Genomic DNA, 288,358 nt, shown 5'->3' with positions numbered 1-288,358 from the left:
GTAACACCCAACCCGCTCTCAGAAAAACATTCCTCTGATGGAGGCTGTGTGAGGCTGCGGCATATGATATAAATAGATGACTCTTACAAATTTTTCCACAAGTTTGCAGAAAAATAGTTTTACAATGGCCGTTTAAAATGATGCCTATGCATTTTCCCACCATTTTGCGTTCCATTACAACCGCAAAAGAAGAATACTCCTCCCTCTCGTGCCCCTCTCACTTTCATTGCCACATTTTGTGTCATTTTCTAGGTGATGTCATCCCTAAAGAGGGACTGCTTAGTTAAATGAAGTTTATTGAGGAATCTGCCAGCATTTTGGCAAACAAAGACATTAAAAAGAGTCCCCGCAAAAGTAATTTCAGTTGCTTTTGTAGGCCACTTTTGCAGGCCACTACAATATCAGTATAGCCATGTGCACTTGATCAAAGTAAAACCAACACAATATGTACGGCTCTAATTATGCTAGTAAATTATGTTGTGATGAACACATGCTTTGTTCCTGAAAACCTCCACATGGTGTTTTTCTTTTAATTTAAGAGTTTTCACTATCGTCGATTCACAGTATTTTGCATTACGATTTGAATCTTGGTTGAAAAAACAGCCCCCTCAAATGTGTTGTCCACCATTGCTTCGCTTTGAGCTGCTTCGACTGTCCTTTTGACATGTGTATATAAAAGCATTTTTCTGGATGTCAAAGTAGGTTTGAATGATTGGAGTCACTTTAACACGTGCCTAAGGGTGATGAAACTCTCCATTTAACATGTGTTGACCTTTCTCTCTCCCACGCGTGTTTCTTAGTCGTGAGTCTGGAGGGCCGAGCAGTGCATCTGGCCACCTTGGTGCAGGAGGCTGAGCGGCGGGTTTCGGAGCTTCAGGCCCAGGTTCAGAGCGAGGGTCCTGGTGAGCGGGAGGGATCTGACCGGGAGAGGCAGCTAAAGGCCTGGGAGTGGAGGCTCCGGCTCTTCCGGCGCATGCAGACAGGCTTCGAGCATGCTAGTAAGGCTTGGGAGACGTGCAGTCTCATACGAGCGAGCAGTCGTCTTTTTGCTCCCTTTTTCTCTGCTGACATTCTGTCTGGGCCGAGTTAATGGCTTCCACACTAGGAAAGCCTAGCACAAGACTGTGTGTGTATGTGTTTGTGTGTGTGTGTGTGTGTGTGTGTGTGTGTGTGTGTGTGTGTGTGTGTGTGCAAACATAGCACGCCTGTATTCCTGCTTTAATTCGTTCTAGGCATTTCATGACACGCTTAGTGGCAGGGTAGACAGCCACCCCCTAAAGTAGACTCAGTCACACGCACACACTCCTCCCTGCCATCTAAATGTGCACTTTGATCCTCTCGTTGTTATTCTACATGTCAAAATGACGTTTGTGTCGTTACAATCACAATCACTGACATCCTCACTCCTTCTGAGTTTCGACTGAATCCACATTCATTTGTGAAGATAGTCGACTCCATTACCGACTGTAGCCCTACTTGAGACTTTGTAAGCTGCCAGTTGCATGGGCTCGCTCCATTATAATGGTAATACTACGCCGTGAAGGGCTGTGTGTTTGCTTGTGTTTACCTGCCTCCACTTATTTACTTGCCACCTTTCTGTCCGTCTTCCTCCACAGACCCTCCAGACGGCCCCAGTGCCGTTCACCTGTCTGTCAGCAGCGGCACCAGCCTAAGGGTGGACTTCCAGGAACCTCTCTGTGTCAACTCTGCTGTGGTTACGAAGTACAAAGGTCAGCCACCGTGCTCGTCCCGCCGCTTTATTTAGAACCATTTACTCAATATCACACAATATGTAAAGCTCTGGTGCTAAATGAGATGCAGATGACAAGCGCAAATAGTACCAGAAACCGTGTCGTCACAAGCATTTTTTATAACAATTTATTGTGTTCATAAGGCGTATATTGAAGTTAACAATATGTTCTGTTTTTGTTTGTGTGTATTTGCAGTGAGCTGGAGCAGTGCTCCTTCATTAAGTCCGTTGCTTGGTGAGATGGTGGTGGAGGACACCACTCTGCTACAGTGCAACATCACTGGACTCACTTCTGTAAGTTCTCTGTCTCCGCTGTATATGACGGTCTGAACTATATTGTTCAGTATGACGGTTCGATCAGTAGGAATCAGGAAGAATCATCTCGGGAGCTGCTGCACTAAGAATACATGAGAGACTTGTTTTGAGGGTTTGGATTTATGTTTTTCTATCCCCCCCCCCCCCCTATTGTCCTATAGTCCTATTTTCTCTTCTTCCACTTCAGTCCCGAAGCGCTACCAGATAAGAAGAATTCAATCATGCATTATCTCGTTGTTTAAGGGTGACACAAAGCTACACAAAGACACACTAAGCTCTCGCTTTTCCAGCTGTTGGTACTGACTGATTTAAAATTGCGGAGCTATTCATCCACACGAAGGCCCCTGATTTTATTACCATTCAAGCTTTGCCTTCGGTGACATATGACGGCATTTCCCAAGTGACTCTTCAGTTTCAGTCACTATCAATCCTAAATGCTGGGGAGGGGGGGGTGTAGACGTATGGCCCTGCTAAACACAATTGGAAAACACAGTTTATTTGTTATTTGTTGAAAGTCTTGGCTGCTGACCATTCATAAGCAACAGTTGCGAAACAGCCTCCAAAATGATGGAAGGAGCAGCTTGGTAGCCTGCCACCTGATTTATGTTTGGCATTTTTAAGCGGGCATGTAGACAAATGGACGCTCCACTGGTTGTTTGTTATTGTGTGAGAGAAACCCCTTCCCCCCTTTAAGACCCCTGCTGCCAGCCAAAGCTCACTCCTGTCACATGACAGGGGTCAAGGCGAGGTCAGGAAGTGTCGGCGGCTGGTTTGATTGATCTGGCTGAGAAAGGAGAGACAGAGGCCTGCTGTCTGCAGACTGGGCACCGAGACAGACAGAGCCATCACACTGAAATGACGACAGACAGCGACCTAGCAGGAGACAAACAGATGCACTGAATCATACACATACATATGTATATGGTGCCTTAACTGTCATGTGTCCTGTCCTTACAGGGGACCTATTACTATGTCCAGGTGTCAGCCTACAACATGAAGGGCTGGGGGCCTCCACTAGTTTCCATCCCTGCCTGCGCTGCACCTTCCAGTAAGTGTGAACGCACATGTGTATGTTCATGTATGTGCCTAATACATAAACCTTCCAGTCCAAACAAGAGCCCTGAGGGCTTTTGGCTTACTTCACTAAATGAACACCCCTGAAAAAATTGTCTTCACACAGAGCTTAGCTTCAAGATGTGTGTACGTGCGTTGTGTGTACATCTTGCATGAATGATACAATCATTCAGAGCTTTCCCACACACAGAGAGACTTGGACTTTGCATAATTTCACATGATTTGATAATTCCAACGTCATTTCAACATTGCTTTGACATCATTGGGAAAGGACAACAGCTGGACCCTTCAGGGCCAGCAGACTGGGTGGGTTTCGGGACCCCCTCTGTGGACGTCAGAGTGTGTAACCATAGCCTCAGGATGGCGTTTGGGGTTGGCTGGCAGAAGAAGCTGCCCGGGTTCAGCCAAGAAGTTAACCGTGAAGTCATGTGCAACAACAGCTGAGGTGTTGGCTCACCAGAGCAGCTCTGACCCTTTTTTCTTCCTTTCCCTATCTATCTATCTATCTATCTATCTATCTATCTATCTATCTATCTATCTATCTATCTATCTATCTATCTATCTATCTATCTATCTATCTATCTATCTATCTATCTATCTATCTATCTATCTATCTATCTATCTATCCATCTATCCATCTATCTATCTATCTATCTATCTATCTATCTATCTATCTATCTGTCTATCTATCCATCTATCTATCTATCTATCTATCCATCCATCCATCTATCTATCTATCTATCTATCTATCTATCTATCTATCTATCTATCTATCCATCCATCTATCTATCTATCTATCTATCTATCTATCTATCTATCTATCTATCTATATATCTATCTATCTATCTATCTATCTATCTATCTGTCTGTCTATCTATCCATCTATCTATCTATCTATCTATCTATCTATCTACTGTATCTATCTATCTATCTATCTACTGTATCTATCTATCTGTCTGTCTGTCTGTCTGTCTCTCTATCTATCTACTGTATCTATCTACTGTATCTATCTATCTATCTGTATATCTGCCTGTCTTTCTGTCTGTCTGTCTGTCTGTCTATCTATCTATCTGTCTGTCTTTCTGTCTATCTACTGTATGTATCTATCTGTCTGTCTGTCTGTCTGTCTCTCTATCTATCTATCTACTGTATCTATCTATCTATCTGTATATCTGCCTGTCTTTCTGTCTTTCTGTCTGTCTATCTATCTATCCATCTATCTATCTGTATATCTGCCTGTCTTTCTGTCTGTCTGTCTGTCTGTCTCTCTGTCTATATATATTTATATATCTAGCTATCTGTCTGTCTCTCTGTCTGTCTATCTCTCTATCTATATGTTAAGTTGTCTATTTCTGTCAGAGTTTTAAATGTTTGTTTTGGTTAAATAGTATAAGATAACACTTGCTGACTTGTAAGTAAGTTAATGAATGTACGTGAAGGGATTAATTCATGGTATTGATTCATGAGCTGAGTTCCGTGATACTGTAGCTGTTTGTATGCAGTATGTTAGGTCTACCTACTGTAAGAGAGTGTACATAGGTACTGTGAGTGTGTTGGCACACTCAGGGCACATCTGGGGAACACATGAACATGTTTGTCCTCATCAGCACACAGTGATTTTCAGCCAGTGTGTGTGTGTGTGTGTGTGTGTGTGTGTGTGTGTGTGTGTGTGTGTGTGTGTGTGTGCGCGTCTTCATTTTAGGAGACTGGGCTTTCCCTCTCTTTTTTTTCTACTGTCCACCTCCCTCCCTCTCTCAGAGCTAATTTCGATGTTGCGTGTTTGTGTTTTCCATTTGGGCCTACCACTGGAAATATTTGCATGTCTGTGCTGTAGCACGCGGCGCGGCCCCAACAGTGGGGGCCTTATACCGGGCCGTAGACGCCCATTAAAGGGCCCGCTTGTCCTGTCGGGACAGGCACCTTTCCGGGAATAGAGCTCACCGTGTTTCAGCCCCACGCGCCCTCCGGGGGGGCTCCAGGAGAGGGAGTTGAGGGGGGGGGGTATGGTGGGCAGGGTGGTGGTTGATGGTGGCAGGGGGGGGGGGGGGGGGGGGGGGTTATCGCTGACATGTCCTCCAGTGAGCAAGCAAGGATGCTGGCTTACTACCACAGTACTCTACGCAGAAGGTGCTGAAGGGTCGTTTTCTGCAGATATCGTGCTCTACGAGGAGGAAAGGGGAAAGTATGTGTTTGTGTATATATGATTGGGAAGAAAACCACACACAGGAATAGAAACAGACAGAGATAGAGGTTGTATTACAATAAATGTACTTTCAGAATCTTTTGCTCAGCGAAGCAGAGTGGGATTAGTGGGGTGTTACTGGGGCAGCCACACCATGTTTGTGTGTCTTTTTCTATGTGTGTGTGTGTGTGTGTGTGTGTGTGTGTGTGTGTGTGTGTGTGTGTGTGTGTGTGTGTGTGTGTGTGTGTGTGTATACTGACTGTTCCAAGCCCAAAAGTGAGCGTAGCAGCCAGTAGCAGTGGTGCTCAGTGGGTCTGTCTGTCAGCCAACCACAGCCTTCTCACACTGGGGTGGGTGCTGTTTCCTATAGTACACACGAGACCTGTTTGAGAAGCAGGCCCTCACACACACCTCACACTCCTACTATTGGAAGCCTCAGGAACAGGGGCAGCCCAAGAATTGTTGGGGTCCCAAGTAAAATTGGATTAACCCCCTACCAATCCCCAGACTAACCTCACATAGAGTCCCATTGACGTACGCGCTGTATGGTCATACAATAGTGAAAGTGTCAGTTTAAGTCCAGTTTATTGCCATCTAACCAAAGTTATTGCTCTATAGTCCATATATCCAGGTTTACCTATTTCAAATAAATACTGTTATTCAAACATTCCACTGGTAGGACAATCTGCATGTTTCCCCAGTAACCGCCTGTCCATAATATAAATGTGACAAGGCTGACAAAACAAAAAAATGGTGGTCAACGTTGGATGTTTCTTTATTCAGGACTGATTTACAATCAAGCAGACTCTTTGAAAGCATGGCTCCACAGTGGAAAATATACAGGACAAAGAAGGACGTCTCTCTCTGTCCTGGTGTTCAAACTACCATTTTGGAGTATTAGAAGATTGGTATATGCACTGATGTCCTAATAACCTGATATACCTAAATACCTTTTTTTGCAGGACCAAACATACAGCGGGCACTCCCTTTTGTCAGCTCATTTCTGCAAACTGATGTTAAAAATGTCTTTAAATGCTCCCAGGGCTTTTTTGATGACCCACTGAGATGAACCGCTTGCCAGCGCCCTGCGGGTGCATCTTTGCCAATAAAAGCAATATGTGAACACTCTTACCTTGAACAATAACTGGAATCTCGCAATATCATGAGGTGCAAGAATAGCAGGATCAGAGATCAAAACGAAATCCATAGCTGCATTCCTCAGAGTTATCTAATAAAGGGTATTCAGCAATGTTGAATAAGATTCCAAATAGGAACCAAAAATGCTCACTTCAAAGGGAAATGTGTCGGAAAAAACACTGAACATCAGCTCTTCCCTTCGTCGCAAGTTGACAGGAGAGGTGACCCATCTGTCATTGCGCCTCGCTGGAGCCCTATGACAGGGCTATGCAAGCCAAACCAATATTGAAGTTACAGCTCTGTATCCCTTGAATTGAGACATATTGTCAAGGACATTTTCCTGAACAGAGATTCCCTGTACATGGAGTAGTGAGTGTACTATTTATGTACACTGTAGATTGGAACGCACCCCATCTGGTCAGGCTTCAAGCAACGCACTTGTGTCCGGAGAGCCGGTGTCCGGACCAGTCATCATCCTGTAAGGAGCTACTGGCAGCTATGGGCGAGTTGTATGTGTATGCGACACGACGAGGCGACTGGTAGTTCAATCGAAACTACGACGGTGGCCCCTAAAGAGACCAGGGCCCCTAAAGAGACGAGGGCCTCTATAGAGACGAGGGCCCCTATAGAGACGAGGGGTCCTATAGAGATGAGCATAGATGCTGTGATAGCATCAGAACTGAAGAGAACCAGAGTAGTTATCCATGGAAAGAAGAGAACAGAATGGCCCTGAAGGCTTTTCTTATGCAAAAGATGTTTTTGCTCTTCTCCCCAAGTTTGATTATCAGATCAGGTTCTATGTAACAAGCTTAAGGATTCATGCCCCCGGGACCACAAATGTTTGTTCAAAAGTACAAAAGTAATTATATATATATATATATATATATATATATATATATATATATATATATATATATATATATATATATATTATATTTCATTCTGGATTAAAGTGGTCCTGAGCTATGCTTTGCTTCTCCATTATTAATACAGAGTACAAAGAGACCTGTCTAGATATCCTATATCAGCGCTATGGCTGTTGATAAATATGGAACATTGCATTGTCACTCTTCTAATGTCGTCTTTCTCACCTCTGTCTGCAGGTTGGAGGGATATCGATGGCCGTGCTCCACGTCAGAGAGGCCAGAAGGAGGCACTAGACCAGCTACTCGGGCAAATAAAAGAAGCTCACCGCCACTGTGTCTGCCATGGTATCAACAACTTTTTGATCGATTTGGTGGGCGTGTTTACCTAGAAGGCTGAACAGTAATAGGAGAGCTTCAGCGTTTTACATAGCTGACCCCGGGTGAAACCCAAACCGTGTAGTGATAGAGACGTGCTGTACTCTGTAGATGTGCACATGCTATACCATTTAACTATGGAAGTATATGCATTCATGTCTGAGGCAGAACTTAAAAGTACATGACCTTAAGATCCGTTCTTATGTCCGGTATCAGCTGGAGTGAAGTAGCTGAATGGAAGTGAAATGCACCCTGAGCTGTGCTATGAGCTCCTGACATAAACCTGAGTCATTTTCACTGTGCCTGTCACATTTTAAACAAACACATCTGAATTTTCAGCCACCGTCTACTTCATGTTTTAGAAATATTCTTGGCGTAAACAAACACGAACATGAGCAATGGACGGTTCAACACGCAGGTGTAACACGTCTCACCAATTGCTGTGTTCCATCTCACCTTGACGGACACTTTACAATCTCAGGCACGACAAGTACTTTGGGGGCCGTACACCCTAAGACGGCATGCCACCTCAAAAATAATACCCTCCCCTCCCTCTCAACAACAACAACAACCCCCCCCCCCCCCCCCCCCCCCCCCGCACACACACACACACACACACACACCCTTTTACATCTTTCCATGACTCAGCCCTTCCTCTGTTGAATACCTCTCTCTCTGTGACAAAATGCAGATCAACTTCTCTCACACTCAGGCTGTTTATATCCCCAAACACTGCAGGCTGTAAGCTGCTCCCATAAGTGTCAAAACCTGTCCACACTGAGTCTTTTACATGACGGCAAACTACATTTAGCATTGAGCAAGTTGTCTCTTTTTTTCTCGCACACCCACATGCCCAAACACACTCTCCCACTTACTATTGTCCACTGTGGCCAGACCATATTTGCAATAGGGCGAGACGCAATATAATAGTCAGTATTGAGTGGTTCTCGGTTCTTCAGACGGCGACTGATTGAGCTTGAGAGTTCAGGCACGGTAGCCAAGGTGGCGTGTCCCGGGGTCATGTTTGTTATTCCTGTAAGAGACGAGTCCTGGGCTGGAGTCGGGAGAGGGCATAAATTAACACTGACTACTGCTGCCTCCCCTCTGCACCCCCCACAGCCTGCCGGGCGTCCTGTCTACTGTCCATACATATACACACATAAAGATAGACAGGCACACACATAGATACACATGTACATGAAACAGACACAAATATTCAAGTACATGCTCTCTCTTTCAGCTCTGACTCTCTCCCACATGTCCATGTACGCACCTCCGTCGCAGCCCGGCTTATAGCCACGCCACATTCTCCCTCTTGTCCAAACACTATTAATTAAACTGTGAAAGAGGCCTTGACTAACACAGGCACCCCAGCAGTCAGCCCTACTTGTCTGTCTTACTCAGTGTCAAACACGGACTGAGGCCAGGAGGACGCGAGGTGAACAGACTCGCGAGTAAAGAGAAAGTTGGGGAGGTGAGAGGGGTCGAGGGGGTGCTGTTTTTTCTTGTTGCTACAACTCGGCTCGTCCACCTGAAGGGAAAATTAGTTCTTTTTCGGGTCCTGAATGGGGGGATTTATTGACTTTAAGTGGCCTGGGCCTGGAGTAAGATCACCTGGGAGGGGAGGAGAGGGAATCTGTGAAGGGTTTGGGACTCTAATGAGTTGGGAGGTGCGTTATCTCACCAACAGGCGCACACACAAACACACACACACATGCATTTATACACACACCTTTCACTCTCGCCTCCAACCCCCTCCAGGCCCACTAAAAATAAACATGTCCCCACAGACTTAACTGACCTCCCTGTCAGTGAGTAGCAAAGGGTTAAAACACATACAGGCACACACACACAAATTACTGCAGCTCCTTGGCTCCACTCGTAAGGCTGGAGCTCAAGACATGCCATGGTCCAGCAGCTTTAGTATGTGCAGGTAAACACACACACACACACACACACACACACACACACATGCATATACACAAGGTTAGTGTCCCTCTGGGACAGGAGAGCTAGTGGTTCCCTCAAGGCCCATAGTCTGCTGTTGGCAGCCACCATGTCAGTCAAATGGTGTCGCGCCACTGGAGCGCATGAAACGTCGAAAAACATTCCACTCTGACCGCGTTGTTGGACGTGTCAGGTTTGCTGTCAATTAGGTAACGGCCTGTCACTAGAAGAGATGTTTCTCAAGTTTGTCAGGACAGAGGTATTCATTGGCGTTAGCAGGAAAATCAGACAACCAATCACACTCATTCCACAGTTTCTCGCAAGTGCGTTGACTTTAAGCATCAAGCGGGACCATCAGAATATTAATTCAAAAGTAATCCAACTGACTTATTCTCTTGTTTCCGAATTAACAAACTTCTTTTTTCTTGTCTCCGTCTTCTCGACACAGAACAGTGTAAAGCTCCACCGCAAGGGAGGAAGCACTCCGTCTCCAAAAGCCTCCGCCACCTCTTCCAACCCACCAGCAAATTTGTTAAAAGCTTGAAAAGGTAGATGCTGTGTTGACCTCCATGCTGGAGTTGGGGATCCTTCAGATACGAAAGGAATTGTTATTAATGTGTGTATTACCAACGTTGTGTTTAATTTGTTAGTTCACATCTGTTTTTAATGAGTACTCATTTTTGAGAGATCCCATTATTTCCATTATTCATTGTTAATTATACTAGTGACTTCATGGTGTCGTGGTTTTCACAGCAGCAACTCGCTTTTGGGTCTAATAATCACATTTCTAATTATATGTAGTCATTTTGATATTTTCTCACTTTGAGAACATATTGTAATGCCAGACCATCAAACGTCCAACGCCTTCAGACATCAAGGAAAGAGAGCAGAAAAGTGTTTCTGTCTCATCACGTGTACATTTTCTGTGTTCCTCTCCAGAGGTCTCTATCTGACGTCCATCCTCTACAGAGATGACAACGTGTTGGTGACTCCAGAGGACCAGATTCCTATCGTAGAGGTGGAAGATTCCTACTCCAGCTCCCTTATGCAGGACTTCCTCTGGTTTACCAAGGTAGACAGACATACAAAGATAAAGAAATAACTTTTATATATTCCTCAGATAATTGATGAACCACTTTAAAAAATAGTCATAGTCATATAACTACAAAAAAAATGAACTAACTTCCAAACAGGAATTATTTATTTAACACGATGATGCTAGAAATTGTTTTTTTTTACATGGACACATTGCTACAAACATTGTTGCGAACTAATTATTTATTACATTATCCGTCGGTTACTAATACTTTATATTATAAACTTATATTTTGCAGTACATTTGAAAAACGTTTGTGTTATTATAATGTGCCAGGTATCCTATCTGTGGGAGGAGATTCCCTGGCTGCAGCAGTGTCTTGTTCCTTCCCAGTCATCCTGCTCCTGCACTCTGCAGACACGACTCAAGATGCTGCAGGCTGTCTCCCATCTACAGGTAGGAAAATGCTGAGTAGACTATTGGGATTATTATTGTGCAATGTATATTGTGTTGGTTGTGGTAACTACGACCGTGTGACCTCTGTGTCTGAACATTTTTATTCATTAATACCCTCTTCTTTTTTTTTTTAAAGCATGTATAGCACAACTATTATCTGTCATCTTTCCTCAGGGAATGCTGGGAACCCAGGACCTTGGTCAGGTGTATTTTGAGCCAATCAAAGACAAGCATGGTAACGCCCTGCTGGTGCTCCTCAAGGACATGAATGCCTGTCCAAACCTGGACGGGGTTCGCTGGACGCAGCTTTGCAAACTGCAGCTCCAACGCAAGTCCATCTCGTCCCCTGAAGAGCCGACCGCCTTGGACATGCTGCTCATCACACTCCACGTGAGTCCTACAGGGAGAGACGGGCAGTGATTGGTAGTTTGTTCAGTTTTGGAAAATGTTTTCTCTTTGCTTTTGCTCCGGAGACAGGCTGCTTCCACAGCAGTTGGGAATGGTCGGAGGGTTTGTCAGCAGGTTTTATCAGGATCATTCTTTGCAAGATGAACCAGTGCCGTGTGAGGCACTTTGTCAACAACAATGTGACCCCAAAAACACTGGGAAACATTTATCTATTGGTATCGCTTGAATGTTTTTAAACTCTCATTCGCCAAAGCCAGTAAACACGAGGCTCCACGGCTGAAACAATAGGAATGTAAATTGAAATGTGCTTCCAATTACGAGGGCTGCTTGTGCAGACGCTCTTTATTTAGACCAACAATAATTATCATGACTCTCTTCTTCCATTTGTTTCCTTCTTTCCCCCTTTGAAATGACAAATTAATTAAAAGCCAGCTTTCAGGTCAAATCTTGGCTAGATGCAAACCCAACATGAACGTAAATCATCTCAGTCACTTTATTTTTAACAGCTTCTCGTTCAGCCACTGGAAATCGGAAGGTTACATTTTAATTTCAACATTGTGGACCCGACGATGACAATCTTGCTAATTGTTGTTGTTCTGTGTTTTGTAACTAATGCCGTGTGGCTCTTTTGCTCAGAACGATCACAATCTGGAAGCAAACCACAATTTGAGTTAGTCTATATAGCCCGTAAACCTGATACCATTGATGGAATGCCTTGTGGTTCCAAAACAATGGTGCAGACTCCCTTTGGCAAAACCACAATTCACTGAAATATTTGTTTCGTGACCAGTTATGAACAAATTGTATGATGAAATACATGAAAATCTGCTGTTGGGCTATTTTCCACTTTAAACATATTGAAAAACCTTTAGACCTTTAGGTCTCTCAAGGACTAACGACAGCAAAAACATTCAAACTAAATCATTCAGATGAATGGGAGGTGAGAATCAGTGTCACCACACAATTAGAATCAGTGTCACCACACAAAGACCCCAGTCAACAATACCATGCCGTCCTCTTACTTCGTCTCTCTCCACCTGCTGTTCCACAGGAGAAGCTGGCGTATCACAGGCGGAGCAGGAAGATCTTGTCTCCAGGCTTGTACCTGGGCTACCTGAAGCTGTGTACATCAGTGGAGCAGATCAAAGCGCTGGTGCCCCAGAAACTCCCCAACGTCCTCTGTCACACCAAAATTCGGGACAACAGCAACGTGTCCAGGTGGGGATCATATGCCGTTCTTAATGTGGGTCAGTTTATGTGGGTTCGGGATGCGTGTGAAGCGCGATGGATTGCCTTTGTCTGTTTTTGTATATGGCTGAGATTGAAAGTGAAGAACTACAAACCTGAGCATTCAGGCAAAAACAATGACAACAGATGCCTGTGATGTGGATTAATGGTGTGTTCTACATGTGTGTCGTTTCAGAGAGGAGTGGCAGTGGCTGCAGGCGCTCAGCTCTCTGGAGGAGGCGATGGAAATGGACCAAGAAGATCAGAGTGCTCCACGTCGCCTCCTACAGGACCTGCGCAGCGCCATCAAAGACCTGATGGCTCACATCAATGTCCTTGGCAATCAGGTCAGAGTCCACCTGAAACACGTTGGGTCTTTGCCCATAAGCATACGATTCTACAGTGACATTTAAAGCCATTTCTTTACCAAATACAAAACAATTCTATTTTGCGTTGTCTGATTTTGACTGATATCATGGAACTCGGTAGAAAAATATCCAGCCAAGTTCCAGAGGCAAAGCAGTGAACATAATTCCAGTGGCTGTTCATCCAGTTCTGGTTAGACCACTAATTCTACATGATTTCTGTAAAAGAACATGGTTTTAAATTCCAGCACAATGGCAATCATTGTCCAATTGACTTTAACCTTTGACCACCCACTTTACCAAGCCCTCTACAGATATACACTATTCAAAGTTACACAAATATGAACATGAGTATGTATATAAAGACACTTTATTTGTTTCCAAAGGGAATACAGATGTTAAAACAACAAATATGGGATTGGCAGTAAGATAGTTTTTCTCTTGACCTGCTCCATTAAAGAGACCAACATTAGTGGTATGCAGTAACCCCTAATTGCAACAAATATTTCTTACTTCTGGTTTCCGCTATTGGAGTTGGAGCCTCCAGGTCTATTTTCAAGACTCTTAAATGAAACTTACGTACTTATTATTGTACTTCATGGAGGCATAGCGGCTTGTGATCCATACCCTATAACTGTGAGATTTGAGTGGACACAATGTCAGTATTCTTTCACTGTTTTAAGGTGAGACTTCCTTAAATGGATTCCTGTGGTTCCAGAGGCCGCCTGAGATCACCTGTCTCTCTGTGTGTCTAGGTGCAGGACTTCCGTATCTATAGCCAGGAAGTGGTGGAGTTTGGGCAGAAAGTGTCCTTCCTGCTTCTCCTGCCACCTTCAGATGAAGTGTGCACAGCTCCTGGTCAGAATAACCCATACTCCCCTCGCTCTGGCTTCCTCACCCTGCCCCTGCAGATCTTTGAACTGGGTCAGTATATCAGATTTTGGTCAGAAATGGGAATACAGACACCAACTGCTCCTTCCACATCTATATGTTCCTCCTGTGTTTAATGGCACAGTGTTTTACATGCATTTTTCCTTGTTGGATTCCCTTTCTCCCACAGTCCACTTTAATGCCTATTGCCCCAGTTTCATTGGCCAGTACTGCAGAGTGTCGGCTTTGCTGGAACTGGAGTCTCTCATGTCCCAGCAGGCCCTAAGGGAGGCCTTCTCTGAGGCCGAGCTCCTCGCTGCTAAGAAGAAACATCAGCAGGTCCAGGAACAAATGCAGGTACATAACACAGCTATATATATATTCCAATTATTCCAACAATAAATGGCATTATTACTGAGATCCACTATTAATCTTGTTGACTGTACAACAGCAAATGGAGGATGTGTGGCGTGACGCGAGGTGGATCATGGACGCCCTGCAATATGCCCGCTACAAGCAGCCAACAGGAGGCATCTCTATCAGCTGGATAATTGACTTCTCTAAGGAAGTGTTGCCCGACAAGCCTCCGTCCCCCTCCTCTCAGACAGACTTCATGCCCTCGCCCATGCCTTCACCCGAACCCTGCCGCAAGCACTCAGGTCTGAATCAACTCTTGCAACAGAAACATGGAGGTTACATGGTTATGTTATACATGTAGGATTCCATATGCAACTTAGAAAAATGTCATTTTTTTACTTACAAGCACTTTTTCTCACATTCTGCAGATTTTGCCGGACTATCGGACGAGGAGGGCTCCTCTGAAGTCTTCCTCACCACCGACAGTGACTACGACTCCAGCCGTGCCCAGAGTCCCCGTGAGCTGGACCTGTTGCCCCCCTCGCCCCTCTCATCTTCTGCGCCGCTGGAGTCGCGCGGTTTCCTGCGTAGCGACGGGAGCGGCTCTGGAGGAGGGATGTGTCTCGGCGGGGGTGGGCGCGTCGCGGGGTCGCTAAGGGACTCCACGCCAGATGTCCTCCAGGCCTCGGAGCCACAGCACGGGAGGGAAGGTGAGCGGTGTGGCGGAGGGGTTCGTTGTGGAGTGGAAAGGCGAAGGGGGGGCCCGGAGCTTTTTGACAGTGACTTCATCCTGCCCAGCAGGCAGATCGAGCTGCTGCACATCACAGAGAAGAGACAGGCCTTCTGTGTGAGAACCAGCAGCCTGGAGTTCCCTTCCACCACCTCAGCCCACCAGTCTTACTCCTACCACACTACTTGCCCCTCACCCTCCACCTCGCCACAGCGCAGATGGCCCAGGCCCTCGTCAGTGGACCGCTGTTGCTCGGCCGAGCGCTGCCTACCACAGCTTCCACCAGCGCGCACTTTATCACAGGACAGCGGCACACAGAGACTCTCCTCGCAGTCACCCGCTGCCCTCAGGAAAGGCTGTCATGCCACACTCAGAGTGTACCCACAGTATCGCACAGGCCTGCCCAAGGAGACCAGTGTTAAGGTAGAGATCCGCTTTGGCACGTTGAAGCAGTCCACCTCTAAACAGCTGTTGTGTTTGTGACAATAGTCTAATCGTCTCCTCCTGTGTTTCAGCTTTGTGTAACTCCAGGAACGTCAGCGCGGGAGATGATCCAGCTAGTGGTGCAGGAGATGAACGTCGTGTCGCGGCGCATGCTCGGTAGCAGTGGCGGCGATGAACAGGAGCAGTGTGTGTACTACAGTCCGGAACAGTTCAAGCACTTTGGACTCGTGCTCGTTGTGGACAACAGAGAAAAGTGGCTTCAGGATGATTTCTGTCCCCTGGAGCTCCAGAACCCGTGGCTCAGGGGCAAACTGTGCGTTCGCGTGAAGGAGTATTCGCCACTAGCGCTCAAACACAGTCGCGCCACCACAGTGTGACACTTCCACAAGAGAAAAAAGGAGATAAGGAAAACTTTAAGAGATTCTCTTAAAGAGATAAATGTGTACGGAAATGAAGGAACTGTTACATCTGTAAAAACAGGCTCCTTTTCTCTCTAACTCTGGTGTGAACTGCAGCTACGGCATGTCTCTGTTCTGCTGTGTTCTTGTTATGACATGTGTTTCTATGAACATCAGAGACCCCCACATGGATGCCAAATGAGCTAAATGGAACAATGAGAAAATACGTTTTTGTGCTGTCAGGAATCATTTGTGAAAATGATTGTGATGCTGAGCGAGATTAATAGAGCGACACTTTGACTTCTGGCACGAGTGACGGCACATTGGGCCATGCACGTTGCCAAAACGACATGGGCAGCATCATCCTACCCGGCCACACGCGGGCACAGCTCTCGCTATGAACTCTCTCATTGTGTCATTCCCAAAGAGCTGTCGGCTGCAGCCGCCCGGCCCCACGTCCCCAGGATGTGGGCTCTGGACCTGGACCAGATGCCAGGAAGGAAGGGAGAAGTACCGGGGGGGGGGGGCTGGCGTCGCTGCTTGAGCACGCTATCGGCCTGGCGATTTGGCCCGTCAGGTTGTCACTCAACTGCCCTTGGGCACTCTACTGTCTGGTAGCGAAACAGCCACGTAAGGGAGAGAGAGCTTAATAGAGAGTGAGAGCGAGAGAGGAGGAGGAGGATGAAGCGGGCATCTTTCAGAACCTGGCACTGGTTCTCCGGTGCTCTTTTTCTCCCTTGTGCAGCAGTAAAATCTTTGTATAGTAGACTCAGTCGTAGTGTAGCTAACAAATACTCATGTTGTGACACAAAATAAAACCAGCCCATTTGGATTTTCACAACAGAGCAAACACGAGCAATACTTGAGTTTTGTTTTTCTAATAGATGGAGAAAAAAGCATGTTAACCTTCCAGAATTGTGCTGAGTACCTCTTAAGTACTGTAGTTCACGCTGTGCTCAAAGTTAACCAGTTCAGTGTTTTGTTGTGTTTGGTTCTGTGGTATTCCCAGATGCATCAGAAGATGGTGCCCACCAGTCTAGAGCGGGGTCTCCCAAAGGGACGACTTGTTGTTAAGAGGCCGGTGTTTGTTAGCAAAGCAGCATTTTGTATATTCCAGACTTCAAATTAAGTTCTACATGCAAAGACTTTACAACATGATGAGATGGTTAAAAATACATTTCTGCCCATGAACAAACTGCTACGACCTGCAATGTGTGAATATGACAAAACAATGATGATGAGAGAAACTTCAGATGCACGCACAGCTAAGGGTTTGATTTGTGATGGAAGTATATCTATCTTGAACATTCATACAAACATAATTTGTTTAAAAAACATTTGTTTTCATTATTATTATTATTATTATTATTTCTCATTTCCCACCTCCTGCTTTAGAATATAATCTCATCCAACAACATTGTCAAACTCAACAGATCCTCCACCCTGATGGAGGTCTCTCGTATGTGGATTATGTCCATTACCCAAATAGCATTGATTCTAACTACACAATAAATAAGGCCTCTTAACAATCTAAACCATCCTTTTTTTGTTATTTTTTGGGAACCATGTTTTGATTTCTCTGTTCACATTATCCAGTCTGTGAAAGCTCACAACTTTACGTTGGGATCAGAACCGTCTGTTTACGTCCAACTCCACATCTCCAACTGCAGGCTGTTGAGTTGTTTCTTTTTTCTAGCGACTATCTTTCAGCATATGATTAACATTTTCTAACGCTAGAAAACGTCAACACAGGCTTAGCAACATCTTGCCGTGATAATAACCTGCAGCATTTCCAAATGTAGCACCAGAAAGGTCCAAAAGAGGAGGGCTCGATGGGTGACGTCAGTGGGCGTGGCCTCCGTTATTGTAGCGTTTTAGGTTCACAGCGTGTCCCCGGGGGGAGTTCCCAGTGTTGACAGACTTTAGTTTCCTTCCACTTTCAAAGATGTGTTTACGTGTGACTACTGTATAAAGATGTCTTAAGACGAACCGATGTTATAAGTTGTAATTGTTTTCACTAATGGCTCGAACTGTTGTGTTAGCGCTTAGATGTCTTCTTTATTCAAGTCGTTAAAAGACGTTTTTATGATCTGCACAAACGAATCACACAACCAGAAGCTGAACCACGTACAGAGACACACAAGACCAGGAGATGAATGTACTGTATCTGCCCTAAATGTGAAAGTAAGTGAATGTGGGACTGTCATCACTACTGAGGTCAAAGGTCAGTGCAGTTATAGGCAGGAGTCTGTCTTAACATTAAGCTAAAGGGGAAGAGGGGGTTTATATTCCCTTTCCACTTGAGAAATAAAGCAAAGCCCCATGTTTACAAGGAGCTGTTGGCAGATCCATCAGGCGGAGTCATGAAGGAGACATCACGTCACTTTTTTAAAAATCTATTTTTATTGAACAATAAATGAATATTACAAAATAAAAGCCATGGTTGTTTATGAGAGTTTTCTTCTCTTTTAACGGATCACCGCACACGAGTGTAGGAAGTTTCTAACCTTCATGTGAGTCCCACTGAGCAATAACAACATCTTTTATGTGAGACTGGCCTTTTTACACTTCCTGCTTGAGAGATAAAGTGCACTACATTGTCTTGGCTTGAGAGCTGAACATGTCCCTGGGATTCATGGTATATTTTGGCACACCTCATCCGCCATAAGGATCATAACAAGCTTATATTTCAAGTGTGTGCAGATCAGATTCCCTTTGGGGCTTATTCTTTTAGTTTGGAGTTTCATCCAAACGTATGATACACACCCAGAAGCTGCCTGTTCATCTGATATGAATGAAAGTAAATGACAAATCGAGGGCATTTGTTCCTACAGATGCTATATTGCAATGACCTCATCAGTGTTTGCCAGTTGATGAAAATGAATAGTGGGCAGCTGCAGACAGAATCTCCCAGTGTAAGTGGTGGGCATGGCCACATGAAGCCTGCAGCGCGCAGGGATGAACAATGATGTTACTATTGCCAATGTTGACGGAGGGTTTATTTTGTAACAGGTTTGAATAGAGTTTAGGTCTGGCATTAGGAAAATACTGGACATAATGTCATCCCCTCCACCACTTTCAGGGTGATGTGCATTACGTCAGCTTTACATTCTCAATGCAGCACTGTAAAGATGAGATATGTGTGCTTATAGATGCCTTTATGAGATATTGAAATAGAGTTCCGTGAGAAACAATGTTGAAAAAAAAAGCTGAGGTCCTATATCAGATGAATTATTTATTGTTTTGAGAACTAAGGCATCTAAGGCATCCATTCACACTGATACTACACTTTATTTTGCAAGTTTCACCCCTGACTACACCGTATGTGTGTAACTGGGTGTATGGCCCTGTGACCACACCCAACAGTGATGTCACAGTGTCCTGGACTACACCTGTGCATCACTGCAGCAAAGCCAGATGTTGAACCCAATGTTAGAATGAATTCACATGAATATCTTGCTAATACTAATTTTCCAGTTGACATACATATTTAATGTTGAAAGCTAGAAGCTCACTGGTACAAAGAAACATGTTCTTTTTAGAATAAAAAAGAATGGATCTAAAAATACCTGCATTTTTGCACACGCATCAATACATGCAGAAACATAAATCAGCTTTATGTTGCCAGCTCTGTTATTACACAGTTTGAGGGTTGTCCCAGGGTTACAATCCTGCCGGCCAGGTTGCTTTCAGCAGGCTCATATCACACCGCTCCCTTGCTAGCGCCATGTGTTTTTTCAGCCCTTGAGCAAATAAAATGCTGCATGCTTCCCTGTCAACAGATCCTACAAACACTAATGTGCAGATGGACGCACAAACACACGTGCAAACACACATTGGTGCGCACAAGCGGCATGCACTCAGGAATCCTGATATTTAGATGTGCAAATGTGCATGTGTACCATGTAGAGGATTTACACTTTTGTACTATATCAAGAAAGATTCCCACACACTCTCCCAAGCAGCTTATCATACACACATTATGCCACGAGGCATCCCTGCCAACACACTACGCCTTTAAGAGCAGCCCTTTACCGTTTATTGACAGTAACTTAAGAATTGTACTGGAATTTTGACACCTCCTAATTTTAAACCTTCTGACTCCAGGAGGACCTGAGCTAAATATAAACCCTGGCGTACAGCTGAATACCTAAAAAGAAAACATTCCCAAAAGGTGGAAAAAAAAAAAAAATAGTGGCTATTCATGCACTTAAAAGAAATTCAAAGTGGAGTGTGACTTGTGACTCATCAAAATATCCGCAGCGACAAAGGGAAGTTGCGCATCTTGGAGATTCATGTGATCGGGGGGGGGGGGGGGTTTCGTCAGCACCTCCTCTGGTACTGAAGCAGGTGGCCGCTTACGGGAAAAGTCACAGCGCATTGGAGCCGGTGCTCCAGTGCGTGTTCATAAACCGATCCGCCCGCAAAACAGCAACCAATGAATCTTGAAAGTGTCGAAGCTTCAGGCCCTAATCTCCTCCGGCTCAGAGTGCGCCACCTCTGCGCTCTTCAACTTGACCCTTCCTGAGTTCGTTGAGGATTACGGGCCAAAGGGTGCGCGCACTTACTACCCAACATGCACTGCCTTGTATAGATGTATGCGAAAACATGCGCCTGGATGCAGACATTCAAGGAAAAGGACATATGCTGATCAACAGGTTCATTACACTGAACGCACACTTCTCTCATATGCTTGAACCTCCCAGCAAGCAGAAGTTAGTCCAAATATGAGCAGCTTTGACAGCCACAGTGACATCCCTCTTTCGGATCACCTGTTTTCCTGTCATCCCTAAGCCCCTCACATCCAGCACCATCCCATCTCAGCCTGGCTCTTACTGGCGGATTAGCGGTGGCGTACATGTATGTATACGCTGGCATGTGTGTGTGTTTTTTGTATGTGTGTGTGTGTGTGTGAGTGTGCAGTGGGTGGGAAAACTGAAGCCTGCCACTACTGAATCACTCATTTCTCTTTCTCGCTCTCTCTCCCTCTCTCTCTCTCTCTCTCTCTCTCTCCCTCCTTCCCCAGGGCCCATAAACCTTTAAAGCACCTATAAAACACTTGGCGAGGCCTTTTTGAAGTTTTTATGAAGATCTGGCTTTATTGTTCCCAAGAGATGAGCCCCGCTCCGCTGGCGCCTCGGAGCTTTCTGGAAGTGCCAGTGAATTCGGGAGGGGGGGTTGTTTGGTAGCAGAGGAGGGAGTCCCAGGGAGGGAGGGTTTGGGAATGGGGTTTGGCACTGTGGAGCCTGTGTTTTTATGCCCCCCTGTGCATCTGCGTGTAGCGTGTGGTGCATATGTGTGTGTGTGTGTACATGCATGCAAGTGTGTGTGAGGGTGGCAGATGAGCTCCCGATGCAGTGTGAACAGCCACAGTGACATCTTTATATTTGGGTGTTGAGTTTATGTCCTTGTGGTAGCTTTAAGAACACGACAAATCAAATACAAGTTAAGAAAGTTCTAATAAAAGCACACGCGTTTGAACACGAGCGTGCATGTGTTGTAGCATGTGTGTGTCTGCGTATGCGTTCGCAGACGATGGGGCCAGCAGGTTGCGTCCTTGTTGTTTGAAGTGGGGCTCTGTTGTTCTCATAGAGCTAAATGAATGGAGCCGGACCCCCCTCCATCTGTCTGATCCAGCGGCACCGGCCCTCCCTCCCAAATCCCGGCTCCGACGCCCGACGCACCGGCCCCCTCAAAGGAACAGTTGGCAAACGGACGGCCCATTAAACAGGCGAGGGCTACGAGCCTCACCTCTAAGCAACACTTGTAAGAGCAGAGAGAGAGAGAGAGAGTGTGACAGAGCAGAGAGAGAGAGAGGAAGAGGGAGAGAGAGAGAGAAGTAATCAAGAAATGTGGAACTTGTTTACATTGTATGTGTGAATGTGTCTATATAATACAAAACCGCTTTGTGTGTGACTGCTGATTTGCGCGTGTGTGTGCGTGTGTATGTGTGTGTTGGGGGTGGCAGTTACAACTCAGTGGCCATGACATTAGCCATGCTGGTAGCGTTCACTGGGCCTTCACCCTCAACAAACCCCATTGTCACAAGGGTGTGTATGCTCACCTTTTAATCAAGGCTGACAGGAGCATATCTTATTTGATTGCACGTCATCTGACTTTCATTTGCTTGAGGAGAAGGTGGTAAATGGAATCTGATCAACGTGTGCTGTCCAGTTGATGCAATGTTTCTAATGGGAACATATACTTTATATATATTAACTGCAGCCCCAGATGCTCCCCGTGTCTCGCACAGTTATGAATCACACAGATTTGTTTGAAAAGGCTCCAAACTTCCCTCTCCCACCCTGTGCTGAGTACGCCGGGGAAAACAACAGCTTGGGTCTCCCGTGAGAGTTGGGTGCAGGCAGAGGGGCCAGTGGGCTGGTCCCGAGAGAGCCAACACTGATGCCAAGAAAAGAAATCCAAGAAGCAGCCAAAGATGAGAGCAGGAAGGACCAGCCGAGGGTATTTTATGTACAGTTTCAGTATCCTGAGAGCAATGTATTCTCTTTCACCAGACATTTTGTTAGCCATTGACATAAAAGGGACTTGAAAAGAAGGGAAGTAAAAAACGCTCGGCTTTGGACAAATCTTGCGTTTCAGACCAATGCTGTGACTGATGGGCTTGTGCCCTACACACACATTCACACATACATCCATATTAACCCCAGCTCCAACCCCCTTTGTGCAAAGGATGATGTCATGCCTTCTGAAAACATGTGGGGGGCGGCATCGGGGGATTTAGGGGGGATTCCTTTGGTCCTTTCAAGTTTGCAGGGGGAGCCTTGGGCCACGGCAGGGTAGACAGTACGAGGGCAGGAGGCTCAACGCTGCCACCCCCCCCCGCACCACCCCACCCCACCCCAACCCAGCAAGCAGTCACATTAGGCACGCTTCGGCCACGCCATCAAAGGCCCGGCTCACACACACACACACGCACACACACACGCACACTTGCACACACAAAGGTATGCATGCACACAGTTGCTTCCCGACTGTATGTACGGACCTACATCCACTCTGACACAAGTCAAGCATGTTCACACTCAGATGAAACAAACGCGTGCCTCAAAATAACGACGCACATGCATACACACTCAAAAGACACACACACACACACTTGCATACCAACAGATCAAACACGCACACACTTCAATCATGCCCACCCCCCCGGCTGTGTTATTGTTTTGAAAATATGATTGCAGTGACGGATGGGGTGGGGAGAGGAGAGGGCTCTGGCAGGGGCGAGTGGCAGGGCCCCTCTATTGTCCCCGACCAGTGTGAGTCTGTGTCCATAGCTATAGAAACTGGGGCCACACTGGGAAGGCATGCTTTCATCTCCACCACAGGCTCACCGCTGGCAATAAGGGGTCAAATAAATCCCCCTGGATGCAGTGAGGAAGGGGGGAGTTTGCAGGCATACATGCGGGCACGCTCACACACACACACACACACACACACACACACTCTGAGCGTGTTTACCTGAGCTATCTCATACTCACATTTAGATGGGTTACTAGATAACTAGGTAGACAGTGTGTCTACATGACCTCGTGTGGCTTTTAAAACCATCCAACATTCGGCTCTTCACTTCCAGCACCTCCACTTTAACGAACACTTCAATTTCCTTCAGCACTTCTTTCAGTGCTTCATCTTTGAAACAGAGGCACTGCCACAGCTTTGATCAGAGCTTCAACTTTACCGACATCTTTGATTCTCGTTTAGTGTGTTTTCACACATATACAAATACACTTTAAGACATTCAAAGTTTCCACGTCAGTCTGTCAGTGACGCTTTTTTTGAGGTTACTACTACTTTTTTTCCGGTTGCTACTAACAATGGCACTTGTACACACTGATGTGTGTATTTCATTTACTTTTTTCATTCATTCATCAAGGACAGCACACACTAATTAACATTAATGCAATGAGCCAGATAAGCCAAAAGGCATAAAGAAAAAGGATGAAATCCCTTGCCTCGACATGTCGCTTGAAACCTAAATGTTATACTTCCAGCTAATTTTGTACACTGAATAAATGCTAAATAGCTGCATTTACGTCAGACATGACGAAGGGCCTCGTCTCAGCAGGACAGAAGTCGGAGTCACTTTGGGTGAGCGTGCCCTGAGCATGCAACACAGGATCACAATGTTGATCATCAGGATTCATAATGTCATGAGACATTCCAGACTTGCTGATTGCACACACACACGCGCGCACACACACACTTAAACAAACACACTATATACACAAACAGAGACACGCAAAATTGTACAGACAAACGCTCTTTGACATACACACTTGGAGCGCTGTTAGCAACATGCTCACACATGCAAATAAATACGCACAGAATGCTGTGCAGGATTTAGATTTGACTTGATGGACTTCTTTAGGGGATTTTGGTGACTCATAATGAGCAGATTGTTTGATCATCATCGTCCCCTATTCTTCTTCACTGGTGTGATATCACAAATGTCCAGCTCGCCTTCATCCTCAAGGCCCTGAGCCCTGTCCTGCTGAGGACCAAACCCTTACGGATTACTGTCACACTCACTCAATATAATGCTGTGTGTGTGTGTGTGTGTGTGTGTGTGTGTGTGTGTGTGTGTGTGTGTGTGTGTGTGTGTGTGTGTGTGTGTGTGTGTGTGCCCACAGCCCAGCATGAAGACGTAAGAGCTAGCTAGTTGGATCAACTGACCAAATATTAGACAAACAAAATAGCGTCTGGAGCCGACTGAATCACGGCTCAGTAAAAGTTCATTTTGGGAACAGTTTCTGGAGACATGTCGCTGCTACCTTCAAGTTCACAAAACAATGAAGGTAGCAGCTATTCTATTTCCCCTGGTGCAGACTGCCGCATCAACATTTACCACAGTGCAACGCGATTGAGGACTGATGCGCGCAAAAGAAGGACTTCAGCGGACATGTTCCGCACAAAGCGAGCAGCCAGCTGTCCTGATAGCACCTGTGTGTGAGCGTGAGGTGGGGTGGTGGTGGTGTGGTGGGGTGGTGGGGGGGGTCTGGTGGAGCCAGAGCCAGTCAGAGAGTCACCAGGCTGAGGAGAGGAGAGGAGAGAGGGAAGGTCAGCACCACCGCATGCCACAGACAGACTGACGATACTTCTACTGGGCTCCACGCCGGGGACCTGGCTGTAATTACACCACGCACACGCACACACATTCATGCATGCACACACACTGTTACCAGGAAGGTGGCCAGCTCCTGAATTCTCATTATAGTTTTATGTGCAGCATGACATCTTCTATCACACACCTGAACCGCCGCAGAACTACATTTACAACTATTTTTTAGAGACCTGTGATACACTGACTGCTTGAAATCGCTAAATAACAGAAATAAAACACAAATTGGGCAGAAGTCCAGTATGTGCACAATAATATAATAACTTCAACTTTCTGAAGGCTTTCTAGAATATTTTAGAACCCGGCTGCCATTCAACCCAATTGCCAGAGAAGTATACTGATATTGTGCAGTTGTAAAAGCCCAGATAACTACATTCAATAAAAGCTTCCAATGCCAATGTTTTTTTTAAATACATGACAATGTCTGTGTATGTTTAAGGAAAGGAAAAGATCACGGTTGTTGGACTGGATTCAGCCACAGAGCATTATAGTGAGGTTGGTGTTCCAGTTCATCTTAAAGGTGTTGAAAAGGGTTTAGGTCAGAGCTGTGTGCAGGCCAGTCAAGTTATTTCACACCCAACTCGTGTGCTGCGCTTTGTGCACGGGCACATTATCAAGTTGACATAACAAAAGGGCTTTCCCCAAACTATTGCCACAAAATTGGATATACACAATCTTCTAAAATATCCTTGTATGAATTGAGATTTCCCTTAATTGAATCTAAGAGGCCTCGAGCAAACCACCACAGTGGGGTCCACATACTATTTGCCAGAGTCTATCTGAATAGTCAGATTCAGTGTGCTCTCACACAGATGTGGATTTTGAATGGACATTTGTAGTCTGAGTTCTCAACTGGCCAAACCCAAGGTTAAATAAGGTCAACAAGTTTATGAGCACAAACCACAATTGTGATCCTGTTAGGATCTCAACCGACTGACACCAGCACAGATCTGTCTTGGTATCAATAGCTCATTGTTGATCTACTTGGCCAGGCTCTCTCTCTCTCTTTCTCTCTCTCTCTCCCCCCTCCCTCTCTCTCTCTGACTTGTGAAAGTTATTGGAGTGTAAATGTATTAAACAGCCTTTGTCTGATGCCCTGCATATGGAAAGCGCTATCTCTGAGTGTTGTCTGTTTCCTGCTTCAGTTATCAGTGACCAGCTGAACGTTTCCAGCTTCAATCAGGAAATCAGTTAAATAATAATAATAATAATAATATAATAATAATAGGATAAATTATTAAAATTGGATAAAAGACTGCTACAAACTTGTGAGAGGAGATGCTGGGAGTGTTGTTTTCAACAAGGCATAGTTCTCCAAAACTAAAAATCAGCCTATTTTACATCAATTTCTGTCACAGTTTAAACATCACAAAATAGGATTTCCCCTAAGTTTTTTAAATCGAGTTTCATTAGGAGGTACTAATAATAATAATAAGGTACTGTAGTTATACTTGTAGAATCCTCATTGTAACTATACTGTCTGTATCTAAACTCACTCGCTCACATTTATTTCAGCAGGCGGTCAATTAAGAATAAATTGTTGTTCCCAGTGACAGGTGGGTGGGAACCAGTGTTCCCTGTTCCCACTGAGCACCCAGTTAAAAAAACACCGTCATCCTTGATTGAGACACAAGCAGTTTGAGGTTGAGGGCTAAGGGCGCTGCAGGCCTTTGTTACTCTGCTGCTCTTTAACCATAGCACCACTTCAATTTCTCATGACATTGCCACTTCATTACTCTCCTTCAGGTTCTCATATGTAACCCACCCGTCCCCCCCCCATGCCCGGTTCCATTTCCCTGTGGTGACAGAGAAAGGCAGACGCTCCTGTTTACTCATGGCTCCAGGGGCTTGTGGCTCCCGATTAGCAAACCAATGTGAGTCAACATCTGGTACATCCCTTGGACAAACTATCTCACTGAGCGCACACTCGGCCTGTTGTCAAACCCCCGTTCCTTTCCGTCCCGTTCCCAAGCAGGCAGGCACCCCCTGGGCGGCGGTGCGCGCTCACACGTGGGCGAGACATTTCCCAAAGCCTTCCCAGTCCTCCTGGCATCTGGGCAGGCTGTCACCTTCTTACCCTCCTGCGTGTTCCTCAAACATACAACGGGGCCAAAGGCCGGCGGGGGCCAGCGCCGCCCCGCTTGTCGACACGGTTGATTGGGGTGAGGGGTGGCGGGGCTCGTTCAGGTCGTGACACCGATGCGGTCCATCATGTCTGTGCAACCTGCGGTGATTATTTGACTGCATACCATCCAGGACACTGGCGTTTTTAATGCGGTTTTAAACAGGGCTGCCTCCATCTGAATCCCGTCGCAAACCAATGAAGACTCCATCGTAGAATTTCCCTCCCTTTGTTTTCATTACGCAGTGCCAGTCTATGAGAGTATCTTGGCTCTAGACTCAACAGAACACACATGCTGAGGAGAGTGTCAGGCAAGGGAACATCTGTTGTGGTCAGTGGCTGTGGGCAAAATGTTTCATTTCGACAAGATGGCCTGTGGCAACACAATGTCTTAGTGGTTGGGAGAATGACCGATTTGCCAGTACTTGTGGTCAGGGTTTACCTAAGTTGGACGGAGGTTCTGAAAGACATGTGGTCACATTTTATATTAAACCGCTCTTTAGTTAGGGCTATAAAAAAGGATAATGACATTGTCTTGACACATTTTGTGTTTCAAAATGTGATCTTTTCAAGTGGAACTGCGGAGTTTCAAGTAACCTCTTCATTCCAAATGATGTTTCGTTTGAAGTCTTTATTCCATTGTCGTTACTTTTCCATTTGTCATCTTGTGCAAACCACGAGCGCTGGAAGTAATGTGGTAACAACAAGCATGCCGAGTGAGATCGATACGGCATGCCAACAGTGATTTCACTGATGAGAAAGTAGATTAAAGTCGCGGGCAGTGAAAACACATGACTTAACTGTCCAAATAAGCTGCGATATGCCGTATGTTCCACTATCACAGCTCTCAAATCTCCGCCGTGGCATTCATTCAAACACCGCTTGATGTGTTCAACCCGCCAAATCTGTCCAGAGGAATGTGGAGTGCTGGTCAGCGTGGCAGTCTGAAGACTTTTGTGTGTTCTAGTGTGTAAAGCGCAGGCCTTTAGGTCTTAACATAGCTGGCAACCTTTTTCTTTTCCCCCTTCCTTTCTCTCTCTCTCTCTCTCTCTTGGCTGTTATGCCACTGTGGAGAAGGCAACAGTGACCCTATTGTGAACAGTGGGAATTGGGCAGCAGGCCAATGATGTCATCCTGCCATAGGGAAGACCAGGGGGAACGCCCTCCTGGCGTTCGGAATGCACTATTTTTTCCTGTTGTTTTCCGGAAGGCGGTGATCAATTTAATTCCTCATCACTCCCGGTCGCGGGGAAGGGGGGTGTAGGAGGGAAGGAGGGAAGGAGGAAGGGCAAGATGAGGAGGAGATGCAGAGAGTAGAACAAGGACGAGGCACTCAAACAAATAAACCCGAAAGGAGAGAAAAAGATGATCCAAGCTGGTGAGAGCCTGCTTTAAAATGTCAACTTTGTAAGATGTGAATGAGCGCAATCACCCCGGAGGTCACATCGACCTCCCAATTAAAAGTTGCCGGGCACCGTTACAGAAGACTGATAGTGGTTCATCAAGAAAGAGGTGGGAAAGGCTTACGGAAAGGAACAGTCGCTAACCCCAAGTAACCTCGCCGGTCCAACACATTCATTCTGAAGAGGCGCTACTGAAGTCATTTGCAAGAAGAGGAGTGAAATGTAAAGTTAGCCATGCTAGCAGCACGCTATGACTTTGGTACAGACATTTATGTGGCACCCAGGAAGAATTGTGATCACTTTGCTGATCTTTTCATGCCGTGACATCAGGTTGACGTTTCAATTTGCTCCTACTTTCTTTGGCTCGTGACTAACTACACGAACGGCACTCCCATCGGCCTCAACTGTGGCGGCTGAACATAAATGAAATCTAAAGAGTGTGAGTGTGATGTTTTTCTGGCTTCGCTTGAGTTCATCCGCCCCTGAGTTCAAAGTGGGCCCCGCCATCACATCACAAAGCCACGGAGCGATATGATCACCATTAATCACAGCTTGTGATCAAGCATCGAGGGACATTTTCTCCATCGCGACAGGAATGCCGTAGTAGAAACAAAGGATATGGGGGCCACTCTCCGATTGGCTTCAGATTGCACATCAGAGTTTCAACAGCGATGAGCTATTTACTAAGTGCTGTATTCTTTTCTTCTCCTTGTCATCAGAGGAGGGGGGAAACATATCACTTTGATGCTGTTTACTGGGTATTTTGCACCAAAAAAAATATATTTTATGATGAATTTTAGGGGAGAGGAAAAAAAATGTAGAGGGGGGCTTCAAAAGTAGCGTTAACGGAAGACAGATTTTTGACATGCTTCCCAAGCCATCTGCTTTAGGTTAAGGCTCGGAGACAGAGTCGAATATGGAGGAGAGAGAAGAGGGGAGTAAGACTGGAGAAGATGGCGAGGACAGAAGGGAATAGAGAGAATATTGACAGGCAGGGTTGGAAAGCAATTTATTCACATTTAGTCTGTTTTAAATTATTATGGCATGGGCTGTATGTGTATGCGAGACAATAATCTATCTAGCCAGTTCAAAGATACAATAAGTTGATCTTTTTTTTCACAGCTATTGCAACAAAACATTTCAATGTGCTTACATACTGGATTTCACCAGAAACTAATATGGGTGGTACCAATCTCAGGGCTCTTGGATATGTTTAGTTCAAATACTTTTAAAATATTCCAGCACTTTTGACAATTTCAGAAAACTCAACGCTCTGGTTGGTTCTGAAACCTGTCAGCCTGCCAAAGATCCAACAGAGAGGGTTCTGCTGGAGACGCCACAACACAAAACTAATTAGGAGACGTGCTCCAGGCATATCTGTGGATTTGAAGGGGGGCTCTGGGATTTCTTTGCCACTCAAGACTATTTCCAAATGGCCCCAGCACCTTGCCAAATTCCTCAACTCTACTTATCTCTTGAGATTAGCTCATTTAATGGCGCAAGAAAAATATATTAAATTAAAAAAACAATGTTGATTTTGTCGGTCCAGCTCTGCTTGACGATGTTTTTCATCTCTTACTCCCCTCACTCCCCGCCAAGCTGTCCGTCTCCATCCACCCCCCTGTGCCATTCTACCAGTCCCCAGTGGGCACAGCCAGCCAGTCTGGCCAGGCCCACCCCTTGCTGTGCCCCTGCACTGGATAAGCCTGGACCTTGGGTATAGGCCTTTGTATGGAGCCGTGGGGGTGTTATAGTGTGTGTATGTGTTTGTGTATGTGTTACGTGTCAGTTTGTATGTGTGTATAGCATTCACGGCAGAAGAGGAGAAGGGGGTCCTATCTGTGCCTAAGGGCTGCCCCCCAACGCACCCTCACCATGCGCCCCATTGAGACCTAAGGGAGCGTGAACAATCACTGCAAAACCAAAGAGCTAAGTCCCCTTGTTATACAAGCCCAGTTTTCAGCACCAGCCCCACCTCTCTCCTCCATAGTGCGTCCCACCCCCCATCCCAGCACCCCAGCCCCACTCGTCAGAGGTTGACGGGCTTCGTTAAAGCGAGCCGGGTCCTTTTATGGCGTTATTTAATTAGCCATTCCACAGCAAACTGCCATCCGGCACCACCACTACCCCCAACCCCATCCTCTTCTCTTTGCTGAAACCACCACCACCTCTTCTGCCTTCACCCCCACTTGCTCAACATCATCACCACTGCCACCCCTCCCCACTGTGCTTACCGGTCCCCTCCTCTATCCTCTCCTTGTCTTTATCTCCGGTAATTAGCCAGGGATGGGGGTGGACTTCATTGCTAGGTTGCTTGACAGTATTAGTGCTTGAGACTAGCAGGAAGGGAGGTGTCTCTCCCTGCATGGGGTTTTCTCTCTCAGTCCAACACCCCAAGACCTCTGGAGGGAGACAATGGAAATGGCCAGTTCTACAGTAACCAGCTCAGCCTTACTGTCCACGCTGCCCACTGAGCTGGCACCCTAATCATTAACCACATTATGACTGTCTGTCTGCATGCAAGTTGGAGGGGTCAACAGTAATTTATTGATAGGATGCAGCAAACTGCTGCCAACCATTTCAATGTGGTTAGAGTTAAGATCAATAAATGATGTCTCTTAATTCTGCCAGAAACTAAAGTTAGAGCGATTCTTATTATACAAGTTCTTCCAGCCGGAGAGTGTTTTCATTGTACTCACATCAAGGATGATTCAGCTTAATTACTTCAATTTGGCATAATGCATCCTGTTTTGGCTTTTAGATCTTTGATCTTTGAGCAAATTATCTTGAGCTGCACCATAACTATGTATGAGCGCACATTCCTTCCACATGCACTCAAACATAGTCACACAGTGAGGGAGAGAGTCTGGGCTGCAGGTCCACAGCGTGCTGGATCGACGCCCTCTAGTGACCACTACAAAAGACGAGCACAATGACAAGTCGAAATGACCAATAAACTTGGTCAGCCTTCCCAAACTGCAGGATGAATACAACACCCATAGAGCCACGATCAAATTATGGGGAAGCACTTCTAAACTCAATCGAACCGACGTGTTTAGTTCAAGTAATTTTATGCAAAATAAACAGGTTTTTTAAAACAAAATTTTTAAAAAAAACTGTTTATTTTGCATAAAATTACTTTATTTTAATGTCATCTTATTATGGGTTATTAGGACTAAACAAAAATGTAAAATGCGTTAACTTCAAAGTCAATAAATGGAACTTGCCTGCAATATTTTAAGTGACATTATAAGAGGACCAACATAGTTCAAACTAAAGTAAGTCCAGCATGGCCTAATGACTGCTTAGCATGGGAAAGGTACCGCTTAGTTATCCATGGCCATTTATAGCCCTTAATTACGTGCCTATTTTGTGACCCCTGAGTTCAACGGGCCAATTCCTGTGTGGACCCAAATACTGACGAACAAAGGTGGAATGTGATGCCCCTTTTCCTTAGACAAGCTACTAAACGTTTCCCATCAATTTCATGGGAAAGTTCAAGCCGAGGAAACTCTTTTTAAATGCCTCAGCTGAATATTGACAGCGTATTGAACCTATTAGTGCATCACAGACACTCAGTTGAAACGCGCAGCAGCAAACAGTTGCTACAGCACCTAAAGTGTGTGAGAGAGACGTCAAACCTTCTGTAATATAATAACACTCTTCATGTTGTGGGACAGTACACTTTAATACGGGATAAAACGGGTGCTTTAGGACCCAGTTGATCCTTGTGATTGTGGCTGATATTTTTTCCACGTTGTGAGGGGAGGGGGTGGCCCGGAGGAGGGGAGGGGGGGTGGGGGGCTGTCAATCATAGTGAAAGTGGCCGGGGTGGGCAGGCCCCTCTGACACTTTGTACGGTCGGAGGGGGATATTTAACTTGGGACTGAGCACCACTCGCTACAGACACACTCACACACAGTGTGCCTAAGCAAAGAAACGCTGCAGCGCCAAGTCTCTCAGACTCCTGAAGTAGGAGCGACTCAGTAGGAGCTTCTGTAGCAGTTATCAAAGGAGTGGAGACGTCCCCTCAGGAATTGACCGCTTGCATCGACCGGGCAAAAAAAAAAGTCTGTCTCGTCATGCAGCGACAGTGGGATTTGGAGCTTTTCTGAACGGATTCAGCAATACCCCCAGTGAAAGGAACTCTGAACTAACAACGTGTGCTGGCTTTGTGCAGTTTGCATTTGATATGCACTGACACTGCAACTTGCTGTAACTCCGCTTTTTCAGCATTTTGTTCTTATTACACGCACAGCCGAGATTTCTGTGGGAATACTCCAGCCTGAGACGTGCATGAAAAGAACCGAGCTGCGAGTGGGAACGTCCTCTGGAAAGATACATGGCTGGTAATTCATAGGTTGAGATTGCATCCCACTGCGGCGCGTTTTTCTCTCCGTTTGTGGACATTTTCAGTGACCGGCGGCTGGAATATCACAAGGGACTGGCTGCATAGAACATTTCCTCAATCCATGGAGAGTGCGCCCTGGGACCTTGTCAAACCTGAGGGCGTCAGGGGACGTTAGGAGAAGCCACGTTTATAAAAGCCGTGCGTAAAAATAACATTGGCCAAGGCAGCCCTCATCGCCCGGCGCGTGACATTTAAAACTTGGTGAAGTACTCTTTTGTGAGCCCTTCTCTCTCGGGACGCTCCGGATCTATTCTGTCTCTTTAGAAAACACTTCATTCCATGCAGCTCTCGCCTCGGCCGCTGTCATCCAGTGTAGACAGTTTGTCGTGGCTTCGAGTCCCCGGGGTAACCATGACAACCGAAAGAAACCCCAAGTGAATCCAAGGGAGCGGGGTGAGGCCGGAGAGAGCGTGAATAGAGTTTTCCCCATTTTGTTTGGTGCTTCTTTTTTCTTTTTTTTTTTTAAATTTAGACTGAACACTTTTCTTGCAAAGCTGGGGCACCGCTTGGCTGCAGAGTTGCACCAGCGGGCACATTGCAAAGTTGACGGAGCCCTAAAAAGCAAAGCACTCCGCTCCATGTCATTCAAACCCGACGTGGTCTATTAAAAGTATCGCCTTGCTGGTGACTGAACTTCTACTATTTATGAAGCCCCGGGCTAGTCATTGCAGACAACACAGTGACTGGGAAAAGAATTGAATACTACTTACGCGAGACGAACCGGTGCGTAAAACCAGAGGAATAATGGGCCTCTCTCAAACGCTACTCTTTTACGTGCTGGTGTGCGTTCACCTTGGAGTTTCCCAGCATTACCTTCGCCTCCGTCCATCGCCCAGCGATCACCTCCCTGTGCCCGACCTCAAAGAGGACCCCGACCCGGAGTACGACCCCCGGGAGCAGGACTTGGCCGAGAGGACTCTGAGGAAAAAGCTCGGCAGTAACTTTGACCCCAACTTTATGTCCATCACCTCGCCCATGCTGGTGAACCTCTCCGCGCTAGACAACCAGGTGAAGCTGCAGGGGCCCATGCCTAACGAGATTAAAAAGCTGGACCTTACAGAGACCCCCTATGGAAAGCGGGTAAAAGTGGGCAAGAAAGCCCGCAGGAAATTTCTGCAGTGGCTGTGGACCTATACGCACTGCCCAGTGGTGCACACCTGGAAGGATTTGGGCGTGAGGTTCTGGCCACGTTACATCAAGGAGGGAAACTGTTTTTCTGAGCGCTCGTGCTCCTTCCCCGAGGGGATGTCTTGCAAACCCGTCAAGTCAATCAACAAGATTTTCCTCCGGTGGTATTGTCAAGGGTTTATAATAAAGAAATACTGTACGTGGATACAGGTGCAATACCCAATCATCTCAGAGTGCAAGTGCTCGTGCTGATTTTCTCTAAGGAGTGGAGGTCGAGTGGGAGTGGACTGGAAATACGGTTTCTATTGCACTGTTAACTCTCTACAGAGGTGGGCACCATAGCAAATCTATTTTTTTATATAGCATTTTAAGTGAAATACCAACATTGTACATATTTAAGAAAAATGCAGCTATTTTTTCTAATTGAACCAGGACCATATTTTATTCTCAACCCTGAACCGTGTTTTGGGGGGAACACGAGCACTTCATAAGGAAGAGCTTTTTTTTTGTTGATATTTTTTATGAGACATTGAAGATGCAATGCATATGCTACACTTCTCCAAGAGGTGAACTTTTTCTTCAACTGAACATTGATGCTGACTGTTATTTCACTGCAATGCTGCCTAGAGTTTTTGTATAATATTAATATCAATAATAATTAAATTGTAAAAAAAAAAGTTGAGGTTAAAAATATATATAAAGGCGTGAACTCAGCTTTTTTGGAATACATAGTATTGTAGAAATAAAAAAATCTGTACGTTTTATTTATTATTTTAACGATTGTGAGTATAGAGCATAAGGAAAGAGAATAGCAGAGTATACCAGAAAAAATATGGGAGATGTCTACTTGAATATTTCTAAAAATAAAAAAAAAATGAATAAAATAAATCAAAAAGTAAAACATATCAGTGTACATGTTATGTTTACACGTTTTAGCAATAAAGTCTATAATGTCAACGTGTATTAGTGTCAAGCCATGTTGCTTATAACGAGTGTCTCTATCCAGGGGGCGTGTACGTGTACGCTGTAAAAAATATCATCTGAACATGTTGTCTCATTCAGTCTTAACATCTTTACTGCAAAACAATCGGCCTTAATCATTTCACTTGTTTGCAATAGAGTTGTGCCATGACAATGGTATTTGATTCAGGAAAAAAAGAGGAGTTTCTTGAATTGCAAACAAGTGAAATTGAGCCACGTTTTAAGAACACTGTTGTTCACCACTGATATTCTTTGCAGTGCAGACGGTCGGGCTCCGAAGTGCAGTGGGACTTCCAAACTGCACTGTAAGTTCATGCTCCAGTGACTCTGGGTGGACTGCCTGACGCTCCACGCCGTCACAGTGATTTTAGAAAGGGCTGATTTACGACGCCGTGTAATGCGCAACACATACCTCAAGCACCTCCACAGCACTGGCATTCATTTGTCTCAGCCAGAAGGAGGGGAGAGAGGGCACGCACATTCGTCTCCTTCTGTCTGCGCACATGCTCGCTTCGGGGCTGCGAGGTGTTAACATAATGGGTAAAATATGATTCAGACATTTCAAACAGTGTCAGATGATGAAACGGCGGAGCGTCTATGTGCGCGAGCCAGGGGCGTCTGGGGTCTAAGCTGTTCACTCTGGAAGCTCCACACAAGTTCCACTGAGGTATTTGTATAGAGGTGGACTGGAGCAGACCGGCGCCTATTCAAGTCTGACCGCCCTGGAGAGAGAAAAGAGAGAGAGAGAGAGAGAGAGAGAGAGAGAGAGAGAGAGAGAGAGAAAAAAAAACACAAAGCCCATAAAACAATGGTCAACTGTTTTTGACGTTAGCAGACTATTAATTGGAGAGCTGAGTTCTGCTGTCTGCAAGTTAAAGAGATATGGCCAATTAAACGCGCTGGAGACGCGCAGGGAAAGTAACACTGAAAAAAGAAAGCGAGGAGTCATTTACTGTAAGTAGGGGGTTTTATGGTGTTTATATTATTCTTTAAATACAATCAACGACTTAAACAGAGCCATGACTGAACGTCTGAAAGCGCAACGCAGCGCGTGGACAACTGTTTCCACTGAGCGCATCTTGTGCGCGTTAAAGGGATTTGTGGGTTTTTGCGGGCAGAGTTGGATTTGACACTTGCCGCCCGGTTATTGTGACAGAACCACTGAGGGGATTTGGTAAGCAGAGGAGAAGAACGGCAGCATGCCAGCAGAGGAGGAGGAGGAAGAGGAGGAGAAGGAGGAAGAGGAGGAGAAGGAGGAAGAGGAGGAGAAGGAGGAAGAGGAGAAGGAGCAGGAGGGGGGCTGCTTTCCTTACTGTCAGCTTCTTTCTTGATGATGTCTCGGGGTTTTTAGAAACTGCGTCTCTGAGTCGACGGCGCCACTCAGCCGCCCCCTCTCGACTGCGCAGAATGAGGCACTTTGGGAAACAGTAACCCTTTCAGGCTCTGCCCGGAGAGTATTTTAGAAGCGTGTGAAAGGCAATACGCCGCCCTGGCTCCAGCCAGTTAGGTGCGCACCTTTTAGAAACAGAGCCAGCCAGCCAGTCAGATCAGTGGTTGTCAAAGTGGGGTCCGAGGACCTCCAGGTTGTCCTTGAGGGGAGTCCAGGGGGTCCACAGCAAAATGATGAATCGATCATTTTCAACAAAGTACTTAATTTACTAGAAATACCCTCATTTTGACCGTGTGTACGCATTAATCACTCCAATCTGGATCAATGCCAGATATTAAATGAACAACTAGAATCTTCTCACTGAGGGGTCCCTGCACACACATCTGATTAGATGAAGGCTGAAGAATTCATGTTTGTCATTTTGTGTTTAAACCAAATACAAATGATAGACATGTAGGATCAGGACACATATTAAATGTCATATTTGCTCAAAATCAAGTTCCAGTTTACAATCCACTGCGCACCCTGAATGCCTAAAAAACAGCAACCTTTTGAATGCAGACGAATTTAACACGGTTATAGATTAAATATGGACCTTGTGAAAAGATGCCAATCCTCAAATGAGTAACTGTCAGAGACTCCTGTCTTCACATTATGCAAAATCGCCACGTTGACTGTGTCATAACTTCACACCATTCTCAAAATATGCACTTTCATTCATCTACAAATCAACATGTGTCCACACACAATTCACTTCATGTTCATTTACAATCCTCACTGCTGCAGACAGACCTTGGATTTATGCGTTATGCTGAGAAAAAAACAGAAAATGTGTCCCCATCGACACCATCGGAGTGCATGTGAGGCGCATATCGGAGCAGCCTGCATTCATGCAAATGTCACGGCATGAATGCTGTCGGACTCAGCATCATTATAGTCTGACACACTCTCCACATTCATCAGCATAGACCTCAAACTAAATGGGCTACAATGACACCACAATAATAAATACAGTATATTTGGAAGCTATTTGGAATAAGCTCCATGTATAGTATATCTAAACCCTCATGAGTATCGAGGATAAAGCACATATTTGCAGCCTGTAAGGAGGACCTAATAAAGGCCTGGAGGCAATTAGGACAGGGATAATGGGGGAGGAAGATTTGTGGTGGAGATGATGAGGCTCTGTCTGCTGATGAGACTGACCCATTATGATATATGTGTACCGATTGGCCATGATTGGGGTCCGTCAGTGTGTGGGTGGTAAAGGGTCTGAGTTGACTTTCATTCGATCAAACATGTGAAAGATACACATCCATACCTGTGTGGATCTACGCTGAAGAAAATGTGTAAGTGAGTATGCTGTCTGCATGCTTGCACACAATCAGCCACATGCACACACACACACACACACACACACACACACACACACGTATCTCTGGCGTGTGTGTGCAGCGGACTGACAGACAGACAGAGACGGAGACAAGGGTCTGTGGCTGTAAGTAAGGCCCAAACCCCATGGTTGTAAAAGCCAGTGAGTCAGCACTGCTGAGGTTATTGATGATGACAGGGTATTAGATGGAGCACTGAGGGGAGGGAGGACACACACACACACAGACACACACAGACACACACACAGACATAAACGGAGTCACCGCAGATGATACCCGGCATTCCTTCAGACCACCAACCCAAGCTTGTGGTGTCTGGAGGTGTGTGTGTGTGTGTGGATGTGTGTGTGTGTGTGTGTGTGTGTGTGTGTGTACGTGTGTGTGTGTGGGCTTCATCCATTTGTTCATGCACAAGAGATGTATCTGAGACAGTGGGCCTGTAGTGTGTGTGTGGTGAGGAGAAGCTGTAGTATGCATGCAGTGATGGTGCATGAGTGCATGGGCGTGTGTTTCCACAGATCCGTTACAGTCTTCCTGGTGGTCTTCATTTGATTGGACACTCTCAAAACCACAGCAAGGCCCCGATTGGTTAATTACACTCTTCTGTCAACATGGGTATGTGTTTTTATCGTGTGTTTAAGATGGGAACTTCTTCCTAGATCAGTCGCACCATCCTGATGTCGACCATCAATCTCTGAAAGAGCTCACAAACTAGACCTGGAGTCAGCACAGTGGCCACTGAACTCACGACATGCCCCTACATCAACACAGCGGCCATCTATGCCGAAGAAACAACAGGTGACTGTAGTCAGATAACAGGTGATTGTAATCAAACTCCTCGCCATCGCCAGCGAGCGGCGCTTCATGACAATTTAGCAGACTGGTAATGCACTGGAAATGCACGCAATGACCAAAAGAGTCACGAGTACATTCATCATTCACAGAACTTTAATCTTAGTTTCTCAACACTGGTTGTTTTTTGTTTGCTGCAAATCTGAAGAGTGTGAAGAGCAGCGTGTGAGGCCGAGCAGGGCCTGCTGCTTAAAGGTCAAAGTTGACCAGGCCTTCAATATCCAGGCTCCTGTTGGAAATCCTCATTTGTCGCTGCCTGTTGAAATCCTCTGGAGCCCAATTTATCTTATTAACCCCTTTGCCCACTATTTCTTGATACCAGCAATTTCAATTCAGTTTATTTTTTATAGCCCAATATCACAAATTACAAATTTGCCTCAGAGGGCTTTACAATCTGTACACATACGACATCCCCTTCCCAAGACCTCACAAAAAATTTGAATCATACTCAGATTAATATGGTTATTTCATATTATTACTTTGTATTTTCTTGTGTCCTTGGAGCTCTCATGCAGGCCTCAGTCTAACGGCCGCAGTGAGAGCCTGGTGGTATATGCTCTTACGCTGCTAACCTTTTAATCAGACGCACAGTGTCAGAGTCACATTTCTGTAGTCATGCTTGCTGATTACTCAGTTTAACTCTTGTTAGATGTAACAGATATTGTAAGCCCAAAGTAAGGCCTAAATATAGAGCTGTGGGTGGCGTGGCACTTGCACGGCTGGGAATAGTGCATATTCTGAGCTCTGTTTCCATGGTTACTTCTGCTTTCTCCCGTTTGCCAGCATGGGTCTCGAATTCAGAAAATAGTCCCTTTGCATCAATGGCCGTGTTTTTATCCCCGTAAGAACAGCTTAATTTAACTTTTTATCGTGTCTCTTTCCTCACCCATCAGGAAACGTGCGTTAAAGTTTGTGGACCGTGTTCGGGACACGCCGGTGTCACAGACTGTGAATTGTGAAAGTGTTATGCGCCAGGGCTAAAAATGTATGGACACAAATACGCCATTAACCACCACTGACTTTACCATCTTTACCTCATCAAACTAAAATCAGAAACCTGGCTTGTCTGTCAAATGGGACACAGAATTGAGACTGTTTTAAGTCTGTTTGCCCCCCCCCCCCCCCCCCCCCCGGCAAAGTGGAACAACAAGGAACCAACTCACGACACAAACACACACAAGCACAGACTGTGGCATCTCAGGATCGACATTAGAATTGGACAGCCCACACAAACACTGGACGGTCCAAGAGTACTCCTGATGCCTAATTGGTCCCTGGTCGTCATAACAACACACACAGGTAAACTATCTTTAAGTTGTTTACTTGACTACTCAACTTGATCGTTAGTGCGCCAGCTCGATTATATACACACTCGTGAGTTTTCTATATTTTCCATATCCATCTCCTCTCAGCTCACTGATTGCTGCTGTACTCCCAACACGCACACGCAAACACACACACACACACACACACACTCACACACACACACACACACTCACGTATACACCTCCCCCTCACAGTCTGTCCGGCGGCTGTCTCCCAGTACCCCTCTGTGCGCCTAGATGGCATGCTGAGAATGTTTACTTTCGCCACAGTGTGTATTTACAGAGCCTAATAGTTTTTTAGGCCGCAATGGCGCCTCGCTTCGTAACATGTGTACAACCCACCTACTCCCTCTTACTCCCACACACACACACACACACACACACACACACACACACACACACACACACACACACAGAAAACATACATTGCCCCCACCAAATAACAAATCAAACCTCTGGTATTTGGGGTTTGGCAAAGGCGCAATCTCTAATGCAACCAGGTGAGAAGAGGCAGCAGAAGGTGATGTTATCGCTCCTGTGCTTGGACTGAGCGGATCAGATGAAGCCAAAAATAAGGCCAGAGGACAGAGTATGTGCGCTATTAGAAGTTCAATGAATGCACGAAGGGGTTTGCAATGAATGGACCCATATGATGTCTTGAATGGTTATGCGTGACATTTGGCGAAGAGAGATTTGGGAATGTGTGTCCACTCTGTGTGAGCAGGTTTGTGAGTGAGTGAGGGGGAGATGACGAGGTGGCAGATGATGGAGCCCAAGTTGGATTTGTCCACCTGTCCTTTGCGTAGGCTTTTGTTCACTGCAGAATGTCGCCTACTTTTCAGAATCATCACCATACACACACAAAAAACTCAAGGGTCATGGTGGTCAGCATCACATGACCTCGATTTAAGAAAGTCCAAGTCAACCCTTAATACTTCTGCTCAGTCTCTTCATGCCAGGTTCAGCAGTCAGAACATTTTTTAATTATTCTTTGTCCCCTGATAAATTAGGTGTTTCTAATGAACAAGATAGTACTTGAATGAAACAATGAATGGGTGCTGTCAAAGAGCTACGTGTAATACATGTCAACTGGAGAGCATTTGTATAATGATTGTGTGTTTATTTATTTATTTTTTACTTGTTTGCATGGATCTTGGTGAGATGACTTGCACGAGACAGAAGTGACGTTTACATAGGAAAATAAAATGAAAATGATGCGTACATCAGAGCGTGCTACTCGCAGCTTCAGAAGAATGAGACAACCCAGAAAAACAATTCAGCATGTTCATATTTTGTTTATTGTTTATCTGTCCTTGCTCATGACTATATAGAAAGCAATGTGTTGTGAGTTATTGTGTTTCCAGTAAAGCCTCAGTGGAGTCAATTATTGTAGCCATTACACAGTGTGAAATCCTTTGTCGAGGAAGCAGATGTTTCAGTACTAAATCATCAAAGGTCAACTTAATCGATCAGAATCTGTGGCAGTCTATAAGACATGTTCGCTATAGGTGGTAAAAAGCTGGTGCCACTTTAAGACCGCAGTATGTAAAAACAAGACAGTTCCAGCGAAAGATGGTTTTGCAGGTTAAACTCTGCATGTTGGATCCAACACACGGCCAGGGAGATCTCCTAATCTATGCACACGACACAAAACCTCCGCCCTATTCTCTGTCGACAGGACATGAAGGAATTCACTAATATAAGTAGAGGTTCATGAGACGATAGAAATCATCACAAAATAACTTCTGGAACACCATGCTTGACAGATTAACTATAACAGAACAGTCTAAAGGTATCAAATGAACGTGTCCTTTAGCACTGGTCACTATAAAAGGGGAGAAGAGGGCAGTGTGCTCGATTCCACTCAAAAGAACAGAATCGTCAATAAGAGTGGAGTCTAAAACACTCGGGCCATTGTTTTACTTTCTTCCTCCCGTTAGACAAAGAGCGCGAGGGAACCAAACAGGTGAACATAACTGGCTGTATTTTCCCCAATGGGCCGCCATGCACGACTTGGGCTGCTGAACCTGATGTCCTGACGCCTGCCTGTCTGTCGTATTCACCCGAGGTGGTCTATTCAGAGTGAGGGACCAGGGGACACACAACCCAGGGGGTGTGGACGTCTCTGTGTGTGTGTGTGTGTGTGTGTGTGTGTGTGTGTGTGTGTGTTCATGTATGTGTGTGTTGGTGTGTACGGGGGGAGGGAGGAGGCGCTGGGAGCAGCAGAGAATGCTTGGTGATGGGTTACCAAAAACAGAGCACCAGGGGACAATAGGACCCAGGACATTCCTGACATAACCCCAACACACCGGGGAGGAAGTGGAAGGGGGATTTATTGGTGTCAACGGCCCCTCGCCCCGAGAGGAGGAACGGGTGCCTCTTTTGTCCCCTCTGGCGTTGGAGATGGACTGAATCGAGACGCCTTGCACAGAGAGGACGCCTCTAAACACATACACACATAATCACTCCTTTGAAAGAAGAACCACCAATTAGGGAATGGACATATACGGCTATAGAGGTTTAGACTCAAAGGGGGCAGGTTTTTGTGTGAGTGTGTGTTGTTGCGTGCTTTCCTGCATGCACTTGTCAATGGGATCTGAATGTAAAGGGAGAGCCGAATGGGATGCTTTTCAGCTCAGATTGCACAAGGGTTGACCCCATGGGAACACTGCTATGAACTTGTTTGAATCAGAGGGCATTTAGTCTCATTTAGGAATGGTTCATGTTACACTGAGAGAGGCCACAATGAACCAATATAATACTCTAGTAGTTGGCCGGACAATTGTCATGTGAATTTCCCATAGTGTTACCCAAAACTTTGTATGCGTCACTTAAGACGTAGGCCATACTCTCTCTCGCTCTCTTGTTGAGTGAACGTACATTTTATAAATTCATAATGTTGCTTTAACCCCTCAAACAAAACCGCAAAAACATTGTCTGAACATTAAAAGTCAGTTTGTGTCATCTTACGATGTTAAAATGCCATTATGCCCATTTGATAATATTGAACTGGTGAGAAGAAACATCCTTTTTAGTAATGGGAGGGCTGGTTTTGAATTGCATTGTAATTATTGACCCACCCCAAGCCTCCTTACAGCTTATGCAAACCATATTGAAGGTAAATAACCCTTTTGTGAACGGAAATGACTACGGAAAGCTGACCACTGGGCCTGACAAAGAAGACTTTTTATCCAAAGATACTTGAGACTTGAACCCTCCAGAAAACATCAACATTGGCCAAAGACTATATGTAAAGTAATAAATAAAAAAATTAAATAAACTCAACCTGCCCATGGCGTTTCTTTATATACCACTACTTTTTTAATGTTTTCTGTAATGATGTACACTTGCAGAAAGCTATATTATATCACTGCATAGAAGCTGTTTGTCCCCGCCAGCAGTCTGCACGGTTTGTGTTACTCCACTGGTGACAATTTGGACCATTTTCACTGGATATGGTCTCGGCCAATGGTCTTATACTTTAACCTGCCCAACAAACCTCGAAACAGGTGGAAGAACATGTCAAACTAGACCTATAGTGCCATCTAGTGGTGGAGGTGTGTGCTATCGCTCACTGTGTTTATGAGCAAGCAGTGTGACTAAACTGTGGTTATCTGTGATCCCAAATAAGTGGTGAGAAGCTAACCCTTTAATGACCTATTAAACCAGTCTGTTAACCTCATCATTGCTCTGGCAGGGATCAAATGTAGCTTCATAATCAGATATACTGACTGTGATGTCACTCATTTCCAAACAAGAAACAGCTGAATAATGCATCTTCAATTTAATTCAGGTTGGATAGCCTAGAAAACTCTTTATTGTAAACTGATTACAGCAGGTGTCACATTGATCTTGGTCACTATCTTGGTTTATTATCTAACTGATGATAAACTAAGATGGCGACAAAATGCTAACATTAGCTAATTAAAGACCAATGTTTATGTCATTCGCTTTGCAGGTGTTTGGTTATATACCAAGGCATTGTACAAATTAAAATGTTCATCTGATGGCGGCTCCGGATGGAAAGTTAATAAGGGGTCAACAAAGTGATATCGATTCAGTTGTCATGGCAATCCAATAGTCGTCGAGACATTTCACTGGATACTAAAGTCAACATCATGGTTGTGCTAGAGGAAAAGTCAGCAAACCAAAGTGCCACATTGTGTACCAAGCTATCCAATAGAATATAGTTATTCTATTATTATAAGTGGGCACTTTGACCTGCTGTGAGAGCTGTAAGAAAAGTCAAGGATTCAAGTTTTTGAGATTAATTAATCCTCTCAAAATCATCCTAGACATATTTAAGTCTGGACCAAAATGGCATTAACATCCCGAGAGCTTCCAAAGATTATTGGTGCACTGGTGGCTGAGGGGTTAATTGTCCCAGTGAAGGACAAACAATAGCATTCACTTGATCATTACCTCTCGGAATTGCTTATGTGTCTTCACTTTTTCCTCTTGTCACAAGTGCATCCAGTGAATTATAACCCAGCAAACAAAAGTGGTAATAATTACCATGTTTGATGTTGATGAACTAAGGCAGAGGGGAAAAACTCAAACATTTAAAGGTTTTCCTCAAATAGATTGCAGATTTATGTGGCTGTTATTAATCAGTCTGCTTGAAATGAACCTTCATCCTCATCCACTTCCAACCGACTGAATTCCAACTAATTCATAGAGAGGCTCTGTAGCCTTGGGTGGCATTGTTGTGGCCGCACAATTTATTAGCTAATCGACAAGACAGTGCCAGATTATGCCGCTCATGAATATCAAGGCGGAATGAGAACCAGAACGTGAGCGTTCATTAGAGTGTTACGGCTCTCTTGCTCTTTCTACATCTTCAGAACACACATAGAGTTCAAATGGGAACTCCCAAGCGCTTCCAGCTGGCAACACTTTGGGATAATGATGCTGGATTCCACACAAATGAAGGGTCCAAATACCACCAGAGAGGTACCTGAACCCCCCCTCCTCAATGCACAGACATGCATACATGTATGTAAAAACACGCATATATATCCAAGTAATCTCGTTTTCCCCCACAGTGGGTTATTCCCTCATGCACTACACACTGAGTGCAGGGAATGGCCAATTTCCCACCGTCATTCTGGACCGTGACTGCTGTCAAATGTGAGCAGCTAACCCAAAAATAATCCCACAGCAAGTCAACAGTAACTCCCCCCCCCCCCAACACACACACACACACACACACACACACACACACTGCCGGCACACATCCTCCGAGTCTTCAGGACTGCAGATTGGGTTACTGCAGATTCCTAGCTGCGGCCTCAAGGTATCCTCATTTAAAAACTCTCTGCGGTTGAGTCATCAGTGTGAGCTGGGAAGAGACCACCTTCAGTGGTGTGATGTCAAAATGATGGATGGGCCAATAATACTGGCAGAAGAGCTATTGATAGCTCTCTTTCCTTAATGTTGACATGTTGATACCGCACACCCCAAGCGATGGATGTGACTGTGTGTGTGTGTGTGTGTGCGTGCGCGTGTGTGTCATAGAGCGAGAGACTCTTGGCCTGCGCACACACACATGCGCTGCACAAGGACATGCTGGTATTATACCCATTAATATCTCTTCCGTTCCCACTCAGGCCCTGGGCCTTTGAAGTGGAGTGGCAGCTGAGCCCTGAGTGAGTGAGTGTGTGAGAGGATGTATACAATAACGCCAACACGCTGTCCCGACTTAAGATGAGTCGGCAGAGGGAAAGTAAACAGGCGGGGTTCCCCAAACGGCTGTCGTTATAAACAGGGGGTGTGCTGAGAGGGGCTCAAGCTGTTTATTTTTACATTGGACCTCAATGTCGTTTGAAGTGCCCTCAGTGCTCTCTCTCTGCGTCTTTTGACTTCCTTTTCCCATTTTCCACCAATACCTTGCCGTAACCTTCCCGATGTTACCCCACCCCCTCTGGGATTCTTGCCAGCAGCAACTAATTATCAGTCAGTTGGGTTCCACCGTGTTTGGCCCACTTCTCCACCACTGACTGTAAAGGCGCCTTGGATGTGCAGTGTCATGTTTCTGTACGACGCCACAGAGTGTCGGTGGTGATCTGAAGGGCATCAGCGGGAGGCCGCACAACAATGCAGAACACCGTTGACACAGTGGGAGTCAGGTGTTTGGGTTTGTGAGGAAGCATGGACATATTGGATACGTAAGCTGTGAGTTTAACTCTTACCCTTGTTCATACCATATGACAGTACCACATACTGTACTAATAAGGTCACCTTTATGGAGGTTACAATAATAGTAACCAATGGCAGTGGTAGAAAGTGCAAGTTACTTACTGTACACACATTATCAGCCGTAAGTGGTGACATAGTGGAGGAACAGCACGATAGTGATGCTAGACAGATGAAATAGCTTAATATGATATCTGCTGGGAGTTTGAAGACCACAATGAAGAGACCAAAGCTTACCGGAGCATTTTTATAATGCCACATGAAGCCATTAAAAACTCTGCCGGACACACCAGCGGGTCCATCATCACAGATGCACGGCTTGCAGACAAGCGTTGTTAAGACATCCATCGTGTTGCGTTCTGATCAATGAGGAAAAAACATGTCAAAATGATTAGTCACACTTGAAGATTGTTTCCATTTGAACCAACTTGAACTTGGTGGTCTAATGAATTTCAGCAATTCTTCAGTGAAGTGTTGGAACAAGGAGATGCAGTATAGGCCTACTGCGTGGTAATGCTCAACTAATCTTGTTTCAGGATATGAAAGCCAATCTGGAAATCAAAATCAAAGTGCAACAGGGTGGTGTGGTCCCAACATATCACACATGGTGTCTACATCTGGATCTAAACTGAAATAGGTCCTGCATGATGGCTGAATCCCGTTACAGTGTGACAGTGCCAGCGCTCTGTAGTGTCGCCATGTGGCTCATCTGCGTTCACATGGAATCAAGGGGAGACAGGGACAGCACGTGCACCCGGAACAGGCCGACAGTCAGAGGAAGTGGCTGGACGGCATGCCGATGTGCTGCTGGGGAATAATATAATAAATACAAATGTTTCGCTATTTTCTAGTGATGCATGCAGTTAAAAATACAGTTTTCTCCTAATATTTGCCGGTGAGTGCCGTTACCGGTGTTCTCTGCCGGCAATGTTACCGTCCTGCTCTCGTCCACTAAAAATGAACCCGGTTCGCCGGGTAAATGGAGCAGAATATTAATAAGGACAAGAACGACAGTGAATTAAATGTTACAACATTTTATATATTTTATAACATTTTATATATATATATATATATATATATATATATATATAAACTGTGTTGTGTGGTGGATCTCTAATCATAAAATCTGACGGAGCTTTACTCGTTCTCAGCCACTAGATGGCGCCGCTGTACCACTGAAAAGCAGCTACGGGCCCCCCCACCCCGCGTCCAAGGTGCGCGTCTGTCCTCGCGCCCAACAGCAGGGGCGCTCCACAGCTGGGGTGCCAAAAAAATTGAAGCGAGCAAAGAGCCGAAGGCTGACATTTTTCTCCAGGGTGTCCGCCGCAGGGAACCCAACGCTGAGAGCCCCCGGGCTTTGAACAGCCAGACCACTTGAGGCTTGTTTTGTAGACACAAGTACAACAACTCTAAAGGACCGAGGAGAGCTCCCCCGCCTGAATCCCTGCTGACAGCAAGTGAGTGTGTTGTCTGTTGTTAGTCCTGCTTTCTTTCATTATGTCTGTAATGCAGTCTAATCTCCCCAGTTGTAATTGGAGAGATAATCTAACTAGATTAGTGGCTGGCTGGCTGGCGGGGCTCCTTTATTTGACGGAAACGCTTCCAAAGTGGCCCTGTATGGAGAATCCTCGTGAACATGGACTATATGTCACCATCTAACAGATGAGCTGAGAGAAGCTGACAGCACACTGTTTCATTTTTGTTGTTGTGTTACTGAACTAAAGATGTGCAATTCCAAGAAACTCAGTTGGAGCAATTTATTGAAAGCATGCCCTGATTGTTCCAATTGTTCTCCCACTCTCTCATGTCTCAGTGTAAGCTCGAGCGTTTTAATTGAAAACACATCACGCAAATGATAATAGTGTGTTTGTTGCATCACACTATGAGAGACTTCAGGAAGTTTCCATAATGGGGAATAGAAATAAACAAATGCAAATAGAAGATTATAATGAAGATTAATTGTAAAACTAATTTAGACTCCTGTGAAGCCCGCATGGACATATTTGTTTTAATTGTCAAGAAGGAGAGCAGCATTTCAAAAGGAGAATTAGGTTCAGACGAATAAGAGAATAGGAAGGGCTAATAATGTTTTATTATATGACACCTTTCATATGCAAGGAATGCAGCATAAAGCGAATTACAGTCGGGGCAAATATAATGAACATACAACTATTGAGGGAAAGTCTGATGGAATGTGAGAAGCGCAAAAAGAGTCATAAACACTCATATAGTCCGATGGCAGATGTACAGAGAGGAAAATGTGACTCCGACTATTGCTGTAATTCTTTACGCGCTCGCTCGTGCATGTGTCACATATTTTGTCTCGAGTTTGATTAAATTTAATTAATTGTGGCCTGTTTTTGATGAAGCTGGCACCATGTTCCCTTTGTGTTTAAACCCATTAATCGTGCAGCGTCTTTTTCATTTGGTTTCTGTCCCATTGCGTCACTGCCACCATTTAATTAGTGTCGGCTGCAGGTGTGCTCTAATGGAGGGTGCACCGCACACGCAATTAGGATCGGGGTTAATGCTTATTATCCTAAATTATCCGCGGGGCTTGAATACATATTTAAACGGCCTTTGTTTGGAGATGAATTGCTGGAGCGCAGCTCGGTCCCGGGCCGAGCCGGGCCAGGCCGGTCTGTTACCCCCAGAGGATGGTACAGCAAATACAGAAGGAATGTTGATCAGCTTACAGCGGAGCCGGGAGGTGCTCGGGACTTGGTCGGCCGTGATGCTCGAATAATGACCCGTCCGTAGAGAGGCTGCACCTGCAATAACACGGAGAGCAACGCGCGCGCTGCCGCGTATCAATGAACGGAATGCATTAAGCGGATTGTGGCCGTGGTTCCTCCGCTGGGCTGGTTTTACAACATGTTATTATTCTATACGCGTTTACAATATTGTGCTCGTCAGATGCCATTGGCTGAGACAATATCAATATTAATGTCTCCACTTATGTTCTACCACTGCTTTATGTCGTGTCAATGTGGCTAATGGGGTTCATGAGTCCAACATTTAATTAAAAGAAAATGTCCCCATGTAAACCAGTGACCTTTCCAGTGCGCTTTTACGCACATTCTCCTCTGATAGGCAATATAAAATAGCAAACACTCATCATGACGAACAGATTTAAGTGTTGCTCTTTAACCTCCACACTGAGAGGGGTATAAAGCCTTATTAATGCAGTTAATGAGTTAATGCGCTGCTGTCATGGCCGAAGGCGCAGGGCCACATTTTCTGTGCCAAAACGAAGCTCTCTTCTCTCACACACACACACACACACGCACACGCACGCACACGCACACGCACACGCACGCACACACGTACACGCGGCCATGCTCATGATGCAACCACAAGCCAATACAATAATATATTTAAATTGATGCTTTTCTTTTAGTATTACTCATTAATAAAACCATTACAACGTTCACATTGATGCTGCCTTGACGCACAGGCGGTATACACTAATAAATACAACATGTGTTCTACTATTATGACGATTAGTAAATGATAACATTCTGCATGTGCCTCTTGTTTCTGTGGGCCCTGGAGCCCCGCTAAGCTACTCCTTTTCAACAGGTTCAACGTTGTGTTCTCATTACGACCTCCATATGGCTGCCTGTGAACACTACGAGCCATGGGGCATTTAGAGCAGGCAGCCCGGTGAGAATCAGTCCGTAAAGCGGCGGAGGTATTTGTTGTAAAAGTGAGAGCAGTTGAGTTGTTTGAGAAAGAACAAATGTTGGAGCAAGCGGTCGTTTGGTCAGGTGCGTGCGTGCGCGTGCGTGTTCGTTTGCGCGGTATTTTGGCGACACTAGTCAATTAAACGCATCTCCAAGTTGCAGGTAAAATAAAACTTAAGTTAACAAAACCCAGAACACAGTGGAATATTTAGACACCTCTCTTTCTCTTTCTCTCTCTCCCTCTCCCTCTCCCTCTCTCTCTCTCTCTCTCTCTCTCTCTCTCTCTCTCTCGCTCGCTCTCTCTCGCTCTCTCTCTCTCTCGCGCGCGCGCACACGGTTGGGGAAATCTGGGTTTGATTTGAACGGGGAGTATCCAACCTCGGGCTCGCTTTACAACCTATGGATGTGCTGGACGGCTTTCAGTTGGTGTGGGCGCGGGTGCAGTGGTCCACCTCCTCTCGGCTGAAGTGTTTCTCTTTCTTATGTTAAGGATGCGAGTGTGAGAAACACGAGACACTTCATCGGCTGGAGAGGACAATGCCTGATGCGGGACAACCTTCAGGCTAATTGGTGTGGGTCTCAGGGGGACGTCCTTTTTTTAGATTCAAAGTCAGCGACAATCACGACTTGACACTGGGGTAAGTTTCTCATTCACTGTTCGTTGTGTCAGTCTCTTTGACAGGGAGCACATTCCAATTTTACGCACCAAAAGAAGCGAGTGACTCCTAACGCGTGCCGTGACGGGTTGTCCATCAGGCTACCTGCCATTTGTTTTCGATAAAGGCAATGACTGTCATTACTTCATTACAGGCTGAGGTCGTGTGACTGTAAGTATGTGTTTGGTCCGCTGGATCAGCGGGGCGCGCTGGATCACAGCGGCGGACGCCACAGACAGGTGTCAGCCTCCTCGGTTTACAGCTAATCCGTGGGTCGCAAGCAAAAAAAAAGGGGGAAAAAAGCAAGAAAAACAGCCCGCGTCGAGGGTTTAATACGAGGTACAAGAGGTGCACTATACGGAGCCAGTGAGCTTTAATAGTGACTTGGAATCAGAGCCCAGTGCGGATGCCAAAGCAAGCAGCGCGCTCCTCGGTTCCCCGTCTTCCTCCACACGACCCTGGCCAAGTCTCCAAATGCGTTTGTCGCTTCTAATATTTTTCCCTTTTCATTTTTACGCCACCAACATGCATATTGAAAAAAACATTGGTGTGAAAAAAACAAAACATTTGTTTTGAAGTATTGAAGATACTAGTTTGTGGAGAGCAACTTTGAAAGAGAAAAGTACTATGTCAAGTCAAGTATAGCTTTAAGTGATGTCTTGGTTAAAGTGATGATGAGCTTGGTTTGACCATGTGGCCCACTGTGGTCAAGGTGTGACTGGAAAACATCCCAGTAAGGATGCACTCTCTCAGATCCTGTACTCGCAAGCAGCAACAAGCCTGGAAGTGAAAGCGAGAGTCCCATACAGATTGCTTATCTTAGCTGCTCCAATAGACTTAAAGTATGCCCTTATTGCACACTGAAACAGTGTCAGCCATTTGACCTACTTCTCACCACAAATGACTGCAATCTGCCCACGAAGAAGGCCTCTGAATCCTCACCGTTCACTGAGGTCGGAGAGAATGTAAAACGCTAAACCGCGCGACATGTTTGAGTTGAATGCGAGGTGCTGTTCATCTGGCAATTGCTTCCCTGTTTTTGCATATCAATCATCATTATTTAAATTGCATCATACCCGGCTTCCATCAATAACACTGCGAGGGAGGTAGAGCCAGGAGCAGCTGAGGGCACATGATGTGGAAGCTAATCCAAGGCAACGTAGTGCAGATTTTATTCACTGCAGTGTGTGTGTGTGTGTGTGTGTGTGTGTGTGTGTGTGTGTGTGTGTGTGTGTGTGTGTGTGCGCGTGTGTGGTATTTATGAACCCCAGAGAAAAGCGGATGGATTGAGATGGAGAAAGCTGCAGTAACATAAGCAGATCGTTTTCTTCTGCTTGGAAAAGCAGGATTCCTCTGAACTCTTGGCTCCGTCCAACTGAGCGAGTAAAGTCAACACAACAGTCAAAGTAATCTCCCTTTCGGTTTTCGCTGGGTTTCCATAACCTTTTTTTAGTCAATCGTTTGTCATTTTTGAACAAATGACCTCGAGCCAATTTCGAAAATTAGCTCTGTTCATGACCCTGCTGGTGGATCGGTGAGATCAGAATGATCACCTTTCATTATACAGATGTTTCTCTGGAGCAACATTAGCCTCTGGCACCTGATTCCACTCCTCTTTCTCAGTCTAATGTTGTGATATGACTCAATATCTCATGTAGAAATGTGATGTTCTTTCCCTAATGGGTGATTCCCAGCCACGATATGATTTTTATATTTTGACCTGGATATGGAGGTGGTGATAAAGTACCCCACGTGCACTCAGTCACAAACTCACACATTATTTGTCTCCACTAAAGGGGTGAGAATGCAGTCTCACTGCCTTAAGTAGCCCAGTGTTTTCTCTGCAAGTGACAAATTGTGTGTGTGTGCGCTTATGTTTCCTGTTAAAATACCTGTCATTCGTCAGCATGACACCCAAGATGTCTCTCACTGTGTGAAGAGGATCCAGGGCCAAAGATTCCCATGCTTCATCCTGCCCCTCCCTTCACCCTGCTAGGCCTGAATGTGTCCGCCACACATTTCATCCAGATGCAGAGTGGTGTGTGTGTGTGTGTGTGTGTGTGTGTGTGTGTGTGTGTGTGTGTGTGTGTGTGTGTGTGTGTGAGGTCCACTTATCAGTATCCTTTTGTGACTTGGACTCACACAGTAGACGTCTTCTGTAGTGATGGCAAAACTCTGAGTTCTCAGACATAATGAGCTGGCAATTGCACTGCATGTGTGTGTGTCTCTCCCGGTGCTATGTATGCTAGCTGCGGGCTTAGATCTACTCATCTCGTCGACAGTCATTCAGCATGTGAGCATAGAGGGCAAGCGACATGTTGTATTGTATGCGGAAAAAAGAAAACAAGAAATAATATTGCATGTGGAAAAAAAGTAATAATATAGTATGTGGAATAAAGTTCAAATAGCAGGCTGCTGCCATAACATTTGACCAACTCATTGCCAACATGTTGACTTGCAGAGAGTATCCTCCCAAGAAGGATGACGGCGTCAGTCGTTTCAGCATGTGATAAAAAATCTTTAGCAGCTGGTGTCTTGAGATTGTCTTGAGATTGGACCAACACACCAATTGTCTTGAGATTGGACCAACACACCAATTGTCTTGAGATTGGACCAACACACCAATTGCTTCTGAGGATCACGGGGAAAGCAAAAAGTATTGAGGGAACGTAAATCCTTGCTCTGTGTATATTTGTGCCTAAACCGAAACAAACCTTAACCAAAGCGTTATCATAAAAAACTGATTTCTTTTTCAACAGTGATTTGCAACGGTTTTGGAAGTCTCAGACAAATGATGACGGCCTGCCAGTCGGGCAGGGACAAATGAATGGGTACTTTCCCCTTGTCGCTGACCTTCGACCTTTCGGGAAAGGTCAGCCGATCTGTGCTGACGTTACCATTGAAATAGAAGAATGAGCGGAGGAGAGGAACAGGGGTAGAGTGGAAAGGGAGTTTTTCTGATGAGCCATACACTTTGGCATTCGTCACAAGGCGTCTTGCTGTGTGAGTGAGGGCATATACTGGGAATAAGAGCTAGTGGAGCGCATGTGTTGGTCCGTCAACAACGTGTGTGTTTAAGTGTAATGTACGCAACCGTGCGAGTATTCTAAGCACTTAATAAAATGATTTGTGGGTTTTCCCCCTGTGAGTTCAAAGCGGGTCCTGGCTTTCGGCTGTGGGGTAGAGGTTGCTCTTGTGCAATGGAAAAAAAAAAAGAGAGACTGTTTTCCTGTCAGGGGGGCTTTTTGGGAAAACCGCGACTCTGCCTACCGCAGCCAGCCTTCAAAGGGCTTTGAAGGAGTGCTCACCTCTCCTCTCCTTAAATCCTTCCATCCATCTAAACAAGCTACTTCCTCTCATATCCACCTCACCTGTCCAACCACACTGCTGCAGAGCTGCGGTCAGGGTTATGCTCAGGTCCATGGGAAATGTTCAATCAAGGAGCCCTCAGTCCACCCACACACTCTCAAAATACCACACTTGAACCTTTCAGCATTTTCTTTGCACGTCTTTATCATCGCTGTAACTGCTGCATGGCCTTTAAATGCTGAGAATGAATCTGTGTCTCTGCCCACCATCTCAGGGCGGTGTGTGTGTCATCCCTTTCTCTGCGCATCTTGACCGCACATGTAGAGGAAATATGTCTTGTATGTGAAAGCAGATCACAGTGAAAACATTGGAGGCTATAAATCGTTGAACTCTTGTCCCTTCACTCCCAATTCCATCACACCCCGTCAGTTAAACGTCAGAGTACAACCTTTTCCTCCCGTATAGTTCACAGCTATATTCTTCAATTTAATTTATTCGGAACTGACGTTTTGTTGGATGTCCTAAGTAGTTTTAATAGCAGTTTAATTTGAGGAAATCTGGCTCATTACACGGCATCCCATTTGTGCTTCGCCTCAATTTTTTCTTCACTTATACTTATTGGAAACAAACACTAAACTGCAGCGACGTTTCTTTTTGCTACAAAAAACACAACGATGTTTGGATGTGTTGGGACATAAAATCAGTATGAAAATGAAACGCAGAGCCCTTTTTTATTCAAAATATCAGTCTCACTAATTAACCCTGCTTAACCCAGATTACGAGTCACTGTTGAGCAGAGCCTTCGGCCTGCTCATGTCTTTTCCCCTCCCTACGCCTCCCTTTTTCTCACCAAAAACACTGACCTCACGGAACACTTCATTAACAGAAAAATACACAACTTGTCCGATCAGCATTTGGCTCTTGCTTTTGGACTAAAATGTACACTTGCATGAATAAAGAGAGCGGTCGCTGAGTACAACTTCCTGCCTTTTGAATTTGTGAGAATTAGCCCAAGCTCATATCCCACCTTGCACTGCCTGTACTCTCTCCTCCTGTTCGGTTCTGGATCAGATTCTGTTGATTTATAGAGCCGCTGTTGGACTCGGGGCCAGCCGTGTGGGCTTGGCCACAGAAGCTGCTGCATTCCTCTACTGGGCGTTCTGCTTTTCTCCCTACAGTGTCTCTTTCTGCCAGAGGTAGAGATGGAAAGGCAGAGATTATTTAATATATCTGTTTTATGATGCTTTTTGGATCCTCCTGCTTTGTGATTAGCCTGACAAGCACTTGAGAACCTGAGATGTATTATCGGATTATTATCCTGCTGACAGATAGCAACTAGTTCTGGTAGTTTGGCAGCATTTTCAAAAGTTGGAATAAGAGTAAACCCAAAAAAAAAACAGACATAAGCAGACTTTAAAAATGTGTCTGTGATCCTCGGCTAATAACGCTCTCAGCTGTGAGAGTTGACCCCCTCCTGCCCTTGGCCCTCCCTGCTCCTCCTCCCCTCCTCCTCAATCCCTAATGAATGCCAGCGAGGAACTCGCAGCACCACACACACACACACACACACACACACACACGCACACACACACACACACACACACTCATGCAAGCTTACACAAACAGCAGGATCGTCGTCACCGCTGTGGAGACGGCCATCATCAAGTGGAATTCAGGCCACTAATTTCTGACCCCTGTTACCTGAGTCCTGTCAGTCATGTTGATTCATCTGGACAGGGTTATTTAACTATTGTGTGTGTGTGTGTGTGTGTGCGCGTGCGCGTAAGGATACAGATGGTAATGATGTGATTGGTGCTAAAAGAATTACTCAATTAATTGATTAGTCAATTGACACAAAATTAATCCTGTGATCTGTTGACAATTGAATGTAATTTATTTAAGAAAAAGTTGCTCTCTATATATATATATATATATATATATATATATATATATATATATATATATATATATATATATATATACACATTTTTTTAATCAACTGATTAATAAAAATTATCCAGGACATGATCTCTGAATCAGACACACAATGAGATGAGACGTTATTTAGGTGAATAGTGTCAACATGAACCTCAAACTGTGTAGTCAGTGTACGGAGGGTGGGGGGGGGGGGTTACTTTGTTGATGCTCCCACTGTTTCTTTATATTCATACAATGCAATGATATAATGAGAATGAGAATGGAGGTGGTCCTGTTGTTAGCCTATTAAAATGTCCTCATGGTGGTGGGCAGCCACTAATAACCCCACCAGGGATTACTGTACAGCAGGCTGCTGGGACAGCAGGGAACCAGTTTGGGCCTCAGCTTGCTGTCATCCAAGAGAGGCAACCTCGTAGACCTCCATTCACTCCCAGTCTTAGTGGGGCCACCACGCCAACTCTCTAGAGCAGCGTGAAAAGCTCCCACTTGGGATATACTAAGTGGCTCAGCTGTCCCTCTCCTATCCTCACCTCCCATGGCGCCCCCTCCTCTACACCCAAGCCAAATAAAGCCTCTCAGCGACTTCTGTTTTCCTAATCTGTGAACTCTGACAGAGAAGCCCTCGCTTGAAAGAGAGACAACTCAACATGAGATGATCTCCCGGTGACAGGGAGAAGCTGAAAAAACGTTGCTGAAACCACGGGACCACCCTGTCATCTTCCTGTTCCTGTCTTTCTCTCTCTCTCTCTCTGGCTGTCTTTCTGCCTCTCTCTGTCACTCCCTCTTCTCCTCAATCCCCTCTAAAAGAACGGGAATTTAATAAGATGTCTCTTCCTCTTGCCCTCCATCGTCTCCCTTCTCTAACTGATTAAGACCATTGACTACATTGCAACATCCAAACGACCTCATTTGTCTTTGTGGCGAGGAACAACTTCTTTAGCAGGAATCTTCCACTCTAAAAGCCCCACATGATTTCATCCATTCCCATACTGTGCCCGTATTACTAATGGGCAAATTATAACGCTGCAGTAGCTTAGCTGCTGAGGATTGTAGCACGTCGGCACAAGTACATTTTCATCGCCATTAATCCACAGAGGAATGTTGCAGTGATGAATTGCCGATGCTGTTTGTTCCTGTAGCAGCTAAGCCACTGCTGGGAGCGTGGTGACAAATACAGTTTGTCTTTTAACAAACCATATGGTGCTAGGCTTGTGGGCCACTTTAAAGACACATTATGTGATCTAAATGTGGACACAAGAGTAGCCAACATGGAAATGAAAACTCAGATAGGAAGTTGAGAGGAATAGTTAGCTTTTTTTTTGCCGAGAGTTTGATGCAAAGATCAATCCCACTCGGCAGCCCTTCTGTGTGTTATTCATTGTCTTCTTCAGAAAGACCAGACACATGCGCCTGCAGCTGTTGCTACTCTAAACATGTTTAGTGAAAGACAATGTCTGCCCCTACCGAGGTGAAAATGTGGCTTGTTAAACACACCGTCAACACTGAAAGCAAAGAGTTTTCTTGCTGAAACCGATTCTTTAGTATATTTCAAAGGTCAGCCAGCGACACCACTGTGCTGACATCCTGGCAAAAGTGTACGGATTCAGGAAAGATTGTGTTGAGCTGGCTCACTTTTGGCAGTGTTAACAGCGGTGTAGAGTATGTTTTTAATAAAGACCTGCACCTTGCCAGAGCACAGTGTTGCTGGACTGTCTCAGACGAGCGTTAACTCTCGCTGCGAGGCTCGCATCTATTTCAGAGGAATTAAACAGCCTTGTCACTGTTCTCTCTCTGTTTAACCTACATGTTCATCTGCCAGACGTGCCTGACAGCACCAGAGCCTGGAAGAATCTCCCAGCAGGCCCGGCAGCACACGGGCCGCACCATATTTAGTCATCCAAAGTCCAGACACAGACCAATGCCGTCCTCCACCTTAATCTGTCTCCACTCTCTGTTTCTCTCTCCATCTATCCCCCTCTCATGTTGTACTTCCCTCCCTCAATCTCGGTCACTTTTCCTCTCTCTCGTACGGCTTCCATCCCCACTCGCCCTCCATCGAGTCGTTTCTGCTTTATCGCTGTCGTGCCCCTCACTGTTTCTCCCCCCCTCGCGTGTCCCTCTTTTAGTTCTTATCTACTCAAACTCGTCCTTCCTTGTGCCTGTTTATCCTCTTTTTAGTAGATTCTTGCCTTTAAAAGAAATTACAAACAACTTTGGAACTTTCTCTCACTCCCTCAACAACATGCCCATCAAATACTAAGTCTGAATAATTCCCTCTCTTCGTCTTTTTTCTTTTCCCCCCTCACCTGTCATAATTCCCTACCCCCCTTCTTCCCTCTCAGAGCCTCCCCACTGTCTCTTTTCTTGGATGAACATGCTGCTGATGGAAGCTGGGTCTGGATGCTAATGAGTTGCTAATTCTATCAGCCGCCTCTCCATGCCCTCCCCAGTGGGTGTCGGGGCGGCCAGCTTTACCAAGGCCAGCCTTTTGATGGAGTGCCTGGGCTGATGAACTCCCTCCTGCGTGCCCACTTTAACCTCCTCGTCCTCACACACATGTCATTGATCAATGTCCTTATCCGTCCTGGCAAGGCCAACTCTTCCTCCAATCATTTATGAGCTGGCTCATTCCCTGCAATCTATTTTTCACATGTTAAATATTGTAATGGCAATACGTTTTTTCAATAATGTTTTAATGTTCAGGTCTTCAAATCTTCCCCGAAGTGGCTACTTCGAAACTTGTCGGGAAAATATACACTTGTGTCTTTATCCCACGTATAGTTACGAAGCAGGAAAGTTTGAAAAGACTTCTTAAATTGTGTGGAGCTGTCTTCCGTTTTCTAGGATTGACATAAGAAGCAGTTGTACTTCTACTTTCTTTCTTCCTCACTGTCTTTTGTGCTCTGTATAATTCCCTCACACTATTTTCCTTTAACACCCAATCTGTGCTTGAGAAGAGGCCACATGGCTGGGTTTAAGCACTTGAGCACAGAAGAGTGGTCCTATTTACCAGGCCACTGGGCCCTTTTTGAGGATTGCTAGCTCAGGACCCCTCACATAAGAAAAGAACGAAACTTTTGTTTTTCCCGACTCCTCTTAAATCCGTCTGTCTGCCTTCCCCGCTTGACTGAAGTGGGTACAGAGGTGGCCTTTTGTTCTACCAAGATGAAGAGGGATGCTGTAGCATACGAGGGAGGGTGAGAGTGAGAGGAGGTGGGTGGGATTCATTGTAATTTAATAAATACCTTGCAAAGAGGGTTGGGGTGCCTTCTCAACCCTTCAGCTGTCTATTTTCAAATGGGGCTCTTCTGGATTTGACACCCAGGGAAGTAAAAAGGGGATTAGGGAAGGAAAAGCCTCAGGCTATAAACATCTCTTTCTCTGTCTTATTCCCCCCCCACCCCCCGTCCGCCCCCACCCACCCACCTCCCACCTCAATCCTCTCTCTTTGGGGCCGAGAGGCCCCTCGTCTAGCTGTGAGCATATGAATGATGTCATCCAGGTACCATATCTTGACCCAGAGATTTAGAAAGGCTTGAATGGAGTCTCATAGCCTCAGTTTTTCTAATGCGGAGAATAATCCTCACTTTTGGTGAATTTTCTGGTTCAGTGAATGAACATAATGCTGTCTCCTCCAAGGTCGGCCCTGTGGAACAATGGTGTTGCTACGGTTCATTTCCTGTCAAATTCCCTGCAAAAATCAGTAAGAGCTTGAAAGTAGAGCCATGTCTTCGTATAAAGAAATAGTTCCCTTTTTCTCTCTGGACACTCTCTCAAAGCAGAGGTTTGACTGGGGTCACACACGGTCCACTGCTTTGCAGCATGACCAGGGATTATAGGGTGACTTCTGTCATGCTGCTCAAGCATGACCAGAAGGCTTGGCCAGTTTTGACCTGAATGGAAGTACTGAATGAGAGGCCGGCATTAAAATTCAGGATGCAGTCACTTGCAGCCACTAATGTCTCTCTTTAAATGGTCACATCCTTTCTCTCGGGGCCCCTGTCTAACTGTCTTATCCTTTGGCAGGCTTTTAGTCAATGAAAACATTCACTTGTACAGTACAAAAAGTACCATTACATTTCCTTTCTCAGTGCAAATATAATTTGATTTCGAAGATGCACACTTGTTATGCAGTAGAATTAGATCAGCGTCACTTTCTATTTCATACCCTATTATGGTAAAAGTATCTTCTATGACGTTGACCTTTTGTTTCTCTCTCTTACAGGAAGGACTCTGGTCGGCTTGCAGTGAAGGGTCACTGAGCTCAGACACTCTGCTTCCACTGACTCACAATTATACACACGCGTACAACTTCACGTTTACACACACGGACTCTTGGTTACACACACCAAGACTCATCCGTGCAGAAACGCAGGCACACACACTCGCACGCAGGACCTCTGAGCAGGATGAGGCAACCCTGGAGGTGCCTGCTGGCCCTGTGCCTCCTGGCATGCTCGGCTTCCACCCACAGTGTCGCCAATCCCTTCGCAGGGCAGCAGACCCCGCCAGACCCTTGCTACGATGACACCGGCGCAGCCCGTCGTTGTATCCCCGAGTTTATTAACGCTGCCTTCGGCAAGGAGGTGACGGTGTCCAGCGTCTGTGGCCGGCCTCTGTCCCGCTCCTGCAGCGTGGTGGAGCGGGGCGACGATCGGCCCTCTGTGCGCACGTGCCAAATCTGTGACGCAGCTGACCCTCGCCGTGCCCACCCTGCTTCCTACCTCACTGACCTAAACTCAGCGCACAATCTCACCTGCTGGCAGTCGGAGAATCTGAACACCTCGCCGCACAACGTGACCCTCACCCTTTCACTCGGCAAAAAGTTTGAGATCACTTACGTCAGCCTGCAGTTCTGTTCCCCACGACCCGAGTCCCTGGCCATACACAAGAGCATGGACTACGGCAAGACCTGGGTGCCCTACCAGTTCTACTCCTCACAGTGCCGGCGCATGTACAATCGGCCCAACAAAGCATCCATTACCAAGCAGAACGAACAGGAGGCTCTCTGCACAGATGGCCACACTGACCTCTACCCGCTGTCTGGAGGACTCATTGCTTTCAGCACTCTGGATGGACGGCCCTCCGGAAAAGACTTTGACAATAGCCCCGTCCTTCAGGACTGGGTGACTGTCACTGACATCCGCGTAGTCTTCAGCCGGCCCCAGCTGCCCCGGGAGCTGGGACTGGGTGCCGGAAGCAACAGCGGAGGGAGGGACGATGACCCCATGGCGGTGACAACAACGCTGCCTACTTATTTCTATGCAGTGGGAGACTTCCAGGTGGGTGGGAGGTGCAAATGCAACGGACACGGCTCGCGCTGTCTGAAAGACAAGGAAGGCAAACTGGTGTGTGACTGCAAGCACAGCACAGAGGGACCTGAATGTGACCGCTGCAAGCCCTTTCACTACGACCGACCGTGGCAGAGGGCCAATGCCCGCGAGGCCAATGAGTGTCTGCGTAAGTCTTTCCCTCTATCGGTCGTTCTTCATGTGCTTTTAACATGTTTCAGTTGATGTGATGTGGAACATACTGTAGATTTCTCTTTTACCTGCAAACAATACAGACAATTTCTAAGAGTTTACATATAGCACAACAGATCTTCTGAAAGGACACACGATGGCTCTATGAGTGAGAGGATGAATAACCCAGTCGTTAGCGAAATATCCTTTAGCTGTTTTTATAACAGTTCATTGGCCACTATAAACGCAGCCTGCAAATGTAATCTGTTGAAACCCGCGCCTTCCTCAGCCGCACAATTCTTAGCTCAATGAGTGAGTGGAAATTAAGAAATGATTTGAAAATACACGTTGTTTATTTCTTTGTTGGTTAAAGTCATGACCTCTTCACCGTCCGCTCTCAATATGAGGACATCAACGTAACATCCTGACCTGTGTTTGACTGGTCAGAGGGGTAATTCGGAGTCTTGCCAGAACAAACCGGATAGGTTTGTGTTCGTACCGGTGAGGAGTTCTGGTAACACACCGTGGTCGAACTTGCAACTTTGGCAACGTCTCTCAAAACAAGAAGCCCATCCCTTTCCTTGCGTTTCCCATCAGCCCCTTCTATTTACCCTCGCTCACTTGAGAAACAGCCCAATTCTTAACAAAATCATGATGATTTTTCACGAGCAAGTCTAAACAGCGGGTGACAACAGCGCGAGTCATTGGCACAGCGCTACAGCTAAGTCATCCAAGAATGTTTTTTGGCAGTGTTATTTGGCTTTACCGCAAGACATGCTCTGTAAAAGTCATCCAGACGTACTCTGAAAGCTTGCCACGTCAAATTAGAGCAATTTCTCTGGCAATTTTTTTAAAATGTAAATTGATTACATTTGTACTGCATTAGGCTTTAATGTGAGATTTGGTGTGTATATTAATTTAATGGATACACAAAGGTTTTAGACATATGCCATGTTAGCCATGTTTTCAGCAGGAATATGTTCTCTAATATGTGGATGTTTCTTTGGTGGTCATTTTAACAGCATTTATGTGTTAAATAGACATAGGTGGAACTTAATTCAGGTCAATTTTGCTTGTCAGAAAAATGTGTTAGTGTAGGGAAAATTAAACCATTTTAGAAACCACTGTCCCTATTTTAACCTTTCCCCGTAATTAAATAAAATTACAACAGGAGAGAAAAAAAAACAGGAGCAGAACATTGGAAAACGGTGTATATTTTTTTAACATGTTATAATTGCCCTCTGAGCTGGCATTAGATCATATTTAGCATTGAACAGTGACAGATTTGTTTAAAAGCGACAGAGAGTGACAGAGCCAGAAGAGCAAAGCCAGTTTAGCCTCGGACCAGCCGATGAAGCCAACATTCCCTCTCTCTGTCGTCTGAAACCTCTCGGGCCAACACTACCTTACTTTGGCTACTCCTCTATCCTTGACACCCTCACTTACTCTGCTCTCGGAGACGAGCACACACTCACACACACTACGCACCAAGCTCCTTCCACAACAATATCCTGTGAATCCCTCAGTGTTTTCTTGCTCATACGTTTGCACACGCCCTCTTTCAAATGTCCCGTAGCTGTTTCCGAAATGTTACACCCGTTTCCCGTGGAGCTCTTCTCGGCAGGATTAATATGTCACTTCCATCCACAATTCCTGGACTAAACAGTCTGGCTGCACTGGCCAACTCTGATGACCTAATCCCAGTGTTGATACGGCGCAGTGAAAGCCTTTTGCAAGTTGCACGCTATACCTGATCACACATCCGGACAAGCCAAAAAGTCTGTCCCAGATGTCCCCAATTTTATGTTCCAAAGACCTCTTTACAGCTTATTCCGGTAGAACTGGTTCCAACATATCCTCAAAGTAGCAGGACGGCCTTTAAAAAAAGTCTCCCTAGTGTATATTAAAACCCGTTCTTAAAATGCATCCCTTGTTGATTCCTCCGCTTTCTTTTCTTTCTGATGCGGTGCACAAAAGAAAGCGGGCTGCCGTGGGAGCCACTGTGGCAGCGAGTTATAAGTATTTAGCCTTGGCAAGTGTGTAAGAGGGGCAAGTTAGAGATTCAAGCAGTCCCTTAGGTGTCACATGAGCTTTCGTGAGGCCCTGTGGGTGTTCGGGTTAGAGGTAGGGTCTGAAGGGGCTGGGCTGAGATCATGATCCTTTGTGTGGTGGTGACGGGGTTAAGCTGACGGGGAGATGGCTTGTAGGTAATGAGGGATTCAGAGTCGGCAGATGTAGAGCCAAATCAATAGCTGTTTCACGGCCTGGCTCAGAGTCTGTCAATCCTTGAGAAAGCATGTGCCTGGTAGCCAATTTCACCACTTATTCACACATTATTGTTAAGATGCCTTTAAGTTGTGCTCCCACTCCGAGCAGTCTTGACTTTAATCTTTACCCTGCACTACAAGAACATTGATTCTAACAGGCTGGTTTGATTGTTTGCTGGTCTTACTAAATGTTTGCCATGCGCCGTGCCAAGATTACTGTATGCGCTCTTGGCAAGCTTGTGTATTGTCTCCAGACACAAGCCATGCACGCACACGCCCCATCTGCCGCCTCCCTCGCTATGAATTCTGCCTCGAGACATCGGTTTACAAATCCCTGCTCTAGTAGTCAGAGAGGGCAGCCTCGTAAAGGAGCGTGTCTGTTTGTATTGAGGGAGACATGACGGAAAAAGCTGTGATTTATCTGCCCGGAGTTTGAGCCACAGGACAGAATGAGGAAACAGATGGATGAGAGCTATTTGGTTACTTGTTGTGATGGAGTATTGGCTTTTCTGCTGGCTTGGTCGATGCCGAAATGTAAATACTTTGTTGACTTAAAAATGCGAGACAGTGTGTCATGCCATAATAGAGTCAGCCAAAGTCACTGCATAAGATGAAGTGGCCTCTTGTGGAGTCAACGACAATGTGACATCCTGAGTAGATGATGCTTTATGGCGGTGTAGGAGCTCTCTGCTCTCGGCCCTGTTTGGCTGCGGCACCAAGCTGTTCTATTCTTCATCCCTCCCTTGGCCTCGTTGGTACTCAGCCTGCAGAAAGTCTAGAGTACTGCTGTGGGACGCTACGAGCTCAGGGCCAGACACCATCCATCCCTAATGGACCAGTCAGGCCTGGTCTGCTCCCAGTGTTGCTCCAGGCCCACTGGTATGCATTCATAGCATTAAACACAGAGGTCATATGAAGGCTGTTTGAATAGCCATTTGGGCTAATTTGACAGAAATGCAGGTGAGCGGTTAGTTGCAGAGCTGGGTGTTCCTGCTCTGCTGCAATGTCTGGGCGTGTTGAATGTTTTTAATAGTAGGTTTTGACATATTGAGTCCAATGGGGAATGAGTGATATGATATTCTGTTTTTGCACACGAAGAGTTTCCTTTCAAATGAATTCAATCAACCAAATAAGTATTCACTGTAGACCCTCATTTTACACCAGTCCATGTCATCACCTGAAGGAAATTCTCACTATTTAGGTTTCACGTCTAAAAAAGTTATTGCTCGTTACATAATATATGTTATTAGAGCATAGTCTCCCAAACTAATGAACTGGAAGCAGAACAGTAATATGTTGAAGTCTCGTCAGGACCCTCTCAGACCTTTTGTGGGGGCTTGTGGTTTTTGGTGGGCTCAGCCTTGGTTTTTTGGAAACTATTATACTACTAAAGCTGGAATTAAGGGGAATTTGACAGATGGGTTTCTTAGGGAACGCAGTTCGGATCCAACATAGGCGTGTGTGTGTGTGCGTGTAGGTGTGTGTAGGTGTATGTGTGTGTGTGGCCAACATATGCTCAGGAACAGGACTTAATAAGCCCTCAGATCTGTACGGAGCTGTGGAAACTCTGAAGACCACAGAAGCACAAACAAAAATTTCTCTCTCGTTATTTCACCTTACCAATGAGGGGCAGATGGTTTGTTGATACCAATTAGAATTTCAAAAAAGGCCTCCACCCTTTCACACCATTTCCCCCCCTCCACATCTCCTACATGGACAAGCAGAGGTCAGGCCCGTGTTCCAGTCGTACAACTGATTTGTCAAGACACTTCTTCATCCCAGTGATCGAGAAATGACCTCAGTCCACGCGTGAAACCATGGCACAGTTTGTGAGTCTGCATGCGTTGGATAACATGAACAACCCCACACATTGTAGGTTCTCAATCGTGGCATGAAGAGGAGCAGGATCTGTGTTCTTCCAACACAGTGTTGTTGTGCCTTGGCTAGAACAATGGTAACTTCACTGGATTGCTTTGAATTTCCAAATTGAACCCTGAGAATCGGGCACACAGCAGCTAGCTGAAATGTAGAGGGCAACATGATATGGAGCTCAGTGAAAGGCCCAATATAGACGGGTAAGGATGAAAAAAGCCAGAGCTGCCTCGATATTACATGTATGTGCCTTGTTCCTAATTTCGCTAATTGACCTAAAGACCCTCCCACCTCCGCCGCCTGTCGCTGGAGGCTAACAAGGAACCGACACTTCAATTACCTACAGCGGGACACACAAATGAGCAGGCAAGGTTTGTGTGTGTTGAAGGGGGGGTGGGGGGGTGAGCGAAAGAAAGTGATTTTTAAAAAGAAACCTCCTGTGCTTTTAAATAATTACACAGCAGAGGAATGTTGTTCTAAAATCAACAGCCCTATGAAATGATGCCTCTGGGGTGGTTAGCGTGAGACGCAGGGGCTGCTGGAATAGCGAGGCCAACAAACATGAGGTGTGTTGGTGTGTGTGTGTGTGTGTGTGTGTGTGTGTGTGTGTGTGTGTGTGTGTGTGTGTGTGTGTGTGCGTGTGTGTGTGGTGCGTTTGAAGCAAGAGTAACCTCCTTTATCTGGCTTAGCCAACAGGGTTTTGTCCAGTTGATTGGTTTGTACTGTAGCTTTGCTCTTTGCTTTTATTCCCTCTGTCAGTATTGCAACTTTGGTCCTTGGCCAATCCACAAGGGATTCTGGTTCCATGAAGCCACCCGTAAAGGCTCTCTGGCAAGCAGGGAACACGGTGAAACAAATGTTAAGGACAGCACAGTGTCAAATAACAATGTCAGCCGGGTTAAAGCGCTGGATCGCTCAGAAATGCTCCGCGGCTGCCTTGAGGCTGTATGTGTGTGTGTGTGTGTGTGTGTCCGCGCATCTCCTTGCATTTGTGCATTAGCGAGAGGCGCATGTAACCTAGAAGTGTGATGTGGTGTTTCATCCCTGTGCCAAAGCAAACTGGTGGAGCTGCTGCGTGCCCACCCTGCTCTCCCTACAGGCCCCCATCGACTCTCCCCCACAGATGGTAGCAATCACCTCCTGAGGTGCCCGTCACCGCCGGCCCTCTCTTCCCCCCGATCCTTTATGTAACTGACTCTTGTCAAAGACTAACCCTCTGAATGGACGTTTTCCCTTCCGCCACCTCTTCTTTTATTTCATATAGATTTCTCTTTTTGCTGAAATCAGCCTTCTTTTTCCTTCTCTCATTGAATTCTCAGTTATTTTGGTAATAGTTTGCTCCTTCTTTTATGCTGTCGCAGGCCTCTGTGATCTGTTGCCTGAGAAAACATGTGGTTTTGCTGGTGGCAGCAAGATTCAGAGGCTGTTAGGAGAACATTTTTTAACAATGAGTGTGTGATAATTGCTTTGCTCCCTTTTAACTGTGGTTTGTCTGACTGAGGCTGTCACGGTCGCAGTCATTGTATTCCAAATCATACTGTATGTATGTGTCTCTGCTCACGTTCAAGTATTTGAAATGTTACTGTATGGCAGTTTCCAATCGCAGTTTGAGTAATAAATAACGGCTTAAGTAATTCCTGACAAATTAACGGGGCGCTGCGCCGTATCATGCCATCTGTGGCTCTGAGAAAAAGACCCCAATGATGTCATCAGGGTAATCTCGAATTGGGCTAACTTCAAATAAAAAGATGACATGGTGTTTGTTACTGGAGAGCCCAGCTTCTTACTTTTTTCCTCACATTTGACCTTCCACTGTACTGCTCCGGGTGACCCGTCATCAGCCCAGGACTCTTCTGCTTCCTGTGTGTCACACGCTGAACCGAGACAAACATTAGGATCTTTTTTTTTTCTCTGCAATTCTACTGTCATTTCTGGCCGCAGTGGTGAATTTCCACAGTAGGTTCCATCTGTCACTTCTATTTCTAAACCAGTCCGGGCATTGCATGCATCGCCCAGACTGGACCTCACGGCTGTGTATGCCAAGAGTCATGGCACAAGTACATCTGTTTTACCTTTTTGGTTTGTACTGATTCGCCGTGATAATTTGATTGCTCAACAGTCGTCCACTTTTGCTCCTTTGATCCGGACTGCAGGAAAAAGAGCAACCGAGGCAGACTGAGAGGGAAGGCAAAGGGGGAAGACAGATAACAGTGTTTAGATGTGGGGAAGTGGACCGGAGAGAGGGAACAGAGCTAAAGACTCAACTCACCACTGACACCAGCCCAGCCCCCCCCCCCCCAACATGGCAACCCTCCAGCCTAATCTCGTTAAAATCTTTCTTTCTTTGCCTGACGCCATCCAGAGAGAGAAACGGGAGATGGAGGAAAGGATGGACAAGAGAAAGGGTTGGGGAAGGAAACAAGCCCAAGGAAGGAGAGGCAACCAGTGAGAGTATTCAAGATGGGGTCTTATGAAAGTAAGAGGAGAGAGGGGGGGATGGAGGCTTAGGGAAGTTGTGGGAGAGGAATTAAGGAGACTCTTAGTTCAAAAGGGCTCCCAAGAGCCGGCTCTTAAGCCCACGACGTGATGCTAACCGCGGAAACCAGTGGAGGGCGGGGAGGGTTGAGACACGGTGTCGAAGCTCGGAGTAAAAGACGCCTATAAGGAAGAGAAGCAAAGAGCAACTGGTTCTGAAGGGGCTTTGTTACAAAGAGGTACTGCATTCGTCATAGCACGGCCCACGTAAGACACACCGCAGGACTAGTTCTTAAATCTTTGTCTCAGCTTGTTGTCCACAGCTCATTAGAGCCGGCGGCGTTTAAGTCTCTCTTTTTGTTTCACTTTATTTTGCATCTTTGTTATTTGATCCATGTCATTTTGTGAGCAGTTACTACCACTTGAAGAAGTGTGTGTGTGTGTGTGTGTGTGTGTGTGTGTGTGTGTGTGACCACAATGTAGACTGCCTTGGCTCTAATGAGGAGCTAATTAACCGGGTGTTCCCCCCCAGTGCCCTGAGCAGGTGGCTGGAGCAGCCAGGCGGAACTCAGTCCAAACACACAGACTCTCAGCGAACACACACACACACACACACACACGATTGAAGGGGCCCATATAGCAGAGCCTGTTTGGCCAGGCGGAGAGGGCACCCAAGGGGGGCTGCAGCAGGTCTGGACCGCAGCCTGGGCCAGGAGGGGAGAAGAGGTGGTGGGCGAGCGGCCCCTTCGATTTTCAAGAACCAATTTTAGCCGTGGGATTTTAGTTTTGCACAGGCATCCAAAATCAATTGGCTGTGCATACCGGCTTGGCTTTGGTGGAGCTAATGGAAAAATGAGGTTAGGTTATTTATCCCTGACATGTGGAGGGGAGCAGAGAGGCGGTGTACTCCACAAACACACTTGCATTTTATTTGTTTAGAGCAGTCTCCACGGTCTAATTTGTCATAGCAGACATGACAGACCAGTCCGTGAGCTTGTTAAGAGCACATTTACTTGTTGAGGAACCTCTTATGAAAGCTGAGGTGGAACAGCGGTGTGTTATCCTGTCAGTCCACCTTACCTGAAATATTCCCTACTTTTAACTGTACATTTATTCTTCTTTTTTTTTTTACCTGTACTGAAGTAAGCAGAAGTATAATCCAAAAACTGAAATGTGTGCAAACTGCGTAGAGGAAGATATTGGATCAAAACAAGACTCCAGCAGTTATTTCACCAACATTTGGTGCCGTTCATTTCATTTTGAAGTGGTGCAACTCTACTCTCTACTCTAATATTTTCCGAGGGGTTTCTTGCCATCCCCTCCTTTTTATTTTTGTTGCAGCATCCCTCTGTTTGCCAAGCCCGTTGCTTGTGTTTGTTGTTTGATTTCCACGACAACGCGAGGATCCAGATTGATGTATCCTCAAAATTGGACACTGACCCATAAAGGAGCGGCGCTTACTGGAGGATCTGAGTTTCTTTGCTGACTCTCCACCACCCACAGAACACTGACGTGTCGGGTTTGTTCCTTTTAACAGATAACAATTAGTGAGTGTGTGTTGTTGCTGCACACTAGTGAGGCTTTGGTGTGTTAATGAATTGAAAAATGGCCTTCAACAGTGTTTAGTTATACCCGCTGAGCCTAATTTGGGTGAGGGGGGGATCTGCAGTGGTGGGGGGTATCATGGTTGTGTGTGTGTGTGTGTGTGTGTGTGTGTGTGTGTGTGTGTGTGTGTTCACAAGCACTTCAAAACAAACCCATAAACATTCCAGGATTGTTGGGCAGCTGCAGCGCCGAGCTGAAGTTAACTGCACACAGTACAACATAGAAAACACACAAACACACACACAGGAACACATACACTTGAGTGCTTTTTGCTTATTTATTTTTCTCAGTAAACCTAAGATCACATTTTCATTCATGTTTTTTTTCTTCTCTTTTTTTTCCCCCCAATACCAAAGTGCTATTTCTGTCACTACCTCTACCTGTCTCACACACACGTCTGGCTGTTGTTAAAGCCATCCCTGCTGCACATGCTAAACCATTTAAAGGTTAGATTCTGGAGCTTTCTTTACATTCTCCACACTTGAACATATCCTCCTCACTTCAGACTTTGTTGGCCGATCTTGTTGCAAAGCGGAGAATCGGAAAGATGCCGTCGGTACTTCAACATGTGATCCATCGCTTTCATGTTCTGCTGCAAGGTGTTAATGGACACAAGTGCTCACAGCTGTGTGTGTGTTTGAGACGCTTGATCATAATCACAGCCCCCCCCCCCCTCTCAACTCATTCTTGCCCCGGCCGCTCACCGGAGCTGGTGTGTTCTTTGTCACATTCCCTTCATAGGAAGTCGGGCAGGCTCTGTAGTTCACATGCTCACACACTAGATACACACACACACACACACACACACACACACACAGATTATCACGAGTTTGATGTGTGTTTACAGTTCAAACTTACTTACTAATACTTAATACTTAAGAATTAGAAAAGAGCGTCGTTTTTTTTGTAAGCATCCCTCGGTATCCGACACATCTCTAGTTTTCTCCAGGGTCAAAGTTCGGGTCGGCCCGGTTCGATCCCCGCTCTCCCCATTAGTTGCATGTTGAAGTGTCCTTGAGCACGACACTGAACCCCCAGTTGCTCCCCGGGTGCTTCACTGCAGCCCACTGCTTCTTGATAACTAATGATGGGTTAAATGCAGGAGGAGAATTTCCCCATCAATCAATAAAAAGTGTAACATTTAAGTTCATGAGAGCGCACCAAAACATACAGCAGTGTCTTCACACAAACAGCGCTGCCTCGATTATGGATCCATACATGAAACGGTATTTCATTAACTGCAGAATTCCATACAAATTGGGCCGAGTAATAACCAGATGGAATTGGGAAACAGTCTGGGAATGTGCGCCCCCCTTTTTTTCCAGGGTCTGAAATCAGGGAAAACTGGACCTCCCCTAACCTGGTGCCAGGATTCCCCTTCAGTGAGGATGGAAGTTAAATATCGTTCACTGCTCGCATATTACTTGCCATAAAAGTCATCCTCCTCCTGCGAGACAGCCACGAGTCATTAACAGTCATTTTAGATCAACTGCAAGGAGCTCATCTAACGCTATACAGATCATTGAGCTCAGTGTAACTGCAGAACTGACCTTGACTGCAGCAGGATGATATTTGTGCTCTCCTTTCTCATGAAAGTTCTTATATTTCTATACCGGCCACAGTATTGCACACAGATTCACATAAAAGCCTTCCAGTCCCTCAGCCAGTCTGTCTTTACTTCTTCCCCATTATTGTGTCTTATTCTCTTCTAAACATCCATTGTTATAGCATTGTCTCAATCACACTCCCACAAGAATAATTAATATCACCTTCTGTCGTGATGCCCTAATAATCCTTCTTTGCTGTAGCTGTTGATATTTTTAGGAAAGCAGCTTTGCTGTTGTTTACCCCTTTCTAATGTATCTGCGGATAACTTTAGGATCCGCGGCAGTCGTCTTTGAAGCCAGGGCCAAGACTTCAGGTCCCAGGTCTGACTCTGATTTAACCAGCAGAGGGTCTGGATCAAACTTTGTTATGCAAACAACGAGGGCAGGTTTCTCATTAGGCCTCTCAAACGCAATCCCAAAAAGTAGAGGGTGAACAGAGTTCATGAACAATGTCAGAGCTGGTGATTGTGGTCTAACAGGGAGGAATCAATGGAAAGACTTGTGAGGCAAAGAGAAGGAAATCAGCTGAAAACTGGGAGGGCCTGCGCAGAGACATAACCTCACTCCCCATGTCCCATATATTGCGGCTCGCCTCATTTAGAAGACAGCTGGCTCGAGCCAGTTCCTTTTCTAAATCGCTCTCGCTTTTAATAGATCTTATAGAAGTCTTTACTCATCAGTGATTCATGAAATTAATGTCTCTCTATCCAGTGATTAATAACTGACGGGCTGAGAAGACCAGAATTCATTAATTATGAAATGGAGAAAATGAGCTCTGCAAATATCACTTTTGATTGATGAGTTCTGTAATAGCAGCCAAGCACCGAGCCGCGGTGTATATTATGAACCACTCTCTACCAAATGTCTGCCAGCTCTCTTATGATTTACATACAGTATAGGAGGCGTACATTTTACTGCAATGCACACTTGCACGTAAACATTTCATCGAAGCGGACTCACACTTGATGAATACTATAAGGATACTTTTACATTCACTCACCTTCACTGATGCGATCACACCACTGACGACTGTCCTCGTCCCTCCCGCAGCGTGCAACTGCAACCTCCACGCCCGCCGCTGCCGATTCAACATGGAGTTGTATAAGCTGTCGGGGAGGAAGAGCGGAGGCGTCTGCATGAACTGCCGCCACAACACCGCAGGCCGCCACTGCCACTACTGCAAAGAGGGCTTTTACAGAGACCTGGCCAGACCCATCACCCACCGGCGAGCCTGCAAAGGTAAAAGTCCCACACAAAAAAAGTGACGCTGTTGAGTGCATTATAGTTAATGCGATGAGTTTATTTTTTCCACAAATCTTTGTTTATTTTTATGTGGTAATCATGATGTTTTCTCTGGTTCTAATTGCTGTGCTGTTTTCTAAACTTCACTTGGCAACCGTGCAGCAACTTTGATGTATTTTCTCCTTGCATCTTTCTGTTGATGGTACTCATTTAGTCTAATTACGTACACGGTGGTGATCACTGCTCATGCAGCACGAAATATGAATCTCTTCTGCTGTCGGAATTAAAGGAATTACCAACCGCTCTATGTTTACAGCAGCTAATGGAAACGTTTCTATGAACAAGGATCCCTTTTGTGTCGCATCAATCATTAAGAGATTAGCAAAAATGAATATTTATTTATATGAACATGTCATGGGTTATTACTTTAAGCTCAGTTTGAGTTTTCATTTGGCAATATGCTGTGCCAAATATTTACAAAATGTTCAAACAAAAGCAGATTGAGACTTTCTTACTCTGCTTTTACTTTAAAGGTTACGATTAGAAACATACACATGGTACATTTTAATAGAAAAATATCAGCATGTCTAACGTGCCATACCATAGCAGAGAGAAACGAATTGATAATATACCCAAAGCTTTTCTGGCAGTCGCACCAAATGTTTCTCCATACCACACACCACGTAATATTATCACTTGACCGAGGCATTTCTCATGGAAAAATGTCTTTACCCTTTAATTAATTCACATTTGCAGTGGATATCTTTCAGCCCAATATTATGCTGGAGGCATTTCTCTACTCCCACTGAACCCATTGCAAAGATAACATCATTATCCTGTACTTGTTGCTCAGCAAAGTATTAAAATCAATTGCAGAGAGAAAGTGTTTTTTTTTTTTATCCTGTTGATCCCGATGAAGGTAAAGAAGCACTTCCAGAAAGTGAGAAACGGCATCAGTGAGAGCAGCCGACGCTCATAGATGTAAAGATGTCCTGGTTGAAAAGTCTCCCACTGGCTTCCGCTCAGCTTTCCTTCCGTAGCCGACCCGAGCGGCTGTAACCGAAACCCACGAGGTTAGAAATGGCACGACGTCAGGCCGCACTTGCCCATGTCAGTTGCGCTGAGACGTTGTGCCATTCATCAAGCGCTGGCAAAAACTCCACAGTTACTTGAATCGCATTCCTTAAAGCTGAAGTCATTTGACCTGTTGCTGCACCAAAACACTGAGATCGGCCTCAATCCTGACGGGAGATCAGGCCTGAGATGTGCGCTCCCGTGTGCAAATTGTTCCCTCCATTTCCTGCAATACCTGGGAGTGTGATGCCACCCCCCCACCTCTCCGGACACTGCAATTTGTCTTTTATCAAAGCCTTATGATCAGGTGGTAAACAGTTTATCCCCCTCCCCCCAACAAAGGGCCCAGATGTGACGGAAATGAAAGTTAACGTCTGAAAAGCCTCTGCTGAGTGTCTGGCTCCATGATTGATCAGAGCAATTCCGCAGCCTTCTAGGAGCTGTCATTTTCCTTTGCCTCGGCCCTCGTTCTCTTTTTCTTTTTTTTCAGAACTCGTGATTGTTTAGAACCATCATCTCCTCTTCCTCCCCAACTTCTGATTTCTTTCCCCCGTGACTCACTACAAGCCTGTAAAACCAGGGTCTTCTTCTTTTGACCATGGCGTCCCTGATTTTTATTTCCCAGCTCCGATCTTTTCCACGTGTTAAGATACAGAGTCAGAGTTGCGGTATGGCTGAATGGGGTCACGTCGGCAATGGAGTTACAACACAGGTGTTTTCTAAAGGCGAGAAAGGAGTTGGGAGGTCTCTGAGAGGACGCACAGGCCATGTCTGTTTCTAATGATATCTGCTCTGTAGGTGGGTGTCTATGCACACTCTGTGGAGTATATGAGGCGGGGTAACCACCTCTCTCCTGCCTTCATCAACACCACTACTTACACGCACACAACACTGCAGGCCTCCTGAAATGCCCAGGCACCGGCCTCTCCACAAGCCCTTTGCTGTGTCACAAGCATTAAAACGGTGGAAGTGAAAGAAACACGGCGATCACCACATGGCCTCGCTGCAATATATGAGCTCTTCAAAATCCAAGGTTTTTATGTGAATCCGAGCCGTACAGCTGGTATCCGTTGACCACAAAGAACATTGATAAAAGGCATTTAAAATGAGCCGGCCAACATAAACCACATTGACCGTACGTCTCAAATGTCTTTCTGAGGATCTGTGGACAGAAAATGTGTTATGCAACCTAATTCTGAGGGTAATTTTAGCTTAGTAATATAGGACCTGGCCAATAGCAGCATCAAATGTGATCCTTGAGGGCGAATAACACCAATTCTCTAACATTAGTATCAAGGTTAGCCAGTAGCTGTGATCTTAATGTGAATCTTAATCTCAGGTGTCCCTGAGAGGGAGGAGCTGCTCAATTGATCTTCTGTTTAGATCCTTCAACATAGCGTTATTATTTCAAACGCTAAAATAATTTTAAAAAATAGTTGTGCACGATTTATTCGTGCATTAGAATTACTTGAATTAACTCATGGGACATTTCTCGTGTCATGTTACACATTTTAAGCTTTTCATTCCCAACTCGTTTCAAACACATAGTTAATATTGTGAATTCAAACAAAACTACTTGGTTAGGTTGAGGAAAAGATCCCGATTAAGGACGTTTGTTACGTAAATTAATATTCAACGTAAATAAGTCAACAGTGGTGTACTTCTTCGACCCAACATCCTCCCTTTCCGCTCTTTATTCGTCAACTTCCAAAGCACTTCTGAGCGTCCATTGCATGAGATGCCACGCAAACATAAAAGCAGAGCAATAACATGCTAAATGACTTTGAATGAAAGTGGCATGTTATTCACTTGTCATGTTGTGAGACCAGGCTTTTTAATACCTATAAGAAATGCACATATTTTCAGACATTCTTTTTCACAATAAAGTAACCAGCAGAACATAACTGGCTGGTTAAAAACAATTTTCCAACCAAGGGCAACCTCTTGCGGATGTGGCAACTGACAATAACTGCAGACAAAAAGCAGTCTTCACAAGAACTTTAGCCCATATGCATGCACACATGCACACATGCATACGTGCACACGTGCACACGTGCACACATGCACACGTGCACACATGCACACGTGCACACATTCACACATGCACAGCGCAACACGAATCAGTTAAACTGAGCCTGTCAAAGGACTACAAATCCCTACGCAGTGGCTGTCACGTCGGCAGTCGCAAAGGCTTGAAAAGTCATCAACCTCTGAGGACGTTTTTACTGCTTCTTAACTGGCCCGAGCCCCAGCACATAAAACTTCAGAAAAGCAGTTCAAGGAGGAGAGCCGGGGGTGGAGATTGACACCACCACCCCCATTCCCAGCCCGTTCAGATCTGGCAGTTGCTGTTTTTCTTTTAAAATGTTCCTGAACATAGTGGACTCTGACAGTAAGCCCAAATGTCTTAACAGCCTATGATTGTTTTTTAAGGGAAGTGAGAACATCTAACATGACTCACATCGTGTTCATACTGATAGGATTGAGTTGATAGCTTGTGCTGTTCACTTGGGGAAACAATGGCCACATGTCTCTGCAGGCATGACAGACCAACTCCAGACTTGTATCAGACAGATCCAATAACGGGGTGGGGGAGGGGGGGGTTATCCCACATGTGCTTTAGACAAATCATTTCACACAAATGAAAGGGGGGTCACAAACTCCAGGAATGACGGAGTTTCTCAAATGGTCCTGTAGTACCTGGTAACAGTGGCAGTGACTGGCGAGGGTGGCTATGGTGGCACAGAGCACCAGACACACAGTGGGGAGACCCTTGTTGGCCTGACCTCTGACATCCTGCCATATGCAGACGTGTATTCTCTTTTGGGTCAGACAGGAACGCTTACCAAGTGTCATCAAAGCTTGAGTTTCCTTGTTGGGGATTTTGCACGGACACTGGAGCATCAGATTTACGTGTCTGAGCACAGCTTCAAACGGAGCCCAGCCACTTCGACATCCGTGGACCGGGTTGGCCTCACCGGAAAAAAAGGCAAACGTGTTTCTGAAGATCTGAGCTGCAGTTAATCCCTCTCCACCCCGCCGCCAGACACAGATGATCACTCTTGGGTCAGTTTCAAACCCTCCCTTTGCCCAGTCAACAGGTGGTAGGGTCCTCAGGCTCTCCTCTCTTGTAGCAGCTAAAATATGTCCGGCGCAAATAAACATTCACAGTTCCGTAAAGTGGTGGGAAGAAACCGTGGCATGTTAGCAGCTGCCTTCTCTGGCAAACCCTGTAAAAACTGTTGGGTTACAGGGTTTTTTCCCAAAGTTTCTTGTCTTTTCTTGATAACCTCGGACAATTACAGCTATCTTGTTACAGTCGAGTCACACTATTTGCTTTAGTCATTTTGCACTATAGTCTGCGCATGTTTTCCAAAGAAATACATGGACAATAAGGAAAGGAGCTGCATGTTCACCTTGTATTTCATGGTTCGTAGTGTTTTTGGCAGCATGTCAGTAGATGGAACAGGAAATTAAACTCTGCATTGTTTTGTTCTGGACAGAGAATGTCAAAGTTGAAGTGAGACCAATCCGTCACACCTCAAGAAGATGTAAAAGTCTTCCATTTGTTTTGATATGTCACTGATGTGTTTGTCTGGCTGGATTGCTGTGAAATGTTAAGTATGTGTTTATTACTCAAAGAACAAATGTCTGTTTATTTAGTGGAGTCGGAGTAGCCACAGTTTGGTTAGATCCACTGTTGTTTATGCTGTTGAGCCAGAGGCTGTGTTTGGACTACACTGACGCACTGTGCCTCTCCTCACTACCCGTTTCTCCTTTCGGGAAGTGATGCTGAAACAGCAGAGGGTGTGTCACCAGGCGGGCACCGAGCAGAGCGGAGAGGGGAGGACACCGTGTGCCTTTCTGGGTCTCCCGACAGTGGTGCACAACACCCATCACCGGGCGCCTTCACGTTCTTTCTCTCATTCACACAAACATACACAGTGTTTCTTCCCGCGGTGTTCAGGGGATCCAAAGCACAGGTGGGAAAGTGCTGCCTCACACCCAACCATTCAGCCCTAATCCATAGCCCGCTGTCTGCTGGCAAACTAACGAATATTACAGGATTGAATCCTGTACTCTGCAGAGACTCGTATCCGAGGAATCCACCATTGTCTTTTGTGTGTGTGTGTAATTTTTGGCAACATGTTTGATGAATCAACATCTAATAAACCTTCTCCCTCCCTCCTTTCTGATATCGCAACCCTCCCTCCCCCCTTCACACTTGTCCCCGACCCCCACCCCCAGCCTGTGACTGCCACCCTGTGGGCGCAGCAGGCAAGACGTGCAACCAGACCACAGGCCAGTGCCCCTGCAAGGATGGCGTCACCGGCATCACCTGCAACCGCTGCGCCAAGGGCTACCAGCAGAGCCGCTCCCCCGTGGCCCCCTGCATCAGTGAGTGACTCAACTGCACGACACTGTCTTCAGTGTTGTAATTTAATCATCTGCACAAAACTGTCCATTGTGAAGAATGTAACATATCAAAAGGCTTAATACATAGTTATAATACAGAAGTGAACTACTCTAAAAGCAGCACATACTCAAACCAGTAAGATTACAGAGTATAATTGAAAGCACACTTCCTAAAGTCATTCTGGCCTTCTGACAGGCACACACAACCCAGACTGCACTGCAAAAATACAATACATGTCTGCATTGCCACTAAAAATGCAATGATAATTTCATAGAGAACAGCCCACGCAAGACTCTGTTTTGTGTGTGTGTGTGTGTGTGTGTGTGTGTGTGTGTGTGTGTGTGTGTGTCGACTACATCAGGTTTTTAATTTCCTGTGACAAACGTGTGGGTACATGCAGGCATGCGTAATCGAGGGCAACTTTCCACCACACTGTGTGCCAGGCGGTACGGTCGCACATTGCACACACTCGCAAGAAAACCTCCACCAAAGCAAACCGTGGCGCCCAGCGCCGTCCTGAGCTCCGCCACACTGTGCCACATGGTGCCACATGGTGCCGTGTTGTTTCCCTCGCATGCTGCTCCAGTAGCAGATGGTGGATGGGCGAGAAGGAGAAAACAACTGTGGTTATGGATGGCAGACCCCACTCATTTGAGTGCCACTGAACCATCCCAGTGAGAACAAGCAGAATTGTGTATGTGCGTTTAAGTACATGCGCACGTTTGGATCCATTCTGACTACCGTTAAAGACAACTGTGTGTGTCAATATGGCCTCATGGTGGGCATCGTACCTCCTATTGAAGGTCCTAGACCCTAAGACAGAACAAAGCCCATTAAGCAGCCAATTAGTATGATGGCAGCAACCCTCATCTGAATGATCCTTTCATCATCTGTCTGTCTTCACAAGATGTGGCCATGAGAGCACACAGACTCAAAGTGGCTTCTAGCAGCTGCGCCTGCCTTTGCAAAGCTCAGTGCCCTTGTTTGTTTTTGTTGGCGGGGTGTCCATAATTTCAGAGACAACTGCAGCCTCCTCCTCCGTCCCCCACCCCCCTGTTCCCCTCCGCCAACACACTCCCACTCGCTCGGTTCAAGCCCTCAACCTCCAAATCCTATCAAAAGCAGATCCTCTGTGTGGATTCTAAGCCTGCGTTCCAGTGACTCTGTTCACGGTAAATGCAGAGGGCCCGTTGTCAGCATTAGCATTTGTATTGGAAAGTTGAATACGGTTGGGAGAGAAGTCCTGGAGGAATTTCACCAGGCACTTTTTAGAGTAGCCAGCGGGCACAGCGAGGGTGGGCTGCATCTGTCTGAAGATCATCCAACCAAGATTGTCTCCTCGCCATCTGTCCATCTGTCTATACATGCCTGCATGGGGATTACACAGCAGTGTTAACCCAGCATCTGTTAGGGGAGGACGATACTAATCTAGTGCAGCCACCTTTCCATTTTAATCAGTGTGCCTCTGATGTATCAAGTGTGCCGACTTTGAATGGATTGACTTCTCCAAACTGGATTATTGGGTGTAGTTGTGGTGCTCCTCTGACCTCCATTTTTTCAGACACTTATCTCAGGATCTTTCAATTCCTGAAACATGACATTAGTTTGTGGGATGCATGGTTTGTTTGAGCCTGTCTTCCCTCTCACCACCAATAAGTAATAAGTATTTCTATCAATGTTCATCTTGCATGTCTTTCTGCAGTGCCCTCTGAGTTTGTATGTGTATAGTTGACAAATGTCACAAACCTACTGTAAGACAACCCCAGTATTTCCTCTTATACGCCTTGGTGAGCAGATACACGTTATACTTCTTAATACTAAGCTTACCCTCTTCATTTTGTTGTGTGTTTATTTATTTATTCACGAAGCCTTCCCATAGTAACTCTTTTAATAATGAATTCAGACATACTTAATTTCTTTGACCACATATGCAGGCATACAGCCAAATCCCTTAGACCATACACCTTAAAGGCGTGGATTTAAGTTTAAGCAGCAAAATGACTTTATATTTCTTGTGCGTTTCAGAAATCCCAGTGGTCAACCCCACAGTTGTGGTGAGCAGCACAGAGGAACCAGCAGGTCAGTATTCGCCCTCTACGCCTCGCCCATAAGCACCACTGCTTTATGAGAGGAAAAAAATACATATTTTTTTTATATTTCTGGACTTGAGTTTTAAGGTGTGGAATAAATATTAATGAAGGGTGGGTCCGTTCTTTTGAAGTTCGGCAAAGAGAACGAGTGCACTGGGACCTGCAGAACTTTTCCATTGTCTTAAAAAGCTGTGTCCCTGGCACGGTTTACCCCAACCGTTAACCTCAAGTTAGTGGAGCCTCGCAGCGCTCGAGAGCCAAGGCCAGCAGATAGGCAGCAGAGGTGATTAGTTCAAGTTTAGCTGGGAGATTTAGTGGATGGGAGAGTTTTGAGGTGTGAAAAAGAGAGTTGGCAAGTGGCTGGTGGGGAAATGTGTTCAGTCTCTCCCTCTAACTGTCCACTTTACGCTCCGGTCAATTACCCCACCCTTATTTTTCATTCTGTGGCTGTTTGATTTGAATGGTGGTGTTGAATTGGAAACGTTGATTCATTAGTGGGTTTATAACATATATCATCACTCAGGCTGCAGATCACGCCCCCCAAGTTGCCACAGATACTCTACCGAGCAAGTCAAAGCACATCGGTTTGTTGTTCAAAAACAGTTTGAGGCCTAATGATATCTACAGTTGAAGGCCAAACACAGTCAAAGAGCGTTGCATTCAGTAACTATAGAAATCCTCATATTAAATCAAATGTTATAGAATGAATACATTGGTTTGAAAAGGTTTGACTTATTTGCTTTCTTGTTATCTTCTTGTCTTAGAGTCTGTTGGGAAAAAGGGTTGTGAACAGGCATATTTAGTCGTGTTTTTTCTTTACAAAATGAACACATTAAACAAAGGAGAGATAACAGATGGGTACCTGTGGACACAGCCAGGTGAGCCGGCCCGCTGGCTTTAGCTGCATATTTAACGCACAGACATGAAAACTATTTTTCAGACTCAAGAAATACTGTGTGTCTTAATATTTCCTTGAATGGAAATATAAATCAATAATAATAATGTCCTCACGATTACTTGGACCTTTGAGCCTTTTTTTAAAAACAAAAAAAATGCACAGTCCAGCTCATTCTTGTGTTTACTTCCCTGGGAAAAAGTTCCGGGGTCTCAGAACAAAAGAGTTGTTGATCGGCAATTCACCTCAAGCTCTACCAAACACACCAGAGCATTTCCCCCCATCTTTCTCCTTCCTAAACTACCATAGAACGAGCTTCAACATCAGAAACCCAAGGCCCCAGAAAGTTTTTGTGTAAGGGGCGGTGGGTGCAATTTGTCCTTGTCATGGCATAGTGAGCGGGGCTCAAAGGACCGAGGGCATCGACAGCCTCTGAGCCCATTGTGAGTATTTTCAGTGGGCCGGTCTTCTGGGTCAGTGGCCGATTCACCGAGAGCCTTTCCAGGTGAACAGCCAGCAGTGAGTGACTCTTCATGGGAAAACACACACTGTCTCCCAGCCAGCGTTTTACCACTGATACCCTTAGGCCAGCCACTGTATACCACGCACACACACACACACACACATACACACACACACACACACACACGATGGCAGTGATCTAATGAAATCCATGCACAGCTCGTACGAATGCATGCCAGTCACAGTTGCAAGCACACTTGCATGATAATGATCGGCACATGAAACCACAAGCTTGCGTATAATGAAAAAGTCCTTAAGCAAGCTACGATATTCATCATCATTTATTTAAAGTATGTGAGAAATGTACAACACACACACACACACACACACGCATCCCTCCACACGTACACCTCTGCAGCCGTCCACATCTACACCTCCACTCATCGTTTTTTTTCACCCTAAAACCTGTCTGCAGGTTATTGGAAGCCGCCATCTGCTCTCTCTTTCTCCCTTTTCTTCCTTGTCTGTCCTCTCTCTGGCTAATAAAATCTCCAGCGCTCTGATATACAGCCAAGCCTCCTGGACATTTTAATGGGCTCCTGGGTCCCCCGTTTCTTTCTCCTCCTTCCATTGCTCCTTCCTAAAAAACCACCAATGCAACACCCCTTCTCTCAACCCCAGAAAGCGTAATTTCTCTCTCTCACGACCGTTTCTTTTAATTGGGGCATTTTAAGTCCTGGAATTTTATTTGGTTTGCTTTGGGAAGCAACGCGACTGAATGGTTTTCCTGTTGAAGGCAATGAGAGGTCTGACCACGGATACCAGTCCAGTTACCACCAGCATGTGGTTTTTCATTTGCATGCCCTGACAATCGAGCAGCGTGGTCAGCTTTTCGTGTCCCCTCACTAAAACTGATTGGAACCATGTTGAAATATGACCCTCCTGGCATTCTCCACATTTTCAGTCTGTCATTTAAATTTTTTTCTTAACTTTGTGACCTTCTCATAGTTTTGTAATTGAAATAAGTGGATGCAAAATTAGACGGTTCATAAAGTCCATTCAAGTACAGTAGAGCCTTCCCAATGATCAACAGTGTCTCTTTCTTGTCACTGCTCCAGTAGCAGTAGTTACCATGAGAACAATTTAAAAACACAACACAGTGCTATACATTGTATCAAGGATATTTATTGCTAAAAAGAGCACTTTCAAAAGGTAATTTGGTTCAGCCTGTCTTTGTTCCCCATTCCCCTTTGCTTCCAGCTTCATGGAAAACGCAGAGAATGATCACAGAGAAGCAAAGCCTTTAAAGTTGAGATGACAAAATACATATTTCAGGATCTCAAAAGAAACAAACTAGGGGAAATAGTAACATGCATGTGCTTTATTTGATGTGACTTCTCTCCAACTCTCGCAGGTCATAGACATATTCAACATCAATTTACAAATAAATTCAAGTATTATCGTCTCATTTGTTATGCAGGTTGAAGGTAACGTTGGTGCCATAGAATGTAGAGATGTGAGGCTGCAGCCAGAGACAATGTTGGTTCAAGTCCCATAGTGAGACATTCAGGGCTGAATTCTTTCCAGTGAAGTTTTCATATTTGTCGACGTGAAAAAAAAGGCTCTCATAGTTACATGACAACTAAACCAAACCAAGGCTGGTTTTAGAGGCAGTCAAGAAGAGATCTGAGAAAGGTCACCGAGCCAAGAGGTCCATTTTAACTGTCACAATCGTAATTATAACACCTCATCCCTGGCTCTATGAATGGTCAGCGGAGGTCATCTGTCCAATGTGTGGTCTCAGTCGTCACGCTGGCAGCCAAGGTCTCTTCACATCCACCCAACCATGACCTGCTTCCTTCGTGCTCTGTCTTTTCTCAAGACCCCCAAAAACATGTCAAACTGAACGCTTGTACTACTCTGGTATGTTTCAACCGGCCTTTGCAGCAGTTTGATGTGGGATTTGTCGGAAGTTGTATTTTAGCGCACAAAAAAACAAACCAAGCTCAATGTTATTCGAGCTGCTACAGTCTCTCGGCACTGTTGAATGTAAGTACAAATATGGTCCAAAGATGTTGACGGGCATGTGCAGAAATGAGCACATACACGTTTTGAGGATTTCCAGTGTGGTCATTGGTGGTTTCACAGCACATAACAGTTTACGGGGTTTTGTCACACTTTGCATTGCAGATGTGGTGCTGCTGCTACAAAAGCACCACATAATACACTATGAAACCTCAAATGCAACCTTATGACGAATCAAATTTCAAGTGTGTAAGTGTCCCATTATGTGTGTAATATGAGTGTCAGTAAGTGTTGTGAAGTTGCAGCCTGAGTGACGGTTGTCTGTGCTATTTCTGCAGATTGTGAGTCCTATTGTAAACCAGTGAAGGGCAACCTGAAGATCAACATGAAAAAATACTGCAAAAAGGATTATGGTAAGAGAAGGATTCATTATCTACCATAATTATTGAATGTGCTGTGTTTGGAGTATTGGCCTGAGTGTGTTCTCATGAATGTGTCCTCAGCGGTGCAAGTGAACGTGCTGGACATGGAGACGGTCGGGGACTGGGCGAAGTTCTCCGTTAATTTGGTGTCTGTGTACAAGAGCCGCGGCGAGCCCTTGAAGCGAGGCGACAACATCCTGTGGGTACACATGAAGGACCTGGCCTGCAAATGTCCCAGGATCCAGATGAGTAAGCGATTCTTGGTGATGGGCGGTAGCGACGGTGGAACGGGCACAGGGACGGGTCCGGGTGTTGGTCCCGGCGGTGGCTACGCCAGTCCAGGGGCGGAGCCCGTGGGCCTAATGGCCGATAAGAACAGCCTGGTGATCCAGTGGAGGGACGTTTGGACGAGACGTCTGAGGAAGTTCCAGCGCAAAGAGAAGAAGGGGAAGTGCAGCAAAGCGTGATGGGAAAGCACCGGTCTTCCCTACCCCTCCCTCCATCGTCCAGCTTCGTGAACCCTTACCCCGCGATCTCCCTTTCATCCCCTTGTCTTCCCCATCACAGGAACAGTGCACATTAGAAAGACTGCATGTTTTAAGGACCACGTTTTGTGTATATTGTATAATTATTTTCCCTTTTTTATTTTTCAAGGTTTGTCTTTGCTATGTCAGTTGTCTTTTTTTTTGTCCAATTGGTTTGCCTTAAAAAGGGACCATTAAAAAGGGTATGAAGTGTAGACAAAAGCAGACGCAATTCCCTCCCTCGACGACGACAGCAGAAATGTCCACTCGACCCCCTGCCTACGACCCCCCTGACCCTCGGCCTCCTCTTACCGTCATCACTGACTGTCTCCTGCCACTTTGTTTGACATCAAGAATGCCACACTTCACACATTTCTCTGAGGATTTTATTCAACAGTGTTTGTCACTGACGGAGTTCCGTAACTAGACGAGCTGCACATCCTCAGCTTGCCCTCCTCACGTTTCATTGTTGAAACAACTTGGATCAGCAATTCAATCAACATTTGCTGTTGAAATGCCTACTTGCTTTAAGTCTCTGCAGTAACGTCTACGGACTGTGAGGAACCAAGGGCTCCCTTTGCAGGAACGTTTTCCACAGCAAACCTCAGTCCCACCACCACTGCTGTTGCCACCAGACAGCCCTCACAGAACTAACTGCTCGGGTAGGCTCTTATATCTGCAAGTATTTGATGCCACTGCTCATAGTAGAGTTTATATTTTTTGTGTGGCTACTTTTATCTCATCCATATCCCACCCTTGTACTTGTTTGAGATATATCCTGTTGTTTCATTTTAAGCAAAACAAACCCCGTTAGCATGTGTGAGTTACATTCCAGGCCCCGGGACTGTGCCTCTTCCCCACTACTCCCTCTCATGAGTGGTTTATAAAGTCATGCATCACCATCATGACTCATTGCTTGTCACTTTTTCTGGAAGAAAGATTAAGCGGTGTGGACAAATGGCTGGAGTTTCAGAACAATACCAATATTTTCGAGGAGACCTTTTGCTTTATGGATAATGTCTTCCGCTAGGCAGTGGCCTTCCAGATGTTGCCGTGTGGCCAGTGTCATTTGTTTGTATTTAAATGTCTGAACATTTTTCTGAGGCGTCCAGTGACTGGCAGGCTTTTGTTTGCCGAAAATAAGAGATTGAAATGAGAGTTCCTTTTCATGCAGTAAAAAGAAAACAGTCAGATAAACAACAGAATTGTGTTTTTCTCTAGTGACAAAATGAATGAGGCTGGAAAGTTTTTCGTGCTCCCTGATTGTATTATGACACGAGAGGATCATATTTCATTCCTCATGTGCTTTGTTATGTTTGCATGTTTGTGGTTTTTGCTGGTCCATCAAAACCTTGCAGTAAGCAGCGAAGAACTAAACTAAAATGAGCACAGAGATCCAAAGGAAAACTTCCAAGTTATCTTCCCCCCACTTGCCTACCCCGACACAGGCCCTGTCATCCTTTGCCAAATAAGCATAGTCCGTTTTTAAATTCAATTAAGAAACTATGGAAGTCGGGACCAACAAAAACCACAGAGAGAGCCGTCTGGTTGCTCTCAAGTTTTTTTAATTTTTTTATCTCCCTTTTGCTGTTATTTCATTTTGTAAAGCACATTACAATTTATTTAAATAGAGTACAAGATAAACACACAGATTTGAGGGGCACATCAAGCTCCCGTAGCAGTGAGTGTGCGGATCGGCATGTCATGCTAGCGAGTGGTTACGCTCCTCTGGCTGCGGCGGTATGTTTGGTTTGTCATCCTTCCAAAAGTGTCTCTCCTCTGCTCTCTTCTCTGTCAGCCACCACCCTCCTCGAACTCCCCTTTTAACCCATTTTGCATGTTGTGTATTCAGTGTCTTAGATAAGTGACGGCACAGAACGAGGTGGCCAAAACCCCTCAGTGGTGTATTGTACTGCACTGTAGCTCTTGTTGTCACGTCTTCCGAGAATGTATGTCAAGCTGTGAAGAACACACTTCACACAGGTGTGCGGTCTGATTGTAAGTGTTTATGAAATAATGTCACTGAGCTTAAGAATGTGGACATCGGGACAGTTGATGCCGGTATAAACTCTGAAGGATGTCGATGGATGTTGTGGATATTCATACTTATCTCTCTCATAATGACATTTTGATCCCCCCCACCCAAAAAAAAGAAACCCGTAACCAAAATGAGATATCAAAAAAAGCAACGAGGGTCAAAAAAAGGTCAGCGCTATGCACAGGACACAATTCCCAACGTTGGAATTTAGCAAAAAATGCAGAACCAAACAGTCAATTATTTGTGTGTTGGCTGTCCACAGTGGCCCGTCAGACAGGTGGTGCTACAGTAGCACCGGTCCTCGCGAGGACGGCGTGACACTCTGTGATTGATGGTCAAAGTACGTGCCAGTGAGGCCTCTCTGGTGCTCAACTCCTTCAGCGACCGACACGCTTTAGAAGGAACTGTGGTGTCCTTAAATCTGGACTTTCTCTCGCGTAGGATCGCGAAAGAAGAAGAAATAAAAGTGCCCACCCTGATTGTTGGAATACAGATGAGAAGTAAGAGTGGCCAGATGTTGTTTGGGGGTTGCAGCGTAGTCTGAGCTATTTAGTGAGCCTCATAGGGAGAGCCGTCCTGTTGTTTTATGTTAACAAGCTCAGCAAATTGGCAGTGGAACTAAGGCCATAACTGCTTTGCTTTGTTTCCTCCCATCACAGGATTTATAGCATTCACAGGTGTGTGTTTGTTTGTGTGTGTGTGTGTGTGTGTGTGTGTGTGTGTAATTAACCTTACCCATGTAAACAAGTGATGCGCACATGAAGTGAAGGTGCAGAGAAGTGAGAGAGCCCTCATTTGAAGGCAAACCGTTTTGCCACTGTTTAATGTTTGCATTGACGAAGATGAAGTGTTTTCATTTACTTTTCCGTGGCCCCGTTTCCCATTTCTTCCTGGTTCACTTCCAATCTCGCATTTGTTTAATAAGTCTTGACACATTTTTTCGATGTTGTAAATATGTACTGAACGGCCTCTGCCCATCATGTTGTCTTTTGTGAATTGTCACTTGGCCTTGGATGACTCACGTGTATGGATGTACAAACCAGATGATGTTATATGGATGTGGAAACCAGAAACATATGCTTTTGTGATCACGGCCAGAATATGTGGTTCAAATATTACACAGAATGTATTCCTTTTCTTTTTGGTTTTATGTTGTTTCGAGACAACCGCCCAATTGTAAATGACTTGGAGGAGAATCGAATGCAAATATGACGCGGGCTGATCGGAGCCTCTACGTTTCCCAGAGGGGCACAGACACAACAATCCACCACTCTCTGTTACATTAATTTCCTGGGAATAATGGTGCACTCAAACAGAAATTGTTAACCTACCGTTCTCGGGGAACAAAGGGATTCTTCCCTCAGTTCAGCCCTGCTCTTTACTTCTGTTATATCAAAGTATTCCTTGTACATTTTCCCTCTGAGGCAATGAACCACTGACTTTTTAATCTAAATGATAAAAAAATAAATTATTAGTTAATGAGCTGTGTGTTGTGCTGATCATCTGTCTCTTTGAATTACAGCCATGTAAATAATGTCCAATTGTTATGTGTGTGTGTTTCCCACTGGAAAGTATGCTTACATACAGTGGGCACTGCGCTGGTGTGTTTCCACTCACACACTGGGGTCTGAAGGGGGAGACGACTGGGGAGAGCGGCTCCCCTCTACGAACATAGCAAGAGCTAAAGCTCTGTAAATAAACAGCCACACACACACACACACACACTTGAACGTGTCACCTCTGAGGAAACCCAACTCCAGAGTCAGATCCCAAGCAGGAAACTCCTTACTCTCTTTCTCTCCCCCACTCTCTCACCTACAGTCTCCTCTCTCCTGGTCTCTCCACCCTCTAACCAAACAGGCCAGCTCCATCCATCCTCCTGAAGGTAAATTACAGGAAAGCAACCATTAATCATCACTCTCCCCAGGCATGGCCATCAAGGCTTTGAGAATAGAGGTTGCTGAGATGGTCTACACACACACACACGCACACACACACACACACACACACACACACACATACACATACACACACAGGGACCAGTGTTATGCAGGTGCAACAAAAGAAATATGAATTAATGTAGTGGACTGTCTTTTGGCTGTGTAGCCTTTTCTTTTTTTTCTAAGCGGCTAGCTTCTTTTTGTGAACTTTTCAGCTGGTCTTTCCATCTCCAAAGTCTCTCAAGCCAGTACAGGGTACCTTCCCATCCCTTAAATGTATGAAAGGATGTATAAGACAGTGTAGTTTTAGTTGGGAGTATACCTCTGCATCAGTATATCAAAATCAACAACCAGATTTTAAACCAAGTTTTTAAAGACATAGAACTGAATGCTTTCCCTTCCAATGCTTGTGTTTCCTGTGCAATGCATAATGCTGTGTGAGCTTGTTTCTCTTTCTGTCCCCTCAATATTACACCTTGATAAATGTATATTTGCACACTGTATAAAGAATTGAGGGACTTGCATTCGTTCTCAGTTATAGCTATAATGAAATGGATAAAGAAAGAATCATGTGGATTATTGTCCCTTTTCTTCACTGTGTGGAATGACAACTCAATGATGAGATCTTCAAGTGTGTTTGGGAAACCACTTGCGGAGAAAACTGAGAGAGAGCTGCTGCTTAGAGCGCTGGAGCAAAGAGGATCCGGCCAATACTGTCCGTTCTTCCCCCTCCCCTATCCTACACACACACACACACACACACACACACACACACACACACACACACACACACACCAGCCAGCGGTAGACGAGGGGGGCTTACCAATTGTGCTTTCATAAGCTGCCAAAGCGGCTTCATTGGCTTTAAATGGAGCCTCATTACCACTGTGCTTCAAAGCTCAACAACGGCATTTTCCAGCATGGGGTCTGTTTCATAAATCTTCTCTTTTCCCTAATACTTTACTTTTTGCCACATTCACAACTTTCCATTCAAATGATCTTTATGACTTAGCTCCGCTTTTTAAAAAAATTGTTATTTCCCCCATCTCTGTCCCCTCGGAGACAGCGAACGCTTGTGTGAATATCTAAATGTATCTGTGAACACTCACGTATGCCTGTCTGGGATCCTGTGAGTGTGTGTGTGTGTGTGGGGGTCACCAAGTACTAACCCCCACTGAAAACCGCAAAGAAATGTGGCGAGAAATCTGTGTGGACCAAGATCATAAATATTCAGTGGTGAAGGTCCGATCTCTTTCTCTCGCTCGCTTGCTCGCTCTCTGCTGCATGTCTTTCCTCTGAGTGAAACCAGCTGTCGACTAAAGAGACACGACTCCCTCTGGACCTGACAACATGCGTGACAATGACCACACCGCCGCTCGCTCATCTGTCATCCTTCGATCTCTCCATCTTTCCATTTCCCGTTTAAACTAAAAGAGCACATTTCATGCCTCCAAAAAGGAAATATCTTCCTTTCACTCAACTCTTAAATGGGCCGATTGCATCCACAATATTCGTGGACAATTTTCCACACACAAACGCACGGTGTCGAGGATTGTTGGGGTCGAATAAAACTGGGATTCGGTGTTCCTTTGTTGGTCTTTTTTATTGGAGAAACATACTTTATTGGGCCAGTGAGTGATTGAAAATGAGTGAGGAATAGGGGGTAATTTAAAACCAGTGTGGTCCCTGATAGGAGCATTGTGCAGCACAAGCCTGCTCCTAATCCTCCCCTCAGCTTTGTGTTTGATTGGTTACTGTTGAAAATGGGGATGAGTCTGCCTCTTCAAAGCCTGTAACATAAGAGGTTGTGTGTGTGTGTGTGTGTGTGTGTGTGTGTGTGTGTGTGCGCACGCTGCCCATGTATTAAGGTGATCACAAAAAGCGGATTGTGTGCAGATGGACAAATAGAAATTACACTGATATATTTTGCGTAAGCCCTTTTTTGAGTCGTCTCACTTATTACGGCACATTTTAATATAGCTTTGCTTCAAGAATTACAATCCTGGCTTTAGGGCTGAGTAATTATTAGACCTTCACTTCGATATGAGTGCGAACACTTTTAATGATGTGTAATAAAACACTTTCAATATGTTGCAGTGTTGTCTTTGGCCCGAGAATGCTCTATCGCATCGCGGTGGGCTACTTCAAGATGAATCCTGGCGCAGGCGTTTGGCTTTGGGATAAAGGTTGGATACAAAAAGCAGAGAGCATCTTGGCTTTGATTTTGCTATAGTTTTATGAGAGGGGAATGTCAAAAAGATAATTCTCCTTGCACTCTTTAAAAGTTGGACCCACTGGGTTAGATCCATTGTAAAGGGTCAATTAATCATCTATACAGGACGTACGCTTCATCAAACCAGATTAACTGAAACAGCAGCATATGATGAGTCCCACATTTTATAGGGAAGAAATATTCTGAATTAATATATTTCAGAGAGCATTATTCATTCACATATTACAAGTGATGACAGACTGATTGGTGAAAATGCGGCATTTGAGGAGTATCCATTCTGTATTGGCTTTGAGTCCCATCCGCCCTCACAGCCAAACACTTGATTAAATAGGCATAACTCAGTGGTGAACTAGGGGGCAAGCGGTGTTTGAAATACATCTGACTCATTTTTTGGAATACATAAACACGTTTTTTTAATAAATGGACAGAGTAACATGTTTTGTTGCAGAGAGCGAGGGAGGAATGGTGTTGTCTTATGGCATTTTCCAGAAGACTCTGGTTCTGGACAGCATTTCAATTCAGATAAGACCCGGGTTCAATAGTGTTCCAATAAAATAATTGTCCTTTTTGGACTGAAATTAGCTCTAAATGTGGCTTTCTTTTCTCTCTCCATTTTTCAAAACTCATCCATTTATTTTGCTAATAAAAAAACTAGATTCAGTAAGAATGCTCCTCTTTCCTCTGGACTCTGCCCCGCTCAGCTCTACACCCAAGGATATACTGTACCGTACTGCGTTAGGCCCATCCACTTCAGGGCCCATCTGTTGGCATTTAGCACCAGCTTCCCCGCCTCTGCACTGATCTCCGGTCTACATTAACTGCCCTAATTTGTCTGCCAAAGCCCACTCTGATTGCTACCATGTGATGTTATGTGAAAGGTGAGGGATGCCTACTTATCTGTGAAGACGGACAGACAGACAGAGCAGGGGGAGGGAAGAAACTAGAGAGGGCAAGCCAGGTTAGGAGGAAAAAAAAGGTTCAGAGAGGAGAGGAAAGGAAAGTGATTAGAGAATGATATGGACAATAGAGACCACATGACAGGGCGAGATGGGAAGATTGGACAGAGTGAATGTGTAAAAAGTGCTATAACCGTGTTTGATGCTTTTGAGGCAGGGGCCTTTCCCTCAAGAGAAAAACTAAGACAGTGATGAGTCCAGACTGAGATGTCATCAGGCTCCCCAGTCCTCCAGGACTTTTGCTGTCACGCTTCGATGTCTGCAGGCCAACACAACCCCCCAGTGAAAAGCATGTCCCCTTTTTCCCCTCAGAAGTTTGTATTCTCAGACTTTTTCTCTTCCTCTGTGTCCACTTCTTACAAAAAAAGACCCGTAGGCTTTTCCACAGGGAATTGTGGTCTTTAAGTATGTGACAATCAGACAAGTGGAGGTCTGGTGCAGAGAAGAGCCTTGGCTCATACTGTACTCCATCACAGCTACTTCATTTGTTAATGAAAATCCATTAGGTCAGCGTGTACTTGAAAAAGGCGGTCACACTGGCGTGATTCAATATTTCAGTTTTTTAATATCACAGTATATTGCAACACCCCTAGGACCATGTCTAAATGCAAAGACGTTTAATCCGGTTTTGAGTGACCACACTGGATATTGTCACCCACTTGTGGACAGTTGCACTCAAAGTGATGCAAGTAGTCTGTCTATACAGCAAGTGGAAGTAAAATATACATGTCATCTCGTTACTGTCACAGTAAGTTGTTGTTTTTTGTGTGGGCTACTATTTCTCACAACTATTGGCTACTTTGTACTGGTATTATTAGACCTAAGTGCTGTGTTCGACACCATTGACCATGACATCCTATTACAGAGACTGGATCAGTCGATTGGCATTTCAGGTACCGCACTAAGTTGGTTTAAATCCTATTTATCAGATCAATCTCAATTTGTATTTGTAAACAATGAATCCTCAATGACCACCAACATTAATCACGGAGTTCCACAAGGTTCTGTGCTTGGACCAATTTTATTTACCTTATATATGCTTCCTTTGGGCAATATTATCAGGAAACACTTCATAAACTTTCATTGCTATGCAGACGATACTCAATTATATCTATCGATCAAACCAGAGGAGACCAACCAGCTTGCTAAAATTCAAGAATGTCTTAAAGACATAAAAACATGGATGACCTGCAACTTCCTGATGTTAAACTCAGACAAAACTGAAGTTATTTTACTGGGCCCTGAACACCTCAGAGATCAATTATCTGGTGATGTGGTTTCTGTAGATGGCATTGCCCTGGCATCCAACACCACTGTAAAGAATCTCGGCGTTATCTTTGACCGAGACTTGTCCTTTAACTCCCACGTTAAGCAAATCTCAAGGATTGCATTTTTTCATCTACGTAACATTTAAAAAATCAGGCACATCTTGTCTCAAAAAGATGCAGAAAAGCTGGTTCACTCACGTATGTGAGCTGGTTTGTTACTTCCAGACTAGATTACTGCAACACCTTATTATCAGGCTCCTCTAATAAGTCTCTTAAATCCCTCCAGTTGATCCAGAATGCTGCAGCTCGTGTACTCACACAAACTAAGAAAAGAGATCACATTACTCCTGTATTAGCTGCTCTGCACTGGCTCCCTGTAAAATCAAGAATCACATTTAAAATTCTTCTCCTTACCTACAAAGCCTTGATTGGTGATGCACCATCATATCTTAAGGAGCTTGTAGTACCATGTTGCCCCACTAGAGAGCTGCGCTCACTAAATGCGGGGTTACTTGTGGTTCCTAGAGTCAAAAAAAGTAGGATGGGAGCCAGAGCCTTCAGTTATCAAGCTCCTCTTTTATGGAACCAGCTTCCACTTTCAGTCCGGGAGGCAGACACAGTCACCTCATTTAAGAATAGACTTAAGACTTTCCTGTTTGATAGTGCTTATAGTTAGGGCTGAATCAGGTTTGCCCTGGTCGAGCCCCTTGATATGCTGCTATAGGCTTATAGGCTGCTGGGGGATGTTTTAGGATACAGTGAGCTCCTCTATCCTCTTCTCTCTCTCCTTATGGATGAATTTACATCTCTCCATTGTACCTTATTAACTCTGCTTCCTCCCCGGAGTCGTTGTGACTTCACGTCTCATAGGGTCCATTGGACCTGGCGGTGTCTGATGCCTGGTGAGCCGGTCTCCCGCGTTGCCCCTGCTGATGCGCCCCGCCCCCCCTTTTCTCTACCTCCTTCTGTTTCATGGATTGGAGGTCCATTCATACATTGTCATATTCATGTAATGTGTTTATGTAACTTTGTAAATGCTGTTCATTCTGTACACATGACATCTATTGCATCTGTCCATCCGGGGAGAGGGATCCTCCTCTGTTGCTCTACTGAAGGTTTCTTGCCTTTTTTCCCTGTGAAAGGTTATTTTTGGGGAGTTTTTCCTGATCCGATGTGAGGTCCTGGGACAGGGATGTCGTATGTGTACAGATTGTAAAGCCCTCTGAGGCAAATTTGTAATTTGTGATATTGGGCTATACAAAATAAACTGAATTGAATTGAATTGAACTTTGCAACATTTCTTTTGTATAATTATTTGTATTTCACTTTATGATTTCCACCATTAGGTTTAGCTCACAATCTAATTCCAACAAAAAATACATAATACCTTGATGTATAAGATCATATTGGTTTATGCTATCCTAGGATGTGTCCGGCTATAACAAAAACATGAACACATTAATACACACAGTACATTAGACTAAAAGACACAAGTCCACTTCGCTACAGTTCCAGTCGCATCCGTTACAGAGGTCAAACAAAAGTCCTGATAGACTGGGAGATTGAAAGAGAGGAAAAAACATAAAACAGCAGCTGCAGGCCTTCAATGACACGTTGACCTTCCCAGAAGGGGCCCGATGGGTCTGGCTAACATGCTAAATGCTAACATGGGGTTCTGTGTTCACAGAAGAACGTTCACCTTCAGTGAGGTGTGTGAGAACAGGACTGCTGGATGAGACGTTTAATCCCTGATGTTCAAAACGTTTAGAATGTGAGGTGCGCGGTGGGACCAGAGGGGTCAAGTGAACTGGTTATACTGGGTGCGTGGAACAACACACTGCCGAGATGATGAGAACGTCAACATCCACTTTGTTGACGAGCAACGTATAGTTGCGTGTGCGCTACCTGGTGTATGTATAGACAGTCTCTCGTTTGCTGTAATGTGTGTTGGTGGCCTAACATGCTCTCAGTGTTAGCATGCTAACATCATAACCAACAGCTGAGGCTCTTGGGAATGCCATATGTTTTGACAAGTTGACGGCGCATCACAAAACTTGTTCTTCATCCATCCATCCATTATCACCCGCTTATCCGGGGTCGGGTCGCGGTGGCAGCAGGTTCAGCAGGCCGACCCAGGCTCATTCTGGGGGATCCCGAGGCGTTCCAAGGCCAGCCGGGAGATATAATCCCTCCAGCGTGTCCTTGGTCTTCCCCGGGGCCTCCTACCAGTTGGACGTGCCTGGAAAACCTCTAATGGGAGGCGTCCAGGAGGCATCCTGACTAGATGCCCGAACCACCTCAGCTGACTCCTTTCGACACGAAGGAGCAGCGACTCGACTCCAAGCTCCCCCCTGATGTCCGAGCTCCTTAGCCAATCTCTAAGGCTGAGCCCGGCCACCCTACGGAGGAAGCTCATTTCGGCCGCTTGTATCCGAGATCTCGTTCTTTCGGTCACGACCCAGAGTTCGTGACCATAGGTGAGGGTTGGAACGTAGACCGACCAGTAAATGGAGAGCTTTGCCTTCCGGCTCAGCTCCCTCTTCACCAAGACGGACCGGTACAGCGCCTGTTTTACTGCTGCAGCCGCACCGATCCGCCTGTCGATCTCCCGCTCCACCTTACCCTCACTCGTGAACAAGACCCCGAGATACTTGAACTCCTTCGCTTGGGGTAGGCAGTTTGCCCCCACCTGGAGGGAGCAATCCGCCAGTTTCCGGCAGAGCACTATGGCCTCAGATTTGGAGGTGCTAACTCTCATCCCTGCCGCTTCGCACTCGGCTGCAAAACGCCCCAGTGAATGCTGGAGGTCACGGTCCGAGGAGGCAAACAGGACCACATCATCGCAAACAGCAGAGAGGCGATCCCGAGACTCCCGAACCGGATCCTCTCCGCCCCCTGGCTGCGCCTAGATATCCTGTCCGTGAAGGTCACGAACAGGACCGGTGATAAAGGGCAGCCCTGGCGGAGGCCAACACCCACCGGGAACGTGTCTGACTTACTACCGAGGAGACGAACATGTTCTTCATTTGAAACTTTATTTTGCTTTAATCTTTACCAGAGTTAAATTAAGCTATGTATAGACAACATATTCTCCCCATGTTACATAGCCAACAGAACATCTACATCTGACCCCAGATCGACATCAGCTAGCGTGTGACGGACCTCCCCCTACTATCACAGCCTCACCCCAGCTGTGGCGTGACTTGACAGCAGGACGTGGTTCTGCCAGGCGGACTCCAGCCAGAGACTCATCATGACCATTAATATTCTAGCATGTCCGCCATGGATATTTGCACTTAAATATGTTGATGTAGCATGAAAAATATTCAGAGAGCAGAGGACTTGATCCATGGTGCTCTTTCTATTGCTTTTTGAAAGTCGTCACATTCAATCACTCACTGGCCCAGTGAAGTCTTGTCATTTACAGACGTGGTAACTTTCAAAGAACAATCTCAAACTGTGTCGCTGAATCTGATAAAGTGAGTGCACCGTGACTCCAGAGCAGCATCACAGAAGTGATATCAAATAATTATTCTCATTAACACAAATCATGTTCACTTACAGAAACATTAATTTCACCCTAAATGATCGATTAAGGGAGAAAGGGCAGTGGGATTTTGAGAGAGGACCATTTCCAAGGGGAATGCTTCTTGAGGGAGCAGAGTCCCCCCGCCCCCCCCCCCCCCCCCCCCCCCTTTGCCTCCTCCACCAGAGGAAGTTCTGGACAACCAGGGCCTTGTGTCTGCCAGGGAAAGCAGGAATCAGGCTCTTGGTTCAACAACACAGGCACCTGTGAAAATATGGGCAGCACACCACGTATCAAACCAAATAAACTCACCTTGGCGTAGAGCAAGGGCACGCTCTGATGACAGATGCCACTCGACAGCCACGCCCGCAAGCCAATAAAACACCTCGCTCGGGTGATGGTAGAGCTACGGACCAGATCTGGTTTTCGTGACATAGAGGCTTCATTTGTGTAGTCGTGTCTATATTCAGATTCTGATTGAAGCATAAAAGGACACCCAAAACCTTATAAGCCGTATGGAGGGTTCTGGACTGTAAAAAACAAAAAACACAGAGAGACTGCCGGCTATGACATGGCCATAGAAATAACAACCTCAGCAGTTGCAAAACACCAAAATACACATATAATGATTGATTGAGGCAGTGATCAGTCATTTTTAATAAAGGAAAATTCCTATGAGTGTGTGTCACAGTTCAGTAACTAGCTGGGCTGTTGCAGGACCCAAGGCTTAACACGGTGCTGTAAAACCAGAGGAAACCACACTTCCTGTCCTCTACTCCTGTTTCTCGAGCGGTAATGGGTGAAGCCAAGCTATGGCAACTGCAACACAAGCAGTAGTAGAACCAGGCCACAAAATAAGAAAGCCGTCACAATTTATTTTGGCACCCTAACCTCAGTCCAGCGTTACCAGTGCCGACTGAGACCGCCATGCACTTAAAAACACACAGGAAATGCTGTACGGGTATCCGGGCACAGGCGAGAACTGTCCTGGCAGCATCCGTTCCTGTTTCCTTTTCCTCCCGACGGGCTTAACGAAAGAGTCATGCTTGGCAGGATGTTGACGAGCTTTGGAGTGGTGAGGAGTATTGGTAAATCCTTACTTTTCAAACTCTCGGGGAAAAAAAGGTACATCATTGTGCAAACACTAGTGACTGGAAAAACATCCATACCAGCGCCATAGGCCAGAAACTCGTAACCACATGGCTGCATTACCAGACCTTGAATTCTTTTCAAATGCAGCCGATTTCGTCTTCCATTCAAACAAATTATTTCCATCATAATGTTCAGTGAGCCTGTTCAAATCACTTGTTACTCTAAATATGGTTAATGGCTATGTTTACCTCATGCTTTCCACTGTGTAAGGGATGTCATATTTGGATATTTTGACCATGTGGCGGTGCTAATGAATCCGTCTTGACGAAGTTCAGCTTGGAATGTGATACCTGCAGAATTCAGTCCCACTAAAGCAATTCATAAGGGACATGAAGATGGGATGACAATGTTTGCTTTGAAGTTACTTTCCAAAGGACCATCAAGACCTACACTCCAGGTGTACAAACCTTACCTCACAATACAAGATCAATGATATTCAGAGATATGGGACTGTCAGTAAGGAGCAATAGAGAGGATCTGTAATGCTCCACCTGAATGTGCACCTGTCCTAGCATTCCCAGAAACCCGAGATAGGAATGGGGGCAGGGAAAACCCCATCGAAGTGATTGAGACAGAGACAGATGTTCTACTTTGTGTTTAAAAAAAAAACCAAAAAAACTAAAGAAGACCATCTTATAAGCAATAGGACATCGGTATTCTACATGAAATCTATGTACAATAAAGACGCTTCTTTTAATGCTTTACAATCCTCCTTGAACCAGCATGCCCTCTTATGTGACCTCTAGGTTCTCTATATTTTTTCTCTCATGCTTTGAAAAGTCAACACTGATGTTCATTTATGAAGGCTCTGTGTTTACATAGCCCACTGACACAAGCAGGCCATTTCCAGAGAGATGAAGCAGCTTTGTGCATAATCCAAAACACAGCAGCCCTGAATGCAGCATCATGAAGAAGCATTTAACTCCTGAATCCAGTCATATTCCCTCTGCTGCAACGCAAAAAAAACTACAAATGACAGTAATCTTTGGGGTCCAAGTTCAGAGGGAGTGGGCTATTTGTATCAGGGTGCCATGACGACAAAGTTATGAATATTATTTCAAGGCAGAGGTTAGGAGAAGGTTATTGGGGGGAAAAAGAGTGGGGCGGCCATACCACACAAAAAACATGCATAATAACAACCAGGTAAGAGGGCTTCGTAAATTCACTGGAATGCAACAGACTCTAGAAACTAGGATTAAAAACAAGTGAGACTCGAAATGAAGAAAACACAAATGACAGTAAGAACAATTTTGTTTATGTCTGTCATGTCAAAAATACCATTCTTGACCTTCACAGATTGCCAAGCTTGTAATTATAATCCTAATAGAGTTAAGTGCAGAAGGGACAAGCCAAACTTGCTTTCATAGTTCAAAATTGGTTTACTTTAGGCCAGAAAACACCATAAGTCTCTGGCAGCTCTCGCCTGTTTTACTCTCCAACCAGAACTCCTCTTCATTGGTTATTTATCTTTCAACAAATGTAACTGCTCAGTCAGTCAGTTAAAGGCGGCTTTCAGTGGGAGTCAATTACAAGACACCTTTAGAGAAGTCCCTGAAGACCTGTTGGTTTGTGGTGTGAACAGCGGTATCAGATTACACATCTATGTGAGCTGCAATAGGCTGCCGGTCATTAGAAGGTGTTGAGCTACACTATGGCTAACACCAGCCCTACAATAACCACTGTGGTTATGACTTTTCAACGGTGGTTAGCACGGCCTACTGTGGATCGACTTAAGCGCTTTGGAGAGAATTACGTTCACGTTTTACCTCAGAAATATATGGACCTGAATCGTTATTTATGGGTAGATAATTTGAAGCATATTTGTGTTATCTGAAAAATTCTCTTTGACAGGCTGTTTTTTTTTAGAGTTTAGAGAAGAGGAAATATGTGTGTTTGAGAGTTTTTACTTTCATCACGGTTTTGAAGGCAAAATATATTTCATGGTGTAAAATAGTTAAATACTAGCCGAGAAGGACCTGAGAAAAATAGACTACTCAAGTAGTCCCTGCTTCACATGCTAAACTTTGTTATGACTTATTTATGTCTTTTATTGTTGCACACTTGTGATTACCCACAAAAAAAGATGAGCTGTATAATCACATTACATTATCCAAGTGACTGTCTTTATATTTCTCAGTGTAATACATAAATCCCTTCATTTTTCTCATTCTTTTTTTCACTGCTCCCATCTGGTTTTAATTAGGGGGCCATCTGGATGTCCCCCCCCCACACAAAAGATGGAAAGTTACATGCAGCTCTCACTTTTGTACCTGAGAGGTGAGCTCTTTCTAAGAAGATTGAGTAATGAATAAAGATTTTAAGAAAGTGATATGCAGGCTACTGTTGTTAAAGTCAGGGTCAAGCTTGTATCCTTCACAGATGCATGTGACCTTGGCAAACCAGCAAAATAGTGAAAAAGCTCTAAAAGCCTCCGGCACACTATTTGCTCAGCACCAAACAGCAGAGATATAAAGTTAGCGATGAGCTGTTGAACATTATGGAGCATTTAGCTGCTAATGAGACAGATGTTACCTTCAGGAGATGGTAAAGACCAAAACCAGAGCTTAAAAAAAGAGTGCATATAGGACTTTCATCCCTAATTATAATCCAGTGAGTGTTACCTCCTGCATCGCACAATAGACTATCTACTAACACAGATTTATTTTCCATGATGTAATTACTAACAAGTTTTCCATCTACATTTAGAAGGTGATGCTATGTTCACAGCTTGTTTCTGCTCCCCTCTAGTAGACAACATATTCTGTTTTTACAGGTTTAAGGTAAGTAAGTTTAACCAAATTCTTCACCTGACAATTAGACTATACATTTGTGAATTAGTCTCTGTCAGCAATTGTGGAAATGACAGTTTTAGTGTTACTGTCAACACCAAAAGTCAGGCCTTCATGTTGTCTGCCAACCCCTAAGGCTAGCCTACATGCCTAACAGCTGCCTCCATCCACTCAGCCTTGGTGCAGCACAAGGATTCCCCTCACTCTCTCCCTCTGTCTATTTGTCTTGACATCTTTTACCACCGTGCTAGCAGGTTCGTCTCTCCCTCAGCTTTTCTCCCACGGTAGAGCGTGCAGATGGTATGGACCACCGCCCACTCTGAGTATTCCACCTCACAGCCTCGTACATACCTGTGGCAAAGCCCAGCTGCAGCAGCACAAACATACAGAAAGCCTGCATTCCTATACACCCCCGGGGTCTGCCAGTCTGCTTACCATCAGCCACTGACTGCGAAAACGTTGTGGCAACGTTAGCATAATGTTGTATGACGTTGAAAGTGAAGAGAGCTCCGCTGCTGCAGCCCAATCAGCATGAAGAGAGAATAGACTTGTAAGAAGAGAATGTGGTCACCCCGACGTCACCCGTTGGTTTGTGGACCACAGTTTAGAAGCCTCAAGTTTGACATTTTGGCTGTCGCCATCTTAGTTTTTGAAACCAGAAGTGACATGAGATGGTGGAGCTATGTACAACCGAATGCTGAGAAATACATTTTTAAGTCAACCAAAAAACTTTTATGAATGGGAAAAACACAGTGAAAGGGTTAAAGCAGAACGACTAAAACAAGGACAACTCCCACACCGGACAACGTAATTGTAGCGACCTGTCAATGACATAGTAGTCACACCCTTAGTCTAAATGGGATCTTAATTTACTAAATGAACATCATGCTGTATTGAAGAAGACTTTAAACTAGCGATTGAACCATTAAGTCATGTTTACAATGTTTACTGAAGTAATAAATCAAGTCAGAAGAAGGGTCATTTTCTTTTAGACTTCTATTTGACTTCTCTTTGCAACCCTACTGGCCATTGGAAAGAATGCAAGTTAAAGGCACCTCCGCATTGGCTTCACTCTTCTGAACCAGAGGTTGGCGCCTGACTGCCGGGATGCAGTGAACCCTGATGCATTGGGTTGACTAGAGTTTAGAAAGGGTACATCACATCAGGCTCCTACATATCAGTATTAACCTATTTCTAAGCATGCCTACATTTATTGTACAAAAGTGCTGCAAGTTTGAGAAATCCTTAAAATGTTTAGAGAAACTGAAATTGTTATATAATTACATAACTTGGAAAATCATGCAATGGAAAGTTCAGCTACTAAATGACCCTTCTGGGGAGATTGTTTAGTCGGTACCTTTTTATAGTTCAGAACAGCAATTCTGATGACTGTAACTTAAGTCAACTCTTCTCAAACTAAAAGCATGACATCTCGGAATAAATTCTGAAAGTTAGAATATTCTAATACTGCTGCACGCGAAAACAGCAGCATTATTGTGATTTTAAAGAATGCTTAACCACCATCCCACTACACCAATACTTTGTAATTTCAACCCTGTGTAGCTCTAACTTCCCTGTTTTCTCTTTGCCACAAACACAAACTAAAACATATTAACACACATCCTAATACACATCTCTTCAAAAGACAAAAAACAACAATGCAGTTCACTGCCAGACAACCATTTTTTCCTGAATTAAAATCATTTCTTGGAGCTTTTCTAGACTTATTCTGACTCAACCTGTAAACCAAACCACTGTTTAATTCATTCAATTAAACAGTGAGTGAATGTTACCAGAGAACACTTTCTGTGTTTTGCAGTAGCTTAATCAGATTGACAGCAGGAATCCTGCCGCAACAACACTAGCATGTTTTCGATAGCTTAAACAATTTGTAGTGAGCACCATTATGTGCTCAAAGTGAAGTATTTCAGCTTCAGCAGGTTAATGCATGTTGTTAAATGCATCAATCATGCTCAGTTATGTTATCCCTATATTTTTAAGTTGGGAAATACGCTTGCTTTCTTTTTGGCAAGAGATGAAGATCAATATCACGCTCATGCTTGTATGCTACATATGAATTTACAGCCACAAGATGGTTAGCTTAGCTCAGCATGAAGCTCATTCAGCATGTAAGGAAGTGTATGGGATTACTGTGATTAATCACTGAATCTTGTGATTGATTGTCAATCTATTGACTATTGCTCTATTACAATATATATATATATGTCTGTGTGAATAAATGTACGTGTGTCAGACCCAGCCATTATTAAATGCATCCTCATGCTTGTAAAGGTCCTTCCGAGTCGCACACCTGAGTCGACTCGTAAAGCCTCCAGCCGAGACCAGTGCAGCTGTTGGCCTTTCTTGCATTGAGGCGGTTCGCTGCCTGTTACATATCCCACGCGTTCAAAGCCCCCTTCTCACCCGGTCATGTATATACTCAACTTATTGCCTTCTTGATGACTTTCTGTTTTGTTTGTGAGGGACATGATGTCTCCTTTTCTAGTGTGCATTTATTTCAGTAATTCGTATCTGTGATTCAGCCCAGTCACCTCTCCCCACCAGACACACCTGCACAGTCACTTAAATACCAGTTGTGGTTCCAAACCCCTCATTCACTTTCCCTCCATCGTTTTTCTGGATAAGTGCACGTTTGTGTGCAGCTTAACATTCTGAATAACCTACGCTCCCATAAATGTGCATGCAAACACACAATATACGCACATAGAGACACACATTTCTCTCCTGTAGGTATGCATTCATATGAGTATAGCTTATGGCCAGCAGGGTGGAAGGTGAGCTTTTTCCCATTGGGAGCTCTGCCAGTTTTCTTTTCATTACTCTAGCTGGGGGCCGAACCCCCACTATCACAATAAGCTTTATTTTTATCGTCATGACCAGACGGAAGCAGCATTCCAGGGAATTAGGCTCAATTTCACTTGGCCTCCAGTGTTTTTAGGGAATACCTTGCTCCCACAACTGCCTCCCTCTTTCCCCCATTTTCTTTCCATTAGGAACATGCTGCTCAATGAATATAATATCACCAATGTCATTGTGTGTATTGTGTTATTAAGTGTATTGATACATTCCATTTGTTTGAAAGGTTTCATTGCTGAGTTTTTCCATCTGAACTTGCCAAATAGCACACGTCAAAGTAGTCTTTATCAGATTATAAGCAAAACCTGCTTGGAAATATGTATCAGGTGTTGTACGATAACACAGTAAGACATCCCACCGGGCATCAAGTACAGCAACTGTTATGTGAAATGTTGTATCTACTAGTTTGCATTCTTAGGTGAGAAGTAAAGCCACAGATGTGTCCAGTATTCTGGGTTATTTTTGAGGAATGGTCACAGTTGTTGTGGAAGACCCACATGCCCACACCGCTGTTGTCTGTAAATCAGCTCTCAGAGACGGAGCCAAGACAACGACAAGAGTTAACTGCAATGTCTTTAACTAGCCTTTGAAGTATTAATATACAACATTAAAATAACAATATCATTTTTTAAACAACTGTAGCACATATGTGGGACAGGGTATAATGAAAACCAATGCGATGTGATGTATTTTACATATTTGCAAGAGAGCTTTTTCTTGAACCAACAGAAGAAGAACTCAGCATGCAGTTTGTCCAGCAGCAGCCCACGTAGAAAAGAGTGCAACCTGATGAAGGTTAAATTAACTCAGCAGACATTTCAAGAAAGAAAACTGTAGTGGCCATATTATTTAATAAACAAATGATCTCTGGGGAAAAGATAAATTGAATAGAAAAAAACAGGAGGTCTAAGAAATGTCATAAATGTGAATGTTGTAACTTCAATGTGTAAACCACCGAATTTAAGATCTCATAATAAGTCAATATTCAATCTCTGAACGGGATCTGGCCACGTATGTAATACATCAACTATGAGTGTAGTAAAGTCTGTTTGTCGCCGTCTTTCTTCGTGGTTTTGTCTTGCACACTTAAAACACAAACCCTTCACACACACAAACACATACACACGCTCACACACACATGCACACACACACACACACACACACACACACAAATGTGCAGGAGAGCCTGTTTCATTTGTGTTCATCTCTGTTATTTATTCTTTTCTATCTTGATCAGCTCCAGAAACTCAAGTCAATAATTCAACTCGCCTTTTTCTCATTTTGAGGAACTCAAAAAATGAACCACATTCTGTATTAATTTACTAAGGACTGTAAAATGTTTCCATTATTTATCAGCCGACTGTGTTGTTTCATGCAGGATAGTTTGTAACTCTAGCCGTGACCATGTCAACATGTCTGGTATGAGAGAATGCAGGAGAAAAGAGGTTAAACCACTTGCTGTGGATACTGTATCTAGAGCCTCTGGGACAAACCACAAGCTCAAGTCGATGTTCAATAACCCCAAAAGTAACCCTGCAATATGAATAGATAAGGTGGAGTTTTCTCCAATCTATGTTGCCTGTCCCTAAATCCATCTGTTAAACTGTTGGCAATAGCGTGTGTTAGCCTCAGCCTATTAGTGTTTTATCATCCATGTTTTGAGGTAGAGGTAGGGGAGTTTGATTGGTGGAGGGGGGTGGGGGGGGGGCTTGGGTAGTGGTGCCTCCCCTTCAGTCTGAGTCTGTATATGGAGCAAACCCACCTGTAATTATTTGGGGATTACCTCTTTATATGAGTAAGCTTTATAGCGACCGAAGGGACTTCCTGCTCGAAAAAAAAAACCCACCATTAAAAAATCCACCTCTGTAGCATCACAGCAGGGCACCAGCCAATCAATGTCTTTACCCAGAACCCCATGTTCATCAAATGGATTTTTAAGGGACATTCATGTCATATGGACTCATTTATATGTGGGGAAAAAAAGAGTAGAGAGTCATAGTGCCTGTCGGATTACTCACAGCAGTATTTAAAGATGGTTGTTCAGTAAGTGTAAAAGTTGGCGTATTTCAAGCACCTGCTCTCACGATATGGATAATTTCACGAGCAGTGTGCCCACAGCTGGAATACGTCTTTTCTCTTTTGGATTGTGTAGCTCACCCGCCACCTGGATTGAACAGGTTGCTGCAGGCCAGTTTCTTATAGCGGAACCGATCAAATCACTATAGATGTCTCGGGATGCCGGCCAGCTCACACCCTACAAGGCACGTCTCCTAATCCACATTTTGTTGAAGGGAACAAGGAAAAGGAAAGAACTGTAAAATCAGGCAGGAATTCTGTTTATGGGGCGCCAGAACACAGCTGCCTGTTGGAGTTGGCGATGGAAGTCAGCGACACGGGCGAAACTGCAAGCTGGTGGTTAATCTATAGTGGCGTTTGCCAGATGTTTAAGTCTTTTAAACACACGTGTGAATGTAGACTGACTTATTTAAAAAACACTCCTAGCTTACTACAGGTGCATCCACTGTCTCAGGCACACACTCAAAGATACACACCTCTGCATTGCACCAGCTATGTTATTGCTCCTGGACTGTGCCTTTCCAGCTTGTAGCACCACTGTTGCACGCAATGTGCCGACTGAAAGCTCCCCAAGTCACAGAGAGAGAGAGGGGAAGCCAAAGTGGGATGGAGCAACAGAGGGAGCATGCAAAGGATTTAGACATAGAGTATGGGAGTATGAAAGAAAGGCTATTAAGTGACTTGTCTAGGTTTGCCAGACACAGTCACACCCAACTCAAAGGATCAACTGTGTTCCACCACGACTCCGAAGCCAACTACAAAAAATGTATTTCACAAATCAAAATTGAAAACTCCATTTAAGTAAGTGATTGGGGAAAATCCAAGAGAACATTTTCTTAAAAACTCTGTTCTGTTTTGGTCAGAATATACAGGTTACATTTCAGAAACTGAAAGATAAAAAGCAAAGCCAGTGTGCACAGGTGGCTTCAAGAAATAAAACGTAATGAACGCCCATTTTTACAAGCCTCAAAATCCCCAAGGTGGAAGCTGCGTCCCTGATTCAGGGTTCTATTTGGACTGTTTTCCTGGTCCGTAAAAACAAGCATATTTCAAGGGAAATACGTGAAGCACAGAGATTTTAAAGGCAGGGGAGCACTTTTATGAATGAAAGCCCATTAAACGTGATGGTTTCCTCCAATTCCAAGTGAGAACAACTTTGGTCATCTTCATTACGCTGATCATTGTTGACCTTTAGAGGACTGAACAACAACCGCGTTGCAGGCTCACTAAGTTGGCATTCCTTCCTCTCTTAAGGAAAAGGATGAAGCTTAAACCTGCAATAACTTTAATGTATTTAGAGAGTTGAGAAGCAAACACTTACATGTTTCTTCTTCGTGGAAGAAACAGTTTCCGTAAATCAGCTTATATCAATATAAAGGGTATTGTCTGATTGTATATCTTATTGAAAATATGTCGATAAACCTTAAAAGGTCGATATAAAGGTCGATATGGAGTTTTGTTTGTATCCACCTAATGAATGGAAGTCCAATATTCACTCTCTTTTGCCCTCTTTTGGTCCGTTTGACTGTTTAGCAGTAAGTGAATGGATTTTTTTCAGCTTTTACCAGCTGACTGCTGCAGCTAATGTGTGTCAAGAGTGAACACACCAAACATGTCCTGAAAACCATCAGCATAGTGCACTACCACAGTTACATATGTGTGTCTTTTTAAACACTATATTTGACTCAAATTCAATGCGACAATGATCTTGAAACAAAGTGAATGATTGTAGCATTGTGGCTTTTTCAAGCTACAGGAGACACAGGACTTTGAATTTGGCAAGGCTTTTTCCCCCAACAATTACAACCAGATGCAAAGTGGAGGTCAAGAGGGGTCATTCTCTTTTATTAAAGGTTTATTGAAAATAATACGGGTGGAGGGGTAGAATCATACTTCATCATTCTTTTCAGCGGCTATTCGTTCTTTGGCAGTGCATGCAGCCATAGCAGGTGCTGACATTCCTTCTCCCCTTCTTTCCTCTATTCCAACCCTCTTTCACTCTCTCCTCAGTCTAACCTCGCACTCGCTCTCTCTCCTCCCTCTTATTGTTCCCTTTTTAATTGCAGATATAAAAATGGCCAAATGCTGCCCTTTGATGGGGAGGGACATTCCTGGCATCTCTCAGATGTCTGTGCTCCTTTGCTGTAACCCAACTCTGGTTGAAAGCATTTTCCTGGGAAAAAGAGGCGTCCCACAATCGACGGGGCACAGGGACACCTGCAGCTCTGGCGCAGCGGCGACTACAGATCAGCCCTGGACGTGACTCAACACCGAGCCGTACGCACAAACGCACGAACACACACACACACACACCCTAACACTTTCATTCACACAGCAAGAGAAGCCGAGCACTCGCCTACACTTCCATGCATAGGCTACATTCCCCTGTGCAACCTCCCCCACCTTTCCTGCTGCCTTCTCCAGCTCATTCAGTGATGTCCAGGCTGATGAGAGTAATATGGTGAAAATGAGGACAGCTGCTCCCATAAACCCTGTCATCAATTTGTCCCAGTCATTAAAATTGGCTGTAATTGGCCTAATTGTGGTCAATCATGCTTGCCAATGGTGCAGAAAAGTGCAGGGTATCTTTTTACAAGACGAGTGGATGATGAAGTGGGAGCGGGCTGCTCTGCTTCGGAGCAATGATTGCTAAGTATAATCTTCATCTAATCCTCACCGCAAATGACCTATTTGATCAAAAGGAGAACAAATGATGCCCTAATGGCAGACAGGTTGAGACAGCATGAGGGCCGTCTTTCTGAGCGTCCTCTACAGCTTATTTTATTCTTACTCCACAATCCAACTCTACTGCAGCGCTCAGCTTAAAGTCAATGCATCACCTGATCAGTCACAGCACCTCATGACAGGAGCTGAGCCGCCACGGGATTACATTCTTAGACCTACATGGCGAGGTCTGCTGAGACAAAACACTTTCACGTACTGCGAAACTAAATCCAACTCACTCTCGGCCGTGAAATGATTGACTCCCAGAATACCTCTCTTCAAAACACAGCATTTCTTATGCACACAAACACGGACACTTCAGGCGTGAGGAGAATGTGACAGGCGGCTGTGACTGACAGCTAAGCATATGCTGGAGAGCTAGGAGGTGGGTGAGGCGGGAGGCGGGCAGAGGGTGTGGGTTTCTAGGGAGGTGTGCTGGGGCAGCTCAGGTCGACCGGGACACATGGCAGCGCTGGGAGGAATTTGTATAAAATGTATCCCCCACCCCACCCCCCACACACACAAATTGTTTCCAGCTTGTGCCCATCAAAACGCTGTCAGATCAGCAGCTCGCTCTCAGTGTCTTCTCCCCCTCTTATTGCCCCCCCTCTCCACTTTAAATCTTTGCTTACACAAACAGTCAGAGAAAGAAAGTGTGTGTGTTGGGGGGGGGGGGGGGGGGGGGGGGGGGGGGGGGGGGGGGGGGGGGGGGGGGGGATATAGGCAGTCTAGCTGTCTCAGCGTGTGTGCGCTGCCTGTATTGTTTTATTATGTTCATTTAAATATATTAACATTAAACATAAATATCACAATTAGACTTGTCAGACAATAATAAAGTACAGAAAGACAAAACAGAAACACGACAACAACAAAGAAACCCATAAAAACAAAACAGCAGACAAACAAACCAAACAGAAACAAAACACCAAAAGAAAACTGCCTGTTGTGCATATGTGTGCATGCACAGTCCTGTTCTGGAGCCATTAGGAAAGGTCTAACCTCTCAAATGCGGTGCTCGGAATAATTTAGGAGCAACTGAAAATATGTCTCGTGATTTCATGCATGCTTGGCAGCAGTAATCAATCTCTTTGAAGTGGTGGCCTGTCTCATTTGGAAACCACATAAATGGCCAATTTCACGGAGTTGTTTGACATCAGGTTAACTGATTGTGGAAAATAGAACCATGATTTTAACTTTTTATGTCATGGCATTTCATATCAAGTGCCTCTCTTTGTTTCTCTGCATGGGTATCTGAACGGTCTTGGTCGGTAAGACCGCTCTCATAACTTAGAAGTAATTATGAAAAAAGGAAACCTTTCAGCACATTTTAGTAACCTACATCACATTTATCGCAAATACTGCTGATATATCTGACGTTGCTCTGGAGAAAGCCAGTTTCCTCAGAGTCCTGGTCCCAGGTCACGGCTGTGGGTCCCAGCTGTGAGTGGTTTGATGGTTGGTTGAGTTCAGACAGCAAAAACAACCTCTCCTCTGCTTCTCCGGCCAAAGGTACAAGGCTGCGTGTGTCAATGGAAGAAGGGAGAGTGCTCCTATTCTGCTCTCTGGGACATGGAGATGCTGCGTGGGGTTACTCGGGGCGACGAGCCACGCCTGACTGGGGGGCCCAGTCGAGAGGGTGGAGGTCAATTAGAAGCAAATGTCCTCCATCATGATCGTTCCATTGTAGTATGCCTCTCACATGTTTTGTTGCTCGCAGGAGGACTTGCTTTGACCCTGGCCGTATCACTCGCACTCCATATCACTCTCAATAACCATCATCCAGCTGAAAAAGTCCTTAAAGTAGGGTAAACCATTTTTTTTAAAGCATCTAATGTCTCATTGCTTTCACAGAGTTCCTCAAGTCTCAGTAACGCAATCCCACTGTTGATTTTTCGATAGAGAGAGACTCAAAATCAACCACGGCCCCGTACTCTTAAAAAAAAGGTTTAAGACAGTTATGCATTGGCCCTCTTCTGGCTGTCAAAATGTAAACCTCTTTCAAGAAAAGAGAATACAAAAAGATGTGATTTTTCCCTGTTTTCCTTTCGAGCTGTGGAAATATCCTGCATTACAGCAAACAGCAGCTCAAGACTCCTGCGGGGATGAAATAAGTTTGGTGAGGTGGACGAGTCTCCTTTTCAACCATCTCCTTTTTATCACGCTAAAGCTCTCGGCCCCAAGAGACCACGTCTCTTTCACACTTGGACACAATTATGCTCATAAAACAGTCTCTTGGAAAGGAAGTTACTTACGCCATCTCACAAACACACGCCTCAAAACAAAGATTATCCACTACAGATTTGTACTTTTTCAGTCCCTTGTTGTGAAAACAAACAGTATGTTTCTCTGACCCCTCGTGGTTTAGGAGACAACGAGAACCACTGATGAAACGCATACAATCACACATCTCTGGAGGAGAGAGATGTTTTTGGCATGACTCTCTCAAAGCGGTGGGATGTGAGAGGTATTACAGAGGAGAAGTAATAGATCCTGCAGTGAGACAGTTGTGACGCTCCTGTAGGAAAATACTTCAAAGATTTCAGGGTAGGGTGAATGACAGGTATACCGATAGCTGATGTGTTCAGGAGAGACAAAGGGGGTACAAGGAAGAAAGGGCTTCAGCAAAAAGGTGAAACAATGTAGAAAACATATTGGCAAAGGATATGAGAGATATGAAAGGGAAATATATATATTGTGAAAGAAAGGAAGACTGCTGTCAGAGAGGCAGGAATGGGAGCAAAGGCAGGACTGATGGGGTAGATGAAGAGACATGAGAGAGGTTTGTGGGGGGAGAAAGAGATGCAGATAAAGTGAAGGAGTCTGGCCGTATACTCTGGATTAAAACCACATGGGTCTGCCCGAGGTGAGGACACCGCAGCGCTGCACACACATGCGAGGAAGAATGCCGTCACTTGCACCGACCAGGGGCACCGCACGCTTGTTTCCAGAATTTATTTCCCCTGCCAACTCTCTGCCGCTCCAGCTCTCAAAAAAAAACTTTGAACGTGTCGTCTCCACGCCGTCTCTCATCTCCCTCGCCTCGCAAAGCAAATAAATAAAAATGCTCCTTATTTGGTTCCAAGGTCATCTTCCCTCTCACTCGGTCTGCAGACAGAAGAATACTTTGGTAAGCGTTGCCATGACGAGAAGCTCGCTGAAGAAACCTATGCAGTCAGAGAAGTCATGGGAAGAGGGCAGCGATGAAACCGGATGCCTGGGACGCACTGGAGGGCCGGGTGCTACGAAGTATATCAACCATGCTGCGAGATTTCCTTTGCTCTTGTTTTTTTTTTGTATCACTTCGACCATATGCTCTTCATCGTTCCCCATCTCCCTATACTCTTCTGAGAATACTTTTTCAATTGGTATGTGGAAAAATCTTCTTTTGAAGACTCTTCGGAATCAAGAGTATTTCTTCACATGTGAATACATTTGACTTGAATTCTGATGCATGTTTATGAATTAAGATTACAGAAATGTCTGAGACTTTATGCATATCATCTTCAGTGAAACGTATTTGGGACAGTTGCAAGAGTGAGAGGGAGGGAGAGATGAGAGGAGAGGGGTAGCTGGGAGAAAAGGGGGCGAGACGGCCATGCTATGGGAAAGTGTTTTGGGGAAACCAAATTATGGGGAAGAAAGGCCGGACACAAAGGCCTTTGAAAGCGGCAGACAGTTCCCTTGACATGTGCCTTAAAAGAGATGCTGCCGCCGATGCCAAGAAGGGGGGAAAGGACAGAGGAGAGACAGAGAGAGTGGAGAGAGACTGAGGGAGGGAAGGAAGGAGAGATCAAGGGGAAAATGGCCTAGAAGTAAGAGGGCAACGGAAAGTGAGGGCAAGGACGACAACACTTCAAGAAGGGAAGAGTGCAAGAAAGCGGTTGAGTTCATGAGAGGTGTAATGAGTACAAATAAAGGCATCAGTGCAGGTTCGTGGTCTGTGGAGCAGACCAATTCAAAGCACTCTTCAAATGTATCACTCTCAGAGCGTGTCTGTGTACACGTCTTCCTAAGCTTGTGTGAGAATACTTAAAAGAGAGGGGATTCCAAGTGTGCAATTGTGCACATGAACGTGTGTGTGTGTGGAGAGACATTAGAGGAGGAAACAGTCTGAATTTTAAATGGCAGGTACCCCAACGTGCAGATCCATTCCTCAAGGTCTCTACTTTGCAGGGTATGGAGATCACTGCTGGTCTGCTGCATGTGTTTTACTGATATTTCATTTAATGTTGTAGCTGCCTTTTCAGTTCCCGTCTGGTTTTATCAGCTGGTGGTACATGTTGCATGTGACAAAATGTAGAGGTTTCTTTGGGGGTTAAAATTATGACTACATGTAATTTAAGGGATAACAACGTTTCTTATTTAGGTACATTTTTGCCAGATTTTTGCCACTGCTCACGGAAATACTGATACAATTTCTGGTTTCCACAAATCTTTTCTTAGTTCTGTTTGATGCCATAGTGAGTGAGAATAATGCTTGTAACGTTATTGTAAATACAGTTCACTGGACGTGTAGTTTAGGAATCTGTGGAACTGATAATAGGCAAACAACAAACACCCACGCTGCCAGCGGCCAGCAAAATAGCAACATGCTTTTTCTCATGCAGATCCAGTCTCTTTGATGCAGGTCGGCCCCTCTCTTTTCCTGTCTCTCCCTCTCAGCTTCTGCCATTGTGTGCCCCTCAGAATTCACACTGGACTCTCTTGCTCTACACACACACACACACACACGCACATATTATTCCTTCCTTGGAGCTGTGTCTGACTCCGGCATGAAATCAATTTCGGAGCCTGCACCCTCCCACCACCCTCCTTCTGCGCCCATTTTCTCTCACCATGAAGCGAGACAGTTGCTGTGCCAGCTTGGGAATACTCCCTCCTCCCAACTTAATGCCCCCATCCCCGTCCCACAATCCCTCGGTGCCGTGCCTTCGTGGCGCCCGTCTTCGACGCCATCCTGTCTCCCTTTCTTCTTCGCCATGACACACTGTTCAAAATGTCTCTAGAGCCCCCATCTTTCTGCAATATATACAATCCAATGTTGTTCTGTATATGTATTATATATTTAAAAAATGAAAGATAGATAGTTAATGGAGACCATACACTGTGAATCAGTGTCTCAGTGTCACCCTAAGCATGTTGTTACCACCTGATTAGAGTACCTGTATAATCTAAAGGGTTACTTGTAAAAAAAACAAAAAAAAACTACATGCTTCCTTTGATCATCAAAATGCACCAGCAAGGCTAAATGGAAACCCATTAAAACTCCTCGTAAAAAAATGTGAAGCTTAATAACAGCTTGGCAATGTGAAAGCAACATGAAAAGATTTGGAATCCCAAAATTGGTATGAAGTGAGAAATAGTGAGCAAGCTGAAAGAGGGATGGACATACAGAGGTGCGGCGGCATGGCTTTTATCACTGTTATTCCCTCCGCCGACGCACAACGCTCCTTCCTAATCCGCACTGACAGAGTTTTCATCATCTGAGGAGGTGGGGACGACGGAGGACTGCAGGGAATCGGCAGAGGTGGGGGACTTTCCTCCACTCTCTCCCCAGTGGCGGTGCACCCTGAGCGGCCGCAGCCGGGGCCACCAAGGCCCCCTTTGTACCAGTTATCACCAAGTGGTGAGTGATGGCACCGCGGCCTCCCGCTCTCAGGAGAGGGAACAGGGTGAGCAGGGGAAGGGGAGGAGGAGAAGAGGAGAAGGTGCACCAGAGGAGCAGATTGGAATGTTCCCAGAAGAGACAGAAAGTAAGGAAAAGAAAGAAAAGAAAAAGAGAGAGTCTGTTTGAAGGGATGGCAGTTGTATCATCTGTGCGTGTATCACAGGTGCACCACAGGAGGAATGTGCTTTGCTCAGATGACTCAATTGCGCTTCAACCATCAATGAAAAAGCAAAGGAAAAACTTCCAAACGGTGTTGGAATGGTCAGAGTTTCACTCATTACCTTTCTGGTTCATCTCATAACCTGGTTTTATTTGACAGGCTCCGATTCAACGAGCTGATGTCATCCGAGCACTAACTAGGCAAGTCGCGTGTTTCCTGGTATGATTTCATGTCTTGACTCAATTACGCTCGCTGAGACACGGTCACCAAGTACTGAGTGACGGACAAACGTCCAGACAATGAGCAGACATTGAGACACATCCGAGTCGCTGCAGATGGATCTTGGGAACTGCCCAGACGATGAAAAGAGTCAAAGGTCAGTTCATCCCCCCCCACCACCACCACTGCTCCTCTCTCCCCTCCTCTCCCAGCCTTCTCCCACGCTCCCACCATGACAAACACACCTGTGTCCTCACTAGCACCCAGGTCCATTCCCCCCCACCATCTCTGTCACACATACAGAAGCATGCATACACACAGACACCAGTGTCACAGACATATCCCACTCTCTTTCCCTCTCACATACACATTCCTAGCTTTCCCCAGCTGCCTGTGCACCTGGGCTGGCAGCTGTCATCGCCGTGGTAACTGGCATACAGCTGGCTGTCACTATCACCTGGTTCATCTGCCTCAGACAGAGAGAGAGAGAGAGAGAGAGAAAGAGAGACAGAGAGAGAGAGAAGGTTAGGAAGAGAGAGCAATGGTGTTTATGGGTGAGATAAAGGAGGGGAAAAGAAAGGACAAGAGTGACACGGAGAGGGAAAACAAACAGAGTGATGGATTATCTCACAAACAAAGAGAAAACCTTGATAGGTAACAAGGATACAAGGTTGCCAACATATTGTCTTGCTGTCTACAGCAACTTTTCAGTCATCCTCTCTTCTCCCTTTTGTCTCTGGTTTGTATCAGAACTGCTGCCATTCTCGATCTGCCCACTAGTGGTCACTATTGAGATTCCCACCTCAGCTCATCACTTGACACAGTCAACAGCGCACCATCAACCACAATAGACAGTGCATCAGAAGAATATTCAGACGCAACCGTATGCTAAAATCATTTCAGTTAAGTTTATCGAAAGCAAGATTTTAGAATCTGATTTAATCTTTCAAATAGAACAAGAAGGAAATATCACATTGACAATGCTATGACACTTTTGCTAAGGTGCCTCCCACATTTCTACGTGTCTACGAGTCCACCTGTGGAAAATCCAATTGATTACACGTGATTTAGAAAAGCACATGTCTGGTCTCGGGCTCCACGGTGGTGTAGTTGCTAGCACTGTCGCCTCACAGCAAGAGGGCCGCGGGTTCAATTCCCGGTCGGAGCGGTCCTTCTGTGTGGAGTTTGCATGTTTTCCCCGTGGCAGCGTGGGTTCTCTCCGGGCTCTCCGGCTTCCTCCCACAGTCCAAAGACATGCTGCAGGTTAATTGATCTCTAAATTGCCCATAGGTGTGAATGTGAGAGTGAATGGTTGTATGTCCCTACATGTGCCCTCGATGGACTGGCGGCCTGTCCAGGGTGTCCCCTGCCTTTGCCCTATGTCAGCTGGGATAGGCTCCAGCGCCCCCGCGACCCTAATGAGGATAAGCGGTATTGAAAATGGATGGGATGGATGGATGTCTGGTCTCACGGCTGAGAAAGCATGGCAGATGAAAAACCCAAGCCATGACGTTGAAATAAATGCCTGCAGAGCTCAGAGAGAGGATTGCAGCGAGGCACAGATGGAGAAGGAGAAAGGCGACAAAACAATCTGCTACATCGAAGGTTCCAGAGAGCATAGCGGCCTCCATAATTCTCAAACAGAAGACGTTTGTAACAACCAGGAGTCTTCTTTGAGCTGGCCGCCTGTAGACTGAGCAATCGGGAAAGAAGGGCCTTTGTCAGAGAGGTGACCAGGAACCTGAAGGTCTGAGATCCTGTGTGGAGACGGGGGAAACTGCAGAGAAAACGGCAGAAAATCCCTTAATCCATGTGTGGACTTGTACCCCAAAAAGACTACAGGCTTTAATTACTGCCAAAGGTACTGAGTTAAGGGTCTGAATATTTGTTTCAATATTTTACTTGCTAAAAAAGTCTAAAGTTGTTATTGGGGTTATTGAGGGAAGATTGAGGGGAAAATATCATTCAAATGTGTTTTGCTTAAGTTACAACATAACCAAATGTGAAAAGTGAAGGGGTCTGAATAGTTTCATAATGCATTATATGAAGGACACATACCAATCCCTGTCTGGTTATACTGCCATGTCTGAAGTAACTGTGGTCCAGTTCTGACTGCCTCCTCATTCCAGCTTTTAGACTAACTGACACTGTGGTAATAAACGAGTTTGTTCTTTACTTTACAAAACACTAGCTTGAAGCATAGTGAACCTGATCTTTTCTTACACCGGGCCAACGCCACATGTTCATCACATTAATAGTGAGGGCTTCCACTGTCACTGTGTTTGTTCCCCCAAACTGGCTTCACCAATTAATTGAGACACCCATATTTGCGTATGTAGGTTTCACCATTTGTCACCCTTCTGTAGAGTGTTTTTATGACGCAGTGTACTTATATATCATATCTGTGAGACTCCAGACTATATATTATTTCAAGCTTTTCTGCAGTGTTAGAGAAAAGAAAAGGTCAGGATCAGGGGTGTAGCAAAACAAGACTGTTAGAGACCCCCTGCATGGGCGGCTTTAATTACCGCTGAGGAAGTGGCACAGCCTAACGTGAACCACCCTGCTTGCCTGTTACATCCCATGACTCTGAATGAAAGCAGAAAAGCAGTTTAATATCTTTTAATGTGCCTGTGTGTGAGAGAATTGCACGCTATAGCAGTGTGTGTCAAAGGCACCGTGCAGCATGTGGGCAGGCGCGTCTGCACTGCCTGTTAAGCAGAGGGGACATCAAAAGGTTTTTACCCCCCCCACACACTCCATTGCCACCCCTCACTATAAATCCCACCCCAAAAGGAGACTACAAGAGCCAATTTATGGGCCGCCCGAAAATGAAGGCAATTCAGAGGTGGAAGATGAAAGATGACAAGGGCGGATCCGTTCTGCACAAAACGAGAGAAGACTTCACTTCCTCTCCCAAGCTTTCCTTGGGAGTGAAAAAAAAATCGGTTTGCTGCATATGGGAACAAATGGAACCAGCACAATTATTTAGCGCAAAATTATTTAAGCGTTTCTGTTCTAATTTTGCAGCACGTTTAGAAATGACGTCAGATATCATGTTTTATCTTGTGGCTGCTGTTTCTAAGAACTGTCTGCACCAATGACCTCCCCTGTCCCCTAGAGGTCATAATATTCTTTCAGTTGAATACATACATAAAGACAATAGGATTAGCAGCTATGTGGACACACACAAACACACACACACACACACACACACACACACACACTTAGAGGTAACCGAGAAGTGGACCGGATCACGTCTGCCTTTAGAGTTACTCAGGTGTGGTGAGATTGCTGGAATACTGACATGAGACGTTTGAGGGAAATCACGGAAAGGCCCATGCCCTTCCTCAACCACTCAAGCATACACAACAGCTCTCTGGCCTTTATTGTGTGTTGCTGATGGATGTAAAAAAGCAGATCAGTCAGATAACTATTGTATCTGTCTCCAAAAACACACTTTTTCATTCAAAGATCAAACGACCTTCCACACAGTCTATCCTCACGCACACCAGAGTAGAGCATCGCTGTAAGGTTGCCCAACAATGAGTCAGTACCTACGAATCCCTGTTGGTCCTCTCCCTCGTCTCTCTCTAGCGTTCTGTTCCTCTTTTGTTCCTTAAGTTTAATAGTCTGTAATAGTTACCAAGTATCATTAAGGCCAAGCTCTGTGGCTTCTAAAAGCGCTGTAGGCAAGCCAAGTGTTTGTTGTAGGCATTTTATTGGCTTCCAGGGAAGAGGGTTGTTGTTGTGCAGTGTAATGTTGGCACGCCAATAACAGGTTTCAATAAAAGCAGCTGCTTTCTTATGCGCCCCCACCCCTCCATGCGTAAGTGTGGTGGATGGACTAAACTGAGAGCTACCTGTAGAGAAGACTGGAACTCTCTCTCTTCTGTGACGAGCAAACAAATTACATTTTCCTTGGATGTTTTTTGTCTTTCTCTGTTCTCATCTCTGTCAACTCAAGCATGTTGATGCTGAGGTTTTGCTCATGCTGTGACTTCGTCCAACGCCAGCTGGTTTAGCTTGACCACACTGCCCCCTTTAGGTAACAACCTGCTTTTGCAAATCAACAAGGCTGGAGAGGCAAAGAGGTTCCTAAAGAGTGGGCGACATATATACAATTAAATCATTTACATCAATCATTACATATGCCATATTTTTTTATACAACAATATGGTGAACAAATCAGCATATTGGAGGTAATCCAACGGTAAGCAGATAACTACAATAATACGTCCCTTATATTTTAAGCCAACTCTGCGCTGTTCCCATCCATCTGTACCCTCACATCAGACATTGTTAACAGCAGATTATCCCATCTTTTTGTCACCGATATTTTATAACAGTCTTTTCTATGAACTCATCATAGCATAAATAAAGATGCAGGAAGAGAGCGGAGACATGAGTAAGAGTAAAAGGCATGTGAAGAAAGGCGTCTCAGAAAGACAAACGCAGGCCGGAGACCAAATGAAATGAAGAACATGGGGAAAAACTTGAAGATCCACTATAACAGTATGATGCATAGTCAAATAAAATATGGCAAGAACTGGTTACAAATTGTTCCAATAGATGAATTATGTCTATAATATTCCTCTCCTATGTAACTCGAAAGTTGAACCTGACACAGGGCAATCAATTTGGACTAAATGTAAACTTTTTTGTGCTTTGTCATTCTAAGTAGATTACGTGAAATAGCAATAAAGTCTGAAAAGACATGTAAACTGCTATCTCACTTCTCTTTAGCATGATGATTTCTTTCTCTGAATAAATCTTTATCTTTCATATACAAATACAGACATGACAGTTACAATTTAAGTGAAACTCTCCTGTATTGCTCTCTATTATAAGATCTCTAATTTTTCTTGGCAGTGACATTTAGTTTGCAACCACATTCCACAATTAAAAGGTGTAGGAGACAGAGTCCGATGTGGCCAAAAGAGTTATTGTCCCTTATGCAATTTTAAAAAGCACTCAACAAACATTATTGAACCTCTACTTGAGTATGAACGTTACACAATATCTGGCTGACAATATCAGCTTTCCTCTCGTAGTTTCTCAAAGGTTTAGATTGTTTTTCTCCTTCATCAATCATCCCTTATTTTCTCACCGTCTAATCATTATTTCAACGCGCAGAGGTGGCAAGCAGCAGGCACATGCAAGTACAGGACATCATTTGAATCATGCTGGTGGCATGGCTCCATGGATGGCAATGTCCACCTGTCACTTGGTCCATCACTTTGGTCCAGACTAAAATAACTCATTAACTATTGGAGGGTTTGAGATGAACTTTTATTAGACATTCATGTCCCCCTTGGGATGAACAAAATCAATTTCGTTATCCCCTCACTTTTCCTCTTAGTGAAAGCATCATCAAAAGATCAACTTATAGGCTACTCTGGTTGAATTCTCATCAACTTCATGCTGCACTTTGTGTTTCTAAATGTTATTTGCATGCTAGCATACTAAATTAAAATGGTGAACATTGTGAACATTAAACATGCTATTGTCAGCGTATTAGCATTGTCGTTGTGAGCATGTTTCCATGCTGGAGTTGGCGTTCAGCTGAAGCACTACTGTGCCTAAGTGAGCCAAGTGACTGTGAACTCATTCATTTAACTGGGATTACAATATGTTAGGGATCTTTCTATCAATCTAATTGGTTTCTGACAAACATGTGGACTTTGTCAGTTGTACTCTCCCATAGTCTCATTTAATATGATGTCATTAGCAGCCGTGTGGAACAATGAAACCTTAGTCGGTCCACATCTACGCGTTTGCTCCATATCTATATCTATCTGCTGTTTTTGAACCCTCAGTTTGAACCCTCTGCTATCAGCCCACTGGGAGGTGAGTGACAGCTTTTATATGCCATAACACATGTAACTGATATGATTTAACGTGACTCATCCAGAAATGAAATATCACTTTCCAAAGATCGTTCCTCAGAGTCAAAAGCCACTTTTATTTTCCTTTAATCCAAATAACATTTTGATATAAACACAAGTTAATTTCCATCATCTTTGCACCGCTCAGACAGGTCCAAATGAATTCACCAGAGTCCACCATAGTCATCCCAAATGTTGTTTTTCGTAGACCGCTTTGCATGCATTTAGCATGCATCACGTTGTCAACCGGTCCTGTCGTCGCAGCCCTGAGCGGTCTGATCCCCGAGTGGCAATATGTTCTGGTCGTATGAAGTGTATCGGGGCGGAAAATGTCTCTTGCTCTGGCAATTAACATTTATGAGTGTATCCTTTCCAAGAAAAACCTCACATTGACCCGGTTCAATATAGCAGCGTGTTGCCATTGTTGGAGTCATCTTTGCCAACAGCTGTGCCGTGTAAATGCAGCACCCCATTACTTACACTACTGACTGGGGCCTGTAGCTTAGCCTTTAGTTGTTATCATTTGTTTCTTCCACAAGTTGTTTGCAGGAAGGGATGATGGATAAGTCTGTGTGACTATTTGAGGTTTCTGAAATGGAAATGTTAAAGCTCAAAACCTCTCTTTGCGTGTGTCATGCAGCCAAATCACTCTGTATACTGTATCTTAAGTTTCCAGTTTTGTTCATATTAACCCGTGGTATGGAAAATGCTCTTTGGGGAGGCTTTACATATCTGGAGGTTATGAGGCAGTCATGGAATAATATTGGCGCAAATACAAGAACTGAGTCATCTGTTATGATCGAAATCATAATTTCTAGTAAAATAACTAGAAAAAAACATATTTAATCCTGCCTTCAGTGACTTTTTCCTTGGTCCTAATGACGCAGAATATATGTGTGAAAGACAAACAATTAGGTTCTGCCTTTACTGGCAGGGGGCATGGATTTAAACAGAGCTGAGGGGGTTTCCAAAGTCAAAGATGGTTGGGAACCAATGGTTTATATGACAGTATAATCATGGTCATATGGCTGTGACCTCCCAAAGGCATCCAGAGGTTATCCATGATTCACTCGGATAATGAGCCTCATCACTTAAGCTGTCACCCGTTCTCCGCCGAGGCCCAGGCTAATATGTGCAGCCTGCAAAGCATTGATGGGTTACATGAGTGATAATCCGATGCAATGCTGACCAGCGTGACACATTACTGTAAGCAAATGAATGATTAGACACGTAGTCATCATACCATTAAAGTACACTGAACTGTGTACAATCTGGAGCGGGATAAGATAACTAAAGGGCTTCACATTTATATACATTTAAATACACCTAAACACCTTTTCCCTAAAGTGTGTCTTGTCTTCATACTTCAAGACTGTTTGCTTAAGGGATCAAGGAAAAGCCACAAAAACAAGAGGGGTTTTATTGTGCACCACGAGACAAAAGGTTTTAAATTCATCATCCTTAAACACTTCTGAAATGACAATCATTCATTTTTTGGTTCCTGAGTAATGACTGTCGTAAAACAACATTCTTGTCCATAACAATGGAGATGGACACATCTAGAAGGTGGACGCAGCCTACCATGTTTTAATTTTCAGATGAGTAAACTTTACCCACTTGCCACAACATAATGAATGCCAGTAATGCAGAATGTGATGATTCAGATTACTGGTGCACTAAAAATGGTTGATTTTCAACTCGTATCAATGTACAAATGAGAATAAAATCCAGATCTATCGACTATCTTTCAACCTCGGCTTGAGATCCACAAACAAGACCACAAAACTTTCAGTAGCATTGGTAGGATAGCTGGCTCTCTTTGGTCGAGAACTATTCTTCACCACAGTTTGCATTGCAAATGGCTCTTTGGTGCTGTCTTTTTCAGATTACCTTTTTCCTCTTCCCCTCCCGCTATTTCCTGAGTTGTTTAGAGGCAGTCAGGGCACAGGGCCACTTGTCCAGGTAGGTGAGCTCTGCAGGGACACAACCTGCGGTGAGAGGGGTCGGAGCCGGCACAACTGAACAGCAGAGGCTCCTGCTGAAGGCCACAGTGTCGGCCCCAAGGGCTGTAGGAAGGAAACAGGTGGTTGACTTCCTTTCCCATGCTGGAGCAGCCTATACTGAGTCTACAAAATGGGAAATGAAAGTGCATTCATTTTCAGCTGCAAATGCCATGTTATTTACAGGATGCTCAGAGACAATTGTTGAGTTGTAGTGGATGTTGTATACACTTGCACATGTAAATAAGAGAGGTTATGTTTTAAATTAATACATACAGAAAGTTATGATAATTAATTTGAGGAATGTATTATAAAGCATAATAGAAGATCACTGTTTTATTATTCTGTTTGATGACAAATGTAATGATTAACTGTCTGATGCATGAGAATGAATGATGTTTTAATTGTTATAGTTAAAAGGGATGCCGATTGCAACCTGAGATGTTGCTTTATTCTGAAGGCAGGATAATAGGTTTTATTCTGATGGGGAACTTCCTGTCCTTGACCGGAAGTGTGAGCTTTGACCCCGCCAGCTTATCGATTGGCTTAGCGAACAGAATAGCAGCATTCTTTGAACTCAGGTGTGAACCTTATGTCTTATTCGCTGGTCAGCGTAGCATGCTGTGTCTCTGAAGATTCTCAGAACTTTTACACAATATAAAGGCCCTTTCACGACTCTGAACTTGTTAAACTGCCTTTCATCCCATAAACTGTACAGCGTGCACCTGCTGACTTCTCACCTGGCGAACGCAGCAGGACTGTTTAGGTGGTGAAACAGAGATGGCTCACACACGAGGGAGGACCGTCGACACACACTTACGCATGACTGACCCAGGGGACCCAGGTGCAACCCTTAGAGCACTTTCTGGTGGCCAAGTATGGACAGATTTAGTGCAAAAATTCTGTAGGGATTTAAGAGAAAGGAAGTTGTCAATAGGGAGCGTTTGAACAACTGAATCTGAAGAACGGGTCTCTTGAAATTCACCTATTTCAGAGATTAAAATCATGACACATCAGGAGTCTAATATAGAAAGAGCAACAAAAATACTGCAACAGGTCGATGGCTACATCTGTGTACCTGGTGAGCGATATAGCCACGAACCCTCTCCAGCATTCCCTCACAAGTGAACTCTCGGGGAGTGAAAGGCTTCACCTGTCAAAAACATAAGCATGCACTTATATTCAGCACTACTGAAAACGAAATGTATAGGCTTTCAACGTGTGTCTACATACACACATATATACACAGTCTAACTGCTGGTTCTCCAGTCATTACCTCGGTGCGTAGAATGGCTCTGGCGGCCTCCCGTACATCTGTCTTGTTGGTCACATCGACGGTCCACACGTGAGGTTTTCCGATGAATTTCTCTGCATAAGGGTGCTGGGAGGAGATCTGTCATCCAAATGTATTTATTATTATGTTATTTATTATTTACTGTCTTTAGATCTAAGAATTGATTCAAACATTATCATCATTTTAGTTTATCTACCTGTCTTGTGGTGGGCTTCCCTTTGTAGAACTCATTGTTGTCTGATGAGTGTGGTGGGTGAAATCGTGGCTGCAGGAAGACACAGCCCAGGGCTATTGCCTCAATGGGTGCCGGTCCCTCATAGGGGAAGCCAAGACCTACAAACACCTGGAAGGGAAGATGTGTTATGTGGCATCTTAATGAGGATCTGTCATTGAATATAAACAAGGCAGGGCAGGCAGGATGAACATGTAAAGACAGTGACCCATATGGGGCCACAATTCCGTCCAATATGATTGTGTCACAAATCTACTTAAGAAACAATAGATACACTTAAAAGATTGAGATCTTCCCTTTTTCCCTGTCAAAGGTTATTTTGGGGAGTTTTTCCTGATCCGATGTGAGGGTCCTGGGACAGGGATGTCGTATGTGTACAGATTGTAAAGCCCTCTGAGGCAAATTTGTAATTTGTGATATTGGGCTATACAAAATAAACTGAATTGAATTTAATTGAATGTGCGCGCTCTTCTCTGACCTTGGCTCTGCGTAGAAGTCGTAGGAAGAGTTCCTGAGTCAGCAGGCCGTGGTTTCTGATGGAGCTGGGCAGATGAGAGGCGAGTCCTGGAGGCTGGTAGACTGTAGCGTGGGTCTCCATCTCTTCACTGATCACCTCCACATACTCAGATTTACCCTGGCATATAAACACACACACACACATAATGATGATGATTGATGATTTAGGACCAGGATGAACAAAAACCCCAAACTGTCTTTTATGAAATCTTCACTCTCTCTTTTGGTCATTTACCTGCCACATGTAGTCTTGTTTGCCGTAGATGACTGCTATCCTGTCTTTCCTGTAGCTGTCTGGCTCCAGCTCTTCCTCCCTCACCTCCTCCCTCGCTGCTTCCTCACTCACAAAGCCCAGGAAGGAGTTATCAGGAGTGTGAGCTAGAGGGCAGATCACAGATCAAATCAAATATTACTATTGGACAGGAATTACCATCAATACACTCCAGAAATATTACAGGTGAATATTCAAATGATGTGCGAGAGGAAAAACATGCTGAGAAGTATAAATCAGCCGTTAAAGAAAATGAGAGGTTAACCTCAGATTGTTTAGATAGGCAGCTGCCACCCGGCTGGCCCACCCTCCTGTCTCAAGGTGTACTTGTTTAAAAATACTTTTGCCAAATCTTTTCTCATTCATAGCAGCACATCATTTTCTCCCGGCTCATTTTCAGCTCCATTTGCTCCCACATGTCTCTTACACCTGTCTGGGCCCACCTATCAGATTAGCAGAGGCATTGACAGCTGACAGATATGATCAAGGGCATGTGACATGTGGAGGTTTGAAGCTGTGAAGGAATAAATTGTTTCTCTGTTTCAGATCTCTTGCTGCCTGTTTACAGTCTGCTCGTCTGTTTAGTATCCTTCCATCGGCGATCCTCCTCGTCCCCATTTCAACACAGAAGCATAAACACCCGCCCGCTCTTTTCTCAAGCTTCTTCTTTTTCTCCCCACTTCCTGTGACTTTGTTTCCCTCTTTCTGCCCCTTCCCAACCTTCAGCTTCCATCCATCCCTGTCTCCCCCTCAGCAGGACAAATAAACAGTGTTTCGGGCTGAGGCATGAAGAGTGGCTCTCGGCCCAGTGCGGCCAGCTCGCCTCCGTCTCCCGGCAGGCTGGGAGAGACGACATAGAGAGGTGTTGGAATGAAAGCTCTGTCTGGGCACCACGTTTATTTAACCTTAGCTATTAATCCTCTCACTGCGAAGACGCTTAGAGATGTGGACGTGAAGGATGAGAGCTGTGGCAGCAAAATATAAATATGTCTGGAGATGTGAGTTGAGTCGTAGGTCGTGCGTCTCTGAATCAATGTTCTGTACTGAGCTGCCATCATACCGTGTTTGCATGATTACAGACGTTCACACACAGACTTACGGAACAGGGTCATGTATTGCAGAGGCTGCAGTCCCCAGCTTCCCCACAGTGTTTTGTATCCATGACTACGCGCATAACTCCCCAAGTTAAAGGCTGGTTCAGTGCCAAAAGAGTCCAGGATTCTGAAGCGACACCTACAATCATTTTGAATTAAATGGTTAATCACAAAGTGTTTCTTATATTTATACACATGGTTTGCAAATGTAACTTTTTATCATATTTGTCTTTTTAATTAAAGGCTTACAAGGATATGGCTATTTCATTTATGATACTCGTGAGGTAAATGTCAGGGTTTATAAATATTTTCATCTAGCATTTCTTTAAACGTTTTTATACCAAAGACCATGGAACACACTTGCAAAATGTAAAATAGAGATGCAATAATATTTATAGAATATAGAACCGATATATCGATTTACCGATATACTAGAGACATAATGATGTATTTAGAACATTGTGGTTGTACTGGTAATGCAGGAAAGCCAGTCCCATGGCGCCATGAAGGTGAGCAAGGCCATGGTAGTCAGTGTAGATGAGGTCAAAGGTCAGGGGCCTCTGGATTGGACAACTGCCTCGGCCTGGCGCAGCACCTATCAGGCTGGACCAGTCACAATAAACACACATCACACATTCATCGTTTGACTCTACAAATCAATTAACTATTTTAAAAAAGTCATATATGTCGTCAGTACTTTTAAAGTATACATCATTTATATAATATTTGTGTTAGGTGAAAGTAACTAGTGGACAATGGTTGTCGACCTGTGGAGCAGTTGCTGTGAGGTGCTGAAGGTTAAGTTGTGGCCCAGGATTGTCAGACAAGCGCTGAGGTCGGCCCACTGGACCAGCTCCCCTAGAGGACCCCCTCGATCCACCAGGGCCTCAAAACGCTGGCCAAGACTGCCAGCCAGGGCCCCAGGATAAAGCAGCACCTGGAGTATGGGAAGTTATAAAGTCATAATCCTTCTTTAATGGCAGTTTAGTGGAGGCAGCATATTGCATTCATAGTGGAAGGGAGTTTAGAATAAGTGTCAGTTGAAAACTAGATTTCTGGTTATATAAAAAATCAGTACACTAAAAACCCTCTACATAAACATTATGGTCACTCAGGCATGTTATTGAAAACCTCTAAATGTAATGTCCTGGTGTTTATACCCTCATCTGGGTCGAGACGGTGTTGTTGCTGCTTTGCCTCATCCTCCGAGCCGCCTCTATCCACCGCTCAGACATCCTTTCCACTCTGGACCGGATGAAGTTCACGGCCGGACCATTGCTGCTGCCGATGACCTCATACAGTAGGCTCAGAGTTGTACGTATCTCCGCCTGTGTAAAATCATAGTGGTAAACAATGAGGCAGTGCAAAGTGTACATCAGATACACATGACAGGAGAGTAGAGAGTAGCTGAATAATGTCACAGTGGCACTCAAAGGCATTAGCCTGTTTGTACCTTCTCTGTGTAAGCGTGAGGTTCCTGGTGCCATGGCAGTGCAGAGTGGTTTCCTCCAAAGCGAAAGGGACAAAAGTCCTCTATTTGGCTAAGGTATGTCAATATGGAGCAGGTGGTACCATCCACCCCATAAAAGGCATAGCAGGGGTCTGACTGCCAACGAGCCCGCAGGAACTGCCAGAGAGACAGATGTTAAATCAGACAAAATAACGAGGCACATTTCTGGTGATGTACAGTATAAATAACATACGCATGCTATATCCTAATACCCATTATTTTAAAATGGTATTTCCATAATCAGCTCATATACTGTGAACTAAATATTCAACTTAAAACTTTAAGTCGAGGTAAGCCCTTCAACGCAACCATAACACTGCGCACACAGTGTCATTAAGTTCAGTACTTTCTCACCTCCACTTTCTCCGCACACACCGGATACGCACGATCCATTGGCACCTCACACTTCTCCTCGGGCCCTGCGGGTGAGATATTAGCCGTCACACACAGCTTCTCTTATGTGGCCATTTGAATGCATCATTATTCCACATTCCTTGCTTTAGTAACAGAAAGCACATTGTGGGTTAACTCAACATGGGTAATGAAGACAGTGGACAATAACTCTGATATACAACCTCTCAACTGAAATGTTCACAATGAATAGCCGCCATCAGCACGATGTATAGTGCTGCCATGCGTGTAAGAGGCATTAGAGTAGAGGCAGTGTGTTCTCAGAGGCCCTTTCCAGTAAACCCCCCACCATAGCCAATGTCAATCAACTTGAATGAACACACACACACACACACACACACACACACACACACACACAACACACACACACACACACACTCACACCTGACCCACCTGCCTCCAACCAACATACCCTTTTACAATGCCAGTCCTTGCCAATATACGCAGTCCTTACTATGTAAAACAACATACTAAAACAGAAAAGAGAGAAAAAAAAGATAAGGAAACCTGAAGTGAAGTCGTGAACACCTAAAAACAGTGATGTGCTATAAGAGCACCGCGAAAAAAAATGAAAAAAGTGCTCCCTCTGCAAAAACAAGAGTGTGAGTAGACACGTTGGTGAAAGGACTCCTGGGTAATTCAGTCCTATTTTATGGGTGTGAGGTAATGTGAGAGGAGGAGGGTAAGGGGCGAACAGGCTGGTGATGGGGAAGCGTGTGTTTGTGTGCTTGCGGGTGGCATGTGTGCACATACTGCATGTATGTGCATGCTGACAAGTGTGTACCCTCACAAATGCACAGTATGGTGTGTGTGGCCCAAGTTTTATGAATACCCTTTTTCAGGAATGGAGGTGAGCATGTATACACACACACACACACACACACACACACAACCTCGCGTGCCAAGCCGGGTGCATAACCCGACTCTCACCTGACACCTCTCACGAGGGTCGTAGTGTAAATGTTAACTTTTTTTCCTCCCCACGGACAGTTGATCGGCACCGGCTCTGAGGGACTTGTTAAACTTCTATTCAAGGACTTCATTCCCCATAACCACCTGCACCCACTGCCCTCTAACCCCCCTATTCACACCCTCCATTATCACAGCTTGTTAATTTCACTGTGTGGTTAACCTCCATCGAGGCTATGAACCATGCATTTGGCTCAGAGTATCACACTACCACTGCAGTAAACCACAGAAAAGCTTACAGTTATTGAAGCTGGCAACATGTGGGGAGGGGAGAGTGTATTTATTTGGTGTAGCAGGAATGTTAAAGTATATTATATCTGGAACAAACCCTAAAATCTCTGTTTTGGCTTGGGCAATGAGCTGCTTCTAGTATTGTAGCTCAAATAGGAAAGATGTGTATGTCAAAGCCCAATACACATGTCTTGTTGGTCTAAATCTCACTGTGGGGCCCCAATAAATATAATCTAAACCACACAGATCTCCATATCTGCAACAATCAAATTGTGTGTTCGGGTATGTACCTACATGACAAATCCTTATCTAAAGAATAAGATAGAAAACTCCTTCATCTAAAAAATCTCTCTGTCCCGAGAAAAGCTTCTTTTTTTTTTGGAGAAACTTGTTTTCCTTCATATCATAGAGCATCATCATCAATTTTGAATGATACGTCATAAGTACAGATTCTTCGCCCAAAACTAATAAAACAACACACATCATTTAAGAGAGATTAAATGTGATGACGGTCTGGGCTTTACCTGCGTGTGGTCGGAGGACGTGTGATGGAGTGTGAGACTGATGGTGATGCTGCTGGTGGCGGCTGAGCTGGTCAAGCCGCTGAGACACTCTCTTCAGCTCCCTCACCACCAGGCGAGCTAAGCCTTGCTGATCCTGCCTGAAGCTGGAAAATAAACCCATATGTCACCACACTGCATGAACAATTCAATAAGTACAATACATATAATATGCTGTTGTTTCTGTGTTAAAACTATACAGATACCTTTGCAGCAACAGACTGAGATCATCTCTGCTCAGCTGGGTGACCTGACCTCTCTCTCTGCTCAGCCTCTGCACCTGAGTACTCAAAGCCTCCAAGCGGAGCGCCAGCCTACGAAAGCCAAGACCCCGCTGACCTGGGACATAGAGTAGATACAACATGGTATGTCATCTACGTACAGTATCATATTCTAACCCCTATCATAATGTTTAAGGCGTAATACTTTGTATTATGTCATGGCAAATCTCTATGGGTTACGTAACTCTATAACTCTTAACCTGATCTGCTGCAAACGAAGCAGCAAATTATGGCCGTGTACTTTTTCGATGTTGCGTGTGGGGGGGTAATGTCATATTTTTAGAGGTGCCGTTTCTTGCGGGACTATTTATATGACGGATAAAGACGTCATAATTTCTGACAACAACATATTTCTGAGTGTTACTGGAGCTTTGTGGTCATCTCACATTGCTTTGTGGTTTCAGAGCCAGCCCAAACACAAACACACACACACACACACATACACACACACACACACACGCACACACTCATATAGACATACTGTATGGTATTGGCTGAAGGTTAAACTAAAATTGCTGACACATTTACATTGATTTTCGTGAGCTGCATTCATTAACCCAGCGGTTCCCAACCTTTTTGGCTTGTGATCCCTTAAAACTATGCAACATCTCTTTATGTTACAACTGGAATGACCTTGAAGCAGAAATGAGTTGTAAGCAGTTCAGTGTTTCTTCACTTTTTTAGAGGCCTGAAGAGAGAAAAGTGTCCAATATTTTACAAAAAGAAAAAAATGTATCTTACCCCCAGGTTTGGAACCAGCCTTAACTAACAATAAAGTGTATTCAAAGAAAGGAAAGAAACAGGCATTTCTTCAGTACCTCTTGTGTTGTGTTGACTAACTTGAATGGTGGTGTTCACAGTAACACAGCTAGTTACCAGACATACCATTACTGTAAACACAGCAAATGTGCATTTTAAAAGCCTGCTGGGGGGCATAAAATGAGCTATTTGAGATGGCAGATCAAGGATATCTTGACTGAAATCATCTGTATGAAGCAAGCCGGACTGTAAAAAGAGTGGTGCAGTCTGGGAATGAGGGGTATTGAGTGTTTTATTTGAGGGGTTGCTGGTAATGTTGGGGTAGCTTTGAGGTAAGAATCTCCTTGGGAATAGAGCTATAACCTGTGGTACACAGTAAAATCCACCAGACCGGTGATGTCACTTCATCACTGTTTGCTCAGCTGACTGTCAGCATATCACTATGCACACGCTCAGGGGCCCTTTGGGCACAGACGCCATGAAAGATGAATGGGAGGGACGAGTTGGGATCCTGTAACAGCTTAACGCCAGTTGTGTGAGATGACTATATGACCAAATCATTTAAAAAAAACAAAAATGTACGGCTAACTAAATTATGTATGAATCGGTATGTGTGTAACCTTTACTTACATGTTATATCCATAGTAGAAAACATATTACTATTTTTAGTAGTATTCCATAATCAGAACCGCTTATCCTATTCTGGAGCCGATCCCAGCTGACATTGGGCAAGGCGGGATAGACCCTGGACAGGTCGCCAGTTATATAGAACATATAGAGACAGACAACCATTCACATTCACACCTACTGGCCATTTAGAGTCAAATTAACCTAAGCTGCATGTCTTTGGACTGTGGGAGGAAGCCGGAGAACCCGGAGGGAACCCACGCTGCCACGGGGAGAACGTGCAAACTCCACACAGAAGGACCGGGAACCGAACATCGGCCTTCTTACTGTGAGGGTAGAGGTCTAGCCACTACACCACCACTGATAAACGACTTCTTCCCCCATGTGGTATATTTTCCAACACAACTATTGCTGGGTGGCTCTTTGTACACTACTCGTGGTGGGTCCCTCAAAGCGCACAGCAATTGTGGGTCTGTGGCTGCACCAGTGGTTTATATTGTCTGCTAAAAAATAATGTTCCTAGAATTTGAGAAGAAAAGGATCGGATATTTAGATTTAAATGTCATGTTGTGATTACATTTTTCAAAAAGATTTATTTGAAGTCTGTCACAAAGTGTTTTCTTTTTCTGTCTTAAGTTAAGCCTGTGTATCTGGTTATTAACCCTCCTAAGATGGTTACTCTTACTGACTGGAGAATTCCCATTCTGAACTGGCTGAACCTACATACAGTATATAGGTTCAGCCAGTTCCATATAATTCAGAAGTGAATTAAGTTCCCTTGAATTAAGAAACTTCCAAAAACAAACAAATGCAACACGAATCAGTATCTATATCATATTGTAATGTTTTCATCTAAACTGATCTCATAGAAAAATTAAACATCAGAAACTATTCAAATGATGTAAACACTGTTAAATATTGAATCAAGTCTCCTGACAAAAGCCACAAATAGACCATTGAATGTTGATTAGAGACCTCCTGACGCCCTTAAAACCCAGAGTGGAGCTCGCTGAGTGTACTATGCTTCTGGGAGAGACACGGCGCCAGAATATGCTAATTTATTTATTGGATGCAAAAGAAAGAATGCTGAGAAAAACATACTCTCCAGGAGATTGTTAACATTGCCGCTTCTTTGTAAACCAGGAACAAAACTTTTGCACAAACAAGCCCGTCTCCTGCCCCCTAACTTCCCTCCTTCAGGGAAACGGTTTAACCAGACAATTGAGTTGAACAGAGGGATCTTCGCCGCAAACCCACAAATGTCAGCCACATGGGACCCACCGGGAAGTGTGTTCAAAGCTTCATCTAACATTGGAAAGACAGTCAAATAAGGTGTTATCAACTAGAGGTACAGTTATTCTCTGCAAAACATAGAATACTACTGCCCTATTTCCCCAATCAATGCTTAGTGTGAAGACAGGCTGAGATTATGTGATGTGTTTATAATGTGTTTCTGAATGTCATTTATTCATGCAGTGTTGCTCAAACACCATCAAGGCTTACCTTGTTCCTGAGGGGACCTCCCAGCAGGTCCATCCCTGGTCATCTCAAGGGGCACCCAGAAGCTTTGGAGCAGCAGGGTGAACACAGACAGGCACAGGCAGAGCACCAGGCAACCGCTAGAGGGCAGCATACACAGGGAAACCTCATGAAATGCTGCAGGGTTAGGTTTTTTTTTCATCTGACGAACTCCCATGAACCACGGTAACACAATTTATCAGTGGATTTTGTGACGATATTTTTTATTGAACTGTCAATATTTAGGTTGATTTGGTCAGGTTAGCATTCCTACTTCTACCTCGTCGTGGCAGAAGCTTAAAGTTTATTTATCCATAACTTGAAGCTAACAATTCAAAATAATTATCCATTCTGTTTAACTAACTAAAGCTACAAGCTACAGCTGACTCAATATGTTTTACTAATGAAATCATATTTTCTATTTTTCATAAATTTGTTGAGCTACAATCTTTGTACATGTCAAGTCCTATGCATCATATTTTGTATAAACAACTCCAGATATGTCAACGTTTACATGGCCATACCATAAAAGGCCTGCCTTTAATACATTGTGTTATTACCCACCAGTTAAATCTCATTTTAACTTTTAGGAGCGGATCTGATGCAATAAAAACATACAGCCGGACTTGGCCTTTTCGTCAAATACGTTGATGTTAATGTGGAGAACTACATTGTTCCATGACTTCACATGAGGACCCTGGTGTGTCAAAACAAATATCTGAACGAGACGAGCCATCATAGCATGTATCTGCTCGCGGCTCTCACTTTCATCAGGCCAATAAAGCCACCAACCCTTACCCAAAGGAACACGGTGTAGCCCAGCTCAACTGCATGCCCAATGCTAGTGCCTATAAGGCTCCAGATTCAGATGCAAACTAATTATTTGCATGTCATTCTTTCATACTGCCATTTCATCAAAGCTGTCAGGGCACTCATCACTTTGGTTGAGGGGCAGATACAGAATGGAAAAGTAGTAGCACTGTAAAGTTGCACAGAGGAGATCATGATAAAGCAGAATATTTTGTGATAGTTATGGATATCTACTGCAAGTGATGTCCAGCAACTATAATCAATTACTTATTGGGCTGAGCTTCGTCAACGAGCTCAACATGCAAAAGGCCAGTGCACACTGCGAGGCATTCAGGGGCAGGCATGGATGCGGCATGATGCATTAGTTTCTTACTACTGTATGTTTTTACTGCATCCTGGCACCTGATCTTACGCTGCTGAGCCTTACCTGCGTGGCCGCAGTGCAACATGCATGGCCCTCTGTTTACAGGATACTGGATGTCACTGTCAAAACAAGGACATTTGCAAATCCCAGTTAGTTCAACATGCTAAATGAATGGATCGTTATGCCTCGGGCAAAGAAAATCCTAATTGCACAATTGTTACACAATTTCATTTTCAACGCCCATATTTGGATTTAAGCGGTAAAGGTATATTGTAGTTTCTTTATATTGCAAATGAATGGTCACACATTTGCATTAATTGATTGAGTCTAAAGGCATAAATACATTTAAAGTAATATTATTACCAGAGTGTGTGTGTGTGTCATTAACTGACAGAAATACTGAACAAAAGCAAAACCAAATTGCTGTTGCGTGTTAACGTGAGACAGATACAGAGATGACAACAGATCAGCTTACAAGAAAAACCAGCACATGCACAACCACACACAGAAACACACATCCTCACCTCCTTGGGTCTCCGTCATAACCCACTGGAGACCATCAGGCCTGTTTTCAATACACACAAGCTATAAAAAAAAAGAAATAAAGTTGAGGCTGGGAATTATCTTGCCTCCTTTTTTGTCTCTTTTCGCTATTCTTTCCCTCCTTTTCTGGCCGTGCCTTTTCTCTGGCTCAGGGCCTATGGGTAAGCATCCTGTGGTTGTCAAGGTAACCTGACTCCCCTTTAAAGAAAACAATAGCCAGAGTGCTGCGGAGGCCTTTCACAGATACAATGGAGCCCACGCTATTGGGTGACACAGTTTCTTTCAGTCGCGCTGGCTAGACGTAAGCCGTGCTTGTGAACTGATACTCAAGCAGGGAGCTCATTTAAATAGCTCAAATGGTGCAAACCTCTGGCATTAAATGACACAATACAGACAAAAGACAGTACAATAACAATAGTGAGCATAATAATAGACCCGAGAAAATACCCAGTGGAAACTTTATAGATAACAATTAAAGTTAAGTTAAGATGTACTTACTGTGTTACAAGACAGTTGTCAAATAATTAAATCAGACAGCAAGTTATCTCTTTGGAGGTTTAAACGTGATTGTCGGTGCTAGAAAGGCAATGTGTGAAAGAGAAACCTTAAGTGATCAAAGGGTCTCACGTCTTTGAAAGACAAGTGTGTTTTACTGAGCCTCAACTGCTTTTATTATAGTTCTCAATGCTGGTTTATTAAATCTCGCACAACTTGCACTTTTGATGACAAGTGGAAATGCCACACAGATTGACCACAGCCCGGAGTCTCCCAAGTACCTGAAGAGGGCGCCAGAGGGCCGAGGAGTTCTTGCAGAGAATCTGTTCTGGCAAATAAGAAAAGGAACTACAGCTAAACCAAAAATGTTTTCCACCGAAATATATCCAGCTGTACAAAGCAAATTAACTCTACAGAAACTAAAATACAAATAAAAAAATAAAAAACAAGAACAAAAATGTTTGATTTTAGGAGGGCTGCAGATCACAGTGCCAGACAGCATGCCAAAGGTTTCTACACCACTTAACTAATGAACAACAGCCCATTTGGATAAAGATAGATAGGACACTGTGTCATTGAATCAGTTAACATACAGCACTGATACAAACAGGGAGTGCATCCATTTATAGGGCATGAACACAGTTAGCAGTCAACTTAAGGGCCAGATGCCACTCCTACCTACCTGCCTCATAAGCAGCTACAACTTTGAGCCTTGATTGGCCAGTTGAGGTTAAACCAGCTGAGGGGAGGCTACAGGAAGTCTACTGGCTAAAATTGGACTGTACAGCTCATACTGGGATCTATGACTTCAAGAGCGAGTATTACATTTATTATTATTACTCTGACATATGCCACTCCCATCACATGTATGCAAATGTGTTGCTTGTTTTTGCTAATTTCTCTGACAAACAGTAAAAAAAAAAAAATTAAAGATAAAAACTGATAAAAGCAAAGAAAAGTGAGCAATTCCTCACATTTGAAAAGCTGTTACGGTACATCATTTATTTTTTACTAACTTAAATGATTTATATTAACTTAATTAGTATATATCCAGTTGTTGTGGATACACCTTTAATTATAGCTGTGCAGTGCAACTGTGCCTTGTTCAAGGATAATTGCTTGGAGACAATATACACACTCACTTTGCAGATCCTGGTCTTGTGTTGTCTTATGTGTAATACATAGAATATGTATGTAGAGTGTGGGTATAAACATATATGCCACTGTGCATCTGCGCACTACCATGCATTAAGCGATAGGAGGATGGGAAGGGGTTACTGGAGTGATATCACGCAGTGTGTGAGAGCATAAACCTCCATAAGCTAGTATATCTTATCTCTTAACCTCCATAAGCTCTCTCACTCTCTCACACACACACACACACACACACACACACACACACACACACAGAGAGAGATTATCATGATCATGTGACATGGCTGCTGCTCTTGTCTTTCTAACCCACTGTGGTGCCAAATTGATTAATGCAAACTGTTTAAAGTAATCAGAGGTTCAAGACAAGACTCAACTAATATCACGAAGAAGTCTACTTTTGTGTAATCGATGCCGAGATGTGGATGAATTTATCTTGTATTATTTTGAGTGGTAAAGTGCTAAATCTTTTGCTAAGACTAACATATTACTTATCCATCTCTATCAATACATCAGCATATAAGGCACATTCTTTCTTCTGCATTGCAATACTAAGAAGTGCATGAGGACATTAAAAACATCAGCTGTGTTTAAGAGGCACAAGACTGAGCCAAACAACATTTTACCCTAAATTGTTCTGGAAGGCAATGATGGCTCCACAATTTAATTATCAGTAATAACTGTCATGTGGTTGTGTTTTGCCGGTTGCTTTCAGTACAAAGGCAGGGTTTGTTGCCCTTGCTATGGTACACCCTGTCCTGTCTCAGTGGCATCACTTATTTGACAGAGCATGTCTACAAGTAAACAAGAAAAAAATCAGATATTGTGATCTGCCATGCAACGTCTTCATGGTAATGGCAGTGTACGTTGGCCTCTAAAAGTAAAGAAGAGGCGTTTGGTGCACAGTATCATACTATTGGTGGTTTGTAGTATTCCCATAACACTCCAGTATGAAAGTATGTGTTGTCCTTCTGATTGTTTTTTTATTCATTTACCCTCTTTAAATTGTCCAACTGTTTTCTAAGAGGAGTGCTTGTGAATTAAGCAGAGCGTCCATAGAAGTGGCAGTAAACAGTATTCATATAACCAGCCCACCTGAGCCCCTTGCTGCAGCTCCAGCAGCGCGCTCACAAACGCCCAGCGAGGTTGAAGCCACTGCGCATGCTCGAGGCACTTTAATATGAATGGCGCTTCACGTCTCAAGACATCTCACATCCAGGTAAGGACAACGTCCGCTTTCTTGTGGTCAGTTATGTGTCGTTTGCTTGCCAGTCTTCGGCCGTGTGCGGTAGAGGTCATCCGTGTTCCTGTCGCTTTGACTGTTACATGTGCATCGCTTTACCACAAATTCAAGCTGACATCTCTTCACATCAACAAACTCCAAGACAGCCCGCGGACCAAATGATTAGTGGTAACATTCATGCTAGCTAACGTTAGCCGGCACATTTGTACCGTGTTGTGTTGTTTGTGTGCGTGGTAGTTTTGGTAGAATGTGCATTGGCTTCGTGTCCGTCTTGTCGTGATGTCTGCGAGCTGTTCGTGTCTGTTTACGGGTTCGTTAACTCCTTGCACGCACTGACAGGAGCAGCTTGCGGCTAGCTAACGCTAGCAATGCTAACTTGGCACGTTTGAATGGAAAAGGGTGCATCAGATTTACTCAGGCGGTTGACGTTAAATACCCTGCGAGTCGTGCGCACAGGCTCCGATCAGCTCAGCTAACGTCAATGCACACAAACGGTTGTCGATACCGTGTGATGACACACCTCTGCCCGCATATACTGTAATATACTGTAAGGTGGCAGACACTGTGCTTGTGTCTTTGTATCTGCACCGGCTGAGCCTCCAAAAATAACATTAAAGTCCGTGATTCGCCTCCAGCAACGTTACCTAACCACGTCTTTCAAGTTCTGCAGAGGTACACTTGACTGTGCACGCGCCAGCTTCCTTCTCCATTAAGTAACCTCACCGTAAGCGTTTACATTTGATTCGCAATATAAACGCCATCTTTGGATAGGTAATTTATAGCATCAGACGTATGAAAACGACTACTTTTTTTTTCTCCCTTCTGATTTTGTAAAGGATTTGGGCAAAATGCATTAACACACGTTGATGGGAACTGTTAGTGCTCATTCAACACAAGATAGATTTAGTGTAGTTTCCAACTCGCTAATTGTGCAGCCTGTAATATAGACCTATATGCATTATGTAAGTAGGCTAACGTGTTTCCAGGAAGAGGACAGGTACCTATACTGTATGAGCAATTGTCATAACTTTAGAGCAGGCATATTGGCAGGGTACTACTCCACTCTGCAGGACCAGAGCTCCAACAACCCTTGGACCCCTGTTATTCATGCCAAGCCTTCCTGTACAGTATGCAACGTTTATTTGTCAATATGTGGCCCCAGTTTAAATAATCAGCAATAATATTTATGGTCTGGCCTGTTGAAACTAATGGAGCCTAAGTGTTGGCTTTGACATCTTGAATTGACTGAATGTTATCTTCCTTTTATACATGGTGGGTTGAGAATATATATTGGTATTGTCTGATTCTGAGAACATATTAAATTCACTGAAATATCAAAGAGGCCTTTAGCCCATTCAGTTTATTTTGCCCCTCTGGATTTCAGTCTACCTTTGACAAATTACATCCTGTGCTACGGTAAAATGGCAATATCAGAGTTACCTTACCCTCAAAGTAGGGCAGTGACTCTACAGTGTCACCATAAATGCTTCTAGTTTTACATTCAGTATTGTATTGGTATGCACCTCCATGTGACTTGTTGGAAGGTTATGTGGAATGATCTGATAATTTTATGAGTCGTTTTTAGTATATTGCAGTTGATCTTTCAACATCCTTGTGACTTGTTGAAAAACAAGTGTGACATGGTTTGATGAGGTATGACTAATTATCAGGACACTGAATATTACTCATAATCCTTGGACATGCATCTCTGTGTATCTTGTGGGTAAGCGGAAATTAACGGTTTTCTAAATATATTTCCAATAAACTTTTTCAGCATACACAAAGTTTTTATTTTATTTCTCTCACCTCCAGTTTCTTTTGCTTTAATATCAAACTTAAATCTATCTACGGCAAATGTGTGCATCAAAGGACATCTGAAGTTGTCATATGGTATCACTAAGATAGCGTTACACGCCATTCCATTAAGTAAGGGGTTTACTTGATTTGTTTTTGCTTCAGATGAAATGCATGATGTACAGTACATGCTCTTTTCCATTTGAATATCTTAAGAGCATAGATCTGATTAGTGAAATTTGCTAATGTTGTTTCACAGTACGGATTTACTGTGGTCATTTTGCAATACCTCCCTTCTGACATCCTCTCTTATGGAAACCGATATGCATTTGTATGTTTCTTTATTCTAAGTCTATGTATCATCTTAAACTAATTGATATTATAGTTTGGAGGTAGCAAAGTATATTGGAACATTTAGGCTTGAAATGCACCAAGGATGTGTTGTTTTTTTTAGGTCAAAGAGAATTTAGAACTTGTTTATATTTCTTAATGTAATACTGCTCAGTCTGAAAAATACATACGTCAGCTAAGTTTGTGTTGCTGCTGACTGACGGATTTTTTTTAAATCTCTAATTTTCTCATTTGTGTCTTCCAGTAACCATCATGGACATTTAGGAAAAATAGGCTGCTGAGTGGAGGACCGAAAGTTGGCAATACCCCGGAGCGTCCCTCCTCTCTTCCCACTCAGGCAGACCAGCAAGTTTCCACCACCATGGCTGAAGAAGGCTATGGCAGCTTTGTGGACTGGAACCAGATGGGGGATCTGGCCAAGAGCAGCGGGCCCACCAAGGTAGACTGTAAGGACCTGAAAGAGTTCAAACAGATGGCTCGGCAGGGTTACTGGGCCAAAAACCACAAACTACGAGCACAAGTCTACCAGCAACTCATCAAAGCCATTCCCTGTCGTACAGTTACACCAGATGCAGAAGTATATCGTGACATTATGGGGAATGCAGCCTCTAAGAAGCCCTCCTCCCACATCTCACTTCCAGAGTTTGTGGATGGAAGTCCTCTGCCACAGTACTGCCTGAAGGCAGAGGCAGTAGCTTCAGCCCATCAGATTATCAACTGCGTGGCCGGACAGTTTCCAGATATCTCCCACTGCCCGTCACTACCGGCTGTTACGTCATTGCTGCTGCACTTCAGCGTAGACGAAGCTCAGTGTTTTGAGCATATCAGCCGCATGCTGGCCTGCAACGAGCCAGGCAAACGACTGCTGGACCAGACTTTCCTGGCCTATGAGTCTAGCTGCATGACTTTTGGTGACCTGGCCAACAAGTACTGCACATCTGCCCACAAAATGATCGTGGCCATAGCCCAGGATGTGCTTGAAGTCTACTCTGACTGGCAGCGCTGGGTGTTAGGTGACCTGCCTTTCAGCCACATGGTCAGGGTCCTGGACATCTACCTAGTGGAGGGCTACAAAGTTCTCTTCCGTGTGGCTTTAGCCTTGCTCAAGTTCTATCGCAAGCATAAAGCAGAGGGAGGCCAGGGCAACCAGCAGCAGGATTCAAGCAAAGTTAAGGATGACATTCAAGCTTTCGTCAAAGGCATTGCCTCCAACGTCACACCAGAGAAGTTGCTGGAGAAGGCCTTCTCCATCCGCATGTTTAGCCGTAAGGAGATCACCCTGCTGCAGCTCACAAATGAAAAGTCCCTGCAGCAGAAAGGCATCACCGTCAAACAGAAGCGGTATAGTCAATAATCTGATCTGTATGTGGTGAATTGTGAGCACCCTCTCTGCGTTTTTAGTTATAAAATAGGCTGCTTCTTTTGGCTTTCCTTGGCACACCTACTGTATATCTAGCGTCAGTAAGGAAATGGAATCCATCACATGGAGATCCTACTGGTAAACGTCTGTAATGTTTTTGGTCATTAAGTACATAGCATTATTTCTTTTGATAGTTTATCTCTGCTGGACTTATATCATTTTAAACTTGACATTGACCAACAACCCTTTCAGCTCTATTTTATAGCATGCTCTGTGTAATGGTTTGTGTTGCTCTTGCATCCTTGACTCACATTATGTTCTTGTGTCTTCTTCATCTGGTGTCTGCCGTGTCTTTTCATCCACCATCTTCTGTTTCATCTGCACTTCGCCCCTGTGTTTACTACATTGGTTATTTCACAGTTTTAGGTGGGTTTTCTTCTCTGCTATTCTCCAGATCCATCTTTTATTCATTTCAAATAATGCTCCTTTACTTTCAGGTTTATGCATCACCAACTATGTGGCCTGCCTCACATTCTGTGCCTCTCTCTCTTCCTGTGTCTGTGGTTCTGGACGTCTGCAGGCGGAACGTGCAACTGGCACTTAACCCTGACACGTTCTCCTCTGAGATCGTCAGTGCCAAGGAGATGCGGGATATCTGGTCGTGGATCCCTGAGCGCTTTGCCCTCTGCCAACCACAACTCCTCTTCACCACCTCCACCCATGGTTGCAGCCTGACCAGGTACATTGTCCAGTGCTCATCTCAATATATTAATAGATGTAACTTTGCCTAAACCGGCTCTGTAGACAGAAACACCGACCAGCAGGCTTGCAATTGTGGAACAGAAGTCATTAGTAAGAAGATTTTTGTTCTATATTTGTACATGCACGTGTGCTATTAGTAAATCTACCAACTGAAAGTTTAAGCCATATACTCAGTATAAGGTGTTTTATAAAGTTAGTTGCAATGAATTCAACTATTACATTTCCCACCAGATTCTACTCTCATTGTGAAGGCTACGAACCCACTCTGCTCCTCATCCGGACCACAGATGGCGACGTAAGCGACACAGACGGCAAACTCTCATGATTCCCCCATGTTGGAGGGAATCAAGGATGCATATTGTTGTGATCCAAACTGTATGTAAAATGTGTACTTGGGATATGATGGCATCCTGGTATAATGCAATCAAATATTTCTCAGGTATATAGACTCAGGTTTTATTCTTGTCCTAAACTCCATGAATGGGTGTCAGAGGTCATGATCACACAGGTGTCATATGATTGGGTGATGGTGCTCCAAACAGATCTCCGCACGAACATTGGCAGCTTACAGAAAGCAATCTTCCACTCGTAGGAGTGTATTAAACTACTTTTGAGAAGAATGCCATTTGAAGATGAGCAAAAAGAAAAACCCACTGATGCATATTGTGTGTTCTTTTACATTTTTTCATTTGCCTCAGGTATGTGGAGCCTTTCTGTCCACAGATTGGGAGGAGCGGAAGAGAGGAGGCAACAAATTGAGCTTCTTTGGCACAGGGGAGTGCTTTGTCTTCAGGGTGAGTTCATGTTTACTATATAGACTGACTATCTGTCTTTTTATTAACTTTGAAGGTTTGCTAGGGATCAATGAAGGGAGAATGTTTTCATGTTGAGTATTTCGCCACCAGAGGGCACCATCCACTTTGTTTTCACATGTTCTAGATTTCAAAGACACTCCCATTTGGAAAAGCTGGCCTAGTAGGTCACAATTCACCAAACTGGCATTGCCATGTCTGCAAAAAACAGCACATATCATGCTCTTTGAGCTTCAATTCTAACACCTGGGCTAGACATAGCTGAACAGACTGGCTCTCCAATGCCTTCTGTATAAATTATTTACCGGGTATCTGTGTTGACGCACAGCTGTGGGCTATCTGAGCTAGAAAAAAACGTCATCTCACACACTAATACTTAAGCACACACAGATCGGAAAATCCTGTAACTTGATCCAGTAATATCTGCCCTGGCCGTCACCTGACACCAGGAGAAAATGGAGGACTTGTGTCAATTAAATAGTAGTCTTTGAGAACATGATATATTTTCTATTAATACATGTACAGTACTCCTCCATTAAATGTGTGATGCTCAGGTGTGTCATTGATAATGAATGGCTGTTTCCCTTGACAGCTGAAGCCAGAGATGGAGCGCTTTGAGTGGGTGGTGATCCGCCACCCTGAGTTAGCCTCCTCCAACAAGACTCAGGGCCAGGAAGACACCGCCTCTCCTGGGGGCCAAAACTCTGACAACAATGGCTTACAGCAGCCAGAGAAACCGGTTGGAGACCTATCGCCCTTCCTCTCCGCCCGCCACTTCAACCTCAACTCCAAGAATACTTCCATGTTCATGGCTGGCAACTTTGACTCCATCATAGTGGGTGGGTGTATTTTTATTATATGTTATTGTTGTGTATTTGGCCTTTCTGGTCCCTTTTTTTTATGTGGTATTTTTATTTTTCTAAACCAATGGGATCACATTTAACATGAGAGTTTATTGTTGACCTTTTATCCCATTTAAAACTATGATTTGATTTGACAACGTACTGTAAAAGTAAAGACCAGTCTTTAGTATCTGGTAACTTACACAAACTGTCTGCTCTCGTGTCTGGTCAGGAGGAGGCGACGGCAACGCTCTCTACATCGACTCTGAGCTCAACCATGGGCGCGCTGGCCGGTGCGCCACCTTTGACAACCCCCCCTTGTGTGCTGAGACCTTCCAGGTTTCACTGCTAGAAGTGTGGGGCTTCCAGGACGCTATGGCCCCATAATACTGTACACATAAACAAGATCCATACAGGCATAGACTCATGCGCATCTTCATATACACACATTTTAACACTTGTACTAAAGCAGAAAATCTTGATATTAAATGTCCTGCAAAGTGTCAAGAGGTGGAAAACAGAGGTTTGCAAACAGAACAATGTCCGTCCTACAAATTCATATATGATAAACTATTTTTTATTTATTAATGCAGTTAATCCAAATTCAACGATGTGATATTTTGTTTGTTTTTATTTTTGTAATTACAGATTTGTATTATGGTGTCCTAATTATGTTAATGTATCCAGTAATATGAAGAAAGTCAAGATCAAGTGTAGATGAAGCCAATATGAGGTTCTGTTAAAGGTCTTTTTATGTCCGCTGTGGTGTGTCCATGCTGAGCTGAAACATCTGAATATCTGAATGTAAATTCAGTCCTTTTATGTTCTGCGCTTTAGCTCAATCTGCCAAATTTACTATATAGCTGTCTGCGGTCCTTAAAAAATATTAACCAGGCCATAAAAATGTGTGAAGTCAAGAGTTGATTTTGTGAGATCTGTTTTTTAATGTTGAAACTAAGATGAACGCAGTGAAGTTCCAAGTCAGCTAAGTTCTCTGTCAAGTCCTAACTCATTCCCCCCACTTTGATTTGCTGTACATATGTGGGAGATCTGCTAATGAATTAATGTGGTAAATGTCTGGATATCAGTGGTGAATTTGAGTGTTGCCATTTTGCACCATATTATAAGCTTTCTTTTGAATGAGTGGCAATTTCTCCTTTTTTAAAGTATATGAATGTTCATGTGAATACAAAGTACAGTAAAAGCTGAACATGTTTTTGGTTTACAAGTAATGAAGAGAAATGCAGTTTGCTCGTCCGTCTCTTCTTCCCCTTTCCTGCTGCTGCCGTCCTTTGTAGTGTGAAGATCGTCACTAAAGAAGTCCAAAATGGTGCCGGGTTGGCGAAGTGTCGTTGGAGTTATGCACCCTGTTTGTATCTGGATGTTCAAACTTGTCAGACAGAGTAAATACAAATGTATCTTACATGTGAAAATACAGCAATATGCTTACAGTAGAGCAAGTGACTGCGTCGTTGTTTGTGTTGCTACTTCTCATTGCTTTCCTTCCAGAGCTATCACAGCTCTGTCCTTGGGAGAGTTCTTCAGACGGTCACAGAAGTGTGCCCGATGCCTTTAAAGTCCGCTGACCCCCTGTAACATGCTCGACTCCTAGTATAGTTACAGCTCATACGCCTCTTAACCAAATGTACTGGGAAGTCATAATATAAAGAAAATACACTTTGTTCAAATAGTATTGTGAAAATCCATTGAATTGATTCTGTGCATCTATTAATGACAAAACTAATGCAAACTATATTATCTTTCCTTCAGAGAAAAATGTGCATATATTACACACATTACTAACTAAACACTAGTTTTGAGTTAAAACATGAAAGGTCTAACACCAACTGTGTGACTCCTAAATCACTCATGCAGACTTCTATTTTTGTTTGGGTGTCTGTACTTTGTGGAAGCTGACAGTGAGCAGCATGACTGGAAATATTTAACAGAGATGAGTCAGATATATTCACAAATATATACGTAAAAGTCTCCCTCCATAGTCGGCTTTACTGCATCATTTATCTATTTATCTATCAATTGGTACAAATTTCATAACTGACATCTTTCAATAAAATGTGTTTTAAAATGTATGGCCGATTAATTTTCAGTGGGTGTGGCACAAGCTAATGTAGTATCTTAGATGGCAGAGTGCTGGAGTAATTCCTTCTTCACAGTAAGTGGTATTGACTCTGCAGCCACGGCTGTGCTGCTCATTCAGGATTCACACTCTGCTAATCGCACATGCACTTCTATATTTAGCTGCTCCTTTGGGTGTTGGTCTGGTGCATCTCCTGAAAACCATGCTTTCCAGCCTCAAGGAGTAAGAGGCTTAAGTATTTAACCCTACACTGAGATAGGACCAGCCCCCACCAATCAGATAACAAGGGGCTGCAGACGGGGACTAAGGAGGTCCCGACAAGTATTTGTTTGTCTCACAGACTGAATATTTCAAATGTAGTTATTGGATGGGAGGGAGGTCTCTTGATTACATGTCACAACTAATCCTTGTAAACTTCCCATCTGTCCTTATGATTATTGTTAATCATTTCAAGCATCTGTTTCGGACTAATTTCACATCAGAAAGCATATATTTGCCATTATTGCAGGAATAAAGTTGATCTGTTTCCAAAATATTGACATTTTTTTTAAAGATTGGGAAATGATTGAGTTCTTTATCCCAGTGAGAATGAAAGACAGATGTATGTTTTTGGTCACACGCTGTCACCTAATGCCTAATCGGAGTGTATCTTAGCCCAGTAACCTTTAGATCCTGGAGTCTGACTGTCTGTTGATGAAGGAAATGAAGGATCTAAATCTATAATCACAGTAAAGTGTACATTCTGATTCTGGTTCATGACTGCTGGCAAATGCTTTGCTGTGCATCCTGGACGCTATCTTGAATCATGCCCTTGTGAGAACTTCTCACATAGTTCCTTGTTTCCCTTCCTTAAAGCACCATCTCAAAGACTATCCATGAAAAATATACCGTGCTCTCATACTCACCTTTTCCAACCTTGATCAATGCCACTCAAGGACAAGAGCATTCACGTAATCAATGCATACAGCGACCCAATACAAACAGGAGACAACAATGTGTAGATACATAGGCTATCATATTGCTTTGTATGTCACATGAGATAGTTGCAAATGTCTTCTGAGTATCTCAGACAGGAACATCATCAACTAACCTCAACAGAAAGGCTCAATACCTGTCTACCTATAAGAGTCAGCAGGGAAAGAGAATACCAAGTGAAAAGCATCTTGTCTCATTCATTGTGACCTTTTTGTTATTAATGCATCACTGCACGCGCACACACACACACACACACACACACACACACACACACACACACAGACCATCATCATCATCATCATCTTCCATGGCTCAAAATGATCTTTTTTCGACCTTGCATTTGGCAGCCGTAGTAAGATGTTGGTCGAGTAAAGCGTCTGAATGGAAGGAAGCCGGTGATGCTGGTGTAGAAATTGCATCACGAGTGCAGGAGCTGCACATTGATACAGGGGGAGGGGTCCTTCTCTGGTGCTGACTAGACAAGGCAATGCAGAGGGAGCAGGATGGAGGGATGGATGGATGGATGGATGGAGGAAGAGGCATCGGGACTGCACAAGCTCTCTCTGACTCACACACACTCACACGTCATCACTCCCATGATGCCCTCTCCATCGACCCCTCCTCTTTCTGCATCTCTGAGCCTGCTCTTGCTGGGAGCTATAGATTGTATGGGGATTCTCGGTTCCCTCCCCCTACCACACTCACACACACACACACACACACACACACACACACACACACTCAACTATACACATGTAGCCTCAAATTCTCTCACTCTCATGCTCCTGCATATCACAGCTGACTGTAAATCACCCTCTGCTGCATGGTAGAGACCTGGTGTAAGATAAAGAAATGTATTTGAACATACAATTTAGGAATTTCAGTGACCCTCTTTGAGAGGTTACTTTAATCAACTGTGAGGGTCTCTTGGAGCATGCAATTCATATACGATGTATAATGTATTAAGGCATTTCAAATAAAATGTGTATTTTCTTATTTTTCTTTACTTGGTATATAGCATAACACAAATACTCATTTCCATTAACCGAGCAGTGTCTTCAGACCCTCTCGCTTCTTCTCCCCATCACTGCATCCCATTGCTTTTGAAGGGTGAATGCGTTGATATCAAAGGGGAAGCCTGCAGCGGAGCACACCAAAGTGATGCCTGAAAGGGGGTGACCTTCAAAAATATAAATACATTAATTAAATAAAACCATTTAAAACACTTTATTTATACGGAATAAGTTATTTATGTTTATTTTGATCCATATATCTTGTTTCATATATTCTTCGCGTGGCACAGCATTTTAATAGCGTACTTTGTTTTACTGCGCACCCCACACCCAGTCGATGATAGGTTTTATCCGTACGGCCAAGTCAGGTGATATTTTCCGCTTCGCCATTTTGTGCTGCTGCGCCGGGTATTTATCTGAAGAGTCGTGACTACCCCGTTTACACTGCTAGTTAGGTTGTCAGACGGTTCCTGTTATACCCGGTTTATAAATTCAAGCCTGTGGCCTTCGATAGGTTTCGCTTACTGAGTTTTAGTTCGGAGTCAACATCAATAACTCATTTTGTATATTTAGTTTATTTTATACTGTGTGAGAAAGAATGTCGTCCGAAGCCCCCGAATACGCTCCGTTCTTCGCGGTGATGGGCGCCTCTGCGGCGATGGTGTTCAGCGGTAACTATCACAAGATCACCTCCTATTTTTAAGCTGTTTGTTGGTTACTAAATCTCGCCGTGTGGATTTACTGCTAACCACTTTTGCATTTGTATCATTCTAACAGGGTGCCCTGACACGGTGCGTGTCTCGGAGCTTACTCGTGAAAGCCTCGCTAACGTTTACGTCGCAATGCTAATCTTGAGCCGTCTCATATATGTGTGGAGACTTAACCGACAGCCCGTGACTTTGATTATTCCTAAACTAACAATGTGTTTTTAGTGTTGGTATTTTATTACATGTATCGCTGCTAGCTTTACTGCTCCAACGACGGACCATAAAGACCAGCCGTCACTAGTTAGTGACGTTAGCTGATGACGGACCAACGTAACTAGCGTTAGCTTTGACGTTAGCTTAGTTGGGTTATAGCACGTTAGGTGTGTTTTATGGACAACGGTGAACGACACTAACTGATCAGACAATGTAGTGTTAAGTATTAAAGCTATTAAAGCTTTACGTATTGATTAACAGTAATTTACTGAGGTGTCATATGTATCCAGCTGGCTGCTTGTTGGCTGTCGTCACAGTTCTGTATGCAGGCTGTTGCAAGCAAAGGGTGGTACGTTTCGCACACAATTATTGTATGTAACTTGAAATTGGAGACCATTTACCAATGAAATGACGTATTGACGTCGTTCTGAGTAGTGTTTGATATTCTGTCACAATTTGCCATCGGTCAAGTAGGTGGTGTCACTTCTTATTTACTGCTATTTTATTTCAAATCGAAAATCTCCTTTTCTTACAACTCGGATAAGCGCTGAAACTCAGAATCAGCTGGTTGACTTCCTTATTGCTCAAGGGAATGACATATGGTCACATGATGGTCACATGATGCGACTTCTGACTTGGAATGTTTCTTGTGAAATGTAACTTGATGCAAAAGTTAGCAGTGAACCAGTTCAACGTTGTTATGGCTAATTTGAACAAAAGACAGGGGTGTGAAACTACTATTAATATTTTGGATAGAAAGTGTCAAGTGGCTAAGAAAGTGGACTTTGAAGCTAGCTTGTTTTATGGATTCTTTACTAGTTTATTATTTGTCTTTCGTGTATCTTAAAGTGCTACATCATATGCCAATGATATGCTCCAATGATGGTGTCCCAACCTGATGACTGCCTCATGGGATGAGGGTGGCTGGTGGGATGGGTGCAGCTCAAATGAGAAATCAACAAGCTAATTGACCGTGTTGCAGAGGGCATGACCCGCTGTAGCTCGAGGCCTCATGGCAAAACTGGCCCGTTTATGGTGGTGAATGGGACATTATTTTTCATTGGTAGACTTCACCAGTGAATTGCTATATTGTAGACCTTTTAAATATATTTTGACAGCTGTTCTTACAACAGACTGATATCTTGCATTATGTTCCCTTTTTATTTTGTCTTAACACATTTATAATCTATTTATTTTATATCAATAGAGTATTGCAGACATTTGAGAGAATTCTGATCTGATTACTCCCGTTTGAGGTGTTAGTGTTGACCGCCCAATAAGGTATTACAGATAACAATAATATTTTAATAAAAACATGATGGATCTACATCATTTCACTTGTCCAGCCCTACAAGGAAATGAGAACCAGCTGAGTGTTAAAACCAACCTGATCATGTGATGGGCAAGTGCAGCATGGCGGTGGTATCCCATGAGGCGAGCAGTAGTACTAGTCAGTGGTGGTAAGGGAGTGACAGCTGGGGAATTAGCTAATAGCTAATGAGGGGATCATGCTGGCACAAAGAAGTTATGTGGTCGTGGTCAGATTTATGGGGACACATGATGATTCAGACTTAAGCGTTAAGGCTCTTCATGTGTTGTAGAGTCATTGATAGGAAATTGTAGCTGGTATTTCTCCCTTTAGTGTCCACCTTGATCCATCATACGCTCAAAATGTCCTACTGCAAAAGGCATTTATTTTGTTGTAATAGGCCATTTCTGGTGTTTGATGATGATGATGATGCGTTGTTTGAATAGTCATGTGATGGTGTCCCAACCTGATGACTGCCTTTAGCGATGCCTGGCCCACAACAGGTGACTCTCAGGTCTATTATCTATTTGAACCACCACTCGCATTACAGCTGTACTGCAATTCTGTTTTCCCCACCCGTTATTACTATCTTATCGTCCATATTTTACACTTTCCGCCAAAAACAGTTAAAGATGCATGTTTGCTGTATATCTAAAAACTGTATCTCTTGCTCAGCAGCATCTGCCTTTTCCAAGACAGGAAATTGTTAATACAACTATGACCTTACCGATTTTGTCATTCAGTGTACTTCCCTATTCGCCCACTATTCAGAGCACACCAATCTGCCGGCTATGCGTGGGCATATTGCATGCAGGATCATCCCTAGCTAGAGGCACCTCCTACTCTGTAATCACATGACGTCACAAGGGCATCCCATTCATCAAATATACTGCAGGGAGGAAAAAAGATATGAGGGAGGGGGGTTCTTTACCTAAACTGAGGGGGATTAGGATTAAAACCCAGAGGCTGTGCCTTTACACCACTGCAGAAGGCTCCCAGCCAGACATCAAACCTTTAATCGTCAGGTTACAATGTCAACGTTTGAGGTTTCTAGTGTTTCTTGATGAACTCTCGCTCGCCTATCACACCTTGGTGAGGCCACGCTTACCAAGAAAGAATGTCAGTCGGAAGATAAATTGCTGACGGTAACATATTGTGCTGGTTGTTAATGGAAGGCTGAAAGGCAAAACATATATATTTTTTAGAGGATGGTGTAGGTGTTTCTAAAATATTTTTACCTTTCTGTTTTCTCTTATATTGAACTACTAGGCTTGGTTGTCTGTACTTCTTCAAGGGGTATAAATCAGTTTATTTGTGTTTTTTATAAATTTAAATAATTTAGTCCACCAGCGAGGAGTTTGGCACTTTGACAGTCCACATAACAATTGTTGTTGTGTCATTGCTTTAGAAAACTGTGCTCTGTTTTACTCAAACATATCTGTGTAGATAGGCAGGAGTGATTTATCCTTGTATTGATGGCATCAGTCTTGTGATGAATCAATATTAAAGTAGTTGGGGCCTTGGCTGGCTGCCATGTGCACATTTAAAGATTGGTCCACGTCATATTCTTGTCTACCTCCTAGATTAATTTGCCAGAAGGCCTCACAGCTAGTCTTTGAGTTGACGACAACTATCTCCTGGCTAGCTAACGCACACAATGAGAAAACGGAGCAGGGTTCCTTGGGCTGTATGCACAAGGCGATCCAAGAGTATATCAAGATGTTCACATTTCTTCATCATCATGTTGGCTCTAGAGAGGCATGAAAGCTTCTTCGCCAGGTCCTTGTTTATACAGCAATGGTAAGACGAGATCCGCAGAGCAATTAAATAAACTTTTTTGCGATACAGTTGATGGTTTACCCAGTTACACAAGATTATTTGAGTGTTATGCAGACATATTTTACTCTATTCCCAAATTGCATACAACCATTAACTAGCTTTTGACATTATCTGTCAATGCAATAGAGACCCCACAGAGGACAGATGGCTTTATTTAGCATCAAAGCAACATCTGTGAAAATATGAAATGTCCTCAACCGTTTATATATATATATATATATATATATATATATATGCGTATGTGTGTGTGTGTATGCATGCATGCATGCACACACAGAGAAATGTACTGCTGTAAAGTCAAAATACTTGGACCAATATATTAGTTGCTATGTGGAGGTCAGGGCTCTTTTTGCTGGTGATTTTAAAAAAACAAAAAGAACATTTATATTGACACACACTTTTTTGTTTTGGGAAATCTTGTCCAACCAGCTTGTCTGTTTCTTAGCACACTGCCAGGTTTTGGGTTGCAAGTATTGTAAAAGACTCTTGGTCTATTCTGTACACATGCGTTTCCTTATCTGAGGGCGTCTTGGGCTGGACAGATTGTATACCTCCTCGAGGCAAATTTGTGATATGATGCTATAAATCAAATTTACTTATCTCACTTAGAAACTATTCAATTCTTTGTTGTATTAAATTATACTCTATTCTTAATATACGTTTGCTTCTCTATATTTAGTTACATATGCTTTCTAATTTTAGAGCGGGTTGATTGTTGATGTTTCTCTTTAACTCTCCTCCTGCAGTCAGACTTAGAGATTGACGTAGTTGGCACTATACTTTCTCCTCAGCGTCACAGGCTGATGGAGCTGATATGCTGATGAAGCTTTTTTGCTCTCCTTCCCTGTTACATTACAGCGACGCCAGAGCCCTGGAGCCCATCCTGTACTGTACTGATGCTATCTGGAGATGTGGCATCCTGCTTCTCGTATGATGTCAGCAGTTCCCTGTGTGCTTAACCTAATGTGGCTGTTTAATTCAGAGTGATTAAAAACTCTGCAGCAGTCTGGCTAGGTCCATTCTGAAATTACCAGGGCTGAAGCCGTTGGAGGAGATGAGCAGCAACATGTGACAAAGCAGATTTTTAGTTTCAAGAACCGGATCTGTTCTTTCCCCTTTTGAAAAATCCCCAGATAGACACATGTTGGATTTTTAAGGGGAAGAGAAACTTAACCGTTGTATTGTTGATCCAGTTCTTATTTCACTTCTGCTTTATTATTCTGCTGGGCCCTCTGGTTTCTGTTGTCAGTTTAATAGCCTATAGTCACTTGCACTGTTTGTTGTCTTGTTTGTTTACTAAAATGATCTCCTCTGTCTCTCTTCCCCGCTAGCCTTGGGAGCAGCCTATGGCACAGCAAAGAGTGGTACAGGGATCGCCGCCATGTCCGTGATGAGGCCGGAGCTCATCATGAAGTCCATCATCCCAGTGGTCATGGCGGGTATCATAGCCATCTACGGCCTGGTAGTAGCAGTGCTGATTGCCAACAACATCTCTGAGAAAGTAACCCTCTACAAGTGAGTTCAGTTGATCATTATATTTTCAGACTTCATTTTTGCATTTCCTTTTTTTGTAGGAAAGGCTTATTTACACTGTTCTAAAGCAGTAGTAATGTGTTCCTGTCACTTAAGAAGGGAACCAAAACAATAAATATATTTTTTTCTACTAACAAAATGGATCTGTGTAGCCACCACCGTACTGTACAATGAACACAAAGATTCAAATACACCAGCTTTGTTCTTTTAATCTTACTAGTATTTAGATTCAGAAAATATCTAAAATAAGTAATGTGTGCATGTTTGTCAGTCAAAATGGTGTACGTAGACATTCATCACAGGTTTGTTGTTGGATCAGTTTTAAATCTTGAAAGGTAAAACAAGCAAATGCCTTCGTGGATATGGTTTAGGGCTGTAGGAAGAGAACTGATTACTGTTGGGCCAAACTCAAACCTTCAACGCCTCCTCGAGTGAACAGCTTCTCCTCTAATGCCGTATGACAAACCATTTGCTCCATGCATCCATCACAGGCTCTGATCAATTTAAATGTTGTTTTTTTGTATTGCTTAAATTGTAAACCCAGATCAATATCCCTTGTGCTGACCAACACTTTTGTGTGTTTAGGAGTTTCCTCCATCTGGGAGCTGGACTGAGCGTGGGCCTCAGTGGGTTGGCAGCAGGCTTCGCAATTGGCATCGTGGGCGACGCGGGCGTGAGGGGCACAGCTCAACAGCCGAGGCTTTTTGTGGGCATGATCCTTATCTTGATTTTCGCAGAGGTCTTGGGTCTCTACGGGCTCATTGTTGCCCTCATTCTCTCCACAAAATAAACACCCAGACATCTTTAATACAAGATCTGTCCTTTATGTTGCTGCTGGAGGAAAAAGTGTAAAACGGGGAAAAAATTGTAAAATGTCTGCCTCTCAAGATGAAAGAAGTGAAGGCGGGGGGGGGGGGAAAAAAGGTTTAAAATGGCTACTTAAATATGGTCTTATCTCAACAATGTGTACAGTTGTCCCAATTTGATAGTCAACTTGTAAATGCGCAACGTAGTGATTTGTCTGTCGTGTGTGTGTGTGTGTGTGTGTGTGCGTGTGTGCGTGTGCGCGCGCACGTGTGTGTGTGTGTGTGTGTTTTAAAATTGTATGATAAAGATTCCTTTCTTCCCTCCACTTATTTCAGGCCTTGAGGAAGCGTAGCCTCTGGTCTTAGAGCTGACCAAAGGGCCGAACAGCTCTTCTCCTTCCATATCAACTTGGGAGTTGACACAATTTCTGCATTAATCTTGAGGATCTATTGTAAAGAGAAATGTATATGGACTTATTTTTTTTCCACTGATTTTTATTTATAAGAAATTGTTCATTGAACTGTTTAATTCATCAAATCTTTAAATCCCCAGGATATATAATGCATATATATATATATATATATATATATATACACACAAACATAAATATCTACATAGATTTAATGCACTGTTGGTTAATTGTGATAAGTGGTTGGAATTCCTCTGGATGTAATTCTTGGTTTAATAATTAAGAATGCCTTTAGTATGTTGCTGGTGAAGTGGGAGTTTTGTGTGTAGCTGTATTCTAATCATTACGCAAACATTCTCAAACTCAATGTTTTTCCTGTAGTACTGCTGTTTGCATTAAAGGTGTGTGTGTGTGCCCTGTGTTGGGTCTCACAAGCGTAATTTCCAAATTCCAGCTCCTCTCCATCTTATTCCCCCCTTCCCTCATCTGTGGCTGTATGTCATCGCTTCCACATTCCAGCCATTAGGGTCCTGCATGGGTTTCAGTGTTTTGTTGCCGTTGGATATAAAGCAGGCTAGTTTCAGGAGACTTGATCCAGATCAAAGTTGGTTTAGTGATGTATACTTCCTCCAAAAAAAAAATACTAAATCAAGTGTACATGACAAAATACTTTATGGTATCGTTTGTAGCATGAATCCAGTGAGCCTAGTTTCATGGACTAGTCCAACTTGATCTGGAGTTTGTTTTCTGAAACTGCTGACTCATTTAGTAAAGCGCCAATCTGCAATCCTGTATCACCACTGATATTGAAGTTATCCTGATGTGTCGACATGTCACAATCGAATTAAAGAAGATTCCAACTTGGTTTTGACTGGCTGACACCTAGTGTTTTCAGTATATTTCACTGTGGCACATTCCAAGTATTCTACAGGCAGCATGATTTACTGTGAAATTGTCTAAAAAAAATTAGCTGAGTTGCTGTTTTACAGTATTCATTTTCCTGTGACACTGCGGTGAGAGTCGGTCATCACACTGGTTAACGCTGCAGCACACAAAGATAACGGCACACAAAGCTGCATTGTACTAGTGGCGGATGCTGATTTTATTTAAAGGTATAAAACAAGATAATCAGAACGTTTTATATGTTATTATACAGAGCACATTTGCTAACATGTAAACGCAATGCCGACTTTACACACATTCCAAGCTCATGCTGTTTGGAGGCTGTTGAACAGAGTCTGAGAAATGCTGCTGATGGCACTGAAAGTGGCGCTCTCGGGAAAAGACTGCATGAAGTCTTTACCCTCCTCTATGCTGGTGCTGAGCAGAGGATCCAGGGGCACAGAACCTGAAACAGAAGATGAATTGTCAATTACTGACCTAACCTGAATTAATAGCACCATGGCAGTCTCAGCAACTTTCTGCTCGAAGGCAACACTTCCAAATGACACCAATTAATGAGGGTCAATAGTGAGAACCAAGTGGCTGTTATGGGGCATTGGCTTGATAGCTAAAGCTATGCAGCACTACAGCTCTCACAGGGTAACTGAATTGGCTGCATCATTAGTCGAGCGGTTGGTCTGCACAGAGCGGACAACCGCAAAGGGAAACCATCTATTCATTTGATCAAGAATAAATGAGAAGTATGGAACATGTAATTGAGGTATTTTAAACCTGCTGCTGCTTTGAAATCTGGATCGACCATTTTAGCAGCATGGCAGTCACATGAAATGCCTCCTACATCATGAATGGTGGGTGTGGAGTGATGTGCAGTCAGCACCATGTGGCTGGAAGCTAACATTACACCAACTCAACCCATCAGATCTCACCGAGGAATGTTGATCCAGTCAACTTGGCTAACTCTTCACCTCCACCTTTTGAGAATATATTGCTGCAGTCCTGAAAAGAGAAAATATTTAAATTTAAAAAAAATCATGGATGTATTTTACCAATTGGGCCACTACAGCAATTGATTTGCAGATGACCTTTATGTATATCCTTCAAAGTCAGTTTGGATGCCGATTACTGGAAATACAATTTCATTAGAAAGTATTGGTATGATACATCTGAAATTGTATGAAAGTGTACATACCGAGCAGTGTGGACAAACAAATCCACTCATGTTCTCGATGATGCCGAGGATCCGTACGCCTGTCTTTTTACAAAAGGTGATCTCTCTCCTCACATCCCCCGTGGATACCGCCTGGAGCCGACGCAAGACCAAAAAGAACCATCGTCACTGGATGTCATGCAACTTACAAAATGTTTCTGCTTCGGCTACAGTCTACGGGTACGTGATAGGAACTCAATCGCAGCAACTCTGGGTCACAGACAGCGGAGCAACAGCGCCAGTCAGTTTCCTCTTTCACCGTGCTTCAAAACACACGCAGGACCATCTACTGGATGGAGGGCAACAGCCAACGCTCACTTTGTGAGCTTATTTGTCAGTGTGAGTTAGTCTTTTTGCTCCAGTTTGACATTAAGTACCTGAGGTGTGGTGACCAAGACGGCTCCGTCCACTCTGTGTTTTTTAAGGTTCTCCAGCACCGCCAAATGTTCGTCTGATGTCCCTGGAGGTGTGTCCACCAGCAGCACATCCAGCTCGCCCCATGCCACATCGGACACAAACTGGGCTATCATAGCTGTGGGACAGGACATAAAGAGATGGAAAACATATTTGGCAAAAGTTCAAGGTTGAAACTGTAGCACAGAGATTTGTGTTGAGATGTTAAAGCAGACAAATGGATAATTTAACGATGATTATTTTTATTTGTGTGCGATTCCTTTAAAAAAAAAAAAGTACACCGCTACAGACACATCAAATTAGGGCTGCGCCCACATTACAGATGTACTAAATAGTGTCACTGCCCAGTAGTGGACCAGACCAGTCCAATTGGAGAACAGCGTACCTGTTTTCTTGGGCCCCCTCCAGACCACTGCTTCATCTGGGTCCTCCAGCAGGAAGCCAATGGACATAAGGGCGAGGCTCTTCTGGGCATCGGTGTAGACCGGCACCCATCCAGAGTCACACTGGTGTACGTCAGGCCGGCCTACACCGAGCATGCGGGGAATACTGGGCCCACAGAGGTCCACGTCCAGAATGCCGACCTGATGAACACAGACTCATGTCAGTCAATTCACGTATGGTGAGCAACATATTGAATATATAATGTTCAAAGTAACGTCATTGTACATGCGGTCTTAAAAAAAGGGTAACACAGTGTCGGCTTGCTTTGCCACCCAGGTATTCTGCTGGTCTTGGAGCTCACCTTCTTGCCAGCATGCCTGAGCGCCAGCGCCAACTCCGTGGTGATGGTGCTCTTGCCCACGCCTCCCTTCCCCGACAGGACCAACACAACATGCCGGACCTGCGACAGGTTCCCGTCTCATGTGGAAAAGGAGAAACACAATTGGTTAATTCAGCATGACTGCCGCAGATACTCTAATGGCTATTTCTGAAGTTTAAATCACGTGTTATAGGTGATGTGAGCCGTCAGAGAGAGAGAAGTGTCGCAGTCGGGGCAGCACGTTCAACGTAACTGAGCTCCTTTGGAATAGTGTTTAACACGAGTTACCACAGTGTACCTTTTCATATAAAACAATAGCGTCTGCGAGGACGTGATATTGCTTCAATATTGGGACAGAGCTGAATATTTTAAACTTAAGCTGACTTCTAATTAGCATCCGCTAGCCCGTTAGCGGCGCTACAGACGGGAAACATATCACGTGTCTGCAGCTCGCGACTCTAAAGAACCAGGATACGGTTCGTGTTCCAATGGAGCTACAAATAACCTGGACTCTGTTCACCGGTAACGCAGACCTACCATTATTTTGTTCCATATTTTGGATTTGACTCATGCACGCTGCCCAGGGCTCAATTACTTCCGTGCATCGTCACGCGCCACCTCGCAAATCAGACAAGCGCATGTTACATGCAAGTCCCGCCTCTCTTTCAAGTCCACCAATAGGCTGCCTGTGCGCACCATGGCGCATTCACGATCACCACAAACACTCAGAAATGTTTGACAGAACCTGGGAAGAACGTGATTATTGTGTTTTCCTGGTTGTGAAATGTTGTACATGACTTTGACTCTTAGCTAAGATGACAGTAAGCCGTACCAACACCTGAAATAGCTATTTATGTGTCGAATATAATGATAGACTTGATAGAAGTCTGGTGATTTATCTGACTGGTAAATACATGCAAATCATTTCTGTCACCTGCAATAGTGGTTCTCATCAGTGTAATAATCATTTGAAAAAAAGACCACAGGTATTAAATGGTTACTCACTAAGGTAAAGATAACCAAGGTAATTAACATAACACCATCCCCTTTCAGCGTCGTATCCAATAAGCATGCGATAAGGGCGGGGACAAGTCATGTTTACGTCTAGCTTGCTGCGAAGTGGGGCAGAGCGTAAACTCCACCTGTCACACGGTCCATATAGAGACACACTGGCATTCAAATGAGCCACTGCAAGACAGTGTATAGGACGACTACTGTAAGGTAAGGGCACAACTTCTGCTAGAATGGGGATAGACATTCTGTACTGTGGTTGACTGAGTTTACTGGCTAAATTAGAATAAATATTTAAATAAAGAGCATCGGCTGAAGTGTTATACTGTCGTCTATATGCTTATATTTTAACATTAAGCTGATGCTATTATCTAGAATGACTTGCTTCGGGTGTATTTTGAATATAAAGTTTGGGCAGGACATGAAAAACTGGTGAGATTTTCAGTAATTTAATATCTGAAAATTACTGTCACTGGCCCACTGCAACTGCATTCATATAGTATTATTCTGAACACTAGCTGATAAAGTTACAGGAGTTTGTTTTGAGGTCTGGGCTTTCCAGATGATGCATTTACAGTATGTAGGGTAAGGCCCAATTAAAGTGAGTCTAGCTTCAGACTAACTAATCTAAATTATATCAGTTATCTCCTTCACCTGCTTGCGAAGCAGTCACCAGCTGCTGTGTTCAGTGGTGGCATTAACTATGACATGCTACCAGGTTGAAGTACAGCGTTTAGTAAATAAATACTCTTGTTGAGGTGTCAAATGCAACTGAGGCAATTGATCATAATGATTACTGGTTGTGAAAGTGGTAAACAGTTCAACACATATATGATTTCTTTTATTATAACAAACATATACTGTTTGGTTTTTGGTGATTACATCTGGAAGCATATCGGGGAAGTTATCAAACATACCCAACTAAGTATTACGCTTGTGTCATACTGTAGAAATCATGCCAGTTAGTGCTTCAACTTCACCGACTGTTAGTGCACATGCATTTTCCATGTATACTCTGTGATATTGACATTGTTCCCTGTGTCACACTGTGTCATACCTTTACCTATTTCCCCTAAAGTTTCCTCAAAAGTAGATATGCCACACATGGAGAAGGTCTCATTTATTGAATCAGTGAATGCACTTTTTATTGTAAATGTTTCTTATGTACTAATTTAAAGTGGCACATAATTATGTAGCGGCAGTCAATATTAGCACAAGGATATTAGAAGATGTAATGTGTGATTGGTACACATAGTAGTCACTAGGTCAGGGGACCTCATCTGTGTCTACAGATGAAGCGAGTGAGCAGCAAAGCTGCTACAGTGGCAAAGCACACGGTTTGGTTTTAAAGGTTAAACAAGTGCATGGAAACATTTCCTGCTGCCAACTGTGGCATATGGGGCCGATAGAGCTCGGTGATCTAGCGCACAAAGATCAGTCTGTAGGTTCCACACAAAGATATTGTGTAGCTTGACAATGCCTGTAAGGAGAGTAAAGGTTAGTGAACACACTGTTGAAGTGAGAAAAGCCTAGTGTGAATGTTGGCAGAATTTTAACTGACCTAATTTCCGTTCAGTCAAACCACAGAAGTCACCATCTTCACATTTAGAAATAATGCCACCAATTTAAGGTGATGTACTCTAGTCTTTGATTTAGGATATGTCTTCATTTGTTTGAGACCTCATTTTACAATCTGTTGGTTGTTAAATCCCAGGAAGCCCTCTTCAATTGGAAATAGGGAGCTATTTCTGTCTCTCTTCCTTGAACACATCCTTCTAGGTTTCAAAAATGTGTAAGTAGATATGTTTTTGTATGTGTCCAAAAATAATATCAACTAGGATAACAAATAAGCTGTGGACCAGGAGTTCAACATTTCCCTTACTGGACATAAAAGTAGGAAAAAGCTACTGCACACATGCCAGCTGGTGGTAAAGGTGTTGGATCTGCTGTCCACAGAGCTGCCATGCTGAGAAGAGGCAAGAACGTCCGCGCTCGGCATTTAGCCTGGAGCGAGACAAGGCAAGAGACAGATGCCATGGCACTGATCCAGACGTCGGACAGGCAGGAATGGGAAGGCCACACCACCACACAGGTGAGCCATCGGGGCTTGTGAGGTGAAAGGAAAAGTGGAGCAAAGTGTGGAGCGGAAAAGATTGAATTTTAAAAGGGCCTGGAAATATATCTAAACATTTTTTGGGGGTATTACTGGATACAAAAATAATAAAAAAAACACTTACAAGCATCACTTATTTGATGTAAGAGGATACGAATATGTTACGACCAGATATGACAGATAATCCTTCCACCTGAGTACCAGTAGATTTCCACTGGGACTGTACCATGACTGAAATGGCTGTGTGTAAGAGATGGTCAGGTCTTCAAAGGCAAGGAAAGGAGGCACAGTATTTTTGGAAGGGGTCTAATTTTACTTGCTAGCACACATGCCTTCTATAACCAATAGGAACCACGAACAGCTTTTAGGTAAAAGGTTCTCTTGTTGAGTCTTTGAAACAGTCTTTGATTATCGACCGTCCAAGAAAGCAAGCTTGAGTGTTTTTTCCGTCCTGGCTCTTCCAGGTTGCTCTTTGTTGCCACCGCCAAAAGGTTATTCTTTACGAAAAGGCATCAGGGCTTCCAGTGGAACTTATATAAAGCTGAATACAATCCTTAGGCCCTCCACTGGATCTAAATCCTTTCTCTGTTACCAAGCCAACATTCCTGGATCATAGCCACGCCTATACACTTACAAGATGCTGTTGATGCTGTTTGTGTCAACCAGATCAGCGACATGGAGTCCGAGGTGGATTACCTGGAGAGTCCTCAGGCCCAATCTGACGCAGTGGCCTTGCCCAGCACAGTGCCGGTGATAGGGGAGTCTTTCTGCCGGTGTGACCGACAGGAAGCGCTCAGCCCTGGCTTTGGGGTCACCAGTGACTGCCTCTGTGGGGAGGAGGATGAGGGTGAGCAACAGCTGATGAATACACTAATACACCATATGGACACAGCAGAATATGCTGTAAATTGGCACAAGTGTGTCGTTGAAGCTGTGCAGACTAATATAACAACATACAGCTTTCACAGTATTATTAAATGATATTACTAATTGGCGCATAGAACTACATATTCCAATCCATCCAATAGTTGTTCAGATATTTCAATTAACAAAGTATGAACTCATAACTATGCAGCTACTATAGACGTCAGTGTGATGGTATCCCCAGGTTTTGACTGGGAGTGGGACGAGCACTTCAAGTCTTCCGGAGCTTTCCTCAGCTGTGACAATAGGAAGGTGAGCTTCCACTCAGACTACAGCTGTGGCACAGCTGCCATGCGTGGCACCAAGGAGCTGGCAGACGGCCAGCACTTCTGGGAAGTCAAGATGACCTCTCCCGTCTATGGAACCGATATGGTGGGTATTCCAGCAGTGGCTTTAGGACGTTTTTCTAAAACTCTGCTTGGCTTTGCAATCAGAACATATAGTGGAGATCTAGAATAAGGCGACTTAACCTGTTTTGATCATGTTTTACTCTTTTGTTGGTGTAGATGGTGGGAATTGGAACTGCAGAGGTACATATGGAGAAGTTCAAATTCAGCTTTGGCAGCCTTCTGGGCCACGATGATGACAGCTGGGGCCTCTCCTACACAGGTGAAAGAGGAAGAATACAAGTGTGAAATATACTATGAATTATAAGAGTGAAATGTGAAACAAGACGGAGACTTTCTCCCAGTGGTGAAAAGTTCAACACAATATGACCCCTAAATCAGGAACGAATGGACTAAACCACCAAGCTGTACAAAGGAGAAGATTTAGAACATGGCCACCCCACTGAGGCAGTTTACTGCATGATGTAATATATGATCATATATCACACACACAGTGGTTAATGAATACCTTTATTCTTATTTGATACTTTCAATTTCATATCATTTGATAATACTTCTTCACATAAGTAGAATTTAAAAGCAATGGTTCCCATATTTTTATTTATTTAAGGGACCCTTTTCTATTATTAAGTAAACTGACCACTAAGTGACATATTTTAAGGATATTTCACATTATAGTCAATGCATAACAATAACAGTACAGAAGAACTGATACACTATACAATTAACTTGCTTTGGCAACCCCTAATGGGGGTCAGGACCCCACGGTTGGGAACCAGTCACTTTTTAGATTGTATTATTAATATATTTGTACATACTTTAAATCTGTTTAAAGGACTCCTCCAGCACAAAGGGGACAAAGTGAAGTTCTCCTCTCGGTTTGGCCAGGGCTCCATTATAGGTGTGCACCTGGACACCTGGCACGGGACCCTGACCTTCTACAAGAATCGGCACTGTATAGGTGCGTGTTTCTCTGTAATTCAAGCCCCATAAAACCCAAGAAAACTGCATGTTAGTTATAACTGCCTCATGGTGTTTGCAGGTGTTGCTGCCACAATGCTGCAGAACAAGAAGTTCTACCCCATGGTGTGCTCCACGGCAGCTAAGAGCAGTATGAAGGTGATCCGTGCTTGCTATACACCCACCTCCCTGCAGTACCTCTGCTGTGCCCGGTTCCGTCAAATGTTGCCCTGCTGCCCCGACGTACTTAATGCCATAGAGCTGCCCCCAGGCCTGCGCACCGGCCTCCACACACAGCTCGGCTGGGTCTTCTCCCTCAGCAGCAACCCCGAAGCCTCGGAGCGGCGTGAGGACTTGCTCGAGGATTTCCACGAGGAGATGAGCCTGCCTTGCAGCCCCGGCCCCATCCCGAGCCCAGTCTCCAGCCTGAGTGCCTCCCCCTCCCCGAGCCCCTGCCCGAGCCCGTTTCTTGACACAGTCCCGTACCACTGCCCCTGTCAAATGTCATCTCAAACTCATCCCTGCACCTGGCACTACCCTCCGAGTCCTCCCAGCAGTGACTACGACAGCTGCACCTCTGAGCCGGAGGGCTACCAATGCAAAAGATGCCGCTGGACTTGACCTTGCAGTCAATACGTATTTGGCAGACAGCTATTCTACCATTGCCATCGACGTCTCCTGTTGGAAATCACGGTGATAACGATTACGCCAATACTAAGTTTGAGTGGATTCTTGCTTCTTTTTTATTTAACAACTTTGTGATATTCAAACCGTTGTGATGAATAAGGAGACGGGAGTGTGTGTGTAAGACATTTAATCTATAGATTAGATGTTAGATGGACATCCTGGTTATTCATTCACATTTTAGCCAATTTATATCATGGCATTATTAATACAAATAAGAAGAATAATCTACCAATCACTGTCTTTGGAAGACCTACATTTTGCCAGATTAGACTCTGACAAAAAAAACAATGTTGTGTTTTTTATTTCAGGGAGAGACTCCAGGGAGAAGAAAAATTGCTTTTTTGATACTATGGAAATTACATTTTGTAAATGTGTTTTGTAATCAACATTTGGCTTCTTTTTTCTTTCTTTTGGGATGTGTTTTTTTATTTACAGTTTGTTTATTACCTTTCTTACTCTGGAAATTCTCTAAAATAAAACAAAAAACATTATGTTGCAGCTCATTTTATAGGCTATTTTACAGGTTAACACAGACATTTAGTTTATCAAGGTTCCTCTAACAACACACATCTCGCATTTGTACATTTGTTCAGCAAACAAAATATTGTATCACGGTAGTACACATCATATAATTCGTTATTTTACTAAACATATTCTATTCCTCAAATCTGTTGAAGTTCAGATGAGTATAAATAGCGGACATAGTGGACATGATAAATAAGGCCTATTTTTAGCTTGTAAACAAAAGCATTAACACATTAGCAGCCTAGTGGTGACAAAGTGTGATCCGGTTCTCAAGTGGACAGATCAGTCTAGGACCAGCTGCGGGTTGTGTGCCGTGAAGCAGCGGTAAACTCGAGCTGATATCTCCGGTCCCACTCGTCTCTCTTTACCGCCACTTATCACTAAGAGACCAGCTAAAAGCCCCTTTCTGTTATCCTCTGACTCCAAGCGCTGGTACGCCTAAAAAAAAACCACATTGGAAATTAATACATCCTGAAAGGTTTTTAGTTATGAATAGCAATAGAAAGCAACATAGTCTGTTTTGCTTTTTTTATTGCTTTACAAAAAAGCAATTGTAAAGCTTTACAATTGTTCCACACAGAGGGAATCCAGGCCACCCTCTTCATACACTGAGCTCTACAAGACTAAACTGAAGTATAGCCAGGTGGTGTACCTGCAGCAGCAGCTGCGGGGACGGGTAGGCTGCAGTCACAGTGGAGGCCACAGCAGGACTAACTCTGTTCAGCTGCTGGATCTGCCTGCTCCAGACCTGGATCAGCCCCGAGCCGTCCCTCTCCACCCGAACCCCGCTGGCCCATGAACCGTCCACACAGAAGGGCAGCTCTGCCCGCTCTGTCAGCAGTCTGTAAAGACATCCTAAAAGTCAGGCACGGCTAGTCAGGTAAGATTCCCGTGCCTGTTAATGTGAGATAAAGACTGAAGTGGCTTTGTACTTGAAAGGGCGCTTTGATAAGGCTTTGGTGACGGCACACACATGGTTAGTGACCTCCTGCCAGCCGTCCAGGAAGACGAGGGTGATATTCTTGCAGAGCTGCAGGTACACAAGAACCTAGAGAGAAATGGAGACATTAACAAAGACACCCCTCTTAGATCATTAAAACTCAAGTGTGCCAGAACGTGACAAGTATGTACATTGTTTAGCTGGCTCTTACCATCTGAAACATACAGGTGAGTGGCAACACCTACAAATGGAACATGCTAGATCAACTAATCCTCAGATTCAAAGTAAACTGACCTCCTTGATGTCCAGGTTCTCCAACCCTGATTGTGACTGGAGCATCGCATCTAGTGAATGCACACCACAAGCATCTGACCTGTTGGTAAGTAAACCAATAAGTCAGATCAGAGTGTGTACATGAAGGTGAACACAGAATAAGTGTGACATTTTAGTAAATAAGAAAGTATATATCCATCAGAGGACACTGACCTGTAATTTTCTAGCTGAGAGTCTGTCACTAAGAGAGTGACCACCTTCTTGGCATCCCGGTTGAGACACTCCAAAATTGGACCGAGGAAAGACCCCATCCCTGTCTCCTCCCCCTCACTGCCTAGCATCTGCGGTGGCAACACAATAACACAGAGGAGGGCCATCATGTAGTCTGGCATCAAAGTTAAATTATTACACCTTCAAAAGGTTGCTTACTTTCTTCACAGAGATCACCATGTCCACAAAGTCATTGAGACCCAGCACCAGAGCCACTTGCTCCTCTTCCACCGATCCATCTTCCCCCTTTAAAAGACAAAACAGTAATGACCCCACGGTAAAAGTAGAACATTTAATAATATGTTAGGAAGTAGAAATACAGGACATTCATAAATGTAATGCAGACAGAATATTGTAATATTAATGTATTATTTCACGAGAAGCCTACCTGAGGTAAATCTCTGATCCAGGTGATGCTGCGTGGAAGTGGCTGGCAATCAATAGTAAACCTCCACTCAAAGGTAGCCAGGGTGCCCAGCAATATGTCTGAGCCATCCTGTTGCAGAAGGGCTGGAACACACACACGCACACGCACACGCACGCGCGCACACACACACACACACACAAATTAATTGTCCTGCACGCAATGATCAATCCTTACATATGTAATATACATTACAAACTGACAGCCTTCCAGCTATTGTATACTTCTGTGGCAAAATTAATGGAAAAATACGCTTTCTAAAATGTAAATATCAAAATATTCTACTTTCAATCAATATCCGTATTTTGCGAATATGCGAAATTTGAGGCATATGTTTTTGACTATCAATCTTTTTAACTGTTGACAAGCTTTGCCAATCACGTTGTTGGTGGAATACAATTCCGACAGCACCTGAAGGCAGCATGGTGTACCTGCATCTACGCAGACAGTCAGACACTTCAGGCAGTTCTCTGGGCGGAGACGCTTCAAATCCTCCGCAGCCTCCTTCCTCCTCTGCTGCGCGTGTCTCCTCTCCTCCTTCTCCTGGGCTCTCGTTGCTCTCTGCCTCTCTCTCGCCTCCTTCCTCTTCCCGACTGCCTGTCTGTCCGCCTCTATCTTCTCCTTGGTGCGGCGTTTTCTTGCAGGGCTCGGCGTGCCTCGTCCATCGGGTCGCGGGGGAGACAAAGCACACGTGTGTCTGCTCTCCGTGTTTACTGCGGGTGACGGCGATGAGAGGGTTTTGCACCCGGGGTCTGAACTCTGATCCTCCGCCGTGCTGATCGCTACTATTTTACCACTCTCGTCGCGTTTTGTCTCAGCGTCGCTTTCCTCGGATTCAGAGATTTCCCATGTTTTAACCCTCCGCAAAGCAGACATTTCATATGTTTAAAACACAATCAAGAACACCTAGACCGCACTGGCTATGTTTACATCGTCTCGACGGGGTCCGCTGAGGGACAAAAGGTGATGAACGCGCTTTTACCTGTTCGCTCATTAGAAACCTTTTTCAAAAGAGACAGACTATAGAATATATTATATATATTTGTTAAACAGAAGACGGCAGAAAAACCTAGCTGCTGTATGTAGCCGCTTTCATATATTGGTGTTATTTGTTTTAGTATTGGGACAAACTCATAAAAACCTGAATCGGTGGGATAGGATAGAAAAAAAGTAAAGCAGTTGCTGTGTCATTACACTAACAGCACATTGGAAGAAATGTACTGTTCTCACTAAAAGGTTGTTGTACAATCGTATTCTTCAGCTATACAGCAATACATTCTCCAGCACCGTATTCTCCAAGGAACAGACAGGTTGTTGTTTTTGGCAGAATTTAATGGAGGAAAATATAATTTTGTAAAAGGATGAAGCCTATTGATTGTTGATGGGCAAAGGAAACTTCCTGAACATCACTTCCGGTTACTCCGTGTATTTACTTCGTGCAGCTATTCACAATCGCCACTAGGTGTTGCTGGAGGGCATATCAAATATACAAATACACTGGTTCCAACACACTTTCCGTCTGGCATATTAAGATATATGGCACTATGTACATATTACCCACCTCAGAAATGGGTCTGGAGAATATCTTGACCATCTGATTTCTTGTCACTTTGACTTCCACCTTTCTTACCAGTCCATCTTTACTGGGAATAGCATTCACCACAATTCCCATTGACCACTGATTTATTTGTGTCTGGCTGTCCTTCATCAGAACTATGTCTCCTTCATTGAGATTGGGTTTTGGTGCTTGCCACTTTTGACGTTGCTGTAGCGTGCTCAAATATTCTTTATTGCCGCCACCTAGCCCAAAAGGTCTTTGCCAAAGCTTGAACCCTCTTCCACTGGTTCTTGAGCAAATCTCCTTTTGAAAACTCACAAGCCGGACAAGGAGAATCATTGTTGTATTATTGTATTAGTTTGTGTTATTACCTCACCAGCCACCATTATGTTCTGGTTAAAACGCTTTGTGTGACTTTTAAACTCACCTGCATTCACCTAAAGTCGTTGCGGGGCGATAATCATGTTCTGCCAGTAGGGGGCAGCAGCGGCTTCGGGACCACCGGTGCTGTAATACTTGTCCAGGAGAAGCAGACAGCGCCAGTAGATTTCCAAACAATCCGCTGTGTCCTCGGGCGTCACAAGGTGCAACCATGTCGCTTAAACAGCTGCGGTCTGCGGACCTCAAGGCATCCTGCCCACCAGCCTGCTCATGTAAACAACACTGAAGAACGGCATTTGGACGTTTCGTTGTATAGCCACTGTCCTGTTTTAACATTTTTATTTGTTCACTATGACGCAACCGGCGGAGAAAGGTAGGTCCGAACCGAGTTTGGTTTCCCACAAAATATTGTTGTCAACAAAAAAACAGATGTCTGTCTCGAGAACATCTATGTAGTTACTTCCTTGAACAACTGGGCCACCGAAAGACCGACTCAGCAGTTTATGCTTCAGCTGAGTGTCGGTTAGGAGCTCATGTGACCTCATGGGTCAAATAATGCATCCTAATCAGCTGAATTAAAAGAAAGGCATCCCTCACTTAAAACATGTGCTTTTCTTATGGTTCCTTCACTGTGCAGTATGAGAATCCATGTCTGACACTAATGAGTGTTCAAAACGGAATAGTTATTGTCTTCAAACTGAATGTCTGGATCCGGATCTTCATTCAAGCTTTCTAGAGAATCTGTCTTTAAATGTAATTTATTTTTTTATAAACACTGTGTTAAAACCAATAATAAATAGAAGGCGTATGGACATACAATTTTCCATCAGGATGCGCACACATTTTCTGGTTGGAATATATTCCACAGATGCATTTAATTGAGCGTTCAATGAACATGTGGCTCTTGGTGTTCATGGTGTGTGTATCCGACTATGGTGTGTGTATCGAGACCGACTTTCAGAGTGAAGTCGGGCTCCTCGATGAACGTTAGACTTCAAGAGAAACTAACATTCTGTGTTATTTCATTGACAGTGTATTACCGCTTTGTGGTGCTGTTCTTCAACTGCCTGCTGACATTTGGCTCCTACTTCTGCTTCGACATCCCGAGTGTGTTGCAGGATCAGTTTCAAGGGGTAAGTGAGAGGTAGCAGGGCAGACCATCTGAAAGATACCGTCGCCATCAAATGATGTTTAGGGTCTTTGCCGTGTCCTCAGTTTGTGGCCAGTTGGATAATAACTTAAATCACTGGCTTCCTCTCATCTGGCAGAACCTGACATGTTCCAATGCAACAGTAATCAATGGCACAGTGGACTGTGTGGTGGGATTGGGGATGAACCTTCAGCAGTACAATCTTCTTTATGCCATCTATGCTTGGACGTAAGTGCACACACATCGACTTGACTGGAGGCTGGTCTGGCTTATCGGAAAACGGCTACAGTTGCTCTGTTCTATCAACAGGAATGCAGTAGTGGTGATCATGGCTGGCTTCATGATTGACAAATTAGGAAACCGCTGTAAGTCTACAAAAATACATGGATATCTTTCCTGCAAATCAAACAACGGATTTATGGTAACTCGTGGTAAATTGTTTCACCTTTCCTCCTCTCTGCAGTTGGAGCATTCCTGTTCTCTTTTCTGTGTGTGTTGGGCTCGTCGCTCTTTGCACTGGGTTCCCACTTCAAAGGAACTCCCTATCTGCTGCCGCTTATGCTCACAGGACGACTAGTGTTTGGATCAGGCAATGGGTCTCTGACCAGTAAGGCCACCTTCCCAAAGGTCACATACTGACTCTCAGAGGACTGTTCCTTATCTGCTCTTCTCATTTTACTTCCCTTTTATAAGTTGTTCAGGACCGCATCACAGCCTTCTGGTTCAAAGGGAACGAGCTGGCCTTGGCTTTCGGTCTGACCATGGCTTTCTCTCGCCTGGGTTCAGTCATGAACTTCTTCCTCACCCAAAAGTTTGAAGAGAAGTATGGCATGCAGTGGACACTCTGGGGTGGTAGGTAATAAATAAAGGGGAGAGAAACCTCAAGGGTTATGGCAATAATAATGAAATGTAAGTTGAAAAAAAAAAGGAAAAGGCTGAAGTAAGATTATTTTCCCCATGATATGTTCTAGGTGCACTACTATGTGTGCTGGGCTTCGTGTCTGCCATTCTAGTCAGTGCCCTGGACAAGATCGGTATGAGGCAGCTGGGTCTCGATGGCACCATCCAAGAGCAGTCCCGCAAAGTGGTACGAACTGTACCTTTTACATGAAGCCTGTTTATACGGTGCAAAGATGGAGAACCTGACCTCACTTATTTTGCTTAAATGTAAACTAACGATTACATCATTTGTGTGTGTGTGTGTGTGTGTAGAGGATTCAGGATGTGAAGCTCCTGTCGCTAAGATACTGGCTGCTGGTTCTCACCATCATGTTCTTCTACAACGGCATCTTCCCGTTCATTGCTGATGCCAGGTAGCGCTATCGACACCGGTTTTAAATGGGGTTTTGGAGGATAGTGTACAATGTTATTTTGAGGACAAGAAAGAACAGACTTTCTTTTAGAAATAATTACATTTTGATTTGTATCATAAAATCACTGTTTTGTAATGAACCCAGGGCATTAACGCTTAAAAGAACAATCACGCTTTAACATACTGCTGTATTTCTTCCTGTTCAGTAAGTTCATTCAGGATAAATACAGCGGCTACACTCAGAAGGAGGCGGCCTATGTCGCCGGGGCGGTGTATGACAGCTCACTGGTCCTCTGCGCCTGCGTGGGCATTCTCATTGTAAATATCTTTAACCTAAAGCTGTTTCCAAACTCTATGCTCAAAAGGCTTATGCAGGTCAGCTGGTGTAACACGTGACCCTCTCTTGTGGTTTTTCCAGGATAATGTAGGGCTGCGTGGCTTATTTGCACTGGCCTGTGCCGTCCTCACGCTGCCTGTCTTTGGACTGCTGGCCTTCACCTTTGTGGCTCCTCTCGTGTCCACCATTTGGCTGGGAATCACTTACTCCTTTGCTGCTGTGAGTTTATGTCGAAGCTATTGTTTAAACATTTAATTTCTAACGTCTGCTTTCTCTCAGGTAGATTGTTTATTATATTATTATTTATTATTATTTATCATATATAAATGATTAAGGACTCTAGAGAAATTAATCACGTATAACCAATATACATGCCGTATATTGGTTATAAGTGATTCATTTCTCAATTCGAATACTTTGGGGTGGTCAAATTAATCGCAAAAAGTATGTGTGTGCTACTTTAATTTAAACTATATGTGCTGTATTCCAGGCCAGCATGTGGCCGTCTATTCCCCTTGTGGTGCCTCAGGCCACTCTGGGAACAGCCATGGGTCTGGCCACCTCCATACAGATGGTTGGAATTGGGTTGTCAAATCTTGTCGTTGGGCAGATTTTGGGCACCAAGTCCAGGTAGGAAATGCTTCAGATAAGGATCTCATTGCAGTGCACTCGATGGCCCATGCTGAATGTTGGATCTTCACTCTCCTCCAATGCTTTCTCCATTTCCTGACCAGTGAAACTAAGATTCCGTTGTGGCGTTGGCAAAGGATGATGGTCTTCATGTTGGCCAACACCATCAGCTGCATCGTCACCGCAGTGCTGCTCAACATTGTTGACCGCAGACAGGTCAGACGTCTCACAGTCTGTTGTCAGCTGACTACAGCACAGGATACTGGACAGTGTGTTCAGTTCATATGTGTGTTTTTCTGCAGGGCGGGATCCTGAACAAGACAACTAAGAGGACAGGCCTTGCCGAGAGAGACTCCGACAGAGAGCCGCTCCACCCGGAAGAGGAAGAGCAAAATGAGGATGAGGAGGACGAGGCGGTCCGATCCCGTTCTGAAAACTCCTAAGTTTTGTTCATATTTTACTCAAGTTACAACATTTCTCGTTTTTTATATTTGTATTTTACATGTAACACTTCAAATGGGACTCCATGTACTGCACACCTCCACCGAAAATCACATGACCTCTCCATTCGGTGTCTGCGGTTGCTACTGCAGATAATCGAGCCGTTTAGTCTGAATCAATGAATCCCTGTTAAACAGTATTCTCAGTAACACAGGTAAATAAAACGTCAAAGCGTCAGCTTTCAGCTGTACTGCCGTAACTGACTGTGTGAAGTTAATTCAGGTCGCTTGATAACAAAGGGAATATTTGACACCTTTTATGTGGATGGTAGATGTATTCAATAAGCAACACATTTCTGCGTGTGCTATATTGACTGAAAGCTGAGTTTGCTAACTCAGCTTTAGATGGAAGAAGAAATACTGTCATTTGACCTGATGAGGCTTTCTCAATTAATATAGCACTCACTGAGGAATGTATTGCTTCAATTAAACCACCAACACTGATTGGGCATCCACATAAGATGTTGGCAATGATGGCAATGTTCCACATGCACGTCATCAAACTCTAATGTCTGTTAAAAAGAAGAAGATTTTACAGTGAAACATTTGTACCTCTTATCTGTTTGTTCAATGTTTGAGATTTCACAATGTACTTGAAGAAGGGAATTTGAACGTTTTCACAACAGTAAAAATAAAATGCTGTTCACTTTTTTTTGACAGTGCAATCTGTGTTACATAATAATGTTGAAACCCACACATTTGCTTGGTACCATCTGCAGCTCCCCTCAGCTTTACAGAGCTTCATAACCAGTTCCAGCTGATTGTTTAGATTTATGGCCCACAACTTTACTGCTAACGCTCAGAAAGCAATGTTTTTAGTGAGAAAGCTATTAAAAGATCCACTGTAATCCACCTGCTCAGCTCAGAAAATAAAGAGCCAGATATTTCTCTACAATCCTAATATGCAATATTAGATTGCCCAGTTTAACGTGTGTAATTCTCTTCTAAACAGATCGCCGCATGTCTCGCACATTACAGCCAGTAGGTAGAGCTCTTCACACATTTGTTTGCCATGGATAGTCTACTGCTCCTGTAGTAAGCATGGTATTATAGATTGTTTGTCCTAATGGCTTTTACTTCAGCTCTCCAGGTCCCATATTCAACCTCTTGTTTTAGTTGCGTTACATCTTAGTAACTAGTTTCTTACCGATTAGAATCCTTTTTGTTAGTCAGTGTGGGTATTTTAGGGGAGCTAGTTATGATAACAGTGCCTCATCCAACATATTGTGTGACATGTTTTCGTTATACACTATGATTTTCCTCTTATTTCTTTGAGCCTGCACACATTACTTGCTGTACCATTTGTGCCGATTTACATTTCAAGTTACCGTTCATTTAATTGCTAACTTTCTTCTGAAAATAGAATACGTCAGTAAAATGCAGGAGGACTTACTCATCCTCTAAAATGATACAGGCGGGCACACCGTTTAATTATTGGGGCGTCTAGCTTGAATTGTATTTGTCCATTCCTACCGGTGTGTACTCCCATCAGAGAAAGAAAGGTTTGCACTATTTGAGTATTTTTGCAGAAAAATGTTACCTGTTACAGCTCGTTTTCAGACACGGTCCGCACAGTGAGTCGTTCTTTGCCATTGCATTTTGATTAAAGCAGATTAGAAAGTGCCGTGACTCATCAAGACAGACGGTCTTGAATAATGCTGCAGTCCTTAAATACTCCTGGACTCTAAAGATGCTGGTTCATGTTGCCAAAGTCTTGTCCCGGACTCTAAGCTAAGCGTTCAAAAGGCTGCAGTCCACGCCAAATAACTAGATTACAGAGAGGGGGAAAAAATCAATCGCATGTACAATATTTGCAGTTGGAGTGTTATGAAGGGTTGCAGAAAATGTAATATTTAGTATCTAGCTGGTCCTTGTATTTAGAATCCAACCAAAGATCAGACCGACATTAAATACAATCAAATTATTCTAGCCGCAGACATAACTGGATGATACAATAGAGCTCCTAATCTTCTTCAATCACTCGATTACTAAAATGATGCATCGCATGTGATGGTGAGTCAAAGTCACAGGAATACAAGCAAGAGGGTTACCTGGTGGAGACTTCCTTGAGCTCAGATCCTCTGTTTACCATGAAGATAAACCCTAAAAATATACCCTACGTAATCTTCTTAAGGGGCGTGTGGTAGGAGTTAGTCTTTGACAGCCTGATGGACAACACACACATGCTGAGTCAGTCACAAAGTCTTAGAGGGCAACTTAATACCTGGCGTTCAACAGAGGGCTTTACCATCTCCAGGTTTGCTTCATGGTTTCTCACTTGGCGTAAGTCTGCAGCCTGAAGTGTGCGGCCGAAAGCCTCGAGAGCACGAGCATGTTGGGCCTCCTCAACCTCAGTACCCTGGGCAAGATCTGCGGCTCCAGCCACAGCAATGAAATGGTCGTTTTGGACCGGGTCAAGAGGAAGAACTCTGTCAGGCGCATGTCAATTATTGAAGATGGGGAAATTGCGGAGATTCTCTACCTCATTCCCAAACAGTCCATGATGGAGCAGCTGCCTTTCCTCAACCCCGACGACTACATCTTGTGTGAGAAGTTAGACGGTATACCTGCAGAGATGTCAGGTAAAGAATAGTTTACTTCCTAATGTGGTTGCCACGGTCGATAGATATCTTGGTATTTTAATGATGTGTCATTACCGTCTATTAATTTGTTCATGTACCATGTGATTAGATTTAACGTGTTCTGTCTGCTTTATTCTTATTTAATAACGAGACGTCAAGCTAATAGACGAGCAATGTTGCACACGTTTAATATTATGTCTGCTTGTCAACTGGCGTTACTATTCATCCCCACAGCTCTTCATTCCCGTGAGTATTGAAGGTTTTTTGGTCAATCAGACTATAATATGGACACGTGAGTAATCTGTGACTGCTGTCCACCGTTTAAATGATTTAACAGCTGCCTCCACGCAAACTTTTAACCACACTTATTGTGAATATTGTGCCTCATTTATCCGGTTGAATTACTTCTATGCAGATTGTGGAAGCCTGTGTGTATTAGGGGACAACACATTTTCAGTTTTACAGTTTTTGAAAAGGACAAAAATATCAGCAGCAGGTAATATAATCCCATAATCACCTGCACTGAACAACAGTTCCTTTATAGACACACAAATATTATGGCAATTTTCTGCAAAGTAACAGAAAATGTGTGTCTGACATTTTTAAATGCATCACCAATGAGCTGGTTACTGTAGGTGAATGACATCACCATATTTGAAGCAGTTTGTAGCAGAAGAGCGACAAAGTTAGTGTGATTTACCTAAAAAAAACAACAACAAAAAATAATACGCAACCATATCAGCATTACATGTCTCCTCTCTTGTTCAGCATGTGGAGTTGTTCATGGTTCAGAAGCACAATGTCACTCCTACTGAACACAGACGCACACACACTCACACACACACACACACACACACACACACACACACACACACACACACACACACACACACACACACACTCCTGCTCTCTGAGTTTTGGACCACCCCCTTTCCCTTGGACCAGCAGTCCACTTAGTTCCTGTCCTCACTGCAGTGAGCGCTCCAACAGACGAGCAGACACCAACTGTCATGAAAGAGAAAGGTAGACATTTTTAAGTGTGTGCGATTGTGTGTGTGTGTGTGTGTGTGTGGTATCGGATGAGAATGAGAGGGTGTGTGAGTGTCTGCTTGTGTTATATGTTTGTTTTTAATTACTTAAGGTTTGTTTGTAACGTGTGATGGTGGCATTTGATTTAACTTGAAGGTCAAATCATGACTTTGTCTTAATAACTGCTCTTGCTGTGTTGTGCTATTCTTGCATTTAACGTAGTGTTCTACTGCACAGTGTTGTTTAATTCAACGTTAAATTAAAGGTTATTTGTAGTCCGCGTTTGCGAATCCTGGAAACAAAAAACAAACGTTTGGACCTGTTAAGATTAGCAAACAGTAAAAATTCACAAACTTTTTCCCAAATCTAAAACAGTGAATTGGAAGATAAGAAATGTGGTTGCCAAGTAGGGGAAAGGGCAGTCACAGCTGCTACAGCTAATCGTAAGACCGGCATACTTCTGAATTTAGCAGTGTTTCCTTCTGATTGTTCTGCTCTGCAGCCACAAGGAACAGATAGATATTCTCTTGTGGTGACTCGTGCTGAGTGAGAGTGGAGGAAGTGCTCCTGACATCAGCGGAGCCTCCTGGAGTTGTTGGGAGTGTCCCTTGTAGGTGCATGATTGTAGTGAAATTAGACATTTTCTCTATAAAATTGTTCTACCCAGAAAACATTCAAGACGTTGGCAGTTTTAAAGACCATTATTAACATACATGTAGTAGCGTGGTCAAATAGTAGTCCATAAAACACACACTAATAGCATTCAAAAAGGTATTATATTGAATTCAGTTTATTTTGTATAGCCCAATATCACAAATTACAAATTTGCCTGAGATGGCTTTACAATCTGTACACATACGACATCCCCGTCCCAGGACCTCACATCGGATCAGGAAAAACTCCCCAAAAATAACCTTTCACAGGGAAAAAAGGGAAGTATATGACCTCATTGCATGGCTAATATTTGATACCCACGGTATCAGAAGATGACTTTGTACTTACACATACAATTAGAATGAGGTATATTTACATCTACATGAAAAGATTCAGAAGACTTAAAATAGATACTCACTCCTTACACACACAGATGCATATTTTCATAGCTGGAGATACTGGGTTGTGTGATTAACTGTCCGGCTCAGGTTTCTCTCCCTTTGCTCTCTTTCTAAATCTACCATTTGCTAAGACTTCACACCATATCAGCTTCACGTTCTGAGCGGGAGCAAGAAAGAACAGAAGACATTTTGGATTCTTAAAATATTTCCATCTGAGGACTCCACGCACAAGTTTTACCATTCACACAAGAGCATAAAGTCAAAGTATACTGTAAGAGGGATCTACTTTATGTACAGGATAATACCACACACATGCTGTATTGCTGTATACACATCATACAATGGAGTATGTTACCTGTCCTTCTCCATCAGTCAGTTGACAACAAAACGAAAACCTTCAAACATTTCTAATCGGGATGTTGTTGTGTTGGCATCACAGCTCTGTCATTAACAAATATTTGAGGCGTTCCAGGACAAAGGCCCGTTTGGCCGGGTTTTCAGTCCCTGTTGGAGTCCCATGGCCAAAAGGACGGTTACATTTCCACTCGGATCTTGTCGCATTTAGCAGTAATAAAACCAAAAGTTATTTTAGCGATTCGATATTATGCGATTGCTATCACACAATTAATGTCCTTTTATTAATAATAATAATAATAATCCATTTCATTTATATAGTGCTTTTCAAGATACTCAAAGACACTTTACATTATACATCGTAGACACAGCTACGTGGAGCAATGCAGGGTTAAGTGTCTTGCTCAAGGACACATCGACTAGGGCAGGGATTGAACTGCCAACCCCTTGATTGAAAGACGGGCATGCTAACCACTGACCCATAGTCGCCCCACGATATTATTGTTCTTCTATTTGTTAAAGCTATAATTTAACACAAAAAAATAGCAAAGGATGAGTGTAATCAAAGTCTTTTCTCTTTCAGTATGACCAAACGGTTTTTTATACTTTTATTTTTTGAGCTTTTAGTTCCAGTAAGATGTGTATTCGTTGTTGCTTGCAAATACACAGACTTGCATAGACTGCTCCAGGATGTTAATATATTGATTATAGTCTTTGTCTCATTACTATCAGCATTAATGCAGTCTGCATTACAGCTGCTGTGGACGTTCTGAATCCCCACAGCACTGCATAATGTGCCTATACTGGTATGTCTTCCTCAACTGTACGATCAGTTACGGTGAGCTTTATATTAACCTTTTTGGAAGCATGGTCTCTTAATCTAGTTTGTTACCTCATGCTTGTTACTATAGTGACAAATCTCTCCTGTTGTGGGGCAGACCTGGGGCCACATACCGATGTACTTGACTCCATTTTCTTAGTATTCACAGGACTGAGTTGGGAAACGTTTGAGCTGTGTGAGGAAATGTTTCTGTTGAGACACAACTCGTACATGTTAGTCACAAATACAGAGTGTCTGGTTTTCTATCTGGCAAAAAAGTGCAAATGAAAAAGCGTTTATCTATTTGTGCGCTCTCAACACGCCACATTCTTTCCCCTCTCTCCTCTGCTAATCACATTCAGGACCTCTCAAGTGGACCGTGATTAGATTGTACTGGCATCCACCGCTTCTGCTGCCTCACAAACACGAAAGAGACAAAAGTGGAAGGAATGAGGGTCTCGCTCCAGTATGAGACGATGGGCTTTAGAGCCGAGAGGCAACGGGCCTGCAGGGCGCTCTGATTGGTGTTGTTGCGTGAGAAATAATGGCTTCTTCGTGAGCTCCTGTTCGTCTTCGTGAGGCACTCGACAGATTACTGTGGCCGTGTGTGCGAGTGCCCGTGTGTGTGTGTATATGTGTGTGTTTCTGCGTGTCTGTTTATCACGTTCGGTTATGTGAGCACCGACAGGAGGGACCTTTGTCTTGTATTGTGAGGAAGTACTCGGGCAGAGAAGGATGAAATGTTTGTGATCAAATTCTTGAAAAAGGAAGTTCCCATGAGCCGGCTGTGTGTCTATTCCTAATTAACACATGTAAGCATGCTAACAAACCTCAGTAAGTACATTTACATTTACAAGTACATTTAATCAATTTGGAGGTAATTGTAATTTACTTGAGTATTTCCATTGTTTGACACTTTACATTTTTAATCCACTGCATCTTAGAGGTGAATATTGTACTTTTTTTTTTACTGTACTACATTTATTTGACAACATTGACTTTCATATTATTCATATTAATAATACAAAATATAAATAAATAAGGAATTATGATGTATTGTTATTATTATTAAGTTAGTGGCAGTATGTAAAGTAATTCAAATCAGCCTCACCATTACCAGCTGAAACATTAAAGTGATATAAATTACACATTCATGCATCAATAATCATACTCCAGTAATATAATATATGAGTTTTAAAACTGCCTAATGAGTACTTTTACTTTAGATATTACTTATTTATATTACTTGTTTCCACCTTTTTTGTAACAGACTGCTTTACAAAATCGATCAGGACATTTCAACATTCCTTGCATGATAAAACATTAAAATTAGCAAATACATGAGAGTGTAGAAGTATTTCCAAACAATTGCATGTGGTTTCATAACTGTTGCTTCATTAAAGAGAGAGTTTTTTTATAAAGGAGGAGGCAAAAAGATAGTAAAGTCCAACCCGTGGCCTTTACAGGTATGGAATGACATTTCATTTAACGTTCTTATAGGCAAACAAGGATAATTAATTAGTAAAGACTTAACTGGTTCATTTATTCCTCCCTCTCCTGCAGGGCTACAAGCTCAGGATGGGCCGTGTTCTCCAGGGGGGAAGCAAGTCATCCCATGCTTAAGATGTGGGGACCCATGCAAGGGACAGGTGCTGCGCGTACAGAACAGCCACTTCCACATCAAGTGCTTTACCTGCAAAGGTGAGTATACCATCAATATCTGCACTTTTGGACTATCCTGCAATCACACGTCAGATTCCTGACTTTGTCTCCAAATTAGTTATTGAAATAGGCTACATCCACACACTATGTATTCATAGTGGTGCGTGGTGTTAGTGTTTCGTAGGCTACTCTGTAACATGAATACTATCAGGTGCCTAATAATGCATCTGCCTACTGGCACTGTTCATCAGGAGTGGAAAACTGTGTTGGGGTTTGGCTTTAATGTATGAATTTAAACAGTTGATTCTCCAGTTGGACTAAAACTTGTGTTTACATTTAAATATGCAAGCAGTGACGCAAGTACCATTTGACCCTTTGTGTTGCATTAAAACACCTTATTTTCACGTTTGCCTGCTGGTGCCATTCAATTTATTACAACATATTCTGCACCTATGATGGGCTGTTGTGAGAACCTCCTCAGACAGTCATTCAGTTACTTTGTTTGGTGGACAACATATTTCCTCAGCAGGCTATTGTCCCCACTAATGGAAACCAGCATGCTTCTCGTGTTGTTGGCCTCTCATCGCATTGGGACGGCGCAGAGGAAACAAAGAGACTTTCAGAGCACAGAAGCCTGCAGTGTTTTAACAGGGTGGAGACGAGGGACCGAAAGGCTCGGTGGCCTTCACTGAATCACAACTTGACTCAAAAGGTTTAGAAATGTGAATTAGAATAAGGCTTTTTTGTTAGTAGTCCATAAAAGTGGTGTCAAAGTGAAGTACACTTTATGGGACAGAAAGAAGGTAAATTAAATTGTCACCGTGAAAACAATTATGTGTCAGTTTATTTGAGTGTAATATCAGCTATAGAATCATAAGGCACTCGTGCATTTATGAACATCAGCAGATAGGTCAAGATTCCTCGAAGGTGACTGTATGTCATTTCTATGAAGCAATCTCAGAGGAACTAGTGTTTGTGTGTTTCATTCAGACTTAAACATAGTAAATAAAACCCACGTAGTCTGTGAGTGATTTGCAGTAAGACAGGAATAGAGGGGCACAAATCCTTCCTTGGCATCTCTGCCATTTGTCCTGTGAATTCTGCCGTGGCGGGTTCAGAGAGACGGCGTTGGGTGGGTTGTGTGGTATTAAATGACTCGCAACAAGCTCAGAGAAAACACGGCCTTCTCCCCAAATAACTTGTTTAACACATTAACACATAAACACCTGGAAACCCTGGCACAATCATGAGGTCCGACAGTCCAAGTAGCATATATCTCATCACTTTGATGGATTACAGAGTAGCTGTTAACTTACTAAGAACAAATGTGATAAAAAAATATATATGTATCATGTTAGGAGTTACAAATACTTTTGACCTAAAGCGCTTTACAAATAAAAGAAAACAGAAAAGGACATTTTGAGCAATTTGCACCATTAGCAAACTAATACACATGTAAACAAAAATCCATTGATCTGAGTCTTTCCTGTGTGTGTGTGTGTGTGTGTGTGTGTGTGTGTGTGTGCGCGCGCTCGCAGTGTGCGGCTGTGACCTGGCTCAAAGTGGCTTCTTCCTGAAGAACGGGGACTACCTCTGCCCGCTGGACTTCCAGAGGCTTCACGGCACGCTCTGTAACAGCTGTGGGGAATTTGTGGAGGGAGCGGTGGTCACAGTCTTGGGGAAGACCTACCACCCAGCCTGCTTTGTGTGCACCGTTTGCAAGTACATGTGAACAAAAAAAAAAGTATTTGTATTGTTTTGGGAAGTTTGAGGCGAAATGATTTTTTTGGGGTTTGTTCAAAGAAGTGTGTGGTACACGTCCGTCTCGTTCTCTGTTTCTCAGACAGCCTTTTCCTGCTGGGGACTTTGTGACCTTCAGTGGGAAGGAGTGTCTCTGTCAGCGCTGCATCCGACCCTCGTCTCCTACTCCTAACGACGTCAGTTGTTCAGGCAGTAAGTTCACTCTGGACATTTAATCCAAACTATTTATTATTAAAGATTTAGAATAGAACAATACCTTGATCCCATGCAGACATAATTATAAAAGGGTATTATGCAGTGCACACTGAGTTGATATTACCTTAGAAATCCTGTCATCCTCTTGGGTTCCTGCCAGATCAATGATTCACTGAACTAAGAGATCCAGCAGACCTATACTCTCCATCTCAACTTGACCTCCTATAGATAGGACAGGGATCAAAAGAGGATTCAGACTCATAAAGAGGATTAAAAGGATCTCTCTTTAGGACTATACAGAAAGGTGCTTATTTAAAAAAAAAAGAATCTACAGGAAAGAGCAGAGCAACTCAAATGGTTCAGTTTATACATGTATATCCTGAAATAATGAAGACGATTATAGGTACCCCTGAACCAAATCTTGTGCGTTTGCCTGTGTGTGTGTGTGTGTGTGTGTGTGTGTGTCTGTGTGTCTGTGTGTATGTGTGTTCTCAGACTGCTCTGGCTGTCGTAGAGACATCAAGAATGGCCAGGCTCTGTTAGCGCTGGGGGGCCAGTGGCACCTTGGCTGCTTCAAGTGTAAAGCCTGCAGGAGAGTGCTGAGTGGAGAATATATCAGCAAGTAAATACAAATCTTTGCTCATCATTATTTTTATAGCTACCCTCAATTGAGTGTATTGTTTCTATTAAGAAAGGTTTGAATTTAGAAATGATGTTGGCACCCAATACAACTAATACACAGAAATATATGTTAATGTCCTCTTGTCTTTCAGGGATGGCGTTCCATATTGTGAGAGGGACTACCAGATTCAATTTGGGGTGCAATGTGAAGCATGTCAGAAATTTATAACTGGAAAAGTTTTAGAGGTGAGAAATCTTTAATTTACTTTTAGAGTAAGCTCCTGATTGTATTTATATTTGCAAGACTTGCAAGTGAAATACACTTTGTGACTTACTTTTAAATGATATCAATATGACTTGACGGATGATGGTTCTAACACATTTCTAATTAAACAATTAACCTATTTTTAACTTCTTTTGATTGTAATTTGACAAATAATGTTGTTGTCCCTCTCAATTAATATTTTTTTTTCTTATTTTAACGTCACTCGGATGTTTGCGCACTGTGCAGAATCATGCATGTGCAGAGTTTGTGTAATTAGCCCAAGTAGCATATATCTCATCTCTTTGATGGATTACGGAGTAGCTGTTAACTTACTAAGAACAAATGTGATAAAAAAACTAAAAAAACTTAGTTACTGACCCAAAATACAAAAGACAGAAAACATTCAATTTATACAAAATATTAATATAATTATATATAATCATGTGAAAATGTTAGTGCACTAAGACTGAGTGAAGTAGGAGTTTTCGATGTGGGCTAAAAATGTGGAAAACCCATCGCAGACAGAAATTATTATAGAAATTATCATTATTGAATTGATCTAAAACCCTGATTTGATACAACCTTTTGGGATGTGTTACCACATCTAAAAAGGTTGGAATCGCCTGCCCGGAGTATCATAACTTGTTTCTTTTTTTAATAAAGCCTAATTCTGACGCTTTTGCCTTTCTCATCATCTGCTATAGGCTGGGGAGAAACATTATCACCCCTGCTGTGCAAGATGCAGCCGATGTCACACAATGTTCAAAGAGGGTGAAGAAATGTATCTGCATGGTCAGTTTTAGATTTATGTTTGGATTAATACATACATTAACATTTGTTTTTTATTTTTATTGGAATTTAAATACTTGCTCTGACAATGCTGTCATTTAACTTGTTTTCCCATAATGCCGATGCCTTCGCAGGATCAACAGTTTGGCACCCAGACTGCAGAGACAGCAGCAGAACTGAGGACAGTTTCATGGTAAGTCCTCCTGAACTCGACACTCAACAACATTCAACGTGTGTTTCTATCAACACAATATCATCTATATAACTTCTTAAATAACGAGTAAATGTGGATGTGTAATTGCTGTTAGGAGGATGCGAGTGTATACTGTGTCGTTGTCCTTACACATTCTCCTCCTTCCCAGGTCAGCAGACCAAAAACACCTTGTCTTGATTTCTTTTTCCCCCGACCTAGACTGAAGGTTAATATTGTGCCGTTTGCACTGATGGTTTTCTAGTGTGCGCAGGCTGTAATCTCACGTTTTGAGATTAACCGCACTCGCTTTGCTCACCAGGCTGGCCAATTAGATCATTACGAGGTACAAATAGAAGTGTTTTTGATCTTTTCAGCTAATTACAATCTGGAACAATGCACATAAACCGCATGACGCCAGGCCCAGACTGCTGCATTATGATTCCTAGTGCTTGCTTTTACCCACATGTGTGACAGGCACCAGATGTGAGGACCAGGTTGTGTGTAGTGACTTTGCATTGAGAGGAAACAATAGAAGCTGAAGCAGTAGGTTTCTCAGCATCCTATGAGTGAAACTAATAGGCGTTTCCCCCCCCCTCCTTTAGCCCACTACATCCTCATCTGAAAGCTCCTGCTCCAGGCCGGGCTCATGCACACCGGGGAGTCCTGGTCGGACCATCTGTGTAAGTTCTGGTGACAACATCTGCGTGACACTTTCCATGGTGCACAATTCACCATGGCTTGATCTTTTTGATCTAATTTATCCTTTATTTATACAGGGGAATCGCATGGAAAAAGTGTCTCTTATGCAAGATCTTGCTTTTTATAAATGAAGGCAAACATTTAGAAGAATAGCCCATGTGGAAAACATTATAGCATTTTTTAAAAATGAAATACAATTTTCGGGGAACATATCTTTTCAACTTTACCTTGACTGATCGGGACTAGTTTTTATCTCGTGAGAGAAATTTCAATTGTGGATGAATGATGAAGAGCCTTTCAATTGTCTCAAATCATCCACATATTGATCTGGAATTTAGAGTTATTTGCTTGGTCATTATGAATTCATTGGCAATTCAGATTGAAATTTGGTTATAAAAGGAACCCGGTGCTTTCGGTGTCCTTTTGTTTCCTCCATCAAGTCTATTTTGATTTTTGTGAGGAATAAACTTTACCCCCATCAAAACACCCCTAAAATATGAGTCAAAAAACGATTTACCTTTTTTTAATACTTGAAAGCCTGGGAAATAATGTATGTAGTGAAACCAAAGCCAGCCACATATTATAATGTTAATCTGTCCACTCTTTGTGCCAAAATCAGACTATTGTGGTAAATGTACTTGTATCGCGCTTCTTCTGACCACTCCAAATGGGGTTGTGGGATTAAAGTTGAAATCCTCCCTGAAATCATGTATTAGGCTTGACCTTTCACCTGTCTGCCTGTAACCCATACTGTCTGCTCCTTCTGTCCTCCACCCTCTGTGTCCCTCCTCCCCGCTCCTCCCTCTCATGGTCCCAGGCAAAAGTAGATAATGAGATCATTGATTACCGAGAATTAGCAGCCATTCCCAGAGTCAAGGCTATATATGATATAGAGCATCCTGATATGATTTCTTATAAGCCCGTGAACGACAACTCGTCTACTTGGGACAACAAAGGCATCAGACGGGACAGGCAGAGCCCTGCAGAGGTAACTTTGTTCAACGTTCTGAAGCATCCTGTGTTTGTCATTCTGTCACTGTTTGATTTATGATTCAAACCATGTGAGCTTCTTGGCTCAAAAACTAAATAGTCAGATGTGTGTGTTATGGAGCAATAGCAGTTCTACATTAACACTTTAAGTATCTAAGTCAAGATATCCATTATACTTACATCTTTAATAAGTGGGTTGATTCTCTTATACAGAGCAACCTAAAATACTATCAGAGAATGTTTGCATACTTAATATGGAGTCAGTTGATAAAAAAACAAAATGAGTTAGTTGCTATCTACTGCGTAATTGAGCGTTCATTCATGATCTGTGAATAATTGGCTAAAAGTAACTTTATAATAAAATCCTTTTGTTTCCTATTTTTCATATCTGTCTTCATGTGAAAACCTGGTACATTGATTTTTGAAAATTCAGGATTACAGAATTGAGACTATTGCACATGTCTTCCTCTCATAAATCATTTTAAACGTTGCTGATATGGTTGTTTTTCTTTTTCATATCAGACAAATTTTGGTCTATGTTTTTTTTCTTTTTCTGGTTCATACATTTATTTATCTTTTGTTCTGATTTAGTCACCAGGAAATGTATCTGAAACCACAAAGGTAAATATTTGTTTTATTACCTTTACTTAGACTTACTACAGGTGACAGACATAATCTTATCATAAATTACTTGACTTGTTGTGCATTCAACACTGGTCTGGTGTCTGCCTTCTTTCAAGGAGAGTTTTGAAGTCAGAAATTCCACACCAAAATCTACACACCACGGATCTTTTGGAGTTCATACAATATACAATCGTCACAGCTACACTCCGACTCTGTCCAGATCACCACAACACTTCCACCGGCCACCAGGTAAAAGGAGCGGACGCATTATCTCAATCTTCTTATCACCTTGGTATAGATATTAACCTCCCTCTGCTCACGTTGTCTCTGTTTTACCATCTTCCCTTATCTCCTCTACCGTCACAAATGCTCACTCCACTTCTTTCGTGGAATAACAAACAGGATTGATGCTCGCTCCCTCTTTATTCTCTGGCAATGACAGTGACACATGCCCCACTTCCCCTTTATGTCACCACTTTCTCCCTCATACCAGAGGTAAGGACCCCATTCTCTTCTGACACCCATTTCTGCATCCCTTCCTCCCGCCTGCTATTGCCTTGCGTATCAAGCACTTATCGATATATACTGTACGTATATATATATATATATATATATATTTTTTTTTTTGCTATTCTGAACTATCGTGGACTGTGCGGAGTGCAATTATGAAATAGGAATTTCTCCATCAACAAAATAGTAAAAACAATCAAGTTAAAGGGCCAGAGTTGTCATTTATTGGATGGATGGCAGAGATGTGAATCCCTTTGTTGTTAGAAACCCAGAGCCATCAGCCACTGTCAGTCACCCACTCAGACTCTTTCCATATAATATCCTACTGTAGAAAACATTCACACTGGAGCAGCTAGACGCTCCCTTCACATAATCCATTGATCTTCTCCCTTTTCCATTTTGCATATTTGACTTGACCCAACTTTTTCGTTCCTCTTGTTCTGCCGTCTCACTCAATTCTTGCTTTGAAAAAAAGAATCCTTCATAAACATCTAGATCAAAGTCGGTATTTATAAAACAGGTTTGAGTGATTAAATAAATAAATATTTCGGTGCCTGTTCTCAACTTCACTCACACATTCCTCTACAACCGTGACTATTTATAGCAGCGTTATGATTTTTCTAAAGCCTTTTTATCGTATGAGATATGACAAGCTCTGACCAGTAAGCTCTGGCATGTGTTCCGGGTGGGAACTGAAAATCACTCACAACCCACTAACACTGTCTTGATTTCTGTATTGTGAGTAGTACGCTATTCATGTTTAATCGAATCGAGATCCTTAAAATGACTTGATGATCATTTCTGAAGCATAAAATGAAATTGTATTCAAGAAAATATTTACTACGCTTGGTTTTTATGTGAATATGCTCATTATGGCCTCCCCTTTTTGCCGTGCGAGGCTTTTAAAAAAAATAATTTGTGTAAAGTTACACTACAATTAATATACATGTGATGAACCTTTACTGCACGTTGTGCTTTTCTGAATAAGTACATTATATGTACACATGCTTTATTATACTGATGGTGGTCGCACTCTTTTTTTCAGGGAAAATGTCCTCTAAATCAAAAAGAAAATTAATAAAATTTGAATGCACAAGTTCAAAACATTGAAAGGGAAAAAGGAGACACGACAGACGTTTATTACAATTTATTATGTTCGTTCTGGTGTGTGATATTTTAGAATAAATTATCTGCTGATGCAGCATTCTTTCCTATCTGCAGACGAAGGCTTCAACATGTACAGGAGGCCTCCAATTTATAAACAGCAAGGTACGATATGACCTTTTTATCTGTCAAGCAACCTTTTAAAAAGTTAATTTTACTGCTGCTTGAGGCTAAATGAAGTTAAATATTCTACTGATTGTTATTGTTCTAAAGCACGTGTTTGCATTCTTGTTCCTTTTTTCACGACATTGATTTATTTTCACTGAACTATACTTGTGTAATGTTGTCGTAAATATAAACGTAGAGCAGTCCTGAGAGGTTGGCGTTACAGAACAATTAGCAAAGGGCTAAAAAAGAAGCTGGCGAGGTATATTCTGCTCAGTAAGTCTGATCTAATTTAGGCAAAGGGCCGCGTCTGACTGTAAGTCACCTCACGATGAGCTAATCTGTCTGTTTCACTTTCACATAGATCCAAATTCCACCACAACTCAAATATCCTCTTTGCCTGGATATGGTCGCAATGGCCTCAATCCGGTAAGAGCAACATCACTGATACCTCTATCATTTTACAAGTGGCATTCCGAGACAGATTTTAGTGCAATCCAATTAGATCACAACAAACTACTAAAGAGTTGCATGCCTTGTACTTTTTAAAGTCTGTTTTTTGGGTAGCTCTTGAAAAAACACTTAAGAAACTGTCACTTAATGTGTGCTATGTTTTCCCTCCTCTTCTCATTAAGCCACGGTCAGCTGATTTCTCCCATTACAGCAGCGACAGATTCAGAGGTTAATATATGTAGACATCTTTATCATCCATCATGGAGATTGTTGATCACTATAATATCAACTCACTGGATATTGATCAGTGTTCTTTACCTTTTCCCTTTCCTTTCAGACTTTACAGTATGTGAGAAGAGCTTTAAGTGATCTTGAGTCCCCCGGTCATACTTCCTTTCCCTCTTTGGTTTGTTGCATTTCCAAAGGAGTGCCCTCGCCTCACTGTCTGCATGAGCATGTTTTATGAAGTACAGTGTATGTATGTATTCAACTCAGTTCTAATCCAAAGTTGTAGGTCTTCATTGATGTATGTGTTGCACTGTTTCCATAACGGACTCTCTCGCCACTCATTTGATAAATATAATTTCTTGCAGTAATTTTTTTTTGTGTGCTTTGAAGTGATTAATGTCGCCATGACATTTTCCCATTGCATGTTTTCGGTTCATTCTGTAGCTCCTCTACGATGGTCTACATCCATTAGCACGAATGGACAGAGGAGTGTCTATGCCTAATTTGTTGGAACCAAAAGCAAGTATTGTTTGTATATTCATGTGTACTAGACTTGTAATGTTCTGTACCTAAAAGCACCTTTAGAAGATTGCATGCCAAAATAAGAATAATAGATGACAAATTACAGGTTTCCATCATTATCTTCCATTCTTTAAAAGTCCTTTAACAAAGGCTAAAGTATGTATGTTTCCCTGAAGGCTGAAGCCCTGGTACTATAGAGTACTGCTATGCATGACGGATCAGCGGTTATACAAGATGCACGTTGGCCGCTATATGATATTCAAACTCCATCTTGTATCTCAATAGCTCAGCGCGTAACAAAAGATTGTGTCTAAGTGTAGCATTATGCGATAATCAATTTATGAAGCATTCTTAACCAGTCTTTTCTTTTTTATCAAGGTCTACCCATACGAACTGCTCGCAGTTAGTAGTAGGGGACGAGTGCAACTTCCCAGGGATGTTGACAGAACAAGACTTGAGGTATAGTAACATGTGAGAAAAGCATTGTAATGTACAGGCTGAACAGAAGGCTTTGTATTAGTTGTTGCTGTAATTGCCATTTGTGAAATAAAACGTAACATATTCACTGGACACTGACATTTAGCACCAGTTTAAGTGCAACAAATGCTAGACATTGTGTAAAATACTACACATATATGACTAAAACCTTCTTGGATGTTGATGAATTCCTTGACAGTGACATCATCTGCTTAAAAGTTTTCCTTAAAAACAAGTCAACCCTACAGTATAAGTTCTATTTTATTTTTTTAAAAAGGGAAAAAACTGATTAAATGTGCTGCTTTATTATTTCTGGCTTTCCTTTGCAGCGTCACCTTTCCCCGGATTCATTCTTTGAGATCTTTGGCATGGATTTTCAAGGATTTGACATACTTCCACTGTGGAAACGTAATGATATGAAGAAGAGGGCAAATCTCTTCTAAATGTTGATTAACGCATGTTTTAACTCATTGTTAATATGCATTATATATCAAGTTCTGATGGCTCCTTGCGTTTATTTCTTTGCATTTGACACAACAATTTTATAAACTGGACACAGTGTTGTGTTTCCCAGTTAGTTTATGTAGGTTATTGTAATAATGTTTAAATACCTCAAAGCAGATATGAACACGAGAACTCAACTTGCTTATAGTCTTGGCTTCACTGATAGATTATTATTATTATTTTGTCTTTCCTAAATCAGCCCTGTCCCTCCAGGGATTACATTCACATTGGACAATTAGATGTAAAACAATGTATCAGCATTCATCGTAAATGCAACAGGTCATGTGGCATTTATCAAAGTAATATGTTTATCTTTGATGCAAGAGACCGTTTCAAACCAACAATTGATGTTGACTTTTGTGACATTTACAATATATAATTACACTATTTCTGTTACCTGACCTTTATGCCTAATCTCTGAGATCCTAACTGGAGGTCTGCTGTTATGTTTCCACACTCATAGCGGCACCAGATCAGCAAAATGCTCATATATTATTTAGGAGTGATTGTGCAAAACCTTGGATTATGATCAGTGACTACATTTTTTAGGGGAACTAATGCTTTAAAACATATTTATCCCTAAAACATCTGCACATTGCAACTACAAGATGGATATGTTCCGGCACATTGAGGATACTGTATCAACATGAGGTTCGATGCATGAGGAAATGCAAAAGTATTTTTCTGCTTGCCTTCTGGAAATTAGAGAACGAGAGCACAGCGTTTGAGAGAGTCAGTCATTCATATCTAAAATTGTTGTGAAACTGGTTTAAATTATTTTGTCAGAAGTGAAAGCCTTTGTAGATCATTAACATATATGAACATGTTATTAACCTTTCAGAATAATATGTCATGATACCTGATGATACATTAAATGGTCATAACTTGTCATCAACACGTAATTCTGACAGAAGATATGAAATTACTCTTGTTGTTACTCCATGTTATCATTGTTACTTAAATATGATATCATATTTTAATTATTCAGTTGATTCTCACTTTATTGCCTCCTGGTTACACAAATGTTTAAACACAAAACTGAAAATAACGTTTTTGAGAATGTTTATCATGTCACTAAATCAATGAAATGTGCAAAATGGTGTTATTAAAGTAATAATTGGGATGATTTGACTTATTATTGTTTTATGTTTTCGCCAGTGTTGACAATTATTATATAAGTTACGTTGACACTGTAGACATCACACCACCTCAAGGGCTCTAAATAAAATCTTGCTATTACAATTTGGGAAAATTAATGTCTCTTCATTTACAGATTAAATGAGGTTGTGTGTTTGCAATGAAGAGTCAGTTTTGAGGCCATATTTCCACCCAAAAATGCACTTTTTTGGGGAATCTCCTAGAAGAATTTAATTGTCCAGATCATCAACTTAGAAAATAAATATGAAAGCCATTAGACTTCAATGAATCTTCCCGTGATTACAGACATTCTTGATCTGGTTTTCGATACACTACAGAGATACGTTCATAATGTCTACTCTCTCTGTCCAGCATGCACATTTCAGTCAGAAACAGTAATGAAGTCTTCCATGACTTTTGATAACACCCTGCTGACGCTTTTATCCAAAGCGACTTACAATAGGTAAATAATAACATCACAATATTAAGTTACACTTCATATTTTCACTCATAAAACCAGCCACATGGTGGAGGAGTTGCAACATTCCCTGACTTAACTTCACCTGCCCTCTATCTCTCATGCAATCATATTTGTTTTCATTCTGACGGTGTTTGTAAAACATGTTTTTTATCTCTTTTACCATCTTCAAACGTGACTCACACTCAGTCATGGACACAGCCATTGGATATTTAGGACCAACAGATGGTGCTCTGGAGCCTCGAACCAAACACCACTTCAGGATTGCCCCCCTGTCTAAAATTAAAACATTTGACAGGCTTTGTTTAAGCTTGTATTTGGGCATCATATTTGAGACATTCTTTTCCTCTACTTGCATCTCACAAAAGGCTATTTAGTTGTAGTATTAGTAGCGTTAGTGTAAAAATAGCCTCCATCACTGCCCCTTCCTTTGTAACTCACTATATCAGCCCCAATAACAAAACAGATGGGATAGTATAAACAAATGTAACCATCTTAACGTCTATTACATTCATGCTCTGCATCTATTATTTACTCATATCTTATTATCAATTATAATACATCTATTATTTATAGTGTTACAGAGTTGTGTGTCATGTTACGTGTAAAATATACATACCATTAGAATTATATGAAATAGATGTAGTGAGCTTGTATTACCTGTTTAAAAGTAGGTCATGAAGAAGCGCTTCTGTGTACTCAGTGCATGTTATGGCTTTAGACTTTTGCACGCACTCCATGAAAGTTAAAATAATCAAGTAAACTCAACAATTAGCTTGTATAATTTTCATCCGAGTTAACACAGTTTTGACTGTTTAACAAATAATGTCTTGATGTTGGATAAAAGGAACAAGTTATTTATTTTTGGGACAAATATTGATCTTTCTTTTACTTTTTTCTTTTGCTGTATTGTTCTGTTGTTATGGATTTTAAAGATTAGTACAACTCCCCACCCGCCACAAAAACATAAACTAAAGAGATAAGCTCTCCTAATAACGAGGGTAACCTGACTAAACATACCCCACAGTCTGTCTTTTCAGTTGGGAATGAAAAATATTAGCTCAAGCTAATATTAATAACAGCACAGTTATAGATAGAAGTTGTTATTTGTTATCATGGGCTCTTTAAAGCCCACCTACCATGAGCAAGAGTATTGGAGATCCTCGAGGATTCCTATTGGACATTTAAAACATGGCCTCGGTTTTGGGCGCGTGTGATTGGTCGAGGCTGCCGTCACTCACGACCCCACTCTCTCCGGAGCACCTCCTCGTCGTACGGCCCAAACGAGGATTTTCACGAAAACACCAACTGCAGACTGCGTACTCGTGCCAGCGGGAACGGTGCTACGGCGAACGGGACCCGACGGAACGGACCCAACGGCGTGACAGCCGAGTCGATGGCGCTCGTGAAGTTGGATAACGGTGTCTGGCCTTGAGGAGAGAGACGTTAGAAGCGTCACGTCGGGTTTCACGGCAATGAATGCGGTGTCACTTGTTCGGCAGAGAGACGGAGTGAGAGGGGCCAAAGTGGACTCGCTCCCTCGGTAGGAGCCGCTCCGCCTGATGGAGGCTGACGGGACCTTTGCAGTGAGCTCGAGGCCCGGAATGTCACCTGTGAAACGCCAACACCTCGTTGGGAGAAGTTTTTGAGGAGGCTAAGACCGCGCACACCTGTCTGCGCTTTCGAGGACTCGTCTCGACAACTTCTTCGTGCGCCTGCACACGCAAACTAAAGTTAGCGGGTCAACGTTGGCTGCGCGAGGCGACCCCTCAGGCAAGATGACGGTGATAGAGAGCTCTCAGCGGGAGGTCGCTCTGCGCCTCAGGTAACACCGGACAGGTGACCAGCACGCTAGTTCCCATTTAATGGACTTCAAGCTTCTTTCTCACAAAGTGGTCCCGTGATATTTCACCAGCAGCAAGTTGACTTCAACTACAACACATTTGCCTGCGAGAATTGAGCATTGTTTTTTTTTTTGTATTATTATTTTGTTGTCTCTTCAACTGTCGCCTTCTCCGTCAATCATGTCATCCAAAGACAATCCTTGTCGGAAGTTTCAAGCCAACATTTTCAACAAAAGCAAATGCCAGAACTGCTTCAAGCCCAGAGAATCCCATTTGCTAAACGACGAAGACCTAAACCAGGTGAACTAGTGGTTGTGTTCTTTAAACGTGGGATGTTCCATACTAATATCGTAGCCGATCTTAAAAGAGAAGTGAAAGCCTGTTGTTACTTGTCCGCTTGATGTGCACATTTCAAACGGGTTGTCATGTGTCAATAGCCCGTGAAGTGCAAAGGTTAGGCTAATTGGACATAATTAGTTTCTGGCCTGAGGGAAACTTGGTATATTGACCTCACTTCATGCAGATATAGGCCTCCACCTGGCTCCCTCCCTGGCAGCAAAGTAGCTGACTATCAACTGCTTTTGTTGAGTCATTTTACAGTTGTCTTTTCTTTCTTTTTTTAAAGCAATAATGTCCCATGCTATAACACTTCTTTGAGTGTTATGCATGAACTGGAGTGTGTCAAAATCCTATTCTTATGTTGCATTACCATCTTCACAAATGGATCCGTTCCAATGACGCTGCTGCCGTTGTTGATGGATTGTAAAAGGTGACATCAGGGCACACTGAACTCTGTTGGCCTATATATCGTGAACACTCCTCTGGGTAAGCTGTTTAACGGGACAGGTCAAGAGTCACCTTTATTCAGTTTGTTTATATGACTGATGCTTCTTTGGTTGGCGATATCTTTGAGGCGGCTGGCTGAGGGCTAACATCGAAACGACATTGTACACATTTTCCTCCGCCGTGACCAATGGCTCCTCTGTTGGAATGGAAATAGTCTTGAGGTTATTTGTTCTTCTCTGTGGAATTTTGGACCCACTGGCTATCAGCCTTCTCCTTTTGATAACTGCACCCAGTGAAAGGTTAACGTCAGTGGTCAGAGGCTAGAGTCCAAGAACAGCTTGACCTTGTTGTTCATTGTCTTACTACAAGAAGATACTGAGGGCCAATGGATCTATTTCCATCCATAAATCTTTTTTTTCATTCCTTTTGCCATCCCACCAATGCACTACTCAAAGCCCCACGCTACTGCACAATTACCTTGTCATTTATGATGCGGGGTAATAGATGTTGGAGGGGGGGGGGGAGATGGCAAAATGAACACACGTAAACTCACGCAAATGTCGCCGTTCATCCACTGAACCATTGAAGGGTAAAAGATGACCCCGATTCGTCTTGTCTATTTCTCTCTCCCGGGAGGACTTGCCATTTGTGCTGCTGTCAGGTCATGGGAGGAAGGATGGGGCCAAGTGTTTCTCCCTGGGCTTCAGACTAAAACCAGGAGCAAGCCAGTATGAGTGATTCACTCTCAACACTTCTTTCCAACTGTTCTTTCCTGCAGTCACATTATCAAACAACTTATTTCAGGTGCTATTCCTATGTGTCGCTTCTCAGGCTGTCTTCCAAAAGTGTAATATTGTCTTTGCTCAAGCTCTTGACCGTCCAAGGTTACAGCTGGACTTGTGATTACAAAATCACCAAGCTGAGAAATGTGCTGTACCTCCTGTAATCAAAAAGAAACAGGATTCGAGTGGATTATATTTGGCTTTACATTTGATGAAGTTATGACTGTAATCAAAACCTCTGATGGAGGGACATGGAGGTGCCAGGCGGTTTTAAATGTCAGTGCTTTTTGACTTGATCTGTTGGCTGTTGTGCCAATGCCGTTGGATTACGTAAGGGACTTCATTTGTTAAGCTCTTGACGTGTTGGTAAGAGTGTAAACATATTTAGTCTAATGTTTGCTCTTGCACACGCAACCTTGCAGTGGTTATCCAGAACTCTTTTTTTTGTTCTTTTTTTTTTTGGCTTGGCAAACAAATGCTGACTACTAGTATGGCGAGAGTTCAAGTACCAGAACGATTTAAGAAAGACTGCCAGGCCAACTTGCATTTCTCAGTACAAGTTTGAATTGCAAATCTGGAGCCACGAAAGCTCTCAGGCCCTGTGCTGCTTCTCTCTCTCCTGTTTCTCATCCACTGTTTTTCTTGCTAACTTCTGCATCTTGCTGCCCCCTCCACCCACCAGTCCACCCACTTAGAGGATCAGAGGGAAAATCATGTGTGTTAGCCTTTCCTTTTTTTTCCCAGGACAGCATGGTGCTCTGGAATACAGCCAGCTAGAGAATGTAGCCTGCAGTGACTAATACTCACCTTCTCGGGGGTTGAGCTAAAATGTGTGTGTGTGTGTGTGTCCTTGTAATCCTGTCTGATATTTGCGACACAATTTTAAACTGGGGACGAGCCGCCAGTTATTCAAATGTGGACAATTGAACTGTCAATCGACTAGTTAATGTGCCTGTTAATGTGTTTGCTTTCAACACTGTAATTGTGTTTTCCTTCACCAGGCAAAGCCTATATATGGAGGATGGTTGCTACTGGCACCAGAGGGGACAAACTTTGATAATCCCTTACACAGATCTCGGGTAAGTGGTTCCTATGCTGGACTTGTTCAGAACAGAGCATAGTTTTGTCTCTTCAGCTCTTTTTGACTTCCTATCAATAGACATTTGGTACAGCTTAATGAAAACAAAATGAACAACTTTATTTGACCCATTGTCTGTAGCTTCTGCTCATACCAAGAGTCAATATATGCAGTGCCTGTGATTTTATGTTCAACAGCTTTGACTATGAGATGGGTAAAGTTCAGTACATTAGGCCAGCTAGTAAGTTGAGAAGCGAGCCTTTCCTTTAATTTAGTCTCTCATGTGACGTCTGACAAACAGGAGGTCTGGTTATTGTGGCTCCTGTAGCTGTTCCATGGATTCAGCAGCTTCCTGTGGGAGGATTGGCCCTCTATCAGAAGAGGTCTCATTCTCCAGCAATAATGAGCCTAATATTGACTTTATTTCACGAGTCCTGCTCCCCTAACATCATGTAATGGGAGACTTGCTCTGCTGCTCCACTTCCTTTATCAGCTCTCAGATTATACTGTGGTGGTACATCCCAAAAAGGAGTAGAGAGAATGTGGGGGAGGAGAAGGAAAAGTCCCAGTTCTCACAGCCACACTGATGGCTTCCATATGGGTTTTGGGAAAAGCACCTCTGGATCCTTCAACTACTGTCAACAGACTGCTGCTGCTTTGACATAGTCGCTGATGTGTTCGGCCTATTATTACAATCAGCTTTTCACCGCCGTTGTATAATTGCTGGCCTGTAGTGCTGAGGTCAGCAGGTTGGTCACTGACCAGGTTTCGACTGACCAACAAACAAATAACAGAGAAAAAAGAGCTGACTTGTTGGATGAGTCATGTTTTAGGACCACTTTGGTCTGACAGGATGCTGGTCTGCGGCTGTATATGTCCAACAACACTGTAAGCCACATATCCATCACCTTTTTAATGGATATGACTGCAGTGTCCCTTTTAACATCAACTGTGAAGCGTATCAGCACTTATAGACCTTCCAATGCCTTTTAGGTTACAAAACACCTCTCAATATTTCATGGATTGGGCTCAGTTGGAATTGGAGCCCAGGATATTTAACACTGAGACAAAATGGTGCATTTAGGAAGAGGGGGTGGGGTCAGCGCAGTAAAAAAGATCAATGTAAACAGTCACCATATCATTTGCACAAATATTGGCAGAATTAAAAATGTAATCAAACGATAAATTTACTCTCTTGTGAAAATATGATCGGCTTCATCGTTTAGTGTCCCGTCTTTTTTTTCTTCATATATTTATTCATGGTGAAAAACGATCTGATTTCCAGCTTGAAACCATTATGAAGTTGTGATGTATTAGCAAGTGTGCAGAGAATTCGGATGCCACTCCATGGCAGCTGTTTCCCAAAGCTTGCTAGCCCTTGTGTATTTATTGGTTGCATGTGTATACAGTTCAGTCTCGTGGCCAAGATTCAAGGTTTTAATTCATGTACCGATTCAATTTACAGATCCAGTAAAACGATCTGCCTTTTTAGAAACTTAATCTCTGTTCATACTTCTAACAGTAGCTGATTGTTAAACTATCATAGCTAAAAGTGGCTAATGTAAAATACAAAATCTTTTTCTTTTTCACATGTTGCTTCATCCTTTACAAAATGTGGATGAGGCCACTTCTGGATGTCAGTAATTCAAACATTGACATTTTTTTTTGTTGCAGAAATGGCAGAGGAGGTTCTTCATTCTCTACGAGCACGGCTTGCTTCGCTACGCTCTGGACGAAATGGTGAGTGAAAGCTTTCCTCCCGATGGCTTTAAAAAATATAAAACATTTCAAATAAAGGGTTTGCTCTATTTTCAGTTGAATCAAATGAAGTTCCTGAGCACTATTTGATTATTTACAGTAGGTTGAACTGTTGATTGATTTTCTGTAATATAGATCCCATGACAGTGCAGTGTTAAGTAATTTCTGACCCGAGCAGAGAGCCTTCACATGAGGATGTTTCAAAGGAATACCTGGAGCGTGTGATGTCGCTTCACTGTTGACACCAGCGCTTTCTCTCATCCAACAGAGTATTTTGTGAATGTGTTAAACACTAAGCAGCCTGGTGTTGATAATAATAATAATAAGGCTAAAAGTCATGTGTCGAGCTGTGTGTGTGTTTGTTTCTGCAGCAAACGCACTGCGAAAATAAAAAACTAAACATTTTATAAAACAATGCCAGGAAGGCTAATGCCTTTAGTGATCTGTATTGGTGTCAGCTGTTGAATATCTATCAGTAATTATATTATTATAGTGTAGACTGCCTGTGTCTCCTGTTGAGTTTGTGTGTTTGTAGGTCACTTTTTGAATACTATAGTTTGCGGGTTCTATATGCACTGCAGCACGTGGCCACGCTGAATATTGATTGACCCGAAGCGGCACACTGCAGTTTTTTTTCTAAACGTGGATGTGCTTTGAAAAGAAGTGAAAGCAGAAGTAGTTGAAACAGCACTTGCTTTGTTGCTTTTGACCCTTTCATACTGTATGTGGCATTCCCTGGCAGAGCAGAGATACGCTGAGAGGGTTTATGTAATGGAAGCAGCAGGAGCGAGGATGCTGTGCAGATTTGTTTTCTTCTCCTTTTTACTGTGCCCTTCAATGTCATTTCTTTCCCCCTATAGAAGAAATATGCTACATTTTGAGTGGAAAGGCTACTATTTACATGGTGCATCCAAGTTTTCTTTTTTTCTTAAACCAAGGTTTTCATTGTTCTAAACATGCCAAAAAAGTTTGGCCTAAATGTCAAACTCTATTCAATAGATTGTGTTTGTGTGTATTCTGGAAGAGACAAAGAAAAAGAAGCGGATGTGCTCCTTCCATTCATCGTTCTCTCTGGATGTCACTCTTCATCTTTTCATCTCTGCTCTGAATGGAGGATCAAAAGGAGAGTGGGGTAGCAAGGGTCTAGAGCTGGAAATATCAAGTGACACTAAATATAGAACCTCACTTGTCACATCAAACTCATTAGAATAATTGTTTAGTGTTGAATAAACAGCTGCACAAACTTGGCTAATTGGCTCTCAGGCCCTCGTTTTCTGTGGACTAAGAGGTACAATTATTATTTGGACTATTTGAACATCAGGTAGAGTTAGTCTGAATGGTGTTGTAGGATTTCATAAAATGCAATTTAATTCCTTCTTCACCTTTTTATAGACAGTGTAGGTAATGACGTAAAATATATATGCAACTGAATATGCAATAAATATTAATAACACAAGAGCAGTTTGAGTGTGTGACTGATTGTGTTTATAATTGTTTAGTGTCAAATCCAAGTAGCTAGTATTGTTTTTGCCTTTTTTGTGATCTGAGCTAAGCCATTATTGCAAAATGTTCTTTGTGCAGTGATGCCAAAAGGCAATACTTTATTGTTTCAGATTGCTACAATCAACATTAAATACAAGAAAGACTGACATTATGATCAGTTTAAAATGCTGTATTGTTAATGGTATCAGGTGAAATCTAAAGACTGCCAGCTTTCTCCAGTATAACGTTGCTCCAAACCACATCAGAGCCCCCATCTGAGAGCACTGGTTGGGGTTGAGATGAGGAGGTGCCCCTCCGTTTTCCTCTCTGCCTCGTTTTATGACTCTTGTGTCTTGGCTCTAACCAAACCCAGATGGACTGCGGTCCCAACCTGCAGGATGTGGCACAGCTCTGGGGGAAAGGAATGGGTTAGCAAAGGCCTGGGAGAGATCACAGTTTTTGAAGCCATCGATTTGGGGTTGCCCACCTACAGTGAACACCCAACACGATGCACCACTGCCATCGTGTTATGCTTCGAGCAGCTGTGGCTTTGAGAATCCGTTATGTACAAGAGACAAGTGGTAAAGAAAGAAAGAAAGTAGCTTCAGTATGAGCAAGATAAAGAGAAAAAGTGTTCTGATTGGAAGGATGGACAGGGTGAATAGCTGAAAATGTTGGCCAGCATCAAACGTGTGCTGCCATGCAAGGCTAATGTGTTAGTGCAGCTTTCAGCGATCGTTCTTGGCATAGGCCTCCAAAGAAGGGAGTGGACATTTCTTTTGTGTCTACGACTGAATTTTAGCACTTTATATTTTGTTAGCTGTAATCATGGAAATTAGATAAATGTACTCCCAAAGCCCACTGTCAATTCATTCTCCAGTATTCGCTGAATCTACACGCTAGATTTTCCCAGAGCAAGCCAACGCAGTAGTTTCAGGGGAGCGTTGCCAAGGCAACATGTTTTGTCCCTTTGTCCAGCAACCGTCTACCGTGGCATGTGTAACATGGGAGAGAGTTATTCTCCGTTTTGTGGAGAGCTCTGGCTTTCTCTGTCCCGACTGAAGGGATGCAGGACAGAACACTCTGGCAGCGCAGCATGAGTGTCTGTGGGCTGAGGTCGTCTCTAGTCACATGGTGAGCAAGCCTTTCTACAGTAGGTTTAACTGTAGAAAGTTAAACCTACTCTAGAAGCCCATCAGACATTGCATAGAAACTAATGTGCAAAGCTGTAGTGGACAGAGTTGTAGTTTGTGCTGTGTTTGTGTGACTGAATGCACCTGGGGCCGATGGGTGTTTGACTGCACAGTCTGTGTCAGGAACCGGTGTTGCAAGGTTTGAGAAACCCTCGGCTTCAGCCGCCTTGAGTTAACACTGTTGAGAGAAAAGGGGGTCTTCTAATCATTCAGATGTCAGGTAAAGATTAAATAACGTGAACAGAGGCCATCCAAACACAACTGTGTGAATAAGCTGTTCAAGTTGTTTAAGTGATGTGAGCAACACGCATACACACACAAAATCCATTATCACCTCGTGCTGAGGGCAGTTATGTGGGTGTAAAGCACTCTCCAGCTCAACAAAGCCACTTTAATGACATCAGTGCAAGTTAAAATGATCAACACCCACACTCTAATAACTGCTTTGCTATGTAGTCCTAAATATCCCACGCAACACCCAGCTCCGATTGACCTAATCGTAACCTTTTCCAACTGACACAACACCTTCACCATGTGATCTTGGATGACATGTCTTTCTTTGCAATGTCTCAGTCTTTGTTGTGGTCGCAGTTCTCTTTTCTTTCTTTTTGTACATTGTTTTGCACTGAAACTCTTTTATGACTGTTGACGGTGCAATGTTTACAATATTTCCTCACTTTGATTGGAGGCCATTGAAAAAGACGTTCCACCTTTATGTTCTGATACTTGTCAATTAATGTATTTAATTCCCGATTGAACAGTACACCGGTAAATAAGATGAGTCTACCTGTTGAGTTGCAATGCATAAAAGGTCCATTCAGACGGCTCTTGAATTTCATTTGGTTTTAGACTGTATTGCCTGCAGTTGACTGTCTGTACCACAGCCATATCCATTGTTGTTCCAAGGAGAACATGATGTCATTCTCATTTCATCTTAACTCAATTAATTTCCAGTGTTTACTGGAATTGAAATAGTGGACCCCTGCCCCACAGCACAGTCCAAGAACTGAGAGTTTTGACAAACTTCCCTCCATTTCCCACACATTCGTGCATTCTTTTAACCTGAGGTACACTATGCTGTTGCCTCTTTCAGACACAAGCTTATACAACCTCTGAGCAAGGTTTGCCCTCGAACTTGTAAGACATTTTGACATGTTGAAACATGCATCAATTCTCCCTTCTCTAGCCCTGTGAAACATAAGAATTAAAGCCTATTTTTAACCAATTTTGAGGAGCTTTTGTTGGTTTGGGATAGCTTTCTAGGGAATGGATGAGTGGACCGGCCGGCCGGGCCTCTGAGCTGTGTTGTTGCCTTCAGGCTCAACCCCGCCCCATAAATGTAGGGATACTTATAGGGGAGCTCCAGTCTTCCACTCGCAGCAAGGCATGGGAAACCGAGTGGAGAGGCAAGTTGAGACGGCCTGCAGTACACAAGTTTGTGTTGCAGTACAATATGGATTGATAGATGATTTAGGATTCAAAGACTGATTGGAGAGAGAGAGAAGCAGATGATTTAGAAGGAAAAGGGTCAACAATGAATGCACTGTTAGGTGTAAGCCTACCATATTGGATCATTGTGGGTTGTTTACAAAGTGTGAGGCGTGTGTTGGTTTTGTAGAGATATGGTGCGTGAGAGTCTTCTTTAACCCCTGCCCTTCCTTCCCCGTGGTTCCAGTAGGAACTGATCTGCTGGAATGTAAACAGCCATGGATTACAGTGGGGTCACTGTTCCCATTGCACAAAGCCACAACACCATGGGAACAGCCATTCATACAGCTTGTAATCATCAGGATCTACAACACTGTAACTGCCACTCAACCCCACATCCCCAGTTTACTATATTTATAGAGGGATATTCCCTTGTTTTTGTGTACAGAAATAGTGAATGTTTTATCCCAGGAATTCCCAAGCTGTTGGCCGAGGGAGGCTGACCACAATGAGGGCGCAACACCCTGGGCCTTTTTCTTTCTCCAATTTTAGAAACCACTGTGCAGGTGGCACGACCAACCAGTAGGAGTTGAATGTGCGTCAAACAAATTATTACATTACATGTCATTTAGCTGACGCTTTTATCCAAAGCGACTTACAATCATGTTACATTCATACACTGTAGAACAGCTACAGGGAACAATTCAGGGTTAATTGTCTTGCTCAAGGACACATCGACAAGGGCGGGTTGAAAGACAGACCTGCTAACCACTGACCCACAGTCGCCCTGTATTTATAAATACACTTGTTCAACAAGCATAAACATGACACAAACATTACAAAAGCAATATTTTATTATTTTTTGTCTGCACCATCTCATCCACCGGTGCAGCACATCACGCTAGCTCGGCCAAAACCGAGTAGTTGCAAACACGGGTATGCTATTTCGTTGAGTTGTCTCTTAGTGAAGGCTCTGAATGACTTTAAGTTGCCTCTAGTAAGCAGCGTCACAGCGTATGTGTCCGGGGAGTTCATTGTGAAAGGTGGAACGGGTGCAGGGAAGCGGTGACGCGCTGTTGTTGACCAGCTTGGAGTAATAAAGTTGTTTCCGTCTTGGTGCAGACTAGTGAGCCTCAGTGGTATTATTTTATAACTCATTACGTGTTGCCACAACATAAACCTCGGCTACACAAGCTATAAAAGCATACCTGTCTATAATGTTTGCCACCAATCTTAAAATGTCAGGATGAATGACTCATAATGACTAATGTCTCTGTTCTTCATTCTTTAGAAACGTCACTCAGGATTATTATTTATTTTATTGTCACTGAGTTTATATAGTGACTTTGCTTTTATAAATATTTAGGTTGCTGCTGTACATTTTGTAATATTGAATTCTAACTCTGTTCTGAAAATGGAGTGACGGAGGTCTACATAGGAAATGTGTGGCTAATATGCACGTTACAATCTGTGTCATATCTTCATCGCAATATTGAACAATGTTATTGCACAACGCAGATTTTCCTCATATCGTGCAGATGATACTTTTTCGACCCAAACCAAGCAGCATGTATTTCAGCCACCGTCTCCCCGTCGGTTCCAAGCCAAGAAGTCTACCTTGCTCTGCTCTCATGAGAGATGATTGACCTGACACGGACACAACCAACTTGACTGCAGCTTCTCCAGACATCAGGCCAGAAGCAATTTGGTAGTCTGTGAAGACGCCGTACATCTGAATTCCCCCCTGGGGATGAATAAAGTAATATCCCATCCCATCCCTGCTTAAGCACAGGTTCTTATCCACCAGCTCACATTGGTCGCTAATCAAGGGGCTTGCTGTCCTCCAAGTGACCCAACATGCGGGTCCACTTTCCAACTGAGTGCTCTGCTTTCTGAAGAGACACAGGTTTACCATTACCAGGAGAGTATGATTTAGCTGAATGCAGTGAAAGGTCTCATGGATGACGGCCGGGTTGTATTTTCTCTTGATCTATGAATGCGGCTTTTTGTCTGACTTTGTCTGTGCTCTTCAGTTTTGAACTGAGCACTACATCATTCCGGATGTGGCCAAGATAAAAACAATCTTATCGCCTCCACTTGTTCACTGTTTAAATACTTTTAACTCCTTCAAAAAGTACAGTAACCCTGTCTGGCTCAGGACCAAGTCTGCTTTCTGAACATGAAACTCCCGAGTTTGGCCTGGTGTGAGCCACTAGTCTACATGGCACCCTTGTGGCTACTTTTAATGTCTTTATCTTTAAACGTGTCATTTAAATCTATTTGTGTCATTAGTGTACAGACGCATGGAGAAATGCCCTGAAATAAGACCTCAGCTGATTTGTATATGTGTGTGTGTGTGTGTGTGTGTGTGTGTGTGTGTGTGTGTGTGTCACAGCCAAAAGACCTAATGAGTCTAACGAATAATGGCTTCAAACAAAGTGCTCTCATTGAAAACGCTCATTGACATTTATGACCTAGAAATGCATAGACAAATTGGTGCAGGTCTGTTTTTTTTAAGGTTCTCCTCAAACTTTGAGCTTCTGCTAATGCAGGTGGTCTATTATTATTATATTGGTGTTCACTGTTGCGTGAGCCTGTGGACAGGATCATTTAACACAGGGCACTAGTTCTATCAGCACCAGAGTAAAATAGTAATATATTGCTCATGACAAATGGCTTCTCATAAGGTATCAATTTTCTGTTGCTGTAGGATTCCAGTTGATTGTGAACTTGTGCTCTCTTTTAATGTTTTGTTGGTGAAAATGACTGTCATGTTGGGTTGAGCATAATGCTAGATGGTCCATGGTGAGAAGTCCTTAAAAGGCTCTTTTCAGGATGTCTTTTACCATCCTTCTCTTTGTACCCTCCTTAATTTTCTTGTTCTTTTTAATGATTTCCAGCTATTCATTAGCTCAAAGAAAGGCTGGCTCCAGGCGGCTTTTGCTAAAACAGTGTCCACTCCACTTGCACGGTCTCCACTTTTACTGTCCCCATTACTCAGTCCGATTTCCTTTTCTTTCCTTTGGCCTCCTCACTTTCTCTTATTATGCCACTCTCTTGCATCTCTGTCTTTCATTGCAGTTCTCTCTGGCCAATAAATAATTTGTGTCCGAGAGCAGCCAGCTGTATTGTGTAACTTCTCTCTCCCAAACCCTCCCTCGTCTATAAAGCCAAACATGGCCGGCCTGACTGACTGCTCGCTCAGTTAGTTCTAAACACTAGACTAGGACACCGACAAAAGGTTTCATTTAAAGCATCAGGGTGAGAGGTTAGCCAGCCCTGAGACGGGCACTAATAAAACAGTCGGGTATGTGGGTAGGTGTCTGGACGTGCGATGGTGTGGATGTAAGGTCACTGAGACACTAGAAAGTGAAAACTGTGAATTACTCACACCACTGTAACCCACCAGTATATTGAGGTTATATCTGTTATTAAATAATATTTGGCTACACAATTTCTCATGCTCATGAGCTATAGCTGTGTGCGCTTTTGAGGTTGATTAGTTACATCACTGCAGTACGACATCTCTGTTGGATGAAGTCCAGTTGTAACCTGGTCCGAGACCAAGTGTCTAATACTGCGGCCTTGTGATGGCTTGCAGTAGCCACAGCTGCAGTTGAATATCTTTCTGAGTTGCAACAGGTGCAGGTGTATTGGATAACCTTTCACCTCAGCTTTGCGATTTTCCAATCCAGCCACCTGTTAGAGCTTTGCAGACTGGATATTTTTAGACGGGAAGAAAGTGCAACCTAGGAGTTGGGTTTGGTATAGTTCTGCACCTAATGATTATTTCTCGATTAATCTAAAGATTATTTTTCCGATGAATCTAATAACTAATTAATCGAATATTCTAAAGAATATTTTTTGGAATTCCCGATTTTAATATAGCAATTGCCCAATGTAAATATCAAAAAAGTGTCTAATATTTTCAATATTCTATTCATTCTCAGAATCAGCTTCATTGGCCATGTATGAGTAGACATACAAGGAATTTAACTTTCTTTCGTTGCACTCAACGTACACAGAAATAGACTTAGAATTGAATTAATTTAATTACTGGATGTCATATCAACCCTTTCCCTGTACACTATTTTCACTCAAGTATCTGACCATATCTCAGAAGTAGTAGCCCGAGAACCATTACTGGGCCTTTTTTTATTTCATCTTTCCGTCTTGCTTGTGAAATCCTCACAACCTGCGACATAAGTATTATTGGCTTATTGCTAATTGTTGTTGGGTGAGCGACTCGCTCTTTGATAACCCACTCCAGCTTCTTTAGGACCTGGCCCAAAATGCCAAATTCAAGCAGGCATGAACTGGCCTACCTCCAGCCTCGGCACCTAATCAGCTTAGTGCTCTCTCTCAAGAGAAACCAAACAAAAAATGCCCCCTCTCTCAAGTGCTTTGAAATATTAACTAATTAATTAAATTTTAAAGAAATACTGCAATGAAATGCTTATTATTATAATACAACATAATGTGTTCAGCTAATACATAGGCATTGTGATTATATGGAATATACAAACATTTTAAGATGCCCGAACCAGAATACATGTAAATCATTTGTTGTGTCTGATGGTTTGTATTCTAAATCTTTCCACGGACATCACTAAACTTGGTATTGAACCTCAATGCTTAATATTTCGTCTGTTTTAACCATTAAAAAAAAAGTTCTTATTTTTACTGTTTGTGTTGGTTTACGATTTAAATGCTTTATCTTCGGGAAAGTTAGGGATTTTAAGAAGTATTTTGGCGTTTTGGTAGAGGAACGTTCTGTATTGATGCTAGTTTTGACATTTGGAATTTTAACCTGTACACACATAAAATCTGGAAATTTAATTTTGCCCCAAAGGTTTAGTTCCCTGATGAATCTTCTCTGAGCCTTCAAAGTGATCTGCGGTCAGCATGTCTTTAGGCAGGTTAACTGCTAACCACCAAGACCTGGGTTTGTAGGAAGCAGCTCTTCAGCCCTGTAGAAAACTGCTAGCTCCAAAACCGAGGTATTAGCTGAATTCCCAAAGGAACATTTTCCAATGCCTCCCCCATTTTCCCTTCCTTTCTGCCTGATGGGCTAATTTGCGTTGACTTCGGCTTCGACAGATTTGCACTCATTATCAAAGAGGTAGTGGCAGCCTGGCTGCACTCTGATGTAATTTCTTCACACAGTGTAGACTGATTTTCAGAAACTAGCTTCTTAGTTGTGCTGGAGTGAAACAAAATGATGTGCCTCTTGTATTTCGATTAGGATAGTTTTCATTGGGACCGTGCGACTTTACTACTGCAACCCCATATGATGGGTGTCTATTCACCTTGGCCTACTTTCCAAAGTGCTGTGTCAGAGCCCCGCACAGGACGCTGCAGTAATCCAGACACTGCTGTTTTGGGCCACACTGTAATCTTGGCACAACTGCTTTTTGCAGTGGAGACAAAAAGCTGATCCTAGAGCTGCAAATCTAGGATTTACTGCTCTAAAATTCAGTGAGTGCTGGTACTGTACTGAGAGAAACATTAAGATACTTGAAGAGCAGCACTGGTTAGTAGTGGTGTGGTAAATAGAAAGCGGTCGTCAGCGCAGGTCATCCAGTTGTACCGATTGTTGTCCTTGGAAGAGTTGAAGTTGCAGTGAGTATATTGTTACCGTCTTGTGTTGATGTGTTTCCTTATGGACCTAATTGTGTTATCAGAAAATTTAGAGATGGTAATTATATACACATTTCCTCATTGTTGAGATGACTGGTTTTACAATCGGCAGCTTAAATCAATTCACCTTTATTTTGTCAATTTTTGTTAAATTAAGCAACTATGGCGCTTTGATCATTCCACGCCTCTGACAGACTGCTTCTCCATGGCAACAGTTGATGAGACTCGTGGGTATTGTACTATTTTGAGCCTCGAGCCATGCCAAATGAACAAACAAAACATAATTTCACAGAGACCAAATTTAAATAATTAAAATTGGTAGTGCATTTTACAACTTTTGGGACTTTATGATTTAAATAAGCGCCATTCAAGTGCTTTATACGGGGAGGTTGATTTACCTAAAAAATTCTCTCTCCCAATGTAAGTATAAAAAAAGTATTTTTGGGCCCCATGCTGTCACGTGACAGACCCAAACATTTTATTTCCACTGTTTAGCCACTATGTAAAACAAATCTTCAAAGCCTGGCACTCCTCCCACTTTCTTGGGGCTTTGCTGCACATCATGCAAAAACATACATTTCAATTAATCAAATTCATTTGGTTCCCCACTCAGCCCTAGTTCGCTCTGACTAAAGTGGAGAGTAACAACTGAACTGATAAGTAGAGCTGGCTGACATAACCGAGGTAGAATTGAATCATTCTACAATATGAGGCATACGTGTGCAGAGCAGAAAGGAGCACCTTGATGAGTGTTAGACGGAGTTGGATAGCACAGTAAGGAAAATGTTACCCATCTGGAAAACCACACACTCTCACAGTAATTCTCCTTCGTCTGAGTCTCCACAGCCAACGCAACATGACACAACTCGATCGTAGCACCTGTTTCTCACAGCCGCCCATCTACTCTGTCACCACCTAAACGAAGACTGGCTGATTTCTCACAATCAGTCTGGGTTTTACAATTATTCATTTGTTAAAATGATATACATTACATAAACACAATTGACAAAGCTTCAATTACAGTGATGTATGTAGTAAAATAAGAAAATAATGTAATATGCATTTATAAATTGTTTGATTTTGCACCAACACATGCATTTCATTATTCTGAGCTTGCCACCACTGCTGGTTGCCAAAGCTCTGGTTCATGTAACTCAAGTACCTTTGCATCTGATTGACCGATCCTAGACACTTTAAAAAAAAAAAATATTCTGCTGTACTCGCCGGAGTAAATGGCTCTTCATCCTCCAACTCTTCCTCCTCTTCCTCTTCCTCCTCCTCTGCATTTGCCAACTGCTGGCCTCTTAACACAGCATTAAACCACCCACTACCTCTCACAATTCTCCAGAAGAGATGCAGCACTGCTACCACCCACAGTCCCCTCTGAAGTACCTGATACAAATATGTGAAAAATGCTTGGAGTTTGGATTTTTCCCTCCGAATATTGTCTCGCTACAGTGCTCTCACATTTAGCCTTCACCGCGGTGGAGATGCCTATATCGTCGCATTCATTTGGACGTCTTGAAAGCATACCAGTAGAGTGAGGTCTATCTGAGAATGCCTGGAGGACTATACTTGGCCCTGTAACAGAGATGTCAGATATCCACCATATGGTTTAGCCTGATTTTATAGAGCTATATGTTTATCTAAAGTACAGGCAAGGGTTAGGGTTGGTATTGTAAGTGAGGCTATAAGGTAAATACCATATGTAATTGTACTGGCTTAATGGTGTCTCAATATTGGGGTGTAATTATTGAGCTGTGAGGACTCTGGAACTTTGATGATTGTAATCTTGTCCATGACCAATCTGTCAGCTCTAGTTCCCGGCCTGATTGCAATGTATATCTGTGTTTGTATAATTATTGTGGACTTGGGAAGGAAAGAGAGAGAGGGGTTTGATATTCCTCTTCAGCAAGACTTAAGGTGACTCCATCCGTCTGGCACCTGAGGACATTTCCCCCGCAGCTGGTTTCTTGGGCATGCTCACTGGTATCAAAAATGTGTGTTTACCTCTGTTGTCTTGTGTTGCTATGGAAAGATTAATTGCACAATAGCTGTTATCGGTAATGAGCAGAAGATGTTGGACCCTGAAGAGACCTGATTCCAGGCCATGTTCATGAGTCAGGGTGAAGCGGGGCCAGTTCATCGGCTTTCCTTTTGGTTTCCATGTCTTCAGTGATCAAAGTCAAATGGTTTCGGATGCACAGTGACGAACTTGAGGATCCTGCTGTTACACGTCTGAAGAAGAGTATTGTAACTTAATGAGTCAAGTTGTAGCTTTTGCTTTGGTCACAACCAACATTGGCAGACACACTGGCACCTAATACCAAATAACAGATGTTTCTGATCAACTTCAGGTGTTTATAACTACCTTGGACATTGAGCAATACACTGTATTTAGATACTGATACAATATTAATAAGAACATGAGTTGAATCAATTTTTGTATTTTTTTTTTATGTTGAAATATGTAACTGGATCCCGTGATTTAAATGCTAGTTAATTCCCTCCTCCTCCTCCTAACTGTGTCGGTTTAACTGCACTTCTTCTTTCCATGACTAGAAAGGAGGCTGTCAAACCCAAAAAGGTTGATGGCAGAGGAAGAGAATTTGCTTTTCAACCAAAATTGAGAATAGATCATCAGCCAGCTGCCAAAAGAAGCAAATATTTCTCCCGCTGTGTCATAAGGAAGAATGTGATGTTTTGCTAAGCTACGGAATGACCAAGAGTGAAGGAAGCCAAGAGCGCCAAGGCATGCTAATTACCATTTTCTAAACAGAGAGTTGGTTCCTAATGAACACTGTTGTAATGATACACACCATCTGGACAGATCACAAGACAAACGATTGCTCTCTGGTAAGGAGAGGAGAGTTTGGATTGAACTATGCAGTGGATCCGTTGTATTTCCTGAGTGGGTAAACTGGGAATAGTGTCTCCGTTCACTTCGCATTGGAAAAGAGATTCTTTTTTTTCAGCACTTACATTTTTTTGTAAGTGCTTTTTGTAAGTTTAAATGTGACGCAAATTTCCTAATTCCTAATTGAAATACTCGTATGTGCTTGATGCAACAATTTACAATGTATTGATTTGATGTTTGCACAGTTCTGGTGAAGACTAGTACTGCATGACGGCTACATTTGCTAATTTGGCTGCTGCTTTCATTTAATCTTTTTCGCAGACGTATATATCCCTATAACTATTGGTGCTGATGTAAAATGTCTAGAAACCAAATCTATTTCTGATTTGTTCCCGTCTCCTCTTGAGATTTAATGGCTCCCATCCAGCCAGTATTCATATTATTGTCTGAACAACTTCAGAGACTATAATAAGTTTATGCTGGTTTCATAATTTCCATGCTCTGATCACAAAAGGGCATTTGTTTGGGCCTCTTGTCTCTCGGTCATTTCCTTGTTGAGAGTTAAGGGGAGGAGTGGCTCTGTGGACTGTGGCGGCTGACAATCCCACATTGTGTGAACTGCTGCTGCTTCACAAAGGGCCCATTGTGGAGAGCAGTGGCCCGGGAAGAGGGGACTGGGTCTAGGCTAGGTGACGGAGAGGTGTGGGTTCAAGGGGCCTGGGTCTGGGGGCGAGAGCCATGGTGGCTGGCCCAAAGTAGGGGCCTGTATTGGTGCTCAGCTGAAACTGTGCTGGAGCAGGGAGGGTGCTTTTATACGTACTCCTACACAACCACCTACTTTATGTAAGCTCTCAAATGAATCTCAAAGGTGAGCAGCTTTGTGAACATAGTTTTTTAATCAGAGTTGTCAATCTCTGATTTATTTTCAGTGTCCTAGAAAATCTGATGCTGTGATTATAAAACTGGGGCGTAAGCTGCTTGTACAACTGTTCCCAGAATGTTGTAATATTTTTGCTGTTTATCCTCCTCTGACTCCAGCTCAAGCCCACATTTGTGGTGTACTCTCGATTTGTTTACTCAGACAGATGGCATAGCAGTCCAACTAAATCCCTTTTTTCTGCTGCACTGCTGTTCTCCTTGACCACCAGCTTGAGACTTAATCTCCCCTTTCTCACCCTCTGTCCCCAAACCTCCTTCCTCTCTCTGTGTCTGAGAGTGACAGGGCTCTCAGGTCAAGCTGACACCGGTCTCTCTGTCCAGTCTGAAGCAGGCCTAGGCCCTCGCCCAGCTGTCCCAACGTCTATTTGTCCGTCTGTCTGTCAAGCCCGGCTGTTGCCCGGGCCTCTCACCTTAGAGTCAAGAGCCCTTTGTGATTTTAAAGCCATGGCTTCAAGAAGTTGAACCAAAACATGTCCAACTGCCTCTCTGGCACTCTTGTTTTACCATAGTATATCTTTCCTATTCTTTTTCCAATGTGTTGTGCCACATGTTGACTGTACTGTCTGCTATAATATAGACAGTGGTTAGAGAGTCAAGAATGAAAGTGACATTTAATAGCAATGAAGTAAACGGGGCCTCTCATCTACCCTCTGGGTTAGATTACCACAAACTGTTAACTATTGACTTCTCTGTCCACATTAGAGGCTTGCATTGCTCCGTTGCTGACAGGCTATGGTTATGCTGCATAAATTGTGTCGTTGAGTCAGATTTATTAAGGCAATAGCAAACATGAACGGGATGCCTTTTAATTTTGTTTCCATCTCCTAATATATTCTGATTTGCAGAGGGCTGTAATTTATCATCTGTGGCTACCTGGTACATATAGTTTGGAACCACTGTGGCATTTTGGTGTCTGTAATTCCGCCTGTATGTTTAGTGCATTGAAGGTACGGCCAAAGAGCTGTTCAAACATCCACCCATGCCCAGTGTGCTTAGTCATGCAGTACTCATTTACTTTACATTGAACAAATATAAATTCCTCGGTTAACAGAAGAGTATTGTGGCTTGGAGGTCTGACAAAGCAAAAGTCAGTTTTCTGATCAAGTAATATTTGTGATAATGTGTGTGCAAATATCTACCTTCTGTTTGTACTGTCCATCTAAGAATGTATCTGAACAAGTACTTTGCATGTAGAAAAGCATCATTTACAAAAACCGCATGGGTTCATTCGGAGCGATGCATTGCAATAGACTATAAATAGATTATTTGATCTGTTCTGGGTTGTGCGAGCATGCCTCTATTCATTGTAAATGAGCCGTGCCTACATACAAAGCCACTGCATGCCTACATAAACCTGGATGTGGAAACCTTAAGTCATTGTACACAAAGTAGTGTTATTGTGGAAGTCTTGTGGTCATCATATTCATAACTGACAGATGGCATCTATGTCACTGCGCACAGCCGGGTTTAAATCTCACAATGAAGCATCAGACAGATTAAACCCATATCCGCTCAGTGAACCTCTGAACTTGGACTGTTCTTCAGTCCTTTTTCACCGGCCCTTTCAGGCTCTTGCTATTGACACAATATACAACGTGTCTGACTGTGTAGATTTGGGCTGAACCAACAACAGGCTATATTCACATTGGAATGCCTGCAATATGAATAATTGTTAATTAAAGCACCCTGGTTCATGTGATAAATAATGTAAATTCGTATGATTTTATGTCTTTTTGTTGTATGCACCTGATTCTAGATGCCACCCTTTTTAGCTCGATCAAATTTCTTTGAAGAGCTACTAAAAGTAATAACTTTTACTGTGGGGATTATGGACTTAAGCCTGGTGGCGACTGTTGACAATAATGTCATGCCGAGGCCATTAGAGTTGTAAACAACTACCTAATTTCCCCGTCTAAAATCATTGCCAGAGGGATACCTTCCTTTACAAATGGAGCAAGTGCAGTAAAACAAATAAACTGCACATATATGATGTAATTATGTAATTATTCTCTTTTTAAATGCTGTGATTCACATCGCAAGAAACAAAAATATCACAGGCTTCCTAACAAGAACATTTTCTTGCGCACAGACTGTGATTATATCTCTGTGTGTGTGTGTGTGTGTGTGTGTGTGTGTGTGTGTGTGTGTGTGTGTGTGTGTGTGTGTGTGTGTGTGTGTGTGTGTGTGTGTGTGTGTGTGTGTGTGTGTGTGTGTGTGTGTGTGTGTGTGTGGTTTGGCAGGAAAATTATTGCTGGGGCGGATTGTGTGAGGAGACAGACCATGTGGAGGGATGATGTGTGGGCACGTTTGTTGACTTCGCCGCTTAACACTGTATCTATGCATCTCTGTTGTGTCCCACAGCCCAGCACTCTACCTCAGGGTACAATCAACATGAACCAGTGCTCCGACGTCATTGATGGAGAGTCCAGGACGGGTCAGAAGAACTCTCTTTGCGTTCTGACCCCTGACAAAGAGCACTTCATACGGGCCGAGTGTAAAGAAATTATCAACGGGTAAGACATAATAAATAACCAGGAATGTGATCTGTTAATGTAGGGTTTACACATCTGCCATTATATCATTATATATATAGAGATGGATGATAATATTTCCTTCAGATGGGCAATATGTTTTTTTGTTCTTTATGGTGGTTTGAATGAATAAGGATGACAGACCTGGACAAGGGAGAATAGTTGTGAGCAGCTGATCTGCCCCCTGCTGTCTCCTTAGGGCTGAGCCTTTTCAGAGCATTGCAATCCACACTGCAGTGACAGTGCACATTCTTGAACTGTTGCCTCTCCCCGCCTCTCTTGGCTTGTACCTGTGTTCACAACCCCCCCATGTGCCTGGACCCACATCACAACACACTGACGCAGTGCAGAAACATATATAGAATTTGATTTAAAAATATTTTTGTTCGCTTATCCTGTTGTCTGAGATATAACATTCAGAACTTGAAAATATGAATTGATCATACTGGCAGGTGTTTTTCATGGTATTCAGAGCAGGCAAGCCAACGCAGCCAAGATGTTGACCAGTGTGTGAGAGAGTGCAGGCCAGCGCGAGCTTGATGTCTTCGAAAGCAAGGCAATAAGTACGATGAGCAACTCAACGCACACTCCTACGCAGAGCTGCCTGCAAAACAGCTCGGCCCCAAGTGCAAGATGTTTGACAGTGAAATGTCGTCCAACTGTCTGCGTAGTAGTGTGGACTGAACGGCCACGATGGGTGACTGTACTGAGGACCGCTTTGACAATCCCAAATATGAAGCCTGGTTGGAGGATTTTAAATGGGGAAAAGAAAGCTTAATGCCAAGTTTGTGTTTGACATCTCCAACATGCGGGTAGCGGCAACTGTAGGCCATATTCAAAGGCAAAAGCGTGGTACCAATCGTTTATTTACATAATAAACATCGAGCCGTTTGTACTCTGATGTCAAAAAATCTGGAACTTTGAGACTGGAAAAATAATTAAATGGATAATCTGGAGGAACCTGTCTCATGTCCCTCTCCCCCACTGCAGCACATGTAGTGTGTGTGTGTGTGTGTGTGTGTGTGTGTGTGTGTGTGTGTGTGCAGTACATGATGTGTGTGTGCAGTAGTGCACTCTCCCTCCCTGACTGTAGAATAGATATTATGGCTATTCTTGGGGAACTGTGACTCATAACACCTACTCTCCGTTACGCTACCAGCTGCATCGCTGTACACCTCCCACTCTCCCGTCTTCTAGTGTTGGTTGTGGGCCGTCACACCATCATATTAGCCCTCGCAATTGTTGCCTACATCTCAGTGCTGTAACAACAAAATATATGCATTCTTTTTTTAATGTCTTTCCTGGTTATGTTACGCTTTTATTAATTATGCTAGAGGATAATAACAGGTCTGTGCTGCCACTCATTAATTTATGACAGTATGACAGTTTAGAGTGGCACCATGTAAAGGTTTTCTTTACAAAAAGGGCGTAGTAGAACAATATTTGATAATGCATGAGTGTTGTGTACCGTAGTCCCTGACTTGATTACTCTAGGCATACAAGAGCCAGTTCTATAGTAAAATAATTACATGAGGATTTGTGTTAATCTTAATGGCTATTTTCAGGTTTTATTCGTTAGTCTTGATATTAATCAGTCCAGGTGTGTTTTCTTAGTTACGTTTTGTCCACTTAATAATTTTTATTTTTAGTCAAACTTTAGTTGTTAGTAGACTGAGACTCTGGAAAGTTTCTTAAACCATGAACATTTTAGTTTTGACCAAGAATGGACATTGTTCTGGACTGGCATTAATCCAGATGATTTTCATGAAGATGCACATTTATACATATTGTGTTGTGTGGAAGTAGAATGATGGCACAGAGGCAATAAAAAGATGAAAACTGTGGGAGTCTTATTTGTGCTGACTGAGTACGCTTTTCAAGCACAACACTTAACTAAATCCACCTTGGCTAATTTGATAATCGTGTCCTTGAGAATTGCCTTTTTAGTAAGCGTGCGCACACACACACACACACACACACACACAGCAATAAAGCAAACGTTAATGATCAAAGATAATTAAATGTTACCGTACCAGGCTTTAAGATACTTTTTGTTGCCACCTCGATGATTACATACTGATGCAAGGTTCTCTTCCGCTGCACTAGCTCACTGTTTGTCTTTGTCCTGTCACACATTGATCCACCACGGGTGCAGTCTGCATTTAGTTTCCCAAGAACAACTCTTTGACAGTTTCCCTATTCGTAGGTGGCAGGAGGCTCTGACTGTCTACCCCAGGACCAACAAGCAGAACCAGAAGAAAAAACGCAAGGTTGATCCACCCACTCACCAGGTAATGCACCTATTCACACACTCCATTGCAAAGGGCTTTTACCTCACTCCTTCAGAAGAAGGTGCGAATAGTAAGCAACCAAATTCAGATGAAGGTCATGTGTGAAACCTTTGCCTTTTGATTTCTGGCTCCTGAATGCCGCGTAACCCTGTCAAACTAAAACCAGGGCAGATCAGTGCACACGTAAAGCAGAGAATAAGGATGATGTTACAACTTTACTGAGAATACAGATACACTATTGTGTGATTATTAGGTTGAGGTGGTTAAAGAATTCGTTCATACTGCTACCAAGTGCAGCAACATTTCTGATGCACATTTAGTTTGCTGCATCTATGCTTGTTTGACATTCTCTGCCTTTTTTATAACTGAAGTATATCCAAATGACAGATAATGAGTGTCCCCCTCGGATGATTTCATGCAAACCTTTAAGATGGATATGAGTTCATATCGACACTGTTTGAGATAAGTGATCCCCATGTGGCAATTGGTGCTCCAGGATCGAAAGAACATGCATATGTAATTAGGACATGTGCTGTGGACGTATGCTGTCTGGAGGCTTTTCCTTCCACTCAAACTACACCAGCTTCCAGAAACACAGAGAGATTATTTTTTTACATCAGCATAATGAACAGTTCATGCTGTCCATATTTTCATTTTCGAGTCACATGACGTGGCCCTAATGATCAAATAGACTGCAGTCCATACACTCCTAAATGTATGTATACGTTTAGATGATTTACAGTGGTCGATGTTAAAGAGTGTGAATAACGTGTTTAAAAGCTATTTTCCCGAATGAAATACTTGCATCATGATTCCAATAATATAGTTATGTTTTTATAGATGGAGAACAGGTCACATACTTTGAACACACATATAGTATATAGATATATTTCACATGCCCCTAAATAACTCTATACATGTATATGTAAAGGGTGTGGATAACAAGCTTACACATTGTCATACACGTTTCTGCAAGACATACTTGCACTATGTTTCAACACTGTAGTTCTGTTTCAATCGGTGCAGAAGAGGTCACCTCCTTCAAATACACGCATGGTTTCACCTGGCTTGAAGGCCACAAACCAAATTGAGACATCAGAATATTCCTGATATCATTATCGATAAAATGACATTGAACAATGTGACCATGATCCTCTCACGTATGGGTCTGTTTCATGGTCATGTCCAGGAGAGGCTGTCTCACCTGTCAGACACAGGTTTGTGTGCCTGTTCAGTCACTGATGTTGTGTGTCTGATCCAAACAGGTTGCGTTGTAATTTGACGCTTGTCGTCATAGAAGTCAAATCCCTGTCCTAAACCAAAATATAATCATCACATTGTTTAATTAACATCACCTATGTGCCCTGTGAAAGTATGAGTGCATGACAGTGAAGTCAGAATAAAATAACAGTATTAGGTAAATCTTTATTACCACAGTTATGGTTTCAATAAGGAGATGAAAATGTAGGCGATTGTTGTAAAATATCGTACACACCACCAACCCGTGGGATAAAGCTTTCCCCATGTTCTACCTCCGATTTAATGTGAGGCCAAATGTGTGCACACAAAATTCTCTCTGCACTTCATTGTCTGGTTTCTCTAATGACGGCGCCCTGAATCCGACGGTGACCTTGCCATGCTGACGCTAACAAGGCTCATTTGCAGAGTGGTGACACAGTGGTGACCTTGACTGTTTACTTTCTTGTGTAATACGAGTGTAACTACGACAAACTGCAATTTTATTTCACCACAATAAGTTCCTGATGTCTGCTTTAAACACCAATAGAGCTCAGAAAAGGAATTCATCTTTTTTTTCTTGCATGTGAAATGCACATTGCTTTAAATAAATATCAACAGTCAAGGCCAAGCAACATAATTATGGCTAATAATGTGTGAGGGTGTTTACGCTTTCACTGCTCGTCAGTTTCTACCATTGTCTCGTGGGCTGTTTAGTTATTCTGGGATGTAAATATAGATTGTCACAGATAAATATCCACAGTTTTGGTCAGGCTCACATTTCCACCTGACAGTTCTCCTCCCACTTTGACGCAACATGCTGGAGCACTGTAACGTGTTTGTCTTCTGGGTGGTGCCCTCAAATAGAAACGCCTGACCCTGCGTAGTTGTTACTTTCAGATTCTTGATAAGCAACAAAAGGCCTTTAATAATGCTTTATGCCATAAATATGCATGAATTGGACCTAAATAAGAACAAAATCAAACCCACCGTTCAACTAGTATAGAAACTATAAATCATTGAGATTGAGATGTTTGGGTTTACCTGTATTGATTATTAATCAGCACTACAATACAAACATCAAAGGCTTGTTGTGATTGGCAGGGTGGAGAAACTGTAAGCCAGTGTTTTTCCACTAAAGACATGAATGAACACCCAGTGAGTTCAACTTGGCCAAACTTTGTATTCTGCTTCACACTTAGTGCCTTTTGAAATTTCCTATTAAAATATTTTGATAATAATCCAGATCAATCCAGGTGAAGGGTGAATCTCTCCTCTGATTTTTGAGAGATTGTTAGCACGACAGCATGTTTGTGGTGATTTGAAGTAGGCGGGCAGTAGTGCTTTGGGATTCTTTCTCTGATGGACTCAAATGCCAAACAATTTGTTCTGGGGACATCAAACAGCAATGAATGTTTAATTTAGTTTGCTCTTAGTATTTATGACTCAGATGAAGATGATTTATATGATTTTATAAGAGCTGTACTGAATAGTTAATTCATATTTTTGTCATTTAAATCCAAATTTTTATTAATTCTGTTTAAACCTGGCGTTTCTGCACAGTTGCAAAATAAAGATCAGGCAACACTATTATTTGTAGAAATTGCTTCCAGTGGTGTTGGAGTAGGACTGTTTCCACTCGTGTGATGTTAAAGATTTTCATTAACTCCAGAACGTTGAAAGGACCAAAAGTCAACACTTATTGAAAAAGAGAGATGTTATCACTTAAGTATATTCTGCTTCAATCCATATGTGTTGCCATTTAGCCTTTCAAAAACATAATCTTCACTGCCGTCAAAAAACAGCCGCACAAAAAACGTTATACTCATTAAAGTGAATTTAATTGAAAAACAAACAACCTTTGTTTAATTATTTAATAAAAATTGAGGATTTTGGACTTTTGACGGTCGTTGCGTCATGAAATATGACGACCGGCATATAATGCTTCAATGGAAAACCTCAATGGAAGCTTTGAATGTAAAACAATGACATTTGGTACAGCCCTAATTTTATTTTAAAATCTATTGCAATATATTCTGCCGCTGCAGAATGGAATTTGTTTTTTTCTGTAATCATCAAAAATACAGATGTGTTTGCCAGAAATAAACTCTTTGTTCTTTGTCTAGCTGTCAATCTCTTTCTCTTTTCCACACAGCCTCCTTATCTCTTGCCAGAATTTGTACTTTTACTATTATTACAAAATGTGTCACTTTGATTACCTGACACATACGCTACACATAAAAACCCAAGAAGTAGTAAAAGCAAAAACTTCACATTTCTAATCCGTATTTAATTATTCTTCAATCTTTTTCCTTCTCGTTTTCCTTTTTGTAGTCGCTCTGTGACCTTACCTCCCATTATGTCATTTCCTCTTCCCATCCACTCCTTCCAACCCAAACGCGTGCCCAGGAGCCCGGCCCTGCCAAGGTGACGGTGACCAGCAGCAACAGCAGTGGAGGAAGCATCCCTTGCCTGGCCAGCAGCATCGCCAGTGCCGAGCGTGTCCCGATAAGCCGTGCCACTCTGTGGCAGGAGGAGCACCGCTGGAGCAGGGCCACCATCCCCTGCAGCCGCAGTGCCTCCTGTCTCAGCCAGCTGAGCCAGAGCCAACCAGACTCCAGCATCGCAACTCAAGATGGTGAGGACTAAGAGGATCGCATGCCAATTCATCCACATCCTGCATATGCTTAAGCTATTTCATTGCGATTAACAACAGCAACAAAAAGTATAATTTACTTTTAGTCAACTTCACTCTAACGCTTAAGTATAAGAATACAGCCACTTGGCCAACTGTTCGGTGAAGTAGTGACCATTTTGTCAAGTCTACAAATATGTAACTTACATTTACATATTTATAATAATAATAATATGTATACTATTTTGGCAGTTTCATATTGGTGGCACTGTGTTCTTGCTTCAGATGGTGGCACCATGAGCACTGGACGCAAGGTACGAGTGGAGAGTGGTTACTTTTCCCTGGAGAAGACCAAGTCGGAGCCTTTTCCACAATCTCAGCCACCCAATCATCTACCCTTGTCCTCTTCACCATCTTCCTCCTCATTAGGAGCTCTCAGTCCCAGGTACAACTCTGAGTCTGAATCCCAAACTTCCCCTTTTCAACCCTCCCGAGATCCTCTCCCTTCTCCAGGTGCACTTGTTTCACCCAACTACTCCACCATCAGTTCCTCCCAGAGCTCGCTGGATTCTGAACCCAGTGGGACTACACCCACCTGGGAGGGACGCATTGGTGGTGGAGGAAGTGTTTGTAGTGTCAGTGGTGGAGGCGGCAGAGTGGGCCGGCCTGGCAGGGAGTACGCGGCGCTGTCCGATGTTCCGCGAGCTCGCAGGCTGAGTCACCGCGAAGCCTTCCGCTCAGAAAAAAAGCGCCAAGAGCTGAGGACACGGACCAGGAGTCCTGGCAGAGAGGAGGTGGCTCGGCTGTTTGGGGAGGATCGCAGGTAAGAGGTTATGTATACGTGTCATGCTTGGCACACTGCAAAAACAGATTCTACAGACATTTGAAGTTGCATATCTCATAGCAGATTCACTTGTGATTATACTGGCAGCCAAACAGCATTGATAATCATCAATGAGCCACTGGTTGTAAGCCCTTGACATAGCCTTAAAACATATAGATAGCATGCCAAGTAATCTACTATAATATGTGAAGCTCATGCATTTCTTAAAGCGTCAGCATTTCTAGTGTTTAGCACCACCCTGTGGCTGCTGTCCTTGAGACGTTCCTGTATCTTGAGCATCTTTTCCAATTGCTGCCTCCCTTATCTTTACAGATTGTTTGCCATTAATGATTTAGGGATTGAAGTGCATGTTTTACTTTCTTTTCTATTGATCTCTACCTTTTGCTCTGGCTACTTTGCTAGTTTGTTTTGTCGTTTTCGATCTTTTCCAGGGGCTTCTGAACAGAGCTTCTTGGAGCTAAAGCTCAACCAACCCCTCCACCCCTCTCTCAATGCTGTACCCTGCTGGTCACCGCTGATTCCTGCTTTCTATCATTTCATCTCTGCACTGCCTGGGAGAACACACACTCGCACAGTTTCATAAATACTTGATTTACTGTATATATATTGTGCATACTTAAACATACTGGTGGTTGGTACTGATGGTGGGTTTACATACAGTTTGATCTTTCTTTCTTTCTTTCTTGTGCAGACACACATACACACACACTATACACACAACAAGTGCAGAGCCATAAGGTAATGCTGACTGTGTTGCCATCGCTGCTACTTTAATTAGTTTAATCCACCATCCTAATCATTTTCCTTTTCTTCTACACTTTAATCTCATTATATAACACCTACTTTTTATTTTATGTATCTCTGGATTGTTCTCTTTAAAGATATTACCTCTACATTGCACATTGTTATCTATGAAAGTTTGTTTGAGTCTAGAATGATGTCCAAAGTCAAACTACCTTTTGTAAATGTTGTGCATTCTGCTCAGTAAATTGAAACTTGGACATTGATTTTGGCTCAAATTTGCTTTTTATAACATGCTTTGGTCTTGTTTTTTGTTTTTCTGCCACAATGTGAGGATTATGTGCTGCATTTTTAAGAATTCTGTGTATGCTGATTTATTATCATTCTTTAAAAAAAAAAAATTTAATAATTGAGATATTTAACAGATTTCAGACAAGACTTTTGTCAAGTGAAATACGTTATGTACGGTGACTCAGCACTCTGAAAAGGAACGTCCTTTGTGTCTCACAGGCGTTCTCAAATCATTGGCAGATTTGAGGAGGGTCAGCCTGTAGAGCGCATGGACATGAGCAGCTCCAATGAGCCCGCCACTAACACCACGCTAATCCAGAGACAAGGACGCAGCGAGAGGCGCTATGTGGCAAACAAACATGTATGTTATTGTCTGATGAATGACTAAAACAATTCACTGTACTATGTAACGTTGCTAAAGGATTACGTCTAACTTCTAATACTAATTATATTATGTTGTATTTGTAGGAGATGTCACTGGATGCAGGAAAGGATCGCTCAGTCCCTGATGTGTCCAGCTCCACTTATGCTAATTTAAGAAGAGCCAAGTCATTGGACCGCCGAGTCACCGAGTCCTCAATGACTGTGAGTACAGAAAGTATTGGGACATTAACCAGTGGACCAAAACATAGAATTTCACAGCCCCATTAAATAGCCCAAAAAGGGTGTGATCCCTCACCACCTTGAAACACTTGAAAATGGCCAATTGTGTTCAATAAAGCACTTCCAGAAGCGTGGAAGTGGAGCTTGAACCCATTTTGCGGCACTGGTGGTTCGCTATTTCTATTTATTTTTGTCCCTCTGCACCTCTTTTTTGTAATGTGCACTGCTCATTACACTGAATTACATGTTTTACATAATAAAACTTGCGCAAGCAGCCAAACAACATTGCAACTCCACATGCTGCTGCATATACACTATAAAAGTAGCACTAGTTTGCTTCAGTTTCCGTAAGTGAGATTAAAGTACAGTTGCACTGGTATCTGACGTCTGACTCTACCAGTCTGACAAACTGCCACTGATCCACGGTGTGTTCGGGGCTGCAGGGGTGATCCAGTCAGTGTGTTGTTGGTCTCTCTGGGCGAGCTGCAGCTGCCAGAACCCCACGCCCACTCAAACACACACGCATGCATTTATGTGCACGCCACTGCCGCCACCGCTACTGATGATTATAAATAGCCAGCACAGAAGCAGTCGTGTATATGTCCATGGGACAGACGGAGAGAAACAGATTGTCAACATATAAAGTGAAGGCAGTTATACATCAGAATGACTCTGTGCCATGCGGTGACACCACACCTGATGAAGCTCAACAGAAACAAGGTATTGTTGAGTGAGCAGAAGCCAGGTTTTGGATGAATGATTGACTCTGGAGTCTATAAACAGACTTGAGCTTGGTTTCAATGTGCAGCCGTTTGTGTTTCAGAGGGAAAGTCCAGCTCCCGCCAGTCGGTCTATTTAGCTGGAGCCAAATATCTTCATTTATTCTTATGAGGTAGTGACTTAAATGTAAACAAATGCACATAAATCTGACCAAATCACATTGTGTATTTCCCATTTATGTGGTTGATGTTTAATCGGATGTCACGTCTAAGTGGTAGATGAATTTCCTTTTAATAAGATAAGATAAAATAATCCTTTATTAGTCCCGCAGTTGGGAAATTTACCGGATTACAGCAGCAAAGGGTAAAGTGCACACAAGAGACATAGTAAAATCAAAAACAAGTGATATAAATAATAAACAGTAATACAATATGAGTTAATCTAGTTGCATTATATAATATTACATCACACTCATCTGTCTTTATTGCAGCCAGATCTGTTGAACTTCAAAAAAGGATGGATGACAAAGCTGTATGAAGATGGAATGGTAATTAGTTTTCATTAATGGTATTATTAAATGGCATCTGCCTCTACTGAATCACATTTATATTTTACTCATTGAGGCTTCTGTGAAATCCAATTAATGGTATTGTTTTTCCCCTTAGTGGAAGAAACACTGGTTTGTCCTGACAGATCAGAGTTTGAGGTGCTACAAGGACTCGATAGCCGAGGAGGTAATAATTGTCTTCTATTCTATTGTCTTCTGTTTGGTTTTTTTTTTTGAATGAATAGGCGATGAATAAGGACTTTTTTGTTTTGGTGATATTTTTTTACTTAGGCTTCAGAACTGGATGGTGAGATTGACCTCTCCACATGTTATGATGTCAAAGAGTTCCCAGTCCAGAGGAATTACGGCTTCCAAATCCTCGTGAGTATTGATCCTTCATGTCATGGATTGTCCTGTGTCATTAATCACCAGTGAAGAAGAAACTCATTGTCAACACACTGGAGCTCTGCTGTCTGCTGACGGTCTATAAACAGCCTTCAACAACATGTGGTGCAACTCCAGGTATCAGGTTGTGTCTTTCTGAAAGGATTCTTTGTCCCGTAATGACGGATGTCTCTCGACTTGTCGTCTCTGTGAGAGGCTGACATCATGGCGGTCTAAATCTGCTACAGCTTGTCACTCTGAGCCCTTTTGTCCTTCATCCTGCACAATATGTTTACCGAACCTCTTGCTTTCAAAGAAGAATTGCTCAATTACACTCACGTTTTATCTAGTTGCTATGCAGTTCAATTGTTATCCATTTGATATCGCCGTGGGTTTAGTTCCTTCTACATATAGATTTAAACTCTGGCTGAGAACAACATGGCTTTAGAGAAATTAATAACTCCAGTATTAATGTCTACTCCCTCTGCTCCATGGTCAGACTGGAAGGGGCTGTGTCATGCAGTCTAAGCATGTAACAGTGCAGGGTTGCTTACACTCCATTAATGTGTCCTCAGAAGCTTTCATGAGAAACTGTGTTATTGTAGAATTCACTTAACTTCCACTAGAGGTCCCTGTATTTAAGGTTAAAGTTGAATGTATTGCACACATAATAAAGCTGTGTTACTAGGCCACTTAGGGTAGGATGCCTCTATTAAAGGGAGAGTTCTACTGCTCAAAAGTTTACTTAAAAGTGTCATATTGTGCAATCTATGGCATTAAGAAGACAAGTCTCAACTGCATGTCATTATGTGTCATCGTAAACTGCTTCAACCAATTTTAAAGCCGGAGGCTATTGGCATTAAATGTTTTTTGTATATACATGATTAAAAAAAAGAAATTTGTAATAGATTAGTAGCAGTTGTGTGTAAAGCATCAGTTTTACACCCATCCTAAACTACACACAAATGTCCTACATCTGCAACAAAGTAACAGCCCATTGTTTTCCACATAAAATAAATGGTTTAACACAAGGTTTTTTGGAAATTACTTTCTGGCGAAGGGGAGTGGCAATAATCGAGGACACAATCTAGCAAATCACACTTAGCAGAGTTCTATTTATATTTGAACACACAGTCAGGTTGAATATATATATGTATTGCACCTAAAGTGCAAACATCATCTGTTACTTTGCTTTACAGCCAGCAGTAAAGCAAAGGAGAAGCCAATGATGCTTGTTTTCATTTCACAGTTTGTTTCTTCTACTGATGAAACTGAATTCTAAGAAGTATGTTAAAAAAAAAAAAATGTCTGTCAGTCATTTAAATGAAATGCCTTTCTGTTTTCAGTGTAAAGAGGAAGCGTGCACCTTGTCAGCCATGACCTCTGGGATCCGTCGCAACTGGATTCAGGCCATCATGAAGAATGTGCGACCCACTATTGCCCCAGATGTCACCCGGTAATTCCCAAAGAGGATTAACGCTTTAACCACTGGCAGATATGACAGCTGCTTTTCTCACTTATTTTATTTTAATTCCTCTCTCCTCCTCACCCTCTCTTTCCTTCTTTCTCTTCCCCGCTCAACCGGTATTTTCTACCTGCTTCCAGGAAAAACATCTCTCTGAAACTATCCGTTCTGAAGCCCAGGTTGGAGTGCTTGTGTGTGTTGAATATCCCCCCCTCCTCGAACAGTGATGTAATTGCTCAGCGATGTCAGCCCCAGCGTGTTTGTCGTCCCACCCTATGTCATGTGATTGTTGAGTAATGTCTCCCTGTCAGTTGTGCTCCTGTAGAGACGCTCACTGCAATCACATCAACATACTAGAATAACCTACCAACCGTCTGTTGATCAACAGTAGAGAGAATTTTAATAATTAATCATTGTGTGGTTGTCCACTAACTTTTGGAAGTGATCACAGAACAACAAAACCCCACCTGCAGCACAGACAGAAAATGCCTCGAGTGGAGGGAGAGGAGAGCTGAGATCCAAAGGTTCCCAAACGGTTCCCGAAAAATAGTTCACCTGAGGATTTTTTTTTTAAACCACCTAAACATTTACTGTTGTGTTTTTCAAACCTGCGTATTGCCTTTTCAGACGGGTCATCACTTGTGATACTTTGTACACACACTGACCTGCATTTACTGAGTCACGCACTCTGCCTGTGGTAGCTCTCTCCAAGAAGAACATGTGTAATATTTTTGGTATTTCTGCAAGGCGCCTCGCAGACACCCCTTTCTCATTCCTGAGCTCTGTTCCTTCTCATTTTCCCATAACTCATACCTCCTGACGCCTCCACACACAACGTGGTAAAAATAGATTATTCCGTCAGGTCTCTTTTTTTATAATGCTCTGCCCCTCAACACTACTAAGTGCCAATCAAACACATTCTTCCCATTAAGCTACTACTGTACACAAATAGCATTTACATAGCAGCTAAAGGCAAATGTCTGCCACCAGGCTTACCTCAGATCATCGAGGTTAACTCCAGATTTGCTTTCAGCGTAATGCAGTGTTCCATATAAGCATTTTGATGCTTTGACTTGGATGCATTTCACTGATTCTCGTGCTTTCAATGCACAATGAAATGATGCTGCTCTGCCACAAATGTACGCATTGTTGTTTGTCCTGCAAAGCTTTATGTAACACTATTGTATCTAGATGTCAATGTGTCATCCTTGCGTTCTGTTAAAATTATCTTACACATATCTTTCTTTTTTGTGTGTTTTTGTTCATTCAGATCTCTCGCTGACGAGAAGACAAAAGCCCATGTGATGTTGGAGCCATGTCCACAGGTCACCCCTGAGCCAAGTCCCAGTCCTGAGGCCCCCGAGTCTGATGTCCGCATCAATGCCTCTGCCCCTCCCTCTGAGCTCCGAAAAAGCCGAGTTCGTGAGCGCAGACGAGAGGGTCGCTCCAAGACTTTTGACTGGTGTGAATTCAAAATGGAACGGACAGAAAAGTCTGTGAAGGAACGAGCGGACACAGTCGACCTCAGCTCATCATTCTCTACAACGTCCTCCTGTTGCTCTCCTTCCTCTTCCCCTTCCTCATTAGCATCCTCTCCTATCTCTAGCTCCTCCCTCCAAACCTCTTCTGTGTCAGGTGCTCACCCACCTTCTATGACAGTAGAAGCAGAAAAAGAGAGTGTCAGGAGGAGTGTCCCTCCACGTAGTACAACCAGTGCAACCCACATGCCAAATAGTGTTACTGTTACCATGATCTCCACGCTAAACACCTCACCACCGGTACAGCCATCGATACCTGAATGCCAAGAGCATGGAAAGATGGAAGTAGACCATCCTGCCAGTGAAGATAAGAAAGACAACAGAACCTCAGATGTCCAAGAGGAGATTGAGCAGCAATGGCATCAGGTGGAGACAACACCCTTAAGAGAAGAGAAGCAAGTGCAGATCAACACAGCTTCAGGAGACTCTGACAGATTGCCTGCACATGAGCTTGCTGCACTGCTAGACAAAGAGGTGCGTTTCCTTAGTGTGGTGTTAAACATATTTATGTGCATCTTTCATTTATTATGTTCTTGTGTTTTTCTTTCCTCAGCTGGGACAGAAGCAGCAGGAGCTGGACAGACTACATACGCAAAACAATGTTTTAAAAGAGCAGTTGGAAGACGCACTAGGGAGGGAACAAAGTGCCAGAGATGGCTATGTATTGCAGGTACTACACACACCATCCATCGTGCAGGATTAGTATGTGTTTTAATATTGACGATACAAATGGCATTGCAATTTTACAAAGAAAGGTTTTCCAAGGTAGTATACATTTATTGTTTAAACGTGCAGTAAATGTTATCAACTGTGTCTAGATTGTATTTTTGTGAGACAGTCTACTTGCTCATGATAGATCAGATGTGTGGCAACAGTAACTTGTATAAAACTCTACTAACAGGTGTGGGTGCTTATTCTCTGAAACTGATCCGCATGGTTGTGGTGTTCTTAGCATGAGTTTTCACTAACTGTTTTTACGGAGTTTCACATCTCCTGGGGAAATAACTGATTTGGTCTGATTTTCTTCAGGTAAGAAACTTGATTAAGAAACCTTGCGCTGTGCTTTTTCTCTCTGTCCATTTTTGCTTTGTCTGTGTGCCCTTTCCAAGCTTGATTTCTGCATGCTTTTTGGCGTTTCAGAATTGCATACTCTAACTAATTAAATGCCTTTTTACATTGTGCAGTTTTAAGTCATATGGAACTTATCAAAGAGACTAAATGTCCTTTTTGAATCACATAATATTAAGTTTGCAATAGTTAAATAGTTAGTCTGTTTTTTTTCTTTTTCTTTGTATCACTATATCAGTGACCCACCACTTTTTTCCCCCCAAGTCACCTCTGAAAAAGCACAGTGGAAGCTTGTAAAAAACAGAGATTGATATCAAGAAAGGAGAAAACTTATTTTCCTGGTTACCCCCGAGATGTGGTTCTCCGTATATGGTAGGGGAAGTAAGGTGATGTCATTAATGAAACTGTCTCATCAATCTTTTTCAAGAATGCTACACCCCCTTCCTCTTCACCGCACAGAGTGCCATGGCAATGCCTACACAAGCTTAATCAAGATTTGCATGGCGAGCTGGAGACACAAAAGCACAAGCGGGACCTTGCTCAGCAGCAGATTCGGACACTAAAGAGAAGCTACACAGAAGCCCAGGATGCTGTGGACCACCATGAGGCTGGTATTCAGGCTCTGCAGGCAAAACTAGCATCTGCAATGGCTGAAATCTTGGCCAGTGAACATGCTGTCGCCAGAATGCGCAACGAGCTCAAGCTAGAGCAGCAGCGTTCAACGGAACAAGAAGAGGAATATGGCCGTGGTGAGGCCACCCTCCGAGCCCAGCTAAAGGACAGTGAAGATAGACTCCGTGATATAGAGGCCAGCCTCTTGGAGAGAAACCAGGCCCTTAGGCACCTGGAGCGCCAGCAGGCCCTGCAACGAGACCACATGAGAGAGATACAGAGGCTGCAGGAGAGGCTGCAAGAGGTGACTGCTCGGCTAAGTGCAACTGAAGAGGGTCAGGCACTGAAAGAGGAGCGTCTGAGGAGGGAGCAGCATAGCATGCAAGAGAGTCATGAGAGTGAAAGGCAGAATCTGTGTCGAAGATTAGCTGAGGCTGAAAGTGCACAGAAAGAGATGGAGAGCCGGCAGTTAGAGGCTGAGCAGCACGTGGAGGCCCTGTTAAGAGGGAGGCAGGCCTCTGGAGGAAAGGAATGCAGGGAGGAAATGCTGAAATTGCAAGAGGAGCTGGCCCAGAAGACAGACATGGTAGAGTCACTAAGGGAGAGTATGCGTAGGCTAGAAGAAGAGAAAGGCCATCTCACTTGCCGCTGTCAGGAGCTTCTTAACCAGATTGCAGAAGCAGACCGTGAGGTGAATAAGCTCCGCAATCGTCTCGAAACGGAGGAGGCTGATTACTACACCCTGGAGCACTCGTATGAGAGGGCTACCCAAGAGTTTCAGAAAATAAGCCAGTTCCTGAGAGAAAAAGAGGAGGAGATCCGGCAGACAAAGGAGATGTATGAGAGGCTGGTGGAGCGTAAGGAAGAGGACTTGAAAGAGGCCCTTATTAAAATGGCTGCACTTGGCAGCAGCTTGGAGGAAACGGAACAGAAGTTGCAAGCGAAGGAGGAGCTTCTTTGTCAAATGAGTCAAAGTATCTTAGATAAGGTTGAGCCCTGCGGTGCTGAAAAAGATCTGAAAGCCAAGCTTGTGGTTGCAAAGGACCGCATAGCAGAGCTCGAGCATCATCTCAATGCCCTGCAGCTGGGCTATGCTGACCTCCGCGTAGAAAGGCAGCAAATCCCTGAACAGAGTAAGAAGTCGAGGCTTAAAACATCGGCCTCCTTATCAGCAAACAAAGAAGTCTTACTTTCCTTTGACAATACATCAAATACAGATAACTGCCCAGATGATAAGGAGTCTCAAGCCAAGAGACCGAGGATACGTTTTTCCAGTATTCAGTGCCAAAAATACATAAATCTAGAGGGCCTAGACACAAGCCTTTTGAGCGGTACCTTTGCAGACATGAGACAAAAGTTTAACGAGGATGTAAATGAAGACATCCATGTAAGTGAAGGAAATATTTCCTCTGATATCACCTTATCTGACAGTAGTGACCCAGAGAAATTCATCTGTATCATACATTCCCTAGAGACTAAACTGTTAGCCACTGAGGATAAACTAAGAAACCTCACCCAGAATCTAGAAGAGCAACGATCCATCCAAGCAGAGGGCATTTCAAAGACTGATTTAAAGATGACAGAAGCAAAGCCTAACCCTGCTCAGGAGTTATGTTGTGAAAGTGGGATACATAGTAGTGCTGCCAATAAGCATTATGCCAAGGCCCTGGTGTGTGTGGAAAATAGTCGAGAGAAAGTCAGAATTATTCTCAGTGGCTCATACGATACCACGGATTCACAGCTGCACTCATTGTCAGATATAGAGAATGATTTGTTCAATGCATCTCTGTACATCCAACAAGGACATAAGACATTAGAAGAGCAATCCCCAGTTGTCCATCAAAATCAAACCCCAGAGACTCTAGATAAAGAAGCTTTGCACCTCTTTGCAAAAACGTTATCGTTTGAAGCAGTCGTTTTGAACAAGATGGCTCTGTTAATACAGACCTCAAAGTCCGACATCTTACAATCTCTTGCTGAGATATGGGAAGACATGGAGAACATTAAAAAGGGTGATAAAGATTGCTTGGCTATAGTTTATGCTGATGTATTGACCAGGAAGTTGATGTTGGAGAGTTCATTCTGTAAAGAATTGGAAAAAGCTGAGACGGATGATGCTAAATCCAAAGAGGGCAGTGTTTCAGCTGATGCAGATGTTGATGCTACAGTTATTTTTAACACCATCATTAAAGCAGAGCTAGCCTACTCTATTCAGAACCTTAAACTTTGCTATGAAGAGAAATTCAAAATACTGAAAAAGGAGTTGACGCATGCCCATGATAACCTCCATCAAAGGGAAATGGCTCTGAAAACAATTATTGAAGCGTCCAAAAGGCCTGATTTGAAAAATGTAATAAAAGAAGTCAAAAATAACTTTGGGTTTAGTAAACCGGAATTAGCCGACATTCGCCCCCCTGAACTTGCTCCCTACATGGAGCAGATTGAAATGGAAGAGGCTCGAGGCTTGGCTGAGGAAATTGTAGACAGACAATTGGCTGGAGAAATGCCCTCTTGTGGCGTCGACTCAATTGAATCACTGCAAAATGCACATGACAGCCTGGCTAATGAGCTTCAAAGACAAGCGGCCATCCTCCATAAGTATGCTCAAGAGATAGAACGTGGTGAACACCATCCTGGACTGGCTAAGATGATCTGTGCTCTTCTGGGCCACCAAACTTCACATAGTTTCACAGGTACCTCGCTCTGTATGCGCGAAGCCCTAATCCAGGCTCAAGTGGCATATGTGGCGTGCAGGCTACGGGCCCTGCATGCACAAGACTTGGGCTGGTGTAAGCAGACGGGTCAGAACATGGGCGCTCTCGTCCAGCAGCATGCCCGCAATGTCAGTGCAATCCAAGAGAAATATGAAACATCCCTACAGGATGAGCGCCAGAACTTCACGCAAACGGTGTCCACTCTCCAGAAGGAGAACCACACATTAAAGAGTGAGATCAGCAAACGTGTGAACCAGCTCTCCCAGCAGCAGAAGCAACTGGCTCTCCTGGAAGAACATTTTAAGAAGGAGACTGAAGAGCTGAAGCAAAGGCACAAGCAAGAGCTGAACCGAGCAGAGAAAGGCCGTGCCTCAACCGAGCTGGCCCTCATGGAGACGACAGCCGACAGTCAACGTAAGCTAGAAGTTCTGCTAGTGGACATGGGCACCATGGAGGAGAGGAGCGAGGGTCATGTGAGGAAACTGGAGGAGCAATTTGAACAGAGGATCTGTGAGCTCCAGCATATCCACAAACAGGAGATTGAAAAGTTAAATTCACAGTATATGGAAGACATTCAATGTATCCGAAAGCACCAACCGAACAAAAAGGATCCTCTGGTTTCCCACTTGTTTCCTTGTGATGAGGCCGCGACACCGATGGAAGAGGAGGAGCAGGGGAAGAGGGAGGACGCACAGACCATGTCAGAGTTGGACTCCATGGTGGTTCTGAAGGACCGTGTCCAGGAGCTGGAGGCTCAGATGAGCACCATGAGGGACGAACTGGAGAACAAGCACCTAGAAGGAGATGTGGCCAGCCTGAGAGAGAAATACCAGAGAGACTTTGAAAGTCTTAAGGTTTTTGCTCTTTCATTTTACCTTTTTGTAGTGACTTTTTTTTTTACTATATAAATAGTGAGATAGCTTAACAACCATCTGCTTTTGTTTAACAATCTGCCAAAGTGCACGGAGAGTTTAGAGTTGGGAAATGATGTGATTTTAAATTATTCCTAAATATATGAAACTTGCAACCTTGATTACATCAGTTGGCTTGCATCCTATATTAACATCTAGTTGTAGGGATGGCAAGGTCAGGCTTTCATCCACCACTTTCTATTTGATATTTATATTATATTTATGACTGGAAATCTCTCAATAACCACTGTCCAGGACTTTAGATTTACAGCCACTAAGTGAGTCAAGTAAACTTTCATTATCTTGTGAAATATTTCCACATCTACTAGATGGATTTGCACAATATTTGGCATAGACATCGGGGCTCCCAGGCGATGCTTCCTATAACTGCGGATGACCTGAATTATCATGTAGTCTTATCAACTATTAGATGGATCGCTCTGACATTTGGTACAGACATTCATGTTTCTCCCAGAGTGAATTTAGTGTAAAATGCTTTGTTTGCCACCAAGATATCTTCTTCATTTGGGCATTAACAAACATGCCATTTCCCACATTCAATAATAGAAGGAAATGCAGTATATTAATAACAATTGTGCAGCGCTCATTCTAACATAGCTTGCCTTCAAATCATAAAAAGCTTGCATGGCTTCTATCACTAATTTTGCATGACATCCCATGTAGCATAGTAACTATTACTAGAATCTACTGAATCTATGGTCACAAATTAGATTATAGGTTTTAAGTTCCAAATAAATTTCAAGATAACAGATTGTTCATGCTTTCCTCCCCTAGGCCACGTGTGAACGTGGCTTTACAGCAATGGAAGACACACACCAGAAGGTAGTCCATGACCTCCAGAGGCAGCATCAGAGGGAGATTTCCAAACTTATGGAAGAGCGAGAGAGACTATTGGCTGAGGAGACGGCTGCCACAATTGCTGGTAAAGACAACTGTATTACCACCAATTCTTTTTGTACTTTAAAACAAGACCAACATGCAGTGATTAAATGAATGTGATCTATCTTAAATGTAGCTATTGAAGCCATGAAGAATGCACACAGGGAGGAACTGGAGAAGACCCATCGCTCTCAACTGAGTGGAGTGAACTCGGACATTGATGAACTTCGTTTACAATACGAGTATGTTTTAAACTTTGCAAATGAGAAGCACAAAGGTTTCCTGTAAAAGAGCTTACTTATCATTTGACTTTTTATTTGATTTAAAAAAAATAAAAATAAAATAAAGGTCAAACCCTCAAAACCGTATTCAGGTTTCTATGATGAGTCCTAAGGTTGAGAATATTTTTGTCACTTATTAGTATGGTTTAGAGAGATTGACAGAATTTTGTCAGTTTGGTTTTTGTTGGCTCGTCTGCGGCGAATTACTAGAGCACCTTTTTAAAAGGCTTTTGGGAAAGTCATTATCATACGATGAAAATATCCACTCATGTTTAGGCTGTTTTGGTAAACATCAGATGAGAATTGGTGATAATGTGATGCTCTGACTTTCCAGGGAAGAGCTGCAGTCCATCCACAGAGAACTCGAGGTGCTGTCAGAGCAGTATTCTCAGAAATGTCTGGAGAACGCTCACCTGGCCCAGGCACTGGAGGCCGAGAGGCAGGCCCTCAGGCAGTGTCAGAGAGAGAACCAGGAGCTGAACGCTCACAACCAGGTTTGAATGCACATATATGCACAAGTACATACAGCGCATTTGTTAATGGGTTAAAACACAAGTTTATTCTGCTCAACAGGAGTTAAATAACCGACTCACCACAGAGATTACTCGGATGCGCTCCTGTTTCACTGGTGAAATGGCGCTGTCACCACTTACCAAGGGCAAAGATGTGTATGAACTGGAGGTTTGTGTAAACACACACACAAACACACACACACACACACACACGCAAATGCACGAGATTTGGTTTTATATCTTATGAGTTTTTCCCCCATCTTGTAGGTGTTGCTTCGAATTAAGGAGTCAGAGATCCAGTATCTTAAACAGGAAATCCACTCTTTAAAAGATGAACTGCAGTCTGCTTTAAAGGTAATGAGCAAAACCATGTATTCAAAGTATCTTCCTGTATTGTGTCATGTCTTATAACAACATTTGAAAAACTGAGAGGCATTGTCATTGATTTAATTTCAACAGGACAAGAAATATGCCACAGACAAATATAAGAACATCTATACAGAGCTCAGCATTGTGAAAGCAAAGACTGACTGCGACATCAGCAAACTGAAGGAGAAGCTGCTCATTGCCACAGAAGCTTTAGGCGAGAGGACTGTTGACGGAACGGTCACATCTGGATACGGTAAATAGGAAATGATCATTTAATCAGTACCACTGAATTAACCCCAACAATTCTTTACATCTCCACAGTTTTGTAAGTATTGACGCCAGTCAGGAGTAAGGACAACCTCTTCCGTCACTGTTGTTGAGATCTGGAAAACATTTTAAATTGGAAAATCCAAATTAGATCCACATACAGTTTTTGCTATTACAAAAAGAAAACAATTATGCTACTTTAGTTAATAATAATCAGGGCGTTCATTCATTGTGTTTTTAGATATCATGAAATCAAAAAGTAATCCAGATTTCCTGAAAAAGGAACGATCAACTACGTCCAAGCTATCAAGAGGCATAAGGTCAAAGGTGAGTTTTAAGTTAAATAAAATAGTTTTTCCTTCCCTAATTACAGGCATTTTGTACATTTGGAAACAATTCCATGCACTCTAAAGCTTCGATTTCAGTTTGCTGTGTGATGCTGAAGCTGTTAGTTGTTGCATCTCAGCCGCCACACACTGTAGAAATGTGTTCACCAGTTGGTTGCTAGGGACGTTTTTACGGAAAGTCTCTTGTCCTGTAAGTTTGTCATCTCTCTGTTTTGTCAGTCTGTCACTGAACAGGTCTCATGGGATAGCTGACAGTCCCATTGTGGGGTGACCCCCCCCCCCCATCCCCCTGCCCCAAGACGTGCTGTAGGTATAGCATGATGCAGAGCAAAGCATGCCCTTACCCCCCTCGCATGATCTCCCCCACCCAACAACCTGCACCACCAAAGCTGACTGTAGCTCCTCCCCCTTAGTTTAACGTCACAGAGCATTAGCAGTTCTTAGACCCGATGATTCGCAAACTTTGTCCAAAAGCCTTTCTGGCTTGACATTTTATGAAATACACTTATTTGTAATCTTTGCGTGTGCTAGATGAGGAAAACGATACCACTCTCTCGCCTGTACGGTAGATATGAAGCTACAGTCAGCAGCTTTGCTGGAATACTGGAAACAAGGGAAATGGCTGAAGCCAGGCTAGGTTTAAAAAAAAGAAATACAAATAAATCTGCATACTAGTCCCATTTTTTAAATTACACGTTATCTTATGTGTTTGATACAAAAACCAAAGTGTGAAAACATTTATTTTTCACAGCGGGTAAAACAAAAGTGTGAAATTGTGAGCTTTAGAGGTCGTTGGATTTAGTTTCTTTGGACAAAGCCATGCCAGCTATTGCTTTAAAAACCCAACGCCTAATGATAGTGTTTCAGCATACTCATATTTAGTGTTTAACAATGTCACTCCCAAATGTTCTGTTAGCTGACAGGCTTACAGAACAGAAGTTCTGTAAGTTCTTTGGGTCTGCAATAATTTCTTGTGAATATTTGTGTCGCTCATCAGTAGACTGATGAACTATCTCAGATCCTTTTCTAGAGGAATGAGAGCGCTCTCTTCTTATGTTCCAACATTGTTTTGCTCTGTTAATGTAAAAAAAGCCTTTCTTTAATTGTCGTCTTTTGTCTCTTTGTGAGTTTTGAATTTATTTGTGCATTGTGCGCACCAGTACGTATCTTTTGTGTGGCATGACCATATTCCATAACACACTTTCTTTCCTGTAGATCTCAAAAAAAGTTAAAAGAGCAGAAGAAAAATCACATTTTGTGATGTCTGTGTTTTTCTTTTTTCTTTTTCTAACATTCTTCTCTGCATTCACCCTTATCATTAAGGAACAATAAATTACTTCCTTATTTTCCTTTAACAGAGCCTGAAAGAGGGACTTACTGTGCAGGAGCGTATGAAGCTTTTTGAGGCAAAGGATTCCAAAAAGATTTGAGTATCGAGAGTCTGAATTTTTGTTTCTCTTTCCTGATCTTGGTTTTTGGTCAGAACGCTTCGGCTTTGCCAGCAACAGCTGACGGCTATTATTGGAAATGCATTTATCACGGTCAGTTTTAAACCTGGACCTGCATCCATGCCTCTGACAAGTTGTCATAGTTTTGTTTTGATTCTTTTTTTTATTTCTTTTGTTTTTATTAATTGAAAAAAAGTTTCTTTTTTTATCAATAGATGTATAATCTGTCCGATAGGTGTCAAATACGCTGCGAGAGGGATACATGACAGCATTTTTACTGATCCTCCAAAATGCCAAATAGACAACAATACACAGTATGAATAATATATATTTCACAATATGAATTGAGTATCTGCTGTATTTTATTATTGTTACAGTTTCTATATCTAATAATGTTAATGTGTTAATGTTGCACCAGTTCTGTTGTACATAACTACTGGATATATGTAAGAGTATGGTTTGCTATTGATTGTTGGGGCATCTGCTGTACTATAACTATGGTTTGATTGATAGTGGAAAACAATGTGATGCTTACTTTGCTTTTGTATGATAGTTTTATAAAATGGAGTGTCTTGTGCGTGAAGGGGGGAAAAGAGGGGTGGGATTGCACTTATCACTTGACTACTTAAGGAAGCTTTTTTTTTTTTTTTTGTCTCAAATTGGTGGAGAGACTTCGAGTCAATTTTTGCAGTGCAACCAAACATCCTGACTTCTGTCAAATTTAGTGGACAACTGTGACTTGTTAGTGATACTGGATTTTTTTAAGTTTCTTAAAACCTGGATTTGTGTTTGCTCTGTTTTGATTTGGTGTGAGAATATCAACTCGGAAGAAAAAAAACTGAACTATTTAGGACTTTGCATGACCGTACAGTATCATTTGAATTGCAGAATGATCATGTTGCATAATTTTCCTGCTTAATGCTATAGTGTGAAACTCTTAACACTAATAAGCTTTGCTTTGCAAGTCCTACTGTTTAGGTGTTGAGATTGAAATGTTTTACTGTAAGCAGCAGTCTTTAAGCACTCGGCCCGACCCCTGACCTCTCACTAAAATCAAGTTGTGCCTCAACTGAGTGAAGAATAGAAGCATCCATGAAACCTGTGCAGCTAAGGATACACACTGTATAGTATTCAAACCACGCCTTGTGTGTATGTGTGTGTGTGTGTGTGTATATGTATATAATTAATTTTTATATATATATATATATATATATATATATATATATATATAATATATATATATAAATTAATATATATATTAATTAATTATATACATGCATGCATGCCACACAGATTTGTTTTGAACTTGTACCTTGCATATTAGCTCTATATTAAATATATATGAATATTTTTTATTTTCATTTGAATGTATAATGTCAAATAAATGAAGTGTTTGGAAATTGTGGTGGAAGATTTCTATGTTTGATCAGGTGGAGAGTTGTGGTTCAAATATTCAATTGCAACAAACAGAGTCTCCGAAGGAATCAAAGTTGTCTTTCCGTTTATTCAAGCTTGCAAGCTGGGAAAAGGGTTCAACAGCCACGTATCTCAGTGAGCTGCCGAAATCTCTTGATTCATACATTGTATTACATCGTGATTTATACAAGCACATGCACCCCCCTCCAGGGCCCACTATGACGACAAACGAAGAAACCGTGTGAATGTCTTGGATAAGAATTGAGAAGAACAAAGAACAGAGTGTATTGGTTTCGATAAGGCATATGGCCATCTGTCCTCCTCCCCATCCTCCCTATTGCTCTGCCCTTGAACCAGTTCACAAAACAACACATATTTTTACCGTCACAAAATCTTTGAGTAAAATTTTGTTTTCTTGGCACATTTACCCAACCTCCTTTCACTTTTGAATAAGATATTATTAAATAAGATAAAAAATAAACTGGGCAGTAAATCAGTGTTTATGTGTGCAATGTAATGACTGAAATAAATTGTAAATCTAGATTTATGTATTTCAGGGTCATATTTCCCCACAACACACTTTGGATCTTTTAGTGGCATTGTGTTGCTGGTGTGGTGATATTCAAATGCAACTGGCCACAGGAAATTATGCATTTTAATTTGATGTTAATATTAATGTTAATGGCTGCACGGTGGTGTAGTGGCTAGCACTGTCGCCTCACAGCAAGAGGGCCGCGGGTTCAATTCCCGGTCGGAGCGGTCCTTCTGTGTGGAGTTTGCATGTTCTCCCCGTGGCAGCGTGGGTTCTCTCCGGGCTCTCCGGCTTCCTCCCACAGTCCAAAGACATGCTGCAGGTTAATTGATCTCTAAATTGCCCATAGGTGTGAATGTGAGAGTGAATGGTTGTATGTCCCTACATGTGCCCTCGATGGACTGGCGGCCTGTCCAGGGTGTCCCCTGCCTTCGCCCTATGTCAGCTGGGATAGGCTCCAGCGCCCCGCGACCCTAATGAGGATAAGCGGTATTGAAAATGGATGGATGGATGGATTAATGTTAATATTAATTTATATATTACAAACACATTTTTTACTTCTGTCTTTATTAATGTGTATCTCCTTTCTAAATTAGGATTTGTTTAGGACATAATGAGCAAGCAATTTTATGGTATACTATATCACATTGTTTGGGACATTTTACATATATATATTTTATTTTTTTTACTTTTCTAATAGCGTACCATATTATGGCATTACTATAGCATATTTCTTTCATGGCATCATATACATTTACATTTTAATGACAACTCAATTATAATATATATCTTATATATCATACTATATCACTACTTCTACAATATTATTAGCGCTGCAACAACGATTGAACTACAAAATAACAAATAATCATTAGTTGCAGCCCTACCAACAGCTTTTTCATGTCATTATTCATTTCTGTTCTATAATGTCCTATCAAATTGGAAACAGCATGTAAATCAAAACTTACCTAAAATAATTCACAATACACTATACAAAGACCATGTACAGATAATTGTTGGTATGTTGAAATAATTATCATTTGGTTTAGCAAATTAGCTATGCCAACTGGTGTTCTCCGCGTCTTCCTCCCTCATTGTCTTTCAAAGCATCGATCAGTCTGACCCAGAAGGCGTCCTGTTCCTGTGGTGCCTCAGGCCACAGCAGGTAGGTCTTCTTGTGTACGATCTTGCGTAACCGTGTGTAGGGAGACAGACAGTGTTCAGGTATCTCCTCCAGGAACACCAGCAGCAGGACATCACTGCCGTCACAGAAAAGCCTCAAACTGGCCAGCTGAAACTCCATGGAGCACCAGTCACTTTGAAGGAAGTGACGCGTCACCACACAGATGGTGTGGCGAGAGCTGTGAATGGCGGCCTCGATGTTGTCCAGAACAGCAGCGCCGGGCCGGAAGTCTCTGTGGTGAAGGCACAGCCTGAGCCTCGCTTCACCAACAGCAGGCCTCTCCAGATTGGGCACCAGCTGCCCCATCACCCAGTCCTCATCTTTACAGCAGTAGGAGATGAATGCGTCGTACTGGAATTTGGCCCCTGCTCCCCTCCTACGTCCGCGTAGTTTCGCCCTGAGGATGAGCAGCAGGTATCGCAGAGTGGGGCCTTGTGTGTGCCAGGCCAGACACACACTTACGAACAGCATGTTCACCACAGAGCAGGCGATAAAGAGAGTAAAGGAAACCTGCTCATAGGAGCAGGCCTTATCGTCAAACTGCCACAGGTAAGGAGATCTCCTGTTGTTGTCACACTGCAGGCTGTACAGGTAGGACACCTAGAGGGAATTTACGAAAGTGTATTTGTGTTGGTTTACAACATACATTAATACTTATCAGTGTCTCCAGGTATTACCTGTGTATGAGTGTTGTGGATGGCCCAGTTCTTAAACCAGGCATTATCACAGGTACAGGAAAGTGGGTTTTCTGTAATGTCCAAAACACGCAATCTGGAAATACATAAATATACACCAAGGTTCAAATAAAATTCACACCAAATATATATACTTCAGTACAGGTAGAGTTGACACAAAGGACACGTCTTTAGGTGTCCAGCTTCCAGATGGTGTACAACACCACTATGTAGCATATACTGCTGATCTGCTATCGCCCCCTAAAGACCCCCTCCATAATAAAGTTAAACATGGGACTTTGTGTCGCTATAGGTTTGTTAGACATGTAGCTCTTCTACCTTGGGAAAGCATCCAGCATAGTTTTGTCCACAGTGTGCAGGTGGTTTGACTGGACTTTGAGAATCTCCAGTGTATTATCTGGTGGCATCAGGTCAGCAGGCAGAGCATCAAGGTCTGCTCTGTAAAGAGTCAACTTCTTCAGATTTTTCAGAGGGGACAACACTGCGCTCAAGTTGGTCGTTTTCATAACAACACCAGCTATGTACAGGTATTTCAAATTGACCAGAGGAACAAAAAGCGTCGGGATGGAAGTCGATCAGGATGCTGTGCCCCATGGCGACTGAGCTAGACTACAAAGACCTTTGAAGAAATGCGGTCCAATGACACCAATTCCTTGACCTCCGGGCCCCTGGTAGTTCATCTCCAGATACTCCAAAGTTGACATAGAAGATAGACAAATAAAAAGATGAACAGGTTTATACATAAAATGCATCACTTTTTTAAAATAATTGACGCAAAAAAAACAAGTCATACCTCCAAAGAAGTAAGGTTTATGAAGAGGAGCTTCATAGGATTTAAAATGGAGGCGGTTGTTGTACAGAACGAATTTCTTCAACTTGATCAGGCCAGACAGAATATACGGGGTCAGCCTCTTTATCCGATTCCCACTTAAATCCAGGTATCTAATGGAAAGATGAATCTGTTCAATAAATGGAAACTGAGAAAAAATTGAGGAAAGATGAATGCACAGGCAGAGAATACATACTTAAGCTCCGTCAGGTCTTGGAAGGTGCCGGCTTCGATGAAATCAATAATGTCAAGCTGAGGTTGAGCTTCGTTAGCCTGCGCAGCTTACTGAAGGGGCTTTTTGGTGATGTATTTCAGCAGGTTGAACTGCAGGTAGAGCTGCTCAAGTTGAGTTAGGGCGCTGAATACCTTTGGTGTCAACTCAGTGATTTCATTTTTCATGAGAGACAGGCGAGTCAGATACTTCAGAGGGACGAACCAGTTGGGGTCAATGTCACGGATTTTACCTTTGTCAAAGCTTAAAAACGTGAGGTGTGTCAGGCCTTTGAATGTGTCCGTCTGAATGTCCAGCTTATTTTGATTCAGCTGCAGCATTTTTAGGCCTCGGTAGCCTTCAAATGTAGTACGAGATATCTGCTTTAACCCACAGTTGATGAGATAAAGTCTGCTCGTATTGCCCCTCCCCAGAGACAACTGAGCAACATTCCCAAAAGTTTGCATCCTCAATAACAACCACGGGCGGAGTGTCACAGTCCAGCAGGCTGTAGTTAGCCCGAGGTAACCTGGATCCTTTTAAGTCAACCTGTATCGAATTAAATGTACAGATTAGTTATTTAAAACTCAATAAAAAAAGAAACACAGATTTCAACACACATACCTCGACTTTCCCAAGCTGGTCCATTCCTTTTAACAATCCACAGATAGTCAGTGGAGATTTCTCCACAAACAAAGAAAACGCGACCCAAGACAGATTCTTCTTGGTCTCCGCTGAGAGTCCCGCCAGCACTTCTGCTTTAACTCCCTGACAAAGCAGAGTCTTCAGCCTCGGGTTGGAGGCAAACGCATCAGCCTGCAGCTCCAGTTTGGAGTTGTTGGACAGCCTGATGTACTCAAGGGCAGGGAAACAGCTCACGTTAACCCTCTGGATGTTGTTTGCGAAAAGGTCGAGGCGCAAAAGAGTGGCGGATCCAGCAGAGTCCTCACAGCTGAAGGCCTTGAGCATGTTCAGGGACAGATCAACTTCTTGAATGGCTGGCAGGGACTTAAAGATACTCAGAGAGAGTGTTGCAAGTATGTTGTGGATCATAAGCAGGGTTTGTAGCCCGGTGAGTCCATCAAAGGCATGAGAGTGGATGTGTGAGATGTTGTTGCAGGTGAGGTTGAGGCATTCCAGGACACCCAGGCCTCTGAATTCTCCTCCTTTTAGAGAGACCAGCTGGTTCTGGCTTAGGTCCAGGCGCTTGAGTCCAAGCATCTGACTGAAGGCTCCAGGTGGGATGACCCTGATCTTGTTCTTGGACAGGTTGAGGGTTGTTATGTTATCTGGCAGCATGCTAACGACTTCAGTGAGGTTAGCAATGTTTTGGTTGAAGCACCATATAACGTCTGTCATGGGGAAGTTCAGTGAGCAGCCTTTGAAGCCAAAACCACAGCAGGCCGAGGTCTTGAGCAGAAGCAGGAAGAGGACAGTACGCATCATCTTTACTTGACAGCTACTTTTGCACATATCGCACTGAGGTCAGTCCAAAGAAATCTAAAAATGTGTTAAGATAGAAAAGCAGATGCATCATGGGGAAGTTAAAACATAACTGACATTTCCTTGAAGAGACAAAACATTTTAACCTAGAATAGTTAATTATTCTGGTTTCTCTGCAGCAAACAAGTTGTTAAACAACTGTTAAATGCTTCACCCTATTCATCGCTAAAAACAGGTGCTTTGAGTCGTTTTTATTTATATATTTAATATATAATATATTTTAATTTAAAGTGTGGTTTGATTTATTTACATTCTACAAAAATACTGCATCAATCATTACTTAATAATATGAGGAGCCAGATTAGAATTGGTTCTCAATTGATTTTACCTGGTTAAATAAAAGGTCATATATATTAGCAATGAATGGAGAGTCAGACAACAAAAGTCATCAGGCCTTACTTTGTAACATTGTTATTTTTATCCAACAAAAACCTTTTACCTCTCTGCTCTCCATAATTGCATTGGGGGGGAAAACAATTACATTTGAAACATTTTAAAATGAATATGACAACTTGAACAGAGGCAAGTGTAAATAACTATGTTCCTCTTTTTTTTTTTCTTCTTCTACTTCTCACATACAGTACTGTGCTACTTCTTCTACTCCAACTCCGTTACATTATGCATTGGATTTTTATATGTAAATTAACTTTAATTTAGTCTAAATTTGAGTATTCTGACTGCATGTTCCAATCCTAAAATGTATAAAATATTAGAACGTACCATTTAATGCTCCTCTGATGCGGCTTGTATTTCTGCAAGTGCACTTCCTATTTCAAGTGACGGCTTCGTTGCCATGTCAAGGTCAATCAAAGCTTTTTGGAGGAAGGATTTTGTCATCAGCTCAATCAGAGACAATGTGGCTTAAATAATTTCTCCACATGAGGGAGCTATCTACTTGGATTTTAGTAAAGCTACAACTGAGAGAGTACAATACTTTTCATGTTCAAAACATCTAAATTGGCATTCAGCAGAAACCCTTAAACCGGTCAGACACAATGACAACATGTACATGTTTTCAGGGAGACTCACCTTAAAGTTTCCCCAGGTGATACTAAACTGTTCTGCTGTTGCCTTTAAACACAAGTACTGTAACACTCTAGATCGATACTGCCAAATGTGTATTTATTTTGCAGCCAAGCTCTACTTTTGTGACAAAATGTTATTTTTCTTCCATTTGTTTAAAATAATTTCCCCAAGTGATGCTGTGAACATGTCTTAATATTGTATACATATCATACATTATACCTTACATTCCAATATATTTTATTATATATATATATATATATATATATATATATATATTATATATATATATATATACACGGCTATGTTCGATGAAAACTGATCGGAGTTATTCAAGCAAATATATATATATCGATGAAAACTGATCGGTTATTCAAGCAAATATATATATATTTGCTTGAATAACCGATCAGTTTTCATCGAACATAGCCGGTCCGAGCATCGGGCCCTTCTGGTCGAGGCAGCTGACCTTTGCCGCTGTGTGTTGACTGAGACGTCGGTGAAGGGCTCGGCGGACGTGGGGCTGCCCAGCGCTCGGTGCCCATCCTGGTGGCGACAGGTAGTCCTCCATAGAGTCCAAGTGGAGCTCGGCCCTGGGGCCCTGACCTTTACAGGAGGGCTACTTGATCCACGAGGAGAGGCACAGGTGACCCCGCTGATGGCAATTTAGCTTCAGGAGCCGCTTCACCTTTAGCACATCCACCCGACTGTGTCAGGACAGATAGAGAGTCAGGTGGTGCTACCACTATGAGTCTGGTTTTTTTAATCTTATTTAGACTTTAAATGATAGTGATGATGGCATTTCACCTCATGGCCTTTCTTAACAGCAAACCGATGATTTTATTTTCAAACAATATAAAGGTTAGTTTGTTCCCGTTTTCCCTTTTAATGGTCATCAACATGAATGAGTCTTTCTTGTTTTTTTTCCTCAGTTTATTCAGAGAAATACAGTGTGTATAGTACAATTTATTGTCATCAAGTGAAATGATGCAGTCCAACATGACATCATCCATATAAAACCATGTACCCTTCGAAACGTTTTACTTACATTTATTATAATTACAATATTTACAAATCCATTCAAAGGTTTGTCTCTCGACATGATTCTAATGGACTTAATTGTTGAAATTATCCTCATGGAAGTTACTGTTAAGTGCTGATGTTACATTTTTTAAATAATTTTTTAGGAGAAACTTGTTGTAACAATCAATGTCCATAGTGCATTTGTAAGACTTTTTTTTGTCAAGCCTTCCCTGTTTGTCTTATAAGGTGCAAAATGTTTGAGGTTGTTGCGAAGTTAAACTGAGGGTAAGAGTGACATTCATCCTCCAGCCAGTGCAAATCAGTGGCATGCCAGTAGTAATGAAGACAACTGTGTTTTAAACAACTGTATGGAGTCCTTATATTACAGCCAGACGAGTAGAAGTTTAATTGTCGGTAGCTGTCAAAGGACTCGGAGGACACTGGGCCTCTAGTCGCTGCATGGTCGGGGGTCTCTTTGGGGTTTTGGCAGAGGAAGGGATGTCGGTGAAAACCACTGATCGGCCGTCTGGGCAAAGCAGGACGCTGGAGTCTGCCTCACACTTGGTGGTTCTGCTCGGCCATAAGGCCTCAGCAGAACTGGGCCTCATGCCGAGACCACCGGCAGAGAGAACCTCTGTGTTCACCACCGATGCCTGACTCATCTTGATCAGCATGTCCAACGACTGCTTTCGACTCTCCAACGAAGCCTTCATTGCATTTCTCTCGCCCTCGTTCTCTTCTTCCTCCCTTTTCTCCTCCAGTTCGTCCTCCTCCTCCTCTGTCCTCTGTCATGTTGTCTTTAAGGCTGCCGTCCTCTCTCATGTTGCGGTCACCAGGCAAATCTGTTGAGTCCCTTTTAACTGACAGGTCGAGAGGCCCGTCGCTCGGGCGAGCCGTCTGCTCCAGCGCCTGGTGGATGTGGGAGAGCTCGCTGCGGATTTTGCCCAGGTGTTCCCAGAGGTGGCGCTGGGCGGGAAGGTCTTCCTTCTCCAGGTGGGATATTTTGCACTCAGCCTCTTGGTACTCCTGCAAGGCCTTGGAGAGGTCACTGAGGAGAGCAGCCACTGACTCTGAAGTTCCCTCCCCCACTGTCCGGCAGCAGGCGGTCACGGCTGTTGGGGCTGGTGAGAGGGTCGTTGTACCACAGTTCAGTGGGCCGGGTCGGAAGCTGAGCATCCTGTAAGCTGAGAATGAGAACAATGTAAGCTATTTGAGACAACAGTGTTACACAATGAAATACCTTTACAGTTGTTCTCTGTAAATTACTCCTTGTTTTACTACTCACAATAATGTTTAGCAAAAAAAGAACAATGGGGAAATCTTTACCTTCCATGGAAGAGAAGTTTGTCCGCTGCCATATTTTGAGTTGATGCAGTCTGAATATTCTTCAAAAGGTCCAAACTGAAACCTCCCATGGCCGCTTCTTCTCCACAGGTGCCTCATGGTTCCCCAGTGGGGCACCGGTCCTCTTGAGGCCCCAGCTTGCTTTGCCTTCCTTGGCCATAGCCTGCAATTTATTCCCCCATCCTGTAACCCTGTTCGGGGGAGTCTCTCAGAGGTGACACCCAGCCAGCAGGGAGACTGCGGCAGTCCCTGGCCGCAAAGCAGGCACTTTCCACAGATTGACTTTAGGCTGGAAGCCAGACAGAGGATTCACTTCTAGACTGTTTGTGGATGTCTTGAGCGCTTTGTTGGCATCACTCTGACTGGAGGCCGGTCCGAACGTATGCTCACACAGAAAGGGGTAGTAGAGGCGGGGGGGTATGAGAGCTCTGTCTATGTGGGTGCTGGAAGCTGGATGCATCAGCTGAGCGGCCGACGCCAGGAAGGGAAGCTGGGCAAGCTGCGCGTGGGTCTGGGCGGTGACACCCGCGGCAGCAGTGGGAATAGCTGAGGTTCATGTAGGAGAAGAGGCTGGGGCTGATGGGGTAGCCCACCCCGAGCACCGACAGGTTGAGTCCAGTGGGATCCTGGTAATCCACCAGGTTTGGCGGAGGAGGGTAGCAGGGGATTGAACTACTCACTCGGACCTGAGCACCTTCAGCTTTGGCCTTAGAGTGGCTCGACGCCAACAGCCGCCACTGCTCCGACAGCAGACTAGGAGCTGTCAGATATGTTTTAGATAGCTTATAGTGTTTCAGTTGGGCCTCTACTTCTACTGAGCGTGCTCGTAAAAGCTGATCTTCCAGAGAGAGCATGTCGGCCATCAGAAGGTCTGACTCTGGCTGTTTTATTTTCCTGGTAGGGCACTCTGCTGCATCTCTTCTGTGGCGGTCACTGGAGCTCTCTTTTGTTAGCCCAGTGACCTCTGGTTTCTCTCCTCGTCCTCCCTCTTCTTCGTCTTCTGGCCCCTGGCTTTCCCTGTCTTCACCTTCCTCCTCAGCGGTCCGTCGTTGCCTTTGTCCGTCCTCAGTCCGTGTCACCTGTTCTAGTCCATCTTTCCCAGTGGCGTGATGGCCATGTGCCTGCTGAAAGGGTCGTAGCTGGTCTGGGTGCAGGATGTTGCCCTTTTTATACGGCCAGTCTGACTCTATTAGCAGAGAGAGGGAGTTCTTGCACAGGCTGTACTTCATATGGTTGTACAGGTGGGACTTCTCCATGCAGGTAAAGGGGCACTGGAAGCATTTGTAGTTGTAGGGTTTGCCCCATGGCCGGGGAATATAGTGAGGCTTCTTAGGCTTGCGCTCCTTGTGTTTGCTGGCAGACGTCACTTTACAAGCATCGTCCTTGGACATGATTGAGTCTTGATATTGATAAAGATTGTGTGATTATATTTAAATGATGATAATTCCAGATATCTTTTGGGATTTTATATCTTTTGTGCCAGGGTTCATTTCATTGCTTTTTCCTCAGTTTGGTAAGGTTGATGAAAAAGAGCATTTATGGTACCTGTGAACACACAAGACAGTTCTGTATGAATAAAGGTGATACTTTTCGAAAACAGCAAAACATCAACAGATCAGAAACAACAAATTGACAGATGGATTTTTACATGTATAAAAAAATATATAAATATAAATATAGCTCTGTAAGAAATATAAATATCTGAGATAAAAATCATTGAAGGGTGCTATATATTATATATATATATATATATCTCATTATGCACATATGTGTGTTAGGAGAGGCCATTTGTTGTCTGCCTAGGCTGAAGGTTGCCACTAACCTAACTGCAGGGAGGCCACACTGCTCTGTTCTCACTGTACCTGCCACTACTCATTAGTTCCAGTGCAGCACCAGGCGCTAGCAGGGTCCAGGGCTGGGGGGCAAACAGGGCTGTCACGGGGGACTAAGCACCTGTGCAGGGGGCCCTCACAACACTAACAGGCCTGCTTGAGCTTAGAGCCTGACCCTCGGAGGCCGGCTACAGGCGCAGTGTGGACAGGCTGAGGGTTGCAGGTATAGAACGGAGAGGAGTTGGGGTTTTGAGGTCTGGTTCCTAATGAGAGCCCGGCGTCATGCCTATAGGGCGTCATTAGTGCCAGGAATGGGATCTGGGTCAGGACAAGGCGCATAAGTTCAACTGCTCTCCTGAACTCTGTCTCTGTATTTTGAGTTGTGTCACACTTAATCAATAAGCAATAATAACATATATTATTAGAGGCTACATTTTAAATTAAAAATACATGTTTTCTCTCATTTTTTAAAATGCTTTATTTATTGTCATAGATGATCATTTTGTAACTTGATGTGTCTCATAAGAGTAGGTTAAAACCTCTTACCATCAATAATTCTAATAATGGACATTTTTTATAATTTATCATTTTTAACCTGATTTTATTTGATCCTTCTTCCATCAATAAATGGGTAGCAAACAGCTTGTATAGCTGCATAGATCTACTATTTGCATCTGAAACTATTTACTGTCTCTCTTTCCCTCTGGTGTTTTTTTAATATATATTTCAATCCCTCTGCATCTGCATTAGTTTAATTATTATCCCTCTCTTCTCTAATCCACTACAACAATTAAAATACCCTAAAATAAATGTGTTTTTTTTCATCTGTTAAATTACAGAAACTTTGTGATCCTTTTATACTTTAAGCCAGGCCGATGGGTGAACCCTTCGGGGAAAGTAGATGTGAGGAGGAGTGTGCTCCTCAACTTAAAACACTTTTATCCCGCTTTGAGGCTTTTATTTTGTCTTTTTCCCCAGGTCATTCAAAGATGAAAGTCTGTGTGATGTTCAGTCCAAGCTGAAGTAAAGATAAACTTCACCAACCAATCTTTTTCTGTCTTGCACAGACGGCTCATGACAAAGTTTTGATATAAAGGCCAGTGAAGCGAACACAGGTGATGGATGGCCGGTTACACTGAGAGACAGCAGACAACCTCATCTATAAAAGCCGCAGCACGAAGGGTGATGATGAAAGATGCAGTGAGCCTAACACAGCATGGCAGGCTGGTGCCAACTGCTCTCCCAATTGGACCCTAAGAATTGGCCCGTTTTGTGGCTGACCATTTGATTGGCTCACTTGTCCGCCCCAGGGCTCTGACCTGAGCTTTGAGCTCATAATGGAACCTAACAGCTGCTGCTACGATCCAATCAATAAAAATCATTTTTACAGTATTTTTTTTCCTCTTCTGGCCACTGCTAACCGCTCGCCTCTCCACTGACTGTGCACTTTGGCCCCCCGCTGCCCATATCCAAACCCTGCGGTCTTGTTTTAAGCTTTTTAGGGCTGATGATCAAACACGCCTAACCGCTTGAACATCTATTGTTCCAATTAAGGAGGTTCACCACACTAAAAGCTTTGACAAGTTACATGCAACAGCAACCACACCACTGACAGGCTGTGTGGACAGTAAGTAAATGCACACGACGAATAAGTTGTAAGCCTTTATAAATTTATACTTTACCATGTCAGGATGAAGAGTTGGTTGTCTGTAAAAAAAGAAAAGAGGTATTAAATGTATTGTCACCTTTATCCATTTTCATTTTCAATATAAGAAATAATCCTTTTAACAACCAAACTAATAAATGTGTTGTATGCATGAATAGACACATTATTTACTGCCGTTAAAAACTTGACAGACAAACATCAGATGATGCTGGCAGCTGATAAGTTTTTTAGGGTTACGGTTTACGGGAATTGCATTAGAATCACATTTAATAATGCTAAACTGGATGCTTAAAATTAGTCGCAATGCAGTGTAGAATTTCAAAAGTCTGTATATGGAAATAATAAAACTGTATTTTATAAATTGTTGTAACCACATTCAGCTTTAGAAATTAACAATCAAATTGCATTGCAAATACAACATAAAACATATCCTTTTATGTTTAAAAAATCTATACCATAAAAAACACAAAAGCATTTTTCTTAATGTGTGCAAAAGCACAATGTACATTATGCATCGCCTTGAGTTCCTTTTTAAAATATCACTTCATCTTAACAAACTAACCTGCTTGCACGCTTTCCACAAGCTACTTGAAAATAGAGAAGAAATGTATTCATCCGTACCTCGAGAGCGTCCCGGTGTGGCTGGCTGTCACTCCTCTGCAGCGGCACTGGGAGGGCAGCGCATCCCGCTCAAATAGGAGCGCAGGAGCGAGTGTGGATATATATATTGACTGGGAGCATTGCCCGCAGGCACTACAATACAGCAGCTCCCCCCTCCCCTGACTCCCATCCCTCTCTTCCCTCTCTCCCCCCTGAATTGTCAAATGTGGTCTCTACCTTGCAGCCGGGATGCAATATAACAACTTACACTATATCGGCAAAGGTTAGGTCGGTGATGGTTAAAATGGAGGTTAGGCATTTGTCTGGGTTAATTTCTCTATGCCGAGGTAGCTCATTGTATGTTTTTGCTGTTCTTAAAACCAATGCTTTGCTCAGAATACTGAAACAATTCAGAGTTTAATTAGTTACATGCTGTGTTTTTCTGATTATTAGCAGCATAACTAATTGTCTAGTTTGTCTAAATGGTCTTGTGTTCATTTTTAACCCTTAGAATTCTTTTTACATTATAAACAGATTACACGGGAAACAGCAGAGATGAGAGGTAAGCTCTTATATGCCAATTAATGTCAACACCTGACAATAATGTACTAACATTTTAAAACAAAATCCTGAAAACCAAATAATTATTAATAATTTCTTACTTTCAATCGCACTTGACAATGTCATCAATATCAGAAAAATGCTCAAAACAGGATGATTTCCAGCAGAGACACAAAAGAAATCATAACTGGCACTGTTGTGTCTGTGTTTGAACAATAAAGGTGTGTGTATCTGCTCCTGTGCCTGCATGTCGCTCTACGACTGTCTAACACAGTAAGTATGAGTGTGTTAGGGATTTCTTCCCGACTTCCTCTGCATCACCCACAACATGCAGGCAGCCAGGTTGTTGAGGGGTGTCGGGCAGTTCGGAGCCACGCTCTTCAGAAGGAAATGATTAGCGCAGTGGTACAGGGCGCTGGATGGCTTATTGACAGGAGCTATAAGATCCCATCTACAACCCATGACTGACATGTGTGTCTGCTGACAGTTCAGCCTCATTCCTCTTGTCCTCTACCACTTCACCTGCCCTTCTTTTGTATCCCTTTGTCTCCCACTCACTCCTCGTCTCCTACCTCCTTTCTCTTTATTTTCTCTTGTGTGTCTTCTAAATTGAACCCCGACCTCTCAATTTCCACAATCTCTCAATCTCTTCTTAGTCTGTCATCTCTTTTAGCCTGTGCAGGCTTTGGGTCAACTCCAGGTTCTTAATTTCTCTCCCCCGGCTGGGTGGGAAGCGTGCATGCAAGCCCCTTTGAGAAATGTCAGCGTCCGTGTGCTGGGAAAGTCGGGGGCCCTTCACGAGCCATCAGACCCGCTGTCACACCGAGGCGGCCAAATGGAGACTGACAGGCCACTCCATAGAGCCTAACCATCTGTACCAAATGTGACAATAGGGGAAAGAGGATGTCTGGTAAATCCGGATGAATGACAGGAGCGAACTATGACATGGAGGAGAAAGTAGAGAGAGAGGAGAGAAGCAAGATCCTTTACGTCTTAAAGCTCGGGCACGTGGGAGATGGTGTCAGTTATTTAATACAGAGACACTCAGGAGACAATGTCAGTTTCTCCTGTTAAGTGTAAGAGAGTTAAGTGAGGACTTACTCCTTCAGTGCTGCCACTTCCTTCAGCCTCTCTGTTGTCAAATATGGTGGAAACATTGTTGGTATTGGAGGTGTTAAAACTTTTGTCCTGCATAAAGTCATACATTCTTGGTTAGAGCCAACATTAAATTGCATTGATTTCTTTAGGCTCATTTATTTAAAATTCTATAGTAAAGATCTAAAAGTTTCCATATTCAAAGAAGTCAATATATATATATAACAGAAAACAGACACGAAAACCATCAGAAAAATTTCCGTATGTATATTATTTACATGCAAATAAGTCTACATGTCCTGTGAACAATTGAAAAGTCTAACCAACCTCAACAATTATTGTTCACTTCAATCTGTAGGCTCTGACGTTTCTCCTTGACTGTAATTTGTGTTACTCAGCGCTTACAACACACACACACACACACACACACACACACACACACACCTACACACACAATTAGTTAAGAGACCTGCATTCATCTTGACATGCTGCTGTGTTATGCATACTAATCTCACAAACATATTACGTGTTTTGCCGAGCTTCACATTGATTTCCCCTCTGTTAAAGCTTTATGTCTCCATAGGAAAATAGCAAAAAGAACAGCTGTTTCGACGCACCCTTCACTGCTGATTTTGTAAGTATCGTTCATACATTTTAAACAATTTGCTCTCTCTTAGTAGACTCTGTTTGTGTTTACAGTGTATAAAGCATGGGATCACACATTACAAGCTCCTGACTCTCTGGGGGCCCAGACATAATGCCAGGCCTGCTTCATTTTACAATAAAGTTAAACAATATTTTGTGACAAATGATCAATGTTGTCTGGCTTTTTGTTTGCATGTATTTGCTTGTTTTTATACCCCAAGTACAAAACAAATACTCAAAGTCGAATTGCAACCTTCAGCTTTTCCCCTTCAGAGGGAAAAGTAGGCATGTGAAGAAGCCGAGACTTGCAATGTGAACAGTGAACACAGAAGTCTCCTGGCGAGTTAAGAGAGTTGAGGGTCCTTATGGAGCGGCATCTGGGGAGGCTGACAGGAGCACTCTATTACCACTCACAGAAAGGAACCCGAGGGCTGCAACAACACCGCTAGCAGGGAGATCCAGCTGTGCTGATGCCTCCAAACACACACATAGACACACAAACAGCCCCATGCAAATTAAGGTAAAATATACATGCACCCACCATCTGAAAAGATGGACTGTATGGAGTAATAAAAAGATTTACAGAACGCAAGATGGATGACTAAACAGCGACCTCTAACCCAGGGTGAGTCTTTCCACTGCCTGAGTTTTAGGCCTCAGGTGGAATAGCTAACAGCTCCTCTCTTAGTCTGTGCTGCTGGGCACATTAACTAAACTCATATCGCTCTCAGCCACTATCAATTATTCACCAAACCCCCTCCCTTCTTCCCCCTCTTTCCCTCCTTCCCCCCATTTTCAAAGGAGAACAACTCCAACAGCCCTTCCAAGCCCCAGTGACAAAACAACCTCATGCCCTTGGTGACTTCCTCTGGTTTTTCTTTAGCGCCTCGTGTGTTTTACCATTAGAATCTTAATCATATTCCTCAACTTGCTAAGAGCTGTCTTACATCATTTTTGCAATAATATAGTATATATACTGCAGCTGCTCGATGTATAACTGAGCTTGTTTTTCACGAGACACCTCAGCATTCCCGGAGCAAGTGGAGCTTCAGTGTTTTGCTCAAGGACACTTCAGCAGGACAGAAGCTCACCAACAGAGGCTGACAGTCTCTCAAACTGATTGTGAAAACTCTCTTGCCCCACGACCTATCCTAACCTTTACCATTCAAGGTCAATGCCTAACTTCAACTATCTTGTGAGAGTGTCGCAATTTGTGAGTTTTTTTTCGTCCGTGTGTCAAAGTCTCAGCTGGTTGACCGGAATCAAACACCTTGACTCACTCCTACCGCACGTAACCTGCATTTGTACGATTCTGGAGGTTCTGGGAGGTGGATTTGGTCAGAACCAGGCCAGCTGAATCCAACATTGTTCAGTCTTTGTGCTAAGCTAAGCTAAGATGATTCTACATCCATATGTATAAGTGTAGTATAAGACAGATATGGGATGGATCGTCTCATTTACTCTTGGCAAGAAAGTGAATGAGCATCATTCCCAAAACTATTCCTTTCAAAGGTCATTGATGTCTTTTAAGTTATCAGACTTCCACATCCAAAAGTCCTGACAAAACAGACATGTGTCCTTTTCAGAGGTGAACTGCCCCAACAGTATGTCAGGGAACAGCCCTAGGAGCACAGAATGAGACATTTTCAGCTTCACACTTAAATGAACACACACAATTATACATAAGAGGGCTGGATGAACACTGGCTATTTTCCAAGGTGAAAACACAGCCGTCAATGTAAGCTGGGCTGATATCTGAAAAGGGCAGATGTCAAGGTTCAGTCATGACTGGACATATGACTCGCTGGATTTTCCTCTGCAGATATCGACGCGCTTCTCTGAGTCTAACACCGAATAAGGATGTAACTTTGCATCAGAATCAGTAGGTGAGAGCTGCTTGTTACTATTCATTTGTAATGAGAGCCAGCTGATGCTTAACATTCACTGTTTATCATTCATATATATATATATATATATATATATATATATATATATATATATATATATATATATATATATATATATATCTGTGCGTGTGAGGAGAGTTGGAGTTCACACCATGCTGTGGGTCACTGACAGGAAGCAGCTGGTGCCTCGGCCTCCCGCTTTTTTCGCTCATCGTCTCTTTCTCCGCCCTCCCGTTTTAACCAGCTGCCCCCAAACTCACCCGCAGGAGGCGGGGTCTCTCTCGCCAAGGCACCTGTGGGTGTCACCTGATGGGGGAAAAGCAAGTGGAAATGAAAGGAAGCAGCCGAGTCTGTCAGAGCACATCAGGAGTGCTGTCCATCACAGGGCTGACCTTCAGGGTGTGTGCGGGCGTGTGCATGTGTAAGTCTATCAACAACCAGTGTGTGTGTGTGTAAGTATGTGCATATTAAGTCATTGACCCACAGGGAGTTTATGTGAGTGTGTGCATATGTTTGTTCATCAATGCAGGATGTGTGAGACCATGTGTGTACATTAGCGCCTTGATCCCAGGGAGTGAGTGTGTCCGTAAACACATAGACCTTAAGGGTGTGTGTCTGAGTGTGTGTGTAACTGTCTATCTCAGTGCAGTGATCTGTATAAGATAGCTGCAGTAGCTGGTAGGTCATTGACAACCTACTCCACTCCTAAAACCATATCTCCTGACCTTACTCAATATCCTCAGTTCTGACAAATTCCCAGAGAAGAGAGTATCCGTTACCCAAAAAACGTATCCAAAATCTGAACGCTAATGGACAGCAAATGTCCATATGTGTTGGGACCACAGTACCAGCATGTCTTCTTGCCGGGACCAGGGCTTTTATTCCCTCAGCAACAGGGCTCATACTCTGGGGACCGGGGACAAGATGATGGTGTCAGTAAGTTTCCCAGCTGCAGCCCGGGCCCCCCCATGTACGCCCCAAAGCCAGTGGCCCATCACCTCCCCCTTTTCCCATCTCTGGGTTTGACTGAGGATGGGTATGGGGGGTGTGGGCAGCAGCAGGGAGAGAGAGGGAGAGCGAGAGGCTGCTAACTCCTGGAGGACGGCTGTTCGGCTCTGGCTGTCCAAGCGGGAGGAATTGAGGGAGACAGGGACCAAAGCCCGTCAGCTCCATCCCTTAGGGTGCCTCGGCCTCCCAACTACAAGTCCATGTTTTAGCAAACCATATGTTCGTCCCCTCCCCACCCCCCAACCCCCCCCCCCCCCCCCCCCCCCCCCCCCCCACACACACACACCGCCACCCCCACCCCACCCAGTTAGCAAATAAACAAGTCAGGAAGCCATAGCTAGAGGGAAGTCTTGTTTCGCTCTCACTAGCTGTCCTTCTCGCAGATTCTCTCCTCTCGCATCCACTAATTTGGAGCTGTGATACACAGCGGATGGTGACAGAGAATGTGTGATATGTTTTGGTGAAGTGTCTGAAGTGTGAGCTGCTTTTTAAAAAAATTTATTTATGGCATGTTTTACTAAGAAAGACTTCTGGGGCCAAGTTCTTTGAAAATCAATACAGTGCATCGTCATATATATTACAGCCATACTGGACCGTTCTGCCCCTCACGTACAGTACATTCAATGTTAATGTTAAGTAGCGTGGCCTTTATGTATCTAGACAAAAAGTGGGATGGTGGATGGTTGAGTAGCAAGTCAGTCTTCAGAGTACAGAGTTTTCCTTTTTATTAACTGATAATAGGGTTTGTGTTTTGGTACCAACCTGTCGTAGTAAGTATAAAAAAAAAGTTGGAATATGTTATGATGATAAAGCAAATGCCTTATTAGCACTAGCATTTTCATACTAACCGAGACTAAATGTATATAGCCTTGCTAGTGACTCTGTGAAGCTGTACTTATAGTCCAGGCAGCAAAAACAAACTCATGGGATATTTGTTGCCATATTTCAGTTACCGTCAGTTCACGTCTGCATTGTTGTGCGAGCTACATTTGATCATGCTGTACTTTTTCCTAGAAGCAACAAAACAAAAGCACATAAGCATGCAATATATCATGTTATGAAATTTCATTATGATCACCTCATTGATCTGTTCTTATTCTACTCACATCTACCCAGATCTGGTCCTATCCATAGCTGGTCCTTTTAGTTGGTCTTATATGACTTTCTAGACTTGTACAATTATCTTTTAAATTGGAAAACATCATTTGTGTAATTCACAGACCAATTCAACTGGGTTCCAAAATAATATAGGCCTCATGCTGAGTTTATAAGGAAATAATTGCTCTCTCCAGATATACTAAACCTCAATGACTCAATGTCAGTATTTTAAAATAAAAACTGATGTTTTCCAAGGGGTGAATGAAAGAAGTCCCAAACAGATGGACAGCTTGTGTACAAGGTCCACAGAGCCAGTCAGTCCTCCCTTTGGGCAGAGAAATTGTCCAGAGATGGACAGCTGTGCCCAGGGCAGGGCATATAGGAAGTGAAATCACACACAGTATTTATGGCTCCCTCAGGGTCTAGCGACTTACTGACCTGGCCATCCAGCAGCAGACAGGCAGACAGTTGGCAGTCCAAAGTTGTTCACAAGGTCAGCCACCATCCATCACAGTTTTAGGTTTTAAGATGAGCTTTTTAAAAAGCATTGTTCTGTTTAACAGAACTGCACTTTTTAATATCTCACTTCCTGTGCTGAATATAAAGTCCACCAGGACTTCCCATGTATATTATCACCATTTCATTCATGATGGAAAATAAAACATTTAGACAGTTAAAGCCAAACGCTCAGAACAAAAAGAGAAGGAAAACAAAGATGGATACAAGCACTAAAAGCTAACTATGGATCTCTTTTTGTTCTCTGCACATACAGTAAAATGTCTGTGTAGCGTCCATGAGATTCAGAATTAGAACAAGCCTGGAAGATCTTGTGGCATTTTGATCACATCTTTATAGATTTTGTCTTCATTGATTTTGTTGGGGGCTTGGTAACTCGTAAACACACACGCAAACATGGACACACGCATTATGACATGACAGCCTGCCTCACTGACTGGTCCATTGAGTCATCATTGACCTTCCGTGGGATTGGAGTTGCCAGGCCAATTGACCAAATCACTGATCTTTAAAAGCAGCTCTGCGGGCAGGAGGGGGGTTGAGTGGCACCCACTCCTCCTCCTCTACTAAACACACACACACACACACACACACACAAACACACTTCATCCACCTCACTCTCTAATCAAGGAGCAGGCAGTCAGGACTCTGGGTCGCCACGGCGACACTAACAAGAGGCGACAGCTCCTCAGCGCTCGGGGCAACGACCAGCTCGGCTGTCGAGACCGCGGAGAGAGTCCGCCAGGCACGCACTGAGGCAAGGTTCGCTGTATTGGGAGGAGGAGAGATGGAGGAGGAGGGGTGGAGGGTGGGGAGAGACAGGGAGCGAACTGGTGGTGTAGATGCATGGCGAGTTAATGAGGAAGCGTGGATCTGAGAAATTACACACTGACTTCCTCTTTTGATTCAATGCCTCACTCAGTGTCTTTAAGTGCATATTTATACTTCAATCTGGATACTTCAACAAGACAACACAGAAACAAAAGCAGGACCTGCAGCACACACACACACACACACACACACACACACACACACAAGCACACACACACAAGCACACAATCTTAACTGACGTGCACCCTCACCAAGCCATCCAGCCCTGGGGCCTACTTGCAGAGTGCTGTTGCCCCCTCAACTCCACCCCCCACCCCTCACCCCCCATCCCCCCATCTCCTCTGGAACACAGTTTAACTTCTGTCATTTAGATGAAGCAAGTGAGTCAGTCTAAGAGTGGCAAGAGGATGTGACAGGCCGGTAATGGACAGGACAAAGAGGAGATTTATGAAGTATTAGTAAACCTTAATAATTCACTACACGAAAGACCCTGGGAGTCCCCCAGACAACCCCCGGTCTCTAGCTCTCATCCCAGGCCTGATGTCCTCTGGATCTCTTGCTCTCTTTCTACCACTGCCTGTTAACAGTCAAAATCAAATATAACAAGAGGGCAGAATGATCTTCCCTGACTGATCATTTAATACAGTTTTCTTTCATATTTTGACCTTGCAATCGACAGCAAACCCCGGGAAGTCTAAAATAATATATACTCTTCAAAATGGACATTTCAAATGTCATTTATCATATTGATCTGATAAGTATTGAATTAAGCCAATTAATGAGAACTGAATGAGTTCTGACAGTAGTTAAAAAACCCATCTCACCACAAAGTAATCATAATAGCGTTCTGTCTTCGTCAGCAGATGGAATTTTCCCAGTCGTCATGGATGTGTAGGTAATGGTTTGTACATTTTCATTTTCAGCTCTTCTGCAGAATGGTTTCCATTGATCTTGTGTTTGCTGATAAATACTGTGATGTTCTCAGAAAACTTTATATTCCACTGCAGAAATTACCAATTGACAGCAGCACAATGATGATAAAGAGTAACAATCTGAAAAGAGCAGAAAGCCTCATTCATATGTACTACAAGAACTCATTACTCCCCAAACCTGTACCCGCACCCTCAGATCTACAAACCGCTCGATCCTCCGGGTCCCCAGCACCAAGCTCCGCACCATGGGCGACCGTGCATTTTGCTCAGCAGCGCCGCACTTATGGAACAGTCTCCCTGACCATCTAAGGGCAACACAGACACTGGACTCTTTTAAGACTGGCCTAAACACCTTTTTATTCAGGAAGGCGTTTTTGAGTTGAGTTTTATGAGTTTTTTTAATTTTTTTAATTATTGTTAGTTTTAACTATGTACTGGCTCTGTGGCACTCTCAGATTCTTGGATGAAGAGTGCCTTACAAATAGAATGCATTATTATTATTATTATTATTATTATTATGTGTCGATTTAATAAGACTAAAAGGTCAACAGCGACACTAGCAGCTCTGCAGGAACATACAGTAAAACCAAATTTCACAGCAATACATCCAATAGTTGTCAAGACATTTCCTATCTAAACCACAAAGGTCACCCATTCAATAGTTAAAAATGAACAACAGAAGAAAAGTCAGGGGATCTGCATCATCAGTAGGATTCATTCTCGAGGCACCATGAATGTGTGTACGGCTATTTATGCCAATCTATCCAATAGCTGTTGAGATATTTCAGACTGGACTTAAGTGAGGGAGCGACAGACTCAGAACCAGTGTCTGTTTTGGATTCCTCCCTCACCTGTCTGGTAAGCAAACAAAAGAAGAACAATAGGCACTGTCTCCACATTTATGGTACCTCCTTCCACCACCACCGGCCACCAATTAACTATGATAGAGTTTAGCAGGTCACAATCGGTCAGACAGGCGGCCTAAAGGGAAACACAGACACAGATAAGCCTCCTCCGTCCCAGCTGCTCCACCACGGGTCCATCATCAAACAAACAGCAAGGAGTTGATTCCCTCTCTCAGCAGCCATCTCTGCAGTCATGGCTGAGAGTGGCAGGCCCAGTCATTAGATCCCTAGATACCCCCACTGGCTGCTCTTTTTACCCTCTTTTGTGTGTGTATGCTGAGGGGTGGGGGGATTACAGTGATGGGTGTCAGCACTGAGGCCTGGTCCAGTCTGCTGTGGCCTGGTGTGACAGCACTGCTGCCTGACCACCTCACCCATGACCCCGTCTCTGCAGCCTGCATCGCCCCGAGAGACGTGGAGGGTGATGGGGACTGGCACCGCAGGGGCCTCCCTAGCTGGTGCCTTTGCTGGTGGTCTCTGTGGCCTATTAGTGTCTTGCTATGGGCCTGTCAGACTGACAAAACAGGGGCCTGTCAAATTAAGTAGGGGCTGAATATCGGAGATATGTATTCAAACGCACCAAGGGGAGATGGTGGCGGGGAGGGGTGAAGAGAACCAGGATGAGGAAACCACCGGTGCTAATGCCGACGCTAAGTGAGAGTGACAGGTGGAGAGCTGATCGGAGGGAGAGGAAAGAGAGAGAGAGAGAGAAACAGTAACCGTAGTTGATAATGGTGCCGTGGTTGTCCTGAGGAGACTTGTTAAGGGCCAGTCCACACAGAGCCAGACAGCCATTCCCAAGGATCTGAACGCAGGTAAACTGCTCCAAGTTTGGCCCAAACAGCTTGGAGTTCCAGCACTTCACCTAATGAGATCAGACTGATGGGCCCTGTCTGCAGGTGTGTGTGTGTGTGTGTGTGTGTGTGTGTGTGTGTGTGTGTGTGTGTGTGTGTGCTCTCCAATGAAGCATCCCAAACCACAAAAGTATTTACTGCAACAATAACTATTTCCTATATTGGCAAGCACATGTACCCAAGGCTCCGCAGACTTTTTGTGTAGGACATGCGCATGAAAAAAACAACAAGCATTTATCCCGGGCATCGAAGGGATCTTGCTCAATCTTTTCTCATTATTGCATTGTAACTTTTCCTCTCGTCACTGTTTGGGTTACTTCACCTCTGGAGACACATTGGTTACTCGCGCTTCAGGCCAGGCCATTATAGAGCCACACACAGCGTACCTGCGCTACATCCCGACATTATTGTCTGATTGCCAACGCGACAGTTCAGCTCGCTCACTGCACATGGACTTATTGAACTTCGCCGAGAGTTAGGCCACGACGTTGGGATGCTTCAGCTGTGAGCCTCATCATGTGCTGAAACACAGGAGCAGGTGAACGATCAGCAGCAGGATTAGGTGTGATGGCAGTTGCATGACAAAGCCCTGTGTGAGCATACATGTGTGTATGCTACAAGGGGAGCCGTGGCGGTGCCTGTGCGTTTCGGAGAGGGCTGCGACTCTCCCTCTCATGTCGCTGCGCGTTGCTGAGACTGAGAGGCTGATGCACAGTGGCAGCTCCCCCCTCGCAGCCACAGGCCTGCCCAGAGCCACTGCAGATGATAGTTTTAATTGCTTTCAATCTTTCAGGCTAGTCCCTGCCCAATGGCGCAGAGTGCTTGTGTGTGTGTGTGAGTGTGTATGTGTGTGTGTGTGTGTGTGTGTGCGTGGGTGCGCGTGAGAGGGTGTTTTGCTGTGTTTATGTCTGTGTGTGTGTGTGTGTTTATGTTGAACAGTCCTTGTCTGCGGATGCTGTACACATATGTGGTGTGTGTTTGATGGATGTGTTTGTCCATTATGAGAGGAAAATGAACAGAGAGTTGAGGCCTCGCAGTGATACATCTGATGCAGAAGAAGAAGAAAAGCATATGTTTGTTAGACATCCACCATCGTCACGTTGCAACATAAAAACACGCTCAATAACGCTAAAAGACAAGAGTAGATGATTAAATAGGTTATGTTACGTGTGTTTATAAATAATAAAGTTTAGGGTTTTCATGCAAAGACCTCAAAACATGCACTCCCATCCTTAAAAGCATTTTAAAAGCGGTGAACTACAAAACCAACCAATCAATAATTCAGATTAAATGTCGAGATGGCATAACAGAACACAGAAAACAGCCAGAAATTAAGATGACAGCCATTTATTCCATATGTGTGTGAATTAAATCATTCCCATAATAATAATTTTCCGATGGCTAACACGGTCAAACAGAACGGATGAGGCATGTTTTTTCATAGTTGAGGGAGACTGCAGGTCGGCTGAAACGAGGAAGCCAGAACAACTCTGAACTGCCAAAGGGAAAAATAGCTGTGAAGAAAATCTAATTATTAAAACATGTATTTATGTACAAATTCACAATGCAATTGTGGTTATTCAAGATATATTGACATTGTTGGACAGTCATGATGTATGGCCTGATTGTATACACAACTTTCACTCTGAAAAGCTTGAATTAAAACTTTATTTTTACTTCATAGAGTATCTTAACATTTTATGGATCAATAAATCTCGTTTATTTAGTTTGTTTGATTTATAATTATAATTATAATTGTATTTACTTGTTGACCATTATTCACACATTTATTTATCTTTGCAAACATGTTATTAGTCAGATGTATCATTTAAGTTATAAACTCAAATGAATCCAAATTATGTCAATGAAAAAACAAGTACAACCATTCCCCTGTTTGTTAGTATAGGGACAATTAGGATTAATATGAAAATGTTCTGCCATTGCTGGATGTTCTCCCTTTCACAATTACTTTTATTTAAAGTATTTTGTTTCCTTCTGCGCTCTAAACCACATATTGCAATGTGGGATTATTTCATCCCTGTCAGATGCATAACAAGGTTTTAGTAATTGTCTTTTTCTGGCCATCTGTATAAATGTTAAACGTATATATATAAAAAAAAAACAACATGAATCCATAATATAATAATATAATACAGGTTATATGTGTTAAGTTTGGATGATCCAGGTCTGCAACGAGGTATTTATGCTCACTTCATGAATCCAATGAGCTGCTTTACCTTCTTTCCTCTTGTCTTTAACATAAAGATAAGAGGAAAGAAAATATTTACTATCAGTCCGATACTCACAGCACGATATACTCAATTGTATACTCAAAAACATTCAAACTTAACTTAACTTAACATAACAAAGAAAGACATAATAAATACAGTACAATACAGTTTTTGCACGGCTGAACGGGATTGATCGAGTTAACCTGCTTTACACCTCTGAGCTGCTGCAGTACGTTCACCCCATGAAACCACAGAACATCCTCCATTGACCCACTGCCGGAAACATGCATCCCACTTACACTGGGGCACACACACACACACACACACACACACACACACATACAATTTGCCCGGGGGGTAAATTAAGCCTGAACATTCCCACAGAGGCTAATCTCCATCCATTTAGAGGGCTGTAATATTTAATCAGGAGGCCCCGCACCGTCTCCCGGCGCCAAGCGCCGTGGCACGGTTCATATGTTCACAGGAGAGGCCGGCCCACAGGCAACAGAGGGGAATTCACTGCTAAAAGCCACAATGCATTCAACCACAGAGCCTTTCGCTTGCTTCTACTATCTGATGCCACGTTCTTTAGGGGAGACAGGAGAGCACCAGGATGGGTCGGCACTTGGAATTCTAGCTGGATATTTGTTTTGTAAAAATATGATATGCTGCTTACAGTACATACTTTTAGTGTACTCTTTTAGTGTATTTTTTTATTGAAGTGCTTCTCGGGATTTGTCTGATGATGACATGCAGCCACTGTTCTCTATAAATTAATCAAATCTACATCATACTACATCACATCCAAAATACGATATTCCTGTAAGGGGCGGACAAAATAACGAGAACAATTTCCTTTATATTTCAGCTAATTATATATTTATTTATTTGTTAGTTGATGTATTATTTTTTTCTATTCATAAGTTCTCAGAGCCCAAAGTGACATGTATAAATTGCTGATTTTGTCTGTAAAAAACGTAAAGAAATAATATGAGGAATGTTAAGTCAATGCAGCAGACGATGTTCTGACTTTTAGTCCCTTTGTGAGTAAACCTCCTAAAATACTGGATCCTACGCGTTCCATATGTGCAACTATGGCTTCTTTCTGATTAGAAAAAATTAAGTCAAGAATTGAAGAATCCAAGGCTTCCAAAACGAATGCAGACAAAGTGCAGCAGCTGGATCCAGAGGAGCTGCCGGTCCTCTTTGTGTTCTGTATGCCGTCGAGTGGCTGTCGATGTGTACATTTAGCATAATACATGTTCTTACTTTTAGCATTTAACAAACAGCTCTCTTTCTTTAGTTCAAATATGAAGTGACCAAGTACAAGCCCGGATATTCAAGTGATATCACTTAAGTAATTTTAGACTTGATAAACCTCGTCCAGAACCACAGAGAAATGATAGAACTGATTTTTATAGTACTTTGTATAGTAACTGACTTTGTATGTAACATTTAGACTAATCATTTGATCACTAAATTTAATGCAACAAATTATAAGCGACAGTTTGTGGTATATTATGAGCAGGTTAATTCATTAATAACAGTTCACGATATTCTTCTTTCACGTGTGAGGCCGTTCTCTCGTGGAAAAGTGTTTCCCTCCTGTTAACCAGCTTGGTTCAGGTTTAGGCAGCGGGAAGTAGTTATTGTGGGGGAAACAATATTCCAAACAACACCTTTCCTGGAAGCGCTGTCAGGAAGCGTAGACTGTCAGCGTTGGCCACCCTGTCTGGAAGTATTGCACCGGAAAGAGCCAGTTGCTCTCACACTTAAAGGTCAGGCCTCGCACCATCAGCGTGAAAAGCCAGCACTGGAAAGGGTATACAGTCCCTCTGTTTAACAATCCAGGGCGGCCGATGCTTGTCAGTGTGCATCACTACATACATGGGCTTGACCTGACCTGCAGCAAAGAAATTAATAAATTGGACACCGCTTTGATTTTGTGTTTTTCGCAAACATTCCATTTGCGTTGCTAAGCGTCGAGTGAAAAATGTGTCGTGTGTGTGGCCGTTGTAACGCCTGCTCACTGATTCAGACTGACTCTAATGGGAAGGCCTGGTAAATTTTTCATACAGCCCAGAGGGAGAGGACGAGTGGCCATACTGTCAGTACCTCAGAGGGAAGTATAGTAACCTGACTTTCGTAGCGTCACCCTCCAAGAAAAGATTAAACAAATAGAAGTTCAAGTCTCAAGATTTTATTTTAATCACATCAATTTTCATTAAATTGTTTTCTATTCTGAAAAATAAACAAGCTACAACCATTTGTTCTTAATCAGGAGACACATCTTTTTAAGTCTTTAGCGTGGCCTCATAGCAGATCAAAGATGATCATGAGACGGCACACTGTAGTCCTTTTGAAAGGTTCACTTTTATGGGGGAAGTTCTGCCTTTTTTGCAGTTCAGTGGAGTTCCTGTTGTATTAATAAGTGTTTGCAGAATAGTTCTTTGATTCAGTTTGTGGATAAAGGGACGCAGTCTTAACTGCACTGCTCTTTGTGCACGTCCTGGCTTTGTTAATGCATGGATTCACAGAGGTTGATGTTTAAAACCGGATGTTCTGTCCTGTTTTTGATTCTTCTACGCTCATATACGAATCACAAAATCTGATAAACAAGAGCAACTTCATCTTGATAATTCTTTTGCGCGCTTTGTGAACAAAAAGCAGGCTGAATAATGCCCAAGATCTCAATTTAATGGGCTGAAATTTCTGCAAAAAAATTATCCATCTGTTCAGTGCACACATGCCACATCTCACTCGGATAGCTCGTAGCACTGTCTTGCGTATGCAAATATGTTTTGCCTGGAAATCTATTTGGAGTTGCTCGAAGGAATCCAGAACGGCCCTCCTTCTGTCTCCCCTCGCCGGCTCACGCGGGGCTCCCTCTTGCCGTCTATCTCCTCTCGCGTGGAAAACATTTTCACCAGCTCCACACGCATGGACATACAGTCAGTGGCGCCGCCTTGCCTCAGACAGCTTTAACCACCATGGGCCAATATGCAGATCTCACAGGCGCACACTGGCGGCCCTGTCCGCAAGCAGGACAAGGAGCCCTGCAACTGTTTGCCTAGTTGGATAATACATGCAATAGAGTGACACAGAGGGAATAATTATCCACTCTGTCCACTAATGTTGTCCTTCTGTTACACACTTAAAAATCCTCCTTTGTAACAGAAACAGTGCTGTGTGTAGACACAAAATATGAACATGTCTGCTTGAGATGAAGAGGTTGTGTTGATAGAAGAACAATACAATTTGATATTTGATATTTATTCAGAGCAATTTTTTTGAAATAATCTATGTATTTTGCATATTGAGGAGAACCTTGAGATGTCTTAAAATGGAAATGACTAAAACACTAAAAGCACTCAATAAAGTTTAACCTTTTTTCCGTGGGATTTTTTTGTACACGTGGGTTTATATGTAGAATTAGTACTCCTCTTGGGCAGAGATGCAAAAAGAAAGAAATAACAGACCGCGTGTGTGTGCGTGTGTGTGTGTGTGAGAGAGTGTGTGCATGTGTGTGTGTGCGTACCAGAGGGCTGAGAAGCCAGGCTCAGGCAGATGGTCCACAAAGGTGTTACCACACAGTGAGTGGGCACTGCGATTGATGCATTGCAACATCCAAGAAGGTGGAACATTTGGCTGCTGACCCGCAGTCAGAACTCATTGGCCCGGCCTTCTCCTTATTTAGCTGCTGCGAGAGAGCCGACGGGTGATTTGGTTGGAATAAACACACACACTCGGAAAGCAGCTCTTTCCCACCCTCAAGGGAGCCTGCATGAGCTGGAAACTTCTCCCTCGTCTCTGCAAGGAGGTCATGATGGTGGTGATGCAGGCAGGGAGGATGAGTGCACCGAGCCACGGAGACGAGCAGAGACAGCACACTGGAACTTAGGGATACTGTGTTACACTTGGATGGAGAAGATCTGACCTTGAGCTGATTCTGAGGGGATTGTTAGTGAAGCAGCTCCATATGACTTGATTTCTGCAAGTAACATGTTAGGATCTTATTCTGTCTGAGGAACACTGGAAACATAGAGACAAAGGCCCGTAAGGAAGAGGTGCTGAAGCTTCATTTGAAGGCTTGTCTTTCATTCCAGAGTTATAAAAAATGGTCTTCTGAAAAAGGGACAATTTGTCAATTGAGTACGAGCACTAAATTCATGAAAAAAGGTGGTATGCATCCAAGAAACAGATGAATGAATCACATTTAATTTGTGCTTTCTCATTAAAAATGTATTGATGGACAAGTGGCTAGTTCTCTATCTTTGTGAAAGCTTAGTGTCCCTTCCTCCTTCAGCCAAATTAGTGAATTTCCTTAAGTAAATACAAATTAACATAAAGGGCATTTAACAACTCCCCAGTTGGAATTTAGTTATTATTCCTTTCAAATTTTATTATTCCTTTAGAAGTTATTATTCCTTTAATATGTGTCCAAATCAAGATGATTAAGAAAAGGAAACAGCGAAAGTACAAAGACGAATATTCTCTCTAATTACAAACATTATTAGTTATGCATATGGAAAGATTTTATTTCAGACCCAAAAGCATTCTTACATCAGTTGAAACATGGAAAATTCATGAGTGAGTACGCTAACCAAAGGCAACATTATGGCGATGGATATTAAACATGATAATTGCTATTTGTCTCCGAGTGCAGTTAAATCATTAAGTCTACAGTAGAAATAATGCAACTCCCAGTTGACTGTTTTACTATCCGCTTCACTTATTTTATTATCAATAGCATCAAACAAACAAATATACTAATTGCATGTATGATACCAGATGTTTGGAAATATTCCTGTTTTTGAGGGTTTTTTAATAAATTTTTACTTGTAATTGCAGTTGTCCATAGAGAAAACATATCACTATAAGGTGGAGAAATGTGTTCTTGAATACGTTATATAAGCAGCATTTTAATCAGATTTTGGTGTCCTCGTAAATACCCTCAGTTCATAAGGATGCCAAATCATATCGCTTGACACAGAGTTTCTGTTTGATGTGAACTAGTACAGAGTGCCACCCTATGGATACGTCTGGCACATCTACTTTTTGTTATATTTACCGATTGGTTCTATCAACGGATGAAGCTTTGAGATACAAAGACAAGTAACACTTTTAAAATGCAAATATAAGAACAACACATTGATTCTAAACTGAGTTAGTGTTTAGCAAAAGGTTAATGGTGTAAAACCACAGACTTCTGTGGACCACAAAGTATTAGCTTTATCCTCAGTGCAGAATGCTGCATACATATAGGTGGATACTCAGACAAGATCTTTTCTATTTTCTTTACCTAATCATCCAGAGGTCAAGAGACTTGTGGGCTTTATGGAAGAACGGTTGAAGGGCCCTAACATAAAACAACACAATCTAAGAAAGAAATTTACATATCAGTATCAGTCCAACACAGACCTCTAAAGCCTCGTCCCTCTCTGCATTCGACTCCACACTGAGTCAATCATCATCCACCACCATCACGTTACCGTTCAGCTCGTACTCCATGGTGCCCCAGTCGAAGATGTTTCCCTTGGGGACCTTGTGCCCGTAGTGCCAGGCCTGGATCATGCTCCTGGAGAGCACAGAGTCCCACATATTCAGATCAGACATCTCCCCTACAAAGCTCTGCACGGCTTCCAAACCCCCCAGGTGTTTGTCCGGGTCCTGCCCCAGGAGGACGGTGCCTTTTGGACGGATGGTGTGCCCGGGTTTGTAAACCTGGTAGGTGCTGCGTTTCCCTTCCACCCAGAAAGCAGCCAGGCCCGTGCGAGACTCCCAGGTCAGGCAGAGGCTGGTGCGGAATGTGGTGAGCGGCGGCAGGTGGAAGATGATGCCATCGCCGCTCATGTAAAAGGAGACACGTCCGTCCTTCTCACGCCACACGTTGAGCTCATCGTAGTCGGCTGTGCGGTAGGCGAACAGGATGATCTGGCGGTCTTCCGGCAGCTCGGTGGCCACGCGCATGCACAGAGTGAAGGCCGTGAGCCCCATCTCCTTCTGCGGGATCAGGGCCACGAAGCTGAAGTCCGTCTCGTAAGGAAACACCAGGACTTTGTTGCTCAGACCCACTGGGGCAACACAACGAGAGAAACCAAACCTCAGTGTTTCAACAAACAATGGTGGTATACTTTTTTTTCCTCATGAAATACTGTTGAATTCCTACCTTGGCTGGCTGAGGAGAGTGTCAGAAAGCATCCAAAGACACCAAGAACTCCCACAGCGAACCTCACAGTGTCGACAGTCTTCAAACACACACAAGACATCCATCATCCGTTGAGAATATCCAAAAAGGAAGTCCTAACCATCTCTGAGTACACAGACAAGTCACCAGAGACCAAATTATGTAAAAAGGTTACAAGAAGAAACTGCGTTTCTTACCATTTTGATGTTTGTTGTTCCTCAGTGTTGCTAACTCAGTCCCACTTGCTCATGTCCCGTGCCCAGTCCTCTTCCCTCCTAGCACAAGCCATGACGTCAGCTCTGACAATAGGCCTGGTGTGTGAGGGCCGGGTGACACTGTCCTTTTACATGTGACTGATGCAAACACACACCTATTCAGCTGCGTGTGCGTGCGTGTGTGTGTCTATAGCACATAGACTCACAGTGTCCACATCGGGGAAAACAATCTTTCATAGCAGATGTCAGAGCTGTGGCAGAGATTGTTGTTGTTGTTGTTATTGTTGTTATTGTTGTTGTTGTCAGTTCCCCTAAATCACAAAAGAACATAATTTGTTCACTTACTGCTGGTGGTATCCATGCAGATACTTTTTAAAAATTGTATGCGCCAGTGTTTTGATATGATTGTCAATATAAATTGACGTGCACAAAATTGTGTTCATGCTATATGAAAAATAACATTTGAAAAAAAAAAAGAAGTTCCTTCTACTGAAGGAAAGATAAATTCCTTAACTAGTTAACGGTCAGAGGGCACAATTAAACTAATTTTAAATACTGACCCTTTAAATAGCAGATTCACATTATTTCATGAACATGCTTTAAATATTTGCATTGTCATATCTCAGGTAAATAGTTTGTTAGAGTTGATAACATTTTAAAAAAAGAAACCCCTGCATGTTCTTCCCAAAAGGTTTTAACGCACTCCTTTCAAGGACACCTTGGCTTTGTGCTGTGCAGCCCGACTGGTAATTCATCTATAAGGTTGACACTAATATTGTTAATATCTATTTTAAAACCTGATATTTTAACATAAAAACAAATAAACAAATACAGAATAGTGACCAAGATAGTCTTTTTTTATAATGGTGAAACTTTCTAGATACTTATTTAGTTGACATATTATTATGTGGCCTTGATAAAAAAAATGGATGCCTGATGCAAAATGGCTGGGTACAATGTTCGTATTTCTATTTTATTAACAACATAAATAATGAAATATCTGCATATCAGCCAATAACACACCCAGCGAATTTATCAGTGGAGTTCTGATACAGGTTTCCAGTCTGCTTTCATCATGAATCATCAATGCACCTCAGTGTTGGCCCTGCAGCAGAATACTGTGCCCCTGGTCACCCTACATACACACCATGTGGATGCTCAATACAACAATGTAGATCAAAACTGTCACTATATGATCAACACTGGCTTCCTTTCCTATTCAACATAACCCCCCCCCCCACACACACACACACACACACACACACACACACACACCTATCCGACGAGCCTCACTTACTCAAAGGATGCTATAAAGATGGTCAAAGGTTCCCGTCGTCTACAAGTCCAGACATCTTCAATCCACCTACTGCTCGTCTCCCTGGAAAAGAAAAACTCACCACCCGACTAAACCGTGGGCTTAAAAGGAATGTGAGCCCAAGGATGCCCCAAACAAAACAAAAATCAACCCTGGTGTCAGACCCAACTTAGCAGGTCCCGCACCAACCTGCCACGGAGGCAGGGGTCAACCCTCAGCAGATTCAGGCCAGTCTCCACAGGTGGGGCAGCAGCCCAAGCCCAGTGTGTGCTTGTGGAGGGGAGCAAACAACAAAACACATCATTGAGGTTTGCCCTCCACAAAGACTAAAAGGAGGATTAGTTACCCTCCATACAGCAGACCAGGAGGCAACTGCTTAGATTAAGGACTTAGCTCCCCCTAAATAAATAATCAGAATGTACAGTATGTGTTTTCAAGAATACATTTGAAACTTGTGATAGTAGATGACATAATTAAAAATAGACATCAAGTCAAAAAACTAATATTAGCTTTGCGAATATAATAAAGGATTGTACTGCAAAGCAGTTATTTTTGCTTTGTAGGCAGCTGCTATGTTATTCATATGTTGGAAACCATTTGATTGATTCTGACGGGTTCCTTATGAGCGGCACAGTACGAACATCATCATACTTGGCTTCTCTTTAATGGCGTCACAAAAACAACAAACAAACTCAAAGTTCACGGTTTAATGGGGACAAATGAAAACTGAAGCAGGCATTAATGTTATCAACATATCTACATTTAATACAGTTTCTCAAGAAAAAGGAAGAAAAAAAAAAGGACCCTATTTTGTCAAGAAATAAAATCTGACACACAAGCACATTATTTACACTGCCTGCACACAGACATGAACCACCGACAGGCCTAACTCACCACAGACACGCACTCGGCTGGAAAACCTGTAAACTAATGCTAAAATGAAAATGTGTCTTACAGAGAAGGCCAGTGAACCAGCACCTACAAATTTGGACTGCGGTATGGATGCGATAAAATGGTCATAACTCTTCCAGCATTTGTCACACAAGAGGAGGTTGGTACAGCAATGCTAGCGAACCTCAAAGCCCTGCAACAAGACACGACTTAAACTTAGTCTCACACTGATGATTGGTTTACATAAGCTGCTGCAAACTGCAACCTGTGACATGGTAAGGGGGCAGTGCACAAAATTAACAGCATAAAAAAGGAGAAAACAATAATTATCGTCCTCTTGCCTTTGCATAGGAAAAGAAAATTCACCGCATGCTTGATGCGAGCGTCCACTATCATTCATGGCAAACAGCACGAGCCAAACACAACGTCCAAGCACATTTTTTTGTTTCTATGAACGACACAGACAGCACAGACCATTCTCCAAAGCAGATTTCGAGCATCAACCTGAACAACTCTTGTCAGCTAACAATATTCAAACATTTTCAATTACTATCCAGCTATGTGAAAAACGTATTTTCATTTCTATTGATTTTCTGCATCCCGTTCAAGGCCGCTTTACATAAAAACCTAGTATTATCTTGAAAGAAAAAACATTTATGAATTACTGTAGGTCAGGTCTAAACCTAAGAGTACTATGCATACATTCAACATATTTAAATTTTCTGTAATGGGGGTGTGATTGATATGCAAAGAACAAAATATATATTTTCTAAAAATATTAGAGTATGGGTGGGTATGTGAGGAGCGCCACCTGGAGGTGGCAAAGAGACAGTATTATGTAAAACTTGCACACAAACTAGTCATTCTCGTTGAGAAGTTGTTGTTTTTTGGCATTTTAGTTACCACTTCATGTGATTACGAAGTGGGCAAACGCTTCAATGTTTCATACAAAAATTACCAAGAAATACTGGAGTAAACGCCAAGTAAAAGGACAACATATTTATGTATTCAATTACCATGTGTAAGATGTCTTTCTTTAATATTGGTGGTTTCTGTGAAACACTGGAGTGCAATGCTGATGCTATCCAAGGATTGTGGCCCTCAGAGAAAGGGAGGCAGAGTAGGGAGGGAGCAAGACAGACCTGAGAACGTGGCCCCTAATTTAAAGAAGGGAGTCAGGCTTGAGAGACTTGATACAGCATGAAAGAAAGGAAGGAGAAGTGAGAGAGAAAGTATAGAAAGAGCTGAATGAAGAGGTTTTTTGAAGGGAGCAGCAGGCCATGAACACCGAGCCTCAGAAGGTAGGAGCGGGGAGTTTTACAGCAAAGATAACATGTGGGGAGGAAGAGGCAGAATGAGATACATAGCTCTCATTTGGTAGTCCATTGTGTGGCTTTTACCGCTTGTATAAAGTACATCTCCAGGCAAGGGGTGATCTGTTCTCTACAGTCTTGTGTTGTCCAGGCTTGAGTTTGGGTATGATGGAGAGATGGGAGGTGGGAGGTGGGGATGGTCCCTTTAGTAGTCCTCCACCCAGCCGTTCTCCTGGATAAAGGCATCGATCACTTCCTTCATGGCCAGGTTTGGGATCAGCTGGTCCTGGGTCAGGGTACTCCTGGTGACCGGGTCAAAATGGCCCACTCGCTGTACAGAGAGCAGGTTAAATGTTAGTGTTGGCATCTGAAAATGGATTTACAGAATTTATGCAAAAAAAAACAATTATATTTGGGTACAACACCACCTACAATAACATCTGTGAAAGTAAGAAGTGAATTAAGGCTTTAAATAAACACCACGTGGGCTCACAAGAATAGGGAAGACAATAATGACAATAGGATTTGAATCCTACTGGCAACTAAATACCTCCTTTTGAAATGGAACCACTACTGAAATACTTTACTTTGAAAACCACCAATCGAAAAGTCTGTTATCAGAATTTCTCTCTTGGCAAAAATGGCAATGTATTGTGGTATAGTTTTAATATTAAAGTGAGCATCGATATTTTCATATTACAGTGCATTTTAGGAAACAATAAGTGTCCTCAAATGTACTCCACATACACCACACTTCTAATTGCATTTGGAACAGCATAGAAACTAGAATTACGGCCTTACGGTTGAATGCAACCAGTCAATGTTTACACCCAACACGTCTGTCCAAAATGTCCTAAACTTAGAATAGTTATTGATTCAGGACACAGACCATCTAAATGTAGTTCATACAAACTACTGTGAATTATCTTTATGTGAAAATGACACAATCTGGTCAAAATGAGAGTTTGATCGCAGAGTCTGCATTTGAAGTTAGCAAAACATATTATTATACCGCATTCTCGAGAGTAGGAGAGAATAAGGCCACAGTGACCTTGACCTTAGACCACCAACATCTAATCACTTCACTTTCTGAGTCCCAGTGGACGTTTGTGCCAAATTTGAAGAAATGCCATGCAGGCGTTCCTGAGATATTGCATTCATGAGAATGGGACGTATAGATGATCATACTGTGTGGACGGACCGAGAGACAGATTGATGGATAATCCAAAAACATAAATGTAAACTCGCCATGCAGCTGATGAGTTATTTTACCTGTAGGTGCTCTTCGATGTCCTTGCGATCATAGGTGATCCCACTGGGTGTGATGCAGGGCTCCCTCATCAGCTCAAAGCTAATCTTACCACACAGGTAATCTGGGATCTCCCGCTTCTGAACAGATGACAAAAAGAGATATCTGCATATCATAGATATGAAATCAGAATTGCTCCCATGACCTAGAGCTTGGATCTCTTTTTTTCCTGGTCTTACCAGGTTCATTACAGTTTATTGATACTTGATGCTGCTTGGCAATAACATATATATTAATGTCTTCTGAAACAACATCATCCAGTCCAAAGTTTAGATGAAATATTATATGAAAAAAGCAACAATGCTCATCCCAAAAAAGATCATCAAATTGTTGAAATAAAAAAGGTATTGTATTGAAAAATAAATCGTTCACTTGGATTCCCCAGCTCTATACTTAACACCATGTTGGCAGTCAGTACGCTGTCATATTAACTGTAGATAACATGACAACTACCTCAGGTCAACTAACTACAGCAAGGATAATTTAACACTGCAATCCCTTGCAAACAAATGGTGATGGTTACCATAGAAACAGCTTGGGCTGGAAATAGACCATAACTGACTGTCTAGAGTAAAGGTGCATTTTGCACAGCCGCAATCGCAAGCACCGATGGTAGCAGATCATTTGAATGTACAGCCAATTAACAACGCAGAAAGATTGTCCACAACAATCTAAAAATGAGCTTGAGTCTATTTCTCCCGTTGCTATGTCAACAATTAAAGACGATGGTGTGAAGTAGGTGTGTCCTGTTAGTAAAGATGCATTTGCGTGGGTGAATATGATCAGTGTGTAATGGACGATGGTGACATATCCATAATGTTTCCTGCTTTTGCTCAATGCATGCTGGGATGAATTCCCGTCGGCACATAATAGAAATAAGTGGGTATGGGAAATCAATGAGGGGAGGAATACAATGATAAACTCTTACATGCTCAATTTATATTAATAATAATAATTTAATTTTCATACTCACTTTTCTTTTCTCATCTACTTGAGAGAAGAGCTCTTCCATGTCCATTAGATACTTGTCCTAAGTAGGCCACATTCCCATGTTACCAGACATATTCATGAATATTCAGTTAAATTAATATAAATACTGTATTTGTTCATTAAAAGAATAACAACGAGAAAGTCCAAGACAGATATAAAACTTGCATGTTTTGATGCAATCTTGGCAGCGTCGCCTCCATTTTGATTGTCGTCCTGTTTCTCTTTGTATTCTTCAAGTTCGCTGCATAAATACAAAGTTATTATATATATTACCCTTTCCCCCAGACAACAATATTATTAGACCCTCATGACACTCATTTCAGTGATCTGCAATCACACTGTCTGTGTAGTTGACTATCACCACACAGTCTCACCTTTCCTTCTCAGCCAGGATGAGTTTAGTCAGATAGGCATGCAACTCGTTCTCCTGGTTGATGCGTTTCTCCTCAATGCTATTCCATCGTTTCTTCTTTGCGATGCGCAAGGCGCTCGGGATGTCATCTCCAAAATTCAGTCTTTGTTCTTTTGCCAGGTTATAAGCTGAAGAAAACAGTATTACAGCAACACTGGTATACCATTAAAGTGTTTCCTACATTTCTCACATTCTGACATTTCTTGTTCCATAGACAACATATCAAAAACACTTTATACCTTTCCTTGCAGCGTTCTTATTATTCCAAAGTTAGAAACCCTGACAAAGCATACTGTAAAATATCCCTGCAAATATATGCCGTGGCCATAAAGTGCCTCCGAATAGAGGGGCTGATCTAAGAGCACAACACACACAAACAACAAACACACAAACTTAAATATAAACGAGGAAATACATGAGTAACATTGTCCAATATATAAGCAAGCTGCTTCTACACACTACCGCAAAACGTTGCAACGGTTTTACCATCTCATACTAGTTTGCTCTGACCTTTCTGCAGGTTGCCGATGGCCTCATCATAGTTCTCCAGCTCCAGGTGACACTGCCCCAGGAAGAAGTGGGCCTTGACTGACTGGCTGTCCAACTCCAGTGCATGCTTACAATCTGCCAGAGCCTTGTCATGCTGCTGCAGCTTCACATGACAGAGAGCCCTGTTGGTGTAGTACACCGCCACTGATGGATTACGGTTCTGGGAGACAGGACATACCAGACAATACATATACAGTTTAACACCACGGCACTGTAGACTACACTACAAAGAGATTCACCAAAAAATGCATTCATTATATATATTTTTAACAAAGAAAATACTTGGTTTTAATTCGTTTTTGTTAAGAAGAGGCTATTCCACCATTGCTATAATTGTGTTCACAATGACAGCTACTCACAATAGCTTTACTGTAACATGTAGCAGCCTCCTGGTACTTGCGGCAGAGGAACAGGCGGTTCCCCTGCTCCTTCAGCTCCTGTGCGGTGGAACTCTTCTCCGGGCTGCCGGCCATCTTCTCCACCGGCTCCGCGGGGCCCGCCTCGCCCTGCTTCCCTATCCTGTTCCCCGTCTCTTCGGCTGGCTAGCTGACAGGTGCTAGAATGCCCTGTCCCTCCTGGATCTCACACACTAGACCAGAGACACAGCAAAGATCAAGTTGAGTCCACATTAACTGCAATGCAGCTGCAATGCGCGTCTTTGGGCGATGTAGGTGCAGTCCTTGATGTCACAGCTCAAAAAAAAAAATACAGCGAGGTGGCGAAACTGCCGACAAATTAACTATTCAGTTGACGAAGATCAGTAGTGACTAAATGAGCCGCGCTGCTGAATGTTGTACACTCACGTTGGTGCAAGGCGATGCAACTGGGACGTATGAACGTAGTTAGAGGTTGTCAACAAATAATGTAATTGTTATTGAAGCTCGGCTTACTAACGTTTGAGATATAGTCGTTGCAGCAGAAGGCAAAGCGACAGAGTGATGATGTCGTGTACTTTATAAGCTGTTAAAGCAAACAAGGGATCGGTGCTTGACGATCGTTAGCTCAGCTAGCATAGTAAACTAACGCTATGTTGTCGATTTACGCGTGTATTGCCTGCAGGAACACGATGTATCAGCAACTGGTTGGACTTCAGGTATTATGGGCCCAAAAACGTCGTCTTTGCATTTGTCTCGCATTTACCTCAACATCGCTCACTAGCCTCATAAAAGAGAAATGAGCTAAAGCTAGGTTAGCTTGTTTGCTACACAGCCTTCTGCCTTATGTTATGATTTTTACCTGAGATTCGCGGTTTCCACGCCTCTCCTTAAGAAGTAATCTTACATCCAGGTGAAACAGATTGTATATGGTTTTATATCTTTATAAATATTTTTCCCATACGAGCTGTCATGACAGGTTGTTGTTATGCTGACGTCAAGCGCATAGCGACGTTGACGGAAGCCGAAAGGACACAAAAGGTAAATTGCCTAGCTTAGATCAATTGAATATTTCTGAGAACATGTGAATTGAGAGAACATGAAATTCATGTGAATGCCATTGATTGAGCATGAAATGTTTTTAAAGATGTTTGTTTAATTATATTTTGATTACAGGAATGCCCCCTGTGAAAGTTATGTTGTGCTCCAACGGGTGGAGAGCAACACAAAGTATTATATTAGCCCGCAGATGGCGCTCAATAACAAAGTTGTATCCAAAGCTCAAAAGTGACACAAGTGCAAAATCTTTACAACGTTTTTTTTTTTTTTTTAAATAGTTAGACTTTTGGAATTAAAACACTTTAATGTAGTTAATTGACAGGTGCTTTGGACTGACTCAAATAGTAGCTCCTGATAAGTAAGGACGATGAAAGTATTTGCCAAAATATTGTAAATATTTAATGATAAACAAAAATACATACAAATAAATGTGTGTGTGTGTGTGTGAGAAAGGGGGAGGGGGGGCTGTAAACTGTCACTTCATGACAACAAAAGTCTATTCATTTATGGGAGGCATGTTCAGAAAAATGGGAAGATTATGATCAAGAATGTTGTATATATCATAGGGCTATCCCACCCACATAGGGATTCAACCACACACAGAGACAGATCCATAGATGACCCTTATAGGCCTTTATAAAGAAATAAACATTGAAGTTTAGCCATGGAGGAATTAGTAAGGCTGGTACTGCGGACAGGGTCATTTTCATCCCAGCCCGTTGTGCTTTTGGGAAGGCGCCGCACAGAGATCCGCGTGTGAAGATTAGACCACATCCCCTGAGCAAACACACTGATGCATTTGTGAAGGGGGCCGTTGAGCTGCAGAACTACCAGCACTGTGTCCCCAGCTGTGTTTACCTATCTCCGCCAGTCGGGTCCCCTGATCCCCCAGAACACCCACCTACCCAGCCAGGCCCCAGTCCCATGTCTGTAAAAGTGGTGTTTTAGACTAGTGACAGAGACGAATGAGGACAGCTACATTAATGTTGCAAGTTCAGATTTGAAGATGTGACACTTAAATCACTAAGCATGTATTACATTTCTTAGACTTAACTGTTTTTGAATGGAATACTATTATTCGTGAATCTTTTTTTTTTTGCACAGGTTATATTTAGTAGAGAAAATATTACAATGCAGAGACTATAAAAATGTAGATGCAGTTTGCTGTGCACAATACCAACCTCTGTCACTCAGTTTCCTGCTGTGTGCTCCAAACCCCATGTGCTCTCACTTTAAGAAATATATAGTTGTACAAAATATTGGATTTTCCATCATGTAATCAGAATTTAGACACAAATATAATTCTGTACTAGTTTTCATTGCACAAGAAAAACACATCATCATTGCTTGTTCGTAATTTATATGATTATTGAACTATTATATCGTATTTATTCATCTCTTATAAACAGGTTCCTAAGAGAGAAAACCGAAGGAAATTTGACTTCCACATAATGTCAGTGTAGTTGTCTGCCATAGAAAAGGGTTATAGACTATAAAATATTCTCCAACTAAATATTGTGCGAGCAATTGGAGAGAATAGGGGACTGTTTGCAAGGGATAATGAAAAGAATAGAAAGTCCACATTGTGATGGTTCATATGAATGCAGTTTCAAAGTGCTTCCATTCAAATGGCCTCAGCCTCACTCACCAGCTCTCTGCCCTCTGTCCGACATCCCAACCGCCATCCTCTGCCGTCCTCCCCATCAAACCCAACTGCTGCCCGCTGCACAAGCTGGCTGAGCTTCCAGTCACCTTGGCAACGAGACCAGGAAGTTGCCCGGCTCCTCTGGCACAGCTGAAAAGCAGCCACTTCCTGATTGATTTTGGTCTTTCTTTCTGTCTGTGTAGACGTTTTCCCATTTGGCAGTGGTCTCCGCTATTCAGGGCCAAAGCATCTGAAAAGAGAAAAAGGGTGAACACACTCTCCTTAGCGTTAAGGGAAACCTCAGGTTCAAATGGGTAAAACAAAAGCTGTATTTATCCACAATGGTGGCCCTTTGTTTGGTGGGTTTGCTCATTTTGGGAAGGGGAAAGGCTCATAGACTTAATGCAGTTTGTTCAAGTGGGTCTGAATGCAACATGTACACAAAAGTAAAATAATAGTTCCACTGTCTTAACTGAAAGAAGATGGAAATGCAGGAAATGATTGTTTCAATTTACATCTCAGCTGATTAAACATAATGAAAGGAAGGTTGCCGGAGTATGTTCCTTATGTGAGAGCTAATAATGTCCTACTGTCAGTATCAATCATGTTATGTCACTGTTTGTGAGTAAAAACACGTTTGCAATTGTTTTCCTTTTACAAGGTCCTCTAAACCTGTTTCACACTTTTTAAAATATGCCTGCTTTCCCACTCTGTAATTAACCATCACACTTTGACATATAATAAAACTAATCTTACTCAAATGCACACACATGGCCAGCTGTCAATCACAACTTCCCTCTTTATCTTCACTTACTCAGCCCTATAATCTGCTCTTGTGCCAGAATACAGATACAAACTAAAACTTTAATGTTCTTCAAATAATTAAAGCTGCTGTGAAAATCAGCATGTGCAATGTATTGCAAGTAAAAAGGTAATTAATGTTGCATGTGCCCCAAGTTTCTGAATGAGCTTTTAGAATAGGAAAATTGTTGGATGTGCTCATAATGACTTCAGAAGTATTAGAATAAGTGTTTTTCAGTGGGAAAACAATGAAATTACAAAATACAGTGCATTACATCGAGGATTTGTTTCTTTTCAAACTTATTGTCCATTGTGAATTGCTCTACACATGTCCATTTTGCAATGCTCATTAACAACAACAAAGTTACTTCAACTCCAGTTAGGTGATATTTTTCAATGGATGTTTTTATTTATTAAAATAAAATTACTGACTATTATATCTCCAAAAGGTGTACAGAAACGCTACTTGTTTACAGTAGCATGGAGGAATGTAATGTGCGACTTGTAATCACTTTAGTACGTTAGTGGTTAGAAGTGTTTGGTAATCATTTATAGTGACTGTGTAAATGTGCCTTTATACACATGCTTTAACTCACTGGTTGCTAAAGCTGACTCCTTGGGTTAAGGGATGAGGGATATCCTGCAGCTACCCCAAAGGCAAGTAAGAGAAAGGCCAGAGATACCCATGGGTCAAAGGTCAGCTACACACCTCTGCAACAGTAATTAAGCTTCCTGACAAAGGGAGGGGGTGGAATAACTCATCTTATTCAGACCTTGCACACACACACACACACACACACACACACACACACACACACACACACACACACACACACACATAAACAGGGAAACAACAACATGCAGATTATTAAGGAGAATCTAATCTTTGACAAACTAACAAGTTGGATTAAAAAATGCTAATAAACAAAATCCTGTGCAAAGATTCCAGGATTTGAAGAGATTTTGGTATCAGCCACAACTAAAATTGAGCATGTGCATGATATAAGAAATTTTATTCATGCAGTTGTTTTTTCTCAGTATTGATGTAAATGACACAATGTCTTCTGTGTATTTTGATTTGAGACCTAACATAGCTTAAGTATACTGAAATCAAACCGTTTGTTTTTTAAACTTGCTGTGTTAGTCCAAAACTCTTTTACACCCTGGGGGGTTAACAGCACACTGGCTGAGTGGATTGATGTGTGATGGCTGGGGGTGAAGGAGGCTGCTGTGTATAAGTGGCGGGGGAGAAGTTTTACAAAAGAGTTTTTGGAGGGAAATCAAAACTCTTGAGCGTGAGCAATTCAGGGATGCAGATGGAAATGCATCCTCCCCTCCTCCACAACTATTTATAAGTTAACCATTAATATCACTGATGTATATCAATATTTGGAAACAATATGTGTTTACTGATTGTTATTAATTGCTGGGTGCACAAGATAAGATTGCATTCTTTTAATCTATAATGAGCTTTGTTTAAGTTGTATCTCATCACATTATCAATTCAAAGGCAATTGTTCTAGTAAAGCTCATGCAATTCACTAGTGATGACTATCTGTGTGTTTTTCAATCAATAGGGATCTTCACAGGAGTGAACACAACCAGCAGGGGCACCAAGAAGTAATTTACTTTCCCTCCCTGAAAGTCCATGTCCCATCCCCCGGTCCTCACTGCTACTCCCCCTGTAACTCCTCAAATGTCCCCTTAGGTCATACTCTCTGGGGTCACCAACCCCACCCCCCACCCCCCAACACAATCCAAAAGAGCTAAAGCAGACATAATGAGCAATGGGCTAATTGTGTGTGTGTGTGTGTGTGTGTGTGTGTGTGTGTGTGTGTGTTGGCCAGACAGAGGTTTGTTTTGGGGGTGGTGCTTGTGTGTGTGTGTGTGTGTGTGTGTGTGTGTGTGTGTGTGTGTGTGCGTGTGTGTGTGTGTGTGTGTGTGTGTGTGATTGTTCACAGTCCTTCAGGGCGGATCAGGAAAAGGCGAATGTTGTATTTGATTGACAGGCCTTTGCAGAAGTTTTTCAGAGCGGTCAGACATGAGCGGACACATGAATAGTGACACACACAGACACACACACACACACACACACACACACACACACACACACACACACACACACACACACACACACTATTCTTAAACCACTGCTCTCCAAGAAGTTACTTACAGACATATATCATTTATATTATTCATATATATATATATATGTATATATATATATATATATATATATATATATATATATATATATATATATATATATATACATATAAAAATGAATTTGTGAATGAATGTAAAATGAATTTCCCCCTCTTTAGTTCCTCTATTTACTGAATGAAAAAACTTGTATAATACCGAGAACAAAAGGTTTAAATAGGTTAGAACTCTATGAGCATAACTATCTGCAACAACTTAGCAGGCTTACTCTTGCAGCTTTATTACTGCTTCAATAAAACTTCCTATTGAGAGTTATGATGTACACAATCCCAAGAACAAAATGCTTGGTCACAGTAAACTGCCCAGTACCAAGAAAAGAGAAATAAGCTTTGAGACTGAGCCAGACAGGCATGTTTTTGGGCTCATTGATCATGTGCACGACAGTCCTTTTCCGCAGAGGATTTAAAAGATACATGTCTGAGCTTTCCACAGGCCGAGCCGGTGGAAATCCTGTTGGCTCCTCCACACATGCATATTCTAATGATAGAAAGATTCATTCCAGGAGATTTGTGACCCTTAAAAAAAAGTATTTATAGTTTTACAGAAGCTCACGTTGCGAACATAGCAGTCGCCATACACCTGGTGGCCAGGACACCAATAACACAGTGGGGCTTTCAGCAGAAACTAGTCTACATAGTGTGGACACTGCATTTATTTTATTCCATTGAGGGCAACACATAGTGAATACATTTTACCCGTAGGAATTGTCACTGGCAAAATAAATGGCACTGTGTAATTCGGGCTGTGTTTTTTGTAAGTTCGTCTTAGCAGCTGTGGTGGTTTGGACGGATATACATACTTAATAAGGAATTATGTCCTGTGTCTGGATGCTGTCAATCATTAGATGTGGATAGGATCAATGTTACACATGTTAAGTTTAGATCATTTCTCTGACTATTTTCTTCCTCTGTTTTGCATCATCTTTTTTGTTCTGTTGACCATCCAATGATTCAGTATATGAACTATGACTTTTAGTTCCAACCTATTTCTATCAGTTCCTCATTAAATGAAGACTGTGTAGCCATTAGAAGATACCAAGGTTTGGCGCCTATCTAAAGTTTTGTCCATCTTTATTGCCTGAATAGAACAAAACTCGTCTCTTCCTGCAACAATCCAGCTATTTGTTGTCATGTAAAGTTGCTGAAAGCAGCTCGTCTTGATCCTAGAAGTGTGTAGTCGGCAGATCTAAAATTGGACGGTAATCAGATCAGGCTGAGGCGTTTGACAAATGACCGATGACAAGCACTGGACCCTGGAGGATGGGAGGGGTTGGGGTCAGAGGTTGGCTTTTCAAAACCGCTCAATCGAAGGGCCATTAAATCCCATCTTTGTGTGATTTCTCGGTGAGGCGCGGTGGTTCCATCGCATGCCTCCGATCTATGCACTCTACGTCCAATAAAAGCTACATGTCCTGGGCTCCAGTGGTGAAGGAATGAACATATCTTCACCACTGGGTCAGATGCAATCAGTTGAATAGTTTCTGTCTACTTGCTAGATGCAGATAGATGAAAAGAGAGTAATATGAATAGTTTGAGCAACATAGAGGAGAGTAAAAAGTTATTAGAAAAAGACGTGCCTTCTGTTGTGCAACCTATGTCAAAATAAATATGACTTTAGTTCTTAACCTTGTAAATGTGTCATTAAGTCATTTCTAATGTCAGAACTTGGTGAAAGGCTTTTCCTTTCCGGGCCCTCAGAAATAAATATACAGACAAAATATGTTCTAAATCCAACTATTCTCTCATAACGTCTTGAAAGTGCCTGCAGTGAAGTTCTTTTCCAGTAATATGAATGAGAAAGGCTTTGTTAAACCTTTTTTCATTTGTAATGCCTCACTGTGTGTTATCTCATGTGTAAAGTATGTTGTCTCTGGGGCATCCTGTCTCTAGCTTTGTTTTCCTACGCCTGCCGTCCAAATTTCCATCACAAACATCTCACCCTGAGTGACCCTTTGCTTTCTGTCTGTTGAGAGGCCCTGATTAGCCTGCATACATGTGCAGATAGGGCCCAAAATCCCTAAGTTGGGGCTATGTATTAATGCATGTTTTCATGTGTGTGTGTGTGTGTGTGTGTGTGTGTGTGTGTGTTTGTGTGTGTGTGCGTGCGTGCGTGTGTGTGTGTGGGTGTGTGTGTTTGTGTGTGTGTGGGTGTGTGTGTGTGTGTGTGTGTGTGTGTGTGTATGTGCATTTGTATATAAAGTGTGTGAGTGCAAGCACTCATGCACATGTGTGCATGCATGACTGTGTCAGGCGATTCAGGTCTATCCTCCATGCTCTAGTTAAAGTTCCCTTTTTCTCTTTTCGATTTCACTTCCTCACCCTTCTGTACTTCTCTGCAGGACGACACAGTTCTCTGCAGAAAGAAGCCACATGTATGGAAGAGTCACTCCTCTCTTTTCCGCTTCCATCAGCTTGCTCCATTCATCAGTCGTGGGTCAGACGGAGAAAAGAAAGCCAAATAACCAAATGAAGCTGTGAGAAAAAATATTTATTGACTCTGGTATGCTTTGCAGAATTCCTAATGTGTTCCTAAAACAGGAGCTAATGGCCACTTCAACCAAAGATAACAAATAAAAACAAAATAAATACAATGTGTGTGATAAAAACCTACTTAAGCACATTTTCGTCAAAATAAAACCTGAACACAACAATGTTTAAGTCAAGAAAACGGCCTCACCTGTTGTATACAATCAAATACACCTGTTATCATGAAAACATCCAGCCGTGCACACCAGCCTACCCAAAGGGAGGTGATATGATACCCCTGAACTAAGAGGTGTGTGTTTATGTGTGTGTGTGTGTGTGTGTGTGTGTGTGTGTTGGCCAGACAGAGGTTTGTTTTGGGGGTGGTGCTTGTGTGTGTGTGTGTGTGTGTGTGTGTGTGAGTTGGGGGTTGGGGTTTACTCAATGATGGAGCCACCCAATGTTGGCGGTCCCCTCAAGGGTTTCCCCCCCAACAATGGCTACCTCATTTGCAACAGATGTATAAGTTTTTAAAAGACAGGTTTCATTGATGAGCCGGAGGACGCTGAAGTGCAGGTGCAGAGAGAGCAAAGGGCAGGGCCGCTCGTTTGTGTGATGGCATTTAAAAAGAAAAAAGATCAATAGGAGCTCAGGGATGAGCTGCAGGTCACCGAGGAGTCTGAATGGAGATGATGAAAGATGGTGGGAGATAAATGACATTCTGGATTCGGATTTGGTTCAGTTATGGCCCCTTTTCTGAGATTTGAATTGTCATCTGGAGGCTGAAATGTGACGGTTGTTGGATTACTGATAAGGCTGGAAGAATGATCACTCAATCACTTCTAGCATTAATCCTTTTATGTTCACCCTCACACTGTCTCATTCTTACTCTTTATCTTTTTCGCATTTCATGTATATCATTTCATTACTTTTAAGCAATTTGAAATGTTGGCACACTAGAATAATTGCCCGTTTTAAAGGGTACATGTAAAAGTACAAAGCTTTGGTCTCAAATCATTATTTTCCGTGGTTTCTGAAGGTAAATCTCAGCTCCATCTTTGGTTACAAACTTCACAGTACCAAGCTTTAAAACCATAACACATTATTAACTTTATCACGTGAAACGTAATACCTTGAGGCGACGTCAAGTGTAATTGTGACCACCAGCCAGATTTTAAACTTCCACAGGAACAGCTGAGGTTAAGCGACCGTTAAGCTCAGTGTTATTTCTACGGTATGATGTGAAATGTGATCGGTAAAATCGTAATCGTATCAGTCTCATTATTCTGCTGAGGGAGGCGAATGGTTTGAGGATGAACAGGGAGTTTATTGTGCATGGGGAGATAGCCGAGGGGGTCATAGTATTGGCATGCGTCTATTGTCCGAGAAGGCCATTGAATAGGGGGGTTTAAAGTTTAAAGTCTGTGTGTGCGTCTATATGTGTAGGCAGGCTAATTATATTCTGCACAGCCAGGGATGACCTAGCCTGGCCAGAGGAGGAGGAGGAGGAGGAGGAGGAGGAGGAGGAGGAGGAGGAGGAGGAGGAGATTGAGGGCAGTCAGGCAGCTAAAGAATTAAAAACTGACCATGTGAGTTTTTAAGTGTGAGTTTCTGATGTGTGTCTTCTAAAATGTTAGCGTTTTTTAATTGAAACACGCTAAAGTTAATAAGATATTGTTAATTTCATGTAACATTCTGTTACATGAAATTGTCCATATGATATTGTTTTGTGGTGTAATGGCAACATTTGTGGCCACAGAATAAAGAGAATTCGTCAGATTTTTGGTCAATAGGCTTTTTCTTGTGTTAGAGAAGAAGATAATTAAATGTGTTATATATTTTTAGTTTAGTTTAGGGAGACACGACAGGTGAGACTAGACAACCAGAACTCATCACATCGGGTGACATGAGTTATTTAACGGGGTATCACTCTCATATTTGTCCTTCTATATTTGATATGAAGCTGGCACCAGCAGCTGGTTAGCTTAGAGTAGAGTTGTAAAGATGCTGAATCTTTTCTCTAAAAAAGATCTGAAATCAGGGAGAACCGTGTACTTCTTAAATGTCTAAGTACAGTAGTTTTCTCAACTATAAAACACGTATTCATTTCAGTTGCAAGGGATGATGTTGCAGTGGAACCTGTTTCCAGGATCAGAGTGACTTTAAGTAACCATATTTGACAGGAAACCACCCTGTTTTCTACGTGACTGATGTTGACACCTGGCAGATGTGGACATTGAGTATGCATTCAAATCATATAAAAATAGCTATTTGAATCAAAAGCTTTTACGTTCCACAGCAAAAGCCTATCGCAATGTGTTTTGGCCGCCAAAATTATGCATCTGTCTTGACCGCCAAAATATATCCCCTTTGTATTCTCGCCCATTGTATCCAAATAAGGGTATTCAAATGTGGATGTGGTCAAAAGACAACATCTGTCTTTCCTGTGGACATATGTAAAACACTATACCTATTGTCATTTTTGGAGGGATCCTGCTTAAGTTTCCCTCCAAATTGATTCAGCCAATTAGAAGTGGTGTGGGGGGTGGGAACGTAAAAACAAGACAGACAGCGGCAAACCTCTGCCTGACCCCCAGCTGGGCTCCAACAACACTGCCTATCACACTGACCAGGCCTAAAGGCATCACCATAGCACCACTGGGCTGCTGATAACAATACTCTAATCTGGAGTTTGAATAGTGGCACTGGGAGATGCTCTGTTAATGACAGCTAATGAGAGTCATAAATGTAAAGTGAAAGGGGCTGGAGATGTTGTCCTCCAAAGGCTGACGACTAAAGTGGGTTTCCCTCCAAAAACAGGACCGGCCATACAATTCACAAACCTGATTTTGCAAGTAAATGGCGGTCAATCATGACACGCTCACCCACACATTCCCATGCTCTAATGAGAGAATGCAGCATCCATAAGGGACGGAGACACATGCTGGCCTCAATCAAAGGCTGCGGTGCTCAGTGCAGATGCTTTTGTAGTCTAAATTTACCCTCAAACCTCACGTACCGCAGGAAACTTCCTGTGCATTCTGCGGCGACTGCGATGTGTTTTCATTTGCCTTTTTTCATCGCAGCCTGCTGCCCGTAGTAAAGCCCCGACTGTCAAATCCTCTCGAGTTAGCACTGGAAACTTTGTGTGAAAGAGAGTCTGGCCTGTTTACACTCCAGCAAAACTATCCCCTTGTGTGCTTTTGAACACGGAGGAATGTAAGAGTCAACGCAACGGACATCAAGGTTGGCTGCAGTATTGACACTGTCCCTGTGAGAAGTCAGTTCAATGACACTATCAGTATATGCTTAAACTGAGCTAACGGACTGGCTCTAACCTCTTTGTAAAGATAAGAATACAATCATTATTACGCATTGATGGTCTTTAGGAGGAAAACAGTGAAATGATGACTGTCATGACCCTACTATTACATTATTTAAATCTAAATGTGAGAAAAAGGTTTGACACAAGTGAACAAAAGAGAGAAACAAAATCTTGGTGGGAAATTAAATTTATGCAGATGTACCTGAACAGGTTAGCTGGCAGAGATATTGCAGTGAGGCGTACTGACATGACTGACTCTCTGTTGTCTTAATCAACACAATATGCATTGCTAAACTATTTCACTGTTGAATCAGAACAGTTTTTTAATTTAATTTAGGGGGAAAATATTTTTATTTGAGTAAAAAACAATTCAACAATGCAAAGCACTGAATTACTGTACAACTAAATCTTACTCAGGTCAAAGAAGTATTAAAAAAACTTAAATATCAAAGGAGAAAGGATCATGCAGAAAACTGTCCCCTTTGAGTTTTCTATTACACATGATATTGATGGACCATTAATACTGCAGTTACTGCAAAGTAACTAATAGCTGTGTTTGTCAGTAGTATGGAATGATACAAGTATATTGTATACTTAAAAATAGATTTCTTTTTCAGTATTGATAATTCTGTTTTGTTTAATTTAATGTCAAAATAACTATTCAGCACATAGTGCAAACATATACTAAGTTTGAATGCTCAACAAGTACAAAGGATTAAAAAGCACATAAAAAAAGGTGGCCCTAAATTCCTAGAGTGATAGAACTTCATTACTTTGGACACAACTATTTTGTCCAATAGACACCTGCAGCCTATTGCCTCAATTTTGCTAATGATAAGTCCCCAGGGCACCCAGCTGTGACCTCTCACCCCAGACACTATAATTAGGTATATTCTGAGCTGCTGAGTGCAAAAAGTGGATTGCTAATGTGTATCGTGCTAAAAATAAAATGAACATCTTCAAATACTTTTAAAAGATGATTTAGTCTCACAGAGACATAAATCCAGATGACAATGATGAACGAGATTGAACAAGTTGTGAGTAAATCATGAGGTACTTCATCGGAATATCACACACGAGGGTCATATTAGAGAATTGAGATGGTGAAGCTAAGTGAACTGTTACATGTTTAGAAAAGCATTAGAGAGCATTCTCAGGGTGTCTCTGCATGTTTCCAGCTGCGTTTGCTATCAACCCTCTCTGACACTGTTTATCTGGTATAGGGCCCTCTTGTATTCAGTTTCCCACTGGACTTTACACAAACACACACACACACACACACACACACACAGAGACACGGTCACAAACCGAGATGAGAGGCACAAAGAGAAATTTACTGTCATACAAACAAACACACACACAATCAGGATCCTGAGAAAGTGCAATGAGAGAGCAGGTGTCAGTTTTCACAAGAGGCTCTCATGGGGGCTCGGAGGG

General features: G+C 43.1%; 15 protein-coding genes and 1 pseudogene across 24 annotated transcripts in view; 9 read left to right on the top strand and 7 right to left on the bottom strand.

Moving 5' to 3' along the window:
* LOC117748818 (ankyrin repeat and fibronectin type-III domain-containing protein 1) overlaps positions 1 to 16,598 on the top strand; it is a 19,863-nt gene extending 3,265 nt beyond the window's left edge. Inside the window, exons 3-18 of the mRNA XM_034558905.1 lie at positions 801 to 998; positions 1,617 to 1,730; positions 1,947 to 2,044; positions 3,023 to 3,113; positions 7,562 to 7,669; positions 10,095 to 10,194; positions 10,586 to 10,718; positions 11,019 to 11,138; positions 11,313 to 11,528; positions 12,598 to 12,764; positions 12,970 to 13,120; positions 13,894 to 14,062; positions 14,199 to 14,365; positions 14,460 to 14,667; positions 14,794 to 15,518; positions 15,611 to 16,598. Of these exons, the coding sequence (XP_034414796.1) occupies positions 801 to 998; positions 1,617 to 1,730; positions 1,947 to 2,044; positions 3,023 to 3,113; positions 7,562 to 7,669; positions 10,095 to 10,194; positions 10,586 to 10,718; positions 11,019 to 11,138; positions 11,313 to 11,528; positions 12,598 to 12,764; positions 12,970 to 13,120; positions 13,894 to 14,062; positions 14,199 to 14,365; positions 14,460 to 14,667; positions 14,794 to 15,518; positions 15,611 to 15,916 (3,071 nt within the window). The 3' untranslated portion in view covers positions 15,917 to 16,598. The remainder of the gene's footprint in view (positions 1 to 800; positions 999 to 1,616; positions 1,731 to 1,946; positions 2,045 to 3,022; positions 3,114 to 7,561; positions 7,670 to 10,094; positions 10,195 to 10,585; positions 10,719 to 11,018; positions 11,139 to 11,312; positions 11,529 to 12,597; positions 12,765 to 12,969; positions 13,121 to 13,893; positions 14,063 to 14,198; positions 14,366 to 14,459; positions 14,668 to 14,793; positions 15,519 to 15,610) is intronic.
* A 16,992-nt stretch (positions 16,599 to 33,590) lies between these two features.
* On the top strand, positions 33,591 to 34,962 carry nog2 (noggin 2). The gene has a single exon (XM_034558985.1). It carries the CDS (start codon positions 33,760 to 33,762, stop codon positions 34,393 to 34,395), a length of 636 nt encoding a protein of 211 aa, XP_034414876.1. The 5' UTR covers positions 33,591 to 33,759; the 3' UTR covers positions 34,396 to 34,962.
* Positions 34,963 to 60,275: 25,313 nt separating this feature from the next.
* On the top strand, positions 60,276 to 84,248 carry ntn2 (netrin 2). The gene is made up of 6 exons (XM_034558860.1): positions 60,276 to 61,326; positions 72,205 to 72,393; positions 77,719 to 77,868; positions 79,913 to 79,966; positions 83,698 to 83,772; positions 83,863 to 84,248. Exons 1-6 carry the CDS (start codon positions 60,276 to 60,278, stop codon positions 84,246 to 84,248), a joined length of 1,905 nt encoding a protein of 634 aa, XP_034414751.1.
* A 37,498-nt stretch (positions 84,249 to 121,746) lies between these two features.
* LOC117748986 (alpha-1,6-mannosylglycoprotein 6-beta-N-acetylglucosaminyltransferase B-like) lies at positions 121,747 to 133,355 on the bottom strand. The gene is given in 18 exon segments (XM_034559156.1): positions 121,747 to 121,945; positions 122,560 to 122,666; positions 122,668 to 122,721; positions 122,898 to 122,972; positions 123,096 to 123,212; positions 123,310 to 123,456; positions 123,824 to 123,979; positions 124,097 to 124,239; positions 125,232 to 125,365; positions 125,698 to 125,829; positions 125,994 to 126,163; positions 126,387 to 126,554; positions 126,680 to 126,853; positions 127,091 to 127,155; positions 128,872 to 129,014; positions 129,114 to 129,246; positions 132,078 to 132,193; positions 133,330 to 133,355. Coding segments are annotated over 18 exon segments (2,259 nt in total).
* A 3,219-nt stretch (positions 133,356 to 136,574) lies between these two features.
* Positions 136,575 to 144,080, top strand: tbc1d24 (TBC1 domain family, member 24). 2 transcript variants are annotated; one of them, XM_034559444.1, is made up of 8 exons: positions 136,575 to 136,675; positions 139,089 to 140,185; positions 140,625 to 140,630; positions 140,785 to 140,943; positions 141,198 to 141,261; positions 141,665 to 141,760; positions 142,371 to 142,617; positions 142,853 to 144,080. In XM_034559444.1, the coding sequence occupies exons 2-8, from the start codon at positions 139,206 to 139,208 to the stop codon at positions 143,005 to 143,007; spliced, it is 1,707 nt and encodes a 568-aa protein (XP_034415335.1). In that variant the 5' UTR covers positions 136,575 to 136,675; positions 139,089 to 139,205; the 3' UTR covers positions 143,008 to 144,080. The 2 variants fall into 2 exon arrangements, with proteins under 2 accessions (XP_034415335.1, XP_034415336.1); XM_034559445.1 differs by lacking the exon at positions 140,625 to 140,630.
* Positions 144,081 to 147,090: 3,010 nt separating this feature from the next.
* Positions 147,091 to 154,388, top strand: atp6v0cb (ATPase H+ transporting V0 subunit cb). The gene is made up of 3 exons (XM_034559501.1): positions 147,091 to 147,377; positions 152,106 to 152,289; positions 152,893 to 154,388. Exons 1-3 carry the CDS (start codon positions 147,305 to 147,307, stop codon positions 153,095 to 153,097), a joined length of 462 nt encoding a protein of 153 aa, XP_034415392.1. The 5' UTR covers positions 147,091 to 147,304; the 3' UTR covers positions 153,098 to 154,388.
* A 213-nt stretch (positions 154,389 to 154,601) lies between these two features.
* Positions 154,602 to 157,459, bottom strand: nubp2 (nucleotide binding protein 2 (MinD homolog, E. coli)). The gene is made up of 7 exons (XM_034559500.1): positions 157,348 to 157,459; positions 156,793 to 156,908; positions 156,433 to 156,631; positions 156,011 to 156,165; positions 155,616 to 155,726; positions 155,353 to 155,422; positions 154,602 to 154,871 (listed from the first exon to the last, which is right to left on the bottom strand). The coding sequence occupies exons 1-7, from the start codon at positions 157,379 to 157,381 to the stop codon at positions 154,732 to 154,734; spliced, it is 825 nt and encodes a 274-aa protein (XP_034415391.1). The 5' UTR covers positions 157,382 to 157,459; the 3' UTR covers positions 154,602 to 154,731.
* Positions 157,460 to 157,538: 79 nt separating this feature from the next.
* Positions 157,539 to 163,261, top strand: LOC117749229 (SPRY domain-containing SOCS box protein 3-like). Of its 2 annotated transcripts, XM_034559497.1 has the most exons (8): positions 157,539 to 158,031; positions 159,536 to 159,613; positions 159,778 to 159,913; positions 160,601 to 160,781; positions 161,043 to 161,230; positions 161,365 to 161,467; positions 162,041 to 162,166; positions 162,248 to 163,261. In XM_034559497.1, exons 1-8 carry the CDS (start codon positions 157,991 to 157,993, stop codon positions 162,784 to 162,786), a joined length of 1,392 nt encoding a protein of 463 aa, XP_034415388.1. In that variant the 5' UTR covers positions 157,539 to 157,990; the 3' UTR covers positions 162,787 to 163,261. The 2 variants fall into 2 exon arrangements, with proteins under 2 accessions (XP_034415388.1, XP_034415389.1); XM_034559498.1 differs by lacking the exon at positions 159,536 to 159,613.
* A 79-nt stretch (positions 163,262 to 163,340) lies between these two features.
* LOC117749230 (probable crossover junction endonuclease EME2) lies at positions 163,341 to 166,244 on the bottom strand. The gene is made up of 8 exons (XM_034559499.1): positions 165,716 to 166,244; positions 165,249 to 165,370; positions 165,020 to 165,106; positions 164,804 to 164,931; positions 164,612 to 164,690; positions 164,310 to 164,425; positions 164,030 to 164,219; positions 163,341 to 163,815 (listed from the first exon to the last, which is right to left on the bottom strand). The coding sequence occupies exons 1-8, from the start codon at positions 166,158 to 166,160 to the stop codon at positions 163,660 to 163,662; spliced, it is 1,323 nt and encodes a 440-aa protein (XP_034415390.1). The 5' UTR covers positions 166,161 to 166,244; the 3' UTR covers positions 163,341 to 163,659.
* Positions 166,245 to 167,250: 1,006 nt separating this feature from the next.
* mfsd1l (major facilitator superfamily domain containing 1-like) lies at positions 167,251 to 171,817 on the top strand. The gene is made up of 13 exons (XM_034559495.1): positions 167,251 to 167,596; positions 168,256 to 168,356; positions 168,492 to 168,601; positions 168,683 to 168,738; positions 168,837 to 168,980; positions 169,067 to 169,225; positions 169,345 to 169,460; positions 169,586 to 169,686; positions 169,892 to 170,003; positions 170,104 to 170,241; positions 170,513 to 170,652; positions 170,757 to 170,868; positions 170,955 to 171,817. Exons 1-13 carry the CDS (start codon positions 167,575 to 167,577, stop codon positions 171,093 to 171,095), a joined length of 1,452 nt encoding a protein of 483 aa, XP_034415386.1. The 5' UTR covers positions 167,251 to 167,574; the 3' UTR covers positions 171,096 to 171,817.
* Positions 171,818 to 174,674: 2,857 nt separating this feature from the next.
* On the top strand, positions 174,675 to 189,868 carry LOC117748601 (actin-binding LIM protein 1-like). Its single transcript, XM_034558520.1, has 19 exons — positions 174,675 to 174,757; positions 178,556 to 178,693; positions 180,193 to 180,376; positions 180,498 to 180,607; positions 181,106 to 181,232; positions 181,384 to 181,477; positions 182,201 to 182,288; positions 182,420 to 182,478; positions 183,081 to 183,158; positions 184,097 to 184,165; positions 184,759 to 184,788; positions 184,908 to 185,040; positions 186,523 to 186,570; positions 186,935 to 186,999; positions 187,206 to 187,251; positions 187,361 to 187,368; positions 187,696 to 187,770; positions 188,152 to 188,232; positions 188,580 to 189,868. The coding sequence occupies exons 1-19, from the start codon at positions 174,745 to 174,747 to the stop codon at positions 188,691 to 188,693; spliced, it is 1,560 nt and encodes a 519-aa protein (XP_034414411.1). The 5' UTR covers positions 174,675 to 174,744; the 3' UTR covers positions 188,694 to 189,868.
* Positions 189,869 to 191,652: 1,784 nt separating this feature from the next.
* Positions 191,653 to 236,575, top strand: si:ch73-103b11.2 (protein outspread). Of its 7 annotated transcripts, XM_034558526.1 has the most exons (25): positions 191,653 to 192,513; positions 194,783 to 194,860; positions 196,534 to 196,599; positions 212,518 to 212,669; positions 214,894 to 214,978; positions 218,549 to 218,852; positions 219,135 to 219,294; positions 219,397 to 219,672; positions 220,945 to 221,086; positions 221,194 to 221,310; positions 222,539 to 222,595; positions 222,714 to 222,782; positions 222,887 to 222,976; positions 224,326 to 224,435; positions 225,715 to 226,456; positions 226,536 to 226,652; positions 227,478 to 231,230; positions 232,083 to 232,230; positions 232,324 to 232,429; positions 232,803 to 232,962; positions 233,042 to 233,149; positions 233,248 to 233,334; positions 233,440 to 233,602; positions 233,858 to 233,943; positions 235,322 to 236,575. In XM_034558526.1, exons 1-25 carry the CDS (start codon positions 192,394 to 192,396, stop codon positions 235,391 to 235,393), a joined length of 7,368 nt encoding a protein of 2,455 aa, XP_034414417.1. In that variant the 5' UTR covers positions 191,653 to 192,393; the 3' UTR covers positions 235,394 to 236,575. The 7 variants fall into 7 exon arrangements, with proteins under 7 accessions (XP_034414417.1, XP_034414419.1, XP_034414415.1 ...); XM_034558528.1 differs by having other exon boundaries at positions 191,653 to 192,194; positions 219,135 to 219,672; XM_034558524.1 differs by having other exon boundaries at positions 218,624 to 218,852; positions 219,135 to 219,672.
* Positions 236,576 to 238,019: 1,444 nt separating this feature from the next.
* On the bottom strand, positions 238,020 to 242,563 carry LOC117748720 (annotated as a pseudogene).
* Positions 242,564 to 244,230: 1,667 nt separating this feature from the next.
* prr35 (proline rich 35) lies at positions 244,231 to 246,561 on the bottom strand. The gene is given in 6 exon segments (XM_034559300.1): positions 244,231 to 244,604; positions 244,654 to 245,010; positions 245,361 to 245,414; positions 245,417 to 245,689; positions 245,721 to 246,075; positions 246,133 to 246,561. Coding segments are annotated over 6 exon segments (1,842 nt in total).
* A 19,484-nt stretch (positions 246,562 to 266,045) lies between these two features.
* crp1 (C-reactive protein 1) lies at positions 266,046 to 269,881 on the bottom strand. Of its 2 annotated transcripts, none has more exons than XM_034558713.1 (3): positions 268,236 to 268,690; positions 268,021 to 268,099; positions 266,046 to 267,925 (listed from the first exon to the last, which is right to left on the bottom strand). In XM_034558713.1, the coding sequence occupies exons 1-3, from the start codon at positions 268,236 to 268,238 to the stop codon at positions 267,315 to 267,317; spliced, it is 693 nt and encodes a 230-aa protein (XP_034414604.1). In that variant the 5' UTR covers positions 268,239 to 268,690; the 3' UTR covers positions 266,046 to 267,314. The 2 variants fall into 2 exon arrangements, with proteins under 2 accessions (XP_034414604.1, XP_034414602.1); XM_034558711.1 differs by adding an exon at positions 269,551 to 269,881 and having other exon boundaries at positions 266,367 to 267,925; positions 268,021 to 268,564.
* Positions 269,882 to 270,260: 379 nt separating this feature from the next.
* stub1 (STIP1 homology and U-Box containing protein 1) lies at positions 270,261 to 276,442 on the bottom strand. Its single transcript, XM_034559245.1, has 8 exons — positions 276,269 to 276,442; positions 275,392 to 275,621; positions 274,994 to 275,192; positions 274,446 to 274,611; positions 274,237 to 274,312; positions 274,055 to 274,111; positions 273,045 to 273,161; positions 270,261 to 272,103 (listed from the first exon to the last, which is right to left on the bottom strand). The coding sequence occupies exons 2-8, from the start codon at positions 275,503 to 275,505 to the stop codon at positions 271,978 to 271,980; spliced, it is 855 nt and encodes a 284-aa protein (XP_034415136.1). The 5' UTR covers positions 275,506 to 275,621; positions 276,269 to 276,442; the 3' UTR covers positions 270,261 to 271,977.
* Positions 276,443 to 288,358: the final 11,916 nt, after the last annotated feature.

The sequence above is a fragment of the Cyclopterus lumpus genome, chromosome 19 (genome assembly GCF_009769545.1).
Source record: "Cyclopterus lumpus isolate fCycLum1 chromosome 19, fCycLum1.pri, whole genome shotgun sequence".
Classification (NCBI taxonomy): Eukaryota; Metazoa; Chordata; class Actinopteri; order Perciformes; family Cyclopteridae; genus Cyclopterus; species Cyclopterus lumpus.
This window is presented reverse-complemented; position numbering and strand designations above follow the sequence as displayed.

Bases quoted from the DNA above. Each gene is read 5' to 3' on its own strand.
- tbc1d24 (XM_034559444.1), top strand. From the start codon at position 139,206: ATGGCTGAAGAAGGCTATGGCAGCTTTGTGGACTGGAACCAGATGGGG. The intron at 141,761-142,370 runs GTGAGTTCATGT...TTCCCTTGACAG, and splicing joins GGGAGTGCTTTGTCTTCAGG to CTGAAGCCAGAGATGGAGCG. The intron at 142,618-142,852 runs GTGGGTGTATTT...GTGTCTGGTCAG, and splicing joins CTTTGACTCCATCATAGTGG to GAGGAGGCGACGGCAACGCT.
- nubp2 (XM_034559500.1), bottom strand. From the start codon at position 157,381: ATGAGTCAAATCCAAAATATGGAACAAAATAATG. The intron at 155,727-156,010 runs GTACTTAATGTC...CGTCGGCTCCAG, and splicing joins TCTTGGTCACCACACCTCAG to GCGGTATCCACGGGGGATGT. The intron at 154,872-155,352 runs GTGAGATCTGAT...CTTCTGTTTCAG, and splicing joins GACTGGATCAACATTCCTCG to GTTCTGTGCCCCTGGATCCT.
- LOC117749229 (XM_034559497.1), top strand. From the start codon at position 157,991: ATGAGCCACTGCAAGACAGTGTATAGGACGACTACTGTAAG. The intron at 158,032-159,535 runs GTAAGGGCACAA...GTTAAATCCCAG, and splicing joins TATAGGACGACTACTGTAAG to GAAGCCCTCTTCAATTGGAA. The intron at 159,914-160,600 runs GTGAGCCATCGG...TGTGTCAACCAG, and splicing joins AAGGCCACACCACCACACAG to ATCAGCGACATGGAGTCCGA.
- nog2 (XM_034558985.1), top strand. From the start codon at position 33,760: ATGGGCCTCTCTCAAACGCTACTCTTTTACGTGCTGGTGTGCGTTCAC.
- LOC117748601 (XM_034558520.1), top strand. The intron at 178,694-180,192 runs GTGAGTATACCA...GCGCGCTCGCAG, and splicing joins CAAGTGCTTTACCTGCAAAG to TGTGCGGCTGTGACCTGGCT. The intron at 180,608-181,105 runs GTAAGTTCACTC...GTGTGTTCTCAG, and splicing joins CGACGTCAGTTGTTCAGGCA to ACTGCTCTGGCTGTCGTAGA.
- atp6v0cb (XM_034559501.1), top strand. From the start codon at position 147,305: ATGTCGTCCGAAGCCCCCGAATACGCTCCGTTCTTCGCGGTGATGGGC. The intron at 147,378-152,105 runs GTAACTATCACA...CTTCCCCGCTAG, and splicing joins TGCGGCGATGGTGTTCAGCG to CCTTGGGAGCAGCCTATGGC. The intron at 152,290-152,892 runs GTGAGTTCAGTT...TTGTGTGTTTAG, and splicing joins GAGAAAGTAACCCTCTACAA to GAGTTTCCTCCATCTGGGAG.
- LOC117749230 (XM_034559499.1), bottom strand. From the start codon at position 166,160: ATGTCTGCTTTGCGGAGGGTTAAAACATGGGAAATCTCTGAATCCGAG. The intron at 164,691-164,803 runs GTCAGTGTCCTC...ACTTACCAACAG, and splicing joins TCTCAGCTAGAAAATTACAG to GTCAGATGCTTGTGGTGTGC. The intron at 164,220-164,309 runs GTACAAAGCCAC...ATGTCTTTACAG, and splicing joins TTATCAAAGCGCCCTTTCAA to ACTGCTGACAGAGCGGGCAG.
- ntn2 (XM_034558860.1), top strand. From the start codon at position 60,276: ATGAGGCAACCCTGGAGGTGCCTGCTGGCCCTGTGCCTCCTGGCATGC. The intron at 77,869-79,912 runs GTGAGTGACTCA...TGTGCGTTTCAG, and splicing joins CCCCGTGGCCCCCTGCATCA to AAATCCCAGTGGTCAACCCC. The intron at 79,967-83,697 runs GTCAGTATTCGC...CTATTTCTGCAG, and splicing joins CAGCACAGAGGAACCAGCAG to ATTGTGAGTCCTATTGTAAA.
- crp1 (XM_034558711.1), bottom strand. From the start codon at position 268,120: ATGTCTTGTGTGTGTTTGAAGACTGTCGACACTGTGAGGTTCGCTGTG. The intron at 267,926-268,020 runs GTAGGAATTCAA...GTGTTGCCCCAG, and splicing joins ACTCTCCTCAGCCAGCCAAG to TGGGTCTGAGCAACAAAGTC.
- mfsd1l (XM_034559495.1), top strand. From the start codon at position 167,575: ATGACGCAACCGGCGGAGAAAG. The intron at 168,357-168,491 runs GTAAGTGAGAGG...CTCATCTGGCAG, and splicing joins TGCAGGATCAGTTTCAAGGG to AACCTGACATGTTCCAATGC. The intron at 168,739-168,836 runs GTAAGTCTACAA...TCCTCTCTGCAG, and splicing joins TGACAAATTAGGAAACCGCT to TTGGAGCATTCCTGTTCTCT.
- si:ch73-103b11.2 (XM_034558522.1), top strand. From the start codon at position 192,394: ATGTCATCCAAAGACAATCCTTGTCGGAAGTTTCAAGCCAACATTTTC. The intron at 224,436-225,714 runs GTAATTCCCAAA...TTGTTCATTCAG, and splicing joins ATTGCCCCAGATGTCACCCG to ATCTCTCGCTGACGAGAAGA. The intron at 233,944-235,321 runs GTGAGTTTTAAG...TTCCTTTAACAG, and splicing joins CAAGAGGCATAAGGTCAAAG to AGCCTGAAAGAGGGACTTAC.
- stub1 (XM_034559245.1), bottom strand. From the start codon at position 275,505: ATGGCCGGCAGCCCGGAGAAGAGTTCCACCGCACAGGAGCTGAAGGAG. The intron at 273,162-274,054 runs GTGAGTATGAAA...TCATCTGTTCAG, and splicing joins AAGTAGATGAGAAAAGAAAA to AAGCGGGAGATCCCAGATTA. The intron at 272,104-273,044 runs GTAAAATAACTC...CTCTCTGTACAG, and splicing joins ACATCGAAGAGCACCTACAG to CGAGTGGGCCATTTTGACCC.